The sequence below is a fragment of the Coturnix japonica genome, chromosome 18, assembly GCF_054131305.1.
Source record: "Coturnix japonica strain WE chromosome 18, WE-NBRP24, whole genome shotgun sequence".
In the NCBI taxonomy this organism is placed as follows: Eukaryota; Metazoa; Chordata; class Aves; order Galliformes; family Phasianidae; genus Coturnix; species Coturnix japonica.
The window spans coordinates 12,154,029-12,396,482 of NC_140680.1; the positions used below are offsets into that span (position 1 = coordinate 12,154,029).

General features: G+C 43.2%; 3 protein-coding genes and 1 long non-coding RNA gene across 26 annotated transcripts; 2 read left to right on the forward strand and 2 right to left on the reverse strand.

Annotated features, from left to right (window-relative positions):
- The first annotated feature begins 11,363 nt into the window (after positions 1-11,363).
- KCNIP1 (potassium voltage-gated channel interacting protein 1) lies at positions 11,364-215,671 on the forward strand. Of its 18 annotated transcripts, XM_085518934.1 has the most exons (9): positions 97,162-97,539; positions 200,786-200,818; positions 203,549-203,673; positions 207,671-207,740; positions 208,280-208,350; positions 209,665-209,772; positions 210,206-210,310; positions 210,824-210,886; positions 211,636-215,671. In XM_085518934.1, the coding sequence occupies exons 1-9, from the start codon at positions 97,479-97,481 to the stop codon at positions 211,681-211,683; spliced, it is 684 nt and encodes a 227-aa protein (XP_085375060.1). In that variant the 5' UTR covers positions 97,162-97,478; the 3' UTR covers positions 211,684-215,671. The 18 variants fall into 18 exon arrangements, with proteins under 18 accessions (XP_085375067.1, XP_015731796.1, XP_085375070.1 ...); XM_085518941.1 differs by lacking the exons at positions 97,162-97,539; positions 200,786-200,818 and adding an exon at positions 11,364-11,662 and having other exon boundaries at positions 203,549-203,704; XM_015876310.3 differs by lacking the exons at positions 97,162-97,539; positions 200,786-200,818 and adding an exon at positions 11,364-11,662.
- On the reverse strand, positions 28,216-33,332 carry KCNMB1 (potassium calcium-activated channel subfamily M regulatory beta subunit 1). The gene is made up of 4 exons (XM_015876316.3): positions 33,242-33,332; positions 30,407-30,579; positions 29,173-29,368; positions 28,216-28,546 (listed from the first exon to the last, which is right to left on the reverse strand). The coding sequence occupies exons 2-4, from the start codon at positions 30,541-30,543 to the stop codon at positions 28,277-28,279; spliced, it is 603 nt and encodes a 200-aa protein (XP_015731802.1). The 5' UTR covers positions 30,544-30,579; positions 33,242-33,332; the 3' UTR covers positions 28,216-28,276.
- Positions 96,032-97,100, reverse strand: LOC116654044 (uncharacterized). The gene is made up of 2 exons (XR_004308888.2): positions 96,972-97,100; positions 96,032-96,486 (listed from the first exon to the last, which is right to left on the reverse strand). It is a non-coding gene; the product is annotated as an uncharacterized LOC116654044 (long non-coding RNA).
- A 990-nt stretch (positions 215,672-216,661) lies between the features above and the next one.
- Positions 216,662-237,427, forward strand: GABRP (gamma-aminobutyric acid type A receptor subunit pi). Of its 6 annotated transcripts, XM_015876303.3 has the most exons (11): positions 216,662-216,908; positions 221,141-221,272; positions 226,903-226,992; positions 228,044-228,156; positions 229,212-229,279; positions 229,712-229,929; positions 230,643-230,725; positions 232,853-232,990; positions 234,141-234,293; positions 234,722-234,915; positions 235,502-237,427. In XM_015876303.3, the coding sequence occupies exons 3-11, from the start codon at positions 226,937-226,939 to the stop codon at positions 235,814-235,816; spliced, it is 1,338 nt and encodes a 445-aa protein (XP_015731789.2). In that variant the 5' UTR covers positions 216,662-216,908; positions 221,141-221,272; positions 226,903-226,936; the 3' UTR covers positions 235,817-237,427. The 6 variants fall into 6 exon arrangements, with proteins under 6 accessions (XP_015731789.2, XP_085375057.1, XP_085375058.1 ...); XM_085518931.1 differs by lacking the exon at positions 216,662-216,908 and having other exon boundaries at positions 218,704-221,272; XM_085518932.1 differs by lacking the exons at positions 216,662-216,908; positions 221,141-221,272 and adding an exon at positions 221,398-221,631.
- Positions 237,428-242,454: the final 5,027 nt, after the last annotated feature.

The window sequence follows — 242,454 nt, forward strand, 5'->3', positions numbered from 1 at the left end:
ACAGCCCGTTGTCACCAAGACAAAATAATGCACTGGAAACTTTTAAGTGAAATAATGAATTCAAATGAATTTGCATAAGAAGCAATAAGCCTTTCTTTGTCAAATGGACTCATTTCTAATCAAATCCCCAGCAAGGCAATAACAAGCTTGACTCAGCAGGTATGTTTTAGCTAATGGAAATCACCATTCTACATTTCTGGGAAAGGAGAGGGGTGGGAAGAATTTACTTACCTCAGAAGCTTTAATGGAGTTCTACCTCTACCTCCTAGAATGTAAAGCCAGTAGTGCCTCAGTTGTTTGGCAGTCTTATGGACGTAAGTCCCTTAGTATAGTCTATATCCCTGTGTTGAGACTGTCTTTGCAGCTGTCTGTTTTTTCTTCCCCCATTTTGCATGTCTTTGCATCTATCCCAGTTTAAATCAATCTTACAATCATTGTCTCATGTTTCAGTATATTTTCCTGGATTGGAATACTGGATTTCCTTGAAAAGAGGATTCAAATAAGCATGTACTATTGTGATATGCAATCTGTTACTTGACCCTTTCATCCATCTGCTTTGTAACTTCAGGATCTCTTGTTATTAAGAGGTTCTGGAAACTATTAATAGGAGAAAAATTATCTTGTAATGAATCTAGTTAAAAGGGCTCCCAGTATTCTGAATGGAGATTAAAGCAATCATACCATGTTCATTTTCTTTTTCCTCACCATTATTCTCTTGCAATAGCCAGATTGTGAGTGCTTCATGATTACTGCTAGTGACACTGCTAACGTATGTGTTCCAAGCATTTCTTATCGCTATGTTCAATTTAGTTTCAGCTATTTTAAAACTGAAAATGCTGATTGCAATATCAATCTCTGTCATACAGCATGACTTTGTATAATGGGCAATGCTATCCTCATCTTGGCCATTACAAAAATCAGTAGAAAATCCTTGGAACATTTAATTCAGAATTGGACTGAGCCTGTATACATTACTCCTTTATTAATATCTGATTTTCATCTTTTATATTACTTAGAACATACGGTAAACTACATAAGCCTTTTGCTCATTCAAATACTGCTGACAAAATTAAGTGTATTTTGGCACTTGGAAATGGTGGGCAAGTTTGTCCAAATTGTACTGGTGTTGAAATAGGAAAAGGTCAAGAAACCAAGCCATTGCTTGCATTTAATAAAAGTAAGGCTGAAATGTAATACAGCTCTTTTTCCAGGGATTGCCTACCTTTACTAAATGTATGCTATGCCATATAATGTTTTTATTGCCTGCAATGATGCCAGTTATCACAGGTGAGTATTTTAATTGTTTCTAATTAGAGATATGATTCAATTTTCAAGTCAACTGAAAATCTGCTATGATGTTGGTTGCTCCAAAAGTAATGCTTCCTATTTATTCCTATTTATTTCTGTGCAAACAACAGAGGAGAATAACACTGTTTGATCAATCAAATTCACAGCTACAAAACACTATTTGTCAAGATAGTCAACACTAACTGAGACACTTCTGGTCTCAGTTATCAATAAAGAGATATGAAGAAATGTGTATTCCTTTCAAAACAGATGACTTTTCAGACTTTATCCTGGTGCAGCCTGTATTATTTAAACTTCTTGGCTCCTTGTTGCAGGGACAGTTTTGTTTTCTCTGCAGATCCCCATGTACTTATGAATGCTGTATTTGAAAGTCTGCAGCAAGACTGAGAAGCATAGATTTACTGCATGCCTTTATAGTGAATCAGACACAAGCATCCTGATTCTTATACAACATCCCTATGTGATACTGTGCATTCATAAACACTATTTTCCAGTGGTCTTCTGAAATTCAAAAGAATGTGGTAGACTTACAAAACTACTGGTTAGTGAGATACACTCTAAGAATGAATCAGACCAAGATATTTGATAGTTTGGCACCTTTTTAAAGGACTCATGGTCTGCGGTAGTAACCAAAATAAGGTTCTTTAACTCTTCCATTGACACTGCTTTTTCTTTTCTTTGGCCTTTAGATTTGATGCCAGCATCTCCCACTGCTTATTCTTGGTGAAAACAGAGGCACTGGAACAGTTCAGGCCGCTCCTCATTGTGGTTAGAAAACACAGGGAGAACACAGCCCCTGAAATGAGACCTCAAACACAAAACTGCCTGTTGGCACAAATGGAGTGTCTAGCAATGACAAAAGCTTCTAAAAATAAATCTTGATAAGATCACTTGCAAGAAAACATACTGTTCTTGGCTTCCCTGTGAGATTGATGCTGGATGGAACCTTTTAATCTGAACTTTAGAAATCAATAGGTATTTTTGAAGAAATAGCACAGCTTTCACTAGTGTGACAGCCATCTTTTTGTATTGGTGCTTTCTCTCTTCCCATTTCTTGCCTAAAGCAGAAGGCTACGATGGTGTTTTTCTGTTACACCCTGAGCAGAATTGTGCTGATATTTATGTATTTGTAATTATTCTGTGCTGTGCTCCTAAACTTTTGTTCCAGATTAAGTTGAGGCTGTGGAAACTATCCTGTTTGTAATGACATTCTTATTTAACAAATAGTGATAATTGGAATAATTTCTTAACCTATACTCAGCTTTCTTGGGATAGAATGTTTTAACTAAAGCAGACCAGGCCACTGTAATTACTGTCGTAACTGAAGTAGAAAAACTGAAGTTAAGGACTTAAGCACTTAAAGCTAATTGAAAATTTGCTTTTGATTCCACTGAAAACAATTTTACTTTTTTAATCACTTGACTTGAGTTTTCCAATTGGAAGTTATGGCAGCTACAGTTAATTGAAACCCTTGGGTTGATACACAGAGGGGCTCCAGGATGCGGAGGCAGAAACTGGTAAGTATTGCTGGATTTCAATATGCACCTGTACAGTTTGGGTGTTACTGATATACAAACAGTATTCAACACTAAGTTTAAAACAAAAAAGCATTCCCTGACTCCTAGTGCTATTAACACTAGGTGTTGGGCAAATGATACACTTACTGATGAGGAAAAAAATATATATCTTATTGAGTGACTTGCCGGAGGAGGGTTTATAATTCTTTCTTACAAGTATTTGTACCACTTGCTTAGAATCATTTATTGTGGGAACAAAGTTGTCCCATGTCAGACTGAAATAGCATACTGTGACCAGCTCTCTTGTTCTAAAATATGCCAGTATCACACAAAAGCCGTTTCTCTGTTTTCACTCTTTCTTACCCTTTCTCTTGCAGGATATTTTTATGGCTTGATGTCTACCAGAAGTGCTTCTCAAATGTGCAGGCATTGGTTTTTATGCTTAACAGCCAACTGCTTTGCTATAACTGAATACCAGGCTTCTCCCTTTTCTTTCTTGGACAACCTGTAACCTTATGTGGAAATTCAGTCTGAATTTCAACTGATTTGAAAGCTTTCTTATTGAATTAAGATGACCGTGAATGCAAATTTCTGTGGCTACAAGCTAATTTGGTTTTGTAGTGGAAATATTGACATCTTAATGTATTTCCTATATCTCCTAACAAAAGGACAGCAGACATCTGTCTGACACAACGTAGATCAGAGTAAAGTTGATATATAATTTATAGTAAGTGTATGCATTGTTTTGATATGCTCCTGACAGTGTGATGACAGGGTTAGTATAGTTACTAAGACCAAGGGTAAATCTTTTGAGCATACTGTGGTTATTTCTATTGGCCTTCTCTGGAAATGCATCTGTGCATAGCAGTGACAATACTGAAACAATTAGTGGCCTAAGAGCCAGTTGCGTGCACAATCTTATAGGACATAAAATGCTGGGAGACAAAATATGCTTGGATGCTCTTTGTTGACACTATCAGAATACCAAACTGGGAAAAGAAATGATTTTGTAAAGCAGCTGTCTAACCAACTTCAAGATTTAAATGCAGGCTCATAAGGCATGAAAGGGGGTTTGTGAGGATAGAGAAAATAACAGGAGAACAATTAAACAAAACACACAAACAAAACAGCACCCACAACCCATAAGAATTAGAAGTTTGCAGTACAGATATCAGAGGATACTGGAAGTCAGGGGCCAGCTGAGGCTCCTTTTGGAACAATAGCAGAACAAGCAAATCATGCTTCCTATCTTCAACCTGTCCTTTTCATCGGCATCTAAAATTTCCTGAGCTCTTTTCATATTGCATGAGTGACGTTCTGCCTAGCTCATCTGTTCTGTGGCTGTTCTTTTAGCCTGTGTTCAAGCTGATTGCACAGCTGCACTAGTGATAGGTTTTCTATCAGTCTTCTCCTTCTGCTAGAGAGTGTCATTTTATTGCTTCTGAGTCTCAACAGCTTTAATTGATTTTTAAAATTAGAAGTGACAAAAATAGCATAAAGACAAACATATTACCCATGGCTGTTCCTGAATGGCGTATCATAATTGACTTCCAGAACAGCCAGCACAACTGATGATAGAAGTAGTTCCAGCAGCAAGTTCTGTGTTGGAGCCCACTTGTGCAACATGAGGGCTGAGAGATTTTGTGACTCAACCATAAAGTGTGACTTTTAATTGTATAGGTAAATCGCAGTACTTCTTAATAAAACACTGAGACACAAGAGGATATGCTTTATTCCTCCAGTAATAGCTGCTTTGGGTGTGCTGAGGAGTAACCTGGGACCATCACTTCCTCTCAGCTGATGATTAACTGGGAGAATCATTAGAGCTTAGATTAAATTTACCAGCCTCAGAAAGTCTTGCAAACAAGATAAATGTGGAGTTGGAAAAGATGTTACTGTGCATGAGATGAGGTGGCCTTCTGCAGAAGATACTGGGCTGGTAGCTGAGGGAGCCAACTGCTGTAGCTGCCCCGTGTATAAAATTTCTGGTTCTGCTGGATGTGTCCCTTGTTGTTTCTTGCTAGTCATTTGTTCCTTATTTATACCCAGTTTTTGCCCCATAGTGAATCTAACCTGTTAGATGTTCTGGCTTTATGAGGCAGAATATCTTATCCATATCCTAATATGATGTCTGGGGTGTTGATAACAGGGCAATCTGGAACAGGTGGAGAACTGTTTCACAGATCATGGAAGTGAGCAGTAGCCTTCTGATCATGCAGGTGACTTCTGAACTCCCATCGAGTACCTCTTTGTTGTGGAGTACCTGAAAGTGCACGTGAAAGGCAAAGCAGAAGAGAAAAGTGGAGGGAAAACTATCATTAATCCATGATCCAACTGGTGTAAGCCTTGAATGGGCTGTGTGGAAATGGGTGCTGGATTCTCAGCCATCTGCACCTTGTGCCTGACCAGCTGTTTTTCACTTTCCAGATCTAGCAGATAGAGCAGCACACTGATGTATATTCTGTCACTTGTTACTGCAAGAAATGTTATTTCAGGCAGCCTGATGGCACCAACACTGTGTGTCTGTCAGCTAGGAAAGAACACTATTTTCTTTTGGCACTTGCCTTATTGTTTCCAAAGTAATCTGAAATTCAGTGGTCAGACTTCATGTGTTTGAAAAGCAAAAGTTAATAGATTGCTTAAACATATTAGCAAGGATTTACCGTGAATTGAATCAAAAGAGTAAAGGGCACCTCAATAAATGAAAGCTTTTAGTGGTTGAAGTAGTGCCTTTGGTATCATGTAGGGAGAAAAAAACCGATTTCATTAAGTGGAAAAACAGCGGAGTTGCTATTTTAGTGTTTCAATATCAAAAAGAAAACCTGAGGTTCATTCAAGGCTGTTGTCTGGTTGGCTGAGACAGGCTTTCTTCCCTTGACGTTGTGTTTTTCTAGATGAGTGTGGTTAAGAAGAGCACTAATTCAAAAGAATCAATGATAAAGCGGATTAAATAATCTTTATTATGAATCTATGCTTTTAGTTACTGGTTCTTTTCTCAGAATGATTTAGGATAGGCAGGATAGGGAGCTAGGAGATATGGTCTAGTAGTTTTCTGTGGGTATAGTTAAAGGAGGATGGTTGGACTGGATGATCTTATAGTTCCTTTCCAACCTTGTGATTCTATGATTCATGTTTGTAAACATTGCTGCTTTGCCTGAATGAGCAGCTTTCACCTGGGGATACTTTACAGGCTTTGGTTGCACTGCAGCTGCACACACGGTTAATCTGCTGATTCCAGAATGCTGTGTTCTGCTGACTGATCTTAAACATGAATGCTTTTAAGTGGAAGTTTCATCAAACCACGATGAATTAAAAAACAAACAACAAAACCAATAGCAAAAACAAACCTCATGAGCGTGTGAAGATTCAACGTTATAATCAATTTATTGTTCTCTGTATCTTAAGTCTCAGAACTCTTTGCAGAACATTTATGATGCTTCTTCAAACAGCAGTCTGTTAATATCAAGTTTCTGGAGAGTCACTTGTGGCTTTCCATCTATTACATTTGTCATTTAGTTTCTATCAGAATCAAGCTGTTAACAGACATGACTGTGCGTGTGCGTACTGCTGTGGGCTGAGAATGTAACTGAAAGGGGGTGTGAACCTATTCATAAAAGCAGGCAGATACTGCAGTTTTCAAATAAAATACAGGAGTTTTTTAAGCTGAAATGAAACATTTCAATCTTTTACTTGGAAATTATTTCCTAAAATTGATAGAATATATTCAACTTGTTCTGCAGTAACAAAAGCTTAAGTTACAACATCTGTGTTTGGGTCAGTTCTGGATTTACGTGTGAATTTTTGTAAGCATTTGTTCAAATGTTTCAGCTCATATTTTGTGCCTAAAGGAAAGAGAACTACTGAAAGCAAAAGAAGATCTGTCAGGAAGTATGACCTGTGCTTCAATGTCCTGGCTGACTTCATTCCTGTACATCTTATTGCCTTCACCTGATTTTTCTCTCAACTAGAACAACTTATTACAGCTTTTCAGAATGAATAAGTACATAATCTCTCCTGCTGCTTTTTGAGAAGCTCAGCTGCATAAATTAATTTACCTACACCTCAAGAATGTAGAGGATGCAAACAGTAGAATGAGGCTAATGCCTTTAGAGAGCAGATGATTGACTGGAGGTGCCTTTGCTTCATCATAATGTCTGCACCAAGCTAGAGGCAGCTTGTCATAAAATAACCATTTGCCAAGTCATTAAAGCTTATTTTGAGATAAATGGATTCTTGGCGTGCCAAAGATACGTATGAGGTAGATATATGTTATTAGATCCGTTTAATAACGAGATAAAAGAAATGGAAAGCATATTTCCAATCAATTGTCTCTGATATTTACTGCAATGGGCTGGGCCAGCAAATGCATCAGTGAAGTAACTCAAGGCTGAGTGAATGTGTTGTGTGTGAGGAACAAGGTGGGTGGGATGTGGATATATTTCTCATTTTTGCTGAAATTGAAATGTTGAGGAAATTCCATTTGGAAATGCTGTGATGGTCCTTCAGGAAGGTGCCATGCTCTTCTTATGGCACTTGCGCTACCAATTCAGGTTCTTTCTTTCATTTTTCTGACCTATTCTGCTGAGTCACTGAAGCACAGCTAACAGGTTTGCCTTCTTCCTCCTTCAGTCTGGGACAGCTCAAGCTGTCATGCAAGTTCTCTTGATTCTGGAGCTGGGAGCCATAATGGAGATTATTGATTAAGCACAAATTCTCCCAGTCTACAGGCTGGGGGACACCTTTGACAAACTACTGCTACTGAAGTGAAGGGAAGCATGGCTTTGTTATTAGGGATTTTTTTTGCCTTCCTTGGTACTATTTTTTGGAATATTTAATATAATAAAATAAAAGTATGTATATAATGTGCATAATATTTTAAATATTATTCAGGCTTGACAAATGCGATACTAAATAAACAGGTGATGCTATTGAATGAACAGTTTGTATGAAATAATGGTGTATAGCTATCTGTACACTCCCCTCCAGTGAAGAAAGCTGCTTGAGTCAAGATGTAACTGCTGTTCTGTAATGATGAGGAAATCTCCCTGCAGTGTTCCTGAAGCCCTGATTGATAATACTAACTGGAATTACAGAGTGAATGAAAATGCAGTAGTGTGGTAATTATCTGCTTGGCAGCAATGATAGAGAATAGTAGAGAAACTAATATAAGAGCTGGCCTGTTGCTACTGTAGCGTTAGACTGGCACAAAGGAGATGTTGATTCTAATCTTGCTGCCACTTTGTTCTTGGTAATGGTGGGGAAGTGAGTTCATTTGGTTTTATGTCAATTTACCACATTCTAGAAACAGATATTAGTACAAACTCCTTGAACATCTCAGTGTATTTGTATTTCTATATGTGGAAACTCACTGTTAGTATCATAGCCATTAACAATGACACATGGGGTATGGCATGCTCAGAGCTATACCCACACAGGCTTACACACATATGAGTAGTGTAATTTCTTCGTTTCAAGTAGAACAGTGTTCAAAGCTGCTCCTTGAAGATATTCATCTTGTCAGAGGAGCTGGTAAAACTCCCATTCTTGTTTTGCTAATACCTCCAGATTTCAAGTAATTGAGGATATATCTAGTAGAAACAATTGCCTGTTTGCTTCCAAACAGATCAATAAAATCTTATTTATGGTCTATCCTGAGACAGCTGTGCCTTTGGGAGTGCAGTGAAGGAGATGTAGTGTACGCCTGCATCAGTGTTTCTGGATGTAGAGCAGACCCAGCCATATATATCTGAGTCTTGGTGCATACATTCTGCTCTTGTACCTCTTTTCTTGGAAGGCTGCATAGGCTGGGCAGGAGTTCATGGCATATCGCAGCCAAGTCTCTGGCTTTGATTTGCACATTGGAACCAAACAGTGCAGGATGGAAGATCGTACTACATTTTCAAACCAGATTATTGTACCAGTGCATCATAGCAATGTGGAAAACCTTGAGAAGAAAAATCATGAGAAGTCTGAAATGAGGTTGTTTCTGCAATTAAACTTTCCATAAACCAGAGGACAAAAGACATGGATTGGCTTTTTCAGAGTGGGAGCCATTGGCCAGAGCAAATACCCGAGCAGTTGGCAACTGTTTCCCACACTGCCAAGTAGCAGAAACCTGGGGAAAGAATGTAAAAACAACAAGTAACAGTGATCCGACAGTACTGAGAATCTATGATGGATCCCACCCATTATTCCTTTAGTGTTTTTAGGCTCCATGGTGTGACGGGTATCTGTGGGATGAACTGAGTGATGTGAATGCTATGCTCTGACACCCTTGGCAGCAGGTAGCTGTGGAATAGCTCTTTCCAAAACTAATTCACCCACAGAAAAATGGGGATGTTTGTTCTGTGGGAGAGAAAATCAGCGCATCCCGGTTCACAGTTTGTTCATGACTGTCTTGGAGATTATTCTCAAGCATTTGCTGTGTGGTTTCAAGTTAATGTGTTTAACTCTCTCTTTATGTAAATAGGTTTAACTGCCTTTGATCTTAGTGGGAACTGTACTGACTGAACCCATGGTTGAACTTAGGAGCCTTAGATATTCAGGGAATACTTTCACCTCTCACTCACATGATTATTTTGAATGGTAAATTCAGAAAGAACAATGTCCTACATCCCGTTGTTGGGCTGACAATTCACTTATTATATACTGCTCTCAGATTTTATGTACAGAAAATTAAGCTGGCATGTGAATTAGACAGTTGAATTCCAAAATACTCTACCTACCGTAGTCTTGACAGTGCTAACCATGGCCATGAGGAGTAGTTTATCTGATTTTGCTATGCTTCATTATCCATCTGTCTGTGCCCTTGTTCCCTTCTCATTTTTCTTTAGTATTTTTGAATAAGAACTATCCTTATTTCAGGTTTGTGCTGCACTTAGCACAGTAAACTGCTAGGGCTTCAAGAATCGCTCATAAAAGTACTGGATTCCTTTAGCAAAAAGGACTAACCATTGAACAGATCAGAATTGTGCCTCTGAACTTCCATTCACACATTCTGTCCATGGCATTGAGTAGTGTGTGCAGTATATTTTTGTGTAGTTCTTAGGATTATCAGCTCTCGGGACTACTTTGAGAGGGCCTTTTGGGTACTCCATTATCTTATATTTCCCCCTCCCACTTTATATCAATATATACATATGCAATTAAACATGATGCAAACCTTCTGATACAGATAATTAACCTGCCAAATCCTTGATTTCCCAACTGACACTTTACTCCCTTGTTGTTTCTTTCAGAGAATCGCATTTCCAGCTTTAAGTTGGCTCTCTGGGAATTAAGGGCAGCCTGAGGACCAGCTCTATGAAGTAGTGGCTTAGCTCTGCTTTTCCACCCATCATTCTGTGCACTCAGCCAAGGTTGCTGAGCCGAGAGCTGCCCAGAGAAGCAGCTCTCAGCATTTTCCACCAAGGTCTTCCTGCTGCTGACTTTTAATTCTTCTCCATAGCCACCCTCGTGCCCCTGCATACTGCTTATCTTTCTGTTTGGGAATCTGCAGTGTAGAAGGCAGAGATATTATTTTACAGCAGAAGATTACACCGTACTCCTTATTCAGCCAAGTGTTTCTAACAGCATTCAAGGAATCTATTTTCCCCTGTGTTCCCCCCCATGCATAACCTGGGAATGGGAACCCACTCAGATGTGATATGGGAAGAAGGTGCTGCTATGTATAAATGAAGTCTCTGGGTGGTGCCAAGCGATGGTGGCACGAACTGTATGGACTGGGGCATCAGGGATGAAGGACCTGATGGCTCCTCCCAGCATCACCGCTCCATCACCTCGAGGCAATGCCTCGTGCCCAGAGCAAAGGGAATCATTTGCTCCTCAGGTGGAGGACCGTGTGTAGTGCTTTTCTTCTCGGTGGGGTCCGCTGCTGCCCACGGGTGTCGATTGGCTCCAGGTGGCAATCTGCCGGGGCAGCGGGGGGTGGGAAGCAAAACCCTGAGTTAATCCGCCCCGAGACCCAGCTGAGACCCACGCACACCCTATGTATCAGTATGCACCTGAGAGGAGTCCAGTGCAAATTAAAGTGAAGATAACTAACGACAGGTGGGGGCAGGAGTTCCGAGATATCTCCGCTTTGCTGACGGATACATCAGTTCTTTTTATTGAAAGCAATCCGGGCACGCAGAAACAATGGGCTGAAGCGGAGGAGCCCGAGCTGCGGCTGTTGCTAAGGGACAAAACAGCAGCCAGCGGAGCAACCATCGCACAACCATCACGCTGAAAGTGCGGTGTGTGAGCGGGGCTGAGCCGGTAAAACGGGAATTCCAGGTGGAAAAGGACTTAGTACTGCTTGACTGGGAATACTCCGCGGTCTTCTACGTACAACGCGTGAGTACAGCACCGGTAGAGCAGAGTAGAACTGATAGTATTTACCGGTTCCCATGTGCCTGGTGTGAGTAGCACTGACAATCTAACTGAAGTCAGCTGGGAAAGCAAACAGCCAAGCAAAGAGCCTTCGGGCAGCAGCTCCTGTTTGCAGCGGCTCCTCCTCCTCCCCGCCCCGTCTTCTGCAACTTGCAGCCGGGCAGCGCTGTGGGCTGAGGCTGCACCTGTAACAGCCAGAGGATGCACGGCTCTGCTCTGCGACCTTTCCTGGTGGCTTAAGGGAAGAGAAGCTGAGTTCGGAGGTTGAGGTTCGGCGGGTGAGAGCTGAGTTCAGAGCGTTGCACAAACTGAACTTTGCAAACAACTCCGTCTTGATATTTCTGGACCCTGCGGGAAGACCTTCCTCCGCGTTTGAGCCATGAGCGGCTGTTCTAAGAGATGCAAACACGGGATTGTCAAATTTGCTCAGACGATTTTCAAGCTTATCACGGGCACTCTCAGCAAAGGTAAGAGAGAGCGCTTCGGTCCGGGCTGTGCTGCGGTCCAACATGCGGGAGGAGTTTTGCAGGCGCTGAGGATGCTCGTGGTGGAGTTAATTGTTGTCTCTTCAGAGGTTTGCTCATTTATCTGGGGGAGTTGGTTGCTCTGGAGAAGTTCCTGTGCGCGGACTGTAGCTGTGCTGTAAAAGCTTTTGGTAACTGCTTGCAATTGGTGTGGTTTGTAACCTGTAGTCGCCTGCTCGTTATACCTTGTGTCTGTACCAGTTGCAGCGTGCTGGAGGCGTCTCTGCAGGGAGGAGGCGGGCAGCTGCAGGTTAGAGTTCAGTGCTGCCGGCAGATCGGTGCTTCTGCAGCGTCTCGTTCATGTTTCAGCGTTTCTTTGAGCTGCTTGAAGCGCGTGTATTCCTTGGTTGCAAATGTAGGTCACTGCTCAGCGCGTGTGGGTATCTTTTGTTTAACTCCGTTTGCCGTTCACTCGCACCCCGTGCACCTTCATTATGTGCAGGTGGAGCAGCACCAAGCTTGGTCACACCGTCTTCCTTATTAAACGCAAACAATAAGCAAAAGAAATGGTCTGTTTTTCTTTGTAATTCTAGGCATTCCGGTCACGGTGAGCTAAGTTTCCACACTCCTTTTGTTGCTCTCTTCTTTTGCAGCGATGCTTCTGAGCAGCGCCTACAGCAGGTTTGTAAATGAGCAGAGGTGATCTGCTGGGTATCCCCGATAGCAGAGCTGTGCTGTGTCTGATTGCTGCTGACCTGTTCACATGCGGACAATGTTTAGGAACTTGGCCAAGGTTTTTGTGTTTGGGATTTATGAGCAAATTCAGAACGAACCATCGTAGGAGAGATTTGTGTGAGACTGAAGAGTCGCTTTTATGCATAATTAGATACAAATGTTGTTCTTTTTTCATAATGCCTTCATAGTCATGACGTAAAAGCAGGAAGGTATCAAGGGCACCAGACAGGTTGGCTTTAAAAGATATCCATCAGTTTAAAATTTAATCTTCTTATATTATTCCTTTTCCGCGTTTTTCTTGTCATCTGCAGACTGCCAAACACCAGCAGATTAAAGATTAGAAACTTGTAAAAGACTGTCAAAGAAAGGAGCTTGTCAGGTGTTGGTTATAATTTATGATTAACGCCAGAATACTTAAACAAGGGGAAGATACAAAAATATCTTATTACTATGGCTGAAGAAGAGAGAGTCGTGGTGCAGTGCAGCCTGCGAGACCTCATCCTTTCCATTGACATTTATATGTCAGTAAGGTGTGTTTGTTGTACTTGATTTTCATTTGTGCTTTTCTCAGGAGAGGATGGAATGTAAGTTGTATCCTGCTCTATGATGGGCAATAAACTGTGCTGTTTTCTTGAGCTCCCCTTCAGAAAAGGGGGGAATCTGTGTATCCTTACATGTGCATATGGTGCAGTTCACTTAATGAGGAATTCTCAAGCAGCCCCCGTTTCTTTACTGCTTGTCAAGCTTTGGCAATGGGGCACATGAATATCAACACTTTGACAGCAGAATAGCACTGAAAAGTGAGCTAGAAATCACAGCACAAAGTAAACATACATGGCTTTCCCCCATTCTGAAAGATGCCAGAATTGTGCTGTCATTGCCTTTCTCCTTGGCAGCCGAAGCAATCATAGAGTTTTACATATATCTTTCCTATTGTAATGTCTCATTTCAAGCTGTTTGGATTAGATAAGGGTGGTTTTCTTGGATTCAAAGGATTTAAAACTCATAGACTTTTTTCCCCCATACTGATCAGTTTGTCTTTTGTACTGGAAGAGTAGACACATTCACATGAATGAGTTTGTTTCAGAGGTATTAGAGCCTTTTAATTAAGATCAACACATTGATACCTTTAGGTACAAAACTTTAACCTAGAAAGAAAAGGATCAGAAATCTCCATCAGGAGGTTGGTTACTTAAGTTGATGTTTGCTTATATTTAGTCCTAGTGGTTATTCTGTATTTCTCTTAAACTTCTAGGTGTAAAGCAGTGAAGTAGAAACTGTTGTGTATTCTGTGTTCTTTTTAACTAGTTCTGTCTTCCGTGTTCTTCATCCCATTCCTGCTTCATTGTCTGAATACTGTCTAATTGTTTAATATTATTATTTTTAAACACGTTTTATGGGGAAGATCCTTTGCAAAGCACAGGGTTCATTCTTATATTTGCACCTTGTTGAGGCTTTTTGAAGTGGGAAATTCTCTGTTCTGCAGTTCAACAAGAGGCAGTCCTTAGCTGTACTCTGTGGGTTCCTCATGTCTCTATCTCAGTTAACTGGTTTCCTGTGAGGTTCACGCATCCTCTTATTCTGTCCTTACTGTGGAATGTGAAGTGGTAGCTCGTAGTGAGTGCCATGGGATCAAGAAACCATAGTGCTCAGAATGAGTTCCTTGAGGTTTCTGATGGGGTGGAATGGTTAAATACATTGTGTGTGTGCGTGGAGATACTGATGGTATTAAGAACACTGTGCACGAGAGCCTTGTGGGGTGAGCAAAAAATGAAGCTGGAATGAGACCTCTTGGGTTTCTGTTAATGTGATCTGATGTAACAGCACATGAAAAATAGGATTATTTTAGGGGCCAGCCCCTTCAAGATGTTCCTTTGAAGGAGCAAATCAGCTTCTGCAAATTAACTGCCCTTTCACCTTTGTTCCTGAGCTGCCCCTCTTTCACTTGTGCTATTAAAATGCTTGCCAGCGGCTCTCCTTTCTGTTTTCTTGCTTCTCCCATTTCTGTTCTGCAAAGCAATTCATCTGGAACTGGTAATTTGTTCACTTCTCATAGTTTTAATTGCCTAATTATCTGTTCCAGTGCAATGATAAAGTCTTCAAACATCTTGCTCTCCCCACAGCCTTCTCCAGCATGAAAGAAAAGTACTCAGAGTGTTTTACTGCACTGTGGTCTGTTTTGCTATTTCTTTGTGAACCCAAATTACAGCTGTTCTTCGGAGATGTATTGCGAGATGGTAAGGGGTATGCATAGTCCCACATGTAGGCTCTATCTCCTCTCAGTGGAGCTCAGTCTGGTTCCTTTGGAGTATAATACTGGTGCAACATTACGTTTGTCTTTGTGACTCCAGCCGCTGAAAAGGCAAGGATGCTAGATTCCTGGTAGAAGCTCTTGCCTGGTTGTATGTGTGGTATGTGTTTGTTTGCTCTTCTCCATACAAACAAACCCAGCTGCATGAGTCACCAAGCAAAAGGCACTGCAGTTTGGCAGGTTACAGTTATGCGTCTGTCTATGAAAAATAAACTGCAAACAAAGAACCTTATTTTACAAACACTGCAAACCTTGAATAATCCAGATACGCTTACATACATTTCTCATGTGTCTCTCATCTAAACCAAGCCTGATTTTTAAGATCCAGAGACAGTGGAAACTTATACAAACCTGTGGTTGTAGTGATGGTGTCTCTGCACGTACGCTGGAAGTCTAAGAACTGAACTGTTTGCAAGAGAGTAGCCCCAGAAATCTGATTTTTATTTTATTTTTACTAAGAAAACAAGAAAATGTGCTCTTTTCTTCTGGGAAACCATTCAGGGAGGTTTTGTAATGGTACTTTGCAGAAAGCATGTTTCTGCGGCGTTTGATAACCAGGAATATTGTTAAATCTTGTGACTAGTTAAATATCCTCTGTGTAGGGAAACCAGAGTGTGTTTTGGCATCTAATATTATCATCAATGTCATTATAATTAGGATACTTTTTTCTTTTCTTTTTGATGTGTTACTAATGACTTGACCTGCAGATTCCCTATATATATATATAGGGAATATATATCTATTATTAGAGATAAGAAAGCAATTATGTTAATTTCTGTAACGTTTAGATGATTTACAGGTGTTACACTGTTAGGGATGCAAACAAAATTCTTTCCTGACTTTTCTCTATTACAGTATTTGTGGGGTTCCTGTTCTTCTAACTTTGTTTTTTGCTGCTTCAGTGTGATTAGTAAAGCTCATGAATGGTAATGTAATTGAAAGTGGGCAGAGAGATGTTTTAACTATGGCAGCGTTTAAGCTCATGAGGTAATGGGAATGAATATTCATGGCCAGTTTCTTCCACACTTGTGCAGCTTCACTAAAAACCAGTAGCTTGCATATATAATTTGACTTTCGCTTCTCAGCTGGTTAGAACTTCTAATTTAATTCCTTGTGATGACTCTTTCACAACGTTTGGCTTGCAAGACACGTAGGTGGGATGTATTAATGCTGATAACCAGGAGTTAAATAGTCTGAGATTTAAAATAAGAGTGATTAATGCTTTCTTTTATACATTTAAAACTCAGTGCAACATCCTTACTCTATAGAGTTAGAGAGAAATTGCTATCACAAGCTTGATGAGGTGCTCATCTTGCGAGGCCAAGATAGAGTTTAAGGAGTTTAAAATTGAGTCCTTGTTATTAATTTAAATAAATCCAATTCATGGAAGGATAATAATGGTGGAGGAGGATGGTGGTAATCTCAAATAAGTGTAAGTGCTCTTAATGTTTTTGTGCTTCCCACTATTTCACAAGTAGGGAGCAGTTTACATGGTGAGTATGTGTTGCCAGTGGGGCTCAGATCAGAGGGCTTGGGAGGGCTGTGTGATGTTGTTTGTGGAATCAGGTGTTGTAGGGAACTGCTGGAGAACCTCGTAAACTTGTTAATTCCCAACTTGTGGAGCTGTAGGAGAAAGAAGATTAAAATCTTGAGATTTGGATAGGTTGTCTGTTGAAGTGTGCTCACTTTAAAGTGCTAGCTGGTGTTTGTGAAATATTCAGTATCTTCTTTAGTGATAATAAGCTGATAAATTACAGTGCTTAGATGTTTCCATCATCTGCTTCTGATGGTCCATCAGCATTCCAACGATTGCATGGAGCTCTTAAAATTAAAATATAATAATAAAAAAGCACAAGCAATCTTAGTATTTACGTTTAGAAGAACTATGTTGCTTTAGTGGAATTTAATATTGAGGTGTTCTACATCAAAATGCTTAGTTAACACAGTAAAAATTCTTTTCTCTTACCATCCTTAAGCAGTAAAAAGGCAGCTAGAGATTCTAAAACTGAGCGAGAACCATCTGCATTCAGCCTAAGGGGAGGCTAATGCACAAAAATCCTCATCTCCAAACTTAAAACTGGGGGAAACTAAGTGAGCTTTAAGCTAACAAAAGGAAAGTGAAATAGACTTATTGAATTCGTACTCAAAGTCTGTTTGCCGTGATATATTGATTTTTGTCTGCTACCTACAGCATCTTATGTACACAGTGAGCGGCAGTTCTTTAGGTTGTGTTTCTTGGGGAAACTCATAACTGTCAGTGAGTTTTGGTTCTGGCTCTGAAAATGTTTGCAGGCTCCCTGATGGATGAACTGTGCGTTTACGTTGCTCTGAAAGGGATATTATATCCAGTTTTGTGAGAAGCAATTTGAGGTTCAATAAATAAAAGCATTGTGTAAATGTAATCCATACTGCAGATGTGTTAACTCCGGGTGCTGCGGTGATTGCTGTTGGCAGCGTGGTGAGCTGTGATAACCAGAGTCCTTTCAGTCTGCAAAAAGCCTCACTTATGCAGTCATCAGGAAGCTAATCGCTCCTTGAGAAGCAGAAAGATGTGCGGTTTGCTTCAAGGGCTGGTATTTGAATTGATGGGTTAATAACTCATGCTGCCTCCTGCGCTCATCTGGATACAATTCTACTTATTTTGAGTTTTCTATCTGTTCATAAATATAGGAAAACGAGAAACATTTGCTGGCTGTACGCTACCTCTGCAGTGTCACCATTACAAGCCTAACACATCTGCAGTATTTCATGGGAAGAAAAAGCACGAAGGCCAGAGGCTGTCTTGTGAAGGCAGCTCTGATAGACAAGATGTGCATTCTTTGTTGAGAGAAAGAGCTGGCACTAAGAGGGAAGCGTATTTGTACACTATAGGTTGTTAAATAAACTTTATGAAGGCCAAAAGAAGGAAGCACATAGCAAAGATTACTTCTATCCATCATTATGTTTGGGAAGCTGTGGAAGAGGAGAATTAAGGCTTAAATGCTTATTAAATATTATTGTCTAACTGTTGTGAAGTTCACAAGCAAGGAACTGTAATTGAAGCCAAGAGTCACTCGAGATGGAGTGCAGCAAAGCAAACCATAAAGGGTGACGTGGATGTGATGTAGATGTGGAGAGAGTCATTCTGCATAGCAAAGAGATGATGTATGGGGCGCTGGAGCCTGCTTGAAGCTTTTGTCTGTCTTGTGGGGTATTTTGGTTTGTTTTTGCCAGAGAAATTCAGGGCCACTGGTCTTATAGAGCATTTTGGTACACAAGCAAGTATTGCTATTATAGGCATTCCACTATAGATGTGATATCTGCAGTGTAGCAGGGGCAGCATGAACTGTTTGTCTTCTGACAAAGCTTTGTTTTTCCACAGCACATCAGATAGCTGGGCTTATCAGACCTGCAAATGAAGAAATACCCTGTGGTTTTCTAGTAATATTTACTTACAAAGATTTGCTTGAACCAGCTGCTATTGAGCAAAGTTTGAAGTAAATATTATTCTTCTGGTTTCCATTTGTTAGTAATTGATGCACTCATCATACAGTGTAAAGATGAATCGAGAGCATCCAATCTGGGAGCTGTATATTTTGACATTGACTGTATTGTACATCCCTTTGAAAGGAACTGAAAACAGAAGAAAGTCAGTTTTGTGGAAATCTTCTTCCAATGCCTAGAAATACTTTGTGCTCACTTCTGAGTTTCTAGGGTTGCTATGAATCTGACTCTGGTGCAGCCTGACTTCTGTTTGACTGAAACTTCTGTCCTTTTGCACGTGCTGATAAAGTAATTCTTAGTGTGTGCACCAACACACCAAAAGCAAAACAACCAAAAATACCAAGCACGTTTGCATGGTAATATGGAAATCATTTGTGTACTTAACACCCTCTGATGAATCTGGCGAAGTGTAATTACTGAAACCCTGCTAAGTCTGAGTTTATTTTCTTCAATAAAACATGTTGGCTACAGTTGTTGAGCGTTGCTGTCTGAAGTGCAGCGTTTCCTAAGATGAAATGAACCGCTGAATTATTGCGCTTCGTAATGATAAAACTCAAGGGATTTTCTTGTGGTAAATTTGTGACCATTTGGATTATTTCAGATGTTACAAAGTAGCTAAAAATAGTCCCAGAAGCCCAGTGAGGAGCTGCAGAGAGCAGCATTCCTGCTGGGTGAGATATTTGTTAATTCGTATGTGGGGTTTTGTTGGTTTTTAATAAAGCCTTTGTTTTCTGGGGGGAAGGGGAAAAGTCACTGTTGCACTTGAAGTAGCATCTGGACCAAGTACCCTGAACACCAGTTCACTTCTAACACTTTAAAAGGCTGAACTTCTTTTGTTCTTAGACAATTTAGTGTCTCCTGTGTTCCTCGCATTTCTCCATTACAAGTTGTTTGCTATGAACAACTGGATAAAGCACGATGTGTGGACTGAACTGCTGGGGAGCTTCAGCTCCCCTCTTGAGTCAAACTGTTTTTCGTCCCTCAAAGTCTGAGCACTGGGGAAGCGAGAGATGAGTTGAAGTGAATTTCAGGTGTCTGTGTGACATTGTTATAGTTGGTTCTGTTTACAGTTTGGTTTAGTTCTGTCTTTAAGCTTGGTTCTTCAAGGTTTGTTTGTTTGTTTTTGTCAAATTGGACTGTAATTCAACTTCAACATCTGCAACTTTGACGCACCTTCATTGGTGCTATGTAAATTAAGTTACCTATGGGTTTTCTTACTATTAGCTTCATACACTCTTGCAGTGACGATCCTAGCAGAGCCCATTGAGGTCATTTTGCAAAGCCATAGCAGTGCTGTGATGTAGTTCCTACTTTCATCCCACATCTATGCAGTACATCTAACTGACTGAGAAAGTCCTGCTTACTAAAAAGATGCTTCAGGAAGGTTAAATATTACATTAACATGCTTTCTATGACAAATGTTGATAGTAACCTCTTGACAACAAATACCTGAGTATAGAATTAGTGCATATATAAAGTACTGAGTAGTTGGCAGTTAAATAAATTCTCAGCAAATAGAACTAGGAGTGCATATACACAAATAGTGCTAGGAAGGTGATCCGTTCCTCTTTAGGAGTTAAGCTCTCTAAATGGAATTCAATTTGTTAATGTTGCCATAGGAATGCCTTGTGTTGTGTAAACCAAGAAGGAAAATCAGAGTTCACTTGCAGTAGTTTTTGGTGTAAAAGGATGAAAGAAAGCAGTGGTCTGAGCCTTCAGGTTTTGGCCCTGCATTCCAAAAGTGATATCATAAGCACAAAGAACTGAAAAAAATACGTGCCTTTGTGGCTCATTTGACTGCTGGATGAAACATTTAAGAATTGGAAAACTTTATGTGGCTCTAAAACATCCTTTCAGAAGTGAACTGACATTAAAAACCCTTTTCTTTCACAGTGGTTGGCATTAATGCAGAGCTCTAAATTCAGAGAATTAAGCTAAATTGAATTCCTCTACTGCAATAATATAATGGAGCCCAGTAAAATAATGCTCCCTTCTTTGCAAATATTGACTTATGTCGTCAGCTTTAGACTTCTTAGAGCAAGTCTCATTGACTTATATAAGCAGTTAAACAAGTTTGGAAGATGTCATACTCTGAGCCTACTTAGGTGTGCTTTAAAACAGTAGCTTGAACAAATCTATCAGAACAACTGGCTATATAGTGTCCAAGTCAAATGTGCTATAAGTGATGGGGGATGCTTTAATGACTGCAAGATCAGAACTTAAAGGATTAAGTTGTGTAAGTGACATGGAAGAAGGGCCATGAGCTTGAAAAGTCACAGAGAAGCCAAGGAAATATTCTTTGTGAGCAGCTATCATGGTGCAACTTTACTAATACGCATTGTTTCTCTGCTAGAGCGCTGCACCAGTATTAAGCAATGCATTACAGAGATCACAGGGCTCCGTCAGGTACTCCTTGAAAGGAGAAAAGGGGGGAAGGTGATAAGTAAAAATCTGCTCAAGCCAAATTGAATTCTGTGCAGCAGCTTCTAAGTAGGGTTTTATCTACTGGAAACAAGTTTAGCGTGCGTTCAGGAGGTGAATGCAGTTACTATAGGCCACATGGGTGGCAAAGCCTCATCTTTTATTTGGAACTTAAACTTTGTATCAACCTGTGTACTTTTCTTTTTCTTCCTAAGTTCTTTAGTTTGTTAATTTTTTGCTCTTGTTGAATTTCAATATAATGAGAGGAAGCCAAGAAAACTGTCTGCTGGAGACATTTGTTTTAATGGTTTTGTATTAGTGCCACTGTACTCCTGTAAAGCCTTCTTACTAAATGAATTCTGTACAGAAAAACCTGTCTCATGCATCTTGGCAGGGAAGACAATGCTTAATTGTAATGAGTATCAGTTGGGTTTAATTTGGTTCTTAATGTTCAGTAAATGACTTTATCTTAAATCTGCCAAGGAAGAGATGTGCAAGTTCTGACCCTGTTCCCCCTCTACCTGAGGTTGCCCTCATTGGAGCCATGCAGAGTAGGGGAGCACAGGATGACTCTTGGAAGGAAGTTTAGCTAAGAAGAAGAGATTGGTTTGGTCAGGATGTCCAACTGCAGCATATATAATGCCATTTCAAATTGCTGCACTGGAGGTTTCTGCCTGCAGCATTGCATGCTTCTCTAGAGGCTGCAAAAGAGTAGAGTAGCATGCTGGTCTTTGTGACCTGAGACCATTCAGTGTAGTTACTGAACAGAGTCATAGTTCTGAGAAGACTGAGGGTTCAGAACTTCCAGTATTTGTGCTAAGTATGATGCATCCCTTGCTTAGAGTAAATTGTTGGTTGTTTTCTTGTTTCATTTGTTGTTGTTGTTTTTTTTAAAGCATATTATGTTAATCTTTCCTATAGGGGACCTCTTGGTCTCTGCATGGGGTTCTGTTGCAGCAGGAAGATTTGAACAACTAATGAAATCAAGGAAAAAACAGTTAATGATGTTTTTATCAAATTCATTAAACTTGGAAATAATCTTTTAGAGCATCTTCACTCATCCAAAATGAAAGGTCGTAAATGCAAGCCTTCTGTAAACACCCTAATATCCTCAGCCATTTTAATGAAAACCTATCTACTGCTTCTGTAATCATGCCTGCTGGGGGTATGGGAAAGCAGCATTACTGGCCAACCGAATATTGGCAGTGTGTTTTATTCAAAGACCCTGCTTTTCTAACAGCCTGGCAGCTCCAGGGCTCGGATATTCACTTTTAGAGCTGAAGACTCTCAAGTCTGTGCAATCTGAAAATACTGATGGTGAAAATTTGATGTGCAGGAGGCAATTTAACAGCACTTGTGCTGTGAAGAGCACCCAATAAATATATGTCAGGGTAGCTTATTACATGCTGCTTTTCAGAATGAATTAAATAGTAAACTGTGCAAGATGCCAGCCAGCAGGAGCTGCTCTGACAAATGGAGGCCAGTGGCTGCCTTGTTATTACTGGGCTTTGTAATGCACAGTGTGTTTATCTAATAGATAACAGTTCTGCTTCAGTGCAGCCTTTGGTGAAGGCAGCTGTCTGAATGAAACCTTTGCTCCAGTCTTCTACAGGGCTTGATCAATTAAATTACTTTTTTTTTTTTTCTTCTTTTTTTCCCTAGTAATCTGTTTGATTAATTATAAATTATGTTCTCTGCTCATTTTAACTAATAGAACTTTTGGCAATGTGTGCGTTTTGGAAAGGGGGGATGAGCAGGTTCTCACTTCCCTAATCATTCTGCCTTAGAATGAGAGGTGATGTTCCATCTGAAAGCAGCAAGTCCCAAACTACTGTGGAAAATATGAACCTGGTTTTCAGGGGCAATAGGTGTTTAATATCTGTGCTGAAAGCAAACCATTCATTTCCTTATCCACTCCATAAGGAAAAGAGTGCTGTCCTGTGAGCCTGCTCCCGGTGCTGAGCTGAGAGCCACATCTGGATCTAAGGGAACATTGTTCACAGAGGAGGAGCAGTGACACAGATCTGCCTGCTCAGGGGAAGGCTGGGTTAGCTGTAATGCAGGCACATCCATCAGAGCCCCCCAGTGATCGGGCCTGCAGGTATTTTGCAGCAGCTAACTCTGAAGCTGTTGAGATACTTGAGCTTTTCCAGGATTGTTTCAGCACTTGAGGTCCTCAGCTGCCTGCTGGGGTTTTAGTGCATGCACTGAATCCCATCTTTGGGTTAGGTAAGAACTGACTCTCAGGTCAAGCCCTGTTGGTCACCCAGTAGCATGTAATCAAACAGCAGCTATCAGCAGCGTTTAAGTGGTACAAGTTGCCAAGTGTTGAAGCAGTTGATTGTTCTCAGAGCAGCTTTGATTTTTCGAGTGGAGTACCAGTAGGATATCTGAGAGTTTAATGAGGTGTAAAAATAGACAATAGAAATTTCATGGTTTCTATTGCAGAGAAGGAGGTTCATCATTTTTTAAAATATTTATATATTTCTTTAACATGAAGTATATCATGCATGGAAAAGTGAAGTTAGTGTAGAAGTTCCTGTTTTGTTATGTTGCATGTTGCCTGTTTGTCCTAATGGTATCATGTAGAATTTTTCTTGGTTTCAGTGATCTTGATCTGTAAATGTCAGAAGATATGTTGCATTAAAGATGTAAATCCATCCATATATCATGTTTCAAATGACACCTCAACAATAATACAGTAATTAGAGATGGAAGTTGAGGTTTAGTGTGGAAATGGTTATGATTAATGACAAGTATTACGACTTACTTAAACTGAAAGTGCATTTTAATTGGGTGGGTTGGTTAATGTCAGTGGAGCGGGTACAGTAGTTCTGTGTTTATTCTTTTGTGGCGGGGGGGAAGGAGCAAGGGAAGTGACCAGGGCTGCCAAAGAAGTGATTTAAATGGTGTGACAGCAGGGTGTGCTGGTTGTCTGGTGCAGGGTTGGCTCCTCTTCCTATTGAGTACACCAGGGGAGGGGTTCTTCACTGGAAGCTGATAGGAGCTGTATTCAAAAGTGAATTGAAAGATAGGGGGTCGTCTTAAAGCAGTGCTGTGTGGTTAGCAGCTATGAAAACAGTCTCTTGATCACGTGAAACACAAACTTCTTCATTCTTTTCTGCCTATGTGCTTTGTTAAAGTATTTCTTTCAGCCTGCTATTAAATGGCATTATAGATATTTTCCTGTGGAGTTTATAATGCTGGATTTCTTTATGAAAGAAGTTATGCAGCAGTGAAGTCATTGCAATGAGAAAAGTCTCCAGTAAGTGAAAAATGGAACAAGAAATCACTGCAAAAGTGAACCCTGCAGAAGAGAAAGATAAATTAGAGCAGAGAGAAGAATGTAAGTGCGGAGAAATAGATAGCCCCAGTGCTACATCCCTGCCTAGGAAAGACCAGACTCTCATTTGTCTGCTAAAGCAGCACACAAACAGAAAAGAGAAATGCCCCCACTTTCATGATTAGAAAGAAGTATTGGTACACAGGATAGGCTTTCCAGTCTCTAATGAAAACTTGGCCTTCCTTCTTGTAATCTTTTCAGCCATCTTTATAGTTTTAATGGTATTAGAGAGTGAATTAGTATTTAAATCAGTTCTGTGCTACAGCCCTTTTATGACTTCCAGTACAAACACTGTTTGTCTTGCTTGTAGCTGCATGATGAGAAATGCAGAGGTGTTTGGGAGGTGGGTGTGTGTAATCTTTAGAAATATGTTTTTATGATGGAGAGTTGCTATTGGCAATATTCAAACGCTATTCTACCATATTCAAACATGGGCTTGTATTTATTGCTACACTTAGATGCAGGAGAGTAAAAAACTTGTCTCAGCTATGCACTGGCTGGATCTTGAGGTTCTTGGATCAGACTGTAGAGCAGTCCTGTGTCATCAGCTGAGCAGGCTATTCATTTCTTAGTATGAAAACAGACTGCTAAATGTTGTGTTGTGCTCTTCACCCCTCGGACTTTGTTTTGCAGGGTTACACTATTTGTGGCTCCATTGATCTCCTAGAAAGATGAGGTGTTTATTTTTTTTACTTTAAAAATCCCTCCTGTTTGACTGCCATCAGATGTCAATAGATGTATCGTTCATAAGATTAAGGGCAATAAATAGTTTGTTTATAGTTATATCAGTCAGTTATGTAGAGGTTTAAGTATTACGGCATGCTGGATAGCCCTAGGTACAGGAAAAGTTCAAGGTTTATTGATAAACTGAATTAATTGTCTTTTCTTTGTTCAGAACTGCATAATTTCAGGGTGAACTGAGGAATAAAGGTTTGAGCTGATGGCACTTGTGAAGTGACAGGGATCACAGCTGTGCGTGGAGAAAGGAGAGCAGTAGCATGATGGAACAGAGGGCTTCAGAAAGAGATTTTAGCAGGTCTGGGAAGCTGATCTATAGAGTCTCCTGGGAAGAAGATAGAAGAAAGCTGATTGCTGCTGGAAAGGGCAGGCAGTGATCCTGATGGTATGAGAAGATAAGCGCTGTGAGAGTCTAATACAGATGAAATAGTGGAAGCGTGTAGGGATAAAATCGGAAAGGCCAAGGTGCAAAACGAGTTATTACAACTAGCAAGGGAATAAGAGATGGCAATAAAAGATTCTAAAAATATGCTGGAGATGAGAGAGGCAGCAGACAAGGATGATAAACACTGAGCAGCTCTGGGCTGAAGTAATGGCTAAAGGAAAGCTTCCTTTAGCTTTCAGAAACCAGTTAATTGTGACTGGTTGCTTCACACAATGGGTTGGCACAAGAAAGAGAAGCAAGATAGGAACAATGGCTTAAAAAAGTATATCAAGCTTGACTGAGTTTTATTGCCTGAAGAAAACCACTGTGAAGGAGTATATATTAGAATGTATTTTTGAGAATGGGCAGAGAATGAGGGAAATTGAGGGAAAGCAATTCTTGTATTTATAACATGGTGCAGAGGGAAGAGAACTTGAAAACTAAAAACCCCTTGTGCTTTTGTTAGCAAAACTTCCCTGGTAGGGATACTGGGAACAGTAATTGCAGTGTGTCTTGATTAATGAGCTTTTTGTTTTGAAGCTACTGTGTTTAATGTTTTCTGGTAAGGGGTGTGAAAGCAGAGTTACCCATGGGTTTGACTTGGAAGGAAGCACAGTGGCTTTGCAGTAGCAGCTTGAATGAGCGCCAGCTTTGATCGCATCTCCAGCTACTTGGAAATACACAGAACAGTGCACTGGTGCTGCTGGTCCCCTGTAAATAATTTCGTTTCTTCCAGCTGCAGAATTGACATGGGAGTCATCAGTTTGTCTCTTTTTTCAATACTATCTTTGCATCAAGTCTTTGTATTTTAAGGTTGTGTAATATACAGGGTCTCGACACTGTATGAGAGCATTTGAACATCAGCTAGATGGATGATTTGCTGCATTTCCTTATAGGTCAATTCTGGGCACCTAAGGAGTGCTGATTTTCAGATTGCGAACTAATGGAACAAGCATGTTGTTAATCTTGTTCCAAAACAGCTGGGCATCAGATATCCTAGAAAGAACTCCTTAATTGTCAGGGTTTTACTAATAAGTGGGGACTGTGAGAGCTGTGGGAGAGAGGGATGGCTTTTCTTAAGCTGGTACCCCATAAAGCTGCATGCAGAGACACTGCCTTGGGTCACTCACATACATGGCTCACATCAGAGTCTTTCTTTCCTCATCTCTGGTGGAAGGTTCAGTAATCTGCCTGTATGTACACTACTACAATATTGGGAAGCTGAGAACAGTCTGTGTATGAAGACAATGGCACAACAGTATACATCTGTGAACTCATTTCTGCCAGGATGACTTGATTCTTCCAGTCTAATTTGCTTGCATGGGATTCTTTGGGCAAGTGTCAAACAATAGGCAATGCTTCTTCCTGACCATAAAGAAATGTGAACTGTCTTCTTGAGGTGTAGGGAAGCATTCACTTGAGTTTACACTCCTTTTATTTGTCTTAGATCCGACAGTCCACCAAGAGTAATTGAAAAGCTTGGTTTTTTGGCATTGTATTTTTAACTATAATATTCCTTATGGAAATTGCTGGTGTTTTTGGTATGAAAACCTTTGCTTCCTTTGGCTTTAAAGGATGATGGTTGTTAGTCCCAGAGAACAAGAATTAAACTTGTGTGTCTGTGTATAAATATACAAATATATGACAGGCTAAGTAAATTGTTATAGCACTGTTAAAAATATGCACAAATGTATGTGTCTGCACTTTATTAATGAATTAAAATACATGCCTCCTGTTTTGACTCATCTGTAGACAGTCTGGTGTCCCTGCATCTCCTTGTATTTTGAAGCAGGACTTTCCTGCCTAGTTGCTGTTTTACCTTGTGTCCCAATGTGTGTGACATTATGATCATCTCCAGAAACAAAAGGGTGAATATGAAATTTTTAAAGGACATTCAAGTTGCATAGACGCTTTTAAAAATAGCGTGTTAACTTAAACTATGGTTCATCAAGCTAATGCTTTTCTTCTTTGCCCTGTGAAGAATTACATACGCCCTGCTGTTATTTTTGTCTATTCAGCTGTGTTCATATTTCTTGTTGATGGAATTCTATAATTGAACCATAATAAAGTTCGCATGGAGAAGAAGACAGACAGGATTTGAGCTGAGGAGAGATCTCTGCAGATGGGCTTTTACATACTGAGACATGGTGATAGCCAGCCCAGAGAGCAACCTGTGTGGGAAGAATCTCAGAAATAGTAGGCTATGATTTTTACTTGTAACACGGCTGTTTTAAAGCTTTTAAGTTCTTTAATACCTGGTTCTTCTCTTCAGCAGGTATATCCCTGTTTAGACAGCTGTATATTTTTAAGCAGTTACTGTACTCTTGCCTTAGCTTTGAATAAACCAAAAAGTCAGGCTCTCATCCCTTCCCATCTCATCAACAATTACTTTTGGTCATCCAAATCTCCCTACCTGTGTCAGCCGCACTTCCACTTTCCTGAATGAGAAAGATCAGAACTATACACACTCTGCTTCAGGTGCGTCTTACCAAAGTGCTGTATGAAGATGTAAATGCTGTTCTTCTTGTGGAAGTATTTTTTCCACTTGCAATAGATGTTCCTACAACCCTTCCACTTCTCTCGCTTCTTCCCTGTAGGTGTTTGTGATAACCATCAAGATTCTACATCTTAAATGAGCATTGCTGATGTTAATAACTAATTTTTACTACTCTGGTCTGATTTCAATTTTCTGATGGCAATGAAAAGCAAACTCTGTTGCTATTCCATTAGTAATACTGGAAAATGCCTATAAAGGTTTAACATATCAGCCTTTATGTGTGTGTATATATATTTATTACAACTGAGAATTGTATCACATTAATTTTTAACAGCTACAGTTCCATGAATTTAGATTTCTGTCTGTGCCCTAAAATTTTCTTGTGAATGCTGACTTCTGAGTGGTTCATAAAGCAGTCCACAGTCAATGATGCATGAACTTGGGTTAGTTGTGCCTCAGAATGTTACTAGGAGTCTTGATGCTAGAAACATATTGTCAAGGTAAAAACATCTTTGTTAGGCATGCATCTGCTATGAGCACCATCCAGTTTGCCTAGGAAGCCTTGCCTTTACACTGACTCCTGGTGTATTGAAAAGTCACAAAATGCCAAGACAGAACAAAGGCACTTTATTATGTAGCAACAGTCTTTGCAAGATATTTACTTCCTACTGCCGAGCAGAAAGAACAGAAAAATACTGGCTGATCTTTACCAGGACGATAATCAGACATCCACCGGTAAACATGAGTGTGGGCCAAAGGAAAGTGAAGAGGAGGCCTTTAGGGGGATAAAGTCTGCTTAAAATGACGTTGGTCTGCATTCCTCCTGGGTCGTAGTAGCATGGGAAAGTCTGATATTTTTTAAAATTGTTTGCAATCGTTTCTATTCGTGCTTTCACTTCTTTGGAGTTCTCGGAGTTGCCGGGGACATATGAGCACTGGAAGGAGAAATTGAAATGACTTGTTATAACAGATGCTCTAATGCAAGATTTGTAGTAAGTTTGCACTGAGTAAAACAAACATGCTAGTGCTGACAGGAGCTGCTGTGGTTTGACTGGCATCTTGAGACTGGCTTGGTCTGCCTTTGTCCATGAGATGCTTGCCCTGTTTCCCTGCTTTCTGCTGCCCCATGTATGCCCCAAATTTGCAGACTTACAGGTTGGAGTAATGTTGCTAGAAACCAATGACATGCTCAGAATGAAACTCCAGCTATTGGGACTGTCTCTTTTATATCGTGGTACCATTTGTCTTTAACTCAGAGACTTGTGTATGTTTAAATATTCATATATGTTAAATATTCATGAGCAGTTGGTACAACTGCTTAGTAAGTATTAACTTAATGTTTAATGTAAGGTTTAAAAAAATATATTAAAAACCCCTTGTATCTTCTGAAACATTTTAAGCGTTCCTTGGTCTAAGCATGGGCATCAGTGTGTAAGAGCTGAACAACTCTTACTTGAGCTCTGTTGCCTGGCTGCAAAGCTGTGTCCCCTGCTCTTACTGCTCCCTTTGAATCAGAGGTGTTGGATAGCAGCAGAGAGAGAATGGAATATGCTCCAAATACCTTTGGATTTCTTTCCAGGGTATCTTCAGTGTGATACAACATGACCTCTTGTCCTGAGGCTGTCAGATTAACCCACACCTGTAGACAAGGGTAGTGAAAAATATCTTCATCCTCTGAGCCTTCGCTGTTTGTGCAGTGGGCTTTGTCCTTGATGTTGGCTTTGAGGACCTTACATATGGTTTCTGTTGTCCAAACACTGCAAAACCAAAACAAGTGGTATTGCTTTTAATTGTTTTTGTGGCATCAGTTATGAGGTGGTATGCATTGGAGGTACATCTCAGGGTGCCAGTGGTGGGTTAGCTCAGGGCTGCTCATCACCAATGGAGTGAGTTCTGCCCCTCCTCCCACTCTTAAGGAACTAATTTTTTAACATACCCTTTGCTAATGTATCTCAAATCTCAGAGATCGGCTTTAAACAGCTTTTCTCAGTCCGTTATGGAATGTTGTCAGCTATGATGTTGTCGTAAGGTAGTGTTGAATTCTGGCTGTTCCGTTTTTGCAGTATGAAAAACAACACTGATACATACCCATATGGAAGCCTTGAGATTTCTGAGCATGAAGGTGCTGCTACAAAGAATGAAATAGTGGATGTACTTCTGTCAAAATACTCGATCATGGAAAAATGAGTGCTAAAGTGCCAGGGCATTCTTGGGTTTCATACACCTTGGTTTTTTGCAAATTGATTTTGTATGTAGAGGCAGAACTTGGAAAATGAAATAAAAATGTGAGTAATTGTAACCTTATTGGCATTCAATATATTCTGCAGCATTTGTTGTGGTAGATTGGATTCCTGAAGCTGTTTCTCATGATGGTTGATCCTGGAGGCGAGATACGTCTGACTGACTGAACAAATTTACTGTTACTTCTCTAATAAGCCTCTACCGCTTTTTTGTTGTTCCTATATTTACTGAAGACTTAACTTTCCATTTTCAAGATTTGTTAAGCATGAATGGTTTTTTATTTTATACAGTTTCTGCAGTAAATGTTTTGGCCTGCTCTGGTTCTAGCCCTGAGGATGGCCACAGCCCTCTTTCGTGTGCTTACCTGTAAATGCCTCACTTAGTGGCTCACTCTTTTCTTGCTCTTTTATCTTCCATTCTTATGAGCTCTTTAAGAATGCAATACTTACTCATTATTCAGTGTACTAACATATATTTTGACTCTGTCTTAATAATTGTGTTCGAAGATGGCAACAAAGAAACAGCCTTGTATTCATAATCAAATGTTCTACTACCTTTTAGTGTAGAATGGCACAATTGTAATCCCAATAAAGAAGTACATCATCATGGAGCATGCGACCATCCCCAGTCCCAGACACAGGGCCCTTGTCTCTCCTCTCTTCTGCGCAGTCACCAGCTTTTTTGCCAACATGATTCAGGTGTTAGGAGGTCTGGAATCTCTCCGATCCTGTTTTGTGAGAGACAGTCATGATTAGAATTAGCTATCCGTGTTGCAGTTGAATGATTTCTGGAATATCTTGTTGCAAAAACCATGTACTGCTTAATAAAGTGATGCGTGAAGAAAGCAGGGAGGGAAGCCTGGGGGTGGGGGTTGGAAACTGTCTTTATGATCTGAGGGAGTTTGAACAGCTTGATAGTCTTTAGCCTTAATTTGGTCTATTTGATGTTACTTTTTGTCTGAAGTAAGAGGTGCTCTGTGTTGTCTATTGGTAAAGACTGCATGAAGGGAAAATCCTCCTGAAGTAAGAGTCCTTTTTCCATATATAACTGGAGAGGAGCTGCCTTGTTAGCAATTCTTACGTGCAGTAAGAATGATTAATCTTTAATCAGTTCTGTGGGAAACTGAATGAGTGGAAAAATTGGTACCCTCAGTGTCTCTGTCTCTAGCACTGTTACTCTCCAAGTTTTACTTGAGCTACAGTATTTACATAGCTGTCCCAGTTACACTGGGAAATTGTGGGATCATCCACCCCATCTTTACATGGGTAATAAGAAATATAAGGCTATCAACCAAAGGAGGAATAAGACCCTTAATTACCCCACTGGTCCACTTGCATGTCAGGCTGATGTACCATTAACCTTTTTTCTTCCTTATTGCTTTAAACTGTCAGACTAACTCTGTAGGATATTTTACCTCTTTGTTATATAGGTATTCTTATGTTGTGCTGTAAGCTCAGTTGTTTTTGGTTGTGGCTTTTTTGTTGTTGTTGTTGTTAAGACTCCTTTATGTGTATATATAGAAAAACTTCATTTGGAGTTTCAGCAGTGCTCAAAAGATTAATATTTCAGATTGAAAAGTTCTTCCATCTTCTAGCCCCACCAATGCATGTTAGGAGGAATGTTGAAAGAGCTCGTTAAGTGTTTCCTCTGACAAAGTCATTAAGTTTCTGAAAAATGAAACTCTGCTGAGGACTCGATTGGCCCAGGAAGTCTCTGAGCATATTTGGATTGGAAGATGTTTGGAGTATATAATGGGGATTTTAGTCTGTCCTTCAAGAGCAAATCTAAATGTGTCTTCTGCACTGAAGATTGCAGGGTGCCTCCATAATTATTAGGGAAATACAAGCTTCAAATCTTTTCATAATGTTCCTTCTTCGTGATATATTTTTCCCTCAGTCTAGTTAAATTATACAGTACATTAGCTGTGCAGTTTCAATGCATAATCACTGCATTGACAGCTGCTGGTGATAATCCTAAGGATACCATCTGCTCAGGTTTGGAACACAGTCCCCTGCTCTGACTAACAGATGTGCCTGATACTCAGTGGGAAGCCCCTGCCTCCTCTCCCATCTCTTGAGGAGTTCCCAGTGCTGTGAGATGTGTAAGCTGGTAGAGGGCCTCTGCCTTAGACTGTGCCAGGCTGCTCTGAGCTCAGGAACAGCAGTATGCAGGGGGTGTCTGTAGCATCTCTTGGTGTGGGAGCCAGAAGGGAGTTTAAAGTTTGAGTCCTGTAAATGTAAGTTCTGTACTGGTTATTCTGCTGAGGCAGAGCTGTGCGCCTTATCTATATGCTAGTGTCTTGTGGTAGAATTAATCTCATCACTGACATTTGCTTATTTGTTCCTGTGAGCATTTTCAGTGCCATAGATTCTTCTTCCTTTGCTCCACTCCCATCCTTGTCCCCCCGTCCCCCACTTACATCCCTGAACTTAGACCTGCACTCACTCTTTCACTTGGTTCCTCCTTCCCTCCCCTCATCCCATTTCCTTTCTTAGCATTTATAAACATTGTACGGCTGGCAACAGGTCTGTTTTCCCCACTGATGCTGGGGCCAGAGAGCACCAGTCTTGTTCATTGTAATATAAGAGCCCATTACTTTCAGTGTATTCTGCACGCGTAGGACTGCAAACATGGTGCACCTGGCAGAATAGACTGATGCTGCATCTCAGTGTAAATTTGCATGGAAAAGCAGATTCTGCAATGCTCTGCTGTAGTCCTGAAGGTTCAGTATTAAAACTGCATAGCACTATACAAGTGGATCCTTTTTACAGAATACATCATACCAATTTACTTAAGGTCTGTTCAGCTACTTTGATACTAATGTGAATCAAGTTAGGTTTTTTATTCAAAACTGGAGTCTAAGATTCTGTGAATGTTGGGTTTTATACTTAGTAGTTCTTAAACAAAAAAAGCCCTTTGATCAGCATAGCAGTTCTGAATTCTCTGTGGACTGCTGCTTTGGGTTTCTCTGTAGTACAGGACTGTACAAAGTTATTCAGCTTAACGGTAGTTTCCAAAGGTTTCCAAAGAAGCCTGATAGAGTTCAAGTGCGGCTCATCTCTAACTTCCCTGGGGATAGATCAAGCACAGTCCCTGAAGGAATACTACAGAGTGCTGAGCGCCCAGAGACATAAAACTCCAAAGACCAAAGATCCTATGAGAGCTGAAGATTCTGGTTTTTGTGGAAATAACAACCATTGTATTTTTAGTCTGATAATTCTCCATAATTATTAGCATAGAGTTACAGCTTGCCCACGTGCTACAGAAAAGTTCAGTGGGTTTCCTGGAGGTTTAGAAAGACAGTTGCTTCCAAGAGCTCTAATTTGCCAGAAAGCGAAGCTATGGTCTGCTTGCAAGGGAAAACAGAAATTGCTTAAAATTATACTTACTGTTTCTGATGAAATGCTGCCTTCGCTGGTGGAAGAACAACTCCTGTTATGTGACAGACTCGGTGTAACACCTTTCTGCCCAATGTGAGGCAGCGGAGCTTAGAGTTGGAGGAGATTTATTTATTTTTCTTTCCAGTACTTATCTGGGTTTGCTTTACTGTGGCCGAACTCATAACTTAGCTCCCCTATTGAGAAGCTTTCTGTAACCATAAATGGTAAGGTATGAAAGAGTGCCGTCCTTTTTCAGATTAATTGCTGAAACCAGGAAACCACAATACTGAGACTGACTACAGCTGAAGGGACTGACTGTTCTCGTACACTATGACCACTTTATCACATCCCCGTGGATTTGTCTTAAGCTACTCTCCTACTGCTTTCATACAGCTTTTTGGTTTAGAAATCTGTCAGGTCCTTTGGATAAGGTTTTTGGAAGTACTGTGGACTTGGATGTGTTATAAATATTCAATGTTTGTGAGGGATTTTTCTTCTAAGAAAGAAAAGTTCTGGGAGTGACATGCTGTTACCAGTGTTCCTTTCCTTCAGACACAGAAAGGCAATAGTTCTGTGGGGAACTTGTGTTTATAATGATTATAATAATAATTAGTTGTTTCACCTTGAGCTGGTCATTCAGGCTTGCTTGTAGTAGATTTGAAGCTAGGTAGTTCAGAGAGTTTAAGCTGTCTGAAGATTAGATGATTCTCTACTCATTGTACCTTTTCTGTTATTGCTGGTGCAGAAGAGAGCGCACAAAGCTGACTTGGATTTAGATTTAAGGTTCTGGCAGTTACCTAACATGAAGGCTGCTTCTGTCATCTAGATTGGAAAGATTGATGATCTTAGTCGTTTTTTTAATATTTAAGAAGTGATGTAGCAAAATCTTTCAGATTTTTTCAGACAATGACATTTGAAGTTTGGAGGAAGCTTTGGAACAGAAGTTATTCCCAGCTACAGTGTGAACTGGGCTGTTGGGCTGCTTTATTTATCATTGCTGAATACTTCGAAAGCCAGCTTTGAAGTATCCAAGATGCACGTTCAGGCTCAAGGAGTCGTGCTTCTAATGGGGAATTTTAGGATAGATTTTTGGGTTGAGTGGCTCAGGAATTGAGGCAGGAAACAAGGTAATGCCACTATCTGAATTCACGAGGCTGTGAGTGGCGGTTTCCTGACTGCTGTCCTTAATTCAGACTAATCCACACTGTGTGACAGCAGATCTGCTTGCTGGTGCATGCAGGAGTTGCACTGCACGATGAATGCACAACCTGAGCATGTCACAGACAAAACAGTAAATTTTGGAGGTGCTTTAGTGCACTGAATGAGGTGGCGTTAGTGCTTTGGCTTGGTAGAGGGTACAGTGGTGTTTTGAACAGAGAGAAGCCATGCACCACATCTGGCACCACACATCACCTTTTGTTTCATTTTCACTCCTGCACTGCAAACATGCAGGTCCAGGTGGCCACTGAATCCCTGAAAGTTAACCCAAAATAACAATGTGTGAGCACTAAAGGCAGCTGCTGTGCTGTTACCTACAGCTAGCATTTGGAGCACAGGACCAGCTGCAGATCTGCTGCTGGGGCAGTACTTCTGTTGCTTCTTTCCATGCTATGTTACTGGCAGTGCAAGGTTTTTCTTGGCTCACCCAAAGAGGGGAATGCTGCCAGAAAGGTGCAGCCCTGTGAGTAAGAGTGGCAGAACAGAATGGGGCTGGTTATGGCAGCTGGGACTGTGTGCTGCAGACCTTGCTGGTCTAGGAGCCTTCTGCAAATGCTGCTTTCTAACAGAGATTTAAAAAAAAACAAAAAATTCAAGAGAGAGAAAGAGGCCTTCTCAAGCTTGGTTTGGTGTGTGGTTTTAATATTCAGTTCCTGACTATAATTTGAGGAAGAAAAAGAGAAGTGAAACCATGTCAGGGACAGGCTTTCCTGAATTGCAAACACTGTTTTGAATCTGAACAAGTTTTGTGTCGTAGAATCACAGAATGACTTGGCTTGGTAAGGATCATGAAGCTCCAGCCCCTCTGCCACAGGTAGGGCCACCAACCATCATATCTAAGCTAAACTAGGCTGCCCAGAGACCCATCCAACCAGGCCTTGAACATCTCCAGGGATGGAGCATCCACAGCCTCTCTGTGCAGCTGTTCCAGCACCTCACCACCCTCACTGTGAAGATGATGTGCAATGTGACCCTTCCCTCCTTGAGTTTAAAACCATTCCCCTTTGTCCTGTCACTGTCTGCCCTAGTAAAAAGTTGATCCCCCTTCATTTTACAGTCCCCTTTGGTCAATGTCTTGCTTCCCACTTCCTTTATTTCAGTGTATAAAGGCCTTTGGCTGAGGCCAAAATAAACAAAATTTGAGGGTCATTTTCCTGTAAGACATGAACCTGAAAATACTGGCTGGAAGTTAGTGAAGCATTTGCATCTAAGACTATCAGGCTACATAGCAAGAAGATATCAGGCAAAGTTTTAAGATAAATATTTCTGTGGAATTTGTTTTTCTGCAAGCAGAAGGAAAAACGTGAGAGAAAAGAGGAGTTAACAGCTCAGAGAGACAAACTGTAAATGTTAGCCTACAAGGATTGTAGCTGTGTGTTGTAAATAGAAGTATGACGGGGCTATAAACACTGCAGCAGTGGAGGAGAAAATAGCTGCTGGCTTCTCCTTGCTGTACCACTCTGCAGTGAGTACTCAGATCTTAGTGCACTTTATTGTAGAACGATTTGTGCCACCTCTTTGTATCTGATGGGGGTCAGTCATCATGGCTGTGTATGAGTGTAGAGGTTGCCCCTGTGAGGGAACTGGGCTGACTTTGCTGTCACTCTGAAGTTTTGAGGAAGCTCAAGAGGGTCTGTCATGACTCCACACTTAGTTTGTTGCTGTCACGTTGCATGAATTAATCTCATTTTATGTTTGCAGTTGACCTGTCACATGGGAGGTGGTCAAATACAGCAATTAGATCCTCCTGGCTGGCATAGGCTTAGCGTGCAAACGGGGCCTGTATACAAGCATAAGTGATGCAAGATTGCAAACTGTGAGCTCCATTTTGGCTTTAAAATAAAGAGCAGCTCAAGAGTTAAAAAGGGAAAAAAAAGAGTCTGTTAGGTGGTCAGAACTGCTCATTTTATTCTTCAGAGCAAATCATCCGTATGGGTTGTTTTCATGTTGGAGCATAAGAAAAATGTGATGGCTGTAAGGCAGAGCGAGTTTAATAAGTAATGCCATTTTATTTCCAGGACTTTCTGTTGCTTCTAAAGAATCAGTGAGCTGTGAAATGAGAACAGTTGTTTGGATCTTCAGAAAGCACTGCAAAGTTATTAGCTTCCCCCTTCTTAATTGAAACATATTTGTAATGTAGTACATTGTCATTTTTAATGGGCATCATAAAGAGAAACTGTGGCTCTTGAACAAGGAACAGTCACACTTGAAAATGATGCAAGTGAGAAGAGGCAAAATGTCCTAAGAATTGGCATGTCTAAACCAGGCACAGGCCAAGTTCAGGAACTTGGCTGTTTCTTGTTAAATAACTAAATACACAAAAATGGTTGTCAAACTCGATGATAACTCCCCATTTTCACAGGAGGACTCACACGTCACACATAGTTATCTAAGCAGGAGTTCTGAATTGTGTGTTTGACGTCCAGTTTCACTGTGTTCTGGTTGTGTGCTCAGGATGAGTGACCAAGTGGGAGGCAGCTCTACCCTGATGGGTATCTCTGGGAGTGTTGTATCTTTCCTAAATCAGTGGTGAGACTGCATTTCTCTTCCAAGTTCTCAAACTCTTCCACTACTATCTCTGGATATGAAAGCTTGAGAAGATGCTTACTGCAGTAAAACGGGCAACTTTCTATAATCTCTTCTGTTCAGTTCTTGCACTGTATCTTAAAGAAGGGCTTTCAACTCCTCGGCTATAAAATGGCAATGATGTATCCAGTCTGACTATCCTAAGGCCGAATACACTAATGAAATGTAATTCCTTAATGGAAGGCACTCAGTATATTAGCTGAGTATAACTCAATATGTAGTTGGGCTGATGAAAGGAAAATTGTTTTTCTCCATGTATTGGTTAGTTCACGGAGCTGACAAAAATGCAAGCAGAAAAGAGAAGGAATGCGAAGACCCTTTATCAGAATAAGATACTGAGATGTGATAGTCTGAGGTGTCGTTGGCCTGTGAGAATGCTGTATTTAAGCAGATGAATAAAATCATGTAGTACCGTGCAACAGAAGAGATCAAAGCATCGTTAAGGTTTTTTCTTTTCACTTGTTGAGCATAAACAGACATCTGATATCTCTGTCCAGCAAAACCCAGTCAGCAGAACGGCTTTGTGCAGCCCTAAAGGCTCTGTGTGTGTTAAACCTACTGCATGGGCCGTTCAGAAACAACTGCTGCAAGTTAAGTAACTGTAGCATGATCTACTTGATTTCACTTGCTGCTTAAATTCCAGATGTCAGACAGTCTGGTTACACAAGCCTGGCTTGCTGTGTTTTGGGGAGCCTGCATATTGATAACCTGTGCACAAGGCATGTACCATATTTAAACGGTCTACCATTTTGTTGTTGCCTATCAAATAACACTTCAAATCTGAGCAGTTGACTCAGATCACTTGAGGTGCTTGTTGAAGTCCCAGTTTGAAGAGCATCTTGTTGCCCATTTGCTGTTCCCTTTGCTGGAAGCTCTGTCATTCTGAGCATTGTGTGCATGGTGCAGCCTCCCTCCTGTCCCTATGCCTGTATGTGGATGCTGCTGTCACCAGTTCATTGCTCTCCTGTAGTGGGAATGGGAGACTGAGAAGAGAGGCATTTACCTTCTGCTTCTTACACTCCCCAAACACCCAGCACTGTATGTCACATCCGTGCTGCAGTGAGTTATGCTCTCTCCAGAATGAGAAGCAAATTATACCAAAAAAGAGAAGAAAATACAGTGATGGAAAGAGCCGTTTTACTTCTTTTCTAAGAATTACACTGCTTAAAGGCAGGGATTTAAACAAGGAAAAATACAGGAAAATGTAATAGGAAATGCCCTTTGTTTCTACACCACACTCATTCTAAAGGGAGAAGTTCAATTATTATATTTTTTTCTATTGCCAGATTTATATAAGGAAATCTTTTCCTTAACATTATTCTGTTCTGGTGGAAGGTTGCTGTAAAGGAGGTTGTCATCAAAAAGAATGCTGTGGATCCTGAGTTCCCTGAAGCAGTTGAATTTTCTTTTGGAATCCAGTCCCAATCTGTAGGCACTTTATGTACTTTACTGTGCAATTTCCATGAAGGTAACACAATTACTTTTAGCTTCTCCTTTACCTGAGGAACTTTAATCCATTTCAAAGTAACATTGCCCCGGGATGCAAACTGCAGATACATTGCAGGCTTATGGAGCAGTTTTCACTGTGGTTAAAAAGTTAAATGAGCTATTGGTAGCTGTGGCCACTAATTTGGTCTCTGCATGAGAAATGCTGGGCTGCCTGGGCTTCAGTTAAGGAAGATTTTCTACTTGGTCTCAGTGAATGAACCCACACCAAAGTTTGGCCTCCAAACTGTATTATTGATTGTTTGTCAGCAGTTTGTTTTATGATGACTTAAGAAAATAGAGGATTTCAAGTTAAGCATGCGCTGGTCTCATTTTAGATGGAAATTGTGCTGAGCTTACAAACCTCAGCTTTTCATTAGTGAGCTTCATTAACAGTGCCATGCGTGTTATTGGTAACTTCTGAAGCGCCTTGCAAGATTTGGAAACCTTGATAAAATTCTGTGACTCACTTCTTTAGGGCACAAACAGTGACAGTGTTTAATAGTGGTTATCTCTCATTGTACTTGCTCAGCACTTCTGCACTCCCCTTCGATTTCTTTGTTCTAAGAGAAATTATTTTATCTCCCTCAGGTTCTTTCTGTCTGTTTTCTTATTCAACTTCCAAGTTAATTTCAGGCTAAAGGGAAAAAATTGTTTCCTGAACCTTAAATGTATGGGATCAGTTATGAAAAATTGCAGTGCTTTTGGGGAATGGTTTGTGAAATATGGGTGCCCTATAGCAAGCTTTGAACCAGCCCTTAAGTCAGCAGTTCTGTTTGTGTTTATGGGCAGTGATGTCTCTAAAAATAACTAAATTGTTTTTAAGCGTTAACATGTAAAGGTGAAGGAACGCTGAAAACCAAAATGTTGTCCACTTTGGACTCGACAAGATGGGATTTTCGTGGCATCAGGCACTGTGCTGACAGCCTATGCAGACCTATTGTTGGAATCTTACTGTCATTATCAAAGTGGAGTTCTGACCCTTCAAAAACAATCTGGTGCTGCGTTTTTTTTTTCCCCAGTAAAATATTTTGGAGATAACTAAGAGTTTCATTGCTAAAACCTCTTCAAAATCTCCACAAGCTGGCATGTGTTTATCCTTGGGAACAGGCAAGAGACTTCTATCAGGGTTTTTGTAGGGTCTGTAAAGTTGTTATTGGATTTTAGAGCCATGGTCAAGACATAAAAATGATCCATAAAAGATTGAAAATAGGATAAGATGCCAATTACGACTTATAGCCACATTGTGTGCTTATGAGTCATGTGTCATTTGCCTGATGAGACCATTTTGATACCCAAAATAAGAAAATGGCATCAGTTTCTCATATGATACACTGCAGCTTTCTTTTGTGGGCCAAAAAGCAAATAGACCCAAACTTTTAAATGTTTGGACTCCAGCTGTCCTCCTTGGATTGGTATTAGAGAGACAAGATGATGCAGGGATGAGAAGGCTGTGCATGCCAAGACACAATGATGATGAAATATCCATCTGCTCTAACATACTGACTTGTTTGCCTGCATTATGCTACCACAAGATGCGTGATAGCCCCTTCCAGTTTCTTTATGTCCTATTTAGAGTAGGGGTGCTGAGCCAATATTGAGGTTCCCTCAGCAAGTGCTCTGAAGGAGGAGTGTTTTCTAATTCCTACTATTTTTCTTCTTGCGTGTAATGACTAAGACTCCTTCAAAGTGTTGGCAGGCAGACTTTGTGAGGTTGACTACTTCAGCTTTAGGTTCAATGATATTAGGCTCATGTGTGTCTATAGAGAGGTGTATGCCAGACATACTAGAGTAAAACATGTGGTGTGCTTTGTGCCAGGTATTTGGGCTTCCTGTAGTTTTCTCCATTGCTTTTGACACCGTGACCTTCTGGATGTCTCCAAGTTCACACTGAGCCTGTTGGACTTGTTTCTAAGGCTGAAGTCAGTCTTCAGAGTCCTTCCAGCAGAGCCCTTCTCACACTGCTTACCATCTCAGGAGTCATGATTCTGCCTTTTGTTACTGCATTTCCTATTGCTGTTTTTATTTATGGTCAAAAACCTGTTTGCTTTTTTGTTTTTTTTTTTTCTCAATATAGTTCATGATCTTCAGAACTTAGTAACACGGCACTACTGCTGTCTTTGAACTGCTTTTATTTTGCTGCAGTTCTAAAGGGCAGTAGTTTGTGGTGGTGGTTTTTAATTTTTAATTGGGAGATAGAGGTGAAGGAAAGAGTGATGATTATTCCCCAGTGAGAGTAGCCAAAGTGAATACCCATGACCTGAGAACTGAAAGATCGCTTCCATAATAGAATAAGCCAAAGGTTGGTACTGTTTCATCCTCATCATCTTCCTGATGACAGGAGGGTTCAGGTGGTGGGAAGTGGTTTCTTCTACTGGCATCCACATTTTGGTCTCTCTTTCCCCTCATGATGCATGTGCTATGCTGAATTTAACGGCTGAGAAATGTTGCTACATGAAAATTAAAATGGCCGAAGAATCTTTTTGATGCAAGTGTTTTTCTGTTATGTTATTAAGGCCACTGTCTTTTCTGCCTAGAAACAGTAAGACCAGTGGAAGACAGATTATGAGAGAAGAGTTCTGTTAAGGAGGTAAGGAGAGGATGATAAGGAAGATCAGAAGAAATGAGGAACAGTACATAGTCATACTTCTTTTCTCATGCCTGAGACTGCTGTGGAACGCAGTAATTGTGACTCTGTGGGGATGACATCTGGATAGGAAGATTAGTAACAGGAACCAAAATCTGTCAGAAGACAATGTGGAAAGCTGACGTTTCCATAAGTACACGTTCAGCTCATACCCCTCACTGAGCCTTGCTTATCTCTAAGCCTGTGAACAGCTTTTGGAAATGGATGCTCTTTGATTTTTACCCAGTATAATGCAAAGAGGTAGATTAAGAACTTCTTTTTCATCCATCACTCCATCTGCTTCAGAGCTTAGCACATGTACGTACCTGATCCTTGTCTGCTTCTGCTGTGCTGTAGAGCTAAACTTTATAGGATGTATTTGGTCTGTTGTATTTATTAGGAATGAAGAAGATGGGTCACAGTGTGAGTCCAGGCATTGTATAGATTCGTGTATCCTTTAGATTTTGGCTTCTCTTGTTAAACATTTCAGTGGTTAGGCAAGCTGCCTGCTCTGTACTGTGGAAAGTCCTTCCAGAAGTGCAGTCACCGTAATGGCTGGATACAAACAGCTCCAGCCAGGTATCATTAGTTGCAAAAGAGAAGCCAGTTTTGAGCATAACATATAAGGAAAGCATACAGAGACTGATGGTTAAGTACAGGAAGACTAGGATACCTGCTGATATCTGGTATTTTGTATTTAGAGCAGCGCAGAGCCTTTTGTATTTTGGGAATTAGGGTATTTGTGTGAGTGCAGCCAAGCCATCCTATGTTGCACTATCATCTGCGTCCCTCAGAAATGAGGTAACATATGGAAAGGAAGAACCTGAAATGGATTTCCCCCCTTATTACCTGGGCTACTAAATGAGTACATGCCACTAGGATTATAAATCACTGTCACAGTCACTTGACTTTGTTATGGGCTCTTTAAAGTTTGTTGTCATGCCAGTTATGTGGGCCAATGTTTGTCTTGCTGCCTGGGATCAGCAGCTCTGCTCCTTTGCTGGAAGAAGGAATTTACCAGAGGTGAAGGATTCCTGTGGGCTTGTTAAGTCAGCTTCTGATAGAGATGATCAGAGAGTCCAGTGTTTTCATTTTTGTTGAGAGGGCAGCTTTCCTTCTGGCTTACTGACCTCAACTATGGATACCAAGAGCGCTGCCCACGCAGGCTGGGGTCAGCAGAAGCTTTTCATGTGGTCACGGAGATGAGGGTTCTTGCTAAGAGCCAGTAGGATGGATCAGGCACTGTGAAACAGCTTCACAGAATGGGGGAGGTTGTCTCATCATCATGTTTTCAACCTATTTGTTGTGCATCAGTTATTAGCCCTGGTGCAAAGCATCGCTGCTGAATTGCGGCAGATGGGCATGTATAGAATTTTTATGTTCTCTGCCACTGCTCACTTCAGATGTGCAGGAAAAAAAAACACTTCTGAAGTAGTTCTTTACCTTAAACTGGTTTTAGAGGTCTTTGGTCTTTGAATGCAAGATGGAGTCTGCAAAGATTGGGTCTGTAATCTGTTGTTATTAAATTATTTATGGTCATTAACTTATGCTAATTTGAGGAAGCTATCTTCAAATTTCAGCAATTTTCAGGAAATTATGTGTGCCTTTTTATTATTAGGAAGATGAATTTGCCTGTCAGTTAAGGTCAAAAAGCTTTCTCGTGAAAATTGCAAGTTTAATATTAATCAGTTATTTTATATTCCTGCAGCTGTTTTCTATAAGAATATGGAGAGAGGACTTGGCATCATTTCTATTCACATTGTTTTCTCCCTCCACCCCTCTCTCCTGTTTTCTTGTCTTTTTTTTCCCCATCCTTTTTGTCTGTTTCCATCAGCAAACATTCCTTTGCACTGCTGGGAATTATGTTTTCCAGTAACACATCTTGCTCTAAGAGCACAGTGCCTCCTTCTAATGGACACCAATGACATAAAAGCAGGCTCAGATGTGTAAGCATCTGCTGCACTTAGTAGATCTCACATTAGTTTATTCTATTTATTCTTGATTTCTGTGATACATTGCTCTTGTTTCCACATGGGGGGTGTTATGTTGTCACATCATTTTGAGACTGAGCCTCCCTAAGCAGGCTGCTCTATGTAACATTCATCTGAAGTTCTTGTTTCTTTAATCCATACTATTTGAGCTTGTATGCATCAGTTTTTACTCAGTATGGATATAACTAAGGATATAACAAGTCGTTCTGTGAAAACACCAGATCGTTTGAGCAGGAATGAGGTGCAAAATTTGCCCTCTTGGATCTTGGGCATCTACAGCCTCACTGACAGGGCATTTCAGGTAACTCCATCAGAAGGAACAAAAACCTGCACGCTTTCTGGTACTCGGGATGTAGCTCACAGATGTCCTGAAACCACATAATTTACAGCTTTTAATATCTGGAACGAGACTATTCTTTGAGTGGAGTTTGCAGCACCTCCTTCTATAATAGAGTTGTTTGAAGTCATGTTTAGGCTTTTCTTTTTTCCTTGAGTTTGAGCACTGTACAACTTGCTTCACACCGTTTTAATTGCTGTTATTCTAACCTGTTTTACTCAAAAACAGCCATCATTTCCATCATGAGTCTAATTACATTGGCATCTTATTTCTAAGAATAGCTGATCTGTTGAGGATCAGAAGAGGCAAAAATAGATCACTTTGCATTGAGGTATATTTGTCAGCATCTCTGTGTATGGGAAAACATGCCTCATTTTCTCTGTCATTTCTATCATTTTAAAGCAGCAGGAGAGAAAGTCTGCAAATGAGTTGTTAGAAAGGAAGAGTAGTGATATCAGCAGGGATAAGGGAGTTCAGCAGGAGGAGCACACTGTGTAGGCTGCAGCAGGACAGGGAACCTGTGCTGACTGCACTCAGTGTTCAGGGGAAGTGTCATATTCCATTACGCTTCATTTGAGAAACCCAGCCACTGGTTTAGAGAACTGAAGGTAATAACACTGGGTCTTTATTAAAGGAAGACAACCTGTGTGTCATAATCAGTAAAGAATGACTATCTTTTCCAGCTGCACTCATATGATATTGGAGGATTATGAGCGAACTTGAGAGTTCCCCCAAACTCTTTCCAAGCAAAGACAATTCTTCACAAATATAATAATATTAAAAAGTTGTTTTTATTACTTCTTTTGCTAATATTAGCATCCTTTTATGCATTATGAATGTCCAAGTGCGCTTCCATTGGTTGTAGTTATTTTCTTATTCAGGTACATCCAGCAGGATCAAATTCAGATTCCATACATGTGGAGGATGTCATTATCTCAAGCAATATTGCAGTATGTGCTCTTATTAGAAATGAAAGTAATTAAATTTATTATATGTGTACCTTCATAAGTCATAGACAACAGCAGCATTATTCTCATTGTTTTTCTGTTTTCATACCAGTTCTTGCTGAAGAAAACACAACCGCCTGTTTTATTAACAAAATAATTACTTTTAGAATCTGGCTTTAATTTCTGCATGCATTTCTCCCTCGTGTTGCAGAAAAAAATAAATTGAAATATTTCTGAAAATTAATTAGATAAGAAAATCCAGACATGCTCTTGATATAATCTATGTGCAGCTGAATGTATTGACTGCGGTGCAATTTTTGTGCGGTTTCAGTGTTGTAATGCTGTTCAGGATTAGAAGCTCAGCATAACATGAGAGGCCAGGTAGCCGTAACTGGAAGATGTATTTCCACAGTTTATAAGGCCTGGCATTGTGGTACTTTGGTTGGTAGGAATGATGGTGGCAGTCATAGCAGCCCTGGCACCATCCAGGTGTGTAAGCTGTAGAGCTGGGGGAGGAGATGGAACAAAGATCAGACCATTTCAGCCCATCTGCCTTAATGAAGTGCACATTGCTCTGAAGCTCTGACGTGCCTAATTGTCAAGGAGAAAGCTTTGTAAATATTCTCATAAATATTTACTCAGTTATAACTTAATTTTAATCTTCCTGGTGTGTACCATTATGTTTAACCTTCTTTAAAATAACAAAAAAGTCTGTGCTCTGAAAATGAACCTTTCAGATTTTAGTATTACATCAGCGTGGGGTAGCCTAAATTCACTTACATCTCTGTGTTCAGTGGCCTTAAAACATTTTGTTTCTGCTCAAATATAGATGCAGTAATAGCCGGTCTGATGAATAAAAGATATTTTGAATCAAAGTTGGAGAGGATGAATGACATCCTGATTGTGACCGACTTGTATGTTGATTTTTTTCTATGTAAAACTAAATCACTGTTTTCATTTTGAGTAGCTCAAGCAAACCCTTGACATGATGGCATAGTACTGCACATGGCAACTGGTAAGGAAACTAAGCCTGAACAGGAGGGAAAATTTAAGGAGCTAGGAAATGTTGCTGCTTAGATTCGAGAGAGTGCAAACAAATAGGAAAATAAGCTTTACAATATAAGCTTTTTTTCCCCCTCAGGCTCAGATTGTGCTGCTTCTACCTACACTGAAGGTACGTTGGCTGGACTCAAAGCATCAGGAGCATTCTGCTCTATAAATTGACTTCATACTTGATGTTTAACTGAGTAGTTGTTGAATAGCAAATGTAATTGAAGGTGCAGTTTTGCATGCATTAAAAGTTGTGTAGAAAAGCCTGCAAGTGGGGAGGATGGTGACAATGACTTCTGTGGCTTTGCTTTATGGAGATGTATTGAGACATTGAGATGTGACTGCAATAGTGAGAGGTGTGAGGATGTGGGGCTGGAAGTCAGAAGCTGCAGGTTTGCATATTGAGCTCAGACCTCGTGCCTGACTTACCGGATTTGGAGCATCATTTCTAACAGTTGGTAGTTCTGCACAGTCAAACCTGGTAGGAAAACCATTGGCTTCTGGGTTGAAAAAGAGGAAAGAGACTATACACTTACAGAGCTACTATGTACTTTTCAACACACATCAAAGTTATGTATGAGGAAGTTACTCTTAGGCTTCAAAGTGCACAGACAGTCTTTGCTCTCCCAGGTTGGAAGAGAATACTTTTCTAGATGTTGTTTTCCTTCTTCTAGGAGTCTGATATTGAGAACTGAATTTCAGTCTGGGTGTGTATGGGAGGTGTCAGTCATCCCCATCAAGCTATTTTAATGCCTTTTGTTATTTATTTTACTGCAAATTTGAAGAAATGGCATTGCCACAAATAAAGAAAGTCATGCTTAAATATTTCAAGTGGAACATTTCTATATGTAGTTTAATTTCACGCGCTAATACTTCTCCTTAGGGACTGTCTTGAGTTTTCAAGATCTTTAAGCCTGCAGGACTTCTTACTTTGCTGCTGTTATGCTATAAAGGATCCATTAATGCCATGGCAAAGCCATGCTTGAAAGTAGGGTTCACGTTTTCAGTAGCTTGATTCTATGCGTATTGTAAGTCATAAAGCATTTATAAAATAAATAAGAAAATGCAAATAACCTTAATTTATAATAGTGTGTGTATTGTAGAAAACTGGAAATGATTTTAGTCAGTCATTTAGGGTGAGTGCAAGATCTGTCCTTCTAACTTTTGTACTGGGGGGTTTGGGGCTCTCCAGGGCTGGGCTGTGTCTGGGACCTTTGTAAGCAAACCTGGGGCTTGGCCGGTTTCTTTGTGCTTTTGGCTGCTACTAACTACATGCTTCACCTATTTCTGAATAGAAAGGAGTAAAGAATGATTGGTTCATTGGTGATGAGGAAATTTATACTCTAACATTGTTCAGTGTCTCTTGTTTTCTGACTTGGAACATTTCTTTTATTCACTGAAGTGTGCCTGTCCAGCTGCTGACAGCCTTTTATCTTTGTTAAGTCCTGATTACATTTTTGTTCCATTCTGGTTCCATTTTTGGATTACATGAGGTCACTTTGGTAAAACGGGAAGCTATTTAAAATCTTAATATTGATTGCAAGTAGAAGTTAAATTGACTGTAGTTCTTAAAGTATTCCCCAAGGGCACAGAGTACCGCAAATAACCAAGGTTCAGCAAGCAAGCATTGGAATAGTTCTGCTATGTGAAGGTGTTTGGAAAAAGAATATAAATTGCTGTTGTGGTCAGCTCTGTGTGGTCATGCTCTAAAGTTAAAAGATAGCAAGAAAGCTTATCAATAGATTAACTTCAATTGGAAATATGGGATATAACACTCTGGAGCAAAATAAGCTTATCCCTTATTCCAGGGATAAGAATCCTGAGATGACTTTGCTTTTGAATGGTCCTTATTAAAGCTCAATCATCTCAGCCGAAGATGATCAGGTTGAAAAACTGTGGTTTGAACAAATGTTTTTCTGCTTTTGTGTTTTGAGCCGCTGAAGTTGGGGAAGGAGAATGACTACAAAGGTGGTAAAGGTATGATGAAACTTTGAAGAAATCTATATCAAATATCTTATCACATTGGGTAGATTTGTGCAGAAATAGTTTAGAGGAGATTAGTGAGGATAACAAATCATAGTGTATATATGTGGAGCATTAACTGCTTGGAAGAAAGGCAGATCCTGGGGTTACAGGTTACTGTCACAGTAGTATGGTTGTACAGTGTAGTCCATTAACATTCCATGGCCATTGGACGGACTCATCTGTATAAACAAATATCCTTCCACGTGCAGCACTGAGTTCAGCATGTGGAAATGCTTCAGATTTTTCAGAGCATCAGAGGTGTCCTGACTGCTTCCCAGATCTGCTGCTGCAGATTCCAGACAGCATTTGGTGCATAAGTGGTACCAAGAAATAAAAATACCTGAGGTTCATGTCTGAAAGGATACATAACGTACATCTCTTCATTATGGTTAAGATTAAGTGTGGGAGATGTAGATCATGTCATTAGCAATCAGCTGTGCATGTTGCTCTAGGGCCAGTGGACATTCAGCTTCTAATTGCAGCGTGTTTTGTTATTCAGCTCAATTGTTTCCACTGTTTTCAATAAAGTAAGCCTGCTGAAAGCAAATTCTATTCTCATTAGGACTAATTAATAGTTGCCTTTTCCAAAGAGATTTATATTAGGCTTCGCACAGAGCAATAAACTGCAGTATTGTTCAGCCACAGACCTCATGTTAAGCTATGAGCCAGATGTTACATAGAATCAGTTCTGCATACACCAGCACTTCTTTTGCACTTTGTATTCTTCCAAATGGCCATTGGTACTTCTTTATTTTTTTCAGACTAACAGTATTGCCAGGTCTAGCAGATGGGATCCTGCTGCCCTGGAGATTAGGGAGTAAGAGCTGAAAAGAGTCATATTTATTAATAGTGATTCTCCCATACTTGCTGATGTAAATTCTCTTCTGGAGTTGCTTTAACCTGAGGTGATAAGGCTTCTTATCAGAAGTCTATTTACTGGTATAGGTTAAAGCCTGGACTCTGTGGTGTGCAGGGCTGAGCATTTTTCCCCCTTCTTGCACTGCAGTTACGTTCTGCACCTCTGCCACAAGCAAGATAGAAGCAGGTTCTGGTTCTGGGGCTTTATTGCATCTGAATTCCTGACAGAAGTAGCTGATCTTTAATCTCAAGAGAAAACAGTTTGGGAGATGAATGGCTTGGAAGGAAACTGCAGGGAAAATTGCAGTTAAAGAGGGGGAGGCAAGTCAAGCTCCATCTTCTCAATCAGGGATCTTCTCCAACTGAAGAGTCTCTCTGAGCACTGCTGAAGTGATCTTAGGCACAATTTCCATCCTCCTTGTATCCTGTTATCTGTTTCTGATGAATGTACGACTCTGAATGATGGAAGAGGATATTGTAAGCCTGCAGGTTACCTACATTTCAGAATAGTCCTGTAGGGACAGTGCTTAAGTAAACAAAATAATTGCTGCCATTGTTGCTCACTGGGATGATTTTGGGATGCGTTTCTGGTTTGGGTCCCAACTCTATGATGATTTTGGAGATGTCACAAGCAGGTCCATGAAGGGCTGTTGGGTTTCACAGCTGTGCACCATTGTTGGCAAATGAGGAATCATTTTAGGCTGAAATAAACATATAATTTTTTTTTGCGTTTTGCTTGCCAAAGACAATGCTGGGAAACGCTCCTTTTAAATGAAGAAATGTCCCTTTGTTTCTGAACAAAGAGTTTTACTGTGGACACGCACAGAATAAATGACAGTGATAAAAGGAAGCGTTTGGAAAGGGGTTGATATTCAATATTGCAGGAATTTAACAACATGTATTTAGGGTGAAGAGATCCATGTGCAGGGGGATATACTTTTGGGTACATCTAAACTCTCCTGCTTCCTACAAGAGCCAGAAGTGGAAGTTTTTCAGACAGGGAGTTGGTAGGCTGAGTTCTTTTTGCATCCTTACTCACTAAACATGCTTTTATGTGAAGAACTAAGCCTGTGTTGGGGCAGACTGGAATCTAGACTGGGATGGAGGTGAGTGTATGAGCCTTATGCTGTTGCACGTAGAAACTCAGTCCAGAAGACAGCAGCGGCTTGCTTTGCTTTCCAAGCAACTGTAATTATAGTTTACTGCAAATTTAAGTTAAATGATCACTTTTAAACACTTAGCAGCCATGTTACTGCTGCCTTTCCATAGTATTTTCACAGGGAGAGCTGTGAAACCTAAGTAAAGCAGGACAGCTGTGCAGGAGCTGCTGCTCAGCACTTGGTTCTTCACCTTCACTGCTGATGGAGCAGTGAAGCCACAGTAGGAACTCGTTGTTAGCCTTGCTGTAGCACTGTTTGATGTGCACCTTACTTACCCTATGCTGAAAGGGGGAAGGTCCTGCACAGAACTGAAGGAAGGCCATGTCTCTCCTGCAGCAGCACTGCCTCAACTCCCAAATACTAAGTCTGCTTTGGAGACTGGCAGCAGTGCTTCTTACTGTCAGTTTGTCTGGGTGAGATCTCCCTCAGCGCCGACCTTGATTTCTGCTGACAATCTGTATTTTTAAGCAGTGTGTCCCACCCTCCCAAGAGGAGTATTCTTTAATAGCAATCTATAGGCTTTAGTAGAGATCAGATCAGTGGGGTCTGTTCTATAGGGATTTTCTCAAAATTCACTGACACCATTCCTTAGGAACTGTACCCTATTATAACAAGGATACCTGAGATGTTCCCTCTCTTTTCTTGGGATAAAGCCAGCTCCTAAATCAGCAGCCTTATCATTTAAACCAACACATGGTCTCTGTAGTCAAACATCACAAACGTTTATACTCTTAATTATAAACAATGATTTAGATGCATAAATATCTGAGAGGCACATATCTTTTAGAATGCTATCAGTATATGTTGTATCACTTTGAGATAAACACATTTTAAGCTCGTGAAAATTATTCATTCTCTTTTTTATGGAAAATACTTGCAAGGTACCATATGGTTGATATCCTCTTAGCACACACACAGCGTAGAAGCTTGCAGTTTTAACTCTTGAAGTTGCTTTCCTGATAACCCCTCTGGAGAGGGATGCAGCTCTGGGGACAGGGAGATGGAAATGTCAGGGCGTTATCAGAAATCTTGTAGAAACAATTTTCATGTTTATAAAATAACTACACCTTTTAGTAAGCATCTCTAAGCATGTAATGATTACTTACTTTTATTTACACCCGGCCCTTACAAATGGTTCATTTTGGAGTGGTGTCTTTTAACTCATCCTCTAAAGAAACTCTTCTCAGGAAAGAAAGCATCTTAACATGAGTCCAACAGTGAACTGTAGCCAAGTGCAGTCTGTAATACAAAGGGTGTTCTGCTGCAATTAATGAATTTTATATTTAATACAGCTTTGGGGAAATTCTCCCCCTATAGAGTATTTCTGAAGCTTATAATGATGTATCAGTGCAGAAAGAAAATGGTAATTATTAATCTGTGAAAATAATGTGTTCATTCTTGCATGCTGGGGAGTTTGAATATTAAGTTTCAATATTTGTTATGGGAAAAGCGAAGTGCTGAGGCTGCAGCATTTGGTGCTGGCTGCAGATCTCCATGGGGAAGCTGAGGCTCTGGCTGGGCTGTTGGAGTGGTTGTTATCCGCTGCATTCTTACTATTCATTTAATTTACAAGGTAACTTATCAATAGAGAGGGCTACAATGAGTAAACAAAGACACATTTTCCCCCTTTTCTGCTTACTGTCCAGCTTGCCTGAACTGTTACTTTACTTGAGGCCTGTGTAGCTGCTTTAGCTTGGAATCATTCAGAGCTGCAGCTCAGCCTTGCCAATGGATCCCCCCCTTTTTTTTCTCCATGAACATCTCTTTCCTGTGTCCTCAGCTGAAGCTGCTTTTGTGACAATTATTTACATCTCTGAGGATTACAGAGGACAAATTGTTATCCCCCTACTTCTGTTCTTTCATTTGTGCATTTTAAGAGCACACAGTATCCTAATGATACTTCACAGCCACGATATTAAAGAGCTTCTTCATTTGTGCCGAGTGCGCAGCACAGTGGTAGGAAGGCTGCTGCTCCACCTGTTCCTTCAGAGCTTACAGGGACTGTAGGGGGGCAAACATGATGTACAGCAGTGCTTAGGACTAAAGCAGCCCCTAGCTGTTTAGACTGGCAGGATGGAAACTCAGTCTCTGCATGTTAAGGATCTGCCCCTGGCCCTATTGACCCCAGTGTTCAGTAAGGCATCCTCAGCAAGAACATTTTCTTTACTATGCTCCATACTAAGCAGGGTCATTTAGACACTTGTGTTTGTAGTTGCAGTAGTTTTTGGCACGGTGCTGTACTTAATGCCTCTTTTAATGTTTTATTGGATGGCAGCATTAGCTCATGACGAGGCACCTCGATTGTTGTAGAGAATAGAGACATAAAATAAGAAAGCGCTATCGTTATGACAGCAACAGCACTTGCTGCCAGCTGTTATTAGCAAGCTAACTTCATCTCAGAAACAAATTGTACCCTCCTGTGGGCTAGGGCAGTAGATTGTGTTTTCATTATGTATGCACTATATGGAGCATAGTAAAAACTGCTGGCAATTTGTTTGTTTTACAGCTACACAATATGCAACTGGGTAATGTTAAGCAAGAAGACAGTCTGATTGTAACCTCTGAACTCAGTAGTGTAAAGCTGAATGTGCTTTTTCTTGCCTTAGCTTAGGAATGAGGGCTTCCTTAAGTACTTTGCAGCCATATAGAGCAGTTCCCATTAATGTATGCTATGAAGAGAGAATAAAAGATTCAGGTTCAATTTAAGAGTTTACCTCTTTCCCTGCATTGACTCTGTTCTGCATGAGCAGGCACTGTAACTGCAGGTCCTCGGGATCACATTCCCAGGTGGTTAAGCCCAGTGCTGGCTTCATTGCATCAGGACAAGCTTACACTGTTGGATGCTTGATTCTCAGTATTTGCTGTGGAAGGCAGTCACCCAAGCATGGAGTATTTACACATAGCACTGATCTTTCTTCCTTTTTTTTTCCCCCCTTCTGAAATAAAGCAAAGTTGCGACCTTCCTCAGTCAAACTAGAGAGACTGCTGCTGCCCTTTTTTGCTATTATAATTAACTGATGTGATGGCTATTGAGTGTAACTATGGAACAAACCAGCCAAAGGAAGGTCTGCAGCTGGAGCAGTGCCAAGGCACTTACCAGCCCTGTTAGCCACTGGGTCTGTGTGGGATGGGTCCCATATCTACTTTGCTATGAGAGGAGCAGCACTTGGGGGAGCTGCTGACACAGCAGCTGGTGGAATCCTGACACCGCAACACCCAGAGAGTTGTATTAGGGCAGGAGCTGCCAGAGATCCACACAGCAGAATGCGAGTGGGTGCAGACAGCAGCACTGCTTGCAGCCTCAGGAAACCAAGAGCTGATATTCATATTGCAAACAAATAGCACACTCCAGTGGAGCAAGGCTGTACTTCTGGTGTATGGAACCTGAAGGAAAAAGGGGTGCTTGCCTGCTGTCTGTGTATAGGTGTGCACTTCTATTTGCCAGGGTGACATTTTGCTTCCTGTGACTCTGAATGAGCTCAGGCTTCTGTGAAAAGCGCTGACTACCAAACTCAGTTCCTGTGAGGAACACAGTAAAGTTTGGTTAAATCAACCTCTCCTTAGTGTTCAGCTGCTTAAATGTTTCTTCTTGTCTGCATGATGCTTTTAAGACATAAGAGTTGTGTCTGTAACCACTGCATGGGAGAAAACTAATTGATGACATTTATAGCAATCAAACAGTAATTTGTGCTTGTGTTTTCATGGCGGAGTATTTCATAAAAATAGTTTATTTTCCAAGGGCTCTATGCACATAGAATGAGAAATCCTACAGCATTAAGGGTTGGTGCCAAGTCCCTTCCCAGAATGGTCTGGGTGCTTGCGAGTACCTAATGAATAGGAGAACAGCTCCTGCTCCAAGGAAGGATTTGGACCACAAAGCTGTTGGGAGCTTAGTGGGCGCAGGTTTATCTGAGGCATTTGGAGCTGGAGCCTTTGGGGAACTGCTTTTCTTGGTCCATGGTGGAGTAGTGGGGGGAGAGCTCTAACAGCAAGAGGCATCTCAAAACTCACCCCTTGTGCCACGTCGCCCACTGCTTTTGTTTAACTCCAGTAGCACGGATCCAACCCCCTGGTTGAACTGCAGCAAACACAGAGCTTGTTGGCTTATGTTGTGAAGATCATTTGATGTGCAGCCTGCCAAAGTCCTGGCAGCAGCCAGGCAGTCCTCACAGCACTCCACTTTCACCCACAACTTCAAACAATCCGCAGCCCTCTGTACGTTTTTGCAAGTGCTTATGTAAAGCTGCTGGTAAAAGATAAGAGAGCAGGGGGAGGAGGGTGGAAGTAGAGAAAGAAAAGAAAGCTTGGGATTTGGCAGGAGTATTTCTGCAGTGTTAAATATGATCATTTCCACCCCTCACAATACCCTGCCCCTAAGTAAATTGAATGGTTTTTGTGGTGGGTTGTTGTTGTGAGAGGACAGGAGGGCATCATGCTGCACCTTGGTGTGTTTATTGCAGTCATTGTGTGTTTATTGCAGTCAGTGTCACTGCAGTAATTGTTCCAATAAATTCCAGGTTTAGTTTTTAAGATTTCAATCTTTGCTGTAGAACACATTGCTCACAAAACTCGGCAGGCCTTGCTTCCCATCGAACTTGCCTGTAGCAATGGATCAAAGTGAGCACGGGTGGTGATTTATCTGCATGGGTTTCATTTATTATCTCTTCACATTAATTGCTTTTCTTTCCCCTTTTCCTGCAGTAATGAAACTTGAATGAAAAATAATAGAGTTTAAAAGCACTCTCCTAGTCAGATACAGCACTCACTTTGGGGTGTTATTAGTTTATGCCTTACTCATAAGCAAAAAGCCATAGCAGTGCCTATGGTCTGCCATGTGCTGGGTGCCGCACAGCCTGGCCTGGAGCTCAGAATTCAAATACTCATAACTTTTCTTTTACTTCACTTATGAAGTAGAGTAACTGAATCTGAGGGAGGGTGCTTGAATTTTGGCTAAGGACAGTCAATGTTATGAACAGTTGGGTGTAGTGTGTGATTTAAATGAAAAAGCCACTTGTGAAAGCAGTTCACTTGTCATTTCCTGACTGTTCCTGTGTAGATAAAACCTGAGGCTGCAACTTAGGAAAATTCTCTCCTGTTTTGGCAGAGTTATCACAGCTACTTTTGTTTTTTTTCCCTTCCTTTCAAGTATGCAGTCCCTAACATGTTTTACCTGGCTACAGCAATGCCATGTTGGCTTTGACTAAGAACCCACTGAGCTGGGTATTTCACCTTTAGGCCAGGCAGGTGTCAGGTGCCGAGGAATGGCACAGCCTAAATTAACTGCCAGGCTCTAAATATCAGCAGTCCAGGAGCTCACTGAGCTCTATGGGCTTGAATTTAATGAGCCCTGATGGATTTGTTTGGTTACTGATAGTGGTGGTTCTAGTTTTTTCAATTACTTTTTGAAAGATTACAGATGTAAAAGCTGTAAGAAGGTTTTCCCAGCTCAGCTGTGTATCTCCCAGTGTGTATCTCCATGTGCTCAGCCCGCACTCTCAGCAGCTTCATTTGTTGCCTTCATAGTAGTTGCCAATATTACTGTGTGGTCTGCTTTGGTAGACGTGAGGTCAGAAATGCTTGCTTATAGTCTCCGGCTCGGCTTTATGGAGTAGATAACAGCGTCCTCTGCTGTCTGCATGCTGTAAAATACTCCATCCTAATGGAAAGGGGCTGCCGGTGCCGCGCTTCGTGCTTTCCTACAGCAGAGGGTGGTGTTGGCTGCGGCCGGGTTGAAGGGATGGATGCACCCAGGCTTCGCTTTCCCGACTGTTGCAGAGCTGTAAATATTTATGGCAGGCGTACACATGCATCTTTTACCACTGGGCTAAAAGCGTTGTTTTTTTTCCGAGTAGCAAATCTAAGCTGTTAGCTCTCTATACCACAGTGCAAATATTTAGCCTGCAGAGCTTAGCAGGCTGCTGATTTCCTGTCAGCTTTCTTGTGTCACCCATAATAGCTTCCTCTTACCAGCGTTTTGTCTTTATTCTTGGTACAGCTGTCACACCTTTGGCAGAAACACATCTCAGAGGACGCTGCCTCACAGATGCATGAGACTGAATATATGAGCTCCATGCAGCAAAGCCCAATTAACAACACGCACATGGTTACTTTTCCCATTCATTCTCACAATGGGTGCATCTGGGATCTCAATCCTGGCTCAGGGCTGAGAGCAGAAGCCCCATCCCAAGGCTCTGAAGGCCAGCTGTGTCAGCACAGTGCTATGGGGCAGCAGCAGTGGTTTTGCAGCTGGCAGAGCATTCTGTGCTGGTGGAGGTGCAGCAGTGCCTCCAGCAGCTGTGTGTGTTGCATGCCCTGGGCACTGTGTGCTGCAGTGGCCTCAGGGGGGTGAGCGTGAGCTGGCAAAGAGGAATTAATAAAACTTTAAGGGAGGTAGAAGGAAATTCTCTTTCTGATAGGTAGTATAGAGTTCTTAGCGTTTTCTTAAAATACAGTCTGCCAACTGTAATGATGTAGCTGAGCGTTTCTTGACATTTACACATGTATAAAAACAGAATTTTAAGCTGTGCCCTGTTTAAAGAGGAAGATAAAGTGCTAAAGAGAAGGAACAAACTCCCTGATGCAGATGGATTTGTAAACTCTGTTTAAGGCATTTCCACTTTAGTGAAGCGGTGCTGGGACTGCATGCAGTGTGACAGATCAGCTCCCCACACCATGCTGAGGTTCCTGATGGGTGAGATCTCCTACATAGGGTCACACAGCAACCATGTCCTGGTGAGCAGCTCTGTGCTTCTGCTGTGCTGTGTTGTCCCATTTCCGTGTGGCCTTAATTATGCCTTCATGCTAAAATACAATTGCTCTTTCTGCTACCAGTTCTTTCCTGCTGTTGCCCTACAGTCCATTCTACCAGCCATGCTCATCCACTGAGCATCTTTCAACAGCTGTCCATTCCAGGGGGGGATAGAGGAAAACAAAACAAAAAATAAGCAAAAGATCTACTGGCCAGAAAATTGTTTTCCGCATAGAAACAGCCTGACTGTGAGTCCTGGGAGAGGGAATGCTTAGTGCTGAGCAGAGAATGGATCAGGCCTGATTGTGTTCCTCTCCCAAAAGGACTCTGATGACCTGAGCAGCACATTGCTTTTAGGATCACTATGTTGTTGGTGTGTACTGTCCTCTATCTTTAGCTCAGTTTTTGTGTACGTATGTCTGTACTCAGAAATATGAAGGTAGAGTGAATATCAAAATCAGAGCTCGTGTATGTGGGCCTAAGAGTCAGAGCATCTGTTTTTAACACAGAGTTGAGCACTGAGGAAAATATCCTTTCCAAAAATACTCTGCTTTGAAATCATTAGCAAGAAAAAAAAAAAAAAAAAGGAAGAAGTTGTAAATGAATTACAGTGGGTGAGATTTTGCATTTAATTGTATTTGCCACAGAAGATTAATACTCTGAGGTTTGATGTGACAAATGAATTATAGCGCTGAAAATGGATGCTGTGTTGAAGTCCTGAGCAGAGACAGCAGTGTGGAAAGGGATGAAGGCCACAGCAAATCTGAGGTATGTTAGTGATGTAGACCACAGTCAATTAGGATGTAATGGCTCCAGTGTGTTAGAAACAAATGTGTGTGTCTCTTGGTATGTAAGCCTGATGCTCCATTAGAAGGCTACTTGCTATGAGGTGTTTTCTCAAGATTGTGCCTGTGAAGTTGTGAAGAAGCACCACCTTCAGGATTGGTGGAGGTGTAAAGATGCTGTCACCTCTTCTGCTGGAGAAAATAAAGCCACAACACATTCACATGTAAAGCAGCATGCAGGCAGCTGGCAATGCTGGAGTTGTTTGGGTCCTGTTCGTTATAAATGCTCCTGCATTGAGCCTCGTGTGAGAGCTGTTCTGCAGTTTTTTAACTTCATTGGTTTATCTGTTTCATTGACAAGAGCCAGAAAAAGATGTAGTTAATTAGCAGCAATATTTATGGTCTGATTTGCTGGGATTTCTTTTATTTGCTTCCGAGGAGTACTTGAATGTTGGAAATGCTCCCGACTGTGCAAACAATACCTTCCTGTCATTCAAAGGTCAGTGTTTGCTTTCTTAAAGCAAATATTACCCAGTGATTCTGAAGTTTACTTTGGGGCTGCTGCGCCTGCTCTATGCAAACTGTAGTCCTCCCATAATGAGCTCCTCATCACAGCTGCAGGCAGCAGGAGCTCCGTGCCATGCAGCCCAGTGTGGGCATCCAGTGCAGTATTGCAACCACAGTCTCTCTCAGCCTCTCTTTACACCTGTCTGTGGTTCTGGTCCTTGGCTGCCAGGCAGGACATGTTATTTTTCTAGTACATTTGTCACTCTGTACTTCATGAATGTATAATTTCTTCCATGTGTTTTCAGGAGTCATCCTCTGTAATTGTGCAGTGATGAAGAGGGATGCTGGGTGCTGTATGTCCTGTGTGCTTCCTTTGTAACACAGATAGAAAGAAGTGAAAAAGAGGCTGTGAGGAAGGTAGGCAGCCCTGTTTTGCAGTGAGAAGGCACAGTTACATCCTCATCTAGACATCATTCCAACAGTCCCCTCCAGTTTTTCATCCAGGGTACTTCTTGCTTTGTGCCAGGAGGTTCTGTTTGCCAATTGTATTGATGCAACTCGGAATCTGCATTAAGTCTTGTGTTGGTTGAAACTCATTACGTTGTTTTTCAACAACTTTTGCTGGCTTCAATGTTAGCTCTGCGAGTTTCTTTTTGTCATGCAGAGATCATTATTTCAGTGTAATTTTATTTTAAGCTTTGGGTTAATTCACATGTTTGATGGAAAAGAGAGTAAAAGCCAACAGGCATTAAAATCACTAAAGGCTTATTTTTTGTCCAACGGTGTGATAAAGTCCATTTGTAGCCATGTAAAGGCTACAAATGTGGCCAGATTGTGAGGGTTATATCACATCTCCTTTTGTAAATGTAAGGAATTGTAGGGAAGGATGGTTTCTATTCATTTGCACCTGAGTTCTGGAAATCTCTGGCTAAGTCCTTCTATGTATAAACATGGCATTCAAATTGCAAATAAGGATGAATTTGTTCACCAAGAGTCATGGGCTGGCATAGTGCTCACATGAGAGATGTGCAGAGCAGGAACTGCTGGGTCATTCCACTCAGTTTGTAACATGCCTATTCAGGACATCATTTGAGGTGTTCAAAACTTCACAAAGAGTTTTGAGGCCACATTCATTTTCAAATGGATAGCCACAACCAGCCCCCTTTGCTTTGAGGAGCTCATTGGCACGGGAGCAGTACTGGCAGCACTGCAGCAGCTCTGCTGTGTGTGCAGCACTCCTTGCACATGGCTGCAGTTGGGCTGTGGGCTGGGCTGGCCTTGTTATGCATTTGCAATCTTCTTACCACAGTGACTCTCTGAAAGATTTCATTATTATTTTTCCTGTGTCTTTATAAATGTGTTCTGCATTGTTTTGAGGGCTGAGTAATTGTTTTCAGTCTCACAGTGTCCGTTCACTGAATCAAGCCCAAAGCTAGTCACGCTTTTAATCTTAATATTGCCAGTAATTAGAATGAACCTAACTATGCACCTTTTGTTTTCTCTGATGGCTTGAATTTGATTCTGTTTTTCAGTAGAAATGTTGCCTTTGTTAAATTTTCAGTTTCACCAATTTATGAGATTTTTTTATTCAGATTTCCAAAACATTTTCATGTTGAATGAGCGCTAATAGGGAACTGAAGGACTGCTATCAGAGGGGAGAGGTTTCATCTGCTGAAGGCAGCCAGGCTTTGCCTCAGTGCCTGAGTGCAGTCATTGCTGATGGCAGCCCCTGCCTGCAACCAGAGACCCCAATGCTTCATGTGATTTTCTCCTTTGCCTTTGCTGCTCCTGAGCTCCATTTTTCTTAATAGCCATTTCTGCAGGGTTGGTACAGCGGCTTTGAAAGGCTGGAGATGGTTTGAGGCTGTGATTTTTCTCTTTTGCACAGTTTTCTTTTACGTTTCTCTTCACTTTTGATCAGTGAAATGTCCTCTGAATTCTTGCTCTTATGACCTCCTGTTTTCAGTTTCCTCTCTAAACACGAGTCTCTAGTCTAGTTTTACCCCGCTTTCCTTGTAATGTTTTCACACAAAATGATTTTTCTGAAGGCAGAAACAGCCTTTCTTATAGATCTGTATTTGTCAGCAGTCTTTTCTTTGAGCACAGTCACTGCCTCGTGAGAAAAGCTGCCAAAGTCCCCATCTCTGTTTGGCTCGTTAATGTCAGAGTAGTCAGAAAAAGCTCCAGCGGGCTCTCCCTGCTTCCTGACTGTATTGGTGCATCCCCACAGGTGGGTTTCAGATTGCAGTATTCTGAATTGCAAACTGCAGGTTAATAGCTTACCCTCTCATCCTGATCTACTGCAGTGATATTTTGGAGATAGATATCTTCAGGGCTTAGGGGCAATGTTTAAGAAAGAAGATTGCTATTTAGGTTGTGTCTCCACCATGCTCGAGCCCAGCTCCATTCTTGTGGTACCAAGGCCGTGTTTAAATATCCCAGCATCTTCAGTGCTCAGTGGTGAGTATCGCCTACATAGGACCTTTAATTACTTTACAGTTTCTTTTCTTGCACGCCACCCAAAGCATGCACTGAGAAATGACTTGTCCTAGAGCAATGAAGGTGTTAATTTAAGTCCTAAGCCTGAACCTGAGACTTGCTTGTGGAAAGTGCAGCAGTGCTGTGCCAAAGCTTGTCTGCTGAGCTCATCTCCCAGGCACGTGTTTGGTGATGGCTCAGGCTGATTGCGTGGCTTGTTTCTGTGTGGGGTTTCTAATGGAGTGTTTTCAGTGCCCAGTCCCAATCACATCAGTGTGGGGCAGTGCCTTGGCTGCTCCATGTGTGCCTTTCATTCTGGGACCTGCTGAACTGCTTGGATGCCCATATGGCACTCACAGGGAAACTCTGAGACTTCTTGTGGTTAATCCTAAGTAGGAAGTGGCAGGTACTTCATCCTTTGCTGATTTTTGGTTTCTTTAAGCTGTGTTTGAAGCATGGTATTTTCCATTATCAGCTGGCACGGGCAGGCAGCTGTGTGTCTGACCAGTGTTGGCTGTTCTGCAAGCAGACTGCAGTGTGTGCATGTGCCTTGAATCCAAGTGGAAGGTTTGCTTCGAAGGCCTCGTCTTGCCTTATTGCCCTCAGAGTGTGTCTCAGTTTTAGGCAGTAAGTGATGCCTCTGTGCTCCCGGGGCCTGGTATTCTTTTAATTGGGTCTGGTAATCATAAGCATGTCAGTCACGCTTAATTAAGCTATTTATATGCCAAGAGAGCTGTGTATGAATGCTACAAAAGGAAATGAACCAAAGGACCCATTTCGGTGCTTTCTCCTTAGCAGAAGTGTGTTAACTCCTTTGAAAAGAAGGGAGTTCAACTGCCACACAGCTCATAAATTATTTTTCAGGTGAAGCTGGAAGGTTGGAGACTAAAAATGGGGATGAAGACCTGTAGGCTGGAGGGGTGACAGTTCCTCAAGGCTGGAAATGCTGACGGCTGTTTTGCTGTCTGCCAGGGAAGCATCATTTACTTCAGAATTAGTCTTATAAAAAAGAAAATCTGCTTTCTGTGGGGGCAAAATGCTTTTCCTGGCTTTTTGTATAGAAATGTGTTTCAGTACACGCATGGAGAAAAGGAATTTCTGGCTTCAGGAGGCACCAGTGGTTTCCAGAGGGATGAACCATCCCCTGCCCTGGGGATACAGCTGTTCTCTGCCCCTCAAGCACCTGGTGCCATGTTGGATGTCCATCCCTTGCTGGCATTGCTGCTGTGGGATGTCTTTGGCTCTGCCAAGTCTTGCTGCCAATTTCTCAGCCTACCCATCTCCCACCTTGGAGAGTGCAGTTCCGACCATCCTGACAGAATAATTGCATTCTTAATGGCCCGACAGCATTTCAGCAGCACAGCAGGAGCTGTCTTCTCTGTGATTGTTTTACTGCTGTTTGGATTTCTTTAACATTAGAGCTCACTTTGATGTTTATTTTCACTCCACAAACTGTGCAGATCTTACTTGAGGAGTCGGGGACTTCCTCAGCTGCCCGCCATACATAGCTTGAATCAATCAGTGCTAACCCTTGTAGAACTGTGGAGGTCTCAGGCAGCTCTGCAGGTCAGATAGGTGTTACTTTGGTTTGTTTTCTTGGGGTATTGCTCATGTTAGCTGACTTCACTATTCCTGTCTGTTTGCCATGTGCTGGTGATCCGCCACACTCAGTGCTGGTACCCCTCACACAGTACCTGACCTACCAGGTACTACAGTACCAGTCTGTGATGTTGCCAGGAGAAACAACGTGTAAAAGCTCCGATGCATTCAGTGGGCACAGCAGCCCTATAGGTGTCCTTCTGGTGCTGGCAGCACGGATAGCACAAAGATGGCACTGCTGGAGTGATGAGACCCAGGAGCAGTGGGGCTGCTGCAGGGGCTGCCTGCACTGCTCCAGGCCTGATGCTCAGTGGGGACAGTGGAAGAGCAGGGCTTGCTGCAGCTCTTGCACATACCAAAGATGAGATAGAAAGAGTGAATAAGGAGACAAGGGTTTCTGTTCTCTTCCCTGATCTAAATCAATTTACTCCCACATCGTTTATTTCTCAGATAGCATCCCTGGCTTCTCACACATCACTGGGGTGATGGCACTCCCCTGGGTGCCCTGCTGAGCTCCTGCAGGCTTGAAGCACTGAATTCCTTTTTGACTTTGAAGAATAAAGCTGAAGCACTTACCCATGAGTCTGAAACGCATTAATGTGAAATAAAACCCAGTCTTTTTGAATTTAATATGCTTGAATAATGCGAAAGTGTTTCTGAATGGACATGGTTTTGATTTCATTTTATTATGGAAAAGATGTTTTAGCAAAAGCTGAGGCTTCTTACAAAGTTTACTTCTGCTTATTTTTTTTTCCCCTTTTCTGGCATAAATGTTTTAGGAGAGATGAGAAACCACCATCATCTCTTTTGATGTGGTACAAATCTATGTTTTTCAGCTAAATATTCTGCAATCTTCTTCTGCTCTTAGTGAGAAAACAGATAAGACGTTTCCCATTTCCTTTGCTGAGTATTTCAGCAACATGCAAGAGTGAAGGTGTCACTCTAATTTCTAGTGCATGGCCAGCTGGGAGCACATCGTGCTTGTGATTGATGTCTTCCTGATTTGGAAATGAGAGCTGTATGCTAGAAATAGTTTAAGTAAAACACAGGCAACTGAAAGGCTTAAGATGTCCCATCATTTGTGACTGCTGTTTCTTGAATCCGTGACATCCCAGAAATGAAGTTTTGATGGGGTAACCTGTTGGTGCAAGCTCTGTTCCTTCTCCAATGAGTACTTATCTCCCTGCTCCTGATATGAAAAGAAATCCAAGATGATCTTTTGCCAGCTAAAGCCAAGTAGCGTGTATAACTGTGTGGTAGAGGACTAGAAATAAGTAGATGATCTCAGCTTAAAGATGAAAGGAAAAGCACCAGGCTTTGAATTGAGGCTCCTGAGAAGCCTGCAGAACGGATGGTATTGAACCAAATTCCTCTCTTAATATTTCGTGACAATTTGCAAGACCTATTTGCATAAATAGCCCATTCTTTCCCCTTACATAGGTTTTTCCATGGAGTTTTCTGTAGAAGAATTAGAGCTCTGACTTTTTGACAGTTCAATCTTCTGCCCTATTTTACATTTATGTGCTCTCCAAGTCTAGCTGCTATTCCCCTTTACCAGGAGCATTTTAATATGAATTTTGCTATGTGCCATTTAATCCACTTACCATATGCCTAATTCTCCTGCAGAACGTACAGAAGACACATGCCCATGTGATATTTCACTTTGAGGTGCAATTTGATCTAAAACCAGAACGTTCATTTGCAACGGTATCTTGCTGGAATTTCCATTTAAATGGCTCCTACTGGAGAAAAGCTGCATATCCAGAGATACAGGTACACAGCAAAGCCAAAACCCAGTTGTGCATCGTTGATGCGCTCACTGAGCTGCTTTATCAAGACAGAAGCACGTTTCCTGGAACCGAAGAGCAGCTGAGCCTGTCAGTGATATTTATTCATTGTTCATAGTTGTTGGAAGCTGCTGCCAAACTGCCAGCGGTGTCCGGTGCTCATAAGGAACTTGCCAAAAAATGCCCTGTTTGGGAGCGCTTGGATTGCTCACCGAGCCATCTGGTGTGGGAGAATACATAAACATGGGAATTAATTAACTGTAGCTAGTATCTACTGAGCATATAGAAGATGAAAATGGGAATTTTTTAAGCTTGATAACGTGGATGAAAACTACTTGATAGCAAATATGTAATTCCCTTTAATGAAGTACAGAGCTGTGGGAATGTTGCAGCTGAGCAGCAGCGATGATGAGCGCTGTTGCAGCCATCCCTGTCCCAGATCTCTCTGGTGGCTGGATGGTTTTTGTTATTGGCTGCCAGGAAAATGTTCTGTATGAAAACAGGTATCTGCTATGGTAACTTACACCTCGCGTTTCATCATGTTTTGAATCTCATGGTGGCGTTGTGGAAAATCCTTATTTACCTGCCTGCAGCTGCATACTCATAATGCAGAAAGGAGTATTGTTCTCTTACATCAATCATATGCAGAACATTCTCTGATTACATTTGATACAAGGATGTTGGGTGAATTAAAAAGAACTTGGCGTTTTCAGTGCATGGCAGTGTTTACATTCCTCCTTCCCAGATCTCAGCTGTTCACATATGTTGTAGCACAGCAGCTATCTGCAGAAGCACTGCAGTGAGCAAGGTGATACCATGGTGCAGTCACTTATCTTATGGGAGACCTGGAATAGAATTCCTTTGAAGTGCAGGGTGTGACAGTACTAAAATACAAGTAACACAAATTCCTGTCTTCTTGTAAGTGCACTCTTTGCTTTTAGATGTATGCACAGAGTTCATGTAACTTAGCAGAAATACATGAGTGAAATGTGATGATCAAGCTCCCTTTGGCTTTGAAAGTACCAGTAATTAAGAGCAAATGGACTTCAACAATCTTCTGTCTGTCAGTCTTTCATAAGCTGCTCTCTTAGTCTCACCTTTCAGTTTGACATTACAGACGTGGTGTTGCAAACAGGACTTTAACACCCACTGGGAAACGTTTGTTCAAGGTGCTTTCATAATGGAGTCCAAACAAAGCCATCATCAGGGAAATATATTGGGTTTTCAATAAGGTTGTTCTTAATGTAGCCTATAATTTCCTCTGTTAAATGTCTGAAGTCATGTTACTGTCTGCATGCACAGCTGAGTGGAAATGGGGCATTTCTTCCCTCTCAGGGATGCACACAAACCTGCTGATATTATGGGTATGTGCTGGGCTCTCTGTGGACCTGCTCTGCAGTGCATTTAGTCATTCATTATACAAGTGCAAGTGGAGTGGAATAAGTTCATGAGCTCAATCATGAGTAGGTTGGAACTGATTACTTACTTCCAGGAGTCCCTGACTTCAGTTAGAGCAGCTAAAATAGAAGGAGCAACGAGCCACGAGATGAGTCTTTAATTTTTTATATGTTTTCTTAACCAGTGACTGGACTAAAACTGGCAGGTTCTTATTAAGAAGTTCCATCAATGACCAATAGCTGACCTATGTTTTGTCCTCCTGATTGATTGAAACACACTCTCTTTCTCCCTGGAAGATTTCTGTTTCACTGAGGGGATTTCTGTTGTTTGCAGTTATTTTCTGTCTTCTGTGAACTGCAGTGTTAAGCTTTCATGGCAGGAGAGATGTGCATGTTTGGCGCAGCATAGCAGCAACCATTGCTTGCACATGGAGGAGCCCAAGAATGGGTTTCTGTTTGTAATGAGGTATTTACCTCTGTGTAGTCTCTGTGGCTTGCTTTCATCCTTCTTGATGTGATGGCCAACCTTTTTCTCTCCTTTCAGCATCACTGCTACAAAAAGGAGGAATAACGACAGAAAATAATCCAGTCGATACTTTTGGAGAGGCTTCTGGGTTATCTTTTTCCTCCTTTATAGGCTGTGATGGGGTAATGATGGCCCACAAAGCTGTTCAGCCATGAAAATGTTCTCCATGCTGGACATAATAGCAACTTCAGCTCCCAACAGTTCTTTGCTGTGTCTGTGCCAGTCCTGGCTGATGCATTGTGCCAATGTACTTCTAAACTTATTTTTGTAGCTGGCAAAAATGCAAGGAAACCTGTTTCCATGAAAAAAAAAAAAGAAGAAAAAAGAAAAAGAGGAAACGTTGTTCTCTGATGTTCTACCTTGTCATACCAGCAAAAGAACTTGAATTTTATTGATCAGTTGAAGAGAAACCAAACATTTTGTCTTGGGCTGGGGCAAAATCTGGAGGAGGCTTTTTTTATTGCAGTATATTTTCAGAGACAGTAGGAGATCAAGCATGCAGAGCAAGGTAACATACCTTTGAAGGGGGAAAAAAACCACCATACCAGCATAAAGTATTGAAAAGTGAAATACTTTTGCTTAACACAGAAAAGTTACTCCCTGGGTTCAAACCAATATCTCTGAAACTAGCCCTGTGCTCATTCCTGTGTGCTATTGAGCTGCTCCTGGAGGCAGCTTTAAAACATGGAGCCTCCGTTCTGCAGCCCCTTGCAGCAGATCAGGTACTGATGGCAGCGGGATCATGGACAAGTACCACAACAGAATGTCCAAGGCAGAATAAGGCGAGATTCTTTATGTTCTTATATTCTCTTAACTCAATCCTGAATGCAGTTTAGCTTGACAAGGGCTTTGCCTGGGTTGGAAAGCATTACGCCAGCAGCACAATGGGCAGGGTTTGAGGGTTTGATGGGCAGGGTAATGATTCCTCATAGAATCATAAAATGATTAAGGTTGGAAAAGAACTCTTAAGATCATCCAGTCCAGCCACCTACCTTCCACCAGTGTTGCCCACTAAACCATGTTCCTTTGTACCTCATCTACTTGTGTCCTGAGCACCAGTGCTGGTGCCTAAGAAGGGAGCTGGAGGGTATGGAATGCACAGACAGACAGTGGGGTAAGGGAGACCATCAGAAGGATGGGGATATGGATGATGAGGGTCTCATGACTCAGGAACCAAAGTTCTCCTGCATGAGCAGAGAAAGGAGAGCATAGCTGCAAGTGACACTAGCATTGCTGTGGGCTCTCCAGGCAGTGGCTGAAGGTATAATTTGGGAATTAGAGAGTTTTCTAGCAGCAGTATAAGCACAATATGAGGCAGATGCCCACAGAGTGAGCATAGCTTAACTAGCAACAATATTTGCTCTGCAGTGATCTATTTTAGCCTCCTGAGCGAGACACACCAAACCTGGAGATGCACAGGGATTTGTCACAGAATACAGCGTGATGGGAAGGAACTGGGAGAAGCAGCTCCCACAGAGCTGGGGTAATCCTTCGGAGGTTTTGAACTAAATCAGATAAGGTATTATTGAGAATCACCGGTATGAAATAAAAGGGCACAGTCCAGTGAACATGCTGGGGGAAGCACAGCAACACAGAGCGCTTATACTTTTCTTCACAGAGCTACAAAAAAGAGCTGTGCAGGAGTCGAAATTGAAGGGATATAGGTTAATCCCTCAGCTCATTCCTGTCAGCTACTCTAAGTAGACTTTTATTTGGGGAAGATGTTTCCCACCTACAGCTGCTGGTTTTTCTGTTTCTTTGCACAGCTTCAGAGTCTAGATGTTTCTACATGGGAAATAAATTCCCCCTGGGTTCCTGGTCTGCATTGCTGCTTTTACTGTGTGGGAGTTGTACCTCTTATAGCAAGTTTAAGTATAATCTGCTATTAGCAGTATTTGGAGCTTAAACGACAAATAGCTAATTATAAATAACAACTCACTGAAGCGTAGGTGGGATTATGGAAGTGGCTGTGAAGTGGCTTGACTTTTTGGCCTGGTTCTCTGTGGTTTGGTCCGTTTGGACTTTTAGAGCTGCACAGTGGTTTACAGGCTTTGTGCATGCACTTCTGGTGCACAGTGATGCACAACGTCTTGCATGTGAGAACTTGCTGCTGCAAAAATACCCATTAATTCAGATTGGTGGTATCTAGGTATGGTCTGCCAGTGAAATGTGTGTTTACGTTTCCTTTTATCTTATTACCAGCTGTAGAAGGCCTAACTGCCTTGTAAATGTATGCACTCTGTAGGGTGGGTGATCCTGTCTGCTTGACTGGAAACTCCTTCAAGCCAAAAAATAACAACAACCTTACACTTGTAGTTGAATCCTTATTTTGGTATCATAATGTCAGATTTGGCGTTGCATTTGAAACCGGTTTTATATGATTAACTATCAAAATGCATTATTCTATATCCAGAGGTCCACTGGTTGTCTAAGCATGCAGGTTACTTAAATTGATGCTGACATCTGAGCTCTTCTGGATGCATGCGCATGTTGTAGGGCTGAATTCATGCTGTAGCTGAAGCTGCTGGTGCTCAGCAGGTTCTGTTGTAGGTAAAAGAAAAGGCAGTAAGAAAAACTTCCCTGAGAAATAAGACAAGCAAGATGAGTAGCTACCAGTTACCATCTGGATCCATGAGCATATTTTTTAATGTTTAGGTAGAAAATTTCTCTTCCAATTCAGTCAGACTGAGCACCGTCAGACAGGCGGCATCTGGTCAGCATCTCCAGAGAGGAAAGGAATGGGAAGGCTTTGATGAGTGATTTGGTTTCTGTCATGCAAGCTCACCTGGTGCAAAACCCAGCCCTTTCAACTGCTCCTGGATGTTTCTGTGTTCCCTTTCAGGCTATGTGGTTCCACTCCATCTCCACCTGCTGGTCCATGCAGTGAGTGGTGGGACAGGTCAGGCTCCAGTCTGACCCCAGGTGTCTGGGAGCCACGGGGAAAATGACAGCAAACTGCACATTGTAATTCATTAATTACTGATACTCAATTGCACATTTATCTAAACGCCCGTGTGTAATTTTGAAAGAATATTCCTGTCTCTCAGGGATAAAGGAATTAAATTCTCTTGTTCCTGAGTTAAAAACTAATTGCTTCCTCAGATTTAAATCTGGGCTGGTTGCTTTGGAAGTGCGAGAGAGCCCAGAAAAGAAAGCTTCAGATTTGCATAAAGCTTATGAGAAAAAATGCATGTAATTGTGTGTAACTTATTTCTGTGGCAAATAGAGGATACCCCGAAATTTGTGACTGGTGGGACTTAGTGCTGCTCTGCTCAGATGGAAAGAGATAATTAAATGAGTGAGGAATGGCCACTCCAAGGTGTATCTCCCCCCAGGACTGACACAAGTAGGAGCCTATTACTATTCCTTATATGACTTTAGCTCTTTGGCCACCTTTTCCAAGTGGTCCTACATCTGAAATGAATTCTAGTCGTCAGTTGAAGTATGGTGGACCTAATATAGCTATTATTTTTAATATGATAGACTCAGTCAGATCCCCGTGTTGGTGTTTTTTTAAGTTGGTTACATGATAAAATATTTATTCTTGGTTTAGTTTGACTTGCTGAGAGATGAATCATTTTTCTTCTCGTCTGCCAGCGTCTGAGGATATGAAAATGTAATTGATATGCACAGGTGGTATCTGTGTGCTCTGATCACACAGAAAGAGATCTACTTGCCCACTTCTTATGTGCAGATTAGTTTGGGGAATGTGGACTAGAAACTCAAAATACAGAAACTGTCTGATTGAAATTGAGGGACAACAGGTCTATACCAGTTTCTCATGTTCTCCTTTCAGTGGGTTGAACAAGTTTGCTGTACAGATTTGGTTGCTTGCATGGTAGGTCCGGGTCCATGGTATCACCTCCTTGTGCCATGCAGGATTTTGGTAGCCATGATCAAGTCTTAAGGTGTCTGGTGGAATTCCAGTCCTACCTCATGTTCCTTTAACAGTGGCACCTTACTCTTATCCCTGGGCAGAGCTGCTTGGAGCAGTGTCTGTATGGGGCAGAGCCAAGCACACATTGCTTCAGTGTGTGTCAATTCTTCCTCTGAGCTTCTGTTTGTATATGTATTCTCTATCCTTGCAGTAACTTAAGATGATTTTTACATTTTTCCTTTATTCTTCATAAAGTGGAGGAATCATTACACTTTCAGTTATTTATCTGTGTAATTTTGTGAAGAAACTGCAAATATAATTGAATTTTTTTTGAGGAGACCATGAATTCCAATGAAGCAACAATAAAGGAAACGGAGTGATTAAGGAATTGTGATTCATTTGTTGTACATCATTACAGCGAAAGCTTTGGTGCTGGATTCCTTGCAGATGGAGTCGCTGAACTATGATTATATTTCAGAAGACGAAAGGGGACAAAAATAAAAAGGCAATAAAACAAATTAGTAGATGTCTTGAGGGACTCGATTATCACTGACTGACTGTTTTGTACCATAAATGTTCTCAAACTCTGGCAGTTTAAATTATCCAGCCATGGAGGCAGAACAGTTACTGGTATCTAAATCTTTGTTTTATTTCTTGTTGTATTCTCCCTGAAGTTCCAAATAGGCGAGAGAAAAGTGGAGTTGTCTTTTAATGGGATTTTAAAAAGAAAATAATATAAGATTGTGGCTGGAGGCCTCCCAGGGGAGCAGGTTTGCATGCAGAACCAAGGTTAAGCCTCATGTGTGCACTCATTGAATGTACACAGAGCTTTGCACCTTTGCATGCAATCTTCATTGCTGATAGTGTTTGACAAAGAAGGTCTGTGTCTGCTGACAAAACTGCATCTTGTTGCTGTTGTTTTCCTCTTTTTGACCAGTTTTCTCCTTGTTTGCTTGCTTGCTTTTCCCTCAGAGGAAGAAAGAGACAGAAAAATAATCATTAAAAATAAGAGACAAATAATTTAGCTGCAGAAGATGCTCGATTATTAGGTGTCTTTCTTTGAAACAAAGGCTGCTTTAATTGCTCTTGCTGAAAAAATGGTATCATTTATTTAATCTGTTCTGGTACAGCAGGATAAGGCTCTGCAAGGCTGCTGATGATCCCAAATATCCCCCAAGGTTAGGAGGAACCTGCAAGACCCACAGCTGACTTATAACCTGGATGCTGGGCAGACAGACGGGGCTGAGGAATGTGGATGTTGTTCAGCTTGCTGTCACATGTCATTTATTATCTGTGTTAAAATGGGTTCTTATATAGATGCTTACTGCAAGAAAGACATATTTGACAAGTTAGCAGCTGTAAAAGTAGCACAGTAATATCATTTCCTGACTAAAGCATTCTGAGGCTAGGACTGTGTAAGGTCATAGCTAAATCATCGTATAAAAACATGCACGCCCACCTCTGTTTATGTCTAAAATACACATAGAGGTTGTGGCAGCTCCCATGGCCAAGGCTTGCCTGCCTGATTGATGTTTGTTGTTTTGCTACTCCCAAGAGCAGAAAAGCCACAAACACAGCATCACAAGGAGCAAAAAAGCTCCAAAGAAAGTGTGTTAAGGAAGCTTAAAAAAGCCTGTCCTCCCTATGCATCCATGAGCTTTAGTGGTTACTGGACTCAGAAGAATCATGCTTGGAACCAACATATTCTCATCTCTTCTCCTGCTAAGCCCACAAAAGACAGTATCAACATTACCTTCTGTTTCTGAAGAGAGGAAGGTGTAGCTGTGTTTGCAAAGCTGTATGCAGTGTACAACCCTACAGTAGTTCCTTCCTGACCCCTCCAGTGAATGCTGCGAAGCACAATACTTCTCTGACCTCATTACTCTATCTTGCATAACTAGTCCTGCTTGCACTGATGCAATTATCCAGTCCTTTTGAAATTCTGCATCTATGGGATTGGTTTCAATAGCCATCGTAATGGATTTTATAATCCTTTGGAGAACAGGGAGGTTAGGAGATAAATGTAGAATCTGGTGGTGAACTATTTTAAAATACTCAGTAAATTATTTAGTCAAGGACATAGATATATGGGAGTGGGAAATCGAAGTGGAGATGCTTGTTTCTGAGCTCTCTTATGGCACGCTGGCATATACCAGTACCTGACCAAGTGGAAAATTCTTCTATCTTCAGTGTATTTGCAGGTAGAAATACAGAAATTTAGCAGATGGTTGAATGTCATAACTCAGATCATATGGTCATGTTCTTAGCTGGAAAAGATGGGCTTTGAAACCAATGGTATTGCACCAATTTACAGCAGCCAAGAGAACTGGGTAATAAAAAGATACAGACTGAAAACAGTTCTGTGGTTTTCTTCTCCCTGATGTAAAATATGGAACCTCTGATGCAGCTTTTTAGTTTGCCGTGTGTGGTTTGCCTGATAGCTTCAATACAAGACACTGAGACCGTGCTTTGTTGGTGGCTTTTTTTTCCCCCTCCAATCAACCTAAAATACAGTGATGTTATTCCTATAGGCGTGACTCCTTAATGAATGTCCTTTATGTATGGACAGTTGCAGTAAGGGATGCAGGGCGTGTGCTGGTGCCCCATGCACAGCAGCTCCTGTTTGAGCAGATGGTGTCTGAGGTTGGGACACTTCTGAAAGCACAGAGGGAGCTGGGAGCAGCAAGGAATGCTGCACTGGGTTTTTGTTCCCTCTCCTTTCCGTGTTGAGTCGGAAGTTCTCAGGCTTGCACACCGTTTTCTTATGCAGTGGTGATGGGTTATTTCCTTAGCTTCAGCTCCAATACATCGCTGGATCTCTGATAGGAAAGTCACATCAGTCCCTGTTGGTGGAATCATGGGAATCTCATGGCACAGCTTGCCATTTTTCCATTTGAGTCATCATGGAGTGATCTACCCCACTGTGCTTCCCTGAAATGAAACAAAAGGAAGGAGGGAAGGAGATGCACCAATGCGCAAATAGCACGAAGTGCTGATGTAGCTCGGTCATGGTGGGCGTGCAGTCAGAGCTGACAGCTGAGCAATGCTGCAGGGCAGCCCTGCGGCAGGGATGGCACCAACTGCTGCTGGCTGGCACAGCTGCTGATGTGCCTGTGCTGACAGCTGACAGCCGTCTCCCTCTGGCTCTGCTCAGCACACCGGTTGCACAGGGCTGTAGAAGCCAGATGTTCCCTTGTGGTTCCTCATGGGATTCAGGCATCAGCAAGGGAGTGGGAGGAAGAGACATGATGAATGTTGGTGGGAGAAAAGTGCTGGTGGTAATTCTGCTATAAGCAAACGGGGAGAGAACCAAGCTCAAGGGCAGGGGGTAGGGGAAGGAAATGTAGCTTCTGTGTGCAACTGCTGCCAAAAAGATTTAACTGTGCTGTGCTTTCAGTGGCCAAGACCTCTATGCAAAAAGCCAGTGAGGCAGAAGCTGTTCAGTGAGCATGTGCAATGGTGCGTAATGAATGGCCCTGGAAAGATGCTGGGACCACAGCCACCGTGGGTGACAGCTGAGCTGGGTTTGGTACTCAAGGGATTTACAGAGCAGATGAAAAATTCTCCAACTTGCTTTCAAGATGTTGGCCTTGCATGACTTGGCACAGTGTGCTACTACTGCTCTGGTTAGTCTGAGTTATCAGTAGATATCACTGGTTGATTTGTGTTTGCTGCTGCAGTAGATTCTGCTCTGTGTTGCTGGACTTCCACTGCCACCCCTGGTCTATAAACACACATAAGGGCAGCAGCTCAGCCTGGATAAAAATCAGTATGTCCACTTGGGTGCATTTGCTTCTCTTCTCCCCTGCAGACAGAAGGCTGGGTGGTGCTGCAAGGGCTTCGATTCAGAAGCGGCTGGTGGCAGACAGCTGAGGTGAGGCCAGCAGAGCATGGACCTGTTGACCTGCTGTTTGTGGATGTGTAGAGGACTGCTGCTACTGCTGATGATAGCAGTTAAGTTTGAAAGTGCTAATGCTTGCAATCCCAAACCTCAGCTCTCGCCCCTGCTTCTCACACATCAGCACAACCTGATTTGGAGGACCTCAGGCATGCTGCTTTATGCTTTCCACTATATAGCAGTAATGTAACTCTGTGGGGGGCAGTGGTATCACTGGGGCCATGTTCCCATAAGTACATTTGTTCTTACATGAGAGCATCACGCTCAGTTGCCCCAAGTCATACTTACATTGGTGTGGTTGCAGTCCCTGCTGATTTAACCGTGTTTGCCTTAAGAGAGAAAAGTCACATCCCTTTCTTGTGTAATAATATTTTTTAACATAGCCCAGACATGAATTATCTGTCTGTTGGGATATAAAATGTTACAAGAATTAAGACAAGTTTTTAGAGAGCAAGTTCAGCTTGTTTCCAAGCTAATAGAAAAAGTTAGCTACAATTTACTTTCTATTTTTACACAGTACATCTTGCTTTGCTGCTTTTTGCTCCTTCTCCTGTGTTTTTATTTCTCTGATAAAAGTCTTCTCTCTTACCCCCATCTCTGCTTCACACCTGGGTGATGCAGCAATTGCTCGTCCACTGGGGTGATATCTGGCAGGGACACATCAGAGATGGAAAACAATTTTCATGTCCCAGTGTGGTCCCTGTTGTTGTCAGCCAGTCCTTGCCATGCTACACTGCATGAGGCAGCAGCTCGTGATCCCAGTGGTGCAGTGAGGAGGATGGTAACAGGTATCACAAGTGATGAGTGTCAACACACATCCAAAAACTGGGAAGTAAACACAAGTTTCCTGGTAGGTGAAGCGAGGGCTTGAATCCTGTGCCAAACCAGCACTGATCAGAGCTGATGGAAACTGTCTCCCAGATACTAATTGTCCTTCTGTGGCTTCTTAGGCCATTAAATGTTGATCTGAGAATTAAACTAAACTTCAAAACAGAGCTTAGGTGAAACTCCTGTAGTGAGCTGATGGAGGAGGGGACAAGAAACCTGGGCTCGCAGGGTTTGCTGAAACCTGTTTTCAGATGCTTCAGGAATCTTTTCCAAAGGATGCCCATTTAAGCTGTAAAAGTACAAGTTTTAGTGATTTATTGTTTTTAGTTAGTTGTGTATGCAGCCATCTCATATAAGCAGAACTGCTTTTGTAAATGCCAACTGTAGAGTTACTCAAACATTGGTGCTAACATTGCAGTGTGTTCCCGGCCCTGGAAGGTGACTTTGGTTACGTGGTGGATTATATAAACCTGAACTCACAATGTGATAATCTTTTGTTCGCAGCTCCAACAAAACTTTGGAGTAGTTTCTCAGGAGAAACTTGTGAGAGGGACTTGGTAATTGAGGTCAGATAGCTGCATACTGAGTTGTGTGCTGGGAATGGCCTTAAGTGACCAACATCCAGCTGGAGATGAGTTCTTATCTCAAGTCTTTGTTGCTGAATGATTAACTGTGCGCTTGCCTCTTATGTTCCCTATATTCAAGAAGTGACTCCTTCCTTCAGAATGGACTTCAGAAGTTTCTCCTTCTAAAAGAAGGATTCTGATGAGCTGCTTTCCTGTGTCACAAAGCCTTTAGTTCTCACTTTTTTCCAGCGGGATAGCTTGGGGGGAGGGACAAGTTGTGGTTAAAACTGACTGAATGCACACTGCAGAAGGAATTCTGGCTTGCAGGGAGCCAGTGCCACTAATGAGCCCTTTGGTGCAGCTGACGGAGGATACTCTGCAGGGTTTTTCATCATCATCCTTCTCTGAGGGAGAGGGCTTGGCGGTTAGTAGGTAAGGCAAGGCCCATTTGTTCCTTTGGATGCGGTCAGGGCACCCTGGGGATGGGGGGTGATGTTCCCCTGTCTCTGGGGGACCTGTTACGCACATGTGCTCCTCTGCACAGCCCACGAGAAGCTTCTGTGTAACTGAAGTGTCATTATGCCTTTTAGCTTGCTTCTCATGTGCCGAATAGGAGAATGTTAGATTTATCTTCCTTTACCGTTCCTTATGAGCATCTCAAACAAATCCCGTTGCTTGTTTCCCCTTTGGGAATGGTGGGAGGGAGGGGGTGTGCAAAAGCAGACAAAATTCATACAAGGATCTTTGCTGTTTCAGTACTGCTGTGGGAATTGCAAGAGGGGAAACCAGGCGTTGTAATGCTAGAAATCCTTCATTTGTCAGTAATTGTGGGGTTGTTAACTGGTCTAATGGAACGAGTGTTGCTGCTTGTACATGTCTGTGGGTAGACATGCTCTGTATCCTTGCCTTGCATTTTTCTTTTGGTCTTCTCAGTGTTGTTTGTAGATTTCTTAGATCTTCCCAGTGCCAAAATGACAAGTTTTCAGGATGCACAGGGGATTTCATGTTCTGACATGAATTTTTTCAAAGCTTTTTAGTACTTGGTGAGCAGGCAGTGTGATGGTTTAACCTGTAAGGAAGCCTTGTTCTAAGCAAACTGCTCCCAGCGCTTAGGGCTGGGCAACTGCTGCTATGAAAGTAAGGAAAAACCAAGCCCTCAAGCGTGTGCAGTTTGCATGCAGTGTATGTGCAGTATGACTGACTGAGCAGTGAGATGACGTGCTGATGAACTTGCAACAGTTCACAGTAATTATGGTCAGAATGAGTGAAGAAAGTGAGATTTGGGATAGAGCTGAGTGCTTTCTTACACTGAGGGATTCAGCTGTGCCAGAAAATCTCTAGTGTAAACTGCCCACTTCTTAATTCACACTATGACATTCATGGGTGAATATAAAAGAGCAGAAGTGAGTTTCTGCTTTGTTTTCCAATCCAGCCTATTTTTCCTCACCCTCTGGTATTGAGGGGAAGGCGAGGGCAGTGCTGTCCTGGGCTGGGCTCTTGGCCCTTGTGGTTCTGAGACGTTGTGCTTTAAGTGATGGAAGAAACTTCATGTTGCCGTATTTAATCCCAGTAGCTGTGACTGAGGGAGAAAGTTCCCCAGCCAAAGCCGTCATTGCACGCACCCAGGATCTATTTGGCAAGGCAGTGAGGAAGGAATTAGCACCATGTGGTGCTCCAGAGCCCTGAGCAGGGCTGCCTGTCAGCATCTCTTGTCAGGAATGGCTGGGAGCTGCACCACATATTTGGGTAAAGGTTATGTATTTGATTATTTCATATTGCAGCTCGGTTACACGGCCTTCCAGCTGTTTGTTCAGTGCTAATGACTCACTTCATCTACATAGGCATAGCATTGCCTCAGAGTCATTTTTTATTTGATTTTATTTTATGAAATGCTTTCTCTTTTATTAAAAATCCAGAATATATTTGCGCTGCTCTATCATTGTCCTCTTAGGTAATTACTGTATTTCTGCCTGTGTGGAAAGCCTCAGTGATAAATCATCACTGATAGTTCTCTATCAGCCCTCTTTATAAACACCACAGCATCACTTGCAGACAGGAGCTTTGCTGTTTCCAGTGCCATCTACATGGGCAGATGATGATCTTCAGCTCCAAAGCCCCAAGTCCCCCAGGCAGCCGTGCCCAGCGCTGTCCTCTGCAAGACATGGTGGAGCTTCTCAGTGTTCAGTACTTTTTCTCCTCTGGACCTCTATTGTACATGGGGCTGCTGCATAATAAACCGTACATTCCTTCCTACAAATAATACAGGACCAGAACATTAGTGTTTGAAATACAGATCCTGCTGCCTGCAGCAGTACCACTTGGAATTTTTTAGAAGCTGCTGGTGTGGGATGCCCATAGGAGTTTTGATAGCTTCCAATGTATATAGAAAGCTATTTTCATCTTAGTGACTTGCTTGGAGCCGTACGCATGAGTTACTGTCTGTGAACTCTCCTTAACTTTCCTAGCAGATCCATCTTCCTGCCCTAGGAGTCTTTCTGCTAGCCCAGGTTTAATTGCAGCATGGCTTTTGATTTCCAGTGTTGCAGGCTGGATTGCAGCTGGGCAGGCTGAGAGAGAGGGAAATTGTCTGACTGCTGGTTGAACTGAGTGAGAATTGCAACGAACAGGAATGCAAAGTGTGTGAAATGAATGACAGGACATACAGTCTGCCTTAATCCATTGAGCGGATGCAGCCTCATGCAGACACTGTCCACATGCATCTTCTTGTGTTATTTCATTGTTAATCGCTGCAGGGCGCTGCAGCAGAGGGAAGTTTCTGTCTCTGTCTGTGTCTGATCTTTGAGACAAAAATAACAAGAATCTCGTTCTGATGTCTGGAGGCCTTCAAGCAAAGAAAGCAGCTCTCACCTTTCCATGGAATTTAAAAGCAGGCAAGCTCATAACTGGGTTTTGATTCGAGCATCATCATGTCTAGAAGGGCAATTCTTATTGCTAAAAACTTCTAGTTATGAACTCTATGTGCCACACAGAGGAAGAGATAAGAGCAGGTCCAGCCTGTGTCTGGGTGTCTCAGCTCAGCAAGGAACCAATGGGATGAGATGCAGCTGAGTGTTTCCAGTGGTTGAGGAAAGGAATGAATCCATATTCCCTGTCAGGGTGATGCACTGAAAATAATCCCTGCTGGCAGCAGATGTGGAGATCGGTCTGAGTCTGTGCTGCTGAGATTCAGGAGCACTCTCAAAGGCTAATTCAAGCCAGAGGAGACCCATCTTTGGGTTTCTGCATGAGGAAAGGATGATGAGCAGCCCTTAGGGGAGGAAGGCCCAGCTGAGCTGTTCTGAGTCTGTTCCAGGGCAGGGAGCAGCAGGGAGAATGCATGTGGGGCTGCTGTTGCACGTCAGTGCTGCCCTACATCCTGGCACACCATGCCTGCCCACAGAGCCATGCTGTAGGTACAATGGAGCTGTTCCAACGTGTTTAACCTGCTCTGAAATCATCCTCCAAGTGGTTCTCAGAGGATTGCTGCCTGCTTTTCAGATCCACCTCTGTAGCCTGACCTTCAGCCCAAGGGATGGGGATGTGTGCTGCAGTGCTGACAGCTCTGTGCCGTTCCTCCTCAGGTCAGACACAGTGGGGTTTTTTCCTCTTTTGGAAGAGGAGGAAATTTTATTCAGTACTTTGACTGGTCAGCCACTTAAAATAAAAACAACAAGAAACAGCTGCCAAGTACTCCAAAGTAAAATGAGGATGGAATGAGTATGGTTGGTACTGCTTTATTTCATTCCTTGCATCCTTGGGGACCTCCCTGTGCAGGTGGCTCTCACATGCAGCATGTGCCAGAGATGCATGTGAGGTGTTCGCAGGTCACAGAAATAGGAGAAGATTTTCTGAGTTAGTGAATTGTGTCCAATAATAAATGATACTGAATGAATATCCGTGAATGGAGAGCTCAGCTGACAGCAGCATATGTTTGTGCAGTTGCTTAGTTTCGTCGTAAAATCTGTTGTGTATTAAGACGTTGATTAAAATGTTACAGATGAGGATATCATTTTGAAGTTCAGATGCAGTTAACTCAGTGGTGTGGGTTTTTTTGCTGTCCTCACCCATACTCCCAAAAGCCAAAGAAGAGTTGAATTAATCATCCCATCCATTGCTGCCACTATATAAGCTACTTTTTGATCCTGCTTATCCAAACTGCTGCTCCAAGTTGAAATTCCTTGCACAGCAAGGAATTGTTCTCTTAGAGGAAGGCCCTGCCTTAGCTAAGCTTTTATCCTATGAGAAATAGAGAATCAGAGTCTAGAACATAGCAGTGCATGGGACAGATGCTGATGCATCCCTGCTTGGTACAGACCCTTGTCTCACTGCGTGTGGATGCTCTAGGTCTGCAGGGTACGTATTGCAGCTGAACTGCCACCTGCTATACTGCATCTGTACAGGCCAAGCTGACAGGGATGCCTGCTGAGAAGAATGGAGCTGTGTTGCACTGCAAGTTGAGGCTGCTGTGTCACAGATACAGGGGGGTCTGCAAAGGAGCATACACAGCTTGAGTCAGTGGAGGCTGGCTGGGCTGGGGGGCAAAGCCCTGAAATGACTGCTGGTGTCCCTTCTTATGACACACTGGGAGCTCTGCTCCTGCTGTGAGGATCGTGTGTGTATTCAAGTAACGGAGGCTATCAGAGATACACCTCCACCTCATTTTTATCTTTATCTATATGTATTTCCTCAGAGCATTTGGACAGCTTTCAGTTTTCAGACTGGTAGGTAGGCACAATGGTTTTCATATCAGGCAGCTGATGCACCTTATTCCTCTGTGTAGTAATGACTAATGGGTTGGAAACAATTGCTGTGGGTTTGTGTTGGTGTTGTGTGGCAATCTCCTGATTGCCATTTCTCTTCTTTCCCTGGGCCTTTGAAGACATGCTGGGTCTGAGCAGAGGCCACAAGGAGGAATCTTCATGGCCAAGGCACGTGTCTGTCCTGCAGAGAGCTGCAGGCAGAGCACAATGCAGGCAGGGGAGGATTCATCATCAGGCCACAGATCCTGTCGTCTCACGGCTTTAAACCAAAATGAAAGGAATAAATCTGCTCTGTGAAGCAAGCATAGCAAAAGCTCAACTGCAGTCCTTAAAAAACAAACTAGAGAAAAATATTTGTAAGAAATAACTCACAGGTCATTTCTTTCTTCTCTCTTTTTTTTTTCTTCTCCTACTGTTTTAAGTATAATGTCTGCAGCAGGATGAATACGAGCTGGCCCAATTGTATAATTAGTCCAAATTAATTAGAAGCATAAATGTTAGGGGAAAAAAGAGCTGGTAATGGCTGAACCATTGTTTTGTGGAGAGGGGCTACAGCAGCCAAGTGTGTTACACAGCAGCTCCCAAGCGAGTCACGTGCATCTCATGGGTGTGTGTTTCCATGGAAATTATTTTATTTCTGGGGAGGCTGGAAGTCTTTGTAAGAAATGGAAAAAGTCATCTGAAAACTACAATGAGAACGGTGCTTTGGAATAACAATGTAAATACCCCAGAGCGCACAGAGCCTGCTTTGGCGTGGGAGCCGTGGCATCTCTGAGCACATCTGAAGTGTTTAATTAGAGCAAAGTAAAAGCAGATTGAAGACAAGGCGTTCAGCCACCCGCCGCTGCCTGCCTAGAACGGGAAGCAGCTCTTTGAGGTTGATTCACGTGCCTTGAGCTTGGCTTAGGAAGCAGAGTTTTGCTGAGCTGGTGTCTTGATTTTCACATCTGTAATGGCTACGGGAAAGAACTATCAGTAACTTACACAGTATCACATGTGCTCATGAAAAGCATTTGTGTACAGAGCACCACAACTTGCCGATGCTTTCTGGAGCTTTTGTGGTGTTCTATAGTGGCTGCTGGATTTTATATGAGCTCTGGGTTCAGTGTTTTTGTCCCAGAAGTGGTGTGAAAACAGGGGTGTCTTGTAAACAACTTGAGAGTGTCAGCCTCTTTCTGCTTCAGATTAAAAACAGCTAAAACACACACACACACAGGCGATGCTCCATCTGTGCAACTTGAGATCAGCATCTTAATTAACATTTATGAAATCCTTGACTGAGGCAGCAGAAGAGGGAGGCAGAGGGAAAGGTGTGTTGAAAGGTTTTAGAAGTTCTTCTCCAGTAACCAATAAATGTGAGGGTTCCTTGAGGTGTTTGGTATAACCTGCAGCCCGGAGCTCAGCTTACTGTGTGATCTGAAGATGAACTTTGTCTATAAAATTCTATGACGGCATTCAGTTTCCAGCAAGAAACTCTGCAAAGTTAATTGAGTGTTAGCTAATAACTGACTGTGATCCCAGTGCTGGGAGGGGCTGACAGGGAAGCAACGAGACCTCAGTTCTGAGACCAGGAAGGGCTGCTGGATTCCATTGCCCCAGCTGAAGTGCCAGCAGCCCACCAGTGGGGCTGTGCCTGCAGAAGGACCTGTGGCCTGCAGGTGAGATGCACAGATGAAAATTAAGTAGCAGATACTGATCAGAGCGAGGAAGAGAATACATCAGGGTAAGAAATGCATCCTCGCTCCTGAATGAACAAGTTTTGAGGGACAGAAAGAGGTAAAAAGGAGATGAAATTGTAGCTCTGAGAGAATTCCATGCTGAGATGTCAGCAGGAGGGATGGTAATGATAGCAAAGGAAGAGCATGGCAGGTGAGATCTTAGGGAGAAATTTAGATGGGCAACACCAGAGAGAAAGCCTGCTCATAACCCTCATGTAGGGAGAGCACCATCCTTGCTGACCTGGCCAGCACTGCATAGGGCACACAGAGGGAAGAGGCACAGCTCAGTGGGCAGCACAATGCAATGCTGTCATTTTGTGGGTGCTCAACTTGAGCGTATCAGACATTTGAGCCTTCTGGTTTTAATGCATATCTGAGCAGTGGGATGTGAAGCTTGCCTAACAGGCACTGCTCAAGCTGTCTCAACCCAAATACTGTACTTCAAAGAGAAGCCTTCTTACACAGTCATTTCCCATAATCTTTTCAGTGCTGCAAGGCAATATATGTCAAGAGATTTCCTTGTATTAATCTAAATAGAATTCTTAATTATTGAGACAACCTAGTCAAGTCAAAATAAATTTAATGGCTTGTGTTTAATATTCTTGTTAGACTCCTTATGAATCAGGCATAAATGATGGAAAAAAATTCAACTAAGCATATGTCAGTAGTAAATAATAGAAGCCTGGATTGCACCCAAGTCAGGTCCTAAACTGATTAATACAAGCGACAGACTGTAAGTCTTCCCTGCAGTCTGATGGTTTTAAGACTTGCTGATACCAATGCAGGATGAACAATGATGTATTTCGAAAGATGAGACCAACTTCTGGCAAAGCCGATGTGAAATCCAAACTTGTTAGCATATCTTGACAGCCTGCATACTACTTATCTTCAGATACTCTTTGATGATAAGTATTCTGTGCTTGTAGGGTTTTCCCAAAGTGCTGTGGGTGAAAGCAGACCAACCCAGAGTAAGATGTGCTTTTTTTTTTCTTTAAGTGCTGAAAGATAAGCTGAGAGTTGTAAAATAATACCACTTGTTAAGGGCTCATTGTGCAACATGGCAGTGCAGGACATGGGGAATCTCAGTGCCCCCAGTAAATGTGTGTGGCAGAAGATTTTCCTTTGCAGTCTTCTGGCTGTGAGCCTCACAAACCTGCTCACTTGGTGTTTTCCCTTCATGGGAACCTTGTACATGGTACAGAGGGTAAGCTCTGCACTTGAGCATCACAGCCATGTGGATCAGATAGGGTACAAACAAGCCCTGAAGAAATTAAATGAGAGGTTCAGGGTACAAACAACTTAAACAATTGCAAACGGTTCCAAGCCTTCATGTTCCCCCCCAGGCCAGGAGGATCACCCCATCAGGCGCTGCACCACTGCAGCCCATCCCACAGCCATCCCTGCTCCCCATATCCACCATGATGCTTACATAGCATCGTAAACAGCAACATGGGTCTCTGTTATTTCTTTGTTTCGGGCGATTATTAGTCTAGCAAGGCTGATTATGTGATTGCTGTTGAAGTAGATTAGTGGGATTGCACTGCCTCTTTTTGTTGCTGATGTTTCCTCTCTTCAGGTACCTGCTCTAATAGCTCCCCTGTGCTCTGTTTCCAGACTATACCTACAAATGGTCTTGACCAATTTACTTTCACTTAATTATTGCTGTAATTGCTTCAGCGGATTAAGAGAAAGCAACTTGCTGTCTATTTGGATTCTAATAACTCCTCTGATATTATCTCATTCAGTTTTCTATTAAAAAAAATGGTCCCATTTGAACTGAACAGGACTCCCCCCAACCCCCAGCACAGCAGTGATACCTGACTTGGCTGAAAATGGTGGGATTTTGGCTTTGGTGCTTAAAGCAAGGCTATGTACAAAGTTCATGATTCCCAGTCTATCATAAAGCAGCACTGCTTCATAGTTCATTGCAGGGGGTGCTGTCTGTTACCTGTGTTTCCTTCCTTAAAAAATTGTTTTTGAATAGATGCATTGCTTTCCTGCAGATTTACATGAAGATCTCCTTCACTCCCACAGTCGAATGGCAAATTCAGACTTAATTCATGTTAAGTGCTCTGTATACATGTGGCACTGCTGTGCTAAGGCTGCAGACTTGCAAAAGATACTGCCCACGGATGACAGATGATGCTTACAGAAGCGTTTTGCTCAGAACATCCCTGTTAATATATCGTTCTTATTTACAATCCTTCTCTCCCCAGCAATGAAATAAGAAAGTGCCTTCTGATTGACCTGGAGTCAATACCAGAGCGTACATTATTGCATGTTATCAGTAATCATTAAAGAATAATCACACTTCTTAAAGTATTGATCCAGACTATTAATATGAAGACCAAGAGCATTACAGGCACGTAACACAGCTCTGGTGGGATCTGAGAATCATTTCCATTTACCTGTGGCTGGTTGGCTGCAAACTGTGTCATGGTGGGCAGCAGCCACAGGGTAAAATTTCTATATGGACTGAGAGCTTTTTGTTCTCAGCACAAGTGCTTGGTGAAGAATTCTGTGGAAGGAAGATCAATGTGGGAAGTTAGGCATATCCCAGCCTCTGTGTCCCACAGTGTTCTTAGGGGCGGCTGGTGAAACATCCCTGTGTTAGCAGCACTAGAAGGTAACCTGTCAGAACGCAGGTGTAGTCAGGTGTGGGGCTGCTTGCATGTGCTGGATCTGCTGAGAGCATTTTCTGTTGTATTTCCTATTCCTTTTGGTGTCTGCTGTTGATTAAATTTCTAATCAACCACAGTGTTCCTGGAAGATTTTAATTACATTTGCTCTTTCTAGGCTGTTTTGATATCAAATGATCTTTCAAAAAGCCACAATCATCTTCCAGAGAAGAAAAAAAAAAAACAAATTGAAATTCAGCCTTGCAATTCCTAGCTCATATTTCACAGCTGCAGAGAAGCAGCTTCATAATGAGGAGCTGGTGCGGGGTGCAGGAGCCCTGCACCATGTCACAGATGGAGAGATGCTTTGGTTTCTGTTCACAACTTGCCCCCAAGAAGTACATCCTCTGGTTAAGCTCATTGCATTGTCCAAAGGCTGCAGTGTAAATAAATGGTCAGATTTAAATTGCCCAGCCCTTTCTGCCTGCTAGAATCAGTGGATTTCTGGGTTCATTTGCTTGGATGAAACGTTTCATCCCTTTGAGACAATCTCAGCTACTCGGAAAGGGTGGGAGCCTCAATCCGAGCTTGTTGGCTTTGTGCTTTGCATCCATTTTCTGTTTCACAAGCCCTGAGAACCGTCAGTTAGAAATGCAGTTGTCTGGGGAAAAGAAATTCACTGTAGTCTGTTTATTTAAGGGATAACATCAGCCTTGGTGAGGTGTACCTGCAGCCCTGCCTTCTTCCTGAGGCTGATAAAATCCCAGAGCTATGCTGCACCTCAGTCAGGTCGTTATCTCTGTCAGATGAATATTTGTCATTGTTTTGTTTAAGTGAAGGCCTTAACGTTTATGTTCAGGAAGTTTTCAGCTGGATTCAGAACACAAGATGCTCAAGGCAGCCTGTCTAAGCTTGCAAAGTAGGTTTTTTTAGGAGTTAAGGGTGCTCAGATGTAAGATGAAGGGCTTTTTGTTTTTTCCCTTGTGACAGATTATCAAAGAAACAAATGCTGGTTTTAGTTCTTGTAAACGTGGCAGGCTTTGTTGTTGGGTGTGAGCAGTGAAAAGTGCAAGGTCCTGTCTGTTATTTACGTGTTGATGCTTTCAGTTCAGATGGATGGGCGTTGTGAGAAGTAAACCCAGCACATGCCTACTGCATAGCAAGCCAAGCCACAGATAAAGCAGGTGGCAGCTTTGGAGCAGGAGTAACAGCCCATCTGCAGGAGCTGATGGGTGTGTTGATCCCAGCATCGTTAGGCCTACAGCAGTCACCAGCTCATTACCATCCAGTCCAGGTATTTTACAGTTAAATCACTAAAAAGCTTCAGTACTACAGAAAAGCTAAGTTATGTTGGTCAGCTTTACTGTCTTACTCAGCAGCTCATCAATAATGGAATAAACGTAGGCTGCAGCACTTAACTAGATTGTAGGAAATTGATATTGCTAGCAAAAAATAACAAATAAAAGGGAAGTATTAATTGCAGGAAATAATTGTGGTACATCTGAGGTTGTATTTTATCTACCTCAAAGCAGTGCTGGAGCTGCGATCCAACATCTACTTAGTCTTTTCACCTCCCGTGGGAAACAATTAGAAAACATTACAACAAAAAGATTTCTTTGAAATTTTGGCATCGTGGCCATTATCTATAATGAAATATTCACTATCATTGTGTATGCATGCATCTGGGAGGAAAAATAGGGCTTCTTGTAGCATTACTGCTGGACAGGGCTGTATTCCGTGTGAATGGAGGTGCCTGTGGGTGGCAATCTTTGGCCTGGGATCTTTCAGGGCTGGAGGCAGCAGCTCTCAGTGCTCCAGTACTGTCTGAGGCAGCCAAGAACACAGTGCTTCGTGTACAAGATGCCTCCCACACTGAGGAGGGCAAAGCAGGGCACACCGGGGACCTGTATTATGCAGCCAATCTAGGAATGCTTTGCATTCCTGCTGTTTTCCTGTGATTCCCTAGTTGACTTTGGCTATGCAGGGACTCTACCCAACTTTTCTGACTGCATGCTTGCAGGCTCACTGGACAGACAATTAAGTGTGGTGTGAAAGGAAGCATCTGCCATGTGGCTACAGTGATGTTTTCTTACAAGGAAAAGCAGATTTTCCCCAGCCCCTTTGTATTTCAAGGCTGGAGCATCATCTCCCTGGGGGAAGAAGTCCTCATCTATCCATAGAGAAGGGTTTTATTCACTTTCTCTCCTGAAGCACGTTCATGTAAATTATCTTGTGGGCTATATTTTCATTGCAGAATTAACCTGAGCCATCCCCACTTGTATTAATTACTATGGAATTAATTTAGCTTGTGTGAGAGTTGCTACACCGCAAACTCATGTTTGAGTCATGCTGTGTAAATACATCAGCAGCTGGTGAGTTGTATTATCGTGAACTCCTGTTTGTAATCCCCAGCAGCTAATAAAACTCTGTTTCAGGCATGGAAATTAAGGGGGATTTTAGGTGTCCTTTAGAATTCAAGTAGTGGTTTGTAGCTTCAATTGAAAAGCAGCCCTCCAGCACATCGCTGCTGAGGTGGGGCTACAGAGGGGCCAGTGCTGTGCTGCAGGATGGCTGCAATTGGGGTGGGGAGGGGCAGCCTGGTGCTGAAAAAAGCCTTTCCCCATTGAACTGAGTCAACAAGACAAAAAAATGTTGGTTTGGAGTTTGGAACAGAAGAAAATGTCTCCATTTCCTTGAGTCCTTTATCACTAAAGCTTCCATTTCTGCTATTTAAGCTACCGCATCATGGCTGTTTCCTCAGCACATCTCTTCAGATTGTTGCTCTCTCCAGTCAGTTTGCTCCGGATAGCCGCATCTCACTGCTTTAATAAAGACCCAAGTTCAAAAAGAATAGTTTTGAGGCATTTTCTTAGCACACCATGGGCTCAAAAAGGTGCCTTTCGTATGTATGAACAACTGAAAAACACTTCTATTTATTTTTATTTCAGTGTTTTTTAGTTTGTCTCTTCTAGAGTTCAGTCCTTGTTCTCTCGGCTTCAGAAGCACCAGCCAAGAGCTCTTTTTGAAAGTACCAGGTTCATGGAATTATAATTAATGTGCAAAGCATAAACGCCATTCAGTACAGAATGCATTCAGGTTTCTACCCAGAAATTGCTCTGCACCTTTGAGTTATAGATAAGTACAGATTTAAAAGGGTAGCTCACCGATCTCTTGATTTTTTTTGAACCGTCAAGAAAATTCAAACTCCAAAAACAGCTTCACAAAGGTTTGGGTGAGGGGAGGCATCAGATCTAATTATAACAGAAGGATCAGAGGATCAGAGAACAAGGCAGAGCACAATGTAGAAAATTACTACAAAGGAAAGCTTGGAGTAAGAAAAGAAGATTGAAGAAGAAGTTAAATAACCTGAGATTTCTCAGATACAAAAGGAACAAGAGGTCAATGAAAAATTCAGCAGGTCTGCAAGAAGTAATTTATTGACAAAAGCAGCAGACACTTCGCAGAAGGATTTGATGAATTCTCAGCCTTGGTGCTCACCTGGCAAGGTGGAAGAGGCTGGAATGATAGAAATCTCTCATGCTCAGCTAGGATCAGCCAGAAAACGTTGAGCAATGTGATGTCTGCCAGTGAGCTGCAGTAACAGCCTCCAGGAGAGGCAGCTGCATCCTCAGCACCTCCTTGTTGTCATGAAGCAATGCTTCACTAACTTCAAGGGGACCAAAGGATCAAACCATTTCAAAAGTATTTAAATATGTTTCTCCTGGTTTTCTTTCATCTGGTGTCTGCTCTCTCTTCCCCTCCACAACATCACTATTTCAATCTGTTGCCATTTGTTGGCCCTCTGATTGCTCCTTTCCTCTGCTGCCTTTGGTCCTCCTTGACTTCCAGTTGTATTGCTACTTGACTGTGTGTGTGGAGTATGGCAGGGGCATGTGGAGCTCCCCCATATGGGCTTGACTTAGCACTAATGTTCCTGTATATTGAGCACAATGTGGAGAATGACTATTAGGTATGTGGATGATCATTAGGAAAGGAGGAAAGATTTGATATTCGTACCAGTGAAACAAGGAGGTATTGATTCACCAGTAGAAATTACCTGAAATATTTCAAGCTTTCTGCTCCTAGTGGTTTATTTGCTTATGTGAGTTTGCTTTCCAGAGCTGCACCCCATCCTTCTCCAGCTTCCAGCTGTGCTCAGCCTCTTACAGGGACAGAGCATCAATGCTCCCTGCAGAAAACAGCTTTTCTCAGCTGCAGTTGAAGTCTCTGCCCTTACTGCCCCCGAATTCCTATAACTCCATCCAACAGAGAGATTTTCTGCTTATCACCAAAGCAGTGAGCCCTTTTTCAGGTGCACACATTACATGGTTCAGCGCATCTTATATGTGACATCCCTTTCTAAAAGCTGTTGCTGTTGGACTGGTTGTACTGATGGCATGACTTAAAATGCATGTGTTGCTGGAGACCTCCTGTGCTTCTGTCTGGACCTGTCATTGTCACCTGTGAATACTTATGCTGACCCACATCTTGTTCATATGTTTAGTGTTAATTAACATAAACGAGGTTGCTGAGTGCTGTAATTTAAATGCTGGACACAGCTGTTCTGCCTGTGACAGGAATGGATGAAAAATAATTTTCACAAATATTTCTAATCAAGAAACAATGGAGAAATTGCTTCTGAACAGCTTAATAACAAGCAGAACGTGAGTCCCAGAGCTCTAGATTTATGGTGCATCACTTCTCTAACAAGCAGGGATTTGCAGCTGGAAAGATTTGCGTATTTGCTGATGTGAAAAGAAATAAAACAATGAGGGATGCTTTTCATTACGCACTTTTATTTGTTTCTTCTGCTGTGAAAAGCATCATGTTGTAGCTCTGTAACATCTGTCCCATTGAGCTGCCTCACAAACCAGAGATGAGTAGGACAACGCCTTTGGAGTTGGTCTTATCTCAGATTCAGCTGAGCCCTGGTGTGGCTGTGCTCCATCATCTCTTCTCAGCTGCCTCCTCTGTGCCTGTCTACCACTGAGTTTGTAGCTTGAGAAGGGTTTGGGAGAGTTCTGTAAGAGCTTGTTTTGTTTCCCATAGATGTGCTTAGGGTCACTGCTGTAGTTTCATGAAGCTCCAGAATATGTTTGACACTTGTTCAAATTTCAGTGCTTTATGAAACTGTCATTATGATTTTCTCCCAGATCCCCTCTGATAGAGAATGGCCCATCCTGGTGCACAAGGGATCTTCTCCTTTTTCTTTTATTTCTTTTTTTTCCCCTCCTTTCCTTCCCTCATATGTCTTTGTTTACAGTGTCAGCCCCATGTTAGAAGGACAGGAGATGTCAGTGCATCCTGGTGGGTGTTTTATTGTCAGTGCTTCGGTGAGCCTCAGCTTTGTGTTCCTGGAGTGCTCTGATGTCCAGAGCAGGAACAAAGACTGCCTTGATTTTTGCTGCTGTATCTTAAAGCAATGAGGCCAGGGACTCCTCTAACACTGGGAGCAGCAGAGCTACAATCCCCCTTTTTTTCTTCTCTATGCTATTAGGTGAAGTCAGAAGTTTGTTTTAATCTTTCTGTGCAGAAGGGCAGGAAGGTGTTAGACTTCCAAATAAATCCAGACTCATCAAAGAGAGAGGATACTGTATGTTTAAAATGGCCCTGTAGCCTGAAAGTCAATGGGAGAACAGTGTCCTCTATGTCACTGTGCTTTGTTTGCCCAGGTGGGGTTTGCATGTTGCGTTATAGCTGATGGTGCCTGACATTCACTGCTCCAATGTACAGCCCAGCATGTGTGGGGGCTGTGCAGGGGCACATCAATGAAGCAGTGGAGCCAGGGAAGCGGTGCTTTGGGGTCTTAGCTGCTCTCATGACCTTGCAGAGCTGGGCACATACTAAAGGTTTTCCATTTCTAGTGGCTGCTTTCTGCCAGGGCTTTTTATCTTAGATTAATGAAATCCTGATGACAATTTTCATAGCTCACAAAAGAGGATTGCTGAAGATCTGTTTCCTATAGGGTTGATAATTTTTATTTTTTGCTGTCATCCTGTTGGCAAGAATTGAATCTGAAACAAGCAATAAGTCTTCTGCTAAGAGGACCTGGAAAGAAAACTAAAAGGCTGCCTGGAAATTAATGATCTGCACCTGATGAGAAGTCATTCATCAGCTTCAGCAGAAAGTTGCCAGTGCTGCAGGTCTTTGGTTCTTTAGGTACCCTCATGTTATGACAGAGGCTTTTATGCCTTTTCTTCCACCAGGAGCATCTGCAAGTGCCTGCAGCTGCTCTGCAGAGGTGGACATTCCCACTCCTTATGGATTAGCAGCAGAGATTTTACTGAAAAAGCGAAAGTTAATCACTTTTCCACTGTCTGGCACAGAAATAAATCACTGACTTATTTGCAAGAACATGAACAGGTCAGACAATGGCCAGTAATGGATTTGCTGTGGCAGATACCTGTTTTGGTTGAAGATCAGTGTCTGCTCTTAGTGGATGTGCAGGCGGTGCCTGTGTGTTGGAAGGAGCCTCCTTTAACTGCTGCCAGCAGTGGGACTCACTGCTGTGCTCACCTTGCCATTGGTTTCTCTTGAAATGGAATATGTCTAATTAGTTAATGAGAGTAGAGAGTGTCTCAGCTGCTGTACTGGACTGAATTTGATGGTAGCTATCACTGGTGATGTGATTTGGGGAGCACTTCGGCCTTCAAGTTGTAATAGTAATAACTCAGCTCAGCCATCAGCACTACAGGAGCACATGTATCCCCTTATTGGAAGCATCTTTCATCTGCTGTAACCTTAATGTGGATTCTCTTGCTTAAACAAAGTTACAGTGGAGTTATAGATGGAAATACACATTAGTAGTGCATGGAGGAGCACATTATCGGGGCACTGTGGTTACTACTCCAACCAGGTGATAACTCTGCATAACGCTTTTACCTCTGAACTTGTCACAGTTGCTTGTGCCTTCGCTGCTTTTCACATCTTCGCTTTGCTTTGTAGTTGCCCCATGTAGTACTGCACCTGAATTTACATGACAGCTAGCTCCTGTTCCTCAACCTGTGTTTTTCCTTGGTTGGAAGCCAGCGAGCAGCCCCAGTGCTCAGGCAGCATCCTTGGGGTGTGCTGGGAGTGCTTCTGCTGGGCTGCAAGTACAGGGCTGCAGCAGGGCTTGGCTTCTGTTATGATTTCAAGAAGGGTAAAATATCAGTGAGTTCAGCTGTTGGGGAGCTACCTGAAATAACTATTTATTTATTTGCTGCTGTGAAAGCCTCTGTAGAGCAAAAAGTCTGTTTTTCCCCCGGGTCCCATGGTAAGGAGGTTCCAATCTGCAGATCCCACTATTACACCAGTTAGTCACCACTTATCCTGCATGATTTACATTTACTTGTAAATTTTGCTTGTGATGCTGTTCAGTCTCTGTTTTAATTTCGTGACTGATTTCGGTGTATTAACCACTGGCAGTAATCATTGCGCGTGTCACAGACCTTGAGGTTTCCATAGGGACAAAGTGATTCCCCATGATGGCTTGCATAGATACTGGTAAACCACTGCCCTGCTCACATTTGGTATTGGTTCTTAAGCCAGCTATGTTAGGGGCTGCTGTAACAGCAGCAGGGAATGGAACATAGTCTGCCTTTAGTTATATGTTTGGGGTACACAGCAAGTCCTGCCTTCAGAGCCAATTTGTGCCCAATAGGGTTTGCTCCATCTTACTGATGTAGCTCAATACACACTAGCAGTGAATTCAAATATTCCCAGGCAATATTCCTAGCCTGGGGCTAATGTACTGAGGGGATCTTTGTATAGAAAACAATTGCTTTCCTGCAAGCAGTCTGCAGAGGTGGAGCATCAGAAGGTGTGCATTCACAGGATGGGAAATTAACAGTCACAGAGCTGTCTGCTCAGTGCACAGAGTGTTATGAGTCTGGGAGGTGCTGATGCTCATCTTAATGAAACTTGCCAAACTAATCTCCATTTTAATGGATTATTTGTAATGGCTGCAAACAGCAAGCTGTAGTGGAATATGCCCATCGTGTTTTCTTTCTTGCAAAGAAGACTGCAGCGTAGAGCATGAAAATTGAGTCTTCATAAGAAAGTCATGCTTCTGAAGTTATGGGATGGTGCAATGAATGCTGTATGTCATCTCAGTTAAAGTGTGTTGCTGTTAATGACTGGAAAACAAAAGTTGTGACATGGAGAGCATATCCCAGCAGGGCCCCACCAGGAGTGCCCTCACCCATCCAGAATGCAGCAGCTCAAATGTACAAACAGAACACTGTGTTATTTAGCCTGCTTTGCACGGATGTGATTTAACTTGACAGCAGCTGAGCTTACCTAGAGGTGTCTGATGGCTGCTCTTGCTCTCTTTTACAAGACCCTATGATGGGAGGTGAGATGCAAACCAAAAATAGCCAGTGAAATATCCTCTTTAGTTACACGGTGGTACGTGCATCTGTTCAATGACCTGGATTATATGTGGTTTGTTTGGCACATTTCTTCCAAGTGAACTAAAGCAAAATGAAGAGAGAGACCCCAACATCTGAACATCCTTCTCTTCCCTCTTTTCCTCCCTGATGTGAACTCAGTAGAAACGTTTGGAGTCAGTTTGTTATCAGTCGTCTGTGGAAATACTAAATAACAAAGAAGAAAATAACTAAAAATTGCTTTCTTGTTTGTTGGTTGGTTGGTTTTGTTCAGTGAGACCCCTTTGATCATTATCATAAGGGAGAAATGAAAGTGGCTGTTAACTCGGATGGACATTTCTTGTTCACCTTCTTTATGCCATTCTGACATATTCTCTTGAGCACTCCTGGGAACAGAACACCACTGAGCTCTGTCACTCAGCTCACTTATTCTGTACGTTAGCCTGGTGTGATCAAGGGAGCCCACGTGTCCCATGCTGGCATTGGCATTCCCAGCTGCTCCCAGGGCTGTCCTTGTCATCATGTGTACAGCTAGGACATGATTCCCCAGAGCCTTTTTCTGTCTGGTCACAGCGCACATCGCTGTGAGCTTGTTAGTTTAGCTCTGCATGTCCTCTGTACTATTCACACAGGCTGTCGATGCAAAGGAAATGCTTGTAGGTTAAGATATGGGCTGTCTCAGTCACACAGGTGGAACGTGGCAGGGTACAGCTTGTTCATCTGCAAGGAGGGAAGCTGGGTCATGGGTCTGTGGCATTTTCTGCTATGCTGACTGCCAAAATCCCCTTAAAAAGCCATCTCCTCATTCCCTGCATAGGAGAAGCTTTGATACACTGCATTTACATTCGCATACTGCTTTTCAAAGGGCAGAAGCTCCTGTTGGCATGGCACAGGGCTGTCCTGGTACACAGAATCTCTGTTGTGGCACAACTCTGCCCACATCCCTCGGGGTCTCCATCTTCAGATGTCCATGCAGTTTCTCCTTTATGAATTTTATAATTTTGAAAGGCAAGATTGCACTTGGCACAAAGTTCAAGCATATTTCATGGGATAATACACGATTTTCATTACTGAAATGTGAGCTTTTTCATCCTCAGGCATTGCCCTGGTGGGAGCTCAAGAAACAAAGGTTGCAGCTCTGCCCTAAAGTGCTCATCTGCATGCAGCCTTGGCTTAGGTGCACTCCACATTGGAGCACTCCTGCCCCACAGCCTTGTTTCAGGACTGACCCCAGGCCTTATTCCCCAGGCAGATTCTTTTATGACACTCCCCAGCTCCTGGCTACTGCCTGCACAGTGCTCAGCTCCATCTCCTGCTGCTGGAGCAGCACAGGGCCCTGCCTGGCTCTCCCCTCCCGGCTCTCATCTCCTGCTTTGTTGATATTTTTCTGCAAATGTTCTCCCTCTGTTTATAGAAGAAATAGTCCATGTATCCGCCTCGTGTTGTGTTGAAGTTGTCACTAGGAATGTGAAGTATTCCCTTTCTGAGCTCTCAGCTATCTGTTTTCAAGTGTGACGTCCTTAGGGCAAGCTCTAGGTCTGCTCTGTGGAGTCCAGCTCAGTTTTATTACTAAACCAAAGATGAACCAGAAGACATTAATGCAGTTTTATTCCCAGCTCTTGCTGCACTGACTCATGTAGGCAGAAAGAGACCTCCATCTTCCTTTTTCCTTTTCTTGGAGTGCACTGATGCTTTATTTGGCTTGGAATAGCATGGCTGTCTATACTATAGGCTGGAAAGCGAGTGGCCTTCTAACATTTCAATTAATACTGTCTGTGCTGTATTTGCATGACAATCTAGATGATCCCAAAGCTTCAAGTCTCATCTATTCCATCCGATTTCTCAGCATTATTATTCGCTGGCTTTCATATAATGAAAAATATCTTTTCTGCAAAACAGAAGGGAGGACCTCTGCCTTTCAAGAAATGGCAAAACTAACTAGCATGAGAGTTTGCTTTGGGCCCTGAGAGGTGCAGTAATGAATCTTTTAATGGTCCTGTTCTTGTCCTTACCCAGAGTAGAAAGGTGTCTTTGAAAACATCCCGGTGTACTGTGAAATCAGGTTCTGCTGTTTTGGAAGAGACGTTTAAAAAGAAAAATCAGGGGGGAAATAGCAGAAAAACAAAAGCAAGTGAATTCTTTGTGGAAAACTGGAGTAGGAAGACTTACTGTGTGCTCTGATAATGACCAAAGGAAAAAAAAAAAGGCAAGTGATGGACCTTAATGATCCCCAGACAATTTTTACAGGTATAGAGCAGCAAAACCAGCCTCAGCTTGGTCTCTTTATCACCCATCTGGCTTCCCTGTGGCACAGCAGATCATCCCATGCTGCTTCCTTTTATCCCCGTAGCACTGTGAGATGGCTTTGTTTGCTCGGTGGGAGGACTTTCCTTAGCTGTCTGTATTCCTGCTTCAAGCTGGGACAATTTCAGGGAATTAATGATGCGTATTCATCATAAGCAAACACACCTTATTTGTACGGGTTACTACAGTGGAAACCTGAGCAGTCTTATTAAGGAGTTATTCCCAAGAAGCTCCTGCCAGGGCCTGGGGCCAGGCAGTGCACATGGCAGCGGTGTTCTGGCGCAGGAGGCTGAGGACAGCAATGGGTTAAAAATTTGCTAAGCAACAGAAACTCTCATTTCATTCTCTTAGAAAAGGAACATTTTTCCTCTTGGCTTTGGATTATTATTATTATTTTTTTCTCCTAGCTAACCAGTTCTGTACATCTTTTGTTTTAGAAATCAGAGCTGGAAGAGAGGGGCATGGGGCTGTGGGCAGTGCAAAGAACAACCCAAAAAACCCAACAACATAAGGATGAAGTTCACAAATGCCATAGCATTTCAAATCTGGGTACTTTTGTGACTCTTCCACACTAGTCATAAACATGGGCACTGTAGCTTTGCTATACAAAGAGATGGCTGATAACTCATATGCACAGTGAGGTACAGTGCTTTTGGAGGGTATTTCCTGCTGGTCGAGATCCATGTTTCTGCATGCCAAACAGAGCCACTCTCTGCTATAGGGTATATCGTAATAGCAAAGGGATGGAATGAGGTTTAATTACTATAGCTGTAATAATTAGCAGGAGCCCATGGGCCTCACAGATATGGTGTGAGGGATTAGAACCCAGGCTTCTGGTCCTCGTGCGGAGGTAACCATCAGCAACTCTTGCATCCCAAGCAAGCGATACCTCTTAGCCTGATAAATCTGGATGGTCCTCTTCAGGGCAAGGAAGTTCCAGCCTGCCATGTCACATACACTAATTCATTATTGTTTACAACACTTCTGTTCTTCTGAGATCCTGGTTTTTGGCTGTGAGAGAAAGCATCTGCTGGTGAACTCGTGGTCTGGGACTCCATACTCTTTGCCCAGACTCAGATACAGCTCTTCCTCTCATTCCTGTTTTGCATATTTTAGTCATACACAGAGAAATGCACACAGTGAGTGATTCCCGTGATTTCACAGGGATCTGTCAGTGCTGGCTCCCAGACAAGACAAGCCATTTTTCCTTTCAAGTCTCAAAGAATACCAAATATCCAAGCATGCCCTCTGACTCCACATACCGTGCTGTTAACAGTAGGGCATTATTGGTAATGCAGTTTTGTCTTCCTAAACTCCTTTTTGCTCTGTATCTCCCATGTGGGCAGCCACATCTGTGCCCAAAAGTAGCACAGGGAGCTCCTTATTGCTCCTGTTTGGCATGGAGCTGACTGAGCCATGTGAGGATGCATCTCCCAAAGCCTCTGGCCATCCTCCGACCTTTCTTGTGGGCAAAAAGTGCAAGACTGATGGTTTTCCATTAGCATGCTGCAAGCTGTCTCATATTTTAATATGTAGGTGCAAATAAAATACTAATCAAATAGATGCTATAGGTATTTGGATGTAAAAGTGCTTAATCTCAGAGTTCTTCAGAGCCTCCTGGAGATGAGCACAGCCTAAGGCTGGGGAAGGCCCTTTGCTGGATCCTGGGGGCTGCTGGGGACCCAGGGTAGTGCCCCACCTGCAAGCTGCTATGTGTGAGTTCAAGACTTTTGCATCGTGTTACTGCAGTATGCTTTAAAAAATGCTTTATTTTGAGTTATAAAATGGAAAAAGAAAATGCGTTATGCACAACACCGCAGCCTGTTGCAAGTAGTTGAGCTGACTGAACACTGTTTGCTGGCATGCACAGGGGCTGCAAAGGTACCTCTGTGTGCCAGCGCTGCTCTGCTGGCCAGCTGTGAGCAGAGGGAAGACCCAGGGCTGCAGTGAGGGAGAGGAGTGCTTGTCAGCTTCTGATTTCTGGGGCTCTGGAAGATGGTTTTGATGAAATTGTTCTCCTAAGTGAGAGGAAAGCTGAAGAAACCTGTTGTGGTGCTTTGGTCTCCAGTGTGGGAATGAGGTTCTTCAGATAAAAGCAGTGTTTGCGCAGATGCTGCCTTAATTGAAGCCCCCGTGAGCAAATAGCGAATTAATTCTGCCTTCCTGACTGTAACTCCTTCTGTGCCTCAGCACTTGTCGTTTCCATCTGCCAAGGAAAAATAACAAGATATGCCGTGGATAAGTTGATGTATTAACTGAAGAAAGCAGAGAGAGTTGTCCAGCATCCTTTGAGATACCAAACATTCACGGGGTTTTGTTCATCACTTTGCAGCTTTTGTGTCCCCAGAAAGGATGTAGGAAAATAAGTTATTGGTAACAGTCTCGTAAATGCTGCAGCTGTGTGAGCGAGCACACAGGGGCTCAGGATCGTAGTGGCATTTTTTACCTATTTTTCCTGTTCCCCTTTATTTTCCCCCCTGACTTTTATGCTCTAGATGAACATTAGGGCTTGCCGTTTCCTACCTTTCTGTCAGCCTCCTAATTAGCAGAAGCACACAGTCCGGGCAGCTGGGGCTTTGACGGCTCACATGCTCTCATTTCTCACTCAGAAGATTCCCATTCATTCAGGATTGGTGCAGCCCTAGCACCCCTCCTCCCCCCTTTCCCCCCACCCTCCTTCATGCCCCTCACCGCGCCTCCAGGACTTCAGCTTAGCATTCAGTGGGAGCGATGCGCTGATGCTCTCCCCGTAGACCTCCAGGCTGCTGGTTGGAGCCATCAGGGAACGGGAGGAAGAATTACCCTGTGTGTTTGTGTGGCTGTGCTCCAGTAAATATTGTGATGCATCTGCTGCCAGCTCTGGTCTAAGGGAATCTACCTAGCATTTAAATTTTGATGGGGAGCTGTTCTGAATAATAACAGTGCAGCCGGCTGTGAGTCAGTGCATGTGTGTTGACTGAAAAAAAAAAAAAAAGCCCTCAAAGCTTAACGCTTGCTGAACGCTGAGCTGCAGTGCTTCGCTTTTCCCTCCTCCTTTCTTCTTTTCTTTCTTCTCTTGACTTCCTCTGTTTTGTTTCGTTCTCGTGGGCATTTCACATAGATTTTGTGCACTGGTGGTGGGAGGGAGGGGAGTGAGAAGGATCAAAACCAGCCCAGCCAAAATAAATCCTCCACGAAAACTCAGGAGTAGCGTTTGCAATGGGCGCTGTGATGGGTACGTTCTCCTCTCTACAAACGAAACAAAGAAGACCATCAAAAGGTAAGATCAGCTTTGCTTTTCCTGTCCCTTCTGTGTATTTGCTACTATAAAAATTAGTATTAGGTAGGGAGGAGAAAAGGAACATGTGCCGCTTGCAAGTAAGCCAGCAGTGTTTATGTGAGTTGTAATTTGCAGAGGAGAGGAGAGTGGGATGCGAGGTGGTGGAGGAAACGTGTGGGCACGAGGAGATTGCTGTGGAGGGGCTTTGGAGGAGAGAACCATCTGAAATCTTGTAATCCTTCGTGCAGGCATGGACGAGGAGGAGAAACTCAGTGGCTCCATATGCAGAGCTCTTGCAGGAGAGACCTGTTTATTCCCAAATCCCATGCTCTGTAAATCCACTGAGCAGGGAATAAAACGTAGATGCACAGCAAATTCTTCCCAATACCTTGTGGTTTCTTTCTCAGAAAGTATTGTTAGAGGCAACATCGTATTTCAGTAATCCAACACCAAGCGTGCAGTGCTAATGATGTGTGTTTTATGAGGATTATCAAGAGGAAAAATATAAGGATATTTTTATAAGGGAGGAGAAGAGAGGAAGCTTGTGGGGAAAACAAAATAATAGAGAAAGTGAGCAGCAAACCCAGGGATTAAAATCCTTAAATACATAATTACTGGCTGCAAAATGCTGGTTTTTCTGGAGGTCTGTTTTGTACAATGTGCCTGAGCTCTGCTCAGTTTCTTGCGGGGTTAATTCAAAAATTCCATGGTGCTGCTGAGCAGAAAGTTGAAAGCACTGCTGGGGGGACATTGGTTCGGTACAGAATGAGTGTTGTTGAGAGAACACCAGAAAGGAAATCCTGAAACTTTGGCAAGTCTGTCTGATGTTTGGGAATATTCCCTGCCAGAACCTCTGTGTTTAGCAGTATATCAGTATTTCTAGGGTAGGTCTCTATTTCCACTGCATCTGTTGCTCAATCATATGTATGCTTTTGAATCAAAAGCTGGTATAGATTTTCTAGCAATTCAAAGGAAAAAAATATATATCCTCTTTGGAGATAAAGAACTTCAAGTACTCGCTGTAAAGAGAAAAATAGGAAGGACTGTGGAAGGGGTTTAATTGTGCAAGTTTTTGAGCAAGTATAAAATCTTGTGTTCTTGATGCAAGACAAGTTGTTGACCTGGTAGGGTAAAATTTTACGGTACTGTGTGTGTATGCATGGTTTGCAATTGGTCTTTTTGTGTTATGCATAATACAGCCATGATTGTCTGGGATGTGTGATATCTGCTATGGTACAAGATCTGGCCACTGAGACCCTGAATGACGCATGGAGCAGTGTGCTGCTGGGCACTGCCAGGTGGCAGTGGTTGTGGTGGCAGCAGGCATGCTCCCATTCACCTGTTAGAAGCCTGAAGGCTATGTCTGGTTTGCACTAGGTGTAGATGGTTTTTGGCTGAATATGTCTGTTCTCCACTACATTGCTGACTTCCAATTGGCTCCGTTCCCCAGCGGATGGAAGAAATTGCTCCGTTGGAATTCACAAGCAGTAAAAATGCAGCGCCTGGTCACCCTTTTTACCATCTACAGTGGGATTCAATCTTGCTGATGCCTGCTGCTGGCTTTGGTGGTTCAGCTATATTTATCAAATCTTGTGCTCCCAGAGTTATCTCTTCTTGGCTCTGATGTGTCGTCCAAGTGTTGCTGTCGATCAGTAGGGTACTCAGTTGGAGAGAGTAAGTTGGAAGAAATCCCTTTGATTTTCTTGGGTATTTCCAAAGGGTTGTCACAACATTAGGTCACTCTTAACATGGCAGGAAGGAGCATTGTGGACCACTGCTGTTGGTTTGTTGCAAATGTTCTTCCATCACTCCAAGGATCCCACCTTGTCTTTGCAAAGCTCTCAGAGCACTGAGCAGATGACAAACTTCTGCCAAAGGCTCTGCCTTCTTGGCTGTAGGGCTCAATGCCTGCAGCACCCAGGTTAGCTGCTCCATGTGGTAGCATGGTCTTCTGTTGAGTGAATTGCTTGTGATCTGTTCCATTAGATTATTTATCTCCCGTTTGGTTTTTAGTATTTCTGTGTGTTTATTTGGATATTTCAGGATTAATATAAAAGCTAAGTAATACTTAGTAGCTGTTACAAGTAGTTGTAACGGGTCTAGATCCACAGTTCTACAAATTCACTATAATCTTGCTAACTGTGAGCTCTTCCAAGGCATTGGAAGACAATTTGTACAGCCTTCTCTTGCCAAGCAGCTTATAGACAGATTTTAAGCTGCTTTGGTGTAATAAACCACAAGCAAAACCTATATGAGTATCCTGTTTAAAGAATAAGTAAAAGAAGCAGGCGATGTCTAAAGCCAGGAGATACCTATCTATAAAGAGGTAGATGGTGACAGAGAGGGCTGAAGAGCCCGGTGCTGAGCCTTTCATGGCTTGGTGCAGAAGCTGGGGCTAGTATTTCTTCCCCTTGCACCTCACATGGAGCCAGAAACTGCCTTAAAGTGCAGAGCAATGGTCTGCCAAGTGCAGGACCTTTTCCCTGGGAATGAACAGTGCTGTTTGTAGGAGAGATCCTATTTTTGGCAGGTTGTGAGCCATGCAGCCTCTGCTTTGGGATAACAGTTTCTGTTTCCTAGATTTGTGTTCCTAGCAGCAAAGCTTTCCGTGGTCTCTGAGATGATTCTAGTTAGTCAATGAGGTGAGTCAATGAGGCTTCTGTGGTGATGCAGGGTAGTTCCATAGGTTGTTCGTACATTTCATCACAAGTTATTTCCTCCGCTCTCCTGAATTGATGGCATTTTAATTTCATTTCCTTTTGGGATTCCTCTTGCCTGCCTTCTTCGGCTTCATGAGTTGACCAAATGAAAGGTAGCGCCTCGTCACTCCTGTCCTATCAGCAAAGCTTCTCAGCCATCCTGAGGAGCCAGTGGGGACAAACTGGCCTGAGCCAACAGCTGGGGTACTGCTGTCACCTTCCCAGCCCATAGAAAAATGGGTCTGGAGGCACCAGGGATGGTAAAACTGCTGGGAGTTCAGTGCACCAAGCACCACTGAAGCCAAGAGGAGCACCCGGCCCTCTCTTAGCGCATTAGCAGTTAGCAATAGATACAAGATGAAGATGGACATGAGAATTTCAAGTTGCTTGTATGTCCTCCAGCAAACATAAGCAATAAAATGGTAAATGAGTTAGGGGGAAAAAAATAAAAACAACACTAAAAGGCAGAGGGCCAGCACAGCAGATAACGCACAGCACAAATACGTCTCTGTGTTCAACTCACTGCTGAAATAGAGATTTCTGATGTGTTCTTACAGTCTGCAGCCAATCAGGACCAAATTTGTGGCTAGGATCAGCCATTTCCGTATTTGTCATGGAAACGTTCAGATCAGCAGATTTGTTCAACAGGGTGGATTTCTTGTTCTGGCTGCGTTCTGTAGTCCCCATGTGCAGTGGGGATGTTTACACTGCCTTTTGTGGGAAATTCAATTCCAATAACAGGGAAAGGTCGAGGAATAAGGCATCAGTAGTGTTTGCTCTATCTTTTCTCTCTCCCACCCCTAGTGAAAGTGAAATATAACTCAAATATTTCCATTGCCTGTGTCTTGTTGGCCTTGAAGCTGCAAGCTCCAGCTCCTACTCTGGCTACACAAGCAGAAAGTACAACAGGAACAGCTTTTTCCTGGGAAGTACCTTTGTGATGGACATCTACAGCAGCACTGGGTAACAATACTGATTGATGTCATCACTCAGAAGTGATATGGAAAAATCCTGCTGACAGATACATGCTCATCAATGTATTCTGTTTTGTCTGTGCAAAACGTTGTGGTGTCTCCCAGGTGTAAAGCGTGCACAGGAGGCCCTTGAAATTGTTGTCACCCAGCATCCCTGGGATGCCTGTTAGGTGACATGGGGGCATGGGAACTGCTTGCAACCCACTTCTCCACATCTGTGTCATGTCAGAGCAAATGTGACTGGGGGATTTTCTTAGAGACTGGGAGCCACAGCCATAGGCAGGGCCTTGCAGACCTACAGCTACTTCTTGACCCTGCTTCCCCATCGTTCAGCCCAAGTGTATTTAGCTCCAGTGTGGCAGCTTGCTCTATTTGCCTTCCCTTGCTCTTGCTTTGCTTCCTGCTTGCTTCCCTATAAATTCAGCTCCCGCCAGCGAGGGAAAGTGATTTCAAATAGCTGGTCTTAAGAGCGAGTAACACTGATTAAATTAAAATAAGCCGTGCGTTTCCCTGATTGCTTCCCACGCAAGTACAGTGCCTGCATGAACTGCTGTAGTCAGACCCAGAAAGTAAAATGGATGGGGGAAAGTCCATCCTGTAGCACACTGCATATTACAGCACATTAGCATCCAAGGTGTGTGTGTGTATTCCCTGCCACTGGCACAGCTCTGTGTGGCTCTTGCTGTGCAGCAAGGGTTGTAATGGTGCTGAGGCTGTGAGCAGCCCAAATGCTCAAGTGCTTCTTCTGTTTCATTGGGGAAAGCCCTGGGTGCTCATATCTTTCTTACTAAAAATGATTGCACAGGGAACATAAAGGAACAATGCAGAAAGGCTCAATCCAAACAGAGCTTTCTTGACATATTTGACACCCAATGCTCTGCACACACCAGTGTTTGCTTTCCTCTTGCTCCAGCAAAACTCTCTTCTCCCAAAGCTTGTCCTGTAGGTGGTAGATTGGCAAGTAGCCATAGTCAGACATGACCCTGGGCTGCATGTACTGGTGTCCCAGGGACTGGAACATCACTCTGTGTGGTCCTGAGCCTCTGTGACACAGTGCTTGTTCTTGTCTGGTATTCTAACATATGAGCTGACTGAGGGTCTGATTTGCAGTGCTGCACATGCAAAGCTAACCGGACTGCATGCAGATAGACTAATGACTGCATCAGAGCAGGGGGGAAATCCCACCTGAGTGCCCACTGATCTGTGCACGAGGATGGGCAGAAGTGGGGTGTGAAATCCCGAGCCCATGTGGCCCCTTCCTCCTTATGGGGTCAGTGAGCATATAACATGCTGGGATGTAAAGCCAGCCTGAGACATCTCCTGCAGGTGCCTTTTCCTTTTTGATCAAAAAGGAGCTGTCTCAGTGGGATGCTGAGCCATTTGGAGTCTGGTAGCCAGCAGGAGGGAGGAACTGCAGCTGAACTGCTGCCCTACAGTCACCCCTGTGATGGAGCTGCACATGGCTCACCATAGACCATCAAGAAAACAAGCAATGTCTGATCGGTTGTTTTCTGGGTGATGCCGTCAGCTGTAGCTCTTTATATGGCTTCATTTGCATTTTTTTTAGCTAATGCCACTCTATCTCCTCCCTCTGGCCTGACTGCTGATGGAGGTAACATGGAAGGTGGTTGAGAAGCTGACAGAGGTGTTCAAGAAATGTTTAGATGTTGTAGTGAGGGACGTGGTTTAGTGGGAAATATTAGTGGTAGGTGGAGGGTTGGACTGGGTGATCTTAGAGGTCTTTTCAACCTTGGTGATTCTGTGATTCTCTCCCAGGCTGCTGGCTGGGGGGGCAACATGGAGGAGAGGAGCAACCTGCTGTCTCAAATGGCTGCAGAAATGCTTCGTCTGGAAATGCTCAGACTTGGAAGAAACCTTGTCATATCTCTGCATTGTTTTTACCCAGACGGAGTCCCTTGAGAGTTATTGCATGGAAATTGTTGTTGTTGAGGGATTAGCTGCGAGATCAAGGCTCTTAAATAACATCCATCCTGCTCCATTCTGGACAGATGATGACTGGTAGCTGCAGGGGTGTGAAGTCCACAGCTCCTGCCCTGCTTCACCCTATGCCACTTCCAGCTCAGGCTCTGATTACTCCAAGCTCTCCAAGCCTCAGCTGCACCCTCAACCCCACTGCTCCGGCTCCAACAGTGACAGGGTTGCAGCCAAACCCATCACCCTGGCAGAGCCAAGAGGAGCAGGTGCAGCTTAGTGTCCTGGCATTGATATCAGCATCCCTCATTTCTGAGGAACGTGCTCCCACTTGCAGACTGGTGCCATAAAATGCTCAGCAGCTTGTGGTTATGCCCTGTATTTTTCGTCAAGGTGCTTGAATAATGACCTAGCCAAGCTGCGCCCATGTACTTAATGGCTGTGTTTCTCTCCTATTAGCTGGAATGTAAATCAGTCTGATGAAAGAGCTTCGTTTCCCTATAGATCAAACCTCTGAGGATGGCTGACCAGAGGATGCTGCTGCAGGAGGAGCAGCTCAGCCTGGGCTGGGTGGGAGATGTGCTGGTGCCAAGCTGTGGTGCTCAGCTGCAGCAGCATGCTGAGCTTTTGTGTGCAGTCATTGCTACATCCGCTCAGCTTTGCTGTCTCAATTGCCTGTGGTTTAATTTTGCTGTATTTTGTTAAATATTGAGCTATCCCCAACAGGATGAGATTTTGGGGGCTGGGAGGTTGAAACTAAGGTACTGCCATTTGTTCTGTGGGGCTGTCAGTGCAGAGGCAAACGACAGAGGTCAGGACATGTTGCTCCTGTAAGTTAAATAACTTAGTAGTATCACAGATTAGCTGTGTCCATCCCCACCAGACAAATGAGGGAAGGGCATGTGCTCCTCCGTATCGGGTCAGGTGGAATACAGGGGATGTCCCCTGGAAAAGACACCAAAATTGTCTCCTTCTCTCCTTGGTTTTCACTGTAGGCATTCCAGAAAAGGGAGCAAAATGTTTTTCCTTTGCTGTTTGCTTTTGACTTTCATGCATATGCGTTTCTGGGACACACTCATGGAGCATGCAGGAGATGCACATGCTCAGAGTCTCTGCAGGCACACAGGGCTTTGAAGCAGAGAACCTGAAGCATTAGTATAAGTGAGATACTTGCAGAATTAAAGAGAATTTAGTGGAACAACTCTGGAGGAGGTTTTTGATTCCTGTAAATAAACTGTCTCAAAATCAGAGATGAGTTTTCCCTGGCTCTCTGCTTCCATCTTAGTTAGGGAGCTGTTCATTGGACTGAAATAGGAGTGAAGATAGCTACAGAATGAAAATGCTGGCAGACGTGAGGAACATCGCTGGTGTTGCTGCTTTCTGTTGCCGTTCAGTGTAAGGCAGTTTGCTGTTGACATCACTTTACTGAGCGGGATCTCTGTGAACAGCTTTGGGTACTATACCTGCTGTCCCATGGTGCTGATGGGGAGCACTAGAAATAAACTGGGCAGCTTAATTTCTGCAGTGCTCTAATTAGTCACCTTAACACCCCCATCAAATAGAAATGGAGATCTGTACAATCCTGCTCCCAAAATCTCCTTGTTTCCTTGTTGGAGCATATGTAGGATACTCCATTCCAGCATCTTGTGCTGGCACACATCTTGTTTTCCTTAAGCCTCGGCTTCCAAAACTCAAGCAGATGAAAAACGTGTGCCTGCCTTCTGCAGAATCCTCTCAGTGTAGGAGGGCAGCTTGAAAGTACAGGATGATTGCCCAGCAAGATGCCAGCTCTGGTGGGGCTGGATTCAGGCTGGGAAGTTTGGGGCTGGTGATTCTCCACCCACTTCCATTTCACTTGCAGTTGTACGCTTGGTGTTGCAGGCAGGCAGAGAGACAATTAACACACAGGCTAATTTACAGGCTATTGCTCCCCATGGTGGCAGTAACCTACTTCAAGGAGTGGAAGCTTGGGCTGCAACAGTGCAGCATCCTCCCAGACGTTGAGGGCTGGGGGTGTTTCCACCTCCCTGGGATCCATTCATCAGGGATGGTGCAGAAGCACTGGCAGGAGAGCATGGAGGGGAATGTAAAGCAGCAAATATGGCAGGACTGTATTTGGAAGGAACCTGTTTTGGCAAGTGACAGGCAAACTGCAGATCACTAACAGCCGTGTGTTGGATGGGTCATTAGCTCCAGCACCATTGCTGCTCAGAGTGAAGCCCTGTGGGTGTTCCTGGCCAGAGCTCAGCTCCTCAACTGCTGCTGGGTGCTCCTGGGAAGCTGTGTGTGCTGCACTGTGTGGTTCTCTGACAGAGCAAGGTTGCTGAATTTATACAGTTTGTGAAGCCAGAAGTTTGTTGGTGTTGATGGACAAAGATCTTGCCTGTTTGTAGTGCAGCCTTTACGGAGAGGTAACAGGCTGTCTGTATCTCTGAACACCAGCGTGCAGCTAAAGGCAGGAGCTCAGGTGTTTGGTTGCTGTGTGTGATGTTATTCCCTTGCTAGGGCAGCCACCTTTGCCTCACCAGCATTTGCGCATGTTTAGAAGCTTAAATACAATTTAACAACAGATGCTACACAACTAGCTTAGCGTTTTTATATGGATACAAGCAAATATTGTGGCAAAGCCTAAAAATTACCAAAGAGAAATTCTCTGGATGTTATGGAAGGTGTCAGTGTTATGTTCCTTGACACAGAAGTTGTGCCGTGGGCAGCCCAAACTGCATTTGGTGGGTGAGCTGCTCCTCTCGCTGTGGCCAAGGCTCGCTGGCACAGGCCAGGTGGGGTCTGATGGTTTCCATGCAGGATTGGTGTGCTGGGAGCTGCCTGAGGCACCCCCGGGGGCCTTTAATAAGCACTTAAGTACTTTCTGCTCTTCCAGCCTCAAACCTGCTGTATTTGGAATAATAAAAGGGCCCTAGTGAGGAAGTGTCTCCCGATGCAGATTCTGCTGTCCTGCTGCCAAAGCCCTGGGCTGCCCTCCAGGCATTTCAGCACTGATTATTTTAATTGCTTCTTGATTTTAGAATCCTTTGCTAAACCTTTCTTTTTCATTTTCTACATTTATTCTTTTTCCTGCCATGTGATTCTCATAGATTTCTCCCTATTTGCACTCCTCATCCTTGCATTCTCAGGGCTTTTTTCTGGCACTTCTGTCCCTGCTGCAGCAGGTGAGTTCCTCTGCATGTTTGCCCTTGATTCCTTTGTGCAGTGCTCGGATGGCTCCTGGCTTCACCTCTGTTCAGCTTTGGTTTCTCCCTCACTGCAGGAGCTGTGCTTTTTTTAATGGGATTTCAGGTACCTAAAAGAACAGAAGCGGTAATGAACTCAAGTGTAATTCCTCCTGCAAAGCCCTGTGGTGGTGATCTGTAGAGCAGCTTTACCTGCACTATGTGTGTGAATTTCTGGGCCATGCAGATGGAGTCAGCTGGGTGCCAGCCCAGGGTCTTTGGGGCACTTCAACCTGGCTGAGGTTGTGCGGTTTGTTGGGTGTAACAGCTTTGTGTTCCTGGGGCTGGATGCTGCTTCCAAGCATAACTTTCTGACAGCCTAAAACCACGATGGACAAGCTTGGTGTTCCTGCTTTGGACAAACTAGTTCTCCATAAATACAATATACTCACTCATGGCATTGGCATTTCCTATACCAATGATTAATTCCTTAATTTTACAGATTCTTAGATGCCTAACACAGCATTCTGAGAGTGAGAGACTTTGTCTATGACGTGTCTTACTGAATTGGCTTGTGATATGCAGGGATGGTTTAGGCTGAGAATTGTCCTGTGCTGCTCATGTCAGTTCATGCAATGTGGGGACACTGAGTGACAGCAAATAACAGCTGTGGGGACACTGCATGACTCTGCACATCTTACTGCTCTGCACATCAGCTGCTGCTTTCAGTGAGCATTTGCCACAGTGGAGTGAAGTTGCAAGTGTACAAGGAGTCTGAATGGGCTTTCTTAAATACAGAGACGGTGGCATCTAGGTCAGGAATCGCAAACAGCTGGAGCCTGGGGAGGCACAGCTGTATATTCCCTCCACTCCTGTGCTCTTTCCAAAGCATTCCTTAACCTCATTTTGGTCTATTAAATAAGTTCCTGTGTCATTTTAACTTCTTTTGGGTGGGATTTCAGTGTCTCCTTCACAAGCAGTGCATGTATTTTGGCAAACTCAAAATGCCAGCAAGCATTGCAGTCAGGGACAGCGTGGGTAACACATGTGTACCTCTGAGCTCCTGAGCTGCTGTAAGTAATTGCAACCAGTGTTTTGGCCAAGGAATTGAATCACCTTATTCCCTTACAAATATGTTTCTGTTGCTTGTTTCAAAACTATTACCTCTTAATATAGTAGAAAGGTAACCTTCAGCGATGCAATTTCTAGGATGAATTTTGTGGTCTTTGATTTGAGCTCAAAGTGGTGAATTCTGCTGCTTTAAAGTTCCTGCCTGCTTCTACGTGCCTGGGTCTGCCCAATGGGGTTTGAGAATGAGCTGGTGAAAAAGAGATGCATTAAGGCCATTTGCTGGCCCTTTGATGTAGAGCAGACTGTTGAGGGTTTGTCCAGCCCCGATTTACCCCAGAGTACAGCTTCTAAGAATGGCACTGCATACCTCAGAGGGGAAGGATGAGGTGGGGAGGGCAGGAGGCTGCAGAGGAGGAGGTGACCTCAGTGAGGCCCCAAGTCCTGGTGTGATGCATCCTGCAGAGCCCACTACCAGGGTCATGGGTGAGCTGAGAGTAATGCCAGCTGTGTCCCTGCTGCAGCCTCTCTCCCTGTCTTGCTTCTGAGCCTGCTGCCCATTGTTGGGTTCCTACTGGAAGCCTTGTGCTCCCAGGTAGTCCTGGATGCATAGCAGCAGTGCCAGCATGCTAGGCAGGCAACAGGCTTAATGCAGTGAGCTTGCTGGGCTGCCTCTTACTGCAGCTCCATTAGAGAGGAACATGATTTGTCAAAATGATTCTTTTTGCCTTATTGATATGTGTTTCTTACCCAGTCACTGGGAAAGTGTGAAATCTTTTTTCTCTCATCTTTTTTTCCAACTCAGCAGGTACTCTGCTCCCCTGCTGTTGTGTACAGCTGTAATCTGCAGCCTGGGAGCTCCTGGCTCTCGCTGTGTGCTCTGGACAGGAATCACAGAGCTTTGAGCATGAGGCAGGGGATGCAGGCAGCACGGTGCCCCTCATATGGCTGAGCTCATGGCATGGCTGGGAGCTCGTGCTTTAGAAAGGTAGGGGTTACGTGTGAGCAACGCCCACTTGATGCAAACACAGTGCTTAGTTAAAAGAATCACGTCCTACGCAGTGGGGCAGAGATGCTTAAAGGCATGTTGCGTGTACGCTTCCTAAACCAGCCATTGATTTACAGTGCAGTGACTCCCTGCCACGACCACTGCAAGCCTGGAAGGTGCCATGACAACAAGGTGGGCACTGAGACTTGGGCAGCATGCAGGAGGTTTGTCATGGTTTTTAAATACAGGACGAGGGCTGGAAAAATATAGTGGGTGTTTGGGGAGCCTGGGAAGAGCTCTCCTGCTGCCTGAGTTGGGAAGGAACTGTCTGCTGAGAAATGGGACAACGGGATGTTCCAGGAGTCCTCAGATGCATCAGTGTGGGAACAAAAATAGATGTACTTATAGTGGGTAAAACATACTCTGCAAAATCTGGTTTAAAAAAAATAATAAACGCTGAAATGCTTTGTGACACAGTAGAAGAGAGCAGGGCAGAGAAGTCCCCACAGCTTCACTTGTGTGTCCTCCGCCAGCCTGGTGCCTCCCCTGGAGCCTCCTGCCTTGCTGCCACACTGGGAATGGCCAGTGCTGGGCAGCTCTCATCTGCTGATCAGTGAGAGGCTGTGCCTCCATTACAGTTAATGCAAGGTTGGAGTGTTCTTCTGTGAGTTTAGTTCTTATATATGATGAGAAATCTGCACTTTGCTGGCGAGAAAGTGTCCAAGGATGGGGTTTCTTATTGTTTCAGAGTAAGTTGCAGACAGGGACTAACGTTGATTTCTGTAGCTCAGCAAAGCTGTCATGCTGGGTTTGTTACCTTTACATGGTGCTGGGCTGTGCTGGGGGATGCTGTAGTGCTACAGAAGATCAAAGCAAAGTTTGCATCACTTTTGCTGAAGCTTCCGAGTACTCAGTGTTTTACAAACCAACTCCTGGCCTCCATGCTGAGTGACGAATGTGTAATTAGTTACTATTTCTGCAATTAGAGATTCACCTCTGCTCTGTTCCAGAAGAATGCTACCTACAGTTAGAGAACATCCATTCCTCTTCCCCCCCTTATGCTGTTGCAGCTGCAGTTTCATTTCCAAAGCTTTTCTGTTCCCTCTGAAGGGATAAAGCCAGTGACCTGCCTGAGAACGATGCAGGATTGCAGCCTTGGGTCTGCACAGGAGCATGTTACCTGCAGACTGCTGCTTTAGTGGCTGTGGGAATGGCTGGGAGAAGCAAAGTCTGATGCAGCTAAGCTGTGCATGAATATTAAGATGGATCTCCTTGTAGCTTCAGCTTTGTGTCTCTTGGTTATGCTCAGAGGTGGCCCTGTGTGCCCCAGTGCTGGCTTTTGCCTGAGTCCTGCACCACATCACAGCTGCTCTGGTGCACACATTCAGGTTTTATAGAACTTTCTCTAAGCAAAGAGCAAATGGGAACATATTTGATATTTCCTTGCTCTCTGAAGCATGGTTTAGCTTGCTGGTCATAAAGAGGTAATTCGGAGCAATGCGGCTGTGGTAATCACACCTCTGTCCTGAGCTGGAGAGCATTTAGCAGACAGATTAGCCTGTCGAAAGCCTTAGGGATGAAATAGGAGGCTGCTGCTAATGGAAAGTGAACTGTTTCACACACAAATCAAAGGAGCAAAGTAACCCTCGCAGCAGCAAGTAGGATTCAGTCCCCACACTTCTACTGAAAGTCATCTGGTTGCTTTATTTACTGAATCAAATGTAATTGTATTCCAGTTGGTCTGTTTTCCACTCCTGTGTGCTGTTTTTTGATTGTGTCTGTATAAAAGGGACTGGATCTGACCCCCTGAAGCCAAAGTGAGTCCTTGGGTCGGCCTGTATGGAACATGCTGGGTAGCAGCCATCCGAGGCAGCATCCTGAAGCACAGTACTGAAAGGATTTGCATTGGATTACTGAAAAAGTAAAATCTTAATTTTTAGGGCAGTTGATAAGGCTGTGATTGCATGTCTCATCCTCCAGAACTTTTATTATTATTATTATTATTGTTGTTATTATTATTATTATTTTCATGTTTCCCTATGCTTCATCTTAAATAATACTAATTTCAGTATAGAGATGATACAATGAGATTCATGCCAGTGCAGCTTTAGGAGGAATTCTAATGATATTTAAATACCCGAGGCTAACAAACAGCTTGATCAGCATCAGCAGAGCCTGCTCCCGATTGCTGGTTTGTATGGGGGGTTATAAATAGAGCTGGCTGGACAGATCTTTGGTCTTTAATACTCACTGGTTTTGGAAGCCTGGAGAGGTGAGATTTGTACCTAGGAAAGATGACGTGCAAACACAAGCAGACCATGTATGGGCCCTTCTGTCTTGAAGACCTGTGCTCTCACTGCCCCCTGTCATGGCTCTGGCTGGCTCCCATATTAGTTAAAGCAGAGAGCTGCTCTCCCTTCTTCCTCTCCCATCCATACACAGAAGGCGGTAATGGGGGAGGCCTGAGATGTTTCCCTGTATCCTCCTGCCCCAGTGATGCCATGCAGTGCTGCGTGCCCTATGAGGTTCTGGGGGGAAGTACTGGGCCAGCAGGATGGATGGGTGCCCACAGTGTTCCGAGGTAGTCTTTCAAAAATGGATCTCTATATGCATACTAACAAATGTTCTTGGAGTTAAAAATCTTAAAAATAAATAAATAAAAGGGGAAAAATACAGTGTAATATGTTAGCAATTGTACAATTGTTGATATCTAGCAGAATTAATAATTAACTATGGGCTTTCTGTGCTAGCACTGCAGAGAGGCACCTCATAAGGACAAATGCAACTGACACCAAGGGCTGCCAGTGTCAGAAATCCGTGCAGGAGTTGTAAAGCATGCGGGAAATCCCATCTTTGCAAACCCCTGGGGCTGTCTGGGAGACCTCCAGGCTATATCTGTGATGTGATCAACTGCATTTCCCATCTTGTTTGTGTAACACACGGATGTCAAGGCAACAAGGGATTTGTTGTGCTGTGTGTGCTCAGTGCTCAGTCAGAGCATCACAAATGGTGACAACAGGCTTAGTGGTGGCCTTGGCCACACTCTTTGTACCTTGCCTGTTTTCAAATACATATGAGGTTAAAATATACGGGCTATAGAAACAACCAGGTGCTTGCAATAGAGTTGCTGAATTTCTTGTTGTATGCGCAAATAGAACTTTCAGTCTGACCAGTAAGAAAATAAACCTTGAATTCTTTTACATTTCAACTTTACTCTTGGGTGAGGAAATAAAAGTTATGACATTACCCTCTGAATAAAAGATGCTCGTAATTTGCAATGACGGTGCAGTGCCCGCAGTTTGAACTCAGCACTCCTGCACAACAAATCAACAGCTTTACAATTGCTGCAACAAAGCCTTGGCTGTGATCAGAGCATCCACCCATTACTCAAAGGTACTGGTTCAAATCACCTGGGGATCTGGGTTAGTTTAGACCAATCTATGTACCTTCTGCTCCTAGAGTCATGCAAACAGCCACCCTGTCAGCTCTGCTACTTTGCCTTTGTTTTCAAACAGTCTACAGCTGACTGAAACAGTAACCAGTGAGGGCACTGATAGGACCTTTCCTGCAATTTCTGCCTGCAGTTCCATTCCTGACACACTGTAACTCCTGCTTAGGGCAACATAATGGGTGTTGAAGGAAACCTTTAGGCCAGGTCAGCTCAGCAGCAGCAGAGATACTTGCTGATGGATGGACTTAGGAATGAAGCCATAGGCAAGCTCAGAATCAACCCCTGGAGGCTCTGGTATAACTCATGGCTTTTCCTATGTGGCATCAAAGCTTAATATTTGGGAAACTGTTTCCCAGTGGTTCCTTGGAGATATTCAGGCACTCATTTACTCTGAGAAAAACAGCAAGGTAGGTCTTTCCCTGCAGCTGTGCTGCCCTTGTGCCTCCCTGCAGCTTTGTCTTTTCAGAATGTGACTGTCAAAAGTCAGCATGTGCTGCTTTGCTCTCATAACTACAAATAAAGCTGCTGCCATCAGAAAACCTTTTCCAAAGACTCCAATTTAAAAATAATAATAATAATTAAACCCTGGGAAGAAAGATCATATATGACTGACATTGGTACTTTTTACTCAAAAAATCCTGTAGTTCTATATAGCTAACTTTTAGATTATGATAAAAAAACCTTGTGCTGCTTAGCTTTAGAGTGTGCACAGAACATCTTCCCTGTTCCTTTATCTAGAGACAGGTGGCCCTTCCTTCCCTTCACAGACCTCAAAGCAGTGTTCTACAGAAGCAGACAGCTCCCTACCAGCTGTGGGCTGGAGCTTTAAGAAATGCTCAGCTAGGGAGCAGTCAAAGCTTTGAAGATCTGCCTTGGCACAGGGCAAGGGAGATGTTTATGTGACCATATCAGGGGGAGTTCTCTAAAATCTTTCTCTTCTGAAACAAATTTCTTGCGTTGGCATCAGTGGGGTAAAAATAGAAGTTTGGGCAATTAAACAACATCATAGCAGCTATGTCAGCAAAGAGAACCTGGGAATGATGGGGTGAGCTGCAATCAGCACAGAGCAGAGATGTGAGTTGTGTTTAATCCCATCTGACTCCACAGTTTAATGAGCTGGGTTGGGGGTGAGCTGTTGCATAAGGAGCTGCTGCTTTTATATTCCTGAATGGTATTTTGTATGGTGAGTGATTGATAAACAAGCTGTAGTCTGCAGGGTCAGCTTGGTGTGAATGCTTTCGTTGTTTATCCTCAAATCACTATAGAACTTGAAAGCAACAACCGTATTTAGATAATGAATTGAAGGAACCCTATCAGCAGCAGATTCTGATCTAAATCGAGATTTGCACTCCTTTAAATGAGCTCTGCTTCTGCATTCCTTGAAAGTCGATAGTTTTTGATTCATAGAAACGTTGTTTACATCCCCGTTACATCTCTCTCTATCAGCTTGGTGTCATGTGTTGGCACACTGCAAGGTGTATGGCTGACCCTCAGACCAGTGGGGCACTGCAGTGTGCTCTGCCCTGCCCCACTGCCCCGGGCTGCGCTCACCCCCATGGGCATTTCATAAGCCTGTCTATTTTATTTTGCATGCTAGGTAATCTGGGAATTGATTATTTAGGAAATACAGAATGCTGCAGGGATTGGCTGCATCCACTCCACTGATGTCTTTCATACTGGGAGTTTTTAAATGTAGACTTGAAGTCTTTTTGATCTCCTGACTGTTTGAACATGGCTTTAGATACAGATTGCCCTTCTAGTTCAAACTCATTCTGTGTATGGCATCTGGTAGGTATTACCCATTCAGACTTGTGTTTGAATGTGAGGTGCTAATTTCAGACAAGTGTCTGTCACTTGAATGTAAAGCGTGCAGCTGCAGCAGCCCCCAAATGATTATTACCTCCAAGTGGCAGCCATTTGGTTCTTTTCCTTTTTTTTATCCCTGTAGTATTTGTCTGAATACCCTGCTATGACTCACTTCCCTCCCTCCAGCTGCCAGAAAGGTAGATGTTTAGATCAGCTTTTACTCTAGGGCCCAGTTACAGTCAATGGGGAGTGATATGTCTCTCCAAAGGACAATCTGTGTGTCAAAAGGAAATGTGATGAATTGCTTATTGCTCTTCTCTGACTGTTCTTGAGATACATTGCGTAAATTTTTGGTGGGCAAAGTAAGATAAATGAATCCCAAAGAAAAAACTGAAGTAACAAGGGATGCTTGTGGCCCCGGTCTGTGCTACAGGTGGCCAGAAAGCATGGAGTTGGGTCTTCCCAGTACCTAAGGGAGCTGTTGTGCCTCTTACTAATACGTGACCATTGCTTTTATTTATTTCCTGATTTGAAAGCAGCCGATAACATTAAGCTTCAGAGCTCTTCTTTTGAGGCCAGCACAGAAGCAATCTATTCTAGAGCTCCTGAGGACACAGTGATTAAAATCAAAACAGTTTGTCATAGGACAGGTGGAGTAGGATCGTGTATTTGGGAGCTGGGCAGCTTCCCTGTGAGCTTTATGGCCATGTGCCAGGCTGGCAGGCTGTGTGTGAAGGAAAATGAATGCTTTCTGGAGGCAGTTCAGTCTCAATTATTTGTTCAGCCGGTGATTGCTTGCTGACTCATTCAAAATTGGGCATTATTCAGCTGTGTTGTGTGTTCAGGTTGCAACTCAAGCCACAGACCTCACTCTGAAAGCAAAATGAGCTGCCGACCCTTATGAAGATATGGAAGCTCTTAGAGGCTTTGAAAAACAAAATCATCACAACTTGACCTACATGTCTTTAAAAAATAAGAGCCGCCAGTTAAGCACACACTTCTAGTCAAGCTATTTCTTTCATTTGCAGTGAGTACTGCCAGTGGTTTGATGCAGTTTCTGCTCAGTACTGTGGTTATCGCTCAGTATGTTACTCTGCAGCTGTTCAGACCTTTCCTTGCTTCTCTTGCACGTGATTCCTTACTCATCAGCTGTTCTACCAGGCTGGAAAGTGGTTTCCAGGTGAGATGTGAAGTACAGAGGTGCTTCTGACCAGAACCTCTTCGGATACCTGAAACATTATGCTTAGAGAATGTGTTTCTTTCTGCAGCTCAGAGTGACCTCAGTTCTCCAAACTGAAGAAAAGATGTTTGTTTCGTTGTTTGTTTTAATCAGAATTTCAAGAAACATCTGATTTTAGTGAAAAAGACGCATTCATCGCAAGGACACTCCAACTCCCTCTTTTGGAATTAGGGTTTTAGGGAAGCTCCCCTAGGTGAGGTCTGTATTTCCTTTGTGCTTCAATTCATTCCTGAAAGCAACTCCCAGGGAAGTCCGTGACCCACATTCCCAGTAAGGAGTGCTGCTGCCAGCTGAACAAACTGAGGGTTTCAGTGGCTTCAAAAGCAAAGACTGACATATTCCCACTCATCGCTGTGGTTGGCTGTCCCCTGTGATTTGTGCCTGTGCATCAGACTTAAAGGAGCAAGTCAAGAACTGTGGCACAAGGTGTGGGAAGGGGGAACTTACAGAAATATGCATAAATATATGTGTGTAAGTGCAGGTTTCCAACACCAGATTCTAGTTTACTGTCAAGCTAATTTTATTCTTAGAATTATTTTGATTCTTGCCATACACACTGTGGTTAATCGCTCCCATTGACTTGTGCTGGCATCGGTAGTGCCATGTCCATGTTCCCAGCTGCCTATGGAAACAACACAAGGAAGGACACAGAAAGCAGTGCTCCCCACACACAGGCACTAGCAGCAGGATGTACCCCTGCTCCCTGCTTTTGCTTTCAGCCCAGATCCCCCATTTGCCCTCAGTGCCCATAACTCCACTGCCTGGAACCCATTTCCCTGCCCTGTAGGAGCTCAGCCATCTCCACCTTGTGCCTTGGATGTGGCCTCCAGATTTCCATGTGTGGGTCTTTTGCTTGCAGAAAGTGATGCAGTTGCTTTGTCTCTCAGGCTCAGGTTCATCACCCTTCCTACTAATTCAGTAAGTCATAAATAGCAAAAAGGGTGTAGCTGCAGCCTAACCAGGGCAAAGAGTGAACTTCAGGACTGGCTGGCAGCTTAGCTCTGCTATTCTAACCATACAATTCACTATCGATAAATAAATTTAAATACATTTTTTTTTAAGAACAACATCTGTTAGGGTAAGAAGCAAACACACAGACATGGAGCAGCATTTCAGGTAATGAAGCTTCTTAGTGAACACAGAAGTGTCACCACTGCTGAAACGTATTGCTCACCTCTCACTGTTCTCACATCCATGGGTTGGTCTCCAGAAACGTTCAGCAAGTGTCAGTGAATGGCAGTGGATGCAGTTTTTGTTCCACATGGAGGAATTCACTCCTACCCCTGTGTTTCATCTGTCATACGGCAACACAGTGTAATGGAATATGGATGGGAAGGTTCAGCCTTTACTGCCATCCCACCAACATCCATCTCTGACATCGTGGGCCATCATAACAGGAGGTATTATTTTTGGAGAAGCCCTTGTAATTTTTGTTTGCCTCTTGATAGCCATGAATCACACTATTGCTTTTGATTAAGAATTGCACTCTTCCCATTACTTTCTTGTGGATTATACAGAGGCTTTGCAGGAGCCATTAATTCTTCCCAGCCCATTCTCCATGTTTTATGGCAGGATTTCAGAGAGATGGATGTACTCTGATGCTGTGTTGATGTAACCCTTTCTGTTTGCTGCGCTGAGGCATAGGCTGATGTGTCAGATAATGTGCTGGTCCCTGCAGCTCACTTCTGCACTGGCAGGGAATTGCTGCTTGAACCCTAATTGCTTGTGCTGTTTTAAGACTGGAAAGTAAATTTCATTAATCACTTTTGCAAATAGTCTCAAAGTTATAAAGCATTGATCAATAAAGGTGAGAGAAAAGACTGAGGCCCTCGGGGAAAAAGTAATACATTCATTACTGTGAACAAATTCAATCCAAGGAATGAATCAATGTCATAACTTGCTGGGAATGTATTACATGCTGTCGCACGTAATCTACTGCAGACCAGGCTGGTATTTCTTTCATGTGCTAACTGAGAAATGATTGTCCTTCCACACGTGAATTGCTGCTTGATATTGTCTGCAGAAGGGAGCAGGGAAGGAGAAGCAAACACCCCATTAATTGGTGCCGGGCTGCTGCTGGCTGGAGGTGGTATCCATTGCTCAGGTGTGAATCACTATGAGGGGACATTCTCTTTCTTTCTTCCCTCCTTAGGTCCTGTAGGGCCTTCAGTTGTAGGAGGCTCTGACACAGGATGCATTTTGGGCCACACCATTCCAGCAAATGTTCCTCATGTTCCTTCTGGTGAGGGTTTCACCTCACTGGCACCGATCCCCGTTCAGTATCTCACAGCTAGGTGTACATCCAGGCTCATAAAGGTGATTAACTGAAACACTTAATATGGCATTGGAAGATGCGGTATTGGAAGATGCGGTTTATATTTTGCAGTGTGGGGCAGTAGGAAATAGTGCTAAAGAAGAAAAAAATACAAACTCTTGTTTTCTGCTGGTGGTAGGCAGATTGATACATTCATTGGACTGACAAGTCAAACAGTGAAAAAGTGAGTGAAAAGTGTTGTGTTCTTTAATGTTCATAATAAATGTAATGATCAGAAGGCATTAGACTCCACCAGTGAAGAGCTGAGTGTCTTCTATGCTGACTTCTCATTACTGATTTGCTTTTAGCCTGAATGCTAATAAATAAACTACCTAAATAGCAAAACATGGAAAAATAATGCAGAACTTGAAAGCTTTTAGCACAAGCTGGGCTTCCTTCCATGAGCCACGGACCTCATGTTTCCTGTTTTGTTGTTGTTGTGCATCATGGTTACAACAGCGAGAGGTGTTTAAGGTGACTGAGCGCCAAGTGCAGTTTGTGAGTGCCTTTAGATGGCAATTGATTGTGGCTGGGCTTCTCTTGGGGCTCTTCTTGTCTCTCTGTGATAAAGGAAGGGTTAGCGCACAGTGATGTGGTCCCTCTGTGAGATAAGCTATGGCTTATTTCTCTTGGAATACGCCCAATAGCAGCTGAGAAATGCTGAACTGGGTTCCCTTTCCCTTGTTCCAGTACTGTGCCAGAGATGTTAGTGCTGAAGAAGCATCACACACCATCTGTTGGCAGCCAGGGATGCAACTGATTGCGAGCAATGGAGAATCCTTTGTGTGGTCTTTAAGTATTTTCTCCACATTTCAATTCTCCTTGATGTAATAGCAACATTATTTAGCTGCCGTTTGCCGTCCTCTGCTTTATAAAGTACAGCTATCTTATTAGGTCAGGCAATCTGATAAGAAATAGGAAGATTAAATTAGATAAAATGAAAGGAAGGCCTAACTGGGAGCAGATGTGAGAGCATACGGAGCAGTTTGATACCTAGAATGACGTGGAGTATGGGATGTGCAGGAAGGATGCAGGGGGAGGCACAGCTTGGATGTGTTGCAAAGCAAATGGAGGTGGTGGTGTGGTTGCGTGCAATCACAACCGCTTTGGGCTGGCTGCTGTCATAGCCATCATTGTCACTCTCTGTGTTGTACACCTGTGGGCTGTGTGCCATGCAGACCCCTGCACAGCTGCACCCACATCCCATTGCTCTCCTCCCCAGCCAGGGAACTTCCCCCCTCCTGGCCATGTGAAGGTGGACCCTGCCACCTGTGTATTTCTTGAGCTCTGCTGAATGTTCCCCACCCATCTCTAATGGCTGCACATGGTTTGGGTGCATATTTTTATGCTGGTCACTGCACTGCAGCTGAGGTTTCAATATTCAGAACAGCAGCTGAAGAGGAAAGAGGAGTAATCACTCCTGCTGGTACACATTGCCTGAATGACCGGCTAAAGTGATGAATTTAGGCTTTTGACATGTTCTTCCTAGCAATATTAATAGCAAAAATTACTGCAGATGACAGCAAATTAGATAAGCAGGGTCCCCCAATGCTTACTGCCTGCCACTGAATTAGTTTTGGCTTTAATATTTCACTTGATTGAAGAGCGATGCTTAAAGTCTGTATGGTGCCCAATATTTTTAACTTCCTCTGAGAAACACAAAAGCAAGGCTTTGTCTGGTGGGCTGGCATTGCTGTCTGTCAGCAGGAAGGTGAAGGGATCAGGAGCTGGCACTGCTGGCAGTGATGTGGGGCTGGGCGAGGGACAGGTCCCAGCTGTGCTTTAGGATTTATGACCTTGTACCCCAACTGTCCCATGAAGGTAAACCAACCAGAAGGAGCCGAGTGAATCTCGTTGCACTGTATTTCACCTACAGGACTTTGTGTTTGGGGTGGTAGGACTTGGGAATTTTCTAAGTTTCTTCCTCTTTGCTTCGTTTGGCACAGAGCAGCAGGGGAGAACTTCTTGATTTCTGAGGTTTGAATCAATTTCTTGTAGATATGGCATCCAGGGTAACAGTAGGATCCCTTCTTCAAAATCTAAGTTGACGAAAGGCATAACGAGCACTGCAGAATGCTTAATGAGGTGGCATGGCCAAACAAGAGGCTGCCAGGCTGTGCCATGAAGACAGGGGTTGGCAGGACACTGTGCCTGAACACGGGGATGCTAATTTTCCACGTCGTTAAAAGCTATAGAAGCATTTTGTGCTTTTGTGACCAATCTGCTTCTGGATCCAGAGCTCACTTTGTTATGTTTATTCGTCACACACTCCGCACACTGTGTTGTGCTGGAGGTATACCAAGGTGTAAGGATAAGCTGAATTAGGTCAGTATTTATAAGATATATAGGAAGAGTGATATCGGTGCTGTTTTGCTGGAAGATTTCAGCTGTCTTTTCTGGCTTGCTATTGATCAGACACAGACCAGCGCATCCTGCCCTCCCAGCAGTAGCATACCTGTTAATTCAGTGATAATTTCATTTTACAACTTGTTCTCACAGCATGATCTGGGCTAATTAACTGACAGCAGCACCGCTCTGCAGCACACAGCCTGTCTGGGAAGCAGGGGTAGGAGGGGAGCACGGTGGGTCTGGGACCTTCAGGGCTGCCCTTGGCTCTGCTGGGATGCTGCAGGCAGTTAGAAGGAAGTTCATAGCTCTGAGTTAATGCCTTCTTCCCCCTCCTGCCCTTTTTTTCCTTTTTTGCTGATGCTTCGTTTTACACGAAGGATTTAAATAATTGATTATTGTCTAAATGGAGAAAAGTCAGCATTATTTTCCCAGGAAAAGGCAGAACATGTTCCCAGAGAATGATGATCTGTGCATTGTTAGTATGAGGTGGGTGTGGGCCAACCTACCTGCAGGCAGCATCCTTCTCCTGCCTTGGTACTGAGACTGCAGAGATGGGCTCGGGTAATACCCTGTGTTGCCTTTCTATGTGTTTTCCTGTAGAAAATACCATTCTTTAATGCTTGGAAAAGTACAACTGTTAGAAAGAAACCTTCCTTTGAATTATTATTGGTTTTGGAAGGGTTCTTATCATTGCTCTCAGTCAACACCGTGTTGCTACAAATAGCTGTGATTCACAGTGAGCTCCCGCAGCATCGGAGGAGTATCCAGCAGGAGGTGTGGGGAGTGACTTCTGTCCATCACACAGGGCAGAAATGGGGCAGTGTCAGTGGGTTTGTGTAGTTCTAATTCGTCTGGGAACGTAGTGCAGCTGCTTGGGTCCAACAGTATTTATCAGTGCCTTTGTTTTGCTGAAACATAAAAGGATCCTAATTACAAAAACTCTTCTGGATTTTTTATTTTATTTCATTTTTTTTTCATAATTGGGCACATTTCTATGGCATGTTCATCCTGGCCAGGGGCTGCTTGCTGTTTGCTGCTCGGTGTGGTTACAGAAAGACATGAAGGTGATTTCAGAGCCTCCTTGGCCTCGTGCAGTTTTAATGCTTTTTTCAAGAATCATTGCAGCTCATCCATAAATGTACACTGGGATCTATAAGTTCAAGTCTCATTGATTTCAGTGCCAAATGCATGAGCACACCTGCGAGGCGAATCAGAAACACAGTGCTTCAGCTATTGGCAGAGAGAAGATGTCCTTATTTCCTGACAGCTTCATTTGCTTCTGCAGCTCGTTCCCCTCTCACTGGGGGAATGTCACTGCTGAACACCAGCAGTGCAGAGCAGGAGTGAAGGTGAAGGCACAGAGCTGGACACACTGGGCAGTGTGAGCACACAGGAGGGAGAGCCAAGGCTTGATGAGTAAACCACCACCCTGAACTGAGATGTGTTTTATTTGCACTTGCTCATTCCTTCTCTAATAGAATAGCTAAAACAAGCTTTACCTGCTACATGAAGCCCTAAAGATTTGCTGCCACAGTAAATATTACACTTGAATTGATTAGGTGCACTTCAGAAATCAAGCCACATTCTTAATAGGGGAGCAGTGCATATTTTCAGTGTTTATCATACCGTATTAGGTGTTTAATTAAAAAGAGGTTCCCAGAGGATTCGCCAGCTTTGTGTTGATGGCAGAAGTGGATCTGTTAGCAGTTTTGGGCAGGTAATTATATTGTGGAACTAGATGGCTGAGCTGAATATTTTATGACAGCAGCCTCGGTTGGAATGATGGAAAATGTAATAGTTCTTATTGCTGGGGGGAAAGAGAATCCAACAAGTCCCCCCACTTGCAAGCATGTTTGCAGTCCCTGAGGAGACAGGGCTGATCTCTGGCCAGCAAGATGTTTCCTGCTGGCTTTCCATGGCAGACCTTGCATGTGGCTCAGTGTGTTGTCTGTGCTGCCGCGTCCATTTGATGCTTCTCATCTTGCATAAGAAGTTGCTGATTATTGGGCCGTAGTTGATGAGCTCATTGCAAGGCCAGCAGCAGACCTCACCAGTGGCCAGTGCCTGAGGTGTCTCAGAAGGAGCCTGTTCCAGCAGTGCTGCTGGGATGTGTAATGTGCCCTCGGCAGAGCATTTACCCTAATGGCTCTCCTAGGAGCTGACTTCTATGGGGCACTCACAAATGGAGCGTTCATTTAATGTCACTGCTCAGCAGCTCACTGGAAGTGAGGGAGGTAAGAGGAAGGTGGGAGAGCAGCTGTGCTGACAGGTCTGTAGTGCTGCTGTTTCAGCTCCAGTTTTGCTTATCCTTTAATGCTCTATTCTGCTGATGTTGGCTGACCACCAAATGCCACCTCAAGGAGCACTGGCAGGAGAGCTCCCTCCAAGCGCTGAGACATCAGGCTTAGTGCTTCGTAGGCACTGGATTGAATGAGCTGATAGAAGGAGAAGGGGAAAAAAGATGGGAGAGAGCATTTATGAAGCAGCTGCCTTTTAACCAATAATTTGGTACATTTCCTTCAGTTCTTTTCATTAAGCCACAATATGTGGATGTCTCATTTTCTGTGAGATGCGTTGAATGTTCAAAAGGCTTGGCTATAATTACACACATGCTGAAAGCGCAGAGGTATGCACTGCTTCAAGAATAGTTCTCTCTCTGGTTCCCTTCTGCATGCTGTTCTCTTACTCTCATGTTACAGGGAAATTTCTGATTGTGCAGAATCTGGAACAACCAATGGATAATTGGACCAGCAGGGACACCATACTGTGCAATCAGTATTTTTTCTCCCCAGTTTTTGTCTCCTGGAGACAAAAATAAGCAAAAGCAAACTAGGGGCAAGATACTGTCACTCCAACACTGGCACTGCTCTTATCAATATACCTTGAATGTTTTCTGCTCCCATTACGAGTGTGAGCTGATTACTTCTCATTGCCTCTCCAAGCTCATGGTGGCTTTCTGCTGTGTGCCGGACAGGCTATTTACAATATATTTCAATCATCATATATCTTAGAATGAAGAAATCATCTGAATTATTCAGGATAATAGAAAATTGAAGATAATTGGGGTCAAAGTTTTAATAGCTTTAATTGCTTAGTAGGACTTGGGCATGGATGGTTCAGCAGTGGTGTGCCTGCAGTGCTAGAGCTGCTGTTCAGCTGTTCATTAAAATGTTCTGCTGAACCACAGAAATCACAGTAGATATTTTACATTTGGTGTAATAAATTGTCACATTTATCTAGCTGAAATCGCAGCTTTATGACAGTAAAAAAATTTTATTGCCAGCTTTATGTTATGCTTCTGCATCGCAGTCCTATGGCTGGATACAGAGAGTTATTAGCAAACCCAATTAGATGTGAGCATTTCTGTAATCAAAGATGAATAGTTTTGAGAAACTAAGAAAGATGAATGCAGTCAATACTGGAACTGATTTGCAGCTTTATTTTTCTAATATATATGCAAATGTTAACATAAACAGGATTGAAAAAATGACAAAGTGAAAAGAAATGCAGTTTGATTATCAGGTTTTGTCAGTCATTAATTTATTAGTTCCAAAGCAGTCCTGGATTGATAGACACAGGGAAAATGTCAGGGCTGGGCATTTGTGCTTCAAATGGGAATTTCAAATGTTATTCAACAGTGAATCCAAATATGAATCCCCAGTAGCTGGGTTGGCACAAAGGTCCCACTCCTGCTTAGTGACTTTATCTGCTAGGGCTGAGCACAATGCCCATGGGGTGAGAACAGCACCATTGGCATCCTGGGCGCAGCAGCCAGGAGGCAGGACCAGGTTGTGCTGCTGTTCAGGTTAAAGCATAAGCCAGCACAAGGTATACCTGCTCGGTGTACTCAGTGCTCATGCAGGGACTTTGTAGGTGAGCTTGTAGCAGAAACTGGAATGACCTGGTGTAGCTTTCCATACTGGATATTTTCATGAGAAAGCCAGGATGTGGAAAGCTTAGAGATGTTTATGCAAGGCTTACATAAATCTTCTAGGCATTTCTGTTCAATAATATCAACTGTAATCATTAAGATTACAGCTTAATTATCCACTTGGGCATAGGTACAGAATAATAATCCTGCCTCACTTGTCAAAACAGAGCTGATGGCTGATGGAGGTTATGGGATTCTGCCTGCCCCAGCCACAGCTTTCCTTAACTGTCAATGTGACAACTGCCAGCTCCTGCTATGGATAGAAACCCCATGTTAAATTTGCTAGATTTCTTGGCTAGTGCTGGAGAATTAGCTGCATGTGCTGCTCATCAGCTGCGTTGTAATGCAATGATGTTCTAACAGGATGTGAAAGGAGTCCCAGGATCAGTGCTTCTTGCCAAATGGTCTCTGCCATAAAGGCTATTCCGTAACGTTTGGATCCCATACAATATATAGAAAGCAGTCGTTCAGTTTTTGACAAAGCATGCGCTTGTTCACTTCTTGGCAAAGCATCACATCCCCAGCGATGCATGGTTCAGCGCTCATTGTGATACAGTCATTCATCAGCGGCTGTACTGGAGGTGGTTTTTATATCCAGCACCTCTGCAGCGTCTGAGATGAGTATTGCAAGTTGCTGGGAAAGATGTCAGCTGCCTGGTACCGAGTCATTTGTTACATCTTCTTATAATTCTTAGCATCAGTTCAACCTTTTCTCAGAAAAGTCTGGCTTACTTCTTTAATCATGAGGCCATCTTCGCACAGATCCTCAGCCACTAATACGTGCCTATGTACCTCCTAGTAATTTGACAAGAATTACATTTGCATAGCTCTGAAGATTAGGAAGATTACATGTCTTAATTACTTTCAATATTTTCACTATTTTTTGTCTTCCTAGTGGTGTAGGAAGCCCAGCTCACTTTCTCAGCTAATATCCTCATCATGGCATTTATTACTATGCTGTGATGAAAGATGGCAGAACCTGGTTGTGATTACTAGTGTCAGAGTGGGGAGAAGGAGGCACAGCTGCTTGGTGCCACATCTGCTGCCAAAGGGCCACATGTTGGGGCTGGCTGCAGACCTTGGCATGTTTTATGAGCTCACCTCTCTCCCATCCTCCATCTCTCAGGTTGTGAATCCCAAGAACTGTACAGGAGGGGGTATGAGAGGACGTGCAGACCTGCTGAATGTGCTCACCCATCTGCATTTCTCCCTGTGACCACTCTCCTCCCTGCAGGAGCTGAGGCTGCAGAGATGGGTATCTTTGGCCAACAGCTATGGTAGCACATCTCTGACTGCTGAAAATGAACAATCTGACACACTGCTTTTACTCCCAGAAATAACTGTGCAACATTAACAAATGCTAACAAATATTAGCGATTACCATGCTTGTGATTGCTGTTGTGATCCATCATCTGACAGCCATGGCAGCCCCTCTGGGAAGGGCCTTGGGGAAGTTGAACACTGATCGAATCTCTCATTATTCCTGTGGCAACTTCAGCATTTTTACATGTATCAGCTCTTAATTTCATTTAGCCTACATTTGCATCTTTGAAGGGTGTTGTGATTGCCAAGCCTGACTTATCCCTGCTGTACCTTTTAAAGAGTTTATTGGTTTGTAGTGTATTAATTCAGAGAGATTATTGTTCATAGCCTTCTTGAATTACACATACAAGGATCATTTCAGATTTCAGATAGCTGTAGATTGCATGGCTGTGGACGGCGAGTTCCTGCTCTCTTATTATCAATAAAGCAGATTTTTACTGGTTTTTAGTCCTTAAGGCTCAATACCACTAAGCTAAGGTCAGGCTGGCAGTGAATAGGACACAAGGAATCTCTGGGAAAAGGGTTTTTAATTATTTATTTTTCTAAAAGAATGAACTCGTTATCCTTGAAATAATTATTTTGATAGACTCCCTGTGGTCTACTGGGGATGTGTGTGGGTTTGCATTCATGCTGCTGAATTAGGTAGATATCCATCAGCTCTGGTTAAACATGTCATCTGCCGTTGCCTTTCCAGGTGCCAAAGCCTATCAGCATTTATTGTGGCTTAATAAAGGAGCTTTTGCTGTGCTCATGCTTCTCCTGGGCTGAGCAATGAGATGTGCCCATAATATTCAGCGTAGCAGCCTGACATTTAAATGTCAGTTAAAAGCCTTTTCTTGAGCTGGTACCATCTCCAGAGGGACATGTTTTATTACTGGGACGGCCTCATGAATACTTGGGTAATATGACTGCAATTTCAGATGCTTGCCACAGTTTTGTTCTACAAAGAGAGGATTTAAAACTAATCGGTCCCAAGATCTGCATAACATGGGGAGTGGGTGATGCAGGGTTCAGCAGCGCTGTGTGCACGGGCTGTGGGGACTGGCCTTGTTTTTCAAACACTTGAATTGCTATTGAGAAAAACCTGCTCAGCACATCATCCTTGAATGATAAGAAATGAACCACAGCAGTTTATCCTGTGAGCACAGGATGGGTGTCCTCAGTGACCGCACAGCACAAAAATCTGTATGTGGGTGGGTCAGAAACGCCTTTGGAAAAGATCTCTGAAGGGAAATAGCGGAGGAAGGACATGTCTGCAGATTGCTGGCCACTATGGGATGCTTGCAGACCTGCTCCAGGTCTTTGCACCTGAGCAGAGGTCACTGCAGTGGGACTTGCAGCAGGGCTGCATGTGCCCCTTGCCTTTGGTTTCTCTCTGGGTGCTGCCAGCTGCGTAGCACCATGAGCAATAGGCAGTGCAGAGTTCCTTAGCTCTCCTCCTCTAATTTTGCAACAAAACCGTGTGGGCCCCACGGCATGGAAATAAGTAATAGAGCCTTGGTTTCAGCCTGTCCATCCATAAATGTATTTGAATGGTAACCAGGAATTCACTCTGTGGTTCAAAAATAGTTATTAAAAAAGTACCAGTTTATTAGTCTGCCTGGGGCAAATGGCATCTGTTCCTGTATATGACACAATTAATTCAATATAAAACCAAGATCTAACGAATAAAATTGCTATAGGATGTAGGGTGTTGGCACTGATGCAGGTGGGAAGGAAAGGACAGCAGGAAGGTTGTTGGGGAGTTCTGAATGTCTGAGCCCAGGTCTGGAAAGGAAGAGCTTAAGAGCTTCTCCATTTTCTTTCTTTCTTGTTTACTCCACCTGGGCATCATTTTTAACACCCCAACAGTTGTAGGTGAATGTGATCGGTATTCACCCTGTTCTCAGTGACAGTTCAGGTGGAGAACCCTTTCCACCATCCCCTTCCCATAACCTATTTTGCACTAGCACTATCAAAATATAACTGTTCACTCCGGTGCCATCTATGCTGAGCAGAAATGCAGATCACTGTCCTGAAGGCAATTCAAAGGAACACTGTGCTGTATACTTTCTAATCGTTGTCCTGTTTCTTTTATTACCACTAGCAGCAACAGTGTGTGCCTTTAATCTGGTGATACTTAGTGCTGCGAGGGGAAGGGTCAGGGCAGAATACTTAACAGCACAGGAATGGCTCACTGGAACCAGAGTAATGAGATATTAGCATGTGAATTAATTTGGTATTCAGGTGAACTTGAGACCTCTGCGAGCTTATAGGGGTGCAATTAAGGAGCAGATCTAGTGCTGCAGATCCAGAAAGTTAAAGAAGCTGTATTCCATTTATGGGGGTGAAACAAGGAGCAAGAAAGCATTTTGCTGGTAGCACCTGCAGGATGACAGGAGGTCAGAGCAACGCACAGTGCATGCACTTCTGAGCCATGTCTAAATTAGCCTTGGTTCTGAGCTCATCCCTCCTCATTAAATAGCATCTTGTTCATATTTCTCTACTGAAGCTTGAGGCTTCAGGACGGTTGGAATTCCAAGTACTTCAGAAATCAGTGCTATGCCATTCAGTGGGATGCTGAGTGCCTTCTGGTGGGCACCCATTGCTCACTGGTGTAAGAGAAGTCCTCCACTCCATTCCTTCAGCTGCCCTCGAGGGTATTCACTTCTAGGTGAATTTTTGACTGCCATGTTCTTTGTTAGTTCATTTTATTCCTGGTTCCCTGTTCCATTCAATAATAATTTGCAAAGGCTGGGCTTGCCTGTATTAATTCATTCTGCATAATGAATCTTGAATACATTAGCGATGTAAAAGTTGTGTGCTGTGACTGGGCTCGTCAGGGTGGCTCTCAGTTCTGCGTGGAAGAGAGGCAGCTCAGAGCCAGTCTGCATCCCACCTCCCTTGGACACCTATTTCAGTATGAGATGAATCACATGCTTTTCTTCTCCTTTGCATAGAAAGAGCCTGGATGACTCACAGACACCAGCAAAGTGCTTTTAAACATTTCATGTCCTGGTTAAGCTCACCCCTGTGAGCTCCTTTAGAAGCTGCAGAGAAAAACAGGCATTTTTGGAGACCAACTCAATTGTCTTGAGACACTGAGTTGAATGTGCTGCTTGGTTAGCTCTCAGCTGGTGAAGGCAGCAGAGCATGGCTCATATGCAGAAAAGGGAGTTGGAAGTGAGTTAAAATATAACAAATGGGTTTAAGAAATGGAAGATACAATTTGCATTTCCCTATAAGGATGGTCCCCTTTTAGCTGTGCAAAGAGCAGCCCCAAGATGTTATTCAGTAATGACACATTTGGGAGAGCTGGCTGAGAATTCCCCATTTAAGCTATTTTCTTAAGAGAAAATGTAGCCCCCAGACAAAATGAAATAATTTCCCAGAATTTCATTTTTACTATCACATATTCTACCTACAATACTTGGTCCTACATCTTTTCCCTATGTGGCTCAAAGCGTTTAATGTTGCATAGGAACTAGCTGGAACTCCCATATAACTGTGTGTCGGCCCGTTGAGCCATAGCTCAAGATGCCTCAATTTTGGGAAAATTGGCCTGGAAGGGGGTGTTTGTTAGAAGGGAGCAGGCTGAAGTGAGAGATACCTACAGTCCCAAATCATTTTGCTTATTTTATCCTGACCTCTGCATTGCATTTGCCTCTGCATTGCAACTCAGGGCTTGCTGTCTGCAATCCATCTGTCAAAGCCATCGCATTGATTTACACCCCTGCTGCTCACGTCCGATTTATCTCCCCTGTGAGCAACGCGGCGGTTCTCTTCCCATGTTGTGACTTTTTTATTACTGGAATTCGTCTTGGACTGTGACTACATGGCAGCATGTTTGCTCCTTCTTGGAGAGGAGAAGCTTGTTGGGTCTATGAGTCCACCTGCCTAGAGCATGAGGAGCACAGAGCACACGCTGAGTGTGGCTGTCAGCTCCATGCCTGCCTCGGGAGCTTTGCCATGATGTTTATAGAATTTACAAAGGCAAACAGGAAGAAGAAAACATTCTTCTTATCCCAGCAGATCAGCTCAGGGTGCTGTTTCCAACTCTGTAATGCTCCAAGTGCTGTTTCTAACAAAAGTATTTTAATCTCTGTGGCAGCCTAAATGCACCTGATAGACTATATGCTGTCTCTGGCTTCTGTAGATAAAACTATTTTACTGTTACCATCAATAATTCTGTTTCCACTAAAAGCTCTTCAGCATTATTCACAGGAATCAAAATGTAGATCTGGAGGCAGTGCAAACTGCTGTGAATGGAAGCAGCTGTGGCTCCTGGCTCTGCAGGACCAAGTTTCTGCATCCCGGGGGTGCCCTGTGGCCATCAAATTCCATGAGAACTCAGTGGTTGTGGAGGCTGCAGGGATGGGGGAGACACAGGCCAGGGAAAAAATGCTTCATAATGCTCTGAAGGGCTGCTGGCATTTCAAAATGCTGCCAAGTGATTCAGGCATTGCTTTTCTTTTCTTTAGCTGCTTTGCCATCTGAAGAGCACAGCACAATCCAAGGGGCTTCTGAGGTAAAAGGTGCCACTACCTGCATTTCACTGAACATGAGGGGAGACTGAAAATGCACTTGGTAGAAAATGGCAGCTGGAGGTGAGGGGAAAACCCTGTCCCGAAGCGGGGAAGGGCACCCAGCCATAACTTCAGGCAGGCACATCCCAAATCTGCCCACATCTCTTTCCTGGAGGGCAGCAAGGCTGCACAGCCTGCAGTCCTCAATGGTCACCTGCATGAGTGCATGCAATGGGTTCAGCATGGAGCTCGCTGGGTCACAGTGCCCTGACAGCCATAAGTCCTGGGGCAGAACGCAGTGCTTCCTGCCTACCTGCCTTTAGGGGAGTTAGTGTGATTCTTCCTTCTTTTTCTCCCCTTTTATGTTGGTGTGTCAGTGCACACTCCTACGTGAGTCTGGAGGAAGCTGCAGATCGTGCATCAGGCTCGGCTGTTTCTAAAAGCAATTATAAAAGATAAAAAAGGATGCCCAAAAGGGAAGACCTACAAGAAAACTGCAAAATGAATGGGGGAGGGAGAATACTGCATAACAAGAGAAACACATCCTAGCTAATTATTGGAAAGCCTCCGATTTTCAAAGAGGACTGTCTTTTAATGGGGGAAAAAAAGTGTTGTTTGTTGTCATTTAATTCAGAGCAATTCCAGGATGGTAATTAGCGTGTGGCAGTAGGACATTGCTCCTCATCTCTTACCTACACCTCTAATATCCTAATTTCTCTGTCAAGCTGTTTTGTTTAAATGAGTCTGTTTAGTTGAAGAGTTTGTGCCTCGTCGTTATTGTCTGCGATGCCTTATTAGGCTGCCTCTCTGTAATGATCACAGCTAACGGTGTCTTCAGATTTAGATCCGTTGCTATTCCCTGATCTAAAGCAATGATCATTTTCTGTGCATAAGGAATTTTTTTCTATCCATTTCATTATGCTGCCTGATTTCCTTCCACGGATAATAAGAGTTTTAGCACAGACCATTTCTCTCCAAACAGCTTGACTTGTTCTGAAGATGCTGTAGAAGCCATGAGCTTTGGTTCTAATTGAACATAAGGCAGAGCACGCGGGTGCAGCCCTCCTGCCAGTCCCCATATCCCAAACCTCCTGCATGTTGTGGAGATGCAGTGTGACAGTGAAATGCATTTTTACTGCGCCTGCTGTCACATGTTCTGTGATTCACAAACACTTCTGAACACTGGAAGTCATAATACCAAAAGAAAAGAAAGTTGCCAAAGTACAAAATGCTCACCAATGTTTCCTATCACAGATTTAATATTTCTTTGAGGTATTTCATCCCCTGTGAAGTGAAACACCACCTTCTCTTCCCTTTCAGCCTGCTGTTATTCCTTCTCAAGAATAAGCCTATAATTCAGTTATTGAATAATAACTGTCACATTTCCTGAGAGCACCGACCTTATTTATGGCTTTGCCCCTGGGCAGGAGGAAGCGAGGAGCTGCTGACAAAGACCCAGCTAGCTATTTGTGTCGGATTTCATTCTAGGGAAGGAGCATCTTGGCCTGCTTTAGTAGTCTCTGAAGCGGTGCCATCAGCACTGGATATAGAGACTGAGATCCTCAGGGGTCCACCATGTGCTGCAGGTCATGTCTTTACTGAGATGAGGTGGGCAACACTTGGATTAAAGGATCCAAGCCCTACCGGAGTGGGAAATGACAGCTGAAGAGGGGCTCATGCCAACAGGTGGAGGTTGTCAATACCAAAAGTGAAGACAACATAGAAGAGGAAGCCTCATACCTTGACAGGCTGCTTAGTCTTCACAAGGTCTCTCAGAGGTAGAGGTGTAGTAATAGAAAGACTCCCAGTTGCACACAACAAGGTTGGTTTCTCCCATCTGAAAACAAATCAGACATCTGTGAATAAATGCAGGAAAGCATCTTCCTCCTGCCTCCTTGTTGAGAACTATGAACCCGCTTCCAGTGCTGGCTGACTGACTGTGTTAGACAGCAGTGTGATTCAGATGAAAGATCTTCTGACATTTTAAATATCTTTAAGTTTAATGTAACAGGTAAAGACTGTCTCGCAGGGGTATTATATCTATGGAGTCACAGTTTTACGAGGTGATTATAACGCAAGCAATTGACTGCCATGTGGAGTATGTGCTAAATGATATTGTGAATGATAATGATGGTTCACTTGGCAGCCTGACAGGTCTCTGATCCATTTATAACTGCAGAGAATCAGGGAGGCACGAGCTGCTGCCAGATGGCACTGCCAATACTCTGGGATGGAGTGGCACAGCTCAGCACCTTGCAGTGAGTCGCACAGTGCTTGGTGCCCTGTGGGTGTACAAGGCTGTGAGCGGTAGTTGCAGATCCAAATTCTGCTCTGGGCTGTCCAACATGCTGCAGTGCTCATGCTGCACTGCTGGCCAAGGGCTGCGCCATCCCCTCTCCATGCAGAATGAGTGGGTTTTGCTTTGAAATTCATCTGCTGTGCAGCCAGTGATGGGGGTAACAAGTCACCAAGACCAGGAAATATTTCTCTTCTGGATTGCAGTCCCTCCTGGGATCCAGAGGCCTTATTGAATCCTGGTAACTTCCATAGGGCAGCAGCATAGTCCAAGGGTTAAGGGGTTGCACCTGGCTGCTCCCATCCACCACTCTCCATGGCTCTGAGATTTGTAGGGAGTCCAGACAGAGTGTTTTCCAGGTTATGGCACTGTTTGCAATACCAGCTCTTGCCATCTCCACGTTTCTTTGGACATTCATTGAACCAAGTGGTCTTCTGAGACTTGGCGTGTAATTGACTGAAACAGATTAGAAGAAAACAGGTTTGCAATCAAAATGACCCCAGTGCATAACGTGCTTCCTCTGTGTCTCAAGAGGAGTGGTGATAAAGGCACAGTGTTGACATGTTGAGATCACACTGACAGTCTCTTACTCTCCTGTCTGAAAGCGATGCTAAATCACTGCTCTTATCTTCTGAGCTAGTGTGAAACTTCAGCTAAGGAATGCAGGAAACGTTATATCCAGCTCAACGCAGATTCTGTAAGATCTAATCACTTCTTTCTGCATGCACGAGGTAAAGGACAATAGTTCTTATTAATTTTAATTCCACATACATTTTTATATACCTGTAGATCTTCTGTTTCCCATTTAATGCTTTCAAACCTCTTGGTACAGATTTGTAATTTTGTAACTCTGTGTATAGTTTCAACATAGTATTTTGTGCTTTTGAAAACATTTGACACTCTGCTTTCCTCCATCCTTGTTCTCCTGTGGTACAAAGGAAAAGTCAACATGATCACTTCATAGCAGAGAAGTAAATTACTTGCTAATGACATTCAGGGAAATCCCTTTCTCTTTTTCCTTCACTTCATAGCTAACCATGTTTAAACATTAGCTAGAGATAAGAGGAAAATAGGAATATACATGAGAGCTGTCATTGATTCAAGATTCCGCTACCTGCCCAGCCCTGAAAACAGCATGACAAAACCTTTTGGCTGTAAATATGGCAAGTGTGAGTACTCAGAGTGGCAGTAACAGTGCTGTCCCCAGACAGTCCTTTCTGGAGGCTGAGGGGAGCAAGGAGACCCCTGGGACAGAGGTAGTGTGTAGTGCTTGGTTTCAACTGGACACAGTTTAAGGTGAAGAGCTGGATTTGTGCTCCTAATAGCTGACTCAGCAATGCTTCAGCCCTTGCTTATCCTTGGTTTTATTGAAGAAGTTCTCCCCTTTAGTACTGTGGCCTGCACTTTAGCTGTAATAGATACATAAAAACCATGATTGGTGTTCCCGCTTATACTGTGGTCTTCCAACAGGGACACTGGTTTCAAATTGATTTTTCCATCACCTGCAAACGAGTCATAGAATCATAGAATGGCCTGAGTTGAAAAAAACCTCAAAGATCATCTAGTTTCAACCCTCCTGTTGCCAACCACCAGACTAGGCTGCTCTGGTTCTACAAAGCTCTAACTTAAAACAGGGAGCAGAGGAGGTTGTCCTGGGCAGTGCCAGGCAGTGGTACCAGCAGGCTGCTCCCAGCTCCCAGCCCCTTCTATGCTTCATATGTCACTTTATCACAGAGATTTACTCTATAACATAGTGGAGTGTCTGTGTGATTTAGGCCCTGTATTTATATTTGCATGATATATGTCCTCTCGTATCTACTGTTCTTTTACTTACTGACTGTAGTTAATTCTGTGGATGCTACTTCAAAGTTTGTTTGGCAAATGGAGTAGCTATTACCAGGTAGTGCTCATCACAGAGACTTTTCAAAATTGCTTTTCCAGTTGTGATACATTAAATAATAAAATGACAGCACGCAGCCCACTTTAAGGATACCCAATGCTTGTTTTCTCTGCTATAGTAGCTTCAATTGATTTATTTCCCAAAGTTCATCATGTTTTAAAAGATGTGACCATCAATCATGTACCTCAGGCTGTCTCATAAGCAGAATTCAGTTGTGACAATCTGAATGAATACAAATGGGCTGCTGAAGCATCCATCCCTGCATGTGCTGTTTCAAGAGCTGAAGTGAACAATGTTGTTCGTTCTAGTCAGAGCAGGGTTCAGATGAAGTGTAATGCCAGAATTACTCAGCAGTAACATCTCATTAACATTAAATGCTTATCAATAGCTTACAAGTTAAAGCGGCCTAACAACTTTCCAGTGACTTCAGGCAACTGCAGAACAGCAAGGAGAGCCCTCAGCATCCTGCATGGAAGCACAGTGCACAGGGCAGCAGCAAAGGCTGCAGCAGGTGCTTTGCTGGCTTAGTGCACTTGTCCAGCAGCCGCCCCAGGGGATGCTCAGTTCTTGTTAGCAAGTGTATCCAGTCATCCAGGTTTATAACTCACCTTCCTGAAAGGAAAACCAAAGTTAATCTGGAAATTAGTCATTTATTTATATATTGCTTTTCTTCTTTCTTGCCACAATGGACTAAATCATCAAGAAAGTTTGTGGTGGCTGTGTAACCATATCTCTGTTGGTAACCTACTGCTTTCTGATCAGTTTGGGACTGCAGGGCCCTTCTAGTCATAGCATTATAGAATCCTTAGAGTTGGAAGGGACCTCTGAAGGCCATCTATTCCAACTGCCCTGCAATGAAGATGGGCAGTGTTGGGTAGTAATAAAGCTCAGGGCTGCACTCATGAAACTCATCATACTTAATCCTGAAATAATCTCTGTACTTGATTTTACAGCAGGAGACCATGGTCGAAAGTGGATAAAGGTTCTTGCCTATAGTGAGATTTTTCTCTCTCCACTTTTGTGGCTGTTCTCTTGCAAAGGGACCAATGTCAGGCAAAACTAGATGATCATTATGGTCCTTTTTTACCCAGGCCATTCTATGACTCTGTGATTCTATGAAGGAGTTTTCAATTGCTAAGACTCCTTGCCTTGTTTAGGTGGTACCAGTTCTAACATGGTTCCTTAGTTGGATCTTATTGTACTGGTTGCTTCCTGAGTCTTGACTGTTACCTTTCCTCTTCAGCCCCAGAACCTCACACCTGTTGCTCAGAGGTAAATATAAAAGAAAATAACCCAAAATTCTGCCAGTGACACCAACCTCAGAACCAGCTAATGATCAGGTGGATCTGCCTGCTCTGTGCTCCCGAACTTATTACCTCATCAAGATGATGCAGCCCACAGTGAGATTAGCAGAGTATACGGACATGTTCAAGGCCTATAAATGTTAATTCTTTATTTTCCACAGAGTCTTTTGATAAACTTCTCCATGAATATTCCAGGCATGATTGCTATTACCGCCACATTTCCCCACTCAATTGCTCAGTTTCATTTCATGATGAACAAGTAACTATCTAGGGATTTCTGGCAGCTTAATGCTGTTCTAACCCATAGCTCTTGTAATTAGCTCCAAATGCTGTTTTCATGAAGTTGTATTGATGTATCCTGGAGTCACCAGTTGTTTTCTGTATTTCGCCCATCATTTTAATTCCAGAGAACATTAATATATAAATGGCATTAAAGCTGCAACAAGTGGCTGCCTGGATGTTTTCCAGGTACATCTTAGAAAAGGGAAGATGTTACTAAATGTCCTGTGCCTGGGAGTGCTCTGATCTCATATACCATGGAATACAGTTGCAGCTTTCCACTCACTACACCAGGTTAAAAGGGACCATGATGATCATCTAGTTTTATATATATATATAATGTCCTGACTGCACTGTGATCAATCAGACCACACAGCTCCAGCACTGTGCCCATTGCCATGCAATGCATGGCTGTCTCTGCTGTGAGCACCCAGCTGTTGCATGGCTCTATTTGACACTGTCTGCTGGAGCAAATTGCTCACAATTGCATGCTCCTGTCCTCTGGTGTTTCTATGCAGCAATCCAGGCCTTTAATTTTGGCTCCCTTGTTCTGCAGTGCTCTCCCTTGTTCTACACTTCAAGATAGATGGGCTGCATCCCTCCCTGTGCTCTGCTGCACTCTTGCATGCTGCTAAGGAGAAAGAAACATAGAAGGTCTGCAGAGCACTGCAAGTCTCTTTTCTTCAGTATGGCCCTAGGGGAAGTGAGAGCAGGAGTGGAAATTCTTGTGGCAGATGTCTCAGCTTGCAGCTACATTAAAAATCAACAGCGTTAGAAAAAAACTCTTGAATGAGACATCTGAGGTTACTGCTCTTGAACCTCAGTCTAAACTGTCCTAAGGTTAGAAATGTCACCTTTTCCAGCCTGACCACTCATCAATTTTAGTCTTGAGCTAAATGCACCAATTTGTACCAGGTCCGTAAGGAAATGGAGCTCTTTGTGAAGGCTGCAGGCCTTGCAGTGGTGAGCTGCGCTCCAGCAGGGCTATGACCTGCCACCACCTGCACTAAATTGCTACTCCAGCTGCCTGCTCTTCCTAGAGCAAAACCGCCCCATTTTAGCACTACGATCTTCATGAAATGAACTGTCTGAGACAGCCGGACCCTTTGGTGCACGCTGCAATCAGTTCTGCTTTTCCATTTCACTTTTCTGACCTAAAACGACCTTACAAATGCTGTTCAAACGTGTGCTAGTTCTGTCAGTGCATGGGTTTGCTCCCTTGAGGGATGGATCCTTCTGTCACATGGTAAAGTGGCTGTATAGGGGACAGGTGCCTGGAGGGATGATATTTTAATAGTTGTTTTAAGGTTATCGTGCTCAGTGTATCTACTGTTGAACTCATCAACGCCTAAAACACGTACTCTGTGAAAAATAAAGGTAGATGTGGTTCTTTTGAATCCTGAATTGATGCACTGTGGGTGAGCCAGGAAGGAAATCCAGAGGAGTACATGGTTAAAAGATCCTGACTTAGAATTTCTTGTGTTGGCAGCACGAATGATAGAAGTGATTTGTTTGGAATTGGTGCTTTCTCTAAAGTAAAGCTACATCTCAGGGAATAATTTTCTTAGGATAGAATTTTTCCTGTTTTTTGAATAGATCTGCCTCTGTTAGCCAGTGAGTCATACTGCTCTCTGCAGCTAATACGGAGTGATGCATGTGATTATGGGAGCTCCTTAATGATCTGGGTTTTAATTTGGCTTCTTCTAAGACATGCTGTGAATAGAAATCACAAGGGCCTCAGTTCCTTCTGCGCAAATCTTGCTTGCAAGTAAAACTTCAGCAGCTGCTTCATTGGATAACTGTTCTTTTAAGGTTCTTCCAGTATGGGTGTATTCATGGGTGAGGGCTTGGGGAGATCTGTAACAGGCTGAGTCTGGTAGAAAGTCTTGGAAATGAACTCTTATACCTAAAACTGGAGTTGAGCTGCACTTGTGACATAGCTGAGCATGTGCTGGGAGGGGATGCAGGAGAGCTGTGCTGCTCATCCTGCTGCAGGCATTACGCTGCAGCACGGTGCTCAGCAGCCACGCTGCTTCCAGCACTGAATCATGTCGGCATCTGCCTGCAAAACCCACCACCCCCCTCTCCCCCTGGCTTCTAATCAGTTGGTTGTGAGAAAAAGACACAAAAAGAAGTATCATCAATCAAAAGACAATTTAAAACTTGAATCTGCAGATGCAGAATGGCTGATTCTGCTTTTTCTCTTATTGCTTTCACATTTCCCATGCTCATTTGATTTGATCTGAGCTGCTTACCTAGAAACACAGGATGGGTTTTTTAATGACCAATGTTCTTTCCTTCCTACAACAGGACCAAAGATGTGTCACGTAACTGCTAGACTGCAGGAGACCTCTGTGGTACTGCAGACAGTAAATATGTTTAATATAGACCCATCTCTTCTATCTTCTCTGAGACAGTTAAGAGCCCTGTTTGGATGCTGAGACACGCTCAGTATTAACATGCGTGTCTTCATGAAATAGGTTTGCTCACATCAAGAGCAGAGCTGTGGATGACATTGACCCTTACAGGGACTTATGTATGCATTAGAAAGCAACAGCATATATATAGAGCCTCATATTGTCTGTGGCTCAAGGCTTTCCTTCTCTGCCAGCAATGAGAGTTCCACAAACAGCAGTGAATCACTCTGGCTCTGCTGGCTGCCACAATTAATGCGGGTGCACGCTGTTTTCCCATAATTACTGTGCACTCGGTGGGGATTCGGAGCCATCCATCAGTGCAGGCCACGTGCAGCAGGCACACAGAGCAGCCTTGCTCTCAGGGTCCTTGCTCCTCTTGTCCTCTGGGTGTCACAACTTAGTGCCACAGAGAGATTCTGGTAAATAATTTAAACACCCTGGTTTTCATTTCTGTAAATGTATTCAGTCTGGTTTCACAGCAGGTTTCATGTGGGTTGCATCGTGCTTGGGTTGCTGATAGCTCTAGGTTATGTTCACAGGTAAGCAGGTTGGTGCAGATTCTTAGGTTGGAGCACAGAGGGTAGAGTGTTGACTGATTTTGGTTCACACAGACTGAAGCCACATTTTCACAACCCCAACAGCCTCTGGGCACTCTTGACATGAACATGAGTTACAGAGAGGATTGCAGAAGCCTCCCCACATCCCAAATATGAGGTTCAGGGCTTGATTGATTGATTTTCCTACCAGCCCTCCTTCAGGCTGCAAGCTGATGCTCTGCACATGGTCACATATGGTGTTTACCTTAACTTGAGAAAAATCATTATGTACAGTCACCTACTTCAGTGCTGGATGCTCTGTGCCTGTGCTACTAGAAGGTCCTTCCCTCATGTTATTCATTAGTGATTGATGAAAATTCACTTGGCAGCACATATCCAATGTCTTTTGGAAAACACGTGTTCTCCTCATGCTTGTCATCCTTCTTGGCAGAGGTGACAGTGGCAGAAGGGGGAGAATTCCTCTCCTGGTAATGGCCTTCAGGCCACCAGTGGGGACCGAATGATGGGTTGGAGCACTGGATATTTGGTGCTTCAGGGTATGAACTGGCCATATTTCAGTAGCACAATGTTGATCTATTTTAGAAAGATTTAAAATATCTCAATAGAGCCATTTTGAACCACAGTTTCTCAGCTTCACATGTGAGCTTGTAGAAGTTTGTACATGAAGTAGTTCTGAGCCCTGGGGAGCCCTGCAGTCTCAGTGGGATGGGGGTTGTAATCAGGGGAAAATAAAAGCTGAATTCATAGGTTGAGATAAAAACCACTTACTAGGACAGAAAGTGAAGAAAGAAATGATTGTTTTATAGATACTTGAATATATGTATATTTTTATATATATATACTTACAACACAAGTGATGCTCAGCACAGAGACTGTGGGATGGGTGAAACTCCTGGCTATGGTGGAGCAGGTCATGTGTGCTGTGCTGTGCAGATAAACCATCCTTACTGTACGCAGGGAGAACTGAGGCAAAAAAGGGCTATTTCTACAAGGAAAAAGGTGAGGTACCCCCAGCTGCATGCAGGGTGGGACACACCTCTGCTGTTACTGCAGGCAGCAGAACACCAAAGGCTTAATAAAGAAGGAAATAAAAGGAATTCATTGCTTCAAGATGGCTTTTTAGGCATTAACTCTTTTGTGAGAAGAGTTTCACTTACTCATTAGTCAAATCCCTTCTGAAAATCCATTTATTCTGAGGCTCACAAGCACTAATCTGCATACATCGTGCCATTACCTTTGCAGTATGCAAGGGTAGGGATTTGCATCTTACTCTGAGGGCTCCCGCTGTGTGGTTGTCTCCTCTTGTTATTATTTTCTTGCACTCTCTAGCTGGTAAGCTGGGGGAGGCAGAGTGTGCTTCTCTCACAGCACAGCTGGCACTAAGGAACAAGTAACAGCTGCCAGGCCCATCCTTTCATTACTGTTCTAGTGGTTAACCACAACCTGCAAACTACTAATTCTAGTTTTCCACTGACTTCTCAATAACCCAGTCTGCATTTTGGTATTTAATTCTTCAGCCAGTGGTTCAAAGAGAAATTAAGATCCCAGAGGATGCAGCAGTTTGGCATCCTGTGTTTGGTCACATTACTCTTGGTACATCCCATGCTGTTTGGATTGAGAAGCAGACAGCACTGTCCTTCAAAAGCAACTAGTTGCCTCTGACCAGGCTGGTCCTTCCTACATCTATCCCATGTGGAGTGCATGCATAGCAGTGCTGGGTGCTGAAAGATCTGTGTGGCCCTGGCCTGCTGCTCAAATATGGGTTCTGGGCTCAGACAATGTGCAGGCATTGGGTTTGGATGGTTTTGGTTTACCGGTGGGAGCTGAAGTCTTTTGAGAAGAGAGGCACTGGAATTGGTTCAGAGCAGTGAGGTGCTGCGTTCCAGCAGGGCACGTAATTCTCTGTTCTATTCATCAGCTACTTGTGAGCTGCGTGGGCAGAAAAATGAAGTTCCCAGTGCCTTTTGTAAGGAGGTTAGGCTATTTGAAATGTTTGTGTGGGTGTATATGTATGTGTTTGGATATTAACCTGTACATATATGTGTGTATATGTGTCTGTATACATATATGAAAACTTAGTAAGGAGCAACATAAGCAAGATGAAAATGAAGTCAACTGACAATTCCTGAAGCAATCATGTTCCAGAGAATGAGGCTGCCTTTAATTTCAGCAGCAGCATGGGAATCTGTACTGTGTATTTTGTAGCATCATCTATAGCAGCTCAGAGCTATATTAATGTTTGTTCATGGAAATCATCAGCATGAGCTTCAGTGCTGTACTCACTGGTTAATGAGCTGTTTGTCTGGAGGGGAATCTGCACATCCCTCTGGTCTGGGCTTAGCAGCAGGAGTGGTCCCACCTCCCCTGGCTGTGGGATTGCAGGCATGTTCTTGGCTTGTCCATCTCTGTGCATCTGGGTGAAGCTTCCGAATGTCTGCAGGGGTTTGAAACTGAACTGCAGTGCTGCTTAAATTGTGTCTTGGTGGCCTTAATGAGTTTGTTTTAGGGAAATCATTTTTAAAAGACAACTGGTATTTTATAATTGGTGGAAATAAGCATATTGAGTGAGAGCATTCCAGGTCGAGTGACGAGAAGTGCTGCATGATTTGCTAACAGGAGACACAGTAGGTGGTAAATGGGAAAGGCTTTTAAGGCTCTGCCTGATGGTGTAAAATAATCGCATTTGTAAGGCCCAATGTAAGCTGCCCTCTAAATGCACTCAGCTGTTCCAGTGTAAACCTCCTTGGGGATAATTGCAGCAGCCCTGAGCTGCTTTGTGCTCTGCCACCTCTGTGCAATGCTCCCATACTGCATGTTGCTTGGGCACACACTGCTCAGAATGCTTCCTTGTCCCATAGCTCAGCCTCTAGTGTGGAGAACAGGCAAACAGTGCCTTTTCTGGTCTGTGTCCCGTTTGGGTTGACTTTACACCCACCTGTTGTATTAAAACCTATACCCACCTAGTTCCCAGCACAGCACAGGCTTTCTGTCCCATATAGGGCTGAGCTGCAGGACAAAGTTTCCATGTGAACATGCTCATGTGTCTCTTTCTGAAGCTTTTTACTTGGCTGAAGTTCTTTACACATTGGTACGAAGATGATGTAAATAGATTTGTCACATGGAAAGCTGCTAATTCATTTACAGATACCCCATTTCTGGGGTTTAAACCAACAGGCAAATTAAAATAAATTGTGGAATTAAATACAATGATCTTTAACTTATGTCCTTAGCAAGCAAGGAGCACTGGGACATCTGTTTCTGTAGTGCAGGAGTATAATGGTCCATCATCAATAAATCTGTCATCATTTTAATAGCTCAAGTTCAGTCAGCCCTACAAGTCTCGATTTTCTGTAAGTTTCTGCTATAATAGAGCTAGTAATTTCATTTTTAAAAGAAAGACCTTTTATATCATGGCTAATGACTTTAAAATAACAGGAGGAAAGGGCATAAAATGCAAGGATTATCCTGATATACTATGGGTTGGACTAGACTGGGAGTAGCTAAACCTCCTGCATTTGGAGAGGCTTTCTGGGTTTTTCATGTGATGCTGAGCACTCCTCTTTGCAGCTGCAGCTGCTTCACCTCTCCATAGAGGGGTCCCTGAGCACACAGGCACCGTCATTCCTCCAAACCACACACCTGAGGTCTCCCAAAGCTGTGGGGTGACCACTGACCAGGCCATGGCCGTAGCTTCTCTGCCACATCCCAGCATGGATCCAGGGCCAGCAGCAGAGCTGCTAGGTGAAAAATAAGAGAAGGCTTGGAAGTACTTTGGTAGTCCAGGCTGAGCTCAGAGGCTGAGCTCAGAGGCCGAGTTAGAGTGTGAAGGGCACAGGAAAAATATTTGCCTTTGAAAAACAGAAGCTCTGTTTAACCATTGAACAATCAGAGAGGATTGTGCTGTATAGAAAACAAACAACCTTGTGCAAATTAACCCTCCATTAATAACTTGGCTCCAGAGGTCCCTTCCAGCCTCAACTACTCTTTGATCAATGAGAGGCTGAAATTGCTCGTTAAAGCATTCACTCCAGTCTAATTCTGTCTTTTCAACATCACATCTATAATGCACACAGCCACTTAGAGCCTGAAGCAGGTGCACATCACTTAGCTGGGAGTCTAACCTGACATAGTTTCCAAGTCTCCTGTTGCTCCTGGGGTGGTGATGCTGAAAGCAGAACTGACATCAACCAGGGAACAGCTGTCTGTGTGTGAGCAGTCAGGGCTTATCCTCACTGCTGAGCATCCAAGATTTGCAGCCCTGGACTTCAGTTCACCTTAACAGCCCATATGCTGGCAGTTCTATATTGGAGGTGGGGATTTTTCACTACGAATCTACCATTTCTCAGTAGGATTCAGTGCAAATGAACTGTTTAATATAATATAAGCAAGAATTCTGGAAGTATGAAATACATGTCAAATGGTTTGAAATATTAAAGGAGCCTCATGGCAGTGTTGGCAGCACTGCCAAAAACATGGGTTAGATTCTTGCTGAGACAGGGAATGAGCATTTCTGTGGTTCTTGTGGCTATTTCGAAATGATTTAAGGGACTGCTCCTAGTTCCTGCCAGACAGATGCCCTGCTGCTTCCAGTGGTTTGGGTTCTCCCTGCTTGGCATCATACCTGCTCGTGACATCAACCCCTGTCTTAATATCAGCTGAGATGAGGCCTGGGGCTTCTGAACCAGCCCTTTGTGCTGTCAGCAGTGCCCAGCAGAGATTTGGGTTGCATTGTGGTGACAGGACAGATTCATTGCTTTTCTTTGGGATCGAGCACGTTTCTCTGCCGGACCTTAATTGCTGTTGAGACAGTGATTCCTCTTGCTCAAACACTTGTCAAGTTCTTGACATTAAAATTTTAAATGATAATGATAAGGTGAAATAAAGAAATCACATGCTGCCTCTCACAGCCTCATTATTTCACGCTGATTAATGTTGTTGCAAACTTGCTGAAGCTTTTGAGCTGCAAGAAGCTGAGGTTAGAACTTAGATTTTAAAAGCCCTGCAGAGTTTAATCAGGGGCAGTAGCCTCTCAGTAGGATTTTTGAGACCGATCTGTATTTTTCATAGCTGGATATAACAGCATTTAATTACATAGGATGGTCTAAAGAGCCTGCAAAGAGGAAGCAACTTACTGTCAGGTTCTTTAATTTTTAAAAGCGCCATTTGAGAACACAGCTGCTGGGTTGTGGAATTGCTTTCCATCTGTATGAGCTCCTCATCAACCCACCTTGTGCAAGAACCTCTTGGCTGAGGCTGTGGCTGAGGATTGCATAAGCTCCGTGCGCATTCATTTTGACAATTAAATAATTTAGAGAATGTTGTATTATAATATTAAAAGGAATGAGTCATCCTGGAGGTTGCTATGCAGTTTGTCAGATAACATGAGAGCAGGAAGGTCACTTAATTGTATATAAAGGCAATATTTTTAGCTATGGATTTGAGAGGTGGACTGTTTAATGGACTAGGAACTGGTTGTGAGATTGTACCCAGAGTGCTGGTCAGTGGGTCAATGCCTGGATGGAGATCAGTGACAAGTGGTGTCCATAAGGGGTCAGTACTAGGACCAGTGCTCTTTAACATCTTTATCAGTGACATCAACAGTGGGATCGAGTGCACCCTCAGCAGTTTGCAGATGACCCCAAGTTGTGTGGTGTGGTCAGTACACATGAGAGGCAGGATGGCATCCAGAGAGACCTAGACAGGCTCAGCAGTGGGACAGGGTGAGTCTCATGAGATTCAAGGAAATCAAGAGCAAGGTCTTGGGGTACATGTGGATGGTAATCTGGACATGAGCCAGGAATGTGCCCCCACAACCCAGAAAGCAAACTACAGCTTGGCTGTGGGGTGAGGGAGGGGATCTGCCCCTCTGCTCTGCACTATGAGACCTCACCTGGAGCACTGCATCCAGATGTGGAGTGCTCAGCACACGAGGGATGTGGATTCATTGGGCTGCATTCAGAGAAAAGCCACAAAAATCATTCAAAGGATGGAACATTTCCTCTGAGCTACACACACTGGCTGTCACGGTGAGGGCTGACTGGCAGCCACTGCTGCCATGGCTTTGTACTTGAAGGTACCTTTGGTTGGCGCAGGAAGGCCTCATTGCTGTTGATTCATCCTGCACACATCTTTAGGGGAACTCCAAATGTCTCAGACTAACTTCAGTTAGAGAAACCACACAGGGCCCTTGGTAGCTCTTGCAGAACCCTCCCAAAGAAGGTGATTTTTTATCTGCTGATTAAGAGATGAGAACAAATTGCAGCTACTGAGGTTTGCTGCGTAAACCCAAGAAATATGAGATGGAGGTTTAATGGGGTCTTGACTTCAGCTTGCTAAGCCTGCTGATTAGGGTTGGAAATTAAATGCTTAAGGAAATGAACTGTTCACTAATTAGGACGCTTAATGCATGTGTTGAAAAAGACTGGTATGAAGAGTGCTGTCTGGTGTTACGCACATCTGAACATGGGCTGCTTTTTGATCTTGGAACTGAGCTTATATTCAGCTTGGATTTTAACAGCACTTCAGAATCTGTTAATGGAGGTGGCGTATTATGATAACATTGCATTTTTTAAATTGTTGACTTGAATTCCTATTTATTCATCGAGATACTAAAATGATCAGCACTGTACATTGTACATTGAACAGCGCACATGAGTAGCATCAGTTATGTTTAAGAATAAATCATGAGGAATATTCAAAGATTAGCTTTCCAAGGTCTGGACAATGGTACTCTAACCAGGGCAGTGCTCTTTTGTCAGGAGTTCAGCTTTATCAGCATGCTCTAAATGCTCCCAATGCTTCCTACATCCAATGCAGACACTGGAAAACTATGGGTAAACTTGGATAGGAAATATTGCTGTTGCTGCTAGTCTGTGTAGTACAATGACTACAGCCAAAACTGGCCATACCACTACTAGAAGAGAGAGCTGCATCTGGATTCACTGAGTCTGCACTGATTATGAACCTTCTCAGTCTTTGCTACTAGTTTAATATTGATGTTGAATCTTGCCAAAGCAGTGCTGTCCTGGAAATAACAGTTTCTTGAATTGCTCTATAAATTTAAAATTAATATGGAGGTCATGCAGATTCTTGTAAAGGCGAAGCCAGTTTTGACAGGTTCATGTTTGCTATAAATGAGTTTGCAACTCGAGAGATCACTTCATTAGCACTCTAATCACACGTTTCTCAAGTGGAATGTTTTCAGTGCAAACATCATGATTTCACGTAGTTGTGTACTATTAAATTAGTGGAAAAGTCTTCAGTAAGATCACAGGAAGGTACACTGAGTCTTAAAAGCAAGAAAGTTCTCTGCTTTCCAGATGTGAGGGGAGCTGCTCTCTTTTGTCCCTTCAGTACTGGTAAATTATGATGGGTCTGTTTCTGATTGATAGTCACTACCCAGCAGGTATTTTGCATAACAAACCTTGTACCACGCCACCAGCATTTTGCATATTCAGAAGTACACAGACATTCTTGCAAGTTATGACATCAAGACAATAATTTACCAAATGGTGTGGGGGGACAGTTACATTGCACACCTTCTTGCTGAGAATATTGCTGTGTTCTGCCCCCCAGTACTGTCCTGTTAATCTCCCTGGAATGAGAACCATTGCTTTCATCTGATTAGCTGCCTGGGAATCTGTTCTCAGTGTAGCTCTGATTGCCAGTAATAAAGACAATTTGATTCTCTTCCTTGCCTCTTCTGCCTATGAAATTCATTTTGAACAGATAACATTACAGTTTTACACGGACACGTTTAGAAAGCTGAAATGTTATTTCCCATAGAAAGATGAATCCACTGAATATCTTCTTGTTTTGGATTTGAGACACTTAGCAGAGGACCCCAGGAGTGGACTTAGTGCTGCAGCATCAAAACCAAATCCAGTAGGATGGGTTTGCTGAAATGGTAGTGCTGCATCCTGCAGCAGAGCAGCGTGCTGAGGCATCCATAGATATCCATAGATATTGATGCCTCTAACATGTTACACTGGCATCAAGAGCTTTAATCTTTTATATTGACGAGGCATCGCAGTGTTTGGTAAGGTGTGAGTTATGGGTGTGTTTATTGTAGCCATTTCTTTTCTGTCATTTGGCACTGTGCTGAAAGGGAATGCTGGGAAAGATACAGTCCAAGGCTTGCAAATAGAATGCAAGATTTGGTGATGATGACAGCGCTGATGAACCATTTTTTAAGGAATGAAGAGATACCTCTAGATCTGCCTCCCTTCTCCTTATGGGTGACTTCAACTTCCCAGACATTAACTGGGAATACAGTACAGCTGATATAAATAGGTTAAGGAGGTCTCTAAGACACTTGATGATAGTTTCTTGGAATAAGTACTGAGGGAGCTAATTAGGCAAGGTGCCCTCCTAGATTTTTCATCTGCCTTGGGAATCTGGAGAGGTCCCGGATAAGTGAAAGCTGGCAAATATCCCAGTTTTCAAGAAGGGCAAGGAAGAAAATCCTGCTGATTACAGACCTGTCAGTCTCACTTTGGTGCCTGGCAACATTATGGAGATTATTCTGGGAGTCATTGGAAACTACTTGGAAGATAATGAAGTCATTGATCACAACCAACATGGATTCATATTTAACAAACAGAACTTTCCTGTTAATAATTTCCCTTTATGCCCAGCACTGCCAACCAGTCAAGGGAGGGGATTGTCCCACTCTGCACTGGTGAGACCTCATCTTCAGCACTGGGTGCAAGTTTGGGTGCCACAATATAAGAAAGACATAAAGCTATTAGAGAACATCCAAAGAAGTGCTGTGAAGATAGGGAAGGTACTATAGACCTTATAAAAGTCTATATATAGTCTATATAGACTATATAAAAATACATTGCACATTACTGTGCTTTAAAAAGAAGAGCTTAACAGTATTCCTGTCTTTAAAAAGCCCAGTCAATGGCATGCCAGAAAACAGTCTCTAGAGACTGAAGGCCTTTTTGGTGGTTGCTAATGCAGTGATGATTTCCTGTTTTAAGCTAGAAGTATCAATAACTCCAGTTACAGAGAAAAGCCTTCAGGGGAAAAAGAACTTGTGTCAGAGGAGCTCATTGGACTGTTGAAATAACAATATTTTATAGATCCAACAAACAAGCTATTCCCAGCCCGGTAAGCAACATTCTTCAGCTGCAGGTCAGCTACAGCAGAAATTAATTTAGCTCAAAAATGCATGCAGCTTGTAGTACCATTCACAGCATTACAGAATTAATTTGGCAGCACTTCCCACTCAAGGCTGGCTCTCCATGAGACAGCTCCCAAAGGGTGAGCACAGGCTTGCCCTTAATTACATGGAATGCTTTGGGAAATGCTGTGTTTAATTTATCCACTGTGGCTGGATATGTATTTCCCTTTGGTATCAACTGTATTAGGAAAGTTTCATCCATCCCAACAGAACAATGTCTACTTGAAAGCTATTCACAAATGAGCACCAGTTCCGCACAATTAGAACAGATCAGAGGATGCTCCTAACACAGGCCTTCAGAACAGTTTGAACTGGGAAAATGTTTGCTGATAAGGCTCTGTGTTTTGCATTCACATCTCAGTGGTAGTGAAGGACCTGATGGGAGTCTACTCAAATCCATTCCATCTTGGAGTGCTTGATTGCCATTGTCTCATCTCAATCAAGAGTTAGAGATGAGCAGCATATATTAAATGTCAGTTATGGTTTCCATTTTCATGTTGATGCAAAGTATAAATTTGGTGTATGAAGAGGATTTCTACAGAGAAAAACCCATTAACAAACCAGGCAAGGTGACCCACTTGACTGTTAATTGTTAACAGGAAAGATCTGGTGGATGATGTGTTGGCTGGGGGCCATCTCCAGCACAGCGATCACAAGATAATAGTGTTCTCAGTTCGTGGGGAAGCAAGGACAGTCAGCAGATCTGCTACTTAGGACTTCTGTGGGGCTGCTTTCGACCTACTTAGGGACCTGACTGACAAGGTCTTAGAAGGCAGTTCTTAAGGGCAGTGGTGTCTGGAAGACAAGATGCTCTTCAAGAACAAAATCTTGAAGGCACAGGACCAGGCTAAAAAACGAGCCAGCAGGGAAGAAGTCATTCATTCACCAGAAAAGGAGGATAATTCCTTGTAGGGATAAACCTAAATTTGTCCGACTAGCGCAGTATTTCTGCTTCCCTGTGTAACACCTATTGCTTTTTCGGAGCGGCAGGATGTGGATGCAGGGCGTCTGTTTGTACGGCGCAGGGACAGCAGAGGGCAGCAGGAGCCCGCTGTCTGCCTGCACTGCATCAGGAAAGCAGCCCCGGAGAGGCGCTCACCGAAGCGACAAACGTGCAGTGGTGCTTTGCTGTTTAAAAGACTGTTGGGTCCTTCATTAAGTTCGGACCTTGTGAATCTCAGAAAGCGTAAACGATGTCGACCATTAATTGTCATTGTCTGATAAATACTGAATAGTGGTTTTCCATTCTAGCAAGGTTGAAATGCAATATGGAGAAAACAGCGCTTCCGAGCTGACTCCTGGCTCCTTTGCTTTTGTTTCTTGACAATTATGTCAAAGCCACCAGGTGGGGATAAGATCCCTTTCAGTCTTATATTAGAGTTTCCATCCCAGTTACATATTAGGTTTGTGTCTTTCAGCAGTGTAGCAGTGGTAAAGCTACAAAGCAAGTAAGTTAAACTCAGCTCCCATCCCCAGAGGCATTCCAGGTCAGGGTGGATGAGCAGCCTGGTCTAGTGGGAGGTGTCCTTGCCTATAGCAGGGGGGTGGAAGTATATGATCTCTAAGGTCCTTTCCAACCCAAACCATTCTGTGATTCTCTGATGGCTGTGAAAGGCAAAAGGCAAAGATCAGTTTCTTTGCTTTTACCTTCCACTCACCACTGAGCGGAATATCACAACACCATATCACACAGCAGCAGCAGTGGTTAATGATTTCCCTTCTGCTGTTGTATCTGTGGGTCATATTGATGCACTTGTGTTAGAAATCTGTGAGAGCTGGGGTGGGACATACCACAGGGAGCACTTACACTAGAAACAGCAGCCTGCCATCTCTCCTGGGACAGTTCCTGCTACCAAGGTTATTAAATCACTGTTAATGAATTTACAGTGCGTATGGGAACTGTTGAGTCATGACCTGAAGCACTGATTGATAACCTGGGGAAAGGACCCAGTTCGCCCTGGGAGCACAGGTGAAGGCAATTCATCTGTGCAACTGGAAGGGGTGGAGCCTGGCTGCAGCTCTCTTAGAACTCACTGAAGGGGTGACTGCCTCTGGGGAAGGGTTTTTGGTTGTTGATTTTTCCTTTGTTGAGTTTTCCCTGTGTGCCTGGATATTCAGAGATAGGTGAGCACTTTTCCCTTGTAACACTGTTTCATTCGTGCTAGTCTCTTTGTTACTATGCTCTTGTGTTGCCCTTCCACTATGTTTCCCTTTTAGATTTGTAACACTGTGTAAAAGGAGAAAGTGTTTCTCTCCATCATTTTAGCATTAAGTGTGGTGAAATTTTTCAAGGATGCATTATTTCTTTTTGTTGGTTAGTGACAGACTGTTGTTAAGCTTCGAGCTGTAACCCCAAACCTGTATTCTGTTTTCTTGCAGGTAAGTCTGGCTTGGTGTGTTTGAACTGTGCACTTTGGGAATGGGAGTGAACAAAGTAAGCCTTCTCCAAGGTGTTCCAGCCTGTTAACAAGGTCAGAGTTCTGTCATTTGTTTTTGAGCTCTAATACTGTAAGCTGAAATGAAACTGGACTGGATGATGAAACTGCAGATCAATACAGATACGCAGACTCAGTGGAATCTCCCTGTTGTTTCAGATGGGAATGCCACATAAATACGTGCTCTTGAGAATTATTTTGTATGCTGTTTCTCCAGTTCATTCTAAAACCAAGAGCAGGTGGAGATAAAACAAGATACACTTTTGATAGCATATAGGACAACACAACTTCCTATAAAACTTCCTCTGTGAACACAGAAATGGGTTCTCCAACTACAACAGTTTCTCAGGTGTGAAAATGTCTGCTTTTGAATAGAGCCAAGTTAACAGGTCTCGCACTGAAAAGCTTACTTTGTAGATCATCCAGAACTGATTCTCTCTCATTAAGCAACTGGCATTAGGATCTCGCTTTCAGTCAGTGAGATGCAGCTGTTGATCTGGCATGCTTTGCTTCCCACCTGAACATTGCTTTGTGATAATTCCTGCAGAAAAAAAAAAGCAACCACCTGACCTTGCAAGCTTCCTTGCATCAGAATGAGCAGACTACACTGAGATGGTGTCATGTGTATTGTATGATGTTCTTAGACTTTTTTCATCCTCTCTTCTCCCATTACCTCCAGGAATAGTTAAATTCATCTCCCATCTAATTCAAGTGTTGTTGGGGTCAATCAAACAATGGCTTATTTAGTTGCTCATACTGTCCTCCTGGTTTCTGATTCCACTTTGCGTTCCAGTGCCAGTAACAAAAACCTTTTAGCAGTATTTCTTACACATGTGTTGTGATACCTGTTCATAGCTGTGTCACTGCAATGCCAGGTAACACGGCAAGTACTGGATGGTAAAGGTACAGAAAATGGCACACAGCGCACCTTCTTTTGCAGTCATTTCTGAAGCTTTAAGCTGTTCACTTTGCAAATACAGACTTCTTTAATATTTCATCTGAACACTCATGTAAGCTACTCGCTGTCCTCATATTCATTGATTAGTTTTGCAGCTGCTCTGCATTGTATGCATTTTGTTACCTCGTTTCAATTACTGTTTAGATCAAACAGTAAAACGTTATATAAATGCTGAACAGCCTTTTATGCTTGGCTCCTTCCCCTCCCCTGATACAGGTGTGAGCCATTGATTTTTGTCATTACATGTGAAAATTTTCTGTGCCTTTTCATGAACAACATGCTGAACAAGTGGCATCCAGCTGTAGGCCTCCTCCACACTCTCAGATATCCTTACCACTCCCTACTTGGGGAGTTCTGCAACAAGAAGCATTCTCCAGGTACTTAAAACAATATATTAATTGCCCCCAAGAGCAGTAAGTATCATGGCTAATCAGGCACATCACACATTATCAATGGAAAAAGCATGCTGCCATGTCACAAGGCTGTGTGGGAGTTCCTCTTATTGAAGACACTCTGGATCTATTAATGGCAGAGGGTATAGATGTAGAAATGTCATCCATCATATTTCATTGCAATAAAAGGCAGGCTTGTATTTCAGCACCTGTTTGACACGTACGAATGCTTGTTTTTAACTATGGTTCTCTGAGTACCCGTGGGCTAGGAGACTGATTGTGCTGGTGTTCACCTATATAGGCATCTTTGATTTTGAATGAAATGAAATACGAGGCAGAATTTTTTCTCAGCTTTAACCACGGAGTCAGAATTTTGTGCTTCTCCTGCTGTAGATTTGGATATTTGTCAGGCATGGTTTCAAAAGCATCAATATGATGCTGGGTGCTGAAGAGCAGCACACTTGAAATCTCAGAGCAGGCTCAGCCATTGCGGTCCTTGAAATGTCAGCCAGCTGCCTGTGGCCCTATTTGTTCCAATGATGGAAAGCAGTACCTACATCAAGGTGCCTGGGCAGCCCTGTGATTTATGAAGCCCACGACATGGTCCTGGCAATAAGAAATGTCTGCAAGACAAAGAGTATTATTCATAAGATTTCTGTTAAGTAATTTATGTAAAAATTGAAGATTTGTGTTGCAACCTCATTTTATCAGCTGTTCTTTGAACATTTTTTTTTCCCCTGAGGTGGAAGTCGGGTGCTCGGTAGTGGTTTATATAATGAGGATTTCACAGGCTTTTAAAACGATTTCTTCCCAGTTCAGAGGTGTGCATTGAGTGCCATGTCATGGAGATCGAGCTCAGTTCTTGCCAAAGCCAGAAACAAACTCAGTTTGTTCTGAGGCACTTGTTCTGGTGTTTGTTGTGATGGCAAATTGTAAACATTTGTTCTTTTCAAATACTGTTCAGGCTTTACAGAACTTCAGTCCCGTTCACAAGGGGACTGGCATTAAATCAAGCTTCCTGTGGGAAGAAAGACTTCCTATAGTGAGATAACAGTTCAGTTCACAGCACTATTTCCAGTCTTTGCAGGAGAATGAGGCCCATGGCCGCAGTGCTGTGATGGCTGCATGGTGTGTGAGCCTGGGCTGTGTGTTTCTGCATTCTGCATAGCTGCAGAGGGCATATTTACTATCTTTTGCGTAGCTGCTTACAGCTCTAATGTCTGAGAGGACAAAGGGAGAAAGCTGAGATGTGCCACTGAGTAACTTTGAAAAGGTTTTTCTCACGAAGCAAGACTCTAATGGAGAACGCTATGGAAAAATGAGTGCTTCAAGACATATGACAAGCTAGGGAGCTTTGCACAGCCTGCTTGTTAAGCAGCAGCTTGCGTATGCGGTTCTTCAAGGTTCTGTTTAGAGCTGTGATGAAGGGAAAATACCTTCAAATAAACAGGCTGCCTTCAAGTGTGTGGTATGTCCTTCAGACCACGGGTTCCAAACAAATGGGTTGTTTTCCTCTATGAATAGATAACCTTTCTTAAGGTCTTAATGCGTGTTATGTGATGTGTCCTAGACCAGTTCTTCCAGTGAAGGGAATCCTTCCCACTGGATTCTGCACAGGTTTATTGAACAGCTGTAGCACACTTGAGCCTTGCTTGTGACCAAGACACCATTCTGTTCAATGACTGATTGCTGCTTGTCACAAACAGGTGTCTGTCTGCTCAGGACTGGACATCCCAGTTTTCTCTCTCTGGCAGATCTTATCACTATATGCTCACTTCTGAAGGAAATATTCTTCATGCTATTATTCCTTGAAAGTTCTGAAAACTTGCTTTGCTTTCTTCTGGCTCTGCTATGCATTGTATGGTTTTCCTCTCACCATTAATACCCTTCACCTCTTTTTTTTCTTATTTAACATAAAAAAAGGTTTCCAGGCAGGGTATCTGCAACAGGTCTCCACTGTCATTCAGAAAGGGCTGAGGCTGATTACACCAGCAGTGTGGTGTAATCGATTTGATTAAAGCTTCAGGAAGAAAATGAGAATCTCTAAGCATTTCTTTGCAAACAGTGTCCTGACAGCTATGCCAGCCTGTAGCAGCTGTCTTTCTTCCCCCTAATTTCATGCTTCATTGGCAACAATGAGGGGTTATTAGACAAGGAGGCACTAAGGTCACCTTCACACCTTAGTTTGTTTTCATGTGAGAGGCTCAGCTGCTTCCTGGGCTGAGTGTTGTTTGTTTCTTTTGCTGGATCTATGAGCAGCATGGCTTTGTAAGGCTAGCAGGACACCAAGGAGAGGTTTAGGAGCCTCTCTTTCTGCTGCTAGTTCTGTCCATGCAGGTTCATGGCTGTAGCTAAGTTGCTTCATCACACCACATGTGCCATTCTCTGCCTGTAACCCAGTAGCATGATGGAGCTCCATCTTTAGGAACAGCTCCAGGAGTGCATCACTGAGCATGGGGTGAAGCTGGTGCCATTGCCCCTTGGATGCTTATTCAGCAAGCAGAAAGCTGGTTGTTGTACTGAAGGTTTCATTACATTTAAAGCACAAAAAACTGCTGACAGTGCCTGTATTAAGGATATGGTTGGTACTTTGGGAAGAGAAGGCACTTCTTGTGTTAATGGCTTGGCTATGAATCTGAAGAAAAAAAATAGAGTGAGGTGAAGTTGACTAGTGAGGCACTGAGAGGTGCAATTACTGCCCTGGACACCCAACCTATGATACCATACAGCATAGCTTATAAGGTAAGAATTTAACAACCATTTCTTTCTCAGAAACTTAATTCCCACTTGCATTAAATTCTTTCTGTATGACTGTATTATAAAATTATATTATTGGATGTGGATTTTATTCACTGAATAAATTGGCTGGGAATTAACATTATTAGCATTTGAGAAATTAATGAAAGCATGAAAGGAAATATTGAGAGAGCTGGAGCTGACACATTTGCCATAAGTTTGAACAGAGCTGTATTTAAAGAAGATGAGCATGCGAAGATACTGAGGCATAATAAAACCTCCTACACACCGCAGAATGAAATATTTATACTGTAATCATGCTATTAATAAAATGATGGATCAGCCAGAGTCATCTGCAGCAGGACTCAGTTGAGAGACTGGTTGCTACTGAGAATTAAGGAGCTGGGAATAGAGGAGCAGAAGCATATGGGCTAGTCTAGGGCTCCCTGTCCCAAATCAGCTGCAGCCATAGGTGTGGTGGGGATGGAGGGGCAGCGGCCCCTATGCTGTTTCTAACTTCATCCAGCATCAGAGCAGTGATGTGAGCATCTCCCACAGAGCCTGGCTGGAGAAAACTCTCTATAGTTTTTATTTTACCCATGTTTCCCTTCTCTTTTTTTCTTCTTGGTCTATCCTTTGTGCACCTTAATTTTAATCTCATGCTGTGAAAACTGCCTGCAAAGCAGGTAATAATTAAGCAGTTACTTAGGGCTAGTGCCCATGCTTAATGAACCCCCAGGTATACTGGATTCTGCCCGCACATTGCAGTGATAATCAGTTTTCTGTGCATCCCTCCTGCGTGCTGCAATGGGCTGACACCATCCAGGTCCCCTGCCCTGGGCATACAGCTGTTCCCAGCAGGGATGAAGTATTACAGCACACACTGGCTCCTTATCACTGCTGGTAGGTGGGTGAATGAATAATCAGATACTCAGCCAGCAGAAACTGGGCATTTTCTTCCCAGGGCACTCTCCAGTGTTTCTCAGTTAACAGGAGTGTTTTCCTTTGTGGCAGATTGCTCAGGTTGAAACATGAACATTGAGAATTGTACTGAGAGTTTGTTACAGATACAGTGTGTTTCTGTGAGGCAATAGCTGGTATGAACTTCAGAGCCTGCAGCTCTGTCCTGCCAGCTCATCCAAGCAAAACCAGTTGAAATCAGTGTATATTTGGGTAGGCTCCTCTACTTTGTCCCCACAGAGCCACTGTTACTGATGGCTTGGGCTGGTGAGAGAACAGCTAGAAGGCACAGAAATGATCCAATGGATAGAATACCTCACCTAGAGGACAGGCTGAGAGCTGGGGTATTGCAGCTTGGAGAAGAGAAGGCTGCAGGGAGAACTCTAGAGGCCTGCCAGTATCTAAAGGAGCTGTACGAAGGAAGGGGGCAGACTCTTTAGTGAGGTCTGCTGTTACAGGACAGGGGGAAATGGCTTCAAACTAAAGGAGGGAAGATTTAGATTGGGTATAAGGAGGAAGTTTTTACAATAAGGATGGTGAGGCACAAGTTGCCCAGAGAGGTGGATGCTCTGACCTTGGGGGCACTCAAGGTTTGGCTGCTCAGGGCTCCAATCACCTGACCTAGTGCAGGCATCCCTGTTAATTGCAAGGAATTGGACCAGATGACCTCTAGAGGTCCCTTCCAAATCTAAGGATTCTATGATACTGTGAAAGTTAATTTGGGATGCTCACTGGCATCACCCAACTCACATCACCCAGTTCATGGGCTTAACTTGGCCAAAATTAGGCTTATGACATTTTCTTCTTCTCCATCCCAGGCCATTTCCATTAGTCAGCATCTCTTTCTTTTCCCTTCTCAACTGAAACACTGCTGATAAACGAATGTTGTACATTATGTCTGGACTGTCCCAGAGGTGTTTCTTTTCCATGGCAGCTGGATTTGGTCCTATGGTAACTTAACCTCTCCTCAAGAGCATTCAGGCCCAATAAGAAATTTGGAAGGAAGTTGTGAGATCTTCAAATGAAGTTTGATAGAGGAGAGAAATACAGGTTTTATTTTGAGGGAGGATACCTGACAAAGCTGTGGATGCTGATGACGCTAATTATATAAATAATGAAAGAACGTCTCTAAAATATTAATACACTGGAATAATCACATGGGAAACAGAACTTGAGTCAGACTTTTAGCAAGACACTGCAACACAGCACAGTATTGCTGAAGTGAATTAGGAAACTGTTTAGAGCTATCAGAGGAGTCTGTGGGACTGAGTGATCTATACAGCAGCAAAGACACAGTCTGTGATTCCAGGAGGGTGGGCTCATGCATATAGCAGACTTGGCACTCGGTTTCCTGCTGTGTCATTTAAGCACTTAATGCAACATGGCATTGCCCTGGGAGGTATCAACTAAAGCATCATTAAAGACAGAAGTGCACAAATGGTTAAAAAACAATAACTAAAAGCAGCAAGGCAGATTCCAGGCATTCAGGTGATCACCATAGTAATTAATGTCAGTTCAGTTTATGTTCAAAGTCAAATTATCCCAAAGTGAGTTAACCTTGAGTGAGTGACTGTTCTGGCCATGGCTGTAGTGCCCTTGCTCTCCTTTCTGCCCTTTAGATGGCCCAGGAGCAGCAGCTGACCCACAGCAAGGTGACTGTTCCACCACCTGCACACAGAGCAGCAGGAGGGGAAGCATTTATTGCTCACACATCTCTAAAACTTAAAGATAGGTTCCTCTCTAACTAGTTTCTTCTTACCACATTTACTGTTTACTAGATTCTGATATTTGATGTACAGCTTGTCTGTGGTAGGGGGGAAAAAAGATAACTGAGTGTCTGCTAGAAGTCTGCGATTGAATCTAGATTTCATTTGATAGGGAAATACAGCAATGGGTCACTTTCTAAATGAAATTATTTCTCTGACTTTTCTGAAGTTGGCTTCAGTGTGTGCCCTAAGAGTGAGTTTGGACTTTTTCCCATGTGTTCATTCAGATGGGATCTCTCTAAAGCTGTAATTCAGTGTGGGAAAAGCAGCATGGGGTTTTACTAGATATCAGACAGATTTGGTTAATTTTGGCTGTGACTGAGAGGAAACGCTAAACAAAGTGGTTACTGTATATTCTGTTGCCTTAGAGACTGAAACATCTGTATCCAGGCAGGCAAGTGATGCAGCCATGGTAAGATCTGACTTCCTTACATTCCTGTGTTCATCTTGCTGTCAATAGAAATGTTTTATGGTGGGAATATGCTGGGCTTCTTTAGCATTGTATTTCTGTGCTTGTGTGACATGGCATGGGCTAGGAGGGCTTTTTAATTAAAGTCTAACTCTGAAGTCAGGACGCTCCCTAAGAAAAGATGCTTTTACACGAATAATTTTTCAAGATGAACTTGGAGGGACTTGAAATGATTGTGGTACTGGTGATAATTGTTGGATTTGTGAAGGCGCTTGAGCATCTGGGTCTCCTAGAAGGCAATTATGAAGGTAGGACGTTAAGAAATGCAAAATTATTTTATTCTGAAAGCCATTTGCTGCAGAGCTTTATACTTGAATCTGTGCATGTACAGCGTCTGAGTATCTGAGCAGCCGAATAACAGCTCGGATAACTTTAAGGTGCTTTCTTTAGACAAATGAAATGTATTTTATATGCCAGTATTGCATTGTAGTTTTTACTGCAGCTCTGGAAGTAGATGATATCGTCTTTGATGATTCTTTGCTTGTGTTTAAGATTGTTTCAGGAACTTCGGTGCAGATCTGTTTGCTTTAGCAAAGTGCAGCTTGCATCCTGGAGCTCAGAATGAAGGAAGGCTTTATGTTTTAATAAGTTTATCATTGCAGCATCTCAATTTGTTCTCATTGCTGGCAATGTCGTGGCTTATTCTTAGCTATTGACTGTTATTAACAGAAAACCCCCAAACCTTACTGAGCTTATAGGGATGAGTATTTCTATCAGAATCAGCTCAGCCCTCTTTTAGAGTGTTTATCATTAACAAATCTGCCTGTTCTTGCTCTATAATCTCACAAATGCTTTACAAAAGCACACAGAAAACTACAGATAGTGAAGTCAATCTGCTATGCTGAAGATAGTTTGAGGGAGCTGACTACTAAAGATGCTTTAATTCTCCTTACCTCTCTGTTTTTATAAACAATGTAATTCATGCAGAAGCATGGACATATTACACAGAAGCAGTAGGGATGAATTTCAGACAGTGTGCTCTATAAATCAGAACACGCCTGTGTAGACAGCAGCACTGTTTAATAGGAAGAGTAGATTTACAGTGTAGTCAGAATGCTCACGGATGTGATATACATCAAACAGCTGCTTTTTATGGAAACTCAAGGGTCGTTTTTCATGGTGAGCTGGTAATACGCAGGTATTAAAATAACCTTCACTACCCACAGATACTGAACTATTACTCCTTTCTGCTTCAAAGCTCACGAAAGCCTGGAAAAAGGTGAGGTTGCTGGCCTCATATTAATTACCTGGCAAAATTTAGTGTGGGGTTCAAGGAACCTTGGTGACCATTGGGCAGTACTTACTGGAGGATAAAAGTCATGAAAGCTTTGGTTTGTTGGTTATGTGCTTTGGCTTTAACTTGCCATACATGTATGTGTTTCTTTTCCTCCTGCTGCTTTGACTTCTTTTCTTTAACCTGTTATGCTTAATCAGGAGGTTCCTGGTGATTATTGTTGCATGGCATTGTGAAACAGCATTTTGGAGGTAGGGCTATAGTACAGACTGTTTGCTAGTGGCTGTACATACTAGCTCAAGGTCTATGGAAATGATCATATTTTGTAAGCAAGACAGAGTGGCTACAGAAAAAAAAGGCATTTATTCCTGTTTTCATTTGTCTTCACAAGTCTGTGAGCTCCTACCATAGATAGGAAAAAGTTTTATATGGTGCCTGATGTACGCTTAATTTCCTGTCTTAGCTCCGGCAGAGTCCTTAATGAATTGGCTCCATATGAGCACCTGTTTTGTGGAATATTTTTGTTGTCTGAGTGAATTCGATGGGCAGATGCTACTTAGAAACTTGGTTTAAACAGAAAAAGCACTGAAGAAGGAAGTTTTAGGAGAGAGCTGTGTGTTTCAGTGGCTGCATTTACCCAACATCACGTTTTCTCCCATACTTGAGACCTGCGTATGTGTCATGAGGGAGGAACTGCATACTTGGTATCCCCTAAAGAAGGGGGGAAGTTTGGGATAGTTGAATAATTCAGAGCAAATAGTTGTTTTCTGATGGGATTTAGATGAAAATACAGGGTACGAGGTTGGAGTTACTTGTTGGATTATGCTGAAAACGGCCTCAGGTAAAATTTACTTGCAGAGATTGTAACTTCATAGCAAGTTGGCATATTTATCCTCTGTAGCTTGAACATGTGCACATTTATGGCTTAATCCTATTTGCTCCTGCGGTGTCGACCCAGTGTGAAAACATACAGCATATGCGTACTTCAGTGTAGTCCTTGTCCTTGTGGAGTCTGATGCTTACCTTGTATTAAGATGGCTTAAGTCAGGTTGTCTCATATTGTTTTTCATCAGAGACATCAGAGACCATGGACTGTTTGTTGCAATAGTTTTATTGAGTGGTAATTGTTACATGAAGAGATAATACTTAATACTTTATTTGGAAAAGGTTTAAACTGGTATTACCTTTTATTAATGTTAGAAGCTCTACTATATAGGGCTCTCAAGGATTTAGAGAGTATGCTGCTACTTAGGACTGTGTCTGCCAGTACAGTGTAAATTCTTCAAGGCCAGATTATCCTAACAAGAAAACAAATTGCTGTGGTCACGCTTTGTTATGCAAAGAAAAAATATGCATCGGATACGTATGGCAGTGGAAAGGTGTGTACTAAATCTCAAGCACAACATATGGACTGCATACAAACAGCAGCCGCAGTAGCTGGAAGGTGCCTTTGGCCTAGATAATTTGTAGCTGCTGTTCCTATCTCTTGAAAAACTTGTATATACTTAAAGGGGAAAAGAACCAGAATGACCACAGACTGAAGCAGTCTAAACTACCCGAACCTCCTGAACCCTTCCAGCCAGCGATGAGTATGCTCTGCTGGAGGTCACTGTTAGCAAAGAGAAATTCCACCCTTCGAATTTGAGTTCTCAGATCTAACAGTCCTTTTGCTCTCAATCTACCACTTAAAGACATCTGGACAGGAGAGCCAGCAAGGGGACTTAGTGCTGCTGAGGTCTTCTGAGCAACCTGTGCAGCACTCAAGCCTGTAATCTGCTTTGCAAAAGCATTAGCCCAAACCACACGTTTAGCTGAGCAAAAAGGATGACTTCAGAGTTTTCCTAACTGGGCATTTATCTGCATTTTAAAAGGTGTTTTGAAAACAGTATTAAAAAGTTTGCAAACAAGCCGTTCCCCATCTGTTCTGTTAGTATTAAAACATAGTGGAGAAAGGCTTCTTTTTTTAGCACCTGCTCAACAGCTCAGTGTTCCTGGGGAAAGCTACTATATTTCAGCTTCCGTTTGTGGTTTCTGAAGTGTCAGAATTTATCTGGGGCATTGGGGGTGGCACGGAGCTTCCCCCAGCAGGGCAGACAGCAGCTTCCATCATACCCAGTGTACGAGATTTGCTGCCACAGCCACAGTTCCTTTCAAGGTCTCCTGTGCTCTGACCGTAGCTTAGCAGGTAGTATCAAACTGTGCTCTCACTCTGGGTTGTCAGAAGCCAAATGTGTGCTTTTCTTTGTCACTGAGCATAATGCCCATCTTTTCCGCTATTGGAAAGTACTGAGCTCTGATGGTATGAATGATTAATACTACCTCCCAGCTACTGAACAGGCTAATATGATTAATATTATCTCCCAGCTACTACCTAGGCTAGTAAGCTATTTTTGTTAAAGACAAAAGAAGCTCACTGTGGGCCAGTCTGGACCAAGCATGAGCAATCTGCACAATGCAGGAACTGATAGGTCAGAACTACCAGCCAGTATTTGCCTGGAATCTGTCTTGTGCCTTGCACTTCTAGCACGCTGTGTCAGCCCCACCAAAACCACAGCAACAGCTAACAGGACTGTGCCCATGTTTATGAGCTCAAAAAGTCAGAGACAAGGAGTGTGCCAAAGAAGCTTGTTTGCTGCCATCTGTGCTGTGGTTTTGGACAGCCTAACCATGACAGGAGCATCAGGTTTTTTTCTTCATTTCTCCAACACAATGCTGGGACAGACTAAATCACTTTTCCTGTGCATACTCATTTTTTCCATATGTAAAACAGAGTTAAAGTGAATCATGGGGTCATAGGATATCAGAATTAGAAGGAACAGACACGAATCAAGTCCAACTGCTGAAAACACCTTGGCCCTAATATATAAAATACTTGGAACTTTTAAATGGGAAGATACCAAATCAGTAGAGATCAAACCCTAGGATTCTGGTAACAATGTTCTGTTATGTACTGCTGAGCACATAATAAACCTCTCTTCGTTCTGCCACTACTGACAGACTCCTCATAGTGATCATCTAATTCGCTCTTTAGAAGTTGGGTGAGAGATCGTCACAAAAAGACTTGATGGGTGTAATGCAGAATTAGGATCCTGACTTTGTCCCGCTAATCTCACATCACTCCTGGTTTGTAATGTCAGCGGGATATTTTACATCTCTGTTCATTACCTGCAATGGCAAAATTTTTCTGCTGAAAGTACTGATGTTTTCCAGGTAAATATACAGCTGCACCTTTCTCATGTTCAGTGTATTCCTCAGGCATACACGCTTCCTTCAGATGCAGAAAGTAACAAAAGAGATGCTGGCTTAGTGTATAGTTGCTAATAAGCTGTCAAGATAGAAAAGGTAACAGCACAGGTTGGGCAGAAGATTGTACCTCTCCTCTTATGTATGGAGAAGCAGAATGGGCAAGGCTTCCTCTGATACCTGCTACCACCTAAGTTCTAAAATCATTACAGATATTTTGACTTCTAAATGCATTTTTTACTGTTGTCTTTTATCACAGTGATGGAGTGGAACTGATTTCCCTCATTGCCACGGTGCTGTCATTGCTGTTCTTCTCTATCCAGCAAAAAGGTGATTTTCATTCTGGCAGGCAGTCTGTGTTTGAATTAGTTGCTGTTTCAATTTATCAGACATCCTACATAAAGGACATTGGCAAGGAGGGTCAGAGGATCTGATTATTCTGATAGGAGTGGAATAGACTTTTGGAAGAGGTAAGGTCAGTATATTGTCTAATGTACCTCAAGCCCTTCTCATCATACAGCTCAGAGCATGGAGGGAGAAAAGCTGTGTGGGGTTGAGCTTCTTGGGTATCTGAGGACACCAAAGGCCAGATGGATCTTGGTCGTGCAAACAACAAGAAGAAAATGTTAACCAGTACTAAGCATTCTTTCCTTCTTTCCTCTCAAAAAGCAGCACTAGAAACACTGCACTTTTTCTTGGCAAACTGCTTATGCCTCTTGTATTGCTACCAAAAACAGCAGTGCAACTGGGACCCTGAGCAGGCACAGGGAGAGCGTGATTGTGGCATGCGGGGCAGGACTGAGAGCACTATCTATCAGCCCCTTGTTTCTTCCTTTGTCTCCTTTAGTTGGAAAGCTTTTATTTAGTTCCTTGAAAGAATCTCCACCACCAAAGGGATTGTTGATGCAGAAAGCCAGTTGTCTTTTGGAAATGAAATGTCTGCCTATGGGACATGTCAGTTTAGGATTCAAGCTGATGAAGGACGTGGTTTATGTCTGCTTTTTGATAAGCATCCTCACTTTTCTTCCTTAGCCTGGTAGGTCACCTTAGCCCAAGCAGCATCATGCTCTCTGCTTAGTGGTTCTTTGTCTCCATTCATCTGGGATCATTTTAAAACTGAGCACCTGTCTTTTGTTTTTCATGCCTGAGGGCTTCAGTCCAGTGGGGAGGTACAGAACAGCCCATACGCTGGCAGTGCTGTGGGCAACACAGATGATGTGTTTCCTCTTCTCCCTTAGAGAAGGCAGGGCAGGGTTTAACATACCCACAATATTGTGCAAAAGTAGGGATGAAAAAAAGCATCCATCCACAATTACTGTAAGAATGATGCAGTTCTCACACTGTTCTTCAAATGTTTTTTTCCCTGAGGCTGGGAATGCTGTATTACACTGCAGCTGCTGTGAGCATATCTGCACAGCTTCCAGACTGTGCTCACAGCTTTTTCTTCACTCTGACTTGGGCATCTCTGCCTTCTGTTAATAAAATGTAGTACAGATAGAAAGAGGCTGCCCATAAAGCTCTGTTCAGTTGGGTTTTTTACACATAGGCATTTTCTCAATGGCAATACAGCTTCTGGGCTGTGTAAGAATAACTTACTGGCTCCTTAATCATTTACTGGGTTTCTACAGCCAATTGACAGTTACTCTTATTACAGCTCTGATTGAATTGCTATTTATTTTATTTATGTGATAATAAAGCAGTTTGTATAATTATTTTTATTTAGCTTGAAGTGGGTTTAGTTGTAGGTGGGCTGTAGTGACATTTGTGTGCACATAGCTGTGATACCCACTTAAACTTATGTTTTGTCTTGATGTGTTTCATTGTTTGGTCTTGTTTTACCAAACGTTGAAGGACTTCTGTGCTTGGAGCTTTGTCACTTGGTGGGCTGGTGAGTCTAGGCCAGGGAAATGCCCTATGTGAAGGGTTTGGATGTACTTGTGCAATCATATGGAGAGAAAAAGGTGATATATTTCTCCCTGACAGATAATAGCTAAAAGATTCGACCACATTGAAGCACTGCTTTCCTGTGTATGAGAAGTTAAGGCATGTGCAACTTGTTGTTATGCTCTGTGGCTACGACACTCATGCCTTGTGACTGTGCATACTGAGCAGCTTTTTTGTCTCAGCACCAAACAGAGGAGGTAAAATTAATGATAATAATAATAGATGGACAGTTCTTCCAGGTAGAAACTGCTAGAATATGTGTATCCCAAGGGGGAGGTTGTATCAGCAGGGGAAGGGATGAGTGCTGAGTGTCACTGGCTGGTGATACGTTAGTAATAGTGCCCGGTTCCGTGTCAACATGTACCTCCATCGCAAAGGTACATGTGATGCTGAAAAATCACACTGTAGGATAAGGCAGGTGGAAACTGGATGCAAGTTAGAAGGATTCAATACACAAGCTTGTTTTTCTCAGTGCAGATGTTTCTAAAGGATGTGGGGAATGTCTGTGGCCCCAGAGTTTCTGCAGAGTCCACCATGATGGATGTAATCTCTGTGGGGCAATTGTAGGGCTCTGCATAATGCCTAATGCTCTGCTCATATTGACAGAATGTCAATTTTATTTCTATATCTCAAAAAAACCCTAGCTTTGGGCTTGCTATTTAATGCAAGTTTGCTGTGCTGTGAAGTGGAAAAAAACGTTTTGCTTTAGTCTGTGCTTTTCCATTAAACACCTGACCCACTTCTGTCCTAACTGGATGCTTCTGTGCTTAAAATTGCTTCATTGCTCAGTTCTCCTGGATTCAAAAGATTTTACCAGTTGTCAAAATTCTCCCCTTTTTTGCCTCCTGTCCTGACCTCTGAATTGTTACTATTCTTAAAGAATTTCTTCTATTGTGTCGTTTGATGAGGTGGAAAAATATGAATTCAATAAACATCCCAACAGTGTTGAGATGACCTAATTCTGACATCCTCAGAAAGTTGTGGGCTTTTTTTTCCCTCCCAGTTCCTCCCTGTGACAATTTTGCTGTACAATATGCATATTTCAGCAGGGGAAAAAGAGGAAGAGGTCCATAAAACTGTGATCCATCTTAGTTTTCATTTTTATGTCCTTCAAAAGGTTGTGCTTATATGCAGGAACTTGGGAGATCTGAATCCATTGCCAATATTATCACTCACCTGCTTGCTTTACCATAGCCTGATGGCTTTTCTCCTTTTCAAATAAGAATAGCTCCAGTAATTGCTTTGTCTGTTTTTCTTTCTGAAGAGCATTAACATCACTTGCTTCCTGTTGACCTAAAATTATTTCCTAGCAGCACCAAGTGCTGGTCTATTTCTGCTTTTGTTTTCTGCAATCCTAGACCAGCTTCATTACTCTTAAGTTCCCTGGGATCTTGGCTCTGTCCCTGCAGAAGCTTTTGAAGGTCTTTGCACTGTATCTTCAGATTTCTCATGTTGCTTTCAATGGGTAGGCCAGTTCTGCCTGTGAATGGGCATCAGAGCAGCTCTTGTGAGCAAACTTGCCCTTCTTGGACCCTTGGATACGTGGGGGCTGACCCACTGTAAGTCTGTTAAACAGCTGTGCATCTAACCAATAAGTTCATCATGTTGCACTGCATACCCGGAGCTGCTCTTATAAACAAGAGTTTCCATTTAATGTAGCGTTCAGGCTACGTAAGTGTAGATTAAGACCCATTAACACCCAAGGACTTGGAAACACATGATAAATCTACACGGTAGGCTGTTGTGGGGTCTGGCAAAAGCTTTAACAGTCCATGGCTAACGAAGCACTATTTACTATAGATCGTAAAAGTAGACACAAATGTGGCAAAACCAATTACTGTGGAAAATGAAACATCTGAGCGTGAGATGAAGGAAGCTGTACATGAATGCCTGACAAGAAATCTATTGAACATATTAAATTATACACATCTCCCAGAATAGCTGGAGTTTTAAAAGGAATATAGTGCAGCAGTGCTCAATCAAGGACAAAAATACAAGGTTGGTGCACATCAGACTTGGGACAGCTTACACGCAAAGACTACTTTGAAAGTGAGAAAACAGCTTTGAACTCCCCAGCTTGCCATTACGCAAATACACACTCATGCAAATTATAAAGAAATCTCTCAGTGAAGTGAAGGAATGTGACAGCCACCCTCCACCACAAACCAGGACACAGGCAATGCAAATGGAAATGGGGAGGGGGGATGAAGAGCAGAGGAGTGCATGGTCTGCACCCGGGGGTGGAAAATTGCTGCTTTGGAGCTGTAACATCTGGCTTTATTGCATGGACTCTGATAATCAGTGGTTTACTGTCTGGGAAATGAAACTGAATCTAAATTTATGTATGGGAACAAGATACCGATAGCTTTCTGGTCAGCTCAATCAAGTGGACTTGGAATTTAGCTTTCTGGTCTGGTGAGAAAGATTAATGCATGTTGTACATTTGTATTAAGATAGTTGGGGGGTGAGTGAGCAACTGGCAACAGCAAGAGTGTTAGAGCCAGAGGAAACTGCTGTCTGCTCTTACATTGCCTTTCTGTGTGACCTTACATGTTCTTGCTGGCAAGTTGATCTATCCCAGTTCCTTACACCTCTCAATACTTAAAGGTGCATCTAGAGCTGTAGTGCGTGGGGCGCCATGGATGTGCGAGGCATTAAGGTGCTGAAGGGCTCCAGAGGGATAGAGGAAAGATACCCTTCCAGGTGAATTTTCCATTCCAAATAGAGAATATCGGCTTGCTTTCAATTACCATTTCTGACAGCCAACTGTCCTTGTTGTTCAAGATCACTTTTCCAGTTATTTACAGAACAAAAAACCCAGTTCCCTGAATATTACTGGTTTGGCAGTTTGGATTAGTAGACTTGACCCAAGGAAGGAGCCCTGGATTCTTTTTTCTCAGTTAACACCTTCTCATCCAGCTTGGATTTCAGGTGTGCATCTTTCAGAGAGGACTCCTTTTTATTTCAGAAAGAGGATACTTCTGGCAACTGAGACACTCTTTTCCTTACAACTCAAATGACAGCAGGCCTGGGTACCCTCAAAGTACTCTACAAAAATGTTGTCTGTACACAGCATGTTGCTCAGCCCTGGCTGCAAGCCTGCTCTGTTCTTGCAAGCAGTCAGCTGATCTGATGCTTTTCTCCTTGGTGACCCTAATGACTTTTAAACTGACTGCTACAAAGGCATGAGCAGGAAACCTTGGTGGAAGAGAAGTGGTGGGGTCAAAATGAAAAGTATAGAGCCCCTCCCCAGCAGTTGTGAGTTAGCTATCTGGGATGTACTCTTCAAGCCCTGACCAGCTTATTGCTAATTAATAACCTAAAGCAGGTTTGATTCCAGCTATATATTTCGGCAAGCGTCATATGGTCTGACTCCTAGTGAGACCTCAAATGAAGTACTCTGTCCAGATATGGAGTACTCAGCACAGGAGAGATGTGAACCTCTTGGAGCGCACCCAGAGAGGGGCCACAAAAGAGCAATGGAGCTGTAGGTGTCCCTGTTCATTGCTGGGACTTGGACAAGATGATCTGTAAAGGTCTTTGCAACTCAAACAATTCTGTGATTCTATGATCTCCTCTTTCTTTGTATGCTTATTCAGGGTGATGAAGGAGAAGGGGGTGTGCATTTATTTGGAGCACAGGTGTGGTTGAAGCCATTTCTTGCCCCACATAGGCTTTATGATCATAAGGATGCGTGAGCTGTATGCAGTATTATTTCCTTAACTTTGAATTTCAGTGCCTTTGCATTTCAGCACATCTCCACTTGCAGCTTTCTGTTAAACCATGATGAAGAAGAAAAGCAACCAGGGTGCAACTTGCATGTTGCTCTGTCTTCTCATCCATATGTTCATTCTCTTTTAACTAGCTCCAGTCCATCTGATCTCTTCTCATGCAGAAATCTTCCTATGCCTTAGTTGTTACTATTGCCTGTATTTAGACCTTTTCAGCTCCCTCCAGGGACCTTGATGATATAGCCATGTTTTTGAGCTTTACTGAAGGTGAAGCATTAAATGCCTTTATATAATTGCATGTTAATTCTCTGTGCAATGTTTCCTCCACTGATGTAAAAGTGCACATTATCGTCCTTACTCTAAGTTGCTCAATATTAATGAAATATGTTTGTAAAGCACTTTAAAAGCTTGGCACAGCGTGTTACTTCCTAAGGTGCAGATTGCTGAACACTGTTTTAAGAACTAACAAGCTGAATGCTACCATATGCAGTATTAATTGCATTGTAAGATTTCATTATAGGATTTGCTGACATTTGCTGTGAACTCTCTGACAAGTTACTATAACAGCATGCTTTTATTTTGAGTGGAATAAAACAAATGAATCCAAAATTGCTTTTTGTGAATATCTTAAGCAAATTTTTCCCTTACTTTGAGACACCACTTAGCTACAGTTCAATTCTTTTCTTATCTATCTGACCTCCCATCCCATATTGGAAAAGGTTAGAAGTTAATACCTGAAAAGATGCTAATGGCAAAACTTTCTGTTGGAAACAGGCCTTCCTTGACTGTAACAGGTAAACCTGAAGCAGAAGTTAGATCTTTACTGCAGAAAATGGTAGGGGGGAAAAAAGACTGTACAACAGCAGTTGCTGGGTTTATTTCCTTCATTTTGGGCCTGTAGTTGCAGAGTGGGTAAGATTGGGTCTCTGGTACCTTTATCAGCTCTGGAGCTTGTCAGGAGGGGCAAGGCAGACAGGCAGAACTGTGATGGGACCAGATCTCAGGTGTAGCCCTTCCCTGTTCCAAGGGTAGCCCTGCAGTTGTGAAGGAAAGCTTGAGCTGAAGGAGAAAATAAAGTGCCCTTGAGTTAATTTGAGAAGGTTAATTCTAAAGTACAACTGTGATGTGTCAGCTGCAGACTGGGTGTTCTGGGACACTGGCTGGAATTAGTGCTGTGATGACAAATTGCTGCTGCGAGGAAAACCTTTCTAAATAGAGAAGATCACAGCAAAGAAGTACCGACCTCTCTGCTTAACCTCTTCTCTGTGGGCATCAAGTTGCAGTGTTTGTAGAGCAAATTTGCTCATCAAAAGTGGAAAATAGTAAAGGGCATGTGTCACTTTCTGCTACTTTGTGAGTGGACGAGGTGCAGATTCAGTGAAAGTTTCTGACAGTTCTTCACTTTGAGTTTTTCCTATTAAGCAATGCAGCAAAATTACACAGAAGCAGCTTCTATCATTTAGATCTGTATATTATCACACCGTTTTCATGTGTTTTTCTTGGTTGTTTGTTTACATTGGTAAGTGAAAGTGTGCTTTCCACTTTGGGATTATTTATTCTCCCAACTATATGAAGTGTAATAGCTTATTTGAACCATGAGACTGTGCTTCAGAACTGAAATTCTTTGTAAGCTCTGTCAGTTAATTCACTTGCCGAGAATTTATTTCCATTGGGTTACTATGTTAGAAATGAAGTGAGGTAGCAAACCCAGTTTGAAAGACCTTACGGCACATACACTTCTTAGAAGCAAAGAGCTGTGTTTTCAAATGAAGGCATTGTCGTTTAATGTGGGTTAGTTCTGTGGTTTCTGACCCTGAGCTGCATCAGAGCTGTTTTTCAGATGCACAGAGGGCGCCCCAAGACACTTCTTGTTGTGGAAGCTGGAATTAAGTCTTTTGGCTGTGATGGGGTTTGACTACTGTAGTTTTGGGTGTCACAGCTCCGCATGTGACTCAGTAGACTTCGCTCCTGCTATCCTGTGCTCAGCACCATGTTGACAGCAGCCAGATTGGACTGCTGGCAAAACTTCTGGCTTTAGCTGTAAAACGTGTAAGTGCAGGGCTGGGAGTGGGAAGAGCTGACCAAAAGCATAGCAGCTTCTTATGACATGATTTAGGTTGGTTGCTTTGTTTTTTTTCAGTTTCTCTTCGTTAAGGCATCTCAATATATTTGTTTGTTTAAAAATCCTGGCTACGAGCAAACAAAAGCAGTTTGATAAGTGAGGTCATCAGGTAAATTGAAGGAAGGAGGGCACAGATGTGTAATATGGCCTTCTTCTGAAATACTATTAATCACCAGAGTGAAAGAGCTACAGTCCTGCAGCTGAACATCTCACTGCCAAAGCATGAACGCTGCACTAATACCTTTCAGTGATGAAGAACTTAATTACATTAAAAGGTTCCCTCGCATGTAAGTTGCCTGCAAACATGAAAATCAATTAGTGAATTTTGTGTCTTAAGGAAAAGACTTTGCAAAACTTAATTGGTTCCACAGAAGTCTTGGATTTTTTTCTTTAAATACCATTTTGAACAAATTACTACTGAGAATTGTGCATGACTATTGAGCTCACATATCTGCAGTGACTCATCTGATGTACATTAGGCCAGTGTATGTCCAGTTGTAAGCTTTCATGTATTATAAACGTTTTAGACAGACAAGATACAACTGAGTTTTAAGCTGACCTTAAAGTCCCATGAAGTGGCCAGTCAGCTCTTGTTAGTTCCCAACATTTAACATGTGATACACAATCAGGTGCTTCACCTCTGAAGATTAGTCCCAATTTGGAGGTAGATGGAGTCACAGTATGGACCTGTAAATCCAAGGGACCATCTCAATTTGACCTATTTTCTGCTGCTTTCTCAGTGAAAGCCTTCAACAGGTTTCCACCCAGACACAGTAGGCTTAAATCTTCCTTGGCAGCATGAATAAAACATGTTGTCTATAATTGTGATTCTCTCCTGAAACCTCTGCTGCCTGTCGTCCCTTCTAAATGAATTACTCATTAATCCGAGAATTAATTCAAACACAGCAGTGGGCCTTAGAATGATACTGATTCCAGCTACTCCTCCTGCCATCCACCATAAACATAGTGTTGGTGACAAAATCTGATCCCAAGTGAAGAAAAGCATGCTTAACAACTTGGCTCTGTGGATGTTTGTTAAGCCATACGCAGAGTAGTTTTGTAGCATAAACGTGAAAGCTGGGATTTTTGCAAGCAGAGAAGGAAGTTCACCTAGTCAACTCCATGTATTAGCCATGGAGAGGCTTATCCGGAAAGGTGAAGAAGTATTGGGTGTTTTCTAGCAATTGTACACTACTGTGTGCTCTCCCTTTCTACTCTGGTTTCATTATCCAGGAGTCTGGTGAGGGTTTCGTGGTTTGACACAGTAATGTTCCTTGGATGCTTCAGAAGCAAAAGAAAAAGTAATCTGTAAATGGCTGTGCTGTTTTGTTAGATGGAAGTACCTAAGAAAACATCATTGCTAATTAATATTGCCCAGTACCCAAAAGAACAAGTCGTTTCAGGCAGAACAGGGGTTTAAAATGTATAGAAAATGTATATAAATATATGTATAAATGTATACAGATGTATATAAAATGTGTAGATGATGCTTTGGTTCTGAGTTGTACAACAGGCTGATTTGTAGATGAGGTTTCTGTGCGTTCACAGCACTCCTGGTTATTTGGCTCACACTCTCAAGGATTTGCAGTTGTCAAGCTGTGAATATTTCTCTGCACTTTCATGCTTCGTTTCCAGGGAAAGGATCGTGTCTGAGCTACCTGAGGGGAAAGAGCTGCTGAGACACAGAATTACATCTATAATAAATGCTGCTTCTTAGAAGAGGGCCTGTCTCACAAATTCTGCTGTGAGCATTGGTGGTTTCTGCAGGAAGGAGATTTAAGGGAGTCATACCAGCGTCTGCAGACAGGAGAGAGCCCTCTGCTTGGAGGGAGGGGTACACGCTGTAAGTGAGTGTATTTGCCTAACATGATTAAAAGAAATAAATCCTATCCTGAATTTCCATCTGTGGGATTTGCAAGTGTAATACAAAAATGTCTGTATTTGAAACTGCAATCCATGCTCAGTTGGATGGGTAGATTGGGCTGCTGCTTAATAACTGTAACTTTAGTAGGTATGGACCAATTAATGTCACTGTTCATTGATGAGAAGTCGTCTGTCATGATCCATCAACACGGTGTTTTCTTCTCCCTCACACTCTGTGCATATCAGATTATTTTATTTCAAGGCTGCACAGCAGTGGAGGGGAAAGTACCACATTGGAATGCAGCTGTGGAATCGGTGTCCGTTTTGTTCTGTTGAAAAATTCACTTGGCATAAAGTTAATTGTACACAGCACCTTTCATTTGAGCTTGTATTAGGTAGCTCACATAATAGGAAGAGTTGAATCTAGGCTGCTGTAAGGAAAGCACAAGGTAAACTGGTGGAGTCTGAGGAGGAAACTCATCTTGTGGGAGACTGGAGCACTGATCTGGCTTAGAGGTGAAGTTTCCTCTTTGTGAACTGAGATTGGAGTGCATGTGTTCTTCCTGCCCAGGACTACTAACATCTCACCCTAGGGGGTTGTCCTAGTCCAGGTGTCTCCTAGTCTCCCTAGCTGGGGTTTGTCATGCAGCAGAGATAGTTTTAATACTCAAACAACTAAGGAGCAACCCATTGTTTGATGCCAGGAGTGCTCCAAGGACACCGTGGGTTTACATACCCAGAGGATTTTGTGTATTCTTGATGAGCACCATGATTGCTGGTCCCCAAACTCTGAAATGGAACTCCAGAAATGCTAGGTGGCAGTGAAAGCCTATTGCAGAGAAGTGCTCAGTTCCCTGCAGCACAGGATCAGGTCTCCTCTGTGCCTCTCTCAGCATTGCTGCCTGCATGGAGCACAGCCTCCTGAAAGCCTCAAAGAAGCTTCTTGCCTTGGGCAAGGGGAGCTCAGCCCAGCCTTAGCTTGGAAGGTGTAGCCCTGGCTACACCTGCTGGCTGAAATCAAGCAGTTCTTAAGTGCTCAGTCCTTGTGGTCACTAAGCTGATATTTAAAGATACTTTACATCAGGGTTTTGCTGCCATTTGAGCTATTTTGCATGAAAGTCGGTGATTACAGAATGATAAAGTTTTGACACAGCAATAAAAGCCATGAAATTCACCATTAGCAGTGGAGTTGCTCCCTCTCTTGCCTCTGCTGCATGACAGCTTTAGTGTAGGCAGTAACTGAGAAGAAACGACAATAGCAATTAGCTTATAACCTTCTGCTTCAGTACACATCTTAACATTCAGTTGAGAAAAAACATCAGTGAGAAAGTAAATATTGATATATGAGTGATCTGTGCTAAAACTCCATACAGCTTGCAAAAACTGCTGTGACTATCAGCATCAATGTAAGTAAGAATAGGGTTTTCAGTTTCCCTTGCAGGTTTTGCTGTAAAAAGTATCTATCACGAATCCCCTCCCACTGCTTTCCCAGTCTCATACCTTCCACATTACCCTAATTAGTCAGAAACCTGGAGTTTATGTAATGTTCTTGATGCTGCTACTATCCCTTGGCTAAATAGGCCATTTTGGCATTGATTTCCCACAAGAAGTCGTTAAGTATTTTTGGCCACGGTTCATTGCTGTTTGTGATTACTTAGGTGGGAAAAGAAATAGAAAATTGTGACTTACGTTTCATGAATGACAGCTTCCTATTTCTGTTTGCTCCTTATCTGTGGTTTAAAGCCTGGCCTATTAATTAATAAGTAGAATTTCTCTGCGTCCTTTGATCTCTGATACTATCACACAGAATACTGAATATTTAAAAGTAGTTTCCAGTTAATTTCTAGCACACGTGCTATATCACAAGTCAGAACATTGAATAAATCAGACGCTCGTTTTCCAATTTGGAGCGAGTGTAGTTTTGGCAAAGTGATAGATTTAACATTGATTTGAATTGATCAAGTGCCAGGATAGACTATGAAATATCTCCTTAAATCAGCTGCTAAACAAACTTAAACAAGATTTTATTAAAAAGCGATCCATGTTAATAGCTACAACTTTAAAGGAACAGCCTGGTTTTCTGAAGTCCTGAATCCCTCAGAGATCTTATCGGTTTCACTCGCCATTCAAGTCAAGTTAATGTGGTCAAAGCAACAAGTTTGACTGTGCTGCTTAGAGGAAAACAAACAAACAAACAAGAAACCAACAACCTTCATCACCAGATGTGCCTTTAGATACATTAGGACTGAAACACAAATGTGCTGTAGCAGGAGCCTGGTGTGGGGCACTGTTTGCTGAGCGAAGCACAGAACAGCTTCCTGGTCTATCAGGTACCAGCATGGGGAGGTGGGTCTCCCTCTGATAGGAAACTGAAGCAGTGGGCACCACCTTTTCTTTCTCTCTTTCTTATATACCAGCTACATGCAATCTCCCTCCAGTGTGGGAGCCAAATGCAGTCAGTAAAGTCATTCCATCCTTGCAAGGACATCACCTGGGTAAAGAAAAGGGCTATTTGAGTGACCGGTGCTTGCTCACAGCCTGCCCCAGCTCTGCACCCCCAGGCTGTGCTCAGCTCCAGCTGCAGTGAGCAGAGCCTCATCAGGGTAAAGGCTTGTTTGCTATGAAGCAAACCTCCCATAACTCAGCCCACCTGTTCACAGTTTATTCGCAGCTGTTTCCATTAAACCTGCAATATGTATTCCAGGTTAAGAGCTGCTGGGACACCTTAGTGTGAGTCTGTCCTGGTGGTGTGTGCTTTCTCTTGTTGAATGTTATGGTTATTGCTCTTGTATATACCTCAAGGTTGGCCTTATTATTGAGATTTATTTGTTATACATCTCCACGTGAAGAAATTTATTTGTGCAAAACGTGGCTTTGTGTTCAGGGCAGCTCTTGCTGCTAGGTGACTTCCTGAGCTGCTATAAGGAAAGCTGGATGCTGAGCAGAAAAAGATCAAACCCATTACGTGTAATGTCCATCCTCTGTGCTGCTTTCCCATGGCCTAGAAGAATGCCAGCATACAGTCAGGCAATTTCAGGTATGTTTGTCTTTTTGCATATGTTATTATTCTATCATTATGTTATTTTTGTATGTAAGGACCAAATATCTTTGTGTTATAGCCTTTTGTACGTGAGGCTTAAGAAAGTTGTTTCCTTTGCTTTAGTGGAGGCAGCTGTGCTTGTAAAGGACCTGAGTGCGGAGCTGCTGGCCAGGGGGGCTCCAGGCAGCAGAGAATGGTCTGGTTATGTAGGGAGCCTGCAGAGGTTTGGAGTTACAGGTTCTGGGGTGAGGTAAGATCTCTTGCTGTATTTGTTGTCTTGAAGTTTTTGGCTTTTTCCAGTTATGTGTTAATCCAGATAGAAAGAGGGTTATCAGATTTGAGAAGACAGATCTGATTTGGGTCTTCTCACTGCTCATCAGGTAAAGCTGGGTTTTGTGAAGTGTTATTACTGTGTTTAGTGAAGGGGAACTGGTGTGGCTCAGGTGAGATTAAGAGGTAGTTCATGGTGCTGGAAATGGTGGACCATGGGGCAGCATTAATAAGATGCATTCAGGATTGGCTTTTTGCTGATTCTAACTTAGGTGTACTTGTGTTTGTTTATGCAGTGTCTTATATCCAGTAACTGTTCTAGAAAACATCCTCCTCTTCCTGCTCTGCACAACCTGGCAGCTAAAGAAATAAGGCTTTTGTTTACAGCCTTGCAAGTACAAACAGCTCCCTGAAGCAAATGCAGATGGTCATTTGGTCCAGATGTGTTCTTCCTACATCTTTCCCCAAAGCAACCATGTTGGCAGCCAAGGAGAAAAAATAAAAGAAAATGAGGCTGAGGCCAAGAACAGATATGGGGAGGGGAGAAGCAGAGCTGGCAGGAATGCTTGGGAGCTGACCCTGTGCCTCTGCCTGATGCTGCTCCTGCATGGCACAGATGCAGGTGGGTGCTGCATAGCCTGGGTCACTGCTCAGCATCCTGCTGGCCCCAGGCTGTGGTTGGCAACTTCAGTGCCAAGCTCTGGTAGAAGGCAACCCACCTATGCCCACTCCACATAAGTAATTTCCCCTTTTTCTCCTGCTAGCAGAGGCAGTCTGGTGACTCATGTCCCATAAGTTAATTTTGCTTTTCTTTGCTTTTCATGGAGGTGTGGCAGCTTCCCAAGGAGCAGTCCTGTTGGACAGGCAAAAGGGACTTGCTCTGCCCTTTGTGTGAGCTGTGTGATACCCAAACCACTCATTACAACACTCGTGACCTTCCTTTATCTTTCTTTAGTGATATTTGGCCACAGTGTGAGATGGGGCAGTGACTGCGCTTAAAAGAAAAAGGCTGTTTGGTTTTCTCAAGTGCTGCCACAGTGAGAAGTGGATGTTTACCTACCTCTGAGTCTGCATCAGCGACTCATTTGTCAAGGGGCAAGGGAGAAAGTGAGCAATGAAAGCTTACAGAGTGTGTTTTCTTTTCAGCGTGCTATTAGCATTAATGTGAAATGCACTCAGATAATATGCTCCCTTGTGTGTTTAATAATTGAGCTCCCAGGTCACTGCTGAATCTTGCACATTTTGTGGTTCTCTGTGCAACAGTTCTGCACTGTAATTTAAGAATGGATAAATTATATTGCTGACCTTAGTTAATTGATGTCAGGGAAGCGATAGCTTAGCCAAGAGCAGGCTGCATCAGGATGCCCCGAGGCCAAACTTTCATCTCCTAAAAACAGCTGTAGGATGTTCTTTGTGATATTCTGGAAGCAGGTAATATTTGGTCAGATCACATAAGCTGGCAATGGGTGACATCTGCCTTCTCTGGAAGGCATAAGAGTTGTCACTGCTCTCATTTCCAGGTAGGATGGTATGGCTGTTCTTCTTTTCTGTGTTAGGTTGTGGAGTGCTCTTTACTACTGTTTGTGGGATAACACATGGGATATAGCAGGCAGAAGGTGAAATGTGGTGCAGATCTGTGCGCTGTTGCATGCAGGAGTTTGCAGGTTTGCTGCTGTCCCAGGACATAAGATGAAATGTCTGTTTGCCTTTGTGGAGGACTTCAGTGGTATAAAGAGAAGTGTTACCTTTGGAGCTGAGAGCTTCTAACTTGTGCTGCAGAGATGACAGTTGTCTTGGCTGAGCCTGGGGAGACCTTGCTCTGAAGCACAATGGATTGGGCCCATGTCCCCCACTTTGGTGCTGCCCACAGGTTGTTTGTGCTGGGTGTGGGTAAAGCCTGGGCTGGGCAGTGCTGCTCAGGTGGGGATGCCCTGGGGACTGCTGTGGGCGCATCATCCTGAGAGGAAATCGTTGCCTGAAAGAAATCAGATTTCTCCTCTGAGCTGTTTGTACTAAATTATGTTTAGGAGATGCAAATTGAATCTGACTGCATGATTTCGCTCAGAAGGAAATCAACGATTTCTTAATTCTCCTTAATGCAGGAGCCTTGGGAAAAAGCTTAATTCTAGCAGGCGTAAGTAACACTGCTGCAGAAGTCTCTCTATAAATCAGCAAACTGCTGAGCAACAATATTGATGGTCTGTTTGTTTATCCTGTTCACAAGGGATATAATAGGGATGTAAAAGTGAAGAGAGCAAAGCAATATAAGTTTTAAACTTAGTGGCACAGTCATCTATTGAAGAAGTAAACTATTTGCTTAGAAAAGCTGTGAAGGTGCAGAGTAAAACTTTCCTTAGGATGTTTGAAATCTGATTGGTAGCCAACCACAACATAGATGTTTTCTTGCTATATCCAGCTTAGTGCAAACAAGTTTAATCCTCATTCTGCCTAACCCTTGGAAGAGTAGGCTTGAAGCAGAAGATGCAGGCTGAGGTACTTGGTATATGGGAAGCTTCCCTGCCTGTGCCTTGCTCCCAGTCTGTGCTCCTCATTACAAAACTGGTTACCTGGAACATCACAGCTCCTTGTGCAGTGCCCAGAAGAAAACTATACTGTGGTGTCCAATCTGTAGGTGAACATATTCAGAAATATGTATTATCTACGAATGAAGAGTTAAAGTGGAATAAGAGCAAATCCTCGCTCTGTTCCTGTCTCTGTTGTAAAATCTTGCTTTGTCCCTTTTCTCCAGAAGATCCAGGCCTTGTCTTCATTAATCTCCTAACAGGCAGACTTGTAATATGCCTCACCATGATCTCTGCCTTATACCAAGTCATTAAACTTCCTTACACTCCCTGCTGAATTGGCATCACAGCTGGTAGACGCAGCTCCAGAAAGAAAAGCCTTAATGAAAGGCAGCCCAACAGAGCTGGTTAATTTAAGTTAAAATAACAGCAAGGATGGATGACTTGGATTTTTTTTAATGTGTGTTTAACAGCTTTAACACCTCTACTTTGGGGCTGGGATTCTGTCCCAAGCAAACCCCTGTTGTCCTTGCTGCACAGTGGGCCTGGTGAGGCTGGTGCTGCACTGCAGCATGGCTGTCCCTTGAGGTAAGGGTAAGCCTGGTGTTCTGCCTTCCTCCTGCACAGTGTACTGAAAGAGCTGAAGCAAACTGTGTTTTGTTCAGCCTCCCAGTCTGGTGGTTCAGCAGATAAGGAATGCCTTCTTAGGAGGAACGAACCATGAAATGTATTTGAGAATGTACATCAAAAAAAATCCCACAAGAATCCCATTTCTGATACATCCTGCTGTTTATTCCTGTTAAAAAGCAAGTCTTGTATTCTGAATTTCAGCCTGCTGGATTGAGCCAGGTTTTCTAAAGTAGTTTTATTGGCAGTTGGCATTAGAACCCTAACGTTTGCTACCACCCACCCGTGGGGAGAAATTCTTGGGTTTCCTTGCAGCAGGGAAAAATAACAAAAATAGGAGGGGGAAATGGTGTGTATTGGTTGTATGTAGTTGGTTATGTGATATATTAAGGATAAAACGGCTCTCCAGGTTGCAAGTATGAACTTAATATTGAAAATGGCTGCACTGTGCAAGGAAACATACAGTGGCTAATAGGAGTTGCTGAAGGAGTCTGGGGTTGAGCCTCCCTCCTATAAGAGCTGACCACAGTGTTCAGCTCTCTCAGAATATTTGTGCAATTTCATTTCATGGCTGTGTCTTAGCTATGAAATGTTTTCTTTTTAATTAAAGCATCAGCCCTCTGGTAAATACCACTTTAATTTGGGTTGTAATTAAGCAAAGAACTAATGCTATGCACTATTGAGCACACACAGGACACCAAGTAAATAATAAGAGCTGTACAAACAGACTGTTGCATCTTGTTGGTATGGCTTCACCTCCCACAGCTTGCTCCTACATATGAGTTTTATCCATGATGTAGTTCTCGTGGTGATGTGGTCTATTAACCTTGCTGTGATAACAACAGACAGCTAAGAAGTTCTGTCTAAAGTCTACCTATAAAATAGGAATAGCAAAGAACTATAACAACTGCTGTGCATTAGAAAATATAGGTCTGGAGATGTCTTCAAATGTGGATGTGGTTGCCTTGCCAAAATAGGCAAGCACAAGGGAGGAAAGCAGCTTTCTGTTGTGCTGCATCTGCAGTGCTATCCTATTAATGTACTGCTGTCTTTGCCAGGCCTAACGAGAAGGGAACTGGCTTTTGTAGTTGGTGTAATAAATAACAAAAAATGTTTCCTTTGAGTTCACGGCCTTATTAGCCAGTATGGGGTTGGTGCATGTTCGTTCTGGCTTTGAGTCTGTCCACAGAAGCAAGAGGGCACAAAGCATTGCAATTCACTTTCCCTACCCGAACTGCTTGGGTTTAGCCACAAAGTGTTTGTTCTTTCTTTTAAGCTTATGCCTCTTATGGATGTAACTATCTATATGTGGAGTGATGGGTGAGAAAACGCTCTAAGTTGGTTTGTTCTTAATTACTGAGTTTGTTAAACTTTCTACAAAATACTGTAGTCTTTCCATTGAAGTGGAACCTTCCTAATGCAAAATTCACATCTGGTCTTTGGCTATGGATGATGAAAATGTGGTAGAAGCTTTCTAAAGAGCTAAATAAAATACTGCTAGAATCTTCTGAAAACATTGTCTGTAATAGAGTCACACTGTGTGACCTTTCTGCTGTCTTCTGCTTCAGTTAGTGACCCTCTACAGGGATACCTAATTAGGTCTTAAGGTCTGTGATGTTATTTACCAAGTCTTAAAGCCAAATTATCTAGCTAAATACAGTACAAGCTGCAAACAAGTTGTGCATCTTAAATTGTGAATTATGAGAGGGTATTGGAGAGATTTATGTTGGCTTTGGCCTTCAAACAGGACAGGGAAAATTGATAAATATACAGTTGACTCCAATTTGTGCTGAATGATTAATGTGCTATTCCCATACCAGTGAATCAAACTCTCTTAAGTATAGTAAAAAACACTTAACAGCCTCCATGATCTTCTAAAGTATTTATGAGCCTAAATAATGAGTGGGATTGTGCCAGGTAAGTTGGCAGCTGAAGTCAGCAGAAGGTTTGTTGTTGACTCCAGTGGGTCAACAAACTGCTCTGAGCAACCAGCTGTAGTCAGCCCTGCTCTGAGCTGTGCATTCCAGCTTCATCTACTGTGATTCTGTGCAACCAAAACCATCAAATCTCAGTATTACAGCAGAAGATGGTGAAGTGAAAACCTCAGAGGGATGCATTTGGTAGAAGAGAATTTAGGGCTTTAAAGTGAATGCCATGTTTGCCCTGGAATAAGTCAGGCTTTCCTGGCTTGTTCTGTTGTTCCCCAGCCCCCTCTCCATCACATCATGGGTGAAATAGTCCTTCAGGGAATAATTAGAAAACGAGGGCTTATGTGACAAGGACGTATGATGAGAAATGCGTGGTACTTCTGTTTTCAGTTAATTAGGAACTTGAGATCTCTCATTACTGATAAAGCTTCAGGTTTCTGTTCTTTGAAGCAAACAATTTTCCAATCATATGTGATTACTGAGAAATGCTCTTTGGCTGGATCCATCAAGTTCCCTCTCATTTCCCTCCCCCCCCCCCCCTGACTCCTTTTTCCTTGTGTCTTGGCCTGGAGACATTGAAAGATATGGCAAACCTCCAATAATTACCTGTATGGAGACGTTTAATAGCTTCCTAATATATCTGAGTGAAGGCTATTAAATCTCCTATGCCGGACTTTGAAGCTTGCAGCTATTTCATTCTCCCTCTACATCAAACTTTAAAGTGCTCTGTGCAAAAGGAGAAATATTGATCTCCAAATAAATATATGTTAGTTAGTTGCGCATTTATATTGATGCTGGAATGCTGTTTACAGCTACAGGTTGCTTAGCTCTCTGTTAGTTAAACTGTTGCTTTCCCCTGACCAGAGAAGTACGTGCAAGTTCAGGAATGACAGCAACAGAATTGCCTTGCTGTCCCAAAGGCAGCTTATTCAGTTTTGAATGTGGTGCTCAACTTCTATACTGAACGAATGCGATCAGTGTAGGAGCAGAAAATGATTCCATCCCAGTGTGTTCTGGGAGTTTGGGAGGCAGGAAATTCTGCATCCATATGAAACCAAGGGTTCAAATCTGCCATCTTAAAGCCCAGAGGTGAAACTGCTGTAGTGCCCTAAGAATCCCACCCTTTATTCTGCCGTAGTGACTGTTGTCCCAGTTACTCTCTAAAACAAGGTGATGCATCAGTGCAGTTCCTGGCACCAGCTTGCTTGTACTTAATGCTGAAGGAATTACTATTGTTAATCCGCTTTAGTGTATTATACTAGAGTTCACTCCAGAAGACAAAATCAGGTTTTCAGATTCTCTTTATTTCACTGGAACAAGTGACTTCCCAATGAAGCTAAAATCTCCTATTGTTCGGAGAAGGATCTGTGGGCTTTGCATTAGCTCAACAAATGAAACACTCCACCATGAGATACATGTATAATGCTGCTGCTTCCTGCTTTTGTGTTTATTCCCCTTCAATCTCTCCAGTCTTATGGCTTCTGTGATGCTTTGGTTTTTCTTTTTTGTTGTTGTTGTTATATTTGTTCCATATAATTGTATGGTGGTTTTCCTCTCCAAAGTCAGAATGATTTCAGGTGTTTCCCTATTAGAATATACTTTGTAAATATTCTAAAACTATAGGACTGTAGGTGAAAGGCCTATAATAGCTGTGACAGTTCTATCCTGGTTGACGTTGAGCTAAGGTAAATATCAATCTAAAGCATTTACTGATGGTTTTTCTTCTATTCCTGTTAATGGATTTCTTGGGATCTGCAGAAACAGTCTCATTCTTTTGCCATTTGCTAAAGTTTTATACACTGTTTATATATATTTAAAGCACATTTATGCAGCAGCTAAAAAAAAAAAGTATAGCCTAAAACTGGAAAATATCTCCACAGACTTAATGTGGAGAGGAGGTTCTCAGGATTTATTTCTACTTCATTATGGCTGGGAAATGGGGACCTTTGTCAGTTTCGCTCAAGAAATAATCCGGAATGGCTGTGTGTGATCACAGGACAGCCAGTGAAGGCTTTCTGTCAACAGAAGTACAGGCAGACTCTGCAGCTTGATTATAAGGAGAAATGAAATCAAAATGAGCATGTCATATTTTGTCATAAGGAATAAAGGAGGCAGAGAGCTTGAGCTGGTAACTCAGAAAGCACATGCTGTGAAAGGGAGTTCTCTCCATCAGTTGCTTTAAGGCAGAGGTGATTTGCTGCTCTCCTTAGGCTGTATGAAAACCTCAAGCTTCAATATCAGAGCTTGGATCTGAGCATACTCAACTAAGGGTATGTCCTGAAGCCTTCTGTACCTGTCCCTTCTCTCTGCTGACCTGTGATAAGTGCTGAACATATGTAAGGTCCTGGAGAAGCTTTGTAAGACTCCTCCAGGTGTTGCACCCTACATACCCAAGTATCTAGGCTTATTCTATAAGATCCATCTGAGACTGTGCTGTAAGCCCACTTGCAAATGGGGAAGCTCAGGCTGAGTGCACACCTCCTGTGTGCACTTAAAAAGCCTTAAAACATGCTGATTTCTGTGACCTGGATGTGGTTTTGCTTCTCCCCAGCTGAACTACAAGGCTTCCTAGATCTACAGCTAACATCCATCTCTTCTGTCTCTTTGTGACTCACAGTTGGCTGGTTGGAACAAGCAAGAGCAGACGCTGACTGCCTATTAGTGGTTAATGGGGTGGAGTGATAGACAAGTGATAGCCCAGCAGGAACTGAAGAGTAACAGGAGGGCAGACTCTCATATCAGCATTTCAGGCAGGCAGACTTTGAACATCAAGAAGAAAATGTCCATTCCAGTAAAAAAGCAGTGCTGACACATTTACCCAAGCGAAAAATAAAGGGGACAGAAATATGGCTTTGTTCTCAAAGGACTATTAATACAAGTAAGTGTATTCAGGCAGCATACAAAGGTGCTGAAGAGGAATGTGTGTGCCCCCCTGCCCAGGCCATGTTGATGGTTCTCGTGTCCCTGCAGCCAGTCCCCACTATACTCTGTTGGGCCTCTGCCCTTACGATTGTTTGCTTTTGATACAAAGCATGAAGAATTTATCCTGCTCCTCTGCTGTGGGGCTGTGTGTGTGGGTGTCCACCTCCTTTCCTTGCACCCCACTGAAGGAGAGGTATTAAATAGCTCCTGTGAAGGCTCAAACTCAGCTCTGACAATTCATTACAATGCAGGTTGGAATCTTTCACCTCTGTGTAGCTTGGCTTTCCTTTTAAGTAAAGCCCTTGTTTAAGATTTGTCAATTCCATGCTTTTTGGCACATTTAATTGATTGTCTGTGCTTTGGAATGGTAGCAATGAGACCAAAAACAAAGCCTAAAATGATGCGCTGTTAAATCCAATTGAGAGTCTGTGCAGTTAATGTCACCATAAACAAGTAACAACCGCAGTCCTCAGCTGATGCTGAGTTTTAGACTGCTGTATGGCATTTCCAAGTCTGTGCTGCCTTAATGCCCCTCTCAGCACAATTACTGCATAAACTGAAATGAATGTGTTGAATAAATACACTAACTACACGTTCTTTCTCTGGAATTATAACAGTGAAATTTTTAATCCCAAACGGAGATTTGGGATAATGCACTGGGAAGATGTTTGTTCTTTCTTAGCAGACTCTCCAGGCACTCTTCTGGTGTTCAGAAAGATGTATATGTTTCCCACTGGAAAGCAGTTTATGCCCAGGCTTGAATAAACCTAAATATTAATGCTTGCTGGTGCTTGGATGTCTGTGAGCTTATATCCTAACAGCTCCAGACTGCCTACTTGACATTCAGGAGAAGTATGCAGGGAGGCTTATTTCTGTGCATGTTAGCACAGAAGATGGTAGCTTTGCAATGTGTGCAGCACACGAGATGCTAGAAAATTCTGTGATCTGTTCAGATCAATGCAACAGGATACGTGACAGCTTTCTTATATGCTGTGAAATCAAGCAGGTATGCTGAATCTGAAGTATGCCCTGGCCATTAAGGGGCCAGCCATCCTGTGGGGGTGTACCAGGTAAGGGAAGGCATCGTACCTCTCTGCTCTGCCTGGTGTGTGCTTGCATGCAGGTTGGGTGCCATGACAGATGGAGAGCATACGGCTGTTAAGAAACATTGCTCAGGTGGTGAAGGGCCTGGAGGACTGTGAGGATTGGCTGAGGTCCCTTGGTTGGTTCAACGTTCCTTCTTGTAAGAAGGCTATACAACTAAAATGGCAAAACAAAGCAGAAAGGTGGTGGTGTGAAGCTGAGCTTCTGTTCCAGTTGAGTCTGAGGCTGTGCCCATTTGGAGGCCAGCCTTTAATCACAACTGGAAAAAGAGGATAAAAAAAACTGGAATGGAGGGTAGAAAAAAGAGGGGTATATTTTTAGCATAGACAATCCTGGTTTCTTCAAGCAGGTTAATCCTCGAGTTACTCAAAGGGTTGGAGCTCCATCACCAAAGAGCCCTACATCTCTTGCAAGGAGCTCAGCCTTGCAGAGTAATTTCACGGTCTGCTGGAAGTTGTGCTTCTGCCTTCCTTTGTATTGCAAATATTTTTCCTTCTTGCTGCATGTTTGGGTTTTGATTTTCTTATTTTTGCAGATGTGCAGGCACTGGGAGGGGTGCAGGGCTGTGTGATGCTATACATCCTGGCCCTGCTCTGGGCCTGCCTAGTGATGTCAGCAGCCTGGGAAATGAGCTTCTGACACTGTGGTCATAAATCTCCTTCAGTTTGCTTTCGTCCTTGATTTTCAGCTTAATTTCCAAGTGTAAATCTGCTTGCTGAAAACCCCTGGCACCTTCACTTTCCGTCCTGCTGATTTCCATGCATCTGGTTAACTTTTGATGCGTGGTCAGCATTTTACATTGCTTCTTGATCCCCTCATTTCTTGAAGAGGTAGTCTGTGGGTTCTGTAGGCTTTTTGCTTCTTCCCCTTCTCTTTCCAGCTCCCCAGTACAGGCAGGCATGTGCTGGCTCCATCACTAAAGCCCAGCTTGCTTGGTAACTGAGTACTTAAAATACTCAATGAGGGCAGGGGCTTGAAGGAGGACATTATGCATGGCTGTTGCTTAGCTTTAGCACCCTTTCTGTACTTTGCCATGTGCACCTGTATTACTGCTTATTATTGTTAAGCCCTTGATTGGTCAGACCTCCACATTTCTATGTATTTCAGCCCTGCTGTGTTGTGCCCAGAAGTAGGGCTTATTGTGCTGCCACTAGAGGAGCAGGTACAGCATTGCTTGTGGAGCAGAGGCAGTCTGGCAGTCTTTTTCTGAATAATTATGCAAATAAGCAATTAAATGAAGCCTCCTTTCAGGCTGGGGGGGAATAGAAATACAAATTACTGATGATAAAAACTGGAATGCAAGTAACATGTAGATGATACAATGAACACTTTAGCCAAGAGTCAATGAGAATGTTGAAAAGGGTGTTTCCTCTTGCAGCAGACCAATAAGTGAAAATATAGGCTTGTTTAATAAGCCATGTGCTTGCGGCTAATTTACTGCTTGAGGCTATTGAAAAAGAAATCCAAAATGTCATGAAGAGTGGTAAGAAAATGTTGATTAATGTAACAGACAGGAGCAGCATTCTACAAGCGGAGAGTGCGGTTCAGTGCTTAAGCTTGTAATGAGTATTTTGTAACCATGGAGAATGAATGAGGTGATCCTTACTGGGTAATATTTTACATCATTTTCATGTGAAATAAGATGGTAGTATTCCACTAGCGATGGATGCAGGGGAGAGTTGGAAATGTACCAGGCAGACTTGCTGTTCAGCTCACTACTTAAAAAAGTGGGTGAGAAGCCAGTGCTTGAACTGGAGATCACTGGAGCTGTGATGATAATGTTGTTGACTAAATTCTGTAGACATATAGAAATACAAAGGCAGCAAAGTGGTTCATCGCTCCTCAATCCAGCGATGTCTTAGCACTGGGGGTGCTGATCTTTGGTAGTGGTGGGTTGTCCAAGGTGCATGGTCAGTTGACAGTGACTACAGATGTATTCTCATCCAGTCCAGAGTGGTCGAGACTGCTCTTTGGAGTGACAGCTTCTGGCTTGGGGGACCTCAACAGGTACCCGTGTTCCTGTCTTCCAGGCCACCCAAATCTAAGTCAGCAGAGATAAGAGGAGGCAGGGAGATAACAGTTTGTATATTGCCTTCAAAGTCTACAGTGGTATTCATCTCCTAAGTTCCTATATCAAGTTGAAAATACTCACTTCCAGGCCAACTCTTCAACTAGAAAACATTCCTGGGCATTCATTTTAGAAAGCTCTGGGTTCAATTAAAATGTCAGGTTTTACACTTCTCTGTGAGGTTTCAAAGTACATATAGCCTTCATCCAGTCTTTCCTAGATCTATTGTTCACATCACATGGCTTCAGTATTCCTTATTTTAGGCTTGAAATACCCTCTTGCGCTGTGCTGCCTTCTGACTTCTTGCTTCCTCTCATCTAATTTCTTCTCAGTGTGCATCCTCAACTTTCATTGTCTGTTTGGAAAGTAGGTCAAAGGAAAGTCTTGATTCCTTTCCCCAGCTCCTCTCGTAGTGTAGCAGGCATCAGTAAGCAGCTGCCAGTGGTTCAGGTTGGTCCTACATGGTTGCATGATTCCTTTATTAGTTGCTGGCTTTCCCATGATTTGCAGCTTGCCGGGAGGCTCACAGTAGCTTCAGCCCCTCTTCTCCTCCAACTTCTTGAATGCAAATTGTATTGCAGAAGTATATATAGAGTAGTAAATCCATATTTCTGATGTTATATCTACCTGCAGTAGTATGAATGATCTCATGATGTGCTTTTAAAATACAACAGAAGTAGAAGAGCTTCAGATCTGCAGTAGAAGTATATTTATGGCCAAGTGGCTGTGTGGGTACTGCCAAGTAGAGAAGGAAGATCCATAAACAAAGTTGTTCTAGAGATGCTTGAAATGAAGTACTGTGCAGGAAGAATCAATCAGATGGTTCTATTTATTCTTCATCTAACACAAACACAAAGGAATGTTCTATCAAAATGACAAACTTCATATTTGGGTTTTTATACCAGGCTAATCATAGCAAACCATTGGAGTTTGGTTTTTTACAGGTGTGGGTAATGAGAACCTTTCATGCTGTATTTGCTTTAAAATGGAGCAAGGAGATAAATCCTCCCCTTTTGAAAGTATAAATATAGTCCTAATAGCTCAGCCATGGAGAGAGGCTCGCACTATGGGCAGGTTGTTCTATTCTGCTGTGTAGTTGCACCTTCATGAGACCATTTTTCTCTAACCACTTTTAAAAGCTGACTGTGGATTATGTAGGTCATTAATATGAGCATCACTGCAATTCCTTTATGACCACAGAGTTCTTTCACTATTTGTTGTTTTGATTGATCACTATGAAGTTCTTTATGTTCCCCCAAGGGGTGTGTGTTGTACATATCCAGCATAAACCTCATTCACGTTTCAAGGAGCCACTCAGCCCCTCATGCTGTCTGTCAGAGTTGTGTATGCTGGGCATTAGGAAGAACAGATGCCTATTAAACATACCTGTTTTCATTCCTCTTTATCATTTTGTGAAAATGAAGCTGCTTTATTGTCACCCCAGGAAGCATAAGCTCATCCATATAAAGCAAGACAGCATTCTTCCAGTTGCTGTTCTACAAAGCTTGTTTTCAATGGCAGCACTTGAGTCTGTGTTGCTTTTGAGTGGTCTTACTTAAAAGCACTCAGGCCCTTGAGTTACCCTCTCTGAGAATAGCAGGATGTATTTTTCTGCAGGTTTTTTTCCAGTGTTTGGGAAACATTGATCCAAAAGCTGCTGCGTATCTGCAGAATGTCTCTAGGCTGCAGAATATTTATTCCAAAGAACTCAAATTCTGAGTCCAACTGCTTGGCATCGATTCAGTTGGGTTTTTCTTCATTCCATGAGCAATTGAAATAAAACACCTAATAAGCTCTTAGTTAATATTTCTATCTCTTGACAGATGTTGCTGGAACTCTTTCTGTGCATATTTCTGTTGGAACACTGTACTGAGGATCCTTTGTCCATTTTAAATCAGAATCAGTTCCTCTCATTAGCTCAGTACTGTGGTAAAGAATGAGTGCTGCTGTAAGTAATGGGCCAAGGGTGGAGGGAACCTTCTGATGAAAGATGCTCTCAGAGCGATAAGAACACAAGGGCCTACAGAGTTTGTCACCAATAAGCATCTGTAGCCAATTTTGTAGCCAGCCACTTGTGATTTGAATGATTAAATAGCAGCAGAAAGGTAGTAAGGTTTAATTACCCGCCATAATATCAGTGCATGGGAGATAATAAGAAAGATGTTCAGAAGGACGGAGACTGCCAACATCCTATGTGTGGTGTACCAGCATCTTCTTAAGGGTGTGCTTGAAACGTGTGGCTTTTACTGGTGTTGTAGTCTTGCATCTGCTGTCCTGATAAAACACCCATCCTGCCAGATACCTCCACGGATGAGTAAGCAACAGAAGCATATAGTTGACTTAACTTGAAAGCAACCTGCAGTGCTACCCTATGCAAGCAGCCCAGTGAAATATTGTGAAGATGAGCACGTGTAAAGCACAGTAGTTTGTCTTACTTAGCTGCCTGCTGAGGCTGCTTGTTCCAGGGCAGCAGTGGTCCTTCCCTGCACCTGCATGTGTGCTATGCTTGTCTAGGTGAGCTGCTGGGCAGCAGCAAGCTGAGCTACTGTGTGGGTCCTCCTGGTTGGTGCCTGTGTGTCAGCGGCAAGTGTTTGCTGTATCCCATAGTGGCACTGAGCACATTGTCTGCTTGCTTTATTTAAGTAACACGGAGTAAGAGGAGGATTAAAAAAGGGAGAAAGTTTTGTGTGCCATGTTCTGTGAATACAGAAAAGACACTGACAAAAAGGCTCAGAATTGCCAGGATTACCAAGAAAATCCCCAGTGCAAAAATTGACTGATATCCCAGGTACTTAAAGCAGTAAGCATCATGTGAGATACCTACTGTGGGTAGGAGCGCTGTGTTAAGTTGTGCAGGGAAAATATTCTCTTGAGAGAATTACCCTGAAGTGAAAGAAAATAAAACCACAGGTTACTGTGGGATGTTGAAATTGCTTGGATGTCTAAAAGACAAGAGAGGGGAGGAAAAAAAAAGAGACAAGCAGGAGAGAGAGGGGAAGAGGAGAGCTGGGAAAAGGGGAGAGCATAAGAGACGGAGGGTGTGCAAGAATAAGGGGGGAGAGGATCTGTGCCGTGCACTTGGCTGAGCATCGGGAAGGAAAGCTTCTACCATACCAGAGGATTTCTCAGCTTTAGATGCCTGCCGGCTGTTTGCAGGCTCTGTTAGCAGGTATCTGCGTGGTGCCCTGAAGGATGTGGACTGAAGGCGAGTCGGAGGGACTGCAGACTTTAGGCATTGTGGTGGTGGTGTGCTCCTCTCTGAAACTTTTGCACTACCTCGGGCTCATTGACTTGTCGGACGGTAAGAGAGATTCCCAGTTCTGCAGCTCCTGTTTGCTTCTGTTCGGGCAGGTTTCAGGGAAGGCACTGTGAGCAGCAGGTAGGCAGAGGGAGGGAAGTGTGGTGTGTCTGTGTGCTGGCTTCTCAGGGTTGTCTTCATCTTTATTACGAATCATACAAGCTGCTGAGAGGGAATTAGGCTTTGTGCTTTACTGGGGACTTCTGCTTGCTTTCAGTGGGTTCTAACAGCCAGAGAGGATCTGAAGCTGTGATTTTTTTAATTATTATTATTATTTTTTGCTTTCTGTGTTACCTTATCTCATTTTCTTGATTAGTTTTCCTTGTTAACTTCTTCCCTTCCTTGCAAACAAATTTAATGCCAACCTGGAAGAGGAAAAAATATCCCTGTTGGGGTAATAGAAGTACAGCTGACAGTTCGGTGCACGAATACTTATTTTTACCTTTAAAAATAAATAAAATAGCAATTAAAAAGTAAAAATAAATGACATCTACAAATGAAAAACTTTCTGGTGAAGCAAAGGAGATTTTTTTGTTGTTTTTTTAATCAAACTGACCCCTCCAACTCACTGTGTGTGTTCATAGATCGCTGACTGTTCCAAGTTTGTCCAGGAGAGTATTAGCTGTAGTGAAATACTGGCAGAAATCCCTGTGCTACTTATTCATGCATCTCCAAGCATGGGTTAGCTGAGGCTGACAAAGGATTGCATAGAAGTAAAGGCGATTTGTTTGGCTGGCTAATGGGAAAAGCAAGGAGAGAAATGGAGTTCTTGCCATCAGATTGTCAGTGCTGCTGTACAGTCCTCCTGTGGGACTGAAGAAAAGTGTTAAAACTGGCCTGAATGAGAGTGGTACTTATTTATACTACTAGAGGATGAAAATTGTTATGTACTTGTTATTACATGTGTTGGTATTGCCTATTACAGAACGGGTATCACGGGAGCTTTTAGCTTACCCTTAGTGTAGCACTAGAGTTCAATTATGTAGTTACAAATAAATGAAGATACCTGGCAATAACTAATTCCAAATAATGGCAGGAAAAAGTGCTGACCTTAAAAATGAGCTGTCAAGTCAAACGCTGAGGTAGTTGCATTGCTGCCTCTTTAACAGCACAAACACTTGTATCCCTTCTTTCCAGATCTCATTACCTTAATTCTGATGTCTGCTCTCTTCAGAGCAATTGCTTTCCCCTGAAGATTCTCCAGCAAAGTCAAATATGTGGCAGGTGGGAAAGTTGTCTGCTCACAGATGAAATGAGCAAAAGAAAAGTGAGCAAATAATCCAAATTACATTCGCTGAACAGCTCGGGATGTGTGTGTTTGCAGTCATCAGTCAATCACTTGATCCATTCAAGTGTAGAAGGATTTAAGAATTTTCTCAGCTCCTATTAAGGGAGCACTGCAATAATTACTGATACACGCAGTGCGTGATAGCTGCTGCTCTTATCTGACAGATCAGAGCATGACTACAAACCTTCTGGGCTTTGAGTTTTTGCTGGAATTTTTTCTTGCTGCAGAACAGTTCATTTGGACACCAAGATGGCATTTATTTGCTATTCACTAAACTGTAGGATCTTGTGGTTTTTCCCCTTCTGACTCTTCACTTGTACTGAGAATTAATTACTTGTATAAGTAGTAATACTGATATAATGCAAGTGCTTGTTAATGGAGTGCAGTGCAGATTTCAATCACTAGGAAATCCTTAAAGATGGCATTACACTCTTGTTCAATGCTCTGCATGGCTGTAATTGGGAAGGTACAGTGGGTATTTGCATCATCAGAGAATCATAGGGTGGCCTGGATTGAAAAGGACCACAGTGACCATCCAGCATCAACCCCCTGCTGTGTGCAGGGTTGCCAACCACCAGACCAGGTTACCCAGAGCCACATCCAGCCTGGTCTTGAATGCCTGCAGGGATGGGGCAGCCACGTCCCAGGCAGTGAGCTGAGTCAAAGATCTGCATTCCTCACTGTAGCAATACATCCACAAGCAATTGAAGTCATTACGTGCCATTTGGGAAAATATCTGGGGGAATTCTGTATTAACTTACGGCTGGGGAACAATAACCTTCCCTGTAATGCAAGAGTCAGTTCTGGCTGTACATCTGTTTTATGAGTTTGGCTTTAGCTCAGCTTCTTTGCTGACCATCCATCCTCTAGAGATGTCTGAAGCGTTCATAAATCATCTTTCTTCAAATTAGAGAGATCCAGATTAACTACACACTATGCTGTTGGACTAGTTCAGCACTGACACAGTAACACCTATGGAGAGGTACCAAATCCTGAAGATAAGTGGAATAAAATGCATCTTTGAGTGTGTTGGTCCTCAGAGTGCAGTTATTTCAACTCTTTGAAAGGGTAGATAACAGCAGGACAAGGGGTAATGGTTTTGAGTTATAGGAGGGGAGATTTAGGGTGGATGTCAGGAGCAAGTTCTTTACTATGAGAGTGGTGAGGTGCTGGCACAGCTGCCCAGAGAGGCTGTGGATGCTCCATCCCTGTAGGTGTTCAAGGCCAGGTTGGATGGGGTCCTGGGCAGCATGGTCTGATATTAAATATGGAGGTTGGAGGTGTTAGAGAACTACAGCTGATTGTTACAGCATGTCTGCTCAGAAGCACAGGGTGGTGGGTACCTGGGCTTCAGTGCTGCATTCTGCAGTGTCCAGTTACTGCAGGATCCCACTGCTACTGGTTTTGGTGGTGCAGCTCCTCCTGTCTTTGCTCTCTGGTGTGAATTGCTGGCTTTTGCTCAGCAGGATACCTGCTGGCAGGTGCTGGCTGGATCCATGTTGCTTATGAATTTTCTTTCCTCGTGTCTTTCTGCAGTGTTCTATAGCACTTCGCTTACCTCCATGTTCTATATTGGTTTTTTTAGTCATGCAAGTACAGTGCAAAGGAAGAACATAAGAATATTCCCTTTTTGAATGCAAGGGGATGAAAAAATAAATGAAAATGTTCATGGAAGTTCCAGAGGAATTACCTCCATTACTTCATGCACCTGCCTCTGTGGCAGGGACTGCTGAACTCTTTTATTTTCTTAATGGGAAAGGCAGAAACCTATAAAATCTGTAAATGGACGTCTGCTTATATGTTAAGGAAAAAGTGTTTAGCCTCAAGGATTGCATGGTTACACTTCTGAATGCCTGGTTAGTTGTGTAATGGAGCATAACGTGCTGCAATATATACACTGCAGTGGGGCTGTTTCTCCTCCTGCTCAGGTAGAACTGAAGAGAAAGATGCTCAGGCTTACATGTGTTTATAATTATTTAGCTTTTCTTATAAAAAGCTGCTCAACTAATAGGTTGAATTCCTTTGAGCTATCATGGTTCCCCTCTCATACTGAGCTGTCCCCAGGGTCCCCTGCCTGCCCTGTGAGCAGGGAGCTGCTGGCTCCCAGCTGGGGCTGTAGTGAACTTTGTTTGCTGGGTATTACCTTCCATTTCCCTGTCTGGTGGCATTTGCTAGTGCCAAAGGAGTCTCTCCAGATTAGCTCTGACAGCTGCCTCTGTGGCTTTCCTCAGCTTCAGCCTCGCTAAGGAGAGGGAAAGAGTTTGACACGGTGGATTAATTGAAGTCATTCTGCTCCCCAAGGAACTTAATTTGAGTTGTTCATGCCATGGCCACACTAGCACTGTAGCAGTTAGCATCCAGCACTCCTTCAGACAGTCAGTTCCAGTCTGTAGCTCACAAGGCTTTGTTTAGCAGCAGAGATTGTGCCACAGCCCTCCAGATCCATGGGGGCGATGCAGTTAGAAGCTGTAATTATCCATGGCTGTGTTTGGAAGAGCATGCTGCCCTACTCAAGCTTGGATGTGTATCATAGCCATCCTACTGCCGACCTTTCTGCTGTAACAAATTACTTATTTGTTCACATTGCAGTATAGCTTCACACTTCCTTGCTCTTTGTTTAGCTTTGTGTCTGCGTGTGTAGAACTGCTGCATGCATTTGTGGCTCAGCAGGCTGTTTCCTTGTGGTTTTACAGCTTGGCTCTGGCACTCTGGTTAGCACCTAGATCAGGTACATGTGGTTTCTGCTACAGCTGTTGCTTCCCTTTGCAGGGTTCTGCCTGGACTCCCTTGCAGCGCAGCACTGCTGTATAAAACCCCTTCTTTTGCACCTTGTGCTCATGTCTCTTGGCCGCTTGTCATAAAGTTAGCAGTGCTTTACAGAGCCGGGCTGGAGGTTGTGCTCATTCAGCTCTCTGCCCTGCACCAGTCCCACCCTCCCAGATGGCTGAAGGCTGCTGCTCTTGCTTGAGTTTCTATGATTAATACCTTATTTGCACTTCTGTTAAAGCTTGCACTGTCTCCCATTCTGGAGGGGAAAGATAAGTACTTACAAGTGGAAAATGGCAGGTTATCATGTCCCCCAACTTATCAAGATGTTTATTGAAAAGGTTATTAAAGGTAGTGCTAAACACAATCATTTCTATGCTGAATCGTGTCTTACCATCCCATATTGATGGTATTTCTGGGGTTCTTTTAACAAACTCTACAGTACTGGATCTGATGTAGAGAGCAGCTTTATCCACATTGATTTTATTATTATTATTTTGCTCTTTCCTAGCCAGTTCTTAGCAAAAATCTTGTGGTGCTTCTATGGAAATGCATTTCTTCAGGGATACCGAATCATGCTGAAACTGGGGAACTTGACAGCCTTTCACACAGCACAAAGGGACCTCGTGTTCTGTTGTGAGCTCATGTACAAACAGTTGAACACCTTTGTATATCCTTCAGCAGGATGTGGTAACATTAACGTATGTATCCATGTTTGGCTAAAAGTAATCTCTTTTTTTTCCATGCCCCTTTCCCATTTCTAATCTGTTTTTGCTGAAAACTTAATTAATATCCCAACAACTCCATAACAACATAAATAATTTACATACACAAATTAGCTGACTGGAAGATGCCAAAAGCCATTCATTTCATCAACCCTAAAATTGTACCTTGGAAACTAAATCAAAGCACTCTGCAGTATTAGAACTGTTATGAACTTAAGATGGTTAATAGCAAAGAAAATGGATTTTGTGTTACTGTGCTTTTATGGGCTGCAGAATCACTTGGAAACACATAATGCAGAAGGCCTCATTCTTCTTGGGTGTTGTAGGACCTCTCCATCCAGGTGTGTCTGTGGTCAGAACACTCCTGAGTACAAGGATTCCTGTGATGAGTTACCAACCCCTCATTCTGCTGCTTTTCAGTTATTACTATTAGAAATTTAAGTAGGAAAAGATGTTGTGTTAAAGCCTGATTTGCATGTCATTGATATTGATGCTTTTTGAGCTCTCGTGACTTTTTCTTCTTTCTGGCTTACAGTAGTGAGAAAATAATCCATCCCCTTTGGTGGGGTGTGTAAAACTCCATTTCTGTTGAGAGGGACCAGCTGGGGGTAGTGCTGATAGTAACAGAGCTCCATGTGACATTGCCTAGAGAAGTTCCAGCAAAGATATCCAGCTAACAGGTTGTCATATTCTCTTGCTTTCTCAACCATTTTAACCTCCTGCCCACGTTTGCTCCAAGCCTTGGGTTGCTCACAGTGCATGACATGAAGTGAAGTGACCCTTAGTGCTGTTACTGGGAGCTGTAATGGCGAAGTTGCGGTTGACTTTAGAGCATCGGTCTGTTTGAATAACTGAAATTGCTTTGCAAGAAACATTGTGTTCAATACAAATTCTCAGAGGAAATATTTACCTTAGTTCACTCAAAGACATGAGATAAGGAAAAAGCTGGAAGGTGCTCCGTGATGTTTCCAGCTGTATATTTGGTTTCTTTTATTCTGTAATTCTAATGAAGTCTCAGGTGTTCACGTTTTGTTTCATCCTTGTAGATCATGGAGCAGAGGGTGGGAATCAAACTGAAGCATCCTGGAATGATGAGGGTTTTATGTTCATTTGTTTTACAGCCTTGCTTGCATCTTCCTATGGCAAAAAGGGAAATAACTTGTACTGTTTGGCAGGTTTGGGCCATTTATCTGTCAGTGGTCACATCTGGGCTGTGTGGTTAACTAAATGCAAATGTATTAATTACGATAAAGAATGAGGAAATGAAATGCATTCTGTCTCAGAGATCCGGGCTGGCCATGGTGATTAATGATCATCATTGCAGCAGCAATCTAAACACAGCTCTGCATGCCACGCAGTAATTACACTGTGCTGTAGTATCATGCACTAAGATGAGGTACAAAGGTTGCTTGAAACCCACCTGTGCTTTGATGGCTGTGCTGCACTCTGTATCAGTGGGGACATGGCTGAGATTCACACACAGGGTCCATAATTTATTGATGTGCCATGAACCTGAGCAGTTCTCCATAGGGAAAGGAGAAAAAGTACTTCAGGAGGAGGAAAAAACGAAAGCAACTGTAAAAGCAGCTCCTGCCCAGCAAGTGCTGGTGATTAATTTATTAGTCCACTGTATAGGCTTATTTCAGTGTGAATCTGGGCAGCTTGTCTGATCTCGTAGGTGTTTGGATGTATGAGTTCAGCTCTTGCTGATTGCTGGGGAGCCAGACAGAAAAAAAGAGCAGCTCACTGGGTCATAGAGTTAGTTCCTACATTAACAGTGCATTTTGGCTGTGGGGCAGGCTGGGCACAGCAGGTGGGCTGTGGGGTTGGGCTGCATCTTCTGCAGTGTGGGGGTCTGTGCCTTCCCTGCACTGGTTACTGTGCCAAATCAGTTCAGCCAATCAACTAAGTACTTTCTTAGTGAAGGGCATAAGTCTGTCTTGTATAGTGTAACTGAATCTGAGGGTTGTAAATCTGTCTAAAAGTTTGCATTATTACATAGCAATTGCACTGGGAACTTTGAATACCTCTGCAAGATACAACCACCAAACCTTGACGTTCAGATGATCAAAGTGCACACAAAAGCTTAATAGGGCCAGACATCTAAAATAAAATACATGTGGTAAGAGCTTGTAACTGCATTAAATGAGACGGCAGCAGTGTCTGCTGCCTTGGGATGAGGAAGAAGCCCTGTTCTGAGCCATCTGTGCTGTGGGTAGGAACCTGGAGGTGGCAGCCCACTTCCTCTCTAAATACTTGTGTGTTGTTGTTATTGGTTTGTTTGTTTGTTTTTCCAGTCCTGCCAATGCATTGCAAATAGAAATAATTCAATTTCTAGATATGGCTGGGATCATTTTCCTGGCTGAAGCTTGGTGAGCTGGGCTCTGTGTGTTCCAAGTCCCGTGAGGTTGGCTTGGCCTGCGAACTGCTCACCTGGCTGATGCCCAGCAGTACAACATCTGCCATTGGGAAGAAATCCTCACCGACCTTGCTGCTTCTTAGAGGTGCAGTGTTAGCGTATGTGGGAAGGAAATGCTCTGTATGCACCCAAGAGGGAAAGATGAGACTAGAATTTGCCATGGTTTTCATATGAGAAATTAGCAGGAAGAACAGATGTTAGTTTGTGGGTTTAAAAAAAATATATTATTCTTCCTTTTGCCTCTGCTTCTTTGGTATTTTAAAGTGATGTTATGAGGCTCTTTCATTACAGTTAATTCTTCCTCTCCTCAGGCAGCCGCAGCTTTACGTGGCACATTTTTATTACACCCACCAGCCTTTCACTTACTAATAAATAATGGTGGTAGATTTTTTATGAAATAAATATGGTCTTTCACTGCAGCAGAAAGGAGAAATAACTTCTTTCTCCATGCATCTCTAAATCATCAAAACAAGTGCTGTTTTCATTACTTAATTCTAAGGACACATGGCTAGACTACAGAAAGAAGGATAAGGATCCTCATCTTGTACTGTTAACGGTAACATAAAGTGCCATGATCCAAAAGGTGCTTGAAATCTCATTTACTGGGAATCCCGTAAGTGGAATCCTAAAGCAATTTGTAACGCAGTCAGTTGTGCTGTCAGCTCCTGACACGATGCCTATGGGCACTACAGGCCGTGGCAGGGCTGAGATGCTGCGTGCAGCCATGTGGGAGTGCTGCCTTTTCACTAGGAGCTTGGCGTGAGGCTGATAGATGGAACTTCCACAAAGACTGCATGGGTTTAGAGGGAGGGTCTCTGCACTGGCCCCTGGGGCAGTTGTTGTGATGTCTTGGCTCTCTTGGGATGTTGAAACCTGCTGCACTTCGCTGGTTTGCCCAGGTACCATGGAATTACTGTTACTAATTCTAAGCTTCCGAATGGAAGCTGCAGTCCAAATTCTCATGCTGATGTTTCTCACCAGCAGGAGCCAATCCCCCTGACACCCATGGTTTGCCTCATTGTCTCCTCTCTTTCAAAAACCTACAAGAGAGCTGTTCTCAGCTGGCATGGTTTTAAATCTAGAATCATTTCACTTAACTTGGTTGACTTACAGCAGTAAAGGGAGAAATTTCTTTTGGCTGAAGAACATCCTTGAGAATTTCAGGGTAAGGCTGCTTTCCTGGAAGAAATGGAGTTGGAGAAGCTCGTAATTGGGAAGGGATAGCTATTTAAATAGTCAATATAAATGGGACATAATTAACATTACCTTAATCCCTCTCCCATGGTTCTTAAATCCACACACGGGAAGCTCAAATTGAGGATGCGTGTCCAAGTGTATCTTAATTAAGTCCTAATTAACTACTTAAGTAGTTAATCCTCCTCCTTAAAAGGAAATTTCACAGCGCACAGAAGTAAAAACTTACATTTGTCCATTTGATGGCCACTGGGCCATTTGTCCATTTGATGGCTCCTTGATCCCATTGGGTGAGTGGTGCAATGGGGACAGGGGAGTTGAGCCACAGGGATGCAGCTGTTCTGATAGCACTGTCTGCTTTTATGCACCACTAACAGGAAAGACAGGTGAGGATGCCAGACCCAGTGCCCAGCAGGGCAGCTTGCTGTGTCCCCATGGTCTAGGGCAGGAGGAGGGCAGCTGGCCATGGGGCAGACCTGGCAGCATGCAGCCTCCCCCTGTGCTGCTCTGTGCCTGCACAGCTCTAACTCCGCTTTCCCATTATTCTGGGATTAGGCCAAAGCTTTATTACATTTCTTGCAGATGATTAAAAGGGGAATTGAAATTGCAAGAGGAAATCTAAAGCATTCAGAATGGGGAAATTTTCCTTCTTTAATCTTCACTCCTTCTGACTACAATATTTCAAGTCAAGTGTTTCTGCCTACCTACAGCAAAAAGGAGCAACACAGGTCAGAGCTGGATCAGCTGCCATCAGCACAGCACATCAGATCGTGGTTCCTTTTCCTTTTGCTGTTAGTCCTGTGGCATATGGATATCAGTGCCCAGAGCAGGACAGTAAGAGCCAAAGTGCTCTGTATTTGGGTGCTTCTGGGCTAGTACTGGGATGAACTTAACACTGATGGTGTGTCCAACAAAACCTGTTCTTTTCATCTTGCTCTGTTGCAGAGCTCTGCTCACACAGAACAGATGAGAGCTGCTCAGCATTTACATCTCAGACAGAATACCCTCATTTAATTCTGGTGATATATGTTGTTGTTTGTGTGTTGTTTTTTTATAACTGTTCTTTGCAATGCTTTCCTATCTTTGTTTCTCACCCACTTGTAGTTCAATGTGCGGCTCCATTAAAACAGGATGGGATAAATCAAATTATGGGATCTAATATATTAAAATGTTTTCATGGCTTCTCTGAAATCAAGTCACTGATGAAGTGTGCACTTGAGCACCATTTGCTCTAAGGGACTGGTTTCCAAATCCTGCTCATGCTGCTGTCTCCCATCCCTCATAGGCACGACAGCCCCCAGTCCTGGATGCACATCTGTGTTGCTAAACAAAAGTAATCAGTCAGCATGAAAATTTAATAAGCTGCATTCTGGCATCGGTTGTGTTCTCAAGTGTGTATTTGTTTTCTGGCTGCACAAGTCGTTGGGCTGTGTCAACCAGAATAGCACTGGTGTTTAGAAGCACTGCTGTATGGAGTGGCAGGATGCAGTGGTGGTGGTACTGCGAGTGCAGACTGGGGCTCTGAACTTGCCAGTATTCCTAGGGGCTTCAGAAGCAAAGTTTCTCAGACAAATCAGTGGAATTTTAGGTTTTTAACTTCACCATGGCAAACACTAAATAATTGGGTACTTGCACTGCATGGTGACTTGTCAAGAGTGTGGTTGGTGTGAGCAGGGTGTGTGCTGAGAGACTGACTTACAGTGTGGTGAGCCCTGCTGCCCTTTTTATCCTTCTGCAGTCCACTGCTGTAGTGGCAAGTTTAAAGGTTAACAGCACTGACAGCTGGTGTCTGGGAGTGAGTAAGAACAGCCCTTCTCCTGAGCCTTTCCTGCCTCATCTGCTCCAGCTGTAGTTTGGCCTGCTGTTTGGGTTGCCTTGCTTGGTACAAGGTGCTGATGCTACGGTACAGGGCCTTGTACACCATTGTATTAATCTACCTAATGTCTGCTCGGCCCTCAAAGTCTGTGTGCAGCATCAAGGGTAGGTGCTCAAAAAATCCCCTCTGAGGGGGAAAGCAGACTGGGGTGAAGACTGCAGTTATACCCTGTATGCATGAATGCACAAATAAAACATTTCTCTATGATAAGCCAAGGATAGCATGTCCTTGGATTAGGCACTGAACTAATTACTATTTGATTGCTTGATTCTCCCACATTATATATTCATTGATTGCCGTTGATCCAAAAACCTTTTTCTAAGTGAAAACCAGAGCAAACCAGTGCTCATGGAAATCAGCACGGTAATAAATCAGGGACTGGGAACGTCTGATTTGCTTTTCAATGAGAAAAAAAACCATTGGCAGCAATAATTCTTCTCGGAGAGAATAAGTCCATTTGTAACGCATTGTCTTGACTCATCAGAGGCTTTTTGATGAATAACCTCTTCCTACGAAACAATTTTTTACATTCAGTTGCTTCAGTTATAATTCAGAACTCTCCTATGACTGCTTCATTTATTAAGTGCTCTCCAAAGATCTTGCAGTATTTCTCTAGAAAAGTACTGTGCTTTGGGTTTAGCATCCTTACTGCTTCCCTTCTTGTGCTCCATTCTCCAGTTAAGAAAAAAGGAATTCAATGTTAAATAAATACAGAGTATGAATCAAAAACTTAGTTTCTAACTTTAATAATCAAAAAGATAATTAATTTTCAGTTGAATCACTGAAACTCGGCTTTAGGAATTTTCTTGCTAAGTGTATAAAAACCTGTTGTTACACAGAGCTTTGTGCTATTTGAGAGCTCTTTTCCTATCCATGTCAAGAGAAGGTGTTGTTTGTATCTGGAAGGTGTTAGTCTATAGAGGTATCTGCAGTTCCTCTTGGACATTCAACATTCATTTCCGTTGTTGATCATCTCATAGAACTGTCTTTGGTACATTGTTCTTCTGTTACAGCAGCTGGAGAACCTGCTTGGATTTACTTGCTTGAGCTCCTTCTGTTGCTCCTTTGGTCTCAGAACTGGAGCCTGACCCAACCTGAGCGGTATCCTCCCTTGTGTCAGCAATGCTGATGGGAGGTCATCCTGGAACTTGCTTCCCTCTAACTAACACTTGCTTCCCTTACCAGCTATTTGGTTTATTTCTACAGCTGTCAAAGTTACCCATGGAGAGGAAACAGAAGGCTGGGGGCCCTCCTATTGCTTGTTAGAAGACATCAAAGATTGCATGCAGATTCCTCCTTATCCCTGACCAGAGTGGCTAGGATGGCTGCGGCATTGCTGTCTTGCTGCATGCGTGGGTGCTTGCATGAGAGTGTGACTGCTGCATGCATTGCTGCACGTGCTGTCCTGAGTCTCCTGCAGGGATAGCGGGCTCTGACTTTCTTTCCTGCCCTGTGGGGTGAGGGAAAGAGGCAGTTCAGCAAAAAAAAAAGAAAATGTAGAAAATAAATCTGGAAAAACCCCTCTACTCAGTGGGAAAGGGGAGCGTGGCACTTCTGCAGAACCCCAACCAATGTCACGCTAAGATTAAGGAATGACAAAGTTGTGTATGGTTGTCACATTCTTTTTTTGTTAAATTCTTTTCTTTCTCCTAGACCCCGCCCGATGGTTTTACGTGTATCAGAGAGGTAAAATTTAAACCAGTTTGGCTATATTGGTCATATAACTTCTGGAACAAAAGTTTTCTTAAGCCAGGAACCAGTTTCACCCCAAGGCAGAGTTTCTCCACTTCATTTCTGGCAGCAAACACACTGAAGATGCTCAAAATCTTCCCAGTTCCCAGACTGGGGCTGCCAAGTCCTGGCTATTGAGGACAGCCCCAGTCAGAGCATCCTGCATGTGGCACTTCAGTACATCAAGTCACCTTCTGGGCAGCTCAGCTTCTCCCCATGTTTTAAGATGGTACTCCAAAGTTTTAAGATGGTGTGAATGAGAATTTTCCAAAAGTCATGAGAATCAAGTGATTTTCTCTCCCTTTTAGCGAGGTTTAATTGCAAATCCACCTTAGAGCAGCTTGGAGGAAATCACTTGTCTCATAAGTGTCTTCTCCTCATTATCCCCATGGAAAAGCAGCAGAGCACCCAGGAAGCTCTCAGTGGATTTCCAGTCACTTTGACATGTTGTTTTCCTCATAAATGCTGCTACAGAAAGGTGGGAATATGCAAGGAGAGGAAAAATAGCAACCCTCATTTCAGGATGCAGTTGGAAGACATCCTGCTGTCTCCTACCCAGGAAATGATCAGAGCCGTGTTATTTCTGATGTGAAGTGGAGTTAACAGATGCCTGCAAAAATATGTAAAGCCATGTTGGAGAGTCTTCTAATTGCTCTACCTGGTGTTAGCTGTGTGCCAGAAAGACGTTTTAGACGGGGCTGTGGGCTCCGAGTCCTTCTCAGAGTTTCACCCTGTTCTAGCTTCCCTGTGTGCTCAGTGGTAGTGAGCACAACAGTAGAGGCAGAGGAAGTGATGGATACCTGATGTTTTGTATGGATCATTGTGAGGATTAGCCAAGAAATATTGTAATTCTGCTTGAGTTTTTCATTCCAGTTTCTGCCTTAATATCAGGATTTTGATCATGCTCAGGTTTGAGGCAGCTTTTCTCCCCACCTGGTGGTACTCGAGGTTCAGGTGGGCAGAACATTCTTGTCAGACCCAGGTGTGTTTGTATGAGTGTGGCGTTGTTGCTTTAATGGGGAAAATGGAGCTGAAAGTCAAAGGGGTCTCAAGAAAAGAATAGGTCAGTGCTGGCAGGGGAAGGCTGGGCAGGTTCCTCAGTTCAGACCCCATTGCTGTTCACAGTCACAGCTGAGGAAGCCAGCTGCTAAATGACATGCAGTTTTTTCTTCCTTTTAGTACACAACTACAGTTCAGCCTTGTCTGCAGGCAGCTTAATCTGTTCTGCTTGTGCAGAAAGGGTTGTTGGAGCTGAAGAATATTGATGAGATGTTTTTCTAAGGCATGGCTGGAAGGTGCGCTGCCAGCAGGGGAGTTCAGCAGGGCTCCCCCCACTGCATGCTCTGCTGCTGGGGCACATTCCTGCCTGGGAGCAGCCCATGTTGCAGAGCTGTCCTGCTGTGTGTTACCCTGCTGGTGTGTTTTAAAGATAAACTGCCAATGAAACAACTTTTTCTGTACCATGGCAGATTAATGCACTCGTGTCCAATGAAGTGGGAAGATCTGGAGAGAGTGAAATGCTGGAGCAGATTGTGTTTCTTCAAATTGATTCTTTCAAGGCACCAATTTATCTGTCTCAGTAATACTGCACATTATACACTCAGTCCATGGTAATGAAGCAGTTGATGACCATTTTACTGAAGGTGATTTGGGGGGAGTTACTAACTTTTATGCCAAGCAATCTTTGGATATAAATGGGATGTTACAGGGCATAGCCATGCAGAAAAAGACTTGGGGTACAGCTGCTGGATGTGGCACTCGAGATCAGGTTGGATGGGGCTCTGAGCATCTGCTCTAGTGTAGGTGCCCCTGTTCATTGCAGAGAGTTGAACTGGATCTCCTTTAAGGGTCCCTCCCAGTTCAAACTATTCTATGAGTTATGTCAGCTAAAAGCTGCCACTGATATTTGAAGCTTAAATAATGTCAAATTGACACTCACTAAACCCCAGTGTATTGTTATGGCGTTGCCTGCACTGCTGGGGAAACAGGCTTGACAGGTAAAAAGAGAAGTCAGAGAAGAGGTGAGGCTGCGAGAATCCAGCATGAGATACATCTCAGATACTTTTCTTCCTTGTGGAAGGGTGATCTCCTTGAATAAAATACATGACTATTTTTCACTGCTTATCAGTTTCCAGCCCATGCAGATGCAGGTTGGGTTCATTCAGATTCAGTAACTGTGGGCATAATTAGAATTTCCCTTGGGCTGAACGTGACCTTTGGTGTCCAGGTAGGAAGCCCTTCTCTGGCATACAGAAGAGTTTCCCTCACTGTGTACCCTCAGTGTAATGTCGTTGTCTAATATGCTTAAGCATGACTGCTCTCTTACTTGTATTTGCTCAGCTTTCTGTCAGGTCTGTACTTTGAAAGGCCTGTTTTCAGTGTCATTTCAATATTTAGCTAAGAGTATCTGGTGTTGCCTTTTAGAGCAATGTGTCTGCTGCCTATCCTGTTCTCCCCATCAGTTTTTGGCTAATTGGCAGCCCCAGTAAGAAGTATGAGCTATTGCTTTACTCACCTGGCTTTTATTTTGCTTTTGAGAGGTTGAAAGCAGTTATAAAGACCAGTTCTATTGATGGCTTCTGTTTTTTTTCCTTTATTGCTCTTGAAATCCAATCTGTCTTACCCATCACGTTAACAGAGCAAAGGTAACAGCCAAAATGAATACCTTCCTGTCTTCTCTTTTAGATAAAATTGAAGATGAATTAGAAATGACTACGGTGTGCCACAGACCCGAAGGCTTGGAGCAGCTTGAAGCACAAACCAATTTCACTAAAAGAGAGCTTCAAGTGCTTTACAGAGGATTTAAAAATGTAAGAACAGCACTGCAGTGAACTGAATCCAGTATGTATGTCTCCACCAGCCCCAACTGCTCAGCTGCGTTTTGTATCGTTCCCCTGTTACGTACCAGCATTTCTGCACCATATCTCCTCTGCCACAGCAAAATGAGCTCACGATCTACCTTTCCATCTCATATTGATGTCCCCATCATCTGCTTAAAATGAGGATTGGATGAGCACATCATGCTCATTACATTTACTCCCTAAATGTCACTAAGCGCGCTGCAAATTCCTCAGCTGTGCCTGTACTTCATGATAATCTGCAAATGTTTTCATGTTTATTTAATTTTTTGCTTGCTCAATTCTTGCTGCTGGTTGACTTGTATTGTTTGCTTGGGATCCCTGGGATTTTTGGTTTGGTGTTTGTTTTTTTTCCCCCTTTCCCTGTCTTGGATAATTCTTGCTATTCAAGTGGGATATTACTGGAGCAAGTTAGGACTACAGAGTCCAGGGTAAGTAGAGAACAAGGCAAGAGCCCAACAGACCTCAGAAGGTAATGGGTATCAGGGAGAGGGTGTAGGAGACCACAGGTTTAGATGAAATAAGGTAGTGTGCCAGCTAGCAACACTGCATGCACAGAGCAGCAATGTGCTGGTCTTCATGAACCTCAGCCTGAGCCAATTCCCCCTGGTAGGATTGGTCTCCACAGGGCAGTGAGCCTCACCATGTAGGTGTGCTGCTGCTGCCTCACAGGGACTCATACTAAATAGAAACGGGATTTTGAGGCTATGTGGAACAGATGTGTTATGGATCTGGAAGGTTGAAGAGTCATTACACGACTGCCTGAGGGTCTGAGTTTTGTCATACGGGTGTTTTGTGTCAGGTAATTCTTTGATGTTGATTAATGAATTGTTATTGAGCCAGCTTAATAAAAGACATGTGGTTTTTAAGTTGCTCTGTTGGACTGCTGCAGTATTTCAGCTACTGTCATAGCAAAACACTGTAACTTCTTAAACGGTCCAGTCCATTGGCTGAAAGAAGATTGAGCCACCTTAAGTGCAAGTCTTGTTGAGGGAAAACTGTTGGATGCTGCAAAGGTCCTTCCTTATTTTTGCATTCTTTAAATTTGGTTGCATCCTCTCTCTTGCACATACCTGACTTCTCCAGCACAGCACAACTGCCTGGATCTTGGCTTATTGTGTGTGTTGTGCTTGTGCAGCTTTTGCTGGATGTAGGGAGTCATTTCACGTGAGGACCTCAGTCTGACCACTGAAGATGAACCTTCTGAAACCTCTTTTGTGCTCCGGCTGGTCAATAACAAAGCATACAGCTTTTAAGACAGGACTCAATAGGTTAATATATAGTATAATATGATATAACCCCCTACAATGGGGAGCAGAACTAAGTGCATTCTTAAACATTGTGTTCTCCTATCTTGCTGACATACCTTTCTTGCTGTGTATGGGAACCCAGTGCAGGACACCGTGCTGAGAAGGAGAGGCTGTGTCAGCACCCCTAATGCAAACCAGAGGCACCTGAGCCTTGCAGCTCTTAACAGACCTGGGGTTTATCCAATCCCCCAACTTCAGTTCTGCAATTATTTTGCAGTACAGAGGCACTGCATCTGAGGGGAAGAATAATGATAAAAGTGCACTTAGCTTGTGAGTTCAGCCCTTCAGTAAGACCCCACTGATGGTCTTGGTGTTAATTGACAGTGCTGGCACGATCCTGGCTTTGTCAAGTCATTAGGAAAGCAGCGTGTTTTCTTCCAGCTGCTGTGGGTGCAATGTGCATGAAGCTTTAATATTTAAAGTTTAAATTGAAAGGGCAGCTATAGCTTTTCTAGCCTATAAATCATGGTTTCAATGGAATGAGTAATTATGCACAGTAGGCAAGCTATCTCAGCTGTTACCATATTTCCTGTTGTACTGAACCGTGTGCTTCTTGGGATGATGTTACAGTGCCATCTGGAGATTCAAAGTCCCTGTGGGAATGCAGTCATTTTTCTCTCCAGCTCGTGCTGCTTGCTCTCACTGATTGCACAGGTCGTGTTTAATCACAAGGCAACAGCTGGGTTACCACAGGGCTGCAGGCACTTGGAATAGCACAGGAGGAACGAGGTCCTTCTCGGTCCTGCTGTATTCATAGCAGCCAGGTGTTAAGGGAATTCTGTTAGGGGTATGGCTGCCATCTGCAATGGACACTTTGCAAAGACTCATTGAGAGAGCAGCAACCCCAAACAATGAAGGGATTGCTGGGAGCACGCTGGCTTTGCTGTAGTGTTGTAGAAGTTGGAGAAGGTTGATCCATACACGACGGATGCTGCCAGTGCTTGGTAGAGAGGTTTTGGGAAAGGCTGGGATTGTTTCTGTGCTTGCCAACAATACAAACCAAGTGTTCACTTCTCACGTCAGACACTTGGGAAGAATTCATAGGTTTAAAAGCAAAAATGAGGTATTTACATGAAATTTAACCCGCTGCTGTCAAAGGAAAGCTTTGTGTGCGTTGGAGTGGGGTGTGCTGTTTCATGCTGCTATGAAATTTCCCTTGCATGAGGAAACCTCTGCTGCCTTCAGTGGAATTTCAACTGGCACAGAGTTTATCTGCTCCTTTTCACAGGAGAGATTTCTTTCGAGTCAGCTGCCTTAAGATGTGCTGTAGCATTAATGAGGCCTCTTGAGCTTTATTCGACTCTTACAAAACAAAATGGTGATCAGTTAAGCGCAAATGAATTGCTAGTAACGTATGTGTCTGAAATCAGCCTGTTATGTACAGCTAAACAGGGCGATCAGTGTCAGTACTGCGCTCCTGGAGGTTTGATGCATAATAGGTAGTCCCTGTAGTTATAAACTGTCTTAAAGCATTGTAGTGGTGAGGAAGGGGGGTGCCTTTGGTGTTGCCAGAAGTGCCCCTCCTTGCTCTCCTGTGACTCACATAGGATGAAGTGATTTCTTTGTTCTGCCCTTCCCGTGGCTGGGGAATGCACGTCAGCAGCAGGTGACGCTGCAGATCAGACGTATTTTCTGTTAATAAGCTTTTCTTGATGGCAGAATTTCTTGTCAAGGTCCTTTTGTTCTTAAAAGACAAACTAAATAACTCATCAGTAAGTCACTGGCTTGAATCTTCCTCTGACTTTGTGTCATGGATTCAAAGGGATTTTCTCAGGCTTCCTGAGTTTGCTCATTCCAAGTTCAGTGTCCTGGAAGCAGCAGTTGACAATGGATTTTGTCACTTGTGCTGGTTGGGTAAAAATATAACTGTGGTTGAACTCAAGTATGCTATATCACAGGATGGATGAGCTTTTAAACAAAGTCATGCAAATGGGGCCTTTGAACAAGATAAGGCTTTGGATCTCTGAGTCTAAATAGGAACAGTGGGGGTTATTCTGTGCAGAGGGATGGGCAGTGGTTCAGGGTGGCTGACTGGGAGATAAAGCTACATCCTGGTGCTGACTTGCCTTGGTTTGTGAGATTTGGGGTTTGCTTTTTAATTAAGCCTCTGGAATGAGGCACACAGCAAAACTAAACCTGGTCCTGAATTTTATTTGGGCTGTCCTGAAGTGATGATCTAGTTTCAAGCCTCATACCAGTGCTTGTGTTTGAGAATTTGTTGGCATGTACTGTTAGCCTCCATGGAGCTGGTGTGGGGGTATCTGGCTACTTGGGGCTAATATAGAGGGATGGGGCAGGGAAGTGTTAGCTAGCAGTGATTTGTGATGTATTAAAGGAGGCCTTTGTGTGACAGAAAACACAAGCTGGCTGTCATCTGTTAAAAAAAAGGAATTAAACACTGCTGAAAACACCGTTTAACAATGTTGATAATGGCGAACCAAATCTGTGAGATGCTTGGAGTGAAATCTGAATTGTTTTAATTTCTTCAGCTGTGCAGCTCAAGCATCCGGAGTGCTGTGGGAGCAGGGGTGTGATCTGTCTAATTGCTCTCTTTGGGCTCATGCAGTTTTGCAAATGAACCTTAACATGAAGCTGGGGTGTGTGTTTTGATTGGATTTTGTTTCTTTTTTTTCCAACAGGAATGTCCTAGCGGGGTGGTTAATGAAGAGACATTCAAACAGATCTATGCACAGTTTTTTCCTCATGGAGGTAAGCTGGATGCTTTGTTAGGTTTATTGAAGTGTTCCTTAACATTCATTGTTGTCACCTGGCTGCAAAGCTGCTTGGATACTCTGTGCTAGGAAAGTGAGGTAAGGGCTGTAGGATCTTGCACAAAAACGCGAGCAAGGAAAGAACATTGATGAAGGCCCTTTGAACAGCTGGGTAACAAGAATAAAGGCAAACCCATGTTAGAGATTGCCAGTAGTCATCAGCCACAGAGCAATGTGCTGCTGTGAGATGGAGTTGCTGCTGGAGCTAATGCTGCATTGGCTCTGGAGATAGGCTCGTGTGCTTCTTTTTGCATTTATTCTTGCAAGTGCTGCCCCACAATCCAGATCATGCTCTGTGCAATAAAAACTTCTCCATTCAGTGGGATGGGGTTGTGGTTTCTGCAAGTCTATGTTAATGTTTGCTGACTCACAGAGTGGCAGTGCATTAAGGATGGCTTTATGCTGAATGAGAAGTTGCTGAGAGCCAGTGGTGTATAAGGAGCTGTTGTACCAATCGATGCCTTTTGTGTTTTCCAGATGCTAGCATGTATGCACATTATCTCTTTAACGCATTTGACACTGCACAGAATGGCTCAGTGAAGTTTGAGGTAACTGTTTTGGGTCCTGTCTTAATGCCCTTTTTCTCGGGTCTGTGTGTTTTAGCTTCCCTATCCATTCTTCATTGTAAACTATGGGATTTGCTAGGCTATGGAGGGCTACGACAAGCTGAAACGTCCAAATCTCATTCTGTTTAACGCAGGCTTCTCATGCAGATGGATTGAATTCCTTTCCACTGGAGAAGCAAACAGACCATTAGTCAGTTGCATAGGAGTGTTAATACCACACGGAGAAAGTGTAGAGGTTTATATAGCAGAAAGCAGAGGGCTCTAAAAGTCCCATGTGAGCAGAGACCAGCGAGTGGCACAGATAAGAAGGACCAGAGAAGCTCACGCTTCCTGCATCTGGCATGCATTACAGGGTTTCATGTGTATGCTCCTGGAAAATCAAACTGGCCAAATCCTCATTAGTCCAAGGTGTGACAGAGAAATTGTTGATCAAATGTGGGAAGGTTGCTGTATGTAAATGCACCTCTGTAGTGATGGCTGCAGTGGGAGTTATGCCTGTAGCAGCTCTTTGTGGAGAGCTTTATGAGACTTCCAGAATCCTAAATGGACTGACCCACAGCAAAATGCTGAGACAAGTATATTAAAAAACGCTGAGCTTTCCTTCCTGGCAAATCGGTCTCTTTGGTGGTTATCAAATGTAAGCATTTTGTCCCCTTTTTTTGTATTGTTCAGCAGACTTTAATTTCTCTTGAGTGTGGGTAAAAAGGAACAAAGGTCTTTAGGAAGCGGTGCTCTGCCCCATGCAGAGCCAATGGAGATGACACAGGGCAGACCAAGTGTGTTAAATGAGGCACCAGGTAGAATGTAGTTGCTTTAACTTAAAGCTCTGCCTATACTAACAAATACAGCAGTGCTGCTGAACCATTGTGCAGCACAAACAATAAATCAGTGTTATTGGAAGCAATAACTCCACTGTAAACCGAAAATGCAAACAAAGTACTGTGTCTCAGATTGAGTTAGTAGAGGTGGGAACCACACCTGGCTAAATGTGTTGTGTTTTGCCAGAGGACAAAACCTGAGCTTCCCTATGTGGCAGAGGAATCTGGCCATCCCTCTCAAGGTGGACACAGAGAGGGATGCACAGCAGAGTAATTGAGAACTGTTGGGGTTGTTCCCAGTTACCTCTTACACATTTATTAACACTGCTCGGGTCATCTCAGCGAGTGCTGTGTCCATTGAGTTCAGTCAGAGAGGATACATTCATCCTAGAAAGGGAACTTCCTCGGTGGATGTAGTGAGGGATTTGACTCGGGAAAGGAGACTCAGATTCTCATTTCTCTCTCTGCTTCAAACCAGGATTTTGTGATGGCGTTGTCCATTCTTTTGCGGGGAACAGTTCATGAAAAGCTAAGGTGGACGTTTAACCTGTACGACATAAATAAGGATGGCTACATAAACAAGGAGGTAGGGCTGTTTGTGACAAATGTGGTTGATTTCTATGAGAGCTGACTTGTCTCTGTTATGCTGGCTTTAATGGTTGGCTCTTACCTGGGGAAAAATCCTGGTTTAATCTATGAGCAATGCAGTACTTTGAGGGGGAGGGGATGATGACAGCAGGTACTCAGTGACCAAGGCATATAAGGGGCTTCTGGCTGCGCTGGGAGGTGTGATGTGGGCTCATCCAGAGCACCACAAGCCCCCCGGATTTATAGGTTAGCATGTATCTGATGATGCATCTGTCTGCATGCATGTGTTCTTGGGGCTGACAGCAGATATGGGTATGAGATCTGTGCTGTTTTGTTAACAGGAGAATGTGAAGAAAAGGGAAGTGAAATAAATGTGCTATCATTTCTATTAATTTCCCTGTTGTGCTTCTCTTGTCATGTCACTACTGCAGGAGATGATGGATATAGTAAAGGCAATCTATGATATGATGGGAAAGTACACATACCCAGTGCTGAAGGAAGATGCTCCAAGGCAGCACGTAGAAATGTTCTTCCAGGTACTTGATTTCTGATGACTTCCCAACACCTGAGCTATTCACTGATGCACTTTAAGATTAATCCCAGCTGTCTTGCTGTTTCCTACTGTACATCCTAAAACAAATTCTAGTAGCAACCAAGCACTACAGTGCCTGCTGAATTCTTGAGTCTGAGGTATCCTCTCTGACTTAGCCCAAACCTTTGCAATGGCATGTATCACAGTCATTTGGTGCTTCTCCTATCAACTGTCCATAAAGACAGACAGCAATAATATGGTAAGGCAGTGAAGAAATAAATCATGTAATATGAGCAGAGGTTGCTGCATGTGTATAAGAAAGGTACAAGTGGAGATAACCAAAGTTCTCCAAATACAAGAGTGAACCAGTCTTTAGCTGCCAGCAAATTTAACCAGTGATACTAAGTCTGTAATGTAGGTCACATGCCCTAGGTTTATTCAAGTTACAGCACATAAGATGTTGTACAAGAACCACCGTGTTATCTATGGGAACTAAATGCTTGTTTTTATTTTGCAGAAAATGGATAAAAACAAAGATGGTGTTGTAACTTTAGATGAGTTTATCGAATCGTGTCAGGAGGTAAGGATGAAATGCTAAGCTCAGCAAAAGGTGCAGGACATGCCATGATGAGATCATTCCTAAGAAGATGGAGGAATGATGCTGTAGATCTCTGAAGTTGCTCAATTTGGAACATAATTTTGGTGTTGCAGTTATTCTGAGTGTTGGAATAACTGAGTTTATAGGGAAACGTGTCACTGTTTCTTTGAAGTAATAACCAGAATAATTCTAAGTACACTTTCAGTGCTTCTTGAGAAACAATCTGGTCTTTCCCTTATACATCTCCAACTCTCTCATTTGGACCAGGGGCCTGAGAGAGGCTGGGATTTCATGCATTCTTGTTTTGAAACTGCGGTGTTTCTGTGAGGAAGTGGTCCTTCATGGCAGCATGTTTGTCCATTCAAAGCTGTCATTTCATTTGGGCTTTAGAGGCAGATGGAGCTAAATACACACCTTCATATTCAGGATCAGTGCAGAGCAATGGGTGCCTATGTCTGAGGGCGCAGCTTCAGTGCTGGTTCAGCTTTTCTTCAATGAAGCACAACTCGTGCTGCAAGCCAAGCTTAGGAGAAAGTTCTGTGCTTGCATGCCTCAAACCATGAAGTAAAAGCACTGCTTTTCTGAATCAGGACCTAACTACTGAATCCATTTAAGCTCACTGAAATGGAAAGCAAGGCTGTTGACTCCTGAGCCCCCTTCTGTGCCCTGCCAGGTTAGGAGTTGTGTTCCTCAGTGCTCCTTTCATGAACATCTCTTCTCATTGCTTTCAGGATGACAATATCATGCGGTCCTTACAGCTCTTTGAGAACGTAATGTAACCATGCCTGGAAAGCACAGGAAGACTCAGAGACTGCGTGTGTAACAAAGACCTCCTTTCTGGGTGAAAGCTTTTTACAATTCAGCCATGTTCTATTCAGCCAGCGTGTGAGGATTTTGTATGACATCTCCAACCAAATGGCAACTGAATGCAACTGATCCCATCTCTCCTCCTTGAGAGACAGCGGTGGACCTCTATTTTGTTTTGGAAGCATGCAAATACTTTAATAAAACCTGACGAGAGAGCTGCTGCTTGAAGCTCAATGAGTAATACACAGCATTCTGTTTGCAAGCCACAAGTCCTGCTTTAGTCTAGCAAGCTTGATTGCGTATGATAGCTCATGTTGATAGCATATTCAGCCACCTATTACAAGCAAAAAGCTCGGTCCGTACAACCATATGGCTGAATGTTTTCTGGATGCCTTGCCTTTAATCTGCTTTGAGAAAAAAAAAAAGTCTACAAGGGCCATCTGTAAAAATGAACAGTGAATGTACCCAGGACGTTAAGCAGGCAGCCCATGTAGCCAGCATCCCCATTTCTGCAGAGATCTCGCTTCTCACATGCACTGGTGCCACCACGCTGAGGCTGGTGGAGCTATTCCTGAGCACATGAACTAGAGGAACTTCATGCCAGGGTTAGTCAGAAAGGAGCAAAGCATGAGTAGCACGTACATTTCAAACTGTAGAGCAAATCTGATTTCTGATGGTAAGTTGTTGCAGGACCAGGTAGGTTTATAAGGGCTGGTAGAGAAAGATGCATACCTGCTCTGGTTGCAGCCACCTTCTGCAGTCCCAGTACATTGTGGGACACCTAGCAGTTCTCCATTGTGCACCTCAGCAGCCCCATGGCCGTATGTGATGATCCTTTTGCTGTAGTTTGGCACCTGCTTCCTAGATGCATCACTTGAACATTTGTATTTCTCCATTAGATGTTAAAGCAAAGTGTTTTCTACTCTGTGGATTTATTTAAGCTTTCCAGATTTACTTCTGACAGAAAAGGGCCAGGTGGTGCAGCTGCGTTCCCACATAAGGGCCCTGGCACCCACAGAGTACCAAATAAGATTAATGGCACCTACATGGTTGCTGTTAGTATCAGGAATGTCTGCCAGGGTAGCTCAACGTTTTCTAGAGCAAAATCTGTATCCCACAGGGCAGTTTCATGACTCGTACAAGTCCTGATCCTTACTAACGCCCCAAAAAGCTTTGCTGTAGGGAATTGTTGATCTGTTTCTTTCAAGAGTGAAACAGGAAGAGTCATGTAACGAATTTATACCAAGGTTGGATTATGTCCAGTAGATGTGTCTGCTGAGGAACACATCAGCCTGTTTTGCAGAGGACTCGTAAGGAAAATGGCTGTTCCCAAGCAGATGATGGTTGGGAAACCAAGGGAAGGAGGGAGCAGCCACCTGTGCCAGCTGCACAAACCACACACAAAGGAGAATCCCCTGTTGTAGTCCAGCATCGTTCCTGTCCAGTAAGCATATATTTTTATTATGTCAGATATTATATTGCAAATACACTGTTGGCACTGAAGATATATTTTAAATATTATGTAAGTGGAAGCTTTTTATATCACTGAAGATATAGTATGCCTAGTTTCTGCAGCCCTATGTTTTATATTTAAAAAAGAATAATAATAATCTATTGAAATATTCCTGGTTGTAGAAGTAGGTCTGATCGGTACTAGAGTAATGCTGTGTGTATTCCTTAAGATGGGACACGATCCCTTTTACTGTGCTTCTGCACACTCTTCCATGTGTTCTTTGCTTTCTTCCCCCAAGTTGACCGCTTGTCATCAAAACAGCTGGTCAGCTGAGGGGAGTTACTTGTATGCAGGAATAACACTTTAGTCTGTCCTGTTGGCTGCCTTGCACACAGTTACCACAAATTAATTCCTTCTAGCAGAAGCAGAGCAGCTCCAGTGATGTGCTGGGATTCACAGAAGGGGATGCAGTGCCATGAGAGTAGCCTTGTCTTCCAGCTGTCCAGTATTGTCTCTTTGGTTTTTGTTTAATATAGCCACTTGATAAGGACGTCAGCTGTAGCTGGAATAATGCCCCAAACTTATGTCGTTCCTTCATGATTCTTCTTGTAACCACTTGGGCAAATAACAGCATTCAGTGTAACAAGCAACCTGCTTTTTTCTCCTCCATCCCTGCAGAGCATTTGTCTGTTGTCAGTCTGAGCAGGTAACTTCACTGGACCAAAAAGAAAAGGGAAAGGAACCATTTGTGCTGAGTTATTCAGTGTCTTTCACCTCTAACAGTGATGCTCCAAATGTGCTCACAAGATGGCATATGTAGCCTGAATATTTCTCAGAACTGGAATGTGCCTTTTTCATTAGAACAGAAACGTTATTAGCCATGTGATACTTGCAGTCCCTGGAGCTAAGGTAATATTTTGGGCCACTCTGATGAATTTGGCCTCAGTTGTGTTTTCAGCCTCCACTAACAGAAGTGTTGTGTCCCGTGGACCAGGACTGCTCTGGTTCAAGTACAGCCTGACTGAGCAACGTACCTGAAACATCTGCATGTTACTCTCAATGTATCTTTAAGTGCATTGCTGAAGCCAGGCTACTATTAGTGCCCTTATGCTTTTGGTATCTCCTCTTCTGCGCTGCTGTAGGTTTTTTTCAGTTCCCAGTAATGCATTAGGAAGAGAGGGAGATGCTGGAAGCTGCTCTGGTCCTGACTCTGCCCCTAAGCCATAATCAGAGCCCAGAGATGAGGTGGATGCAGCACTGCTGGGACACTCAAGGTCAGGCTGGATGGGGCTCTGAGCACCCGATTTAGTGCAGGTGTCCCTGTTCAGTACAGGGAGTTGGACCAGATGTCCTTAAAGGGTTCCTTCCAACTCAAATGATTCTGTGATCGTAAGTCTGTTGCTTCAATAGGAGGATTTGCCACGTGACGCACAACAGCAGTATTTCCTGTAGCTCTGATCGTAAATTCTGGCTGTGACAGAGCAGTTGCCTTTGTGAAACCATTTAATCTCCTGTGTTTGTCTACGATCCCACTGATAGCAGCCAGAGGCTTGTGTGCATCAGTGCCCGAGGGCCTCAGGGCTTTCCATGAGCAGCATCTACGCGTGTGGCAGGTGACTGAGATCCAGTGACTGTGAGAGAGTCGTACTCTGCATGGAAATGTCTTTGGGTTTGCCTTTTATGTTCTCGGTGAACGTTAGTTTGTAAGCTTGCAAAGCCTCTCATCGCTCATAAATGAGGCTTGCAATATTTATGGCAAATACTTACCGCTACGGCTTTCTAAATAAAACATAGTATACTGTTCTGATCTCATCTCGCCATCAATCCTCCTGCCAGTTATGTGAAGGTGGCTGCTGCGCCGCCTGCTAAGGTACAGTCAGACTCCGCCAGTGCTCTCAGCTGTGCACATTTCCTTGAAGCTGTGGATGTTTCAGTAATGTCTTGCATTGTAAGTCTGACTGTTTCACTACTTGTGAGCATTAATCTGCATTTTCATGCCAGCGTTTTCTGAAAAGAGCCTTTCTAACACGTGCTTTAGGCAACCATCTGTTGAAAGATAGGAATATAATGAATGATGATGCAAAAAAAAAATGCAAACAACAATGTAATCTGTCTGTTGATGTCTATGTATGTTTTCCTGTTACGCATTGCAATACTGTCAGTAACTGTATGTTGAGTTGCAAACCTGAGGGTGCGGATGTTTGAAGGTTCCGGCGCCGCGGGCAGGACTTTGGCATTGCCTGGCTGCAGCACACGGTAAGAGCAGAGCACCTTCATGTCTGTGTGTGATCACTGCTAAGATGGCAGCAGCTCGTTGCTCGTGGGAGTGCCATGAAAGACTTGTGGCAAAGTGCTGCTGGTGTCAGTCGTGCAAACTAAAGCCATGCTGGTGGAGCGGCGGTGCATCGCTTCTATTAAAAATGCTGTTATCCGATGGCAGTTTGTATTACATTTTGTTGAATGGTTTTAAAGATGTGGATTTTAATAATAAAAACTACATGTCTGAAGGAGGGCGTCTTCCTGTACACCCAGTATGTATTTTTCTCTTACGGGATGCTGTCAGGTTAACGATGTGCAGTCAGGTCTTTACAAAGGAGGCTGATGGAACCTCATATCAGTCTGCGTATGGGCTGTTAAACTGCTCAAGCAACGTTTACATGGTAATGACTTGTTTCCATTGCTGATCAGGGGGTGCTTGTCTGTTGGGTGTGGTGATGTACACCTCTGTTTGTCTCTGGTGTGAATCACAGCTTGGAACTGCTCAACCGGCTTCACCAGTAGTGTTTTGGAACAGTAAAAACTAAAAGCTTATAGACATCTTTTTTTCTCTTTTTTTTTTTTTCTCGAGTACATCCAGGTAACAGGGACTACAATGAAGAACATGAAAGCACCACTTTATTGTAGAGAGATGAAAAATAAAGCTCTCCATGTCCCTTTATCTCTGGTTTGCTGAAAACATCCATTCTGGCACATGGAGGATTGCAGAAGAGATTTTACTAGACGATATATATCTGTATAGGTGTAGATACGTATATGAAGATTTGGTCGGCTTTATCATGTAGAGTATAATATATCCACTGGCACATCCCAAGACAAGGAGCATTGTTTTGCATACTTGCAGAAATGTGAAAAATAAAGGTTTCTGTATGAAACACAACCTCAGTCCCACTGCAGCCCATGCCAGCTGGCTGTGTGCACTGCCAGCAAGCAGCAAGTGAGCAGCCAGCACTGCTGTCTGTGCAGGGTGATGGCACTTCCATGGACAGAGGCACAGATGCTGCCCAGGGATGTACAGCTGTTGAAGCTCCTGGCTGGCACCTCTCACAGCACCAGGTTATACCAGTGGCCGCACGGTTTGGCACACGGCTGCATGCATTTACTTTTGATTCATGTTTTTAAGCACTGGATCTGCTTATGTGGTTGCATGCTGTGCTGACCATTAGCACTGACCACACTGCATCTCTGGGAGCGTCTTCCTGGGTGTGATAGAGTGAGAAGGAGCGGTGTGCTGCAGCTCAGCATATGGAAGCGGTTACTTTAGAACTCAAAGCCTTCATACTGTGAGATTAATTCTGTGATCTTTGCTCATTTGTACAGGCACAGCAGAGGTGGAGGAGAAGAGACCTGGCATCAGGACCTCCTCACTAGCAGGACTTACTGACCATGCGGTTCTCTTCCATTTTGGGTCAGAAAATGCATCTGAGATGGAAACACACACAGAAACTGTGCAACGTGCTGGAGAAAGTGAGTCTTGTCCCTGTACTGGAGTGGGATGCAGCTGGGAGCATTTTGGGATAGTCTGATTTAACCCAATTTAACAAATTGCTCTGTGAAAACAGGTGGTTTTAATACTGCTCATAATGCCTGCTGCTGGGTCTGCTGACCAGTGATGTCCCAGGAACCACTGCTGCCCTTCCAATAGTTAACAAGTTATGTGCTGGGTCAGTGGCACGTAGCCCATGTGCTGCCAGCAAAGAGCGTGGGTTTGGTTTCATCGGAACTTACAGCTTGAATAATTAATGCTGTGTTTTCAGCAGCAAACAAATAGATGTCTGGCTGTTGGAAAGCAGAGTCTGACCACTCCACAAGGTCAGATAAAATAAACACTGGCAAAGTGCTTTTGCTGCCTGTAGAGCTCAGACAGAGAACGCTAGATGTCAGTAAGGACCAGCAGCCAGCAGGTTCTGACAGCACTGCAAGGGGAAGGAGATGGCTGTGAAGGATCAGATGTGGGAGCTACATAAGCAGGAGTCCTGTGTGCCTTTGTATACTAGAAGGCTGGTGATAGTGAGATCCTTCTGGGAACTCATCTGCTGCTCACCAGGGTTGTGTTTGAGTGGTGTAGGCAGTTTTAGGTGCTGCCACATTTCTGCTTCCCTGCATGTATTCAGTGTTTATGTTTGCAGGGAAAGCCAAGAGGCAACATTCACCAACGTTGTAGAAGATGGAGGTAGAAGAACCAGGATTAGTAATATGCAGTCATCTCTTCCTTTACCATTTTGTGGGAAGCTGGGATGGATCCAGAACTTTCTAGAAGGATGGCACATGATGGGAAAGTGCTGATTTTAAAGAATCAAGGTAGATCTATCTATTGAATCCTAGGGTTAGGCATTGCAAAGTTACTTCCAAGTTCTCAGTTTTAGTTTTGGACTTCTGAAAATTGATTTTGCTGAGTAGATGACTTACCCAGCACCTGTTTCATTTCACATTAAGTTGTGGTAACATAATGCTCAAATCTTTAAGGACATCTCTACAAAAAAGCAGTTGAACTGTTTTCTGTATCAGTCTCCTTTTAAAGTGAAGCATGAGCGAGTAAGAGGCATTTTGAAAGGAAAAGAAGGTCGATTTCAGTTAGAGGAATACTTTGTGGTGGTTTCAGCAATAAAATAGAGTATTTAAGCGTGAGCCTTACTGTGGCAGTGAATATTTCATGCACGTCACACAATAATGTGAACAATGCAAAGCCAGGAAGATGAGGGAAGGTATTTTGGAAGCTGCAAACCCAAAAAGGAGAATTTCTGAATTGGAAGACTCCCATTTCTGAGAGCACGTTGGCCTTAATCTCTGTTTGGAACAGAAATCTCATTACAGCCAGAGAAAAGGATATTCCAGGGCCTGAGGAGCCCAGCTCAGTGGGGCAGAAAAGATCACTGCAGAAATCTGTGTGACATTGCAGAGACCTGTAGGTAATTTTAGATGCTGTAAAAGCAGCGTTGAGAAATCTAATGGACAGGAAGAGATGTACTGTTCCTTTAGTGACACTTTACGATGGGTTTGGTGCAGCACTTAAAATATTCTGCGTGACCTCTGCGGTGACAGCAGCCAAACACCTTGATGGCTGGAAGAAAAAGATGCCCTGTTTGGGGTTTGAGGAAAGTTAGTGGCAATGGGATGAAGCCCACTGGGGTAGGGGCTGGAGGTGCCTCACAGTGCTGACAAAGTCTGGATGAGATATACAGAGCCCTGCATGGGTCTGTGTGTTAGAGAGGAGGGTGAGCAGAGAAATGTGGCACAGCTGGTCAGACCTGTTCCCCGCACTGGGATTTTTCCTCCTTTGTCTCTTTCTTCACACTTGGCTAAGAGGGGAGAAATAGATGTTGTCTGGCTGGTCTTCTATGGTTTCGCTCTCGAGGTATTTTTAGTGCATTGATATATGGGCAGCCAGGCCCTTGACTGCCCATTCCTTGTTTGTTTTCAAGGAGAGGCGGCTCTGCAGCTCCCCCACAGCCCCAGCTTCCATGCACAGCCCAAGCAGAGAGTCCAGAACTGCCCCCTGAGCACAGCTGCTTGGCAGATAAGCTGAGACTGCCATGGGCAGCAGGCAGCCCCATCCCACAGTTCCAGGCACTTCTGTGTGCTCCCCCTGCCCAGAGCTGCACAGAAATCCAATACTCTCATTTCTGAGGCGATGCAGTAGATGTCAGTCAGCAACACTGCCCAGAAAACAACGCTGTTGGTGCATTGCAGCAGTATCCTTTGGTGGTTCCAAGGCAGTTAGGAGAGCTCCCATGCTGCTCAATAGGTGGCCCCAAGGGGGCTGGCATTCACCATGGAGGAAAGATAGGGCAAATTTTTGGCTATAAAACTTTATCTTCTTGGCTTTATAAGGGATAAACTTGATATTTTCCAAGTGTATTTATTCAACTGAAACATAGAAACACTGTAGTGTGGGAAGAAGCTCCGTGCACAGGTTTCAGCATTACGAGTGATCATGTTCATCATCTATTACAGTACTGCTGATGTACTCTGTCTGAAACACATCACATACCGTGGCTCTCTGCTTCACTGCTGTCCCATCAGCTCAGCGGCATCTGATGTGAAGTAGTGAGAAATTCATTTAAAATACCTGTACGTGGTGATAGAAGGCAGTTGTTAATAGTGACGTTAATGACAGCGTTGGTTCTCTTCCTTCTCTTGCAGTCTCCCTCGCTGTGCAGTGCGTGCGTTCTGCAGGCAGATGTATGGCCCTGTCATAAACAAGTTCCTTGGGAGTGCACCGGGGCTTGGGGTGCCCACAGGGACACTGCTCAGTACTTTTCCAGTTGCTTTAGGTGTGTGTGATGTGGTGCAAGTGTGGCTGCAGATGTAAATAGGACAGAGGGCCTTTCAGGACACACTGGGTGCTTTCTCAGTGTCGGTGAGCAATGCCATACAGGTGGTTGGTGTTTTCCATCGCTTTAGAAATGTCTCGGATTCTTGGTCATCAAGAGCCTCAGGTAAGACATGTAAGACACATATGGTGGTGATGCACTGGAACAGGTAGCCCAAGGAGGAGAACATCTTGTGGATGTACAAACCAGAAAGCAGCCTATCTACTAAAGCACATCTCAATCTGATCTGTTATCTCAGTGTATTTCAACCTACACAAGGAAAAATAAGCAATGCTTCCCACCAGATCCTACTGTTAGTGCCAGCTAAAGCACCTGCCCATCTTTTGGTACTGGAGGCACTTGTTATGGAGCAGATATGTATTATAAAAGTTAGGGAGGAGAAAGGTATGGCACCATACCATGTAAAGTTTTATAATCTTTTAAGCCAAAGATTAAGGCACTGCTGTGCATTAATTTGAGATAATAACTGAATGTTATGTGCTTGACACTGGGTGTGCAGTTGTCTGTTTCGACACTCATTCTGGTATCTGCCAAGAGGTTATACTGATCTTTAAGATGAAATTAAGAAAATGCACAGGAATCAAGGCGTGATCATTGGGGGGAGGATAGCTCTGTGCTGCTGCTGCTGGTACATCCTGCTCTGCTGGCATCAGACTGGTGGCAAAGGGGAGGATGGGAGCATCACTGCTGGCACTTAGGCATCCCTGGTGACAGGTCTCGGCCATCAGTCATCAGCGACCTGCACTGCAGACTGGGACCAGGGCAAAGTCCAACCCATGGGGCTGCCTGTGCAGCCAGGGGAGGCTGGCTGCAAGTTCATGTCTTGCTTCATACTTTCACCCACGCAGGGTGGACTGCTTACCATTCAGTGTTTTATTTCTTATTGTTGCTGTAGACACCGTTGTCAAGTCAGAGTTTGTTGTAAATATGCCCATGGTATAAAGTGGCGTTTGTTTCTTCACATGGTTTTCTGCCTTCTCTCTACCCTCTCAAGCCCCTGTTTTAGAAAAGCTAGAGAGATAAGTTATGCAATGGCTCTGACTTGGCAGTTGTCTTAAATGCTGGAATGGGGCAGCAGTGTTGACACCAGGGCATTGCCATGGCTGCACTGCCCATCCTTGCTTGCACCTCCAGGTGGTTGGGGAAGGAGTTTGACCATCACCTCTTGTCATAGTGGGTGTCACTGCCAGGAGCCCGGCATGTGGCTGCACAAAGTAGTGGTAATGCATTTATATAAATAAATCCAACTGATTTATCTGCATGTTCTAGCCTAGCAATTAATTCTGGTTTTGGGAGGCAGAACCAAAGCAGAAAATATATCATAATGCCAGATCAGTGCTGATAATGTATTCCTCCCTCCCTCAGTTCCCTGCTAGCATGGATCAGCCTATTAAGGAATCATCTCCCAGAGCATTGGCCAGCTTCAGGAGGATCCCCACCAGCTGCATTGCCGTGGAGCAGAGCCTGGCCCATGTGGAGACAGAGTCAGAACCACAGGTGTGGGGATGGAGGGGGGTGGCAGGAGGGGCTGGGAGGGGGGTGACTGCCCACCCAGCCACTGTGCTCCTGTGAGGCCCAACACAGCTGAGCATGCTTTTTGCTGTGTTGCTTTGAGACACGTTATTACTCCAGAGATAGCTCTTAAGATAACAGGTCCTAAACGTAATGCAGGACTGTGCTGTTTTACCCAGCACTGTTCCCTGATGGTATCCCACGTGGGCTGCCCTGTGGCACATCCCACACTTGGAGATATCTGTAGCTTTGCAGGGAAAAGACTCACAGAGGTTTCTGATCTGGAAGCAATTTGTGGGCTGTGGTGGTGTCTGTGGATGCTTGAGGGCTCCGTGGTAGCACAGGTACAGCAGTGGGCACCAAGTGCTGGGTGAGGGGTGCTTGGTGAGGGAGGGAATAGTCTGCATGCCTCTCCCCACACACACGCTTCCCTTTATCTCGGTTTCTCACTTCTCTAAGTAGGGGTTGCATTTATCCAAAGCATCAAGGGTGCTAAGAAGCAATTTCAGCTGCTGCAGGTAGAAACTGCAGCATGTTCTGCTGCTGGAGAACCAGCACAGCACCACACCTCTGCATCGGGTGGGAATGCATGATGTGCAGATGTAAAGTCAATGCGGTGAAGAGGAAAATCTCAGGAGAAGGCTGCTGCCAAGGTGATCTCTTTGATCCTCTTATAGAATTTCCTGTGTGTGAAGTGGCTTCGAGGTTGGCTTCTGATGGAATTTCTCTTTATCTGAGACAAAAGGAGGTTGAACCCGTGGTCTCTTTCACAAATCTTTGATTCACTCAAGTGGAATGTGGCTATTTTTTCATCTAAGGTTGCATCTTTATTGCGTGTCTTGCAGTGTGGGGCTGAGCTTTTCATGTATTTTTAGTATGTATGAATTCAGAAGTAGGAAATGCATCTGTCTACAAGAGGTGCTCTGCTCTTGTTAAGCCAGGACCAAGAAGCAGCCACGTGAGCTCTTAATCAAGAAACAACAGTGGTTATCAGAAACCAGAGTCTCATCAAACTGATACCTGAGCACAGAGAAAAGATAGAACTATTGCAGGGGGGATCATTCTGTTGATTGTTATCTGCAGGTTGCATCCATTTACTGCTTTGTCTTAGGACATGGTGTGTATGCTGGATTCTGAGCTGCCCTGGGCTGCAGTGCCAATAGAGCAAAGGAGAAAATCAGTTTTTGAAGATATGTGTTTGTAGAGTACATTTGTGGACAGGAAGGGCAGTGTGTTGGTGAATGAAGCTTCTATGAAGATCCCCAGCCAGAAATGCAGGGGATATGAGCATGTCTCAGGGCCAGCCAAAGTGCTCCTCAGCTGCTGGTGATCTCACACTCAGAATGGTAAAAGTGCAGAGCTGTGGAAAGTAGTCTCGAACTACTGGGTGCAAAGTACAGCTCTAATGAAACGTGACAGCGTGGCTTTCACATTGCCACATTCAATTCATCAATATGAAAAGGGCAAATGCTTTGACAGGAGGCCTGGGATGATGAATGGGTCTGGATGCACCTCATCACTTGTTGAAATTGCAACCACCTGCTGAGGCTTCATTAACTGCAGAGGTTGTTAGTGGGCACTCTGTGAACTGTGGCTGTGGGGGCTTCAGCTTGCACAGGGTGCTGGGCAGGGTCCTCCCAGCTGTGGGCACACACAGCCCCAGGATGGGCAGAGAGCTTCCCTTCAGCCGTGGGGACATGGATGGATCCTGAGTGCCAGGGCTGCCTTTAAAGCTGGGGGCCCATCTGTGCATTTCAGTGCTGAAGCCATAAAGCACGGTGTAAGAAAATGTCACCACTTAATTTTCCCAAACCTTTGCCCTCCCTTCTGAGAGGAATGCCGTCGGTTTAGGAGGAGAAGTCAATTTAGAACAAAAGACCGATGAATGTGGTGGCTCTTCTTCTTTTGCAAGCTTAAGCACCTCATCTTTCCTCCAAGAACAGCTCTAAATCATTTTATTTGCAGGCCCTAAGCAGGAATTTGTATTCATGGTAAGACATTTATTGAGTTAATTTATTTAAGGCTGGGGCATAATTTCTAATAATGGAAGAGTCTCTGGGCCCTGTGAAATTGTCTCCCTGATAGGGCATTAATATTTGAAGGGATTATAATATCTGCCAATTGATCCACGTCTCTGGGGGGAGGCCAGCAGTTACTGATGAGCGCCGTCCCAGTGATGGCCTGCAGTTATGCTGTACCCCACACAGGGGACTGAGTAGAGCATACAGCAGCACCTGGCACACACTGCATGTGCAGGTGAAGCAAAGCCAAAGGTGCTCAGCATGTAAGGGCCTCCATTGCCCACTGGGTCTTTCCACCCAACAAGGTTCTGCCCATCTCAGCACACAGCAACCTGCTCCTGGAAGGCAGAAGCATAGTAAGGATGCAGGAATAATGAAGTGATCCTACTTTTATCCTCTGGGAGGTCAGCGAGTCCCTGCTGGAGGGATGGGTCAGGGCACGTAGCGACTGCTCGACTGCATCGCATTTGTTGCTTAATTGCCCTATGTGCAGCCTGCACTGCACGCTTCGGGAGGCGCAGCACGCAGCGCTGCGATGGAGCCCGGCCAACAAACCTCTGTCAGGGAAATCTTCCCCTTGACCTGGCTGTCAGTGATGACAGCAAAGCAAACCCAGGATTAAACAGCACATCCACACGTTTCTTATTTCATATTTCGTGTTTATTTACTTGGTGTTTTTGAATCCCTTGGAAGGGGAAATGAGGTGCTCACTGTGGCTGCAGCCCTCTGGTAAGTTGACTGTGCCCTCACTCAGATAAGGAGTCATAGATAGAATCGTTTGAGTTGGAAGGGACCTTTAAAGGTCATTTCATCCAACTCCCTGCACTGAACAGGGACACCTGCACTTGATCAGGTGCTTAGAGCTCCCTCCAGCCTGACCTTGAGTGTCTCCAAGGATGGGGCATCCACCTCATCTCTGGGCACCCTGTGCCTCTTCCTTTACATCCAGTCTAAATCTCCCCTATTTTAGTTTATGTATTATACACAGAGAGAATAACCAGAACCAAAGGGTCTGATTTATTTTCTCTATTTGCTGATTTTCTTTGAATGCCCCCCTAATTCCTTTCTGTTGAAATGACATAATCTCGTTATTTTCAAATACTCCTCACACGTGAATCTTTCCATAATAATTACCTTTCTTTCCCCCCACCCCCATTTCCTCATCTGGCATACTCAGGACTGAGCAGAGTACTCAGTAAAGCCTCTCAGTAAACCACCTCTGCTTTAATTGCTTTTAATGTAAGAAGATCCTACAGCCTTGATCCATTTCTGGAAGTAGATGGTTTGGAAGGGTGCACCATTTCATGTCCCACGTGGGAGTTAATGTCATGCATGCTTGTCTTGGCTGATATAAACAAGAATGATTAAGTCTCACATAAAATACCTGCACATACACAATGGAGGAGACTAAGTGAGCAGAACTGCTGAGGTGGGAGGGACCGTATATATAGGGTTACAATTACAGGGCTGGCAAGTTGAGAGCAAAATCATAGAAAGCAATGTTGCTTGGCTGGTGATCTCTGTGCCTGTTAGGAAGGAAGATGAGCTTCTTGCACCTGGCCCTGGAGACCTGCCTGCAATGAGGGGCAGGTTTACTAAATGAATGAAGCCAGTGCTCGGCAATAAGTCCCCAACATGATGAAGCATGGGCAGCTGTGAGCTCATGGATCTGCAGCCATAGGAGACAGGAAATTGCAGGCAAGTTTACATTGCAGCCTAGAGTTAAGATATATCCGGTGCAGGAGAAAAATGTGCCTGGTGTGACTTAAATTTCTGTATAAAACAAATTTGATAGACATGGCATTTGTTTAGAGTAAATGAACTGACCAAACGGAAGCCAAGCTTGATGTTCTGGAGGAAGAATTTATTTCACGTAAGTAAACCTCAGTAAACTTCATTCTTATATAACTTAAGGCTTCCTGCATGTATTTGAAGGCAGACCTGTGTGCTGGGTGGGCAGATGTGAGCACTGGCTGCCACTTCCCACAGCAGCTTGAAGGATCAGAGCATCTCAAAGACATAAATGCGTTACCTGGGCATGACTTTAACACTCTTACATAAGGAATGAACCTGGTTTTATTTTAACATTTATTTTATCTTGGAGTTACTTCTGCTTTTCATTGGAATGAATAAGACAAGAACCAGGCCTGCAGTGTATGGTGTCATGTAAGTAATAGGATAGTTTTTCCTGCTCTCATACTGCTGTAAACTAACAGTACTGTCTATGAGATCAGTGCATATAAAGGTCTGTGGCACTCCATGTGTTTGCACACAGAATGGAGTCTATAAATCATGCTGTTAGTGCAGCCAGCCCCTTGGGACAGCTGCCATTTGGTGCAGCTCCATCCCATCCCCACTGTGTGATCCGGTCCATACACAAGGGCTGGTCCCACACAGCACCAAGCTCTGCTTCACATTGAAGCACAGCAAGGGCTGCCTCAAACAAGCGGAGTGTATGCTGCAGCCTCAGTGAGGCCCTTGGCAGTGTTGCTGTTTCTAGAACTGAGGTCATTTTTCATGTGATGTAATGACAGTGGTGTGGATGGAAAGAATGCACTTTTTACCAATAGCAAAAGTTCACGGAAGTTCTTGAAATTTCTGTGGGTATATTGAAGTCACCTGTTTACCTGTCTGTGGTTGCTGATAACCACTCAAGGCAAGAGAACAGCAAAAAGCAGATGATAGAAGCTGCCTGGAGCACAACTGTTCCATAGCACAGCAGCAGAGCTGTACAGTTAGCTGGGAAGGCCCAGCGTCCTCTGAGCCTGGTGAGCTACTGCAGAAAGGATCTAACCCAAGCAGAAAATTCCCAACCCTTGGGTTACTATGTAATAGCCATGTCTGAAATTGACACACTCATTGCCATGCATGATAAGAAAGGTATTAAATTGGAACTCAAGCAGTGGTCAAGCAGTACTGTATTTCTAGCTCAAGCTAGTGATGGTCCAGCAGCAGTGTCCTTGTGGCAGCTGTGCTGGTGTAATACTCATTAGCTTGTTTCAGCAGCAGCTTGCTGTGAGAGCATGCAGTTGCATGGCAGAGTTATCTATACCCCTAATGAAAGTGTGTAGTTGATGCAGCATTTCAGGCAGACAGCAGGGATGCAGAGCAGAGCATGGGCAGAGTTGCCCATTGTGGCACCAGCACGAGCCTGTGGGAGTTCCAGGCCAGAATCCAGGATTTGGTTCCACTCCCAGAAAGGTCAACGAAACCCATTTGAAGTGGAATGATTTCATCCCGTTCTGCATGCTGAGTGACTCGCCAGTGTTAATACTAATAGCATGGGCTGATTGAAGTCCAAGCTAATGGAGTGCAACGCTACAGAGTTTCTGTGTAGGTGATTAGTGGAGCACAGAAGTGTAAGATGCTGACCGTCATAAGTGGGAAGGATCTCATGTGGTTTCAGAGATCTTTAGGAAATTCTTAAATATTTATCTATTTGATCAGGTCTTTTCTTTGGTGACATTCTGAGCATCAACTTCAAGCCTAACCAGAACCTAACCATGCTACCCTAACTCTAACAGCCCTCTGCTAAGTCATGTTCCTGAGCAAATAGTTTTCCATAAATCACAAAAATCTTCTTTTCTTTCACAGGAGAGCAGAGCAAATACTGAAATAATCTCCGGAGATGTTCTGCAGATATTTTTGCTTCTTCAGTCTGTGTCTTTTCCTTCAAACTCGAAGGCAAGTACAGCATTTGTTTTGCTTTACAAGTCATCTGAGTTATGATTAACATAAGTGATGTGGGTCAAAAGGAAGTTTCACCTCCAGTTTTACAGCCCACTCAAAGTTGGGTGCATTAAAGGGTCAGGCAAGGGGAGCAACCTGCACAGGTTCCTAGAATGTAATTCACTGTGACAATGCAAGCTCTTTTTCTCTGTTCAAGAGCAGAAAATTGTGCTGGTTTTGCTGGAAATTGTCTACCACGCTGTCGCCTTCCACTCCATTTCTTCTAGCCGAGTTATTGCCATTCTTGACTGTCCTAAGTCCTAAAGTCCTAAAGGCTCTCATATGGCTTATCCTGCACAGTAACTTCTCAGTTCTGCTGTAAGGTTCTTTTTGATCTAAAACCTGCAGCAAACCTCTAAGGACTATGTGTGTTTAAGCACAGGCCAGCAGTCCTGAGTCTCTGGAGTGAGGCAGCAGCTCCTTCAGCCCTTCACAGAGCAGCATCAAACTCATAATGGTCTGTGAAGCACTTGCTGTTTTACCTCTCCCCTTCTCAGCGTACTCTGGCCATTGGGATGCTGCCTGATGCTAACAGATAAGGATGAAATCTTGCTTATGGTAATGAGGATTAAGAAGGAGGAGCTGTTGGGCCATAAGGTTTGTCTTGGGTTATTGTATGTAGGATGAAAAAGGTTCCTTATATACATTTTATGAGGATGAATGAGATGGGGGAGATTACAGGCTATTATTAAGTCTCGTGATAACACTGACCTTGCTTGACTTGCCTGGGACATTTTAAGAATGTCCTTAAGCCACTGTCTGCAAACCTGAGGTTATTTGTTCAGGCAGTTTACTATATTCCCTCTTTACACCTCTTTAAGGTGTCAGTTATTCAGCCAAGGTAAGCAATGTCAGTAAGTATAAATAAATGCTCATTATTTCAATGATGCACTTATTTTTATGTAGTTTGCTTATCTGAGTACAAGCTGGGGATGCAGCTGCACACCTGATGTGCCCAGCAGCATGTCTGACCACATACTTAACCATACATTATTTGTGTCCCCAGGAAATGCTCACTAGGACATGTATCCAGCTTGGGCGACAGTGACTCAGCATCCCTCCCTGGATTTGAGAACCTCACAATGGGATACAACAAATACCTCAGGCCCTTCTTTGGTGGTATGTTGGCTCTGTGCATTTCATGTATGTTTCTGTTTAAAGCCTTACCCATGTGATTTTCTCCTTTATTTTTTGTGTGGGCATAGAGGAATTTCTCCTTTCTAGAAACACTGGCTTCTGGCACATGTTCCCCTCAGTTTGAGACAAAAACTAAACCTCCTTTAGAACCCTTGTGAAGATCCAGAGCAACAGCATCTGAGGGGCAGTCAGTTGTTTAGGAACTCACCTGAGGCTGTTGCCGGGTGTCAGGTCTCTATTGCAGCTCCTGCAGATGACTTTCTGCTCTTGGCAGCTTTGAGTTTCTTCCTTTTTCTGACCATGATGGTACATTTCTAGGCCATCACGGTATTCAGCAGCTTGTTAGGCTCAAAATGTCTCATGCAGGAACAGAACAGCTCTACTAGAGCCTGCCACATAAGCCAGCAGAAGCTTCCAAATTACATAAGAGACATTATACCAGACTATGCCTACTAAAGCAATGAGACACAAATGGTCAGGCTCAGGTTTGACCTCCTCCAGAGTGCCCAAGTCCTCATGGATCTGCCCTTGAGTCACTCATTTTATTGGGGTTCAGGTGTTTAATAATAAAGGAAGGATGTAAATGACAGCTACATTAAAATATACATATATATATATATATATATATATTATGCAAATGACATGCCTTTTGCATTTGGAACATTTCAAAAACAAACAAAGGAGCAATAACAACAATGACACAAAACCCTCTAGCCTAGAAAGCAATTTAGAAGGTGTCCTATAGACTTTTCTACATGTGATTTAGAGATGAGGAAAAGAAGGACATTGCTGTGTTACCAGGGGGGCAGAGGGCAGTGCTGGAACACATCAAGCCCTGCTCAGAGCAGAACATCCATCCGTGAGCATCGGCTGCCCTCTGGTGGTGCATGTCAAGAGTTGATGATGGAAAGTAGACAGCCGGGATTCAGGACTTGCTGTGTCTGCTGGCCCTTTGGGTTTCTGCAGTGTGGTTTCTGTGCTGGACAGAGGTTTTAACTGCACCTTATACTCTCCTATGTTTTTCTTTCCCTCCACAGGAGAACCTGTTCAAATTGCAATGAGCCTGGACATTGCAAGCATTTCTAGTATATCTGAGAGTGACATGGTAAGTGAGTTATTTTGCATAAGAGATAACAGAATCTGCCTGAGAGACTTCTCATGTGTTACCTTGTGTTCAGCACCAAAACTGTTCCATTCAGGCTGCTTTGCTTTTTGTAAGTGACCACTTCTCAGTGTAGTGAGGAGAACTGGGCTCTCCTATAGCTGCAGGCTGTGCAGGTGCCATGGAAATACGGGCTTGATAATGAAAAGAGATGGTTAAAAAATAAAATAAAATAGCATGAAAACAGAAAATAAACCTTATAGTGTATATGGGGAAACATAAATAAAACTACAATGACCTGTTGGTTCTACTGCTTGCATTTGGAGCTATGCTATGATGGGTTCAACAAATGCATTGTGCCTTGTCACACGTGGTGTATGCCTATAGTTTATGCTATGTTCTGAATGTGCATCCTCTGGTTTTTCTTCTTGCCAGGATTACACAGCTACCATTTACTTGCGGCAGCGCTGGACGGATCCCCGCTTAGTTTTCTATGGCAACAAGAGCTTCACACTGGATGCTCGTCTAGTGGAACTGCTCTGGGTACCAGACACGTACATTGTGGAGTCAAAAAGGTCCTTCCTGCATGATGTTACCGTGGGGAATCGCCTCATCAGATTGTTCTCTAATGGCACTATCTTGTATGCCTTAAGGTAAACCAACCTTTGGCTTCCCTGAATGATGATGGCTCAGAACAGATCTCCAGAATTATGTTAAGCAGCATCAGGGAATGTGAGAAGGAGATACTGGTGGAGCAACTCCTTCCCATACCTGTGTGAAAGGCACTGGGGTGATAAACCCCTCTAATAGTGGTAGACCCTGTGCCCTGTTGCAGATGGAGGGGACCAAATTCTTAACTCAGAGTGGTGAGGTGCTGGAATGTATTGCCCTGAAAGGCTGCGAGTGCCCCATCCCTGGAGGTGTTCAATTCCAGGCCGGATGGGGTCCAGGGCAGCCTGGTCTAGTGGCTGGCAACACTGCCCATGGCAGGAGGGTCAGAACCTAAATGATCTTTAAGGTCCACTCCAATCTAAGCCATTCAGTGATCAAATTATTTGCTTATCTGATGCCACTTAGCTGTGATTTCTTCTCTTTAGCAAGAAGTGTTTGTGTACCTGTACTGTAGAAACGCATGTTGTTAAATGTGTGAGGTCTTAGTGTTATCTCTTCCCAGTTCAATGTAACTGCCAGTGACTTCAGCTTACAGCAGCTTTACTTGCAGCTGACTCACCCTCTGCACTGAAGCAAGCCAGCGTGTATGTGCAGTTAGTTACTGTGCCTCAGGTGGCAAGGGGTAGAAATACACAGTAGAAATATCCCACTATACTTTTTTTGGTGATTTTTGGAGTTCTTTCTCCTCCCACAGAATTACTACCACTGTTGCCTGTAACATGGACCTGTCAAAATATCCCATGGACACACAGACATGCAGACTGCAGTTAGAGAGCTGTAAGTATAACAAAACCTGGCTGGATTCATTCTGAATATGCACCTTAGATATCTGCATTTAACACAGTGACCTCTTGATGTAGCAAATATTAATGTCCAAAAGAGAACAACTTCCTTTCATTATTCTTCAAATGTTTGTGCTGTAATCTATAGATAAGAGGATTTTTGCCACCGTGCAACTAAAACAAAAGTGGTAACAAATCATATCTTTATCAAGGGGCAAAATGTTGAGTTTTATGCAGAAAGAATTGAATAGTAGTTGCTGGTTTGCATGGTTTCTTTTAGCACAACTTCCACGTTTCTTCTGAAATCTGCTGTACCTCCCAAACCTGCCCAGCCTTCTCTGCAAGGGTTGCCTATTGCAGTAATAGAGATGGTAAGATCCTCATCAACAGGAGTCTCAGCCCTGCAGGTCTCAAGGAAAGCAATCATCAGTGAGTTCTGCTCTTAAATTAAATGTTTATCTGTGGCAAAGTTGGCTAAGAACTCTAACAATAGGTCAATGCTCAAAAAAAGCTGGGATACTACAGGGCTTTGCCCAGGAGCTCAGCAAGAGCAGAACTGCTGTTATGTGACTTTGAAGCTCTGCAACAAGCGAGCAACTTCCTCCCACTTCATGTCACAAAAAGAAATGCTTGAAATCTCAGTGCTGAAAAGACCAGATTAAACTTCTGGGGCTGCAGCATGAAGCACCTAAGGAAGCACATATTACTTTCACATTAAAATCATATTAGTTCACCGTGGTTAACTTTATTACAAAGAATAGCTCCTGAAATAATAATGATTGCCCTCTTCTGCTAAAGCATAGCTTGTTTGGGTCTGCTTTAAAAATGATTGGGTCCTACATCATGCTCAGTTGCTGTATAACTCCAATGAAATTAGATGCACATTGCCCACTGGAGGTTTCACTAGGATAAATGCCCAGAAATAATGCTATTTAAACATGCCAGATGAATTAACAACACTTTATCATTTACTATAAAATTTTCCTTAGTAATCACAATTTATAAAGCTGTTTAGAGATTTTGAACTGTCACGTGCTTATGATTCTATGTAGGGATTCATGCCCTGGACGCCTAATTGATGAGTTTATCACACTCCAGCTCTGCTAATTTGTGTCTAATAAAAATACAAAACAATAAAAAAACCCACCACAATTAGGTAAAAACAGAACTGCGACTGCATCTTATTCCTTCTACAAGGATGAACAGGTCGTTATCAGTATAAAGGCATCCCTACTCGTTTTCCCACAGAAGGGCACTTAATAAAAGAATCACGTCAGCGAGACTGAAAGGATTTCTTCCTAAATTAAGTGAAAAACATTGAAGTGAATGGCTAGTTGATGCCTGAGTACGAGCTTTATCCCTTAGACTGAACTATGGGATGAAGTAACCTGACACAGTGTTATGCCATCGCTTAAGTTCCTGCAGCCAGCACATGTAGGCTGTAGTGATAGGAATGTGAACTGTTAATCTCACCTATCCCAGTGTTTTGGAGCAGGAATTCAGTGTTACCTAAACACTAAATACATTTATTTGTGAAGAGAGCTGGGTAACACACGTACAGTCAGAAGGGCCTGCTTTGTAACTGCATGGGAGTCTTAGCTCCACAGTCTACAGGCAGCTGAATAGATGGGCCAAAGCAATGTGCTTCTTCAACCTGCTAGGGGGCTTGGTGAGACATGTACTCTTTATTTATTTCATTTAATTTTATTTTACTTTATTTACTTTATTTTTACTTTATTTTAACTATAGCAATCCTCTGCCCACCTTATGTAACCAGAGAGACTATGCTCAAGGCTTGAGGTCACTGCAGTAGTTTAATCCTGCTGTGTGCCATCAATGTGGTGATGCCACATTAAATTATCTTTAACGATGTTAAAATAGTTTAAAATATACAGTGAACATGTCTGAAATACGTTCTCTACAGTCTTTCATGTTGCGCAGCATTCATCACTCATGATGGTATGTGTTCCTAAGTCAAATCAAAACCAATGTCTGATGCAGTTAGAGGGTCTTTGCGCAGCCTATAGTGTGTAGGTGACGTTTCTGCTCCCACCCAATGGGGAAGGCAGAAAAACAGCTGGGCATTCGTTGTGTGACTGCAGTAATCCATTGTTCTTTGTAGGGGGATATGATGAAAATGATGTAATCTTCACATGGTTGAGAGGAAATGACTCTGTCCATGGCATAGAAAAGTTGCGGCTCTCTCAGTACACGGTGGAACGCTACTACACGCTCATCTCAAAGTCACAGCAGGAAACAGGTAAAGCAGTGAAGGAGAAAAGCAAGAAAAACCCCAAGTATCTCCCCTCTCATCTGCAGACTAATGCAGTTTGACTCAGGAAGCCTCAAGCAAAGCCTTAAGCAAAACTTAATTGTACAAAGAGATGGGAAGAAAGTGAAATCCAGTTCATTGCAGTCAGGATATTCTGTGGAATAGAAAGATGAATCTTTTAACATCTTACATTTCACTTAATCAATTTTCTCTATATTCTCAGTGTCTTCCTTCACAGACACCTGAATTAAACCTTTCAAATACGTACTTGCTTCCTAATGAACAATTACATTGCTTTGGATGGATTTAGAGCCCTCTGTGCATCAGACAACTCGATGTCGTTTTGATTTTCAGTGTAAACATTCTTCTATTCACCTGGATATTAAGGGGCAAATTTTCCTCAGAATGGCCAGGTTTTAAAAACGATGGGGGTTTTTCTTCTATTTACTGTAGTGTAATCAGCCAAAGAACAACATGTTTTTTGTTTCCATACTTCAAAGGGAACTATTGTTTAAACAGCAGAAATATCTCCTGAAAACACTTACAGCCCAGCCCCCAAATCCTTACGTCAGTGTAAAGACAAACTGAGTTGTAAAAAAGAATAGACTGACATTTTTATTTTTTTTTGAGTGCAAAAAGACACAGTTAGCAAAGATCACAAATTACTAACGAATAAAGGGGATGTAAATCCCTGTGATGATAAGATAATGGGATGCTCTGGGACATGAACCAAAGCATGCTGAAATCAAAAGAAGATCTTTTGTTCAATTTCTCAGCCATCAGATAAGAATGAATTTGCTCTGTCACAGTAGTTCTTGGGAATAAAATATGCTGTGCTGAAAGAGGATAGAAAAAAGCCCTGGCCTTTCTGCACTTTGAGTTATGACGCTGCAATACAATATTCCCACTGCAGATTGTTTAGGAGCCCCACTGCAAACCACACATTGCATGTACGTGTCCTTTTGTCTAGGATATGTTAGATAGGAAACATCTTGGAAGCGAGAAGTCAAGCTTCTGTAAGCAAAGCATGTCCCATGAGTCCAGTGAGGCTCCACTGAATGGTGCTGGGTAGTCCCCATTTCAGGCTGAGGGTCCTTAGAAATCTCATGATCACTGTGTTTCTTCCTTTTGTGAACAGGCAGTTACCCACGACTGATACTGCAGTTTGAGCTGAGAAGAAATGTCCTGTACTTCATTTTGGAGACCTATGTGCCATCTACTCTGCTTGTTATGTTGTCTTGGGTTTCTTTTTGGATCACATTGGATTCAGTGCCTGCAAGAACCTGCATTGGTGAGTTGCTACCTGAGAAAAGGAGATTTCAGCAGGCAAGGAGTGACTCTGATGGTTGGGTAGATGGTAATTTTCTCGAGCTCTCTGTTTCAATGGTCTGCTCACATTCTTCCTTTACTGGCTCCTGGTAGGTTTACAGCAAAGAGCAGCACACGTATTCTTAATGAGCTTAATGAGCTTTGGTGGAGGGAAGTTTTTGTATATTTTTTTAAATTATTATTAATTGAGAGAATGTCTGTGGATCTGGTAGCTGCTGCTATACCAGCAGCTCAGTTGATGGATGACTTGGATCTGCTATGAGAAGATGTGTTGTTTTTGCATAGAAGCAAAGTGGCACTGCTCCCATTACTGGGTACATGAATAGAGGATAGGCCAAGCCTTTTCCTAAGTGTCTATATGAGAAGGTCTTTCCTTTTCTGTTTTTCTAGGAGTAACAACTGTGCTTTCCATGACAACTCTGATGATTGGCTCACGAAGTTCACTTTCAAAAACCAATTGCTTTATTAAGGCCATCGATGTTTACCTTGGCATCTGTTTCACCTTCATCTTTGGTGCCCTTGTGGAATACGCAGTTGCTCACTACAGCTCATCACAAAAACATGCAGCTAAAACACCTCGAGAGGTAAAGTCTGATCTACCATAAAAAAACTGTGATCTCAGATGAACAATAATTAGTCTTTTATTAATTGCATAGACTGTTCTTCTTGCTATGGGTACAGCTCACAGCTGCTTCTCCTAGGCATGGAATGAATTGCTCAAAGCAATCTGCTTTAGTGGAAGAAATTAAATGTTCATGTATGACAATAGCCCAGGGGTCATCAAGGGTACAAATCCTAACAGAAATGAAAGAGCCCTGGTGACTTCTCCAGCTATTTATCAAGTAGAAGTGAAGAGAGACAGATTGCCATGTCCGGCCCATTAGGTCTTGCAGAAGATGGACGTTGGGTTGTTCAGTGATATCTAGAATGAGATTTCTTTAAAGAACTAAAACTGTCTAGAAATAAAGCAGTGGAAGGACACACATCTCTGGGACTCCCAGCACTTCTGCAATTAGCTTTGAATACTGGGGTTTTGGATGAGCATACATGAAGCTGTGTGTTTGCATCTTTATCCCTAAGGTCTCCTTATTGATCAAGTACTTTTCCTCTGTAGGAGAAGACAAACCTTACAACTGTGGTATAACTGGTATGTATACTCTTGTTTCTTAGGGGCCTGCAAATGAACTTACTAAAGAAATGGAAGAAATCAACATCACTAGCATCCTCAGCAGCTCCATCACCAGCTATAAGCAGCAAATTAGTTTTACAGGCATTGAGATTTCCGGTGATAATATTAACTGCAGTGACTTGACCATGAAAACTCATGAGAAAATCAAATGCTTCTTGAGAAACAAAATGTACAGGATTATCAGTTATTTCACAATTCAGAACCCCAGTAATGTAGACCACTACTCCAAATTGCTTTTTCCATTGTTTTTTATGCTGGTCAATGTGTTTTATTGGGCATATTATTTATATTTTTAGCAGGAATGGGTTTTTGTGTTCTCCCACTTCAGTGGGAAAGGAATCCTGCCAGTGGTCATCTAGGTATCTAACCTCAGTGAATCCAGCATAGACAAAATGTTCTGCATTTCCTGAGGTCTGGAGCAAAAGAGTGGGCGGAGTATGTGATGCAAAGTCTTCATGCTTCAGCATTAGCAACAATGACTCTGGACACCTGCTTGTTCAGCCGAGTGGTTTTGCTGGGCTCTTGGCTGGTTAAAGGCTCTTCATTGCAGCATCCAGCCTCTCTGGCCAGCGATGGATATGTAGGACTGCACGTGGCACAGATTACTAGAGGTAGCAAAATTATCCTGATAACCTGAAGTGGATTGCAACCTTCTCGTTTAGATCTCTCTGAGGATGTATGATTATAGCTGTTCTTCTGTGTTTGCTAGAGATAACAGTAACAAAGGGACTGTGACCACCATCTCAATAGCTCCTCTGTTCAAACAAGTGTACCCAAAGGCAGCAGTGTGCTGTGTGCAGAGGAATGGCTCCCATGCACGGCACTTCCCTGTCCCAGCAGTGATGCAGTGCCAGAGCAGTGATTTCAGTGATGCTGGCAGTAGCAAAGTTGTATGACTTGTTGTTTTTAATACCTGGCAGACTCAGTGTGGTAATCCTCATTTGCTGAAGTTACCCATCCCTGAGATAGAGAACAGGATGGGCTGTTCATTTGTAGAGGTGCATTGTTGTTGTTGTTTGTTTTTGCTTTTCTTTTTTCCCCCCCTCAGAGTTTTGGTACAGAGTCTTTGGGCAACAAAAGCCTTTTACAACACATTTCATGCTCTTCCTGTTGGGCTGCTTACTGTTGTGCTGCAGTTGAACCAGCTTCACTCCCTTCCTTGTCTTCCCTCACGAATAGATTGTTCTTCATCCTGGAGAGTGCCTTCAGCTTTCATTGTAATAAGTAGCCCTTGTTTCTTGCCGGTCATGCAATAGGGGTGAATTTGTTGTCCCTCCTTATATATGGTTCTGCAGCTGCGGTGAGTCAGCAGCTCTATAAGGTGAAAAATCCATGAGTGGGGATAAAGGCACAATGATCCAAATCAGCTTTTATGGCAGACTTTTTTCCCTCCTTTCATTGCTTTGAGGGCATTATCTTGCAGTTTTGTAGGCAAAACAGTAATTGCCTGTAGAGGCTGCCAGTCAGCAGGAGTTTGGGCTGAACGAGGTCTCTCAGCATGCAGTTTATATTCCAGTCTCATGCATGCAGTGTTTGCTTAGTGCAGGAGTCTCTTACTGGGACCTGCTATAGAAGGTGGGCAAAGCACGTGAAACTATAGATTATTGTATATATATATTTTTTACTTTAATAACTTTTTATTGAACCACCTCACCACTATATTGTGAAGGATCTAAGCCACGTATTCATAAATCATAGATTTTACAAAGAGCAGCACAAAAAGACAAAGGGGAACAGACTTACGGTGGCAAGTGAATAAACACAAACTCTAATAATGAAATGTTGGCTTGTATATACTGGCATTTAAACTCCATTCCATAAAATGTAATAAAGTGAATATTGGTGATATGAACACAAACCCCCAGAGAGATCCTCTATTAAAAATAAAAAAGAAAATCATTGCCTTCTTTCTGTGTCAGTTTCTTTCTTTAAAACCCAACTAAAATACCCTTGTGCACTCTGTAACAGCTGCCAAATATTAATGTTAACAAAAGGAATTCCTTTGTATGTTATAGCAGAAGACATATGAGCTGCCTGAGCTGCCCATCTCAGTGCTTGCTTTCAATAGATGCTGCTTTTTTATTTCACTTCTTTATTTTTCCATGGCTTTGAGGTTGCTCAGGAGTGGTTCTAAGTTACCCATCCTTCACTGACTAGGCCTAGTGAAATGCAGCTTCCCTCCTGCTGCAGGTACATTGGGCATACTGGAGGGACCAAAGTTAAGTTCTGCAATTGCACATTCTATAGTGACACAAGTCAACTCACCTTCCCCGATACCCTGGAGTAACCCCATGTTGTTGCTGGTGTTGCTGTGGTCCCACATATGGTTCTTGGCACAGACATGACCACCATGAGCCCATCTTTGTTCTTCAGAGTGGTCAGGATGGTGCACTGTAAGATCCTTTCTTTCCTGTCCCTTTCAGATGTTGTCTAACATAAGCTAGAAGCAACACTAAGTTCAAAATGGGAGACTTTCATATTCTGATAGATGTACAATACAGAGCAATTTCTGTTTCTGGTTTGCAAAGGTAAGCCCTGATACCTTGAGAGACATCAAATGGAAATCCTCCTTTTGCACAGAGGACTGCTACGTAACACGTACACTGCTGGTGAGAGCAAAGCCACAGGTAAGCTCTGAACACAGGCTCTGGTTTGCCTAAGGTGTCATCCTTGTTGTATGCTTCATAGGGAACAAGAGGAGTTCTGAGCAGCAGCCCACTCTCTGAAAGATCTCTGGTCTCTAAGCTAATCACCTGAGCTGGGAGCTGTTTCATCTCCCACTGACTGCACCTGTCTGACTGGCACCACAGATGTAGAAGAGCTACAGGACCTGATATCTACTCCTAATATTCCCTGTTCTATCACGGTGCCGGTTTGTTTGTGCTCTTGGCCAAATGGAAATGTATGAAGGAAAAGACTGACCTGCTTTTTCTGAGATGACTTTGCTCTGGTCTGGTTTGCTCTAACCTTTCCTTACAAGTATTTATAGGTTAAATATATATAGGTTATTTATATGTTTAGGTTAACATAGACCCACAGGAAAACATGTTGCTTTCAGGTGTTGCAAATGGTTGTATCTGGTGCTACCCAGAGAAAAATTATGCCTTAGAGTATGCTATGTACTATTTATATACATATTTTATATATGTAGTATTTTGGGGATTATCTGACTAGTTTAAAATACGAAACCACTGTTCTACAGAGAAGGGCTAGAACAGATTATCACAGCTTGTTTGTAACCCTTGTCTAGAGCTAGTTAAGAGAGTAACCGAGTGATAGATACATATAATCTTTGTGTGCATCCCAGTGTCTTCCTGCTTCCTTCCACATCCCCCACCTTTGTTTTTCCCAACTCTTCTCGTGCCCTCTTCACCCCAGCACAAGCAGGTCCTGTGCTGCAGCAGCCACCAGCTTGAGCCTGTAGATTACTCTTGCATTTTCAGGAGGGTGATGTGTTCAGCTCAGGAATCCTATTGTTTCAGAACATGTGGTTTATATTATCATTTCTGAAAGGTATTTCTATACACAAACACTACCATCTGCTGCTTGCATTTTTAAAAAGTTAATCCCATCTCAAACCTATTCATTGAATGAGTAGCACAAATCACTTATTTGCTTATGGCATTTAGTGCCACAGCACACAGCCAGCCAGAAAACCATCTTTCCTTGTAAAAAGATATGTATAATGCTGCTAAATAGCACAGTTTCACTCCAAATTCTCACTGAAATAACTTTCCTATTCTTTGCTTTAAATTATGGTCTACTGTTACATCTAGGATCAGACAACAGGCTTCTTGTAAATCTGAGGTGAGTATTAAATCTGTAGCAAGTTGTCTAATGCTTCCTTTCCCTTTCCCTTTCCCTTTCCCTTTCCCTTTCCCTTTCCCTTTCCCTTTCTTTTCCTGTGTCCTAAACAGGACAGTTCTCCTGAAAGTTCCTGTGGTCTAAAGCTCTTTTTAGTTGTCACGCTAGACGAGCACTCCAAGAGAATTCAGTTTTGAATTGCAAGTTGCTTTGTTTGGAATAAGCAATCTGTTATGTCTGATTTTCTGGGTTGGATAAATGCAGATGCTTTTGACCGCAAACAAGAAATCCGTATTTTGAAAGTATTCAAACAAAGCTAATATATGGGTGATCATCCTTCCTGATAAGCGATATTAAGAGAACTTTAAACTCAGAAGGAAAGTTGATTAAATTTTAGGTATTGTAGTGGAAGTGATAAGTCACAACCTGAAAAAGTGATGGAACACCTGGTGGGAAGGCAGGGCCAAGCAAGAGCTCAGGCGCAAGCAATGTGCCTGAATGACTGGAAGGGATGGAGCCAGGATCCACCGCTTCCCAGACCTCATTTAATGGTTTGCAGTGAAGCAGTGGGTCTGTTTTCTCCTAACGCTGTGGGGTACAGGAGAGGAGTCAGGCACCATTATACTCTCATGTCTTACAAAACTTTCATCTCCACTCTGTTGTCATTATGAGCACTCCTCATCCACTCCTGCAGCATCAATAGATGCCATTAAACTGGTATTTTCTATAAAGTGGCATTTTCTATAAGCAGAGGTTTCCAGCTAATTAGGAAGTCCTTTCTAAGCAGATGTAGATTTGTCAGACATCATCAGCTGTCATCTTAAATGTAAGACCAAACCAACTCTTCAAGAAGCACTTGTGCTTTCAGACATCCGTTGTAACAAAACCATTCTGACTTCAGTGCGTGGCAGATGTTTGTGCTCACTATCTGTAGTCACACTGGTTAGAACAAACTGAAACTTCTAAGAGTGTTTCATCAGCCTCAACAACAAAAACACAAACTAAAGTACACCCTGCTGGACTGGGACAAAGACCATTTGACCTGCCAACTCAAACAGTAAGCCAGCTGAGCAAAAAAAGAAAGGCTGGGTGAAATCCTGAGCCCATCTAAGTTAATGGGAGCCTGGCTATTGATTTAAGTGGGCTCAGGCTTTTACACAATCCTTAATTCATGCAAATTTTTCACTCCTATTCCTCTCACTGTTCCAGGTTTTGTGCCCTTCATTAGGAACAGACATGCAAAGCATAATCACAGGTAAGCTTCCCAGATTATTGTGATCCTCAGAAATGAAAGTAGCTGGGACCTGTGCTGCTGCAGATCAAAGCCCCAGCAAAGCCTCTCTTCCTACACACAACATGCATATCCCTTCTGAAGGTGAAAGAAAACCCCCAAAGTTTCCTCTCTCTGCCTGCTTCTTCTAGGGATTGGTAGTTTTTGCTAATGAGACTTTCCATTATAAAGTTTCCATTGCTTTGGAAAATATTAAATTTGCTGGGTAGATCAAACGGGCCCTGCAGTGATAGTTAGAATATCCTAAAGATTTAGTTCTCAGTAATAACAGGGCTAAACCACAGCACAGCCAGAGGCAAAAACTATATTATTTGAAATGAAACTTCTCATAAATATCCAGCTATGAAGTCATTTTGTATCAGCTGCTCTTATATAAACTGGACAAGGCAAACTGTCATACCCATTAACATTAAGGCTGCCAAGGAAAAAATTACTCTGTTCATTTCTGTAAGTTTTAGAGTTCCTTCTCTAAAGAAGGCTTTCACAGCAAAGACTGGTTTGCCCTTTTTAAGAACTCCTGGTGTAGGCAACTAGTATCATCACCAGTGCAGTCGTTGGGCTTCAGCCAGCTCTTGTATCCACTCACTGCCTCGCTTGTAGGGGACAGGCAAGTATGCATCAGCACATCTGCCCTTCAGAGCTAATAATACTTTTCAAGTCTTTCTTCCTCCAGCCCTTCTCCAAGTGATTGGAGCCTAATTGTGGCAGGTTAGGGATAAGGATCAGGCCAGTGAGGCTGAAAGTGAGTTACACCCAAAGTGGAGTGAGAAGAGCATTGTCGCCCAGTTGACATGGGAAAGCAGGTTTGCACGCTCAACCCTGGGACAGGCTGTGCTTACCTCACTACAACTCAGTTTTCAAAAGAATGACATCAGATAAATGCTTTATTACTAACTGCTGATTCTCTAAACGTACCTATATCACCTCCCTCTTACAGGACAGGAATCTCAAGCATTTCTGAGTGAAACTGCAAAGCTTTCAGAAATTTGGTATCCTTAAAGCACAGCAGAGAAGTGAAATTGACTTGAAAAGAACCCTTGAAGTATTTGCCCCTTGGAAGGAAAGATTAGCTTGAGTAAAGGAATTTTCAGGCTTATTTGTGTGGAAAAAGCATCAGTAAGCCTGCATTAATCCAACCTGAGCTTTTGGTACTACAACAGTGCCAGCCAGAGCTTCTTTTGTTACTACAAGTTGAAACTTGATTGCCTACAGTTATCAACGGTGATGATGCTGAAGTGTGACACAGCAAAAGCCTATAGGCAGCCACTGGTAGAACAGATCTAATGAGTCAATAAAAGCCTTGCCAAAGCCTGACATGAACACTATCAACTTTCAGTCAGGAAACAGACATGAATTTTATTTTTTTTACCAAATGGGACGTAAGAACTAAAAATAAACAAAAATAATGTTCTCCCATTTTAACCTTGCAGGGTTCGTAATTAAAATATATGTTATATTATTAAAATATGCAAAAATTATTATTTAATTATACAATTATGCAAGCCTTATATTCTAATTGCCCCACTGTATGTTTGCATATTTGTGAACAATTGCTTTCTCAAACCTCACAGTAGAATCATTTACTTGATGCTGGAGAATAAGTTAATTACGGATATCCTGCCTTTGATTAATGGATTTAATAATCTCATTACAGTAGAATTAACTTATTCTTCATGTGCTTACTTCACTAATGATGAGATTCGTGAAAGCAATGTGTCAGCAAATAGGATTGGCATCAAAGAACATGCTTGGGGATCCCAGGATTGCCTGTATTGCTGTAAGTCAGCATTTCTGCTGGGAACCCACAAACAACATCCAACTATTTTTTGCTTGATCTGT

Coding starts and splice junctions, on each gene's coding strand:
- KCNMB1 (XM_015876316.3), bottom strand. CDS start 30,543: ATGTTGGCAAAAAAGCTGGTGACTGCGCAGAAGAGAGGAGAGACAAGG. Junction 29,369..30,406: donor GTGCCATTCTACACTAAAAG/GTAGTAGAACAT, acceptor TTGGTTTTGCAG/TGTTTGGACAACAGAAACCA. Junction 28,547..29,172: donor CCCTGGAAAGAAATCCAAAG/GTATTTGGAGCA, acceptor TTCTCCTTCCAG/TGCTCATATGTCCCCGGCAA.
- GABRP (XM_015876303.3), top strand. CDS start 226,937: ATGTTCTGCAGATATTTTTGCTTCTTCAGTCTGTGTCTTTTCCTTCAA. Junction 228,157..229,211: donor CCTCAGGCCCTTCTTTGGTG/GTATGTTGGCTC, acceptor TTCCCTCCACAG/GAGAACCTGTTCAAATTGCA. Junction 229,930..230,642: donor ACTATCTTGTATGCCTTAAG/GTAAACCAACCT, acceptor CTCCTCCCACAG/AATTACTACCACTGTTGCCT.
- KCNIP1 (XM_015876307.3), top strand. CDS start 188,759: ATGTGGACTGAAGGCGAGTCGGAGGGACTGCAGACTTTAGGCATTGTG. Junction 188,868..203,548: donor GCTCATTGACTTGTCGGACG/GTAAGAGAGATT, acceptor CTTCTCTTTTAG/ATAAAATTGAAGATGAATTA. Junction 210,887..211,635: donor TTATCGAATCGTGTCAGGAG/GTAAGGATGAAA, acceptor CATTGCTTTCAG/GATGACAATATCATGCGGTC.